General features: G+C 40.6%; 2 protein-coding genes across 5 annotated transcripts; one reads left to right on the top strand and one right to left on the bottom strand.

The window, feature by feature from the left end:
• Positions 1-33581: 33581 nt before the first annotated feature.
• Positions 33582-75571, top strand: PRKAA2 (protein kinase AMP-activated catalytic subunit alpha 2). Of its 2 annotated transcripts, XM_046661067.1 has the most exons (8): positions 33582-33718; positions 53656-53749; positions 54357-54501; positions 55547-55634; positions 57227-57451; positions 64591-65095; positions 66575-66701; positions 67964-75571. In XM_046661067.1, exons 2-8 carry the CDS (start codon positions 53690-53692, stop codon positions 68200-68202), a joined length of 1389 nt encoding a protein of 462 aa, XP_046517023.1. In that variant the 5' UTR covers positions 33582-33718; positions 53656-53689; the 3' UTR covers positions 68203-75571. The 2 variants fall into 2 exon arrangements, with proteins under 2 accessions (XP_046517023.1, XP_046517022.1); XM_046661066.1 differs by lacking the exon at positions 53656-53749 and having other exon boundaries at positions 33589-33718.
• Positions 70541-193812, bottom strand: FYB2 (FYN binding protein 2). Of its 3 annotated transcripts, none has more exons than XM_046661062.1 (20): positions 193752-193812; positions 160046-160787; positions 156715-156894; positions 154906-154939; positions 133585-133685; positions 118687-118721; positions 116358-116389; positions 112832-112934; positions 109992-110151; positions 102015-102129; positions 101883-101923; positions 100488-100551; positions 99322-99420; positions 95373-95401; positions 93867-93927; positions 85798-85884; positions 83392-83485; positions 80214-80370; positions 80071-80104; positions 70541-79736 (listed from the first exon to the last, which is right to left on the bottom strand). In XM_046661062.1, exons 1-20 carry the CDS (start codon positions 193758-193760, stop codon positions 79715-79717), a joined length of 2199 nt encoding a protein of 732 aa, XP_046517018.1. In that variant the 5' UTR covers positions 193761-193812; the 3' UTR covers positions 70541-79714. The 3 variants fall into 3 exon arrangements, with proteins under 3 accessions (XP_046517018.1, XP_046517019.1, XP_046517021.1); XM_046661063.1 differs by lacking the exon at positions 193752-193812 and adding an exon at positions 190490-190802; XM_046661065.1 differs by lacking the exons at positions 116358-116389; positions 118687-118721; positions 133585-133685.
• Positions 193813-204699: the final 10887 nt, after the last annotated feature.

Here is a 204699-nt window from a genome sequence, read left to right as displayed (position 1 = left end):
GGGGATGCGCGGGGCTGGGGCGGGGGTCAGGGGGCGCGGACCGGGGCGGGGGTCGGGACCCGGGCGCGGGCCCGGGGCAGGGGTCGGGGGTCGGGGCGGGGACCTGGCGCCGCGCGCCCTCCGCAGAGCCGGGGGTCGAGCCCGCGGGGTGGGGCTGAGTTCCCGGTCCTGCCGGGCGCCCCGGCAGGTGCCTTCCCTGTGACCTCGGGTAACTGTCACAGCAGCTGGGGCAGGGCTGGCCTCACATTGACGGTGGGAAGACGCGGACCCCAGAGGCGGAGGAACGTGCTCAAGGTCACACCGAAATTGGCAGAACCAGGCTGAAGTGTAAAATGTCCTCCCCTTCTGGCCAGGCTGGGAGGTCCCTGCCCCCGCTTCTCCCGCGCCCCCCGAGCGCGGGCTGGCGGCCGACGGTCGAGGGGGGCCCCAGGGCCGAGAGGAGGGCCGGTTTGGGGGCTGGGGATGCGCGGGGCTGGCGCGCAGCTGCGGTTGTCGGGGTCGCTCAGAACTGGGAGGCTGGGAGGCTGAAGGCTGGTTGGCGGGTGTAGGATGGCTCTGGGGAGGCTTCGGGAGTGGGCAGAGGAGGAGGGTTCCTTGGTGTTGCAGCTTGGAGGGCGTGGGGCTCAGGAGGCAGACCTGCTGAGGCGTATTCTCCGGAGGTCGGTTTTCCCGGTGAGAGGGTCCCATTTTGGATGTAGAAAAACAGGCTGCTTTTGAAATGTTTTTACTTCTTACTGGTTAAGTATTGAACTTTCCTTTTTTGTTGTTAATAAGTCACGTGGGATTTATTTTGTCCTCTTTCCAGAGCTAGAGCCAGCTTATTAAATATACTTTCCCTTTGGTGGTTGCGATTTCAGAATTATAAGTAAAATGTTGGCTTTTTTTTTTTTTTTTGCTGTAGAGATGTTCGGTAGGCAGTTTGGAGATTTTATTCTGAGGCCTCTATTTTCTTTAAAAATTCCTATTTTAATCTTGTTAAATAGGTTCAGAAAACACTTACTGAGCACCTGTGATGTACTGGCCACTGTTCTGGGCAGCGGGGATACAGCAAGAAACAAAATGAGATTAAAAGCCCTCCTTTTGTGGAGTTTATATTCTAGTAGGGAAAGACAAACAATAATCACAATATTTATGTATAATATATGGTATGTTTAGTGCTATTGAGGAAAATGAATGAGAGAAGGGAGCATAGGGAGTTTTGTGAGGTTGACAGCTTTCAATAAAGTTGTAAAGCAAGGCCTCACAGATAAGGTGGAGTTTATGTAAAGACCTAAGAAGTTTATAAAATTCTTTAAAGTCCTTTGAGGGCTATGGAGTCCTGGATTATTTTTGAAAGACCTCATAAATAAAGTGGATAGTTAGGGGGATATGTTTGGAACGAATATAGGAAGATGCAGGGATTGGATTAACGCTTGTAACATTAGTGGTCGTTACATATGAGTTGTGAGGACTCTTGTGCTTTGACATTATGCAGTTACTCAAGCAAACAGTGCCTTTGCCATCTGGACGTGTACACTCTCAAAGTTATATAACTTACCCTATGTCCTTTCAAATCGTGTTAACGTGTTTATCTTTTTAAATTCTTCAGCTGTAATCTGAATGTTGACTAAAACTCCCGTCAGCTCAGTTGGCCCATTGTCAGAGGACAATTTAAACCTCTTTTGTGTGTACTCTTGAGCTGCTTCCAGGTGCTGGCTTCTTCAGATATAGACCAACAGAAGCTTCTTTGATTTCTGAGAAATCCTTTTCCTGGAGGACCCCTGTCCAGTGAGCAACCAGTTGGAGGGGTGTCCTTAACACCGGGTGAAAGCCTCTGTGAAGCTAGGCTGTGGCTTCCCAGGCAAAGTTAGAGGTGTTTAATGAAAGTTAGGGAAGTGGCTCCAATCTAAAGTTACTCATTTAATTCTTCAAGGGACCAGAAACAAAAGTACATGCATTTTTAAAAACAGGTTTATTGAGGTGTATTTTACATTTCCTAAAATTCACTCATTCCAAGTGTACAATTCAATGATTTTTAGAACTTTACCAAATGGTGCAGCCGTCATCATAGATCAATTTTAGAACATTTTCATCACCACAGTGAATCCCTCATGCCCGTTACAGTTAATCCTTGTTCCCGCCCTCAGCCCGAGGAAACCACTGTTCTATTTTCTGTCTGTATAAACTTGCTTTCTCTGAACAGTACTTGTAAATGGGGTCATTCAACATGGAGTGTCTCATGTCTGACTAATTTAACAATGTTTTTGAGGTTTATGCATGACATAGAATGTGCCACTAGTTTGTTGCTTTTTGTTGCTGAATAATAATCTATTGTGCGGGTATGCCCCCTTCTGTCTGTACCAGTTGATGGACATTGTTTTCAGTTTGTGGCTATTACAAGCAATGCCACCACAAACATTCGCGTGCAAGTGTTTGTGTGGACATAGGTTTTTATGTATCGTGGGTAGATACCTAGCAGTAGAATTGCTAGGTCATATCATAGTTTTATGTTTAGTTTTTTGAGAAACTGCAAACTGTTTTCCAAAGTGGTTGTACCATTTTACAGTCCTACCAACAACATATGAGGGTTCTTGATTCTCCACATTCTCATCAACCTTTGTTACTGTCTGTCTTATAATAGCCATTCTGATGGGTGTGAAATGGCATCTCGTTGTGGCTTTAATGTGCGTTTCCCTAATGACCAATGATGTTGAACATCTTTTCATGTGCTTATTAGCCATTCATATGTCTTCTTGGGTGAGATGTCTATTCATATCTTTTGCTTATTTTTTGATTGGGTTGTTTGCCATCTCATAAGTTGAGTTATAAGAATTCTTTATAACTTCTGGAGACAAGTCTCTTGTTGGATGTTTTGCAAATATTTTCTCCCAGTCTGCTTTTTGACTTTTCATTTTCTTAATGGTATCTTTTGAAGTATAAAAGTTTTGCATTTTTGTGAGGTCCAGTTTATTGATTGTTTTCTTTTTATGAGCCGTGCTTTTTGTGTTATGTCGAAGAGATCTTTGCTTTAAGTCTCAAGGATTTTTCTCTTATGTTGTCTTCTAAACGTTTTATTGTTTTAGCTCTTGTATTCAAGTCTCTGACTTATTTTGAGTTAAATTTGAGCGTGGTATAAGATGAGGTTCTAAGGTCAGTTTTTTGAATATGAACATCCAGTTGTCCCCAAACCGTTAGTTGAAAACATATGCGTTTTTAGTTGTTATAGATGTAGACTTTGTAAAATTAATATCTAGTAAAAAACTTAATAGTAGATAATTTCGTTTTATATGGCTGTAAAAACATGGAAATGCAAGAGTGAGTTTGCCTTCTCTCTTAATAGTTATGCTGATTATATATTTTGAAAATTTAACTTAATTATTGAGTCAATTTATGGATCAGAGTTAGGTATGATAAGAAAAAATTGAAAATGGCATAGTTTTCATTCAATAGCATTCGTTTCAAGTTATTTTTAAAAAGTAAATGGAAATCCTTCTCTATTTGTTGAGAAATAATTAAAGCCTATTAAAATGTTCTAAACTGAATTTTCTCCTTCATTATTCTATTTTCTTGGATTACTAGGAGAGTGCTTATGGAAACAGATTATGTGGGCTGGCAGAGTTTAAAAGTAATACTTTTTATTTACTTAAATTTTTTCTTTATATTGATTGTTTCAGTTCTTACTCTTTCCAGGGTAGAGTGGAACCGCTGTTCAAGAGCTCTTGTAATTAGACTTGTTCAGCTCTTATTGAAATAGCAAAGGCGATAGAAATTCTAGAAGAATAGATCTGTTTGTGTTTTACAAAGACTGGTTGAAGAAATAAGTATTTATTTATAATATAATGCTGATTATTAGTTACAGAGAAGCCTCCATTTTCCAAGTGAGGACTGGCAGATTGGGTTTATGAAGTAGTTCTTCTTTATCGGAATTGTGCATCAAGAGAGACTTTGCCATCACGCTCTCCCTGAGCAGCAAATTCTCATCAAGGACTTACCTTCTCTGTTTTTCAATAGTTACGTGAATGGCCCACAGAATTGACTGTCAAGAAATTAAGTAAATATTTTACTAATTCTCCGCTTCTTTTGAGATAATAGGAAAGATAAGCAAATAGAACTTTCATTAAAAATTTTTAACAAATAATGTTCCCTTTTTTGAAATGTAAATTCCCTGTCCTGAATGATAAATTGAATTTCAGACAACTGCCCGGTCAGTTGGTGGTCCTGGGAGTTGTGCCTCTGATATTTTGGGCCCTTGCTGGGATTGTCTGTGATGCCTGTGTGTAGTGTCAAGGCCCTCAACAAGACATTTAACCTTTTTGGGCCTCATTTTCTTCTTCTCCTAAAGGGTGACTTTAGACCACCTGATCTCTCGGGTCTTCTCCAACTTTATCATTAAACTGATTTTTTTAAAGATTTAATTCCAAAATATGGATGTGTTTAATGGAAATCTGAATTACTGAAGACCCGAGCTGAAATGCAGATGTCACGCAGAACAAAAGAAAAGAAGCATGTGTGTAACACTTGAGTGATGAAAGCTACAATTTGATTCAGTTTTTACTGTATTCTGAGTACTTTTTATGCGCTTGATTTTATTTATTTTCCAGAGTAATCCTCTGAGTTTGGTATTATCTCCATTTTACAAGTGAAGAAATTGAGAATCAGATACTTTTTGAGTAACTTGCCCAAGGTCACAGTGCCAGTACGTGGCAGAATTGGCAGTCAAATTCTGGATTCTCTGACTCCAGAGTCCGTGCAATATGGCATGTAAAGTCAAAATGCACAGTATGTTATCTTTTGAGTTTCAAATCTACAAGGATGTAATTTTACATATCTGTAGATATTATCAAGAATTGAGAAAATAAGATTTAAATGTCTTTATTTTAGTCCATATTTACAGAGAATAAAAATTTTTTTGAAGCTCCATATGTATGGTAAAAATTTATATTTTCATATTCCCAACTTTTACTCATATGCCTCAGTCCGTTCCTTTTCTTATATGATGAATGTGTTGAATACTGACATTTTAACCCAAGTTTCTTAGAAATACCATGTATTTCGGGTTTTTTTTCTTACTATGAAAATAACCTTGACTAAAGATTACCAGCAACCTTTAGTAGTCAGACTACAGAGAACTTGTAGAAAGGATTTTATGTCCTAGAAAGAGCATTGGTTTTGGAAGGCATTGTCCGTTCCGCTACCAGTTTTATGGCTTTGGGAAAACCATTAAACTCCTGTGAGCCTTTGTTGCCTCCCTTGTAAAATGGCAGTAACAAAACTTGGCCTACCTACTTTCTAGAACTTTTAGGAGGATTAAATGAGTCAAGATACCTAAAATGGCTTTAAAGCAGACAAATTGCGGTACACATGGGTGCTGCTGTTGTGGAGGTGACTTGACGCATGGCGGTTGTGAGTAAATTCTGCCCCGTGTGAGGTGTGAATAAGTGTTTGCTGGGTTTAGGAGTGCCTTCAGCTCTGATAGCAGTATTGAGACAGAGCTGTGAGAAGCTGTCCCTAGTTTTTGGCTGCTAGCATTGAAGAAAGTTCTTAATGACTAATTTTTTTGTGCTCTGTTATACCTAATTATTAGCATTTATATTAAAATGCATATCCTTTTTGGTTGTCATGTAATTTGTTTTTTCACAAATATGGAAAATGAATGAGAGTCAAATGGAAATAATAGTGAATGTTTATATAAGTCACTAGCTGAACTGATTTTACTTTTGAAATTATGCAAATTCTAAACATGTATTAAACAATAGTTCCAAATAATGAATCTATATTTCTCCTCAAAAACTAGAAGATTAGTGTTTGAATTAAAATCAGTTCAGTCATATCTCTCAAACACTTAGGGAAATGATGTACTATTTAGATTTTTTTTTTGCTGACTTATGTATCATTTATATGATTGTGACATTGGTAATTTTGTTCTGAATTTCTCAATGATTTTGTTCATTTTGTGTAATCAGTTGGTTGACTCTCAAAAGATTTTTTCCCATAGGAAACAATGTTCTAAATGGTGGATAGGTTTAGGGTAAACCTTCGAAGGCAACATGGTATATAATACAGAGAACACTGGATTTGGAGACCTGCTGTGTAACTTGAGCTGTGTCATAAGCCACCTGTGTGACCTTAAACCAAAGTCCCTTGATATATAAAGAAGAGACTAATACTGTATGTTTTCTTACACCACTGTGAGAAGTACGTGAGAAAACTGAGGTGAAGAGATACTTAGAAGTACTTCACTCCGAGGTACTTTTATGTGCTTAGGTCCTGTTATGCACTTAAACCCATAATTAGCTGAACTCTGAGAACAGTCAGTGATCTGCTTCTGACACCAGAAATTTATTTGATGAGGTGTAGGAGGAGTTTACTATCTCCTGTTTTGTTTTTCCCATGTCTTCTTTCATGTTTCACTCAAATATGTTCAGAAAACTAATTGTCTACCTGCTGCTCACTTACCACCCTCTCCTGTACACCACTGCCAAAGCGTACATGCAGACACTGTGACGTACGTATGTTCCATTCCCGTGGTGGCCATCATAGAGCTCTTGGAGGAAGGAGGAGTGTGTGAGCATCAGCTGGTAGTTTTTATGTATGTTATTTTTAAAGCCATGTCTACTTAAAGTAGAACCAAAATAATAAATCAAGTTCCTTTTTCTTAAACTACAGAAAATGCAGACTCAGAGCTAAAAATGCCTTTCTACAAACTTTTTCCTTATATATCTGTGTAAATTAGAAAGGATTCTTGTAGTTGGGTCATATACTGAGGTAACCACCTCAGTTCTGTAGAGACTCTTCCGTTCCCATGCTGACACGGCACTGCTTTATCTAGTTCTTTTGTAAAAACATGCCAAAATACTCACTTGTCTTGTGGTCCGTGTTAGCTTTCCTCAAAGCATTTGGTACTGGTTTGTAATGATACTTCTGCATTTATTCTTCTGAGATTCCTGTGGTTTCCTTAATGATGGGGAAAATATTCTGTAGAGAAAATAGTTAATTTTTTGAAGCCAAACAGATAATTCAGTTTGATCTAGCAGAAGATCTAGTCTCAGATCCTTTAAGAGAGAATGAATAAGTAAGTGGGTGGCACAAGACCCCTAAAATTTTGAATGTGTTATAAAAATGAGAGCAGATCCTCCTGGTATATTTATTAGATGCAAATGTAAGAGAAAACACCTTGATTCAGGTTGAATAGACTTTCATGTGTTATTTAAATGATTGAAATGCATATGCAGAGCAATGTGTTTATTTTGAAATGTGGTGAACCATTTTATTTTTAGTATGGTCTTATTAAGGAAAGAATTTCAGGCAGCTCTTATCTCTGCTAATAATAGAAACCTTCTTCACCCCTTCAAGGGAACAGGATTCTAGTTTAAGTGGTTTCTTATGTTTAACACTGTTTGCTTCGAATAAATTTTACTGTCTCTTTTGGTGGTGACTTTGACTTTAAAGTGATAATTTTTTTCCATTTGCTCTTAGATTTTTAAAATATCCTTTTATATGATTAAAGATAATTATCAAATTCTGCTATAATTTGTCTCATTCTGAATGCTAATATATCAATTTATTAAAATAAGGTTTCTTAGAATCTTTTTTCTTTATATTTTCTTATGTACTATTAAAACACAATGAGCAATATGTTCTCATTTAACATCTCTCAATTTCTAAATTGCAACGTAGTTATAAGGTAATTATCTAGCTATCAGAATTGAAAATAATGGAATTAAAACCTTTAAATATACCGTAATTTTTTTCTGAATTCTTACTTGATAAATACCGTAAGTATTAATTTAATTTTTTAATGTGTTTGAGTATAACTTGGTACTGTATTGGTCAATTCCATAATTGACTTCAGTTCTCCCAGAATAAGTTAATAGAATAATAGAACCAGTGTATATTAAGCATTTACTGTGTTTAGTTATTTTTGAGTTAAGCAAAATATTTTATCAGTCTTAAAAATGGGGCAGTGATACTACAACAGATGATTTACTAATTTAAAACAAAGTGGGAATCGAAATGATTCTTGTCTCATATTTGAATTCTATGTCAACTATGATATGGTGAATCCGCCTTTTACTGAGATTATACCAGGGCCCCATGGTGCTTTACGAATTCACAGTTTGATAGTATAACAGTTATACTGTATGCTATAAACTTGATTTCAGCGAGAAATTTGACTTTTGTCTTACAGTAGCTTTGTGGATAAGATGAAGAAGTGTGCACTGAATGGCTTATTGAACAACTATTCCCAAAGGAGTTAGGTGTCCTCCTAAAGGGAAATCTTGGTCACTGACTCTGTTTAGTAAGTGTAATAAGAGTTCCTATTTGCGATGGCACAAAGCTAGATGAGATAATTAGTAGACGAATCATGGCATCATAATTTAAATTTATATTGAATGTTTGCATTGCTAGGTGAAAACCAAGAAGGTGAAGTTTAATAGGGACAAGTGTCAAATCTAGCACTTAGGTTAAAAACAAAAAAACCCAGGTGCTTGAAAGAGTAGAACAGTCGATAGTAGTTCCTAAGATGTTGGAGTTTTAGCTGACCACAAGTTTAGAAGTATATATTATGAATGCATAAATGTAAAAATTGTTACTGGATGGGAAATAGTTGTACAGAGGCCATAACATTGGTAGCTGTAGAGGTGGTATAGTTCTGCTGTACTTTGGATTCAGCTAAATTTTCTTATTGCATATTCAGTCCTTGGCACCACAATTTGGAAAAAATTTAACCAATTATATCTCAGAGAATGATCATCACAGTTAGGGGAGCCCCAAAAGTACACCATATGAGGTATAGTAAAGGAAATGTGATATTTTTCTGACTATGAGAAAACGTATTTTAAGTGTGATAGCTGTTTTTAAATAGCTAAAGTACCGTCATCTGGAAAAAGGAGTCACCATATTCAGTGATGCTGTGGTAGACAGAACTGTGACTATTGGGTGAATGTTTCAAGGAGGCAAATTATAATCCAGAATAATGAGGATCTTTCTATCAAGGAGATTGTTTAGGAGTGGTACAGTTTGTACCACAAATCAGTTAGATTTCTGTCATTGATATATTTACTTAGATACTGGATGCTTGTTTATCCAGATTGTCATCACAGAATTCCTAGTTTGAATGGAAGGCTGACATAGATAATTTTTAAAGTCCTTTTTAACTTTAATGTTCTATTATTGCATATACATTTTTTCTAGTGTGATTGACTTCTACACCTGGATATGACCTCTAACTTGTATCAGATCAATTTCTAGGCAAGAACAATTAGAAAATCTGGAGAAAATTGAAAAATCGATTTGAAGGCAGCCAAGACTTGAGTGATCAGTAACCCAGTGAGAAGAAAAATGCATTGGAGGAATCTGGCATTTTGTTTGGCTTTTCTCTTTAAGTCATTTGCTCATTTGTAATAATGGCAGATTTTGAGAGCAGTGGCTAAAAGTCAGAAAAGCTAAGCACAGTTTGAGTCATGGAGAGACAACAGTTAGAGTTCACAGCTTCTCAAGAAGGTCCCTGGTAAACTGTTAGATTTTTGTTTGCAACCCCCTGAAGATTTAAATCCTTCCTAGAATCAGCTTAATTCAAGACTTATTAAGATGATCTGCCTCCTATCTTTATTCTCTGGTGGAGAAGAAAATCAGCTGGAGCCTCTACAGCTTATCACACACAGAGTTCAACATTGTGGAGGACAAGGCCAAGACAAAAGAAAGAAACTTACAGGTGATTCAGATATTAAAGTTATCAGGCAAGGACTTTAAAATAACGGTGATTAATATGTTCAAGATGGAGAATTTTAACATAGTATAGGAATCTATAAAAAATAATCAAAGGAAATTCTGTAACTGAAAAATACGATAATTGAGTTAGGACTGTGCGGATAGTTTAACAGCAGATGAGATTCTGTTGAAGAGAGGATTGGTGAACTGGAAGGTAAGTCAGAAGAAAGTATCCAGACTGAAGCATCAAGAGACAAAATGGGGAAAGAAACTATAAGAGACATATGGGAACACAGTGAAAAGTCTAACATAAATATTGTTGGAACCTGTAGAGAACAGGTTAATTGCAGGCATAAGTTTTTTTCTGTGGAAAGATGACCTCAGGTTTACTTTCTTTCAATACAATTTCTCTGGACATATATCAAGATAAATGTGGTTTTTCAGTTCTGTTACCAAACACTGGTATTTATGGTGAACATTACCTGTGATTGGTGAATTACATCTGGACTGGGAAGATTATGAATGGACATGTAATACTCCAGTGGACTACATTACTACTACATTGTTTTACTAGTATAAAACTTATAGGGAAACAGACCTCCAGCTTCCCTTTATGGAGTCTTTTCTAACTCAGTGCACCCATTGTGGGAAGCTTAGGAGTTGCATGAATGGGCTGGTATATGATGTGGTTACTTTTTGGGATTTAGGAATGCTGGAGTAGATTTTATGCCCTTGTGGGTGTCATCCCCCACAACCTAGTCTGCCCTGTACGATGAGGGGTCTGGGAAGCAACGCATATTTTAAGGACTTCTGTTGATGTATTTGATTCTGCCATATTGATACACTGTGTTTCTGGTCCTAAATCTTTCCAAAAAGTTAAGTAAAACTCATGTTAGATTACTACTCATTGTGTCCTGTGAGTATGAGTGTCATTTGGAACCCAAGACCGCTGATGATCATACAGAGTGGGCACTACGCAATTCCAGAAAGAGGGGAGAGAGAGAATGGGTTAGAAGAAATATTTAAAGAGATAATGGTGGAAAGTTTACCGAGACTGATAAACATGTCAAGCCACAAATTCAGAAGCTCTGTAAGCCCCAACGGAATAAATACAAGAAGACTATTCCTAGGCACATCATTGAAAAAATGCTAAAACCTGTTCCCTTTGCTTAAGACTTTCCTATACTGAAGTCGACTCCATCTCTCTATGCAGAGATGGGAGAAAATGTTAGGAAAAAAACCATAAAAGTAGCCAGAGGGTAAAAGAGATACATTGTCTTCGCAAGAACAACAATAAGCTACTTTCTCCGCAAAACCAGTGAAAGAGAGGAAACAGTGCAGTGATATCTTCAGAGAGGTGAAAGAAACAAGCTGTCAAACTTAACTTTGTACTCAACAAAAATATCCTTCAAAAATAAAGGCAAAATACATTTTCCAGTAAGGATAAATTGAGAGCATTTGTCACCAGCAGACCCACGGTAAAGGGAATCCCAAAGAAACTTCCTCAGGCAGAAAGAAAATGATGCTCCCAGATAGAAGCAAGAGTGCAAGAAGAAATGAAGACCGTTAGAATGGGTAAATATGTGGGTGACTAAAGAGATATTACTCTATAAGATTATAACGTCTTGTGAGATTTAAAATAATGTAGGAATAAAATACAAAAACAGGAAAAGTGGGAGAGGAAAAATAGAATTAAAGTGTTCTAAAGTCCTTGCATTATCCAGGAAATGGTAAAAATACTAATTTATATTCGATTCTAGTAAGTCAAGGATGCATGTTGTGATCTCTAGGGTATCCACTAAAATGAAAACCTAATGGCACTAGAGATTAAAAAACAGTTTGTTTTTCATTTTGTTTTAGAGAGAGCTCTAAATCATTCTACAGCTCTACTTTAAAGAGAAATTTTATGAAACATAAAATTATATTCAGTAAATATATTCAACTGCAAAAAATTATTCAATTAGGGGCAGGTGATGGGCATAGAAGGGGAAGTGTCTGAAGACAGGAAAAGAAAGAGTGAACAAGGAAGAGACAAAGCATGTCAAATAAGAGAAACATAGAAAGAAAATAGACACGTAAGGACCAGAGTTGCAAAGACAGAGAGGGGATGATTTAAGAAGCTTTGGGATTGTTTCTGGAAGACTCTACCATTCATCTGGAGTGAGGACAGCTGTAAACATCTTTTTCAAATCTTTTATCTCTGACCTGAATGCTGATGCTTTCTCTAGCAGTTTTAAATAATCTCTTTTATACGGGGAAACTGTTTTTTTGATTCTGTGTAAATGGTTCATCATAAATGATTATGTAAAAAGTAAGTTGATTCTCCTGTGGAGTTCTTGATTGACTTAAGTTTTAAAGTATATTAAAGTTACTTTAAAGAATTTTAAAGTCTAAAGCCAGTATAAACACAAGGTTTAAAAATAAAGTAGAATACAGCATATCACGTAATCAGTTCTCAAAGAAGTTAGCTGTAGGACAAGTCTTTACTAAAAGATCACATCCTCAGCCCTTTCCCGATCTATTTAAAGTAGCCCATTTTTCTCCCTCCCCTCTCTCACTCGTGCTCTGCTTTATTTTCATTTTTCGCCACTATATCACCATTATATTGTATGCTTATATATTGTTGATATTCTCCACCCAAATGCACCTTCCGTTTTTACCTGTATTTTCAGCATTTGGAGCAGTGCCTAGTACACATTAGATACTCAAAAAATATTTTTTAAATGTTGAGTGAGCAGATGAACACTCAGACCAACAGAGAGTAAAAACACCTGGGAGGAGAAGGTCTTCCAGGGTATGTGAGTTTGTGCTCTCAGTAAAAATCCAGTGCATGTTACCTATTGTATTATGGGACCGTTTTCAGTCCGTATTTTATTTTCTTGACATTTGGCAGCTCTTAGTGAACAACTTTAGTATATCTGATTCATAGCAAAGGCAACAGCCCTACCTCAGCCTGCATGTTGACTGAACACAGTAATTTTTCTATGGTCATGTGTTGCTTGACGACAGGGAATCGTACTGAAAAATGTGTCATTAGGCAATTTCGTCATTGTGCGAACAAGATAGAGTGTACTTACACAAACCTCGATGGTGTAGCCTACTACACACTTGGGCTGTATAGTGCTAATCTTGTGGGACCACTGTTGTATGTGGTCGGTTGTTGACTGAAACGTCGCTATGCGGTGCGTGACTGCTTGATTACTCTTATCCATTGTCCCTCTTCCCCTAATCTGTCACTCCTAGACTCCATCCCTTCACTATGCCCTAATTTCCTAAATGCTGGAGATGAAAGGATAAACCTGCGAGTGAGCCTTGTTGATATGTTCTAATCAGGAGAGCCTGGTGGTTAGAGGTAAAGTGGTGTGTTTTGAACTTGGGTGTTGGAGGCACATATACCATCTTGCCACGCACTGATTGTTCTCTAATTCCTGGTTTCTTCATCTGGGAACTGGGTGTAATAATATTTACTTTCTAGAGTTCTGGGGATTAAATAAGGTTTGTATATCAAGTGCTTAATAGTACTTGTTTAATCAGTGGTAGATTGAAAGGAATACCGTCCTTTTCTCCTGTTCAGAACTATCCTGTAGAGAACTGTAAAGGACTTTCAGGGGAAGGAAATTTGGAAAAAAGCGAAGAGACTGTTTTGTTTCAGCATATGTGAAGAAGAAAGGAGCCTTATGTTATTTTGGCAGCGTCTGGTGATGACGGGCCAGAACATATGTGCGTCAGATGACTCGCCTGACTCCCAGAGTGAAGGCTCTTGATAAAAATGAGGAAGGGTGGCTGATGCCCCGAGGGCCCTGCTTGTTGACGCATAGGGTGTCCCTTCGCTTGTCATAGCCTAAGTGTGGGTATAGTGTCATCTACACATTCTTTCTTAACTTTGTTATTGTATTGTGCCACATATACAAAGAGGTACATGCATTCTAAGTGATTTTTTTTACATAAATCCTCATTGAATTTTCACAGACTGAACATACCCATATAAACTACTAACGACACAAAAGAGGACCAGTATTCTACAAGCTCCCTGTGGTGTCCCATTTTAGTTACTGTTTCTGTCCTCCACCCCCACTAGGGGTAACCACCGTCGACGGATTAGTTTCACCTATTTTTGAACTTTATGGAAACAGAATCGGATTTGTGAGCTGACTTTCACTGGAGACTGTGTGGTGAGATTTATCCACGTTGTTGCGTGCAGTTGTAATTTATTCATTCTCATTGCTGTATGGTATTACATTAAGACTCTGCTCTTTATCCATTCTGTTATTGTTGGGTATTTGAGTAGTTTTTACTTTTTGGTTATTATAAATAATGCTGCTTTAAACGTTTTTGCATGTGTCTTTTTTTCTATTTATGATATATTGCTATTTTAGATAAACATTTAAAATCATATCATTAAATATTTTAGAAGTACTGTTTTTTTTCTACGTCACATTTCAGATTTTTGTCTTTACTAGGGTTACTTTTTGAATCGTCGACCATGGTTTTCTAGAGTACCATATTCATTTTCATTTAAGTTATTTTGAATCTGTGTGCAGTACTATAACAGGTACCCACTAATATAACATTAGAGCTTTGGGTTTTTCATTTGTCTTGTAGGGTTATACTTAATGAGCTTCACAATGTTGCAATCACACAGTATACTGCTTCTTAAATGTGAATCTTTAAAAGGCTTATTTAGGATGATACTCTACATTTTTAAGTATGGAATTATTTATCAGGAATAATTATATTACCATATCCTTGATAAATATCTTTTTTTTAACTGATTTCATCAAATGTTTTCTCTCCGCTAATGATTGATACATGTTTAGGCAAATGTGTCTTTTATGCATAGTCATTTGTTGTCCAAAATAACTTAGAAAGTGCTTTCTTAATATAGAAGGTTTATGAGAACTTGGCTTTGAGAACAATCTCTTTTTTCTGAAGTATAACTTTTGGTTAAAAAACTCAGGTTATATTTGGACTATATTGTGTACTTTTGAGAAAAGGATTTTGTCGTATTGTTCTTTTAGTCCAAGTGCTGTTTCCAGTCTATTTTTGCATCGTTTAACAAGTGGCAACAGGACTCTTCAGATCTCTTAGGAAATGAATAGAGAGCAAGTTTTTTCCCCCTGAGAATTGCTTTGGCGATAGCAAGATATAGCTTTGAATCACAGCTCTAGTACTAATTTCTGATAGGAATTTTGGGTAAGTTTCTTAAACTCTGTGAGGCTCAATTTTCTCTGTAAAAACCCTTGTAGGGTTTAAATAAGAAAAGTATATATATTAAGTGCTTAATACGCATGTACACACACACACACACCCACCCACAAAAGTGCCTGGTAGGTAGTAGGCACTCATTACCATTACCATTGTCATCATCTGCGGTTCAGCAAGAGCTGTCTTTCTGTTGCTGTCGTAGCCACCTTTCCCCAAATTGCTCTACTTCCTGGGCCCCAGAATCGTCTGGTCCTTTGATCCTGCCTTTGTGGACCCACTCTGGCTAGTTTCCTTTCTACAGTACCTTGTGCTTTTCTTTCTATTTCTTGAGTCTTTGCTACTTAAGGTGTGAGTCTATGGACCAGCAGAATTGAGAACTTTTTATAAAGATCTCAAAGCACCCGAGAACTTTTTATGTGTACATTTCTGTTGGTTGTGTACTTAGGAGTGGAATCAGTGAGTCAGAGCATACATATTCAGTTTTAGTAGTTATGTGTTTTGCACCAATTTACGCTTTTCCCTATTGTTTGCACTAATACGCCCCCACCAGCAATATAAAAGTTCCACTTAGTCTACGTGCTTGCCAATACTTGGTATCGTCTGTGTTTTGTTGTTGCTGTTCTGGTGGGCATGTTGTGGTACTGTATTGCATTGTGGTTTTAATTTACATTTCCCTGATGATTATTAATATTGAGTACCTTTTCATATGTTTATTGACCATCGAAATTTCCTCTTTTTCAAATGTGTTTTCCTGGAGGACATGTAATTTTTTCCATAATGCCCAGACTTTATGTAAGTTGTAATTGTGGTTCTGTGGTGCTGATGATTATTCCTTCTTCTGTCAATACTTTTTTCTTTTTGGCTTGAACAACATTTATTTCTCAGAGTTCTGGAAGCTGGGAAGTCCAAGATCAAAGTGCGGGCTGATCCAGTTCCTGATAAGGGCTACCTTCTCACTGAGTCCTCACATGGCGGAGGGAGCGCAAGCTCTGGTGTCTTGCTCTTCTTGTGGGGACACCAGCCGTGCTGGATTAGGGCCCCACCTTTATCACCTCAGTTATCCTTTGTCCCCTCCTCACAGCCCTGTCTCCAAATACAGTCACACTGGGTTAGGGCTTCAACACGTGAATTGGGGATGGGGACGGGACAGTTCAGTCCATAGCAAAAAGTAATACAGATTTTTCATAAAGAACCCAAACATCACAGAAATAAATATGTAGAAAGGGAAAGTCCCTCGTAATTCCATCCTCCACATAAAACCACTGCAGATAGTTGGTGTATCTTCTTCCAGATGTTATTTTTATGTATGTACTAATATTTTTGGAAACGTGCACTTAAATGCTGTGCATCAATGTGGTTTTCCACAACCGTGCTTTTTACTGTGACTTCCCGGGGAGAGAGTTTCGTAGTCTGCTTTCCTTGCAAGAAAGACTCGTGCCACAGCCGGGGTCACAGGAGATTCCTCCAGAAGAAAGCCCTGAATGAATCCAAGTTCAGGGGAGAGAGAATCTGAGGCATGGAGGCTAATGCACACATTGGCTGTGATTCTGCTTTTTTGAAATTTCTAGGTTTGCTTTCAGAAATCATCATTGATCTGATGATACCTCCTCTAACGCTGGCCTTTCACATGCTCAGTAAAGACATATGATGTACTTACACAATGCCCCATTGAGGGACCTGGTTCAGCCCAATAGTATGAGCCTTTGTCTCCTCTTTTATAAGCAAGTGGATTTGACTTGTCGCAGCTAAGATCCTTTTCGCCTCTGAAGTTTGGTGATTCTGAGTTCTCTCCGGTAGGAATCAAATGGATAAATATGAATTACTTGTTCACTACTGCTTTGTGTTAAAGAGATAATCACCTTTCTGTCCATGTCAACCCCATGGTACTGTGTTTTCTCTTGTCAAGATCTTAGGCCTAAAAATAAAGTACAGAAAAAGCTTTTCATGCTTTGACTTGTAAAGAAATATCCCAGATTGCAGTTGTATCAAGAGCAAGGTGACAAACGATACTTCATCGTATAGAAAGAATATGCAATTCTAGAGCCAAGGGTGCCTTTTCCAAGAGAAGGAGCAATTTGAAGGTGTTTTTAGTATGACTTTGGGTTAAATATATCAATAGAGGTGAGTAGTATGGCTAATGCTTCATAGTGAAATCTATGCAATTTTGTTCAGCAGGTGACATGGCAAGAATAACCTGGCAATGTTTTCAGTGGGAAAATATCCAAGAATAGAACTACAATGCCATGCTTATTGTGAAGTGATTTTTTAGAGGAATTAATGAACACCAAGCATGTGGATATTCAGCCAATAATTTTTTTTTAATTTAAAGTAAAAAAAACTTCAAAAGCAGTTCACCCATTTCTCCCACCCTCCACCCCCTGTCTCTGGCAACTACTAATCTATTCTCTGTATCTAGGAGCTTTTTTTTTTAATACATATATATTTTTAGATTCCACGTATAAGAGAGATCATATGGTATTTTTCTTTCTCTGTCTGAGTTGCTGGCATAATGCCCTTAAGGTACATCCATGATGTTGCAAATGGCAACATTTTATTCTTTTTTATGGCTGAATAATATTCCATTATATATATATATGTGTGTGTGTGTGTGTGTATATATATATATATATATATGCGCCACAATTTCCTTATCCCTTTACCTATCAATGGATGCCTAGATTGTTTTCATATCTTGGCTATTGTAAATAATGCTGCAGTGAACATGGGATGCGTATATCTGTTTGAATTAGTGCTTTTGTTTTCTTCAGATAAATACCTGAGGTGGAATTGCCAGATCATTTGGTATTTCTGTTTTTAATTTTTTGAGGAACTGCCATACTGTTTTCATGTGGCTACAGTAATTTATATTTCCACCAACCAGGCACAGGGGTTCCCTTGTTGCCACATCCTCGCCAGCACTTATTACTTCTTGTCTTTTCGATAGTAGGCATTCTAACAGGTGTGAGGTGATATCTCATTGTGATTTTGGTTTGCATTTCCCCAGTGATTAATGATGTAGACCATCTTTTCCTCTACCTGTTGGCCATCTGTATGCCTTTGGAAAAATGTCTCTTCAGATCTACTGCCCATTTTTTAATCATTTTTTTTTTGCTGTTGAGTTGCATGAGTTCTTTATATATTTTGGATATTAACACCGTATCAGATACATGATTTGCAAATATAGTTTTTTCTTCCATTCAGTAGATTTCCTTTTCATTTTGTTAGTGGTTTTCTTTGCTGTGCAGAAGCTTTTTAGTTTGATATAGTCCCACTTGTTTATTTTTGCTCTTATTTGCCTTTGCTTTTGGTGTCAAATTCAGAAAATCATTGCCAAGGTGGATGTCAAGGAGTTTACCACCTATGTTTTCTTCTAGGAGTTTTATGGTTTCATGTCTTATGTTCAAGTCTTTAATCCATTTTGAGTTAATTTTTATGTATGGTGTAAGACAGTGGTCCACTTCGATTCTTCTCCATGTGTCTGTCCAATGTTCCCATCACTGTTTATTGAAGAGACTGTCCTTTCCCCATTATATATTCTTGGTTCCTTTGTCATAAATTAATTGACATATATGTGTGGGCTTATTTCTGGGCTCTCTATTCTGTTCCATTAATTTATACCTGTATTTTTATGCCAGTACCATACTGATTTAATTACTATAGCTTTGTGATATAGTTTGAAGTCAGGGAGCATGATGCCTCCAGCTTTCTTCTTTTTTCTCCAGATTGCTTTGACTATTCGAGATCTTTTGTGGTTCCCTACAATGTTTAGGATTGTTTGTTCTGTTTCTGTGGAAAATGCCATTCGAATTTTGATAAATATTGCATTGAATCCGTATATTGCTTTGGGTAGTGTCGACATTCTTAACAGTATTAATTCTTCCAATCCATAAACATGGAATATCTTACCATTTGTTTGTGTCTTCTTCAGTTTCTTTCATTAATGTCTTGTCGTTTTCAACATACAGGTCTTTCACCTATTTGGTTTAATTTATTCTTTGGTATTTTATTCTTTTTGATGTAATTGTAAATGGGATTACTTTCTTAATTTCTCTTTCTGATAATTCATTATTAGTGTATAGAAATGCAGCAGATTTTTATATCCTGCAACCTTACTGAGTTCATTTATTAGCTCTAACAGTTTTTGTGGAGTCTTTAGTGTTTTCTATATATGATATCATGTCATCTGCAAATAGTGACAGTCTTACTTCTTCCTTTCCAATTTGGATGCTTTTATTTCTTTTTCTTGTCTAGTTGCTCTTGCTAGGACTTGTAATACTTGAATTGTTGAATTATTGAATAAAGGTGGCAAGAGTGGACATCTTTGTCTTGTTGCTGATCTTAGAGGAAAGCTTTCAGCATTTCCTATTAAGCATGATGTTAGCTATTGGCTTGTCATATATGGCCTTTATTATGTTGAGGTATGTTTCTTGTATACTCGCTTTGTTGAGAGTTTTTATCATAAATGGATGTTGAATTTTGTCAAATGCTTTTTCTGCATCTATTGAGATTATCATATGACTTTTTACCCTTAATTGTTAATGTCATGTATCACATTGACTGATTTGTGGATGTTGAACCATCCTTGCATCCTTGGAATAAATCCCACTTGATCATTAATGTATTGTTGACTTCGGTTTGCTACTATTTTGTTAAGGATTTTTCCATTTATCTTCATCAGTGATATTGGCCTGTAATTTTCTTTTCTTGTGGCATCCTTGTCTGATTTTGGTATCAGGTTAATGCTGGCCTTATAAAAGGAGTTTGGAAGCGTTCTCTCCCATTCTATTTTTTGGAAGACTTTGAGAAGCATTGGTGTAAATTCTTCTTTGAATATTTGGTAGAATTCACTAGTGAAGCTGTCTTGTCCTGGAGTTTTGTTTGTTGGGAGGTTTTGATTACTGATTCAGTCTCCTTACTGGTCTGTTCAGATTTTCTGCTTCATCATGATTCAGTCTCTATAGGTTGTATGTTTCTAGGAATTTATCCATTTCTTCTAGATTGTCCAAAATGTTAGCATATGATCTGTTATTTCCTTTCTTTTACTAACTTTGGAATCTCTTTGTTCTACCTTTTTTTTTTTTAGTTCTTTGAGGTGTAAAGTTAGATTATTTGAGACTTCTCTTGTTTCTTGAGTTAGGCATTTATGTCTATGAACTTCCATTTTAGAACTGTTTTTGCTACATCCCATAAATTTTGGTATGTTACATTTCCATTTTCATTTGTCGCTAGGTATTTTTTGATTTATCTTTTGATCCATTGGTTGTTCAGTAGAATAATGTTTAATCTTCACATATTTGTGAATTTTCCAGTTTTTCTTGTGTAATTGATTTCTAGTTTCATATCATTGTGGTCAGAAAAGATGCTGATTATGATTTCAATCTTCTTAAATTTATTAAGACTTGTTTTGTGGCCCAACGTATGATCTATCTTGGAAAATGTTCCATATGCACTTGAGAAGAATGTGTATTCTGTTGCTTTTGGATGGAATGTTCTGTAAATATCTGTTAAGTCCATCTGGTCTAACATGTCATTTAAGGCCAATTTTTTTTTTATTGACTTTCTGTCTGGATGACCTGTCTATTGATGTAAATGGGGTATTAAAGTGTCCTACTATTATTGTATTGCTCTTTCTCCCTTTAGGTCTGTTAATATTTGTTTTGTATATTTAACTGCTCCTATGTTTGGTGCATAAATATTTACAGATGTTATATCTTCTTGTTGGATTGATTCCTTTATCATTATTTCACACTCTTCTTTGTCTCATGTTACAGTCGTTGTTTTAAAGTCTATGTTGTCTGGGTATAGACTCTAGCTTTCTTTTGGTTTCCATTTGTGTGGATTATTTTTTCCCATTTCTTCACTTTCAGTCTGTGGCCTTACATCTAAAGTGAGTCTCTTGTAGGCACCATATAGATGGGTCTTGGTTTTTTTAAGTGCATTTAGTTACTCTGTCTTTTGATTGGAGTATTGAGTCCATTTACATTTCAAATAATTATTGATAGGTATATACTTATTGCCGTTTTGTTAATTGTTTTCTGGCTGTTTTGTATTTCCTCTCTGTTCCTTCTTTTGCTCTTTTCTTTTGTGGTTTGATGACTTTCTTTAGTGGTACACTTACTTGTCTTTCTCTTTATCATTTGTGTATTTACTATAGGCTTTTTATTTTGTAGTTACCATGATTCTTACATATTACAACTTATTTCTATAAGTCTATTTTAAGTTCATAATAACTTAAGTTTAATCCCATCGTAAAGCTCAACATTATTGCTCACCGCTCATGTTTTATGTTTTTCGCTTTTGTTTTTTTTTGCTGAGCAAGATCCCCCCCTAGGCTAACATCTGTTGCCAGTCTTCCTCTTTTTTATGCGAGCTACCACTACAGCGTGGCCACTGATGAGTGGTGTGGGTCTGTGCCTGGGAACCGAACCCAGGCTGCTGAAGCAGAGCAACTAGGAGGCCGCTGGGGTTGGTCCTTGTTTTATTTTTTTGATGCCACATTTTATATCTTTTTATCTAGTGTATCCCTTAACTAATTATTGTGATCATATATTTATATGTTATTTTTACTACTTTTGTCTTTTAACCTTCATACTAGCCTTACAAGTGATGAATCTACTACCTTTACTGTATCTTTACCTTACTAGTGAGTTTTATTCTTTCATATGTGTTCTTGTAACTAATTAGTACCCTTTCTTTTCAGCTTAAAGAAGTCCCTTTAACATTTCTTATAAGGCCAGTTTAATGGTGATGAACCGTTTTGCTTGTCTGGAAAACTCTTTCTCTCTCCTTCACTTCTGAATGATAACTTTGTTATGTGGAATATTCTTGGTTGGAAGTATTTTTCTTTCAGCCCTTGGAATATGTTATGCCACTCCCTTCTGGCCAGCAGAAAAGTCTGCTGATAGTCTTATGGGAGTTCCCGTGTATGTAAGAAGCTATTTTTGTCTTATTGCTTGTAATATTCTCTCCTTGTGTTTAACTTTTAACATTTTAATTATAATGTGTCTTGGTGTAGGTCCCTTTGGATTCCTCTTATTTGGAACTCTCTGGACTTCTTCGATATGGATTCCTATTTCCTTTCCCAGGTTAGGGAAGTTTTCAGCCATTATTTTTTCATATGTGTTTCCTTCCCCTTCCTCTCTTCTCCTTTGGGACTCCGATAATGTGGATGTTGGTCTGCTTGATGCTGTTGCATAAGTCCCTTAAGCTATCTTCACTTTTTTCATTCTTTTTTCTTTTTGCTGCCCTGATTGGGTGAGTTTCACTGCCCTGGCTTCAAGTTGACTGATCCTTTCTTCTGCTTCATCTAGTCTGCTGTTGAACCCCTCTAGTGTATTTTTTAGTTCAGTTATGGTATTCTTCAGTATGTGGCTCCTGTTTGCTACATTTTTGTGTTTTGTATCTCTTTGTTGAAGTTCTCATTGTGTTCCTCAGTTTTTCTCCCCAGTTCTTTATGACCACTACTTTTAACTCTTTATCAGGTAAAGTATCTCTGTTTCATTAAGGTTTTTTCCTGATGTTTTGTGTTATTCTTTAATTGGGAACATATTACTTTGTTTTTTCATTTTGCTTGACCCTCTGTGTTGGTTTCTATACAGTAGATGAAACAGCCACCTCTCCCAGTTTTGAAGGAGGGTCCTTGTGTAGGAGATGAACCTTGTTATTCAAGCCTGCCTCAGCTCTTGGTTGTCTCTCAAACTTTTGTGCTCGTCCCGGCAGCCTATTATATTTTTAATCACTCTCAGTAGTTCAGGATGTGCCAGGACCTGTCAGTGTTCCAAAGGGGAAGATCTCAGCACCTAGATTTAGGCTGACTGAAGCCAGACCCTCAGGCAGCAGTTTTTAAAGATGTGCAAAGATTTACAGGCCTGTGGGACCACAAGCTTAAACCTCACTGGCCACCAGAGCCAGGTGATCTGGAGGTGTCCCTGGATGGCAGTTGCAGAAATTGGGGCTCCAGATGAGTATATAAGTTCATTCCTGAGTGATACTGGCGAGCTTGAACAAGGCAGAGGCAGAGCCCCAGGATGGCATCTGCAGCGTATGTTCCTTCAGAGCAGCTCCCTAGGCCAGTAAATGTGTGTCAGACCTGAAGCCTGCCCCTCAGGCTGAAGCTTCCAGACAAGCGTAGAGGCCTCCTTCACAGAAAGACTGGAGAGTGTGCCTCAGTTTGCTCTCTGTGCAGTGCTCTGGGGGTAGTGCCCCACCAAGAACCAGCTCTCTGATTGCTGCAGTCCTGTGGGACCTAGGAATGCAAGCCCCCCGCCCCTCCCCCCCACCCCCCAGCCACCAGAGCCAGGCAATTAAGGGATGTTCTGTGAGTGGAAGCTGCAAAAACCAGGGTATCAGGCATACAAATTAGGGCACCAGATGTGTGTAGAGCTCCCTACAAGGAGACACTTATGTTCTGGAGTGCGGCACAGGGTGAGTGTGAGGATAGCACCTGTCCTCCAAGGCCTCTGGGAAGGATTACAGTCAGCCCCAAGAAGCGTGCTTAATTAGAAGCGTGTCCCTGAAGCCTCAGTCACGAAGGTTAGCCTAACAGGCCTGCTTCACAGAAAGATCGAGCTCCTAGGTTTGATGACTCTTGCTGTGCCCTGGGGGTGGTAGCTGTTTAAGGACTCTTTCTCCACTGGTTACAGACCTGTGGGGCCATGAGTGTAAGACCCACTGGCTATGAAAGCCAGGCAATGTAGAGGTGTTTCCTGGAAGCAGTCACAAAAGTTGGGGTGCCAGACAGGGGTATGAGCTCCTTTCTGGGTGACACCAGTTATTACAGTCCTATGGCACCAGGAGTGCAGGTTCCGCTGGCTTTCAGAGCCAGGTGATCAAGAGGTGTCCCCAGGCTGCAGCCACAAAATTCGGAGTACCAGACACATGTAACAGCTCCCTTCCAGGGAATACTGGTGGTACGGAGCACAGCAAAGGGAAAGCGCGAAGACGGCACCTGCCATCTCCTTCCGGGAGAGTGTTCCAGCAGGCTCCTAGAAGTGTGTGTTAAATCAGATGGCTGGCCATCAGGCTGATGCTTTATTATAAGCAGGTGAGCCTACTGCACTTTAAATCTGGGAGCTAAGTCTGCATCTGGGCTGGGCCCTGAGGTGAGTGAGTCCGAGGGCACGAGCCTGTTAAGGGCGGTTTCTCAGATAGCTAGAGTCCTGTGGGTCTCTTGATGTGAGCTCCATTGGTTTTCAAAATTCGATGTTTTCAGGGCTCGTGTCTCAAGTGTATGTCCTAAAAGTTGGGATGCCCGAAGTGGTGATTAGGGAATGCTTACTGGAGAAATGGTACTTGAGCTGAATTTTGAAGGACAGATGAGACTTATACATGTGGAATATTGGAAATTGGCGATTGGGGAACACAAATGGTTCACATGTTTAACAACATTCATTTATTCCACTGCATAAAATTCCACTGAAATTTACTGAATGCTTAACATGACCTAGGCATATGTTAACTCTGGAAATGAGAGAAAGCACATACCTTATGGGGGAATTCCAAGTAGTTCCAAATGACCGAAGTGTAACATTTGAGGTAAGGGAATGGTGAAAGGTGATACTGGAAAGGTGAGCAGATGCCTAAATATGTCTTACATAAATGCTGTATGTATATGTATAAGACTGTATCAAGCCTCCAATATTACATAAATCATTCTAATTATCCCCTCATCCCAATTTTCCAACCAAGTACAGAACATACTGCCAGTATAGGATTGGTTCCAGCTTCCCAGTATCTGAGCCTCCATTCTGTGTGGTGTCATAATATGACCTTGCTCCCAGCACGTCTGTCCAACACCATCATAAGAAGTTCTTGAATCTTCCGTTTGCTTTCCATTTCATTCAGCTTGCCTTACTTGCAACTGGAGGGTGTACAGAAGACTAATCTTTCCTGCTACTGAAGTATTTCATATTGTATGACACTGGGCAAAAACAATTACCAGTGGGAAGAGAAGGGTTTCTAATCCTGGAGTCTACAGAAAAGGAGATTCTGGAGCAGTCTGAGGATTGATAAATGTGCCTTCCCTCAGGTCCCAGAACTTAGCCATGCCCATTCCCCACTTCTCTCATTCCTGCCCCCAGCTTTTCCCCCTACTCCTTAAACCTAGGGCCAATTTCAAGATCTCATCCTAAGATGTTTAGAACCATGAGAGGAACCTTGAACTGGGGCAGTAAAAAATTCCATTGTCCTTAGAAGAGCTCTGTCCCTAGCATCTCACCTTAGAATTCTGAGTCCTACTCTCCCAACCCCAAATCATTATTATGTATGGTGTTTAGATTCTATAGTACTTTTAATATAGTAGTGGTGTTTCCGGCGTTATGAGTTAAGTCTTTTGTCAGGTAAACGTGGGGTTCAGTGTAATGTAATCAGTAAGAACCCAGGCAGACTTGGATTTAAATACTGATTCTGTCCCTTACTAGTCTTCTTAATTTCTCTAAGCCTCAATTTCCTCATCTATAAAATTTCCTCATCAGGTTGTTATGAGATTAAAATGAAATAATGTATGTAAAATATTTAGCATGTGTGCATGCTTGTAGACATACCACTGCTACTTGTCTCTCCCAGGGTTGTGGGAAAGAATCATTAACTGTCCTTAAATAACCCCCACTACACCTCACACTGGAGCTTACTACCTGTGTGCATGTTTCTGAGAAAAATCTGGGTGACAAATTGAATCCTGTAGGCACTCCGAAGGATGATGCCCATCTCTTTGCACTGAGAGCTGTGCCTTCGCTTGGAGGCCCTCCTGAGGGATTTAGTGTACTTTTTTGTAACCTAAATTTAAGTCAGACCATCCCCAATATACCTTGAAATTTTTAAAAAACTTCCTCTATCTATTTTTGGTAATATGGTGATAGACTTGATTTTACTTAGAAGCTAATAATTTCCTGGGAGCATAGCACTATGAATGTCATGATTACGATGAGATAAAAACTTTTCAAGTTCCAAAAAAGTGATTTGCAAGCAAATTTTGTGTATAGGTCAGGGACTTTGTGTAGGCATGGGAAGTGCTATGCTCACCTACTGGTCCTGTGGAGCGTGTGAAATTAAATAGTCAGTTCTTTTTGTGGACTGCAGCTTGCTCTTCTCTGACATAGTTCAAATTATGCAATAGTTCCGTAACCTTTGCAGCAGAAGGACCTTTTGCCAACTCTTTGCTTTGTTTGAGCCTGGAAGATAAATAGATTATAATTCTGGCCTAAAATAATCAGTACTTTATTTTTTAATTGTTCATTTTCTTTGCTTCATTAGATATGATCTAGATTATATGATATTAACATTGAATGTAAGAAGTATTTTGTATGAATTAATATTGAATAATGTATAAGAGAAGTGTTCCAAATTATACTCATAAAATTATAGGGTCTGTGCTTGTGGTAAAAAATGCTGGAGTCCATTGGGAATCATATTGGAAATTTGAAAAATTATAGTCTTTGTGCAAAACAGCTCTGTATTTACAAGGACTTCATGTGGCTAAATGAAATCCTGCATCTTGTGCATCAAGAAAAATGTGTCAGAACTGGAAAGCATCCAGAAAATGGCAACTAAAATCACCAGGAGGCTAGAGTGGCTTAAAAGACCTACCCTTCGGTGTGGAATGATCACTGGAGATATAATTTGAAAAGTCTTACAGTTGGAAGGGGAATTAGGTTTGATCTAGTCCAACCTGTTGCTTAATGCAGGAGTTTATCTTATATTAATTCTGACAAAGGCCTGAACTTCCTCTGTTTGAATATTGGATGGTGCACACTGCTAGGTTTAAATCCAGTCCTGCCACTTCATAGCTGAATGATTGTAGGCAAATTCTTAACCTCCCTGTGCCCTATTCTCCTGGTTTACTGTTTATTGTCAGGAGCTGTGTCCCTGGCAATAGACAAACACTACAAAGTACCTGACCTCCAATGCTTTTCCATCTAGTATTGAGAGATGAACTGAGAATGAAGTAAATGTTCATGTTACACATCCTGTGAAAGAAGTATACTCAGGGTACAGCCGTTACACTAAAAAGGAAATTTTCAAGGCCTGCCTAGTGGTGTAGTGGTTAAGTTCACAAGCTCTGCTTCAGCTTCCTAGGGTTTGCGGGTTTGGACCCTGGGCTCAGACCTTTATACCACTTATCAAGCCATGCTGTGGTGGCATCCCACATACAAAATAGAGGAAGATGGGCACAGATGTTAGCTCAGCGACTATCTTCCTCAAGCAAAAAGAGGAAGATTGGCAAGAGGTGTTAGCTCAAGGCCAATCTTCCTCACCAAAAAATAAATAAATTTAAAAAATAAAAAGGAAATTTTCAATCTAGGCTGGAGTGATGAAAAAGATGGTCATGAGAGGTTTCCTAGAGCAGATGACTGTGTTAGTTGAAATCGTTTATTCCCACTTCTGCTTCTGGAGCAATATAAGTCAGTTTCATTCTTTCTTCTTTATGACAGCTCTTTACCTTATCAAATGTAAAATTCTAAAAAGGCATAGATTGGGTAAGTATGGATTTTTCCCCCCATAAAATTCCATAGCTTTAGAGAGTGTTTTGTGTAATTTGGTTGTAAGTTAGGAAAAACAAAATGTACCAGTAATAGGTATTAAGTTTGTAGAACACTTTTAATCCAAGAAATTGTGTGGGCTGTAAATTATAATTTATCTCCATTAGTTCATGGATGACAGTTCAGCAAAATTGGAAATTTGAAGTGGTTTTAAAACTTGTGAGTTTTAAAGTATTTTGAATAGTGTATTATGTAGTTTCAACCCTGAATGACAGAAATCAGCAACGTAAGAGCGGCTTAAATAAGGTAGTATTTTGTTCTCTTAGAACTCTCTGAGCAGATGACTCAGACTGCTGTCGTGCCTGATGGGGTCAAAAGCATGGGCTTCTCTCTCTTGTTGCTCCCATCTGTCTAACCCTGTCCTCATGGTATAAAATGGTGCCTTTGGAATTCCAGGCTTCAGGATGAAGGAAAAGATGAAGAAGAAGCTGCTAGGGACATTTCTGCTTGCATGCCATTGGCCAGAACATAGTCACGTGGTCACACATCTAGTTACAAGAGATGCTAGGATGCAGTCTTACTCTTGAGAGTCGTGTGCTCAGGTGTTATTTGGGAGTCTTCTGTCTGGGAAGGAAGGGTGGAATAGATACTAGGGGACAGCTAGCAGTGTAACAGAGCTAGTTCGTTCATCACTTACATCCCAGGTGTCTAGTATAGCTCTTACCATAGTAGGCGTTCATTAAATGGTTGTTCCTTGGATGAATGTCCCTGTTGCTCCTGTCAAAATTGGTATTGATCTGGATATTTACTTATATACATGACAAATTATGGCAAATTTGTCCTTTTTTGGTGTTCATTTTTAATGTTCTTTCTCATCTATCTTCTTCCTTTACAAATAAGTTATCCCTGAAAGTCTTCAGACAGATTTAATATGATACAGAATTTATTTAACTCCTTCATAGCTCATATTTTTTCCCCTACTAAAACGTCTCTTTTCATGTATCTTTGACCAACACAGTCCTGGCATCTAAAAGATACTCAGTATTTTATTGTTTGATTGAACAAGTGAATGAGAATAAACTTTGATGAGTCCAAGCCTTTCAGTTACTTCCCTAGAAAAATTTATGGCTGTGATACACATAGAAGAAATTCTTGGTCTTAAATCTGTTTTTATTACCAGATTTTTAGGAACATTCATTCGGCTTTCAGGAGGAATGTGATTATGAGACAACTATTTGGATTTAATTAGTTATAACTAAGTGTTAATTCACTTCACAAGTTATTAAGCAATAGAGGCTAGCATAGTTCAGCAGAAAGAGGGGGCATTCTTAGTGCATTTGATTCTTTTGACCACACAGAGATGTGTATATATTTAGTATTCTTGTGAGAACATTTAAGTTCTCTCTTGGCAAATTTCAACTATTCAATACAGTATTATCAACTATAGCCACCATGTTTGACATTAGATCCTCAGATTTTATTCATCTTGTAGCTGAAATTTGCAACTTTTAACCAACCTCTCACTATTTCCTCCACCCCCTACTCCCTGGTAACTGCTTTTCTACTCTCATTTTCTAGGAGTTTGCCTTTTTTGTGCTTTTTAGATTCTACATATAAGTGATACCATGCAGTATTTGTCGTCTTTATCTGGCTTATTTCACTTAGCATAATGCCTTCAAGGTCCATCCATGTTGTTGCAAACAGGATTTCTTTCTTTCTCATGACTGAATATTCCATTGTAAATATAATATATATATACACACACACACATATATACATATATATACCCCCCCATCTTCTTTATTCATTCATTTGTTGATAGATACTTAGGTAGTTTACATATCTTGGCTATTATGAATAATGCTGCAGTGAACATAGGAATGCATATTTCTTCCATATCCTGTTTTTATTTCCTTTAGATGTCTACCCAGAAGTGGGATTGCTGGATCACACGGTAATTCTATTTTTAATTTTCTTTTCTCCCCAAAGCCCCAGTACATAGTTGTATATCCTAGCTGTAAGTCCTTCTAGTTCTTCTACGTGGGATGCTGCCACAGCATGGCTTGATGAGCAGTGCACAGGTCCACGTGGAGGATCTGAGCTAGAGAGCCCTGAGCCAGCGAAGCAGAGCGCGTGAACTTAACCACTTGGCCACTGGCTGGCCCTTGTTTTTAATTTTTTGAGGAACCTCCGTGGTATTTTCCATAGTAGCTGCACCAGTTTACATTCTCACCAACAGTACACAAGGGTTCGCTTTTCTCTACATCTTCAACAACACTTAACTCTTGTCTTTTTGATGATAGCCATTCTAACAAGTGTAAAGTGATAACTCATGGTGGTTTTGATTTGCATTTCCTTGATGATTAGCTATGTTAAACACCTTTTCATCTACTTGCTGGTCATTTGTATGTCTTCTTTAGAAAAAAGTGTGTTCAGTTCCTCTGTTCATTTTTAAATCAGATTGTTTGTTTTTGCTATTGAGTTACGTGAGTTCTTTATGTATTTTGGATGTTAAACCCTTTATCAGATATGTGATTTTCAAATATTTTCACCCATTGTATACATTGCCTTTTCATTTTGTTGATGGTTTCCTTTTACTGTGCAGAAGCTTTTTAGTTTGATGTAGTCCCACTTTTTTTGTTTTTTGCTTTTTTTGTCAAATCCAAAAAAATCATTGCCAAGACCAAAGTCAAGAAACTTACCCCCTATATTTTCTTTTAGAAATTTTACCATTTAAGGTCTTAAATTTAAGTCTTTAATCCATTTTGGGTTGATTTTTGTGTAACATGTAAGATGGAGTCTAGTTTCATTCTTTTGTTTTCATTTTGGCTGTCCAGTTTTCCCAGCACCTTTATTGAAGAGACTTCCCCATTGTGTATTCTTGGCTCCTTTGTCATAAATTAGTTGACCATATATGTGTGGTTTATTTCTGGGCTCTCTATTCCGTTGATCTGTGACTGTTTTTATTCTAATACCATGCAGTTTTGATTGCTATAGCTTTGTAATAATAGTTTGAAATCAGAAAATGTGATGCCTCCAGCTTTGTCCTTTCTTAAGATTGCTTTGACTATTTGGGGTCTTTTGTGGTTCCATACAAATTTTAGGACGCTTTGTTTTATTTCTGTGAAAAATGCCATTGGAGTTTTGATAGGGATTGCATTTAGGTTGCTTTGGGTATTATGGACATTTTATTAATATTAATTCTTCCAATCCCTAAGCTGAGCATGGAGTGTCTTTCCATTTATTTATGTCTTCAGTTTCTTTCATCAATGTCTTTTAGTTTTCAGTGTCTAGATCTCTCATCTCCTTGGTTAAATGTATTCCTAAATATTTTATTCTTTTTGATGCACTTGTAAATGGGATTGTTTTCTTAATTTCTCTTTCTGATAGTTTGTTGTTAGTGTATAGAAACTCAACTGATTTTTGTATATTGATGTTGTATCCTGCAGCGTTATTGAATTTGTTGATGGAGTAATGCTTTCTCATATTATTTTCCAAATGAATTCACTCACTTTTTGGTGTCTTGTTTTTTTTCAGTTTAAGCATATGTCATTAAAAAACAAAGCTGCCATCTGTTTGGCTGTTAGAGTCCTTGGTCTTAACTTCTTTGATCTGGAAAGACCCACATGTGTTCTCAGTAGACACTAGTTTTACTTATCCAATGGGAAGGCGGACATGAACTCTTCTCCCTCTTGTGTTGACAAGGCCATTGCAGAGAAGCCCTATCAGGGACTTGAGGAGAGAGATATACTTGCTCTGTCACCCAGGCAAATCTTTGGCTATTATAAAATTTCCCCAGGTGAATAATGAACTACCCAGGCATCAAGAAACCATTTAAGTTATTTTAATTGAGTAGAAAGTCCCTGAAATTGATAATGTGTCTCTGGAGTCCTAGAAACATATTTTGGAATGTTAGTAAGTTAAGTTACTTGAACTTGATTTCTCCCAATTTGTTTGTTTGATATTCAGGGAAAGTAGCTTTCAAGGTTCATTAAAGTTTTTGAGATGATAATTTATTGCTTGAGAAAGTTATAAAGGTAAAAGTCATCTCCAGTGACAAGAATTTCAGTTCTTCCTAGGTCAGCCCATTCCATGTTTGGATTGCTCTGACTGGGGCCCCTATTCTGTTGGGATTAAACGTGTTGTTTCTGAACTGAAGTCAGACAGTGTGAGATCACATGTTGTACCACCACTTAACATGTTGCCTGGACAGGTTGCTTAACTTCTCTGAGCCTCAGGTCACTCCTCTGTACACTGGAGGACAATAATACTTCATAGAGGTGTGAGGTTAGTGAGCAGGTCAGTTAGCACTTAGAATAATGCTTAGTACATAATAAACACTTACTGTCATTGTCACTTCTATCGTTGTTATTAACATATTTGTCGTAATGATTTGCAACTTGACTCCAAGAAATATTTAGGAGACGATGTCACCTGACTCCGTGATTTCTAGCTTGTAGGCTGTGTGCCACACCAAGTGAAATAGAGGACATAGGTCTGGTGGAGGAAAATGCTGGGTTTAGTTTTGAATATGTTGCATTTGAGGCATTTGTGGGATACTAACCTTGAAATACATGAATTTGAAGAAGGAGGCAGTCATTGGCATATGGGTTGTATTTAAAACTGTGAGAAAGGAATGGGATAACTTCAGGATCTACCTTGGGTCTAGATTAGAAACCTGGGGATGCTAACCATTAAAGAAAAGGTGGAGGTCATAAAGGAGACCATCTGAGAGTTAGTAGGGGAACCAGGATAGAGAAGTGCCACCAAAGAGAGAGTGATCAATGTTGTCCCGTGCAGCAGAGATTATAGTGGTCTAGTGGTCTGAGAAATGAAAAGGATACATAGCTTGGTAATTAATGGGTCTTTTGTGACCTTTTGGTTTCGGTAGAGGAGTGGAGGCAGAAGCCAGAGAGCAGTGAATTTAGAGATAGTGAAAAAGGAAGAAGAGAAGAGAACGTGGACTACTGTTTTTGAGAAATTTTGGTAAGACAAATGTTGGAAACCAGAGGAGGATACAAGGTAAATGAAACATTTGGGAAGGATGGGATAATGATAGGCTGAGGAGAAGGAGCTATTAGAAAAGAAAAAGGTCGAATATAAGGAGAGTGTAGAAAAGATGCATTCAAGGGCACAAGATGATGAGGCTAGCTTTGAACAGGAGGAGTGCCAAATCATCTCTGAGACATGTGGAAGGACGGATGTGGAATAAATACATCTTTTTAAAGGAAATCACTCTTAATGACTTCATTTTTCCCAAAGAAATGAAAGGGGGAATTTGTCTGCTGAAAGGGGCCAAGGATTGAATAGGATGTTGTGAGAAGAATGGTGAAAGTTAAGAATAGTAATTGAGGGAAATAGGAGGAGGGGCTGACGAATTTCTTCCCCGACTGAGAGATTTTTCATGTGAACGGTATTTAAAGATATCACTAGTTGTGTAGATAACTGTGAATGTGTTATATGAAAGAGGAATGACTATTGTTTCATTTAATGCAACATATATTTAGTATCTAATATGTACAAAACACTGTGCTAAGTTCTTCCTGGGAGATTCAGATGAATACTATCATGTTATATGAAATGTCAAAAACACAAATGTTTATAGTAGCCTAAAAATGATAAGTGACACACGAGCTTTATAAATATACCGTGAGGATGTGAAAGAAGTAGAGATTCCATGAAATAAGGGGAGAGCAGGAAGGCTTCATGGGAAAAGCCAAAAAAGGGATGGGGGCGCTGCATATGGATTTTCTGATGAAATAGTAATGAAACTAGTTATGAGTTTTTAATTTATTATAGTAATCATTTATTCTTCTATAGTACAATGACTGGCATTAACCAGAAGAGGGGAAATAAAGCGATACCAAAACATAGTGAATTCTATTCTATCCCAAAGGTGTTCCTATTTTGATTATATTTTTATGCAGGAGTATAGAATTCAGTAATCCTTTCCACAAATATTTAATGAACATGTCTATGCTAGGTGCTGAGGATATAGAGAAGACTAAGATACAGTTTCTGTCCTCAAGGAGTGCATGCTCTAGTAGAAGAGACAAAAGTGAAAAGAAATATCTTCAATTTTATGCAATAAGTCCTATAAAAGTGGAATATATGCATAGAGAAATTTGGGGTTACAGTGAACGGAAGCATGAGTAAATGATTGCATTGTTATTACAGCAGATTTTTTCCTTTTTCTTTTCTTTAGTTGGAGAACATCAATTGACAGGCCATAAAGTGGCAGTTAAAATCTTAAATAGACAGAAGATTCGCAGTTTGGATGTCGTTGGAAAAATAAAACGAGAAATTCAAAATCTAAAACTCTTTCGTCACCCTCATATTATCAAACTGTAAGTATTTTTGTACCTGATAATAAAAAAGAGAAACTGTCTTATACATTTACAAATAATTGTTTATCTTTTATAAAACCTTTTACAAAAATATGTAATTTTTAATATTTATTTTCAGCAAGTGTTAATTCATTTAACCTCCATCAATCCTTTTTTGCATGCTTTTGGTTTAGGATTAAAAGTCATTGTTTTAAAATTGGTACTATTTTCAAGTGATGAATGAAGCCTTGGAAGTTGACTCTTAACTGCTAGTATTCACTTTGAAGGTCATTTAGGACTTTGATATTCCTAGATTCATTTTGTAGTTTTTTTCTCATCACTTTTTATTAACATATCAAGGTATTTTCTTTTTGGAAAAGGTAGACAGTAACTGTTGAAGATTATACACCACAGTTTATTACTTACAAAACTTCAATTATTACTGTAATTACTGATATTAAAGCCCTTAGTAAGGCAAGTGAGTTTTTGAGGGGATAAGACAAGTTACAAACTTACAAGATACATAAATGTTGAGATTAATAAATAAGCTAGTTAATTAAATTGAAAGATAAATAGTTTAAAATCAATGGACTCAGAAAATTTAGATAAGTATACAACAGTATTTAAATCATTTGAAGTTGCAGTTTAATATTTATTGAGAAAATATAATATACTGAACACTGAAGATTCTTTTTATTTTATTGTCTTAAAGCTTATATAGAGTTCTATAAAATAAATATTAATCTTACTTATTGAGTACCTGATAATGGCTTGGAACTGTATTGAGCATTTTACATATATAATTTCACTTCATCCTCATGATAAGCCTATCAGCTGAGTAGTATTATCCTCATTTTATAGATAAGGAAATTGCATATCTAAAGAGTATCAGCAACTTGTCCAAGGTCAAATAGCTAATACGTTGCAGAGCTGGTAGTTCAGTTCGGATCTCACTCCAAATGCCATCCTGTTTACCTCTACTCCAGTACTCTAGTTTTTCTCAAAACTGATAGTTATATAAATTGCTTTCAAAGGAAAAATAAATTTGTTGATCCCTGGTTTTGACTTGTTTTTAATATACCGTTACTTAAGTTTATAGAAACAAAGAACTAGATGTAAACTCCATGTTTATAGCTTTGATACAATTATGAAACCAAAATAAATTCACAATTTAAATACAAATAAGACAGTGAAGCCAAGGAAATTCAAAATAGTATCTATAATATAATGTGACAAATAATGTTGCTTTACAAAAACCAAATTATTGTTAGTTAAAGAGTAGAACTAGTAAAACGAGGTCCAATACTATATTTATATTTTGATTCAAATAATATTGTTGCAGAGAAAGCTGTTCGTATAACTATACTGTAAAAACAAAACAGTGTTAGTATCTTTGAGGCTTTGTTTGTTAGTTCATTATAATCAGACATTATATTTAGTTAAACTTTATAAGTGAGCAATCTTTGGCTGTCTTTGTTAATGGGGAACAACTTGATAACCCAGTAGAGGTACGTTGTTTACCTCATGGCAAGGCCAGCATAGCAGAATGATAGACTCCTAGGATGTCCTCATGTCCGGAACCTGTGAGTATGTTACATTACATGGGAAAGGAGAGTTAAGGTTATAGATATATTTGAAGTTGCTGATCTGCTGATCTTAATTCTCCTGAATTGTCTGGGTGGGCCCACTATAATCACAGTGGTCCTCAAAAGTGGAAGATGGAGTTAGAAGAGTCAGAGAAAGAGATTTGAGGATGGAAACAAGGTCAGAGTGATAAGATGTGAGAGGGACTCAACTGGCTGTTGCTGGCTTTGAAGATGGAGGAAGGGAACCATGAGCCCAGGAAGGCAGGTGGTCTCTAAAAGCTAGAAAATACAAAGAAATGGGTTTTCTCCCAGAGTCTCCAGAAGACAAAGCCTAATGAGACATGTGTCAGACTTCTAACCTATGAAACTAAAAATAATACATTTGTGTTATTTTAGGACACTAGGATTGAAGTATGGCAGCAATAGGAAACATACAGTAGGATCTTGAAATCCTTCCATGAGTGGCTGATCCAATTATTTCTGGGATTTGGAGCATGCATTTAGTCTTTACTATCACTAGCTACATTTATTTCTAGTGAGCTATTGCAAATTTTTATATTCAATGATGGGGCCCATTCTGTGCATCTTAGCCACAGCATAAATATACCACTGACTGACTGTTCAGAAAAGGCTTTTTTTGGGTTTGACATCCCGTTGGGTGACCTGTGATGACTCAGTTCTCACACCAGTACCATGAAAACTTTATGTTACAGTAAGCTTCATTGTCATTTGATCTTCACTTAAAGTTCGCTAGATCATAAACATAAACAAGAAATGAGGTCTCTGAAATTGCATGGCAGTACTTGATGATAAGGCTGTTATCTAGGACCTATATTCTAGATGATCCAGACTATGTATATACAAGTTTTTTAGGATCATCATAAGAATTAAAATACCACCCATGAGCTTGGTGATTCACCTCCCCTGTTCTTTGTCTCCTTAACCTTAATATGGGGCTGCCTCATGGTGTTATTTGAGGATTAAATGTGTTTGCACTGGTATAATGCCTAGTATTTGATGAACATTGGCCCAAAGCAGCAATTGGCAACCTACAAGCTGATTCCACTCCTCTTTTATGATTCCAGATGGTTTTCAGTTAATTGAAACAGTTCATACCTATCTTCGACTCCATGATAGTAGTGACTTTATTCTGAGTGATTTCTAAGCAAAATCTCTTTGCTCTTTCTTACTGAATGGCCATTTCCTATAGGAGGGGAAAGCTGGGAAGCCAAACCAAAAGTATCACATGCTAAGGAGAGAGTGGAGAAGGGAGAGATCTCTCTGTATTTGCCTTGTTCCTCAGAATGGCAACCCTGAAAGACCCCAAGGAAATTTTGCTCATTTGGGGTGTGAGTCCTAGTTCCTGTTCTGTTCCTGCAAAGATGAATCAGATTTTGTCAGCAAGCAATTGCAATTGTCGTGAGGATTTAAAAATTAATTTTTGATGTCTTATATACCAGTGTTTTCTTGCCTCCATTTATATAATTATTTATAATTGTTTAATTTTAGTTTGACTTATTATCTCATTCTGGTTTAGAATTATTTCATTATTTGCTATTCTGTTTTTGAAAGAGTTATAGAATATTCTCAGAATTGGTCAGAAAGTAGTGGGCAGAGGTGAATTTAATGTTTAAGGCTTCTGTCTTCCAGCCTTAAGCTTAATCCATTCAGCCACACTGCCTCTTTAATTGTGGATCTTAATTTTTTAAAAAAAGCACTCATGTGTTCTTGCTGTGGAACAAGCTTGTTGACTTAGCCTCTGATAGTGTTAGTGATTTAAAGAGGGAGAGAGACCTGATCCTTTTAGTGGTTTTGTTTGTTTTATGCAGTCTTGGATTAGCTGCCAAGAATACTTTCCTTGTTACAGAAGGGGCCTCTAGAATTAGTAAGTAAGTTTGAAAACTAAATACCAAGAATGAAGGCTGTTTATTGCCTGATTTCTCTATTGACTCAACTTGAAAAAAACCCACTGGGAGAAAATTAAAAGAAGTAAACTTTAGGATTGAAAGGAAACTCCAAACTTTCCCAGGAACTAGAAGTTGTTGAATTGATTTCTGTCCTTGTTTTTCTTTCCCCCATTGTTCTTAGCTAAGGAAGCTTCATTTTAACTGGTTAAAAGATCAGTACTTTCTGATTCGGTAGAGATGGTTTTGCCTGTCTACGTTTTTTAGACTTTATCTTACTCAACCTATGGACAGCTTTTTAATTGCTCACCACCACCACCCTGAAATGTTGTAGTCTCTAGTTGTCTCTGACTCCAGTCTTCTGGTTTTCTTTTTCCATTCTTGCTGCTTCTTAAGATTTTCTTTTATGGGCCCCTCTATCTGCCTGGCCATTAAAAATTGATGCGTTTCAGCGTTCTGAGCTCGTGTAATCTTCTTAGCAGACCCTCTTTAGGTGACCTCATTTATTACCATGGTGTCATTTGTCATCTCTGTGCTAAAAATTTCCAAATCTATATTTCTGGGCCAGATATTTCTCCTGAATTCTGAACACATTTACTGAACTATTTATTGGATGTTTCCATTCTGAAGTCACAGAGTCATCTGCAACTTGGTTGAACTTTTCTTTCTCTCCTAAATTTACTCCTCTCTCTGTTCTTTTTTTTTTCCTTTGGTGAGTGAAAATACCATTCATACAATTTCCTAAGCCTAAAACTTGGGCATCATCTTTAACTTTTCCCTCGTCCCTTACATATAATTAATCATTAAGTGCTGCAACTCTTTTTCCTCAGTGTCACATGAATCTGTCCGTTTCTCTCTGCTCTTATTGTCAGGTCACCGTCTTCTCCTGCTTGCTCTACTTCAACTGTTGCCTGTACTTGGAAAACTTTATCTGCATCTCCCTTCCCTTAGGCTTCCAATTCCAACTTGTCATTTAGATCTCAGCTTTTAAATACAGTTATCTCTAGAAAACCTACTTTATCCCTTAACACTGGATTAGGTTTCATCGTCTGTGTTGCCACAGCACCCAGCATTTAGCTTTTCCAGAGCCCTTGACATTATGTTATAATTGCTCATTTTCTTATTAGTATGTCCCACAAGGCTGAATTCTTTAGGCGCAGGAACTTTTTTTTTCTTTTATTTATTCAACAAATTTTTATTGAGTACCCACTATCTGATGGGTACTGTTCTAGGCATTGGGGATACAATGATGAAATAGCACAGACAAGATCTCTGCTATTTGTGGAGTTTGTGTTCTAGCAGTATCCAGCAGCTCTAGATAGTCAGTAGAAAAATAAATTAGCAAGATTATTTTAGTCTGTGATAAGTGCTATGAGGTGAATGGAACGTGGTGCTGTCAAAGTGTGTGTCTAGGAAGGAGGAAGTGCTAACTTAGATTAGTTTGTGGGAAAGCCTACTAAGGAGGTAAGGTTTGAGCTAAGAACTAAAGGATGATGAAGATCTAGCCATTTGAAGATCTGGGGACAGAGTGTTCTCAAAACAAGGGGAACCACAGCCTTGAAGGAGTGAAACAAAATTCCAGTGTTGTAGGAAAGAGAGAGCTATAATGTCGAGAATAGTGTGCGGGGGAGAGGAAGAGAGGCAGCAGGTGGTTCATGAGGTCAGAGAGTAGATATGGGTCTTGACATAGTAGGGTCTTGAGGGCCTTGGTAAGAGGTTGGATTTTGTTCTAAATGGGAAGCCTTTGGAGAGTTAGAGGAGTGCTGTGATATGACCGTAGTGTAGAGTGAGCATGGAGGCAGAGGGACCAATTAGGGACTATCGCTGTAGTCCAGCGGAGAGATTATGGTGACTTTACCCAAAGTGCTAGTCTAGATTTGTGCTGTCCAATACAGTAGCCACTAGCCACATGTGGCATAAATTTAAATTAATTAAAATTAAAACTAGTTTTCTGGTCACACTAGCCACATTTCAAGTGCTTATAGCCACATGTGGCTAGTGGTTATCATATTGGACAGAGAAGATGAAAAACATTTCTGTCATTGCAGAAAGTTCTATTCAACAGCACTAGTCTAGATGGAGAGAAATTGATGGATTCAATATATGTTTTGGAAGTAGATCTAATGTATTACTGAGGAAAAGAAAGGGAGTGAGGAATCATTTTGTTTTTTGCTTGAGCAACTGGGATTTTGGGTTTTGGGTTGGGTGATGATGATGATACTATTTTCTGGGATAGGAAGAATGGAGGAGAGCCATATTGGGGTATGGGTGAACGTTAAGGATGCTATTTTGGCCATGTTAGGTTGAGAATCCCATTAAGCATCTAAATAGAGATGTTAAATGTTACCTTTATTTCTCTAGCACCTAGCACAATAGTGGGTGTTCAACAGTTACTTGTAGCATGTATAAAGAGGTAGGTCCTGATGGTTCTAGGAGGACAAGCAAGAGCAAGAGAATGAAAGTCTAAAGAACATGGTGTGTTGGGAGTACAGAGTCTGATTTGGCTGATGCACAGGGTGTGTGTAGGGAAATAAGACCAGCAATTAGCTTGTTGACATTCATTCAATGAATGACACCATTTAGGCCCTGTGGATATATATCAGCAAACAAAAAGATTACAGCAACAAAATCTCTGCTAATATGGAGCTTATATTTGTGTGGTGTGTGTATGTGTGTGTGTCTAGAGGGGGACATTGAGGAGATAGACAATAAACCCTATATTAGTAAAGTATATTTTATGTTAGAAAGTAAAGAGGTGAGGAACATGCCATGCAGATAGCTGGAGGAGGAAAATAGCAGTTGGAGGAGACAGCAAATACAAAGGCTCTGAGGTAGAAATTCCTACAGGCTAGAGATCAAGGGAGCAAAGTGATCTTGGAGTAAGAGATGAGGTCAGAGACATAAAGGGGATCCAGATTGTGTAGGGTGGTAGAGGCCATTGTAAGGACTTTGGCTTTTGCTCTGAGTAAGATAGGAAGCTGTTGGAAAGTTTTGATCAGAGGTATGATTTTATGACCTGACATATGACCTGAAGCAGAGAAACCAGTTCAGAGTCAATGGCAGTAATCTGAGTGAAAGAGATGGTGGCTTGGAATAGAGCATAATGTGGAGAGTATTGAGAAGTAAGCAAGTTCTGCATATACTTGCAAGGTAAAGACACCAGCATTTGCTGACAGGTTTAGATGTAGATTGTGAGAGGATAACTCAGGGATAACTCTGAGGTATCTGGCTTGGGCAAATAAATAAAAGGATGGAGTTGCCATTAACTGAAGTAGACAGAATTGTAGGAGAGGTTTGAGGTGGGGAGTGGTATCAACAATTTGGTTTTGGTTTTATGAAGCTAAAATGCTTATTAGACATCCAAGGAGAGGTGTAAATAGGCTATTGAATATGTGAGTCTGGAAATAGGGGGAGAGGTGTAAACTAGAGATAAATTTGGAAGTCATCAGCCTATAGATGGTATTTAAGATATTTAAAGCCCTAAGACTGGATAAGATCACCAAGGATGTGAGTACAGGTAAACACGAAGTCTAAGGATTGATCTTGAGGGCCCTATGATGTTAAGGTGTCTGGAGATGAGGGGAAACAGCAAAGGAGAATGAAAATGAACAGTTAATGAGGTTGGAGGAAACCCAGGAGAATTGGCTATCTTCAAGCCAAGTGAAGAGCATATTTGAAGAAAGAGAAATTATTAACTGTTCCTTACACTGCTGAATATTGAGTAAGATAAGACTGAGAATTGACTACTAGATTTGGTGAGGTGGAGGTTTCTGGTATCTTTGAAAAGAACCAATTTGTTGGAATGCTGAGGGCAAAAACCTGTTGTGAGGGGTTATATGGAATGAAGGGAGGGGAATGTGGGATGAAGAAGGGGAGGTAGTAGTAATAGATAGTTCAGGAATTTTATTAAAAGGAGAGGAAAGAAATAGGAGTGATAACTAGAGGGGAATGTGGGGTCTAAATAGGATTTTTTTTTTTTTTATGATGAAGATACAGAATATTTACATGCCAAAGAGAATGGTTCAAGAGGGAGAGATTGATACGAGAGAAAGAAGAGTGAATTGTAGAAACTAAGTCCTTTGTGTGTGGGGGAGAGGAATCCAGCGCGTAATGTTAGGAATTGGTCTTAGATAGTGTGTGACCATGGGGTGAGTGGCTGTGTGTGGTTGAGGAACAGATAATTAGAAATGAGCAGATCAAGGAACTTAGAGGCCACGTGTTAGACAAGGATATTATTTACATCCAAAATGATGACCACAGTAGGAGTGGGAAAAAAGACATTAAGTCAGAATGAGAGGGAGTTGGCAAGGAAATTGGTTAATGTCTATAACAAGAAAAAGTATTGGGTAGTATAATCTGATGGCCTCCACTTCAGAGACAGTGGGGTTTTTGAGGAAGGAAGTTTGAGTCAAGATTTCCTTTAGACCATAGTTCATTACTACACTATGCAAATTGGCCAGCATTTCAAATTTCGTTGTGAATTAATAAATCTAGGCTCTGATCAAGAGTGGCTGCTAATATCCAAAAAGGAGAGACAAATATGGTAAGCCTTCGGCTGGAGGTACACAGCACCATCTGTTCTTTCAAAAGAAAACAACAATCACACTGAAATCTGATCAAGTCTAGATCTAAGAGGGGGCTAGAGACTGTGCACTATGCCTCTGTAAAGAATGGACCAGCAAAATGAGACTGTGCACTATGCCTCTGTAAAGAATGGACCAGCAAAATGAGACTGCGCACTATGCCTCTGTAAAGAATGGACCAGCAAAATGAGACTGTGCATTATGCCTCTGTAAAGAATGGACCAGCAAAATGAGACTATGGAATCCTCACTATAGGGCAAACCAAGTGGTTTCTTCACCAAGAGAATGCAAGGAAAAAAACAAATGGAGGAACAACCTATAAATTTAAAGAAACACAAGAGACATATCAACCAATTGTATTTAGATCCTGATTCAATAAAAATATAAAAACAAAAACCAAAAAAGTATTATAAACGAATCAGGAAACCTTCTGATTGGATATTTGATGAGATTCATGATTTCTTAAATTTGTGCGTGATAACAATATTGCATGAGTATATACAGATACGTTCTTTAAAGTTATTATCCTTTCAAGATACATACAGATCTAGTTACAGAGAAAGTGAAAGCCAAATTCAGTGTGAGTTGGTGACTGAAAATACATACTTTTATAAAGTTAATTGCCAAGACATATTAATTATCTTATGTGCTAACATGTTATGGAAAATATTGATTTATTCTGTATGTCTGCACATAAATTTAAAAAACATGATTAACTTAATAAAAATGGGCAAAAGACACAAGTAAGCATTTCATAAGACATGTGTACAGTGTGTTCGAAGTGTTGGAGAATATATAAATTCATAAGCTTTCTAAAGATTTTAGCATTGCCAAAATCGCTTTGGAAAATAGTTAGCATTTTCTCCTAAGTTAGACGTTCACATAAACTATGACTCAGCAGTTTCACTCATAGGTATATATCAAAGAGAAAATCTTACCATGCACAAGAATGTTCATAGCAGTACTGTTTATATTAGCAAAATTTGAAAGTAGAAAGGGTAGAAAAAATGCCATTTAGTGGTAGATTGAATGAATAAATAGTCTCTCTATTAACAGGAGAGTAGATGAATAAAAACAATGGAATATTATACAGTGATCAAGTCAAATAACTGTAGCAAACACAACAATGTGGATGAATCTCAATAAAGCAAGTCCCAAAATGTTCCATATAGCATTATACCCTTTCTTCTAAAGCTGAGAACAATTAAAATAAGAATACGCATATGAGTATGAATTTTTCCTATCTATATGGAGAGGGGCTGCACATACGTATGTGTACAGTCGTCCCCTGGTCCGCAGTCTCACTCTCTGCAGTTTCAGTTACCAGCAGTCCACCACGGTCCAAAAATAATGCTGTGCCACAATGCCTGCGCCATTCGCCTCACTTCCTCTCATCATCTAGGCATTGTATCATCTCACATCATCACAAGATGAAGAAGAGTCAGTACGGTACGATAAGATATTTTGAGAGAGACCACGTTCACATAACCTTTATTACAATATATGTTTTTCTATTTTATTATTAGTTGTATAACTATTGCATAATCTCTTACTGTGCCTAATTTGTAAATTAAACTTTATCATAGGATGTATATATAGGAAAAACATAGTGCATATAGAATTCAGTGCTATCGGTGGTTTGGGGCATCTGCTGGGAGTCTTGGAACATAGCCCCCGTGGATAAAGGGAGACTGCTGTATGTATATAAATAAAGCTGTATAGAGAGCGAGCGAGAGAAGAGTGAACAGGGGATTCAGGGTGATGGCTCCCTTGGGTGAGGAGAGGCAATGGGATGGGGCGGGCTGCTGCACTCTATGCTTGGATGGAGGTATTGTCAAAGTCCTGGGCTTTTTTAGGTGATGGGTTTGTAGGTTCTTATTATATTATTAAAAGTAGTAATTAACTAAACAAGAGCAGGCCATTCATAGACCAATAAAGACAAATGCCGTGAACCAAGGATGATGATTACTACTTTTCTTTATATTACAACTGAATTTTAATTAAAGAAAAATACTATTCTGTATATATAGCTATATAATATTTTAAGACTCTATAGATATAACCATCAGAAAGGTATGCTCATGACGGTTGATTTTTGCCAAACTTTAGAAAGATTTTTTCCCATGAGTTTTATATGCTATTTAAAGGAATAGTGCCTAAAAATGCATGTAACTTGACCAACTGAATAATGCTTTGGGTTTTTCTGGATACTTGAAATTTTTTTTTGCTTAATTAGAAATACTGTTTCTGAAAAGTTTCTAAAGTATGTTAGTTTACTTTTCTATTGTATTAAGAAAATAGTGACATGTATGAGTGATTCCTGATTGAATTTCATAGAATGCTTCAATGTGATTATCATTTTAGAGGGCTCAAAAGATTTGGCTTACTTTGGCCAGGCTTAGAAGATAATCCTGGAATTTGCCTTTTTCACGTGAAACTGTTTTCTTAGGACTTATTTCTTCTAAAAATGATGTTTCTCTTTGTCCCCACCTCATTCTGGTTAATTGAAATTTTATTGGTTGAAGTAATTTTCAGTCTCAGATTATTTGAGTTTTGGCTCCAAGCTGCTCACATTATTTAAAAGTGCTAATTCCTATTTACTTAAATACCTACTTCGTTATAGATACTTTGCTAGGTGTGTAGTTATTAATCAAATGATCATAAGAATAAGTATATAGTTACCAACTGAGGTATGTGCTCTGAAGCTCAGGGAAATGCTTCCGTGAGAGCAAAAAGAACCTAACCTGGGTTAGGAAGTGAGCTTTAAGCTGAGATCTACAGGATGAGTGCTAACCAGTTGAAGGGTGGAGTACAGGTCGTGGTATAGGATTCAGGTTAGCAGAAACAGCTTGTACAAAGGAGCTGTGCCAGGAGGAAGTGCAGCATGACTAATAAAGAAAAGAAACCCTGTATTGTAGTGGTGGAATCGAAGATGAGACAAACAACAGAGATAGGCAGGGGCCTGATTTCTTTAGGACCTAAGAGCAATGGGAAATCCCTGAAGATTTTTAATTATGACGCTGCTGGAGAACAGATTTGTGTTCTGAAAAGAATACTTGTTTAACATCTGGATTCCTGGGTAGACTGTAGGCTCCACGAGTAGAAGGAGGAGCTATTGATTTCACCAAATGCAATACAAGTAGCTACTCAATGTTGTGTCACCGTTTCCTAGCTCAGTGCCTGGCGCACAGTAAGTGCTCAGTAATGTTAGCTGTGGTTTTCATTGCTCTGGATTGGCCTTTGGTGTGGACAGTGGATGCTGTGGAGTTAGGGGTCTCATGAAATAGTTCAGTCCAACAGTGTCTATTGAAGACCTGTGATATACTTGGAGGAATCAGCAGCTAAGTTTATTAGAATTTTATCACTTCTTTTCTCTTATGCCCCACAGATGTACAGTTAGAAGAAAAGTGATTGAGAATTGTTAATCAATCAGATCAACCTTCAGGGAGGGACACAGTGGGCGCTCTTGCTCTCTACTAGTCATGTTATTAAATTGGAGTTCGGGGCCATTAGGATTGCTTTTATAGAACCATTTCTTCTAGAGTTCTCAGGTAAAATTCCCTTTCCACAGTTCATTTGAACTTATTCCTCAGTTATATTAGTTTATTTTATATAAACTGGAGTACCTAGTCATTTTTCATCCCAAAGACTAAAGATTGCTGCTAGAAATATTTCTTCTGAAAATTTCTAATAGTTTTCAATACTATAGCTTTAATATTTTACTTTTTTCAAGTGTATAATTTATACATGATGTGTCCTTAAAATGTATAATACGTTGTTATATCACCAACTTCCTGGCCATTTTTTTCACTCCTCCTTAGTGGGGGATAGTAAGCAGAATTACCATCCAGCTTATACTTGCTTTTGTGCACATTAACAAAAATGCCCCATCTGGGTGGACTAATCACCAAAAGGTTCCTCTGCTTCTGACACATCCTGTATCCAGGTATACTGCCCAAAGGGTGGCATCTGGGCTCCTTTCAGCTCCTGCTTGTGCCTTCTACTGGGTGCCGTTAAGCCATGCAAAAACGACACCGCTCTACTAGCAGCCATAAATAGTAAGTCAGTATAAATTAGATATTGCTCATGATCAATCAGATTACAGATAATCCTTTATAAACAAAGCAAGCCTATTTTAAAACATAGAACAACTGTTCATTTATGTAAGTGTTAAATGCAACCTTAGTTAAAACATTAATATTGTATTTAACTTGTTTTCAAGATGTCGGTAAAATTGTGTGTATAGAGGGGAAGTTGTACTTTTTTTAGGAAAAATTTTATTTTGCCAAATAAAGCTAAGGTTCTTTCCTTCTATATTTTTTTCAGTTATTTTATTGAGGTCATAATGGTTTGTAACAGTGTAATTTCAGATGTACATTGTTGTTTATCAGTTTCTGTTTAGACTGCATCATCTTCACCACCAGTAGTCTAATTTTTATCCATGACCATATGTATGTGCCCCTTTACCCCATTTGCCCACCCTGCAACCCCCTTTCTCTTTGGTAACTACTAATCTGTTCTTTTTATCCACGTGTTTATCTTCCACATAGGAATGAAATCATGCAGTGTTTGTCTCTCTGTGTCTGACTTATTTTGCTTAACATTGTACCCTCAAGGTCCATCCATGTTGTTGCAAATGGGACGATTTTGTCTTTTTTTATGGTGGCGTAGTATTCTATTGTATATATTTACACCACATCTTCTTTATCCATTCATCCCTTGATCGCCACTTGGGTTGCTTCCACGTCTTGGCTACTGTGAATAATGCTGCAGTGACCATAGGGGTGCATAACTCTCTTTGAATTGTTGATTTCAAGTTCTTTGGATAAATACCCAGTACTAGGATGGCTGGATCCTATGGTATTTCTATTTTTAATTTTTTGAGAAATCTCCATACAGTTTTCCATAGTAGCTGCAACAGTTTGCATTCCCACCAGCAGTGTATGAGGGTTCCCTTTTTTCCACATTGTCTCCAACATTTATTATTTTTTGTCTTGGTACTTATAACCATTCTCACTGATGCAAGGTGATGTCTCATTGTAGTTTTGATTTGCATATCCCTAATAATTAGTGATGTTGAACATCTTTTCATGTGTCTGTTGGCCATTTGTAAATCTTCTTTGGAAAAATGTATATTCATATCCTCTGCCGATATTTTGATCAGGTTGTTTGCTTTTTTGTTGTTGAGTTGTATGAGTTCTTTATGTATTATGGAGATTAACCCCTTGTCAGATATATGATTTGCAAATAGTTTCTCCGAGTTGGTGCGTTGTCTTTTCATTTTGTTCATGGTTTCCTTTGCCTTGCAGAAGCTTTTTAGTCTGATATAGTCCCATTTCTTAATTTTTTCTTTTGTTTCCCTTGCCTGTGTAGACATGGTATTTGAAAAAATGCTGCTAAGACTGATGTCAAAGAGTATACTCCCTATATTTTCTTCTAGGAGTTTTTTTTTTCCCCAGATATTGGTACCTGAGCTAACATCTGTTGCCAATCTTCCTTTTTGTTTTTTTTCTTCTCCTCCCCAAAGCCACCAGTACATAGTTGTATATTCTAGTTATAGATCTTTCTGGCACTGCTGTGTGGGATGCCATTGCAGCATGGCCTGATGAGTGGTGCTACGTCTGCACCCAGGATCTGAACCAGTGACACCCCAGGCCGCTGAAGCAGAGTGCCTGAACTTAACCACTTAGCCACGGGGCTGACCCCTCTTCTAGGAGTTTTATGGTTTCAAGTCTTACATTCAATTCTGTAATCCATGTTGAGTTCATTTTTGTGTATGGTGCAAGATAATGGTCTACTTTCATTCTTTTGCATGTGGCTCTCTGGTTTTCCCAACACCATTTATTGAAGAGACTTTCCTTTCTCCACTGTACGTTCTTAGCTCCTTTGTTGAAGATTAGCTGTCCGTAGATTTGTGGTTTTATTTCTGGGCTCTCAATTCTGTTCCATTGATCTGTGTGTCTATTTTTATGCCAGTACCATGCTGTTTTGATTACTATAGCTTTGTAATATATTTTGAAGTCAGGGATTGTGATGCCTACAGCTTTTGTTCTTTTTTCTCAGGATTGCTTTGCTTATTCGAGGTCTTTTGTTCCATATAAATTTTAGGATTCTATGTTCTGTTTCTGGGAAGAATGTCATTGGGATTCTGATTGGGATTGCATGGAATCTATAGATTGCTTTCAGTAATATTGATATTTTAATTATGTTTATTCTTCCAATCCAGGGGCATGAAATATCTTTCCATTTCCTCATGTCTTCTATTTCTTTCAGTAATGTCTTACAGTTTTCAATGTATAGGTCTTTCACAACTCCTTGGTTAAATTTATTCCTAGATATTTTATTCTTTTTGTTGTGGTTGTAAATGGGTTGTATTCTTGATTTCTCTTTCTGCTAGTTCATTATTAGTGTATAGAAATGCAACTGATTTTTATAAGTTGACTTTGTACCCTGCCACTTTGCTGTAGTTGCTGCTTGTTTCTAATAGTTTTCTGATGGATTCTTTAGGGTTTTATATATATGGAATCGTGTCATATGCAAAGAGCAAGAATTTCATTTCTTTCTTTCCAGTTTGGATTCCTTTTGTTTATTTTTCTTACCTATTTGCTCTGGCCAAAACCTCCAGTACTATATTGAATAGGAGTGGCAGGAGTGGGCACCCTTGTTTGTTCCTCTTCTCAAAGTGAAGGCTTTCAGTTTTTCCCTGTTGAGTATGATGTCAGCTGTTGGTTTGTCATATGTGGCCTTTATTATGTTGAGGTACTTTCCTTCTATACCTATTTTATTAAGAGTTTTTATCATAAATGAATGTTGGATCTTGCCAAATGCTTCCTCTGCATCTATTGGGATGATCATGTGATTCTTTTTATTCCTCATTTTGTTAATGTGGTGTATCTCATTGATTGATTTGCGGATGTTGAACCACCCCTGAATCCCTGGTGTAAATCTCATTTGATCATGGTGTATGATCCTTTTAACGTATTGCCGTATTCAGTATGCCAGTATTTTGTTGAGGATTTTTGCATCTATGTTCATCAGCATTACTGGCCTGTAATTCTCCTTCTTTATGCTGTCCTTTCCTGGTTTTGGTATCAGGGTAGTGTTGGCCTCATAGCATGAGTTAGGAAGCGTTCTGTCTTCTTTAATTTTTTGGAGAAGTTTGAGAAGGATAGCTATTAAATCTTTGAATGTTTGGTGTAATTCTCAGGAGAAGCTATCTCGTCCTAGACTTTTGTTTTGGGGGAGGTTTTTGATTACTGTTTCGATCTCTTTACTTGTGATTGGTCTATTCAGATTCTCTATTTCTTCTTGATTCAGTTTTCAAAGATTGTGTGAATCTAAGAATTTATCTGTTTCCTCTAGGTTATCCATTTTGTGGGCATATAGTTTTTCATATTATCTACAATTGTATTTCTGTTGTATCCATTGTAATATCTCCTCTTTCATTTCTAATTTTATTCATTTGAGCCGTCTCTCTTTTTTTCTTAGTATGGCTGAGGGTTTGTCAATTATGTTTATGTTCTCAAAGAACCAGCTCATAGTTTCATTGATCCTGTCTACTGTTTTTTTAGTCACTATTTCGTTTATTTCTGCTGTAACTTATTATTTCCCTCCTTCTGCTGACTTTGGGCTTTGTTTGTTCTTCTTTTTCCTGTTCTGTTAGGTGTAGTTTAAAATTACTTATTTGAGATTTTTCTTGTTTGTTGAGGTGGTCCTGTATTGCTATGAATTTCCCTCTTAGAACTGCTTTTGCTGCATCCCATAAGAGTTGGTGTGTTATATTTTCATTTCATTTGTCTCCAGATATTTTTTGATTTCTCCTTTGGTTTCTTCATTGATCCACTTGTTGTTCAGTAGCATGTTATTTTAATATTTGTGACTTTCCCAGCTTTTTTCTTGTAGTTAATTTCTAGTTTCATAGCATTGTGGTCAGAAAAGATGCTTGATATGATTTCAATCCTGTTAAATTTATTGGGGCTTGCCTTGTTTCCCAACATATGGTCTATCTTTGAGACTGTTCCATGTGCACTTGAGAAGAATGGCATTCTGCTGTTTTTGTATAGAATGCTCTTTCTATATCTCTTAAGTCCCATCTACTCAAGTGTTTCATTTAAATCCATGATTTCCTGGTTGACTTTCTGTCTGGTTGGTCTATCCATTGATGTTTGTGGGGTGTTGAGGTTCCCTACTATTATTGTGTTGCTGTTAATTTCTCCCTTTAGGTCTGTTAATAGTTGCTTTATATACTTTGGTGCTCCTGTGTTAGGTGAATATATATTCATAACTGTTATGTCCTCTTGGTGAGAAGTCCCTTTTATCATTATATACGTCCCCTCTTTGTCTCTCACTGTCTTTTTTCTTTTTCCTTTGATGTGGAAGGTTGGCCCTGAGGTAACATCTCTTGCCAATCTTCCTCTATTTTTTGCATATGGGATGCTGCTATAGCATGACTTGAGTGGTGTGTAGGTCATTGCCGGTATCGGAACTCGCGAACCCTGGGCCAGTGAAGCAGAGCACATAAACTTAACCACTACCCCACTGGACTGGCCCCTCATTGTCTTTTTTTTTCTTGCAGTCTGCTTTGTCTGATGTAAGTATGGCAACACCTTCTTTCTTTTGTTTGTCTTTGCTTGGAGTATTGTCTTCCATCCCTTCACTCTCAGCCTGTGTTTGTCTTTAGAGCTGAGATGCATTTCCTGGAGGCAGCATATTGTTGGATCTTGTTTTTTAATCCATCCAGCTACTCTGTGTCTTTTGATTGGAAAATTTAGTCTATTTTCATTTAGAGTGATTATTGATATATGAGGGCTTAGTACTGCCATTTTATGTCTTGTTTTCTGGTGGTTCTATATTTCCAATTTTTTCTTCCCTTGTATTTCTGACTGTCATTTCAGTTTGGTAGTTTTCTGTGATGGTTTTCTCAGTGTTCTGTTTATTTATGAATTATGACTCTGCTCTAACTTTTTGTTTAATGGTTATCATGAGGTTTGTATAAAAGATCTTGCAGGTAAGACAGTCCATTTTCTGATAGCTTCTTATTTCCATTAGCCTAAGTAGGTTCCAGCCCTTTCCTCTTCCCTTTCTGAGTTATTGTTGTCAAAAATTGTTCTTTTCTGTGTTGTGAGTTTGTGATTAAATTGAACTGTTTAAAGTTGTTTCTGATGTTTTCCTTCCCTTTATCTTTTATGTTATAATCGTATTTGCTAAGTGGTCTGATAGCTGCAATTTTCTGATTTTTCTATTTATCTTCTTGCTCAAAGCTTTGTAAACCTTTCCCTTTTTGTTTCAGGTATGAGGGCTTCCTTCAACATTTCTTATAAGGGAGGTCTAGTGGTGATGAACTCCCTCAGCTTTTGTTTATCTGGGAAGGCTTTTATTTTTCCATCGTGTCTGAAGGATAGTTTTGCTACATAGAGTATTCTTGGCTGAAAGGTTTTGTCTTTCAGTATTTTGAATATATCATTCCATTCTCTCTTAGTCTATAATGTTTCTGCTGAGAAGTCTGCTGGAAGCCTGATAGTGGTTCCTTTGTAAGTTATTTTCATCTGCCTTGCTGCCCTTAATATTTTTCTTTGTTGTTGACTTTTGCTGGTTTTACTGTTAAATGCCTTGGAGAAGGTCTTTTTGCATTAATGTAAGTAGAAGTTCTATTGGTTTCATGTAGTTGTAAGTCCAGTTTCTTTCTTAGGTTTGGGAAGTTCTCAACTATTATTTCTTTGAACAAGCTCTCTGCTCCTTTCTCTCTTTTCCCTCTTGAATACCTATAATCCTTATGTTGCATTTCCTAATTGAGCTGGGTATTTCTCCAATCATTTCTTCATTTGTTTTAAATCTTAGTTCTGTCTCCTCCTCCACCTGAAGCATTTGTGTATTTCTATCCTCCAAATCACTAATTCTGTCTTCTATAATGTCAGCTCTGTTATTTAAGGATTCTGGATTATTTTTTATCTCATTAATTGTGTTCTCCTTCTCCAGAATTTCTGTTTGGTTCTTTTTTAGTGTTTCAGTCTTTTATGTGAAGTATTCCTTCTGATCATTAATTTTATTCCTGAGCTCATTGAACTGTCTTTCTGAGTTTTCTTTTAACTCATTGAGTTTCTTTATGACAGCTAATTTGAATACTCTGTCGTTTTTACTGTAAATTTCTGTGACTTCTGGTTTGTATTGGTTTCTGGAGACTTGTAATTTTCCTTCTGCTTTGAAGTGTTGGTATAATTCTTCATGGTGTTTGCTCAACTGATCCTTTGCCAGGGCCTTTGTAGTACTATTAGGTTCAGGTTCCACCTGCCATCTCTGATGGGAGGGGCAGGATCTGTGTTTTCTGAACCTGCCACATCTGCTTGAAGTTGTGCTATTAGGGCTTATCTTCATTTGCCTGCTGGCAGCCATTTGGCAGGTCACACATGCACACACAGGTGCTCTGGCGCTGGACTGCTGCCTTGGCAGAGGACCTGCTGAGCTGGTGTGCTAGGCGGCAGGGGTGGGGTGCTTTCTTTTGTGCTTGCACACTGGCACTCTGCTCACAGGCAGTTCACCTGAGCTGCTGCACTTGCTGGGGGTTCCTTTGCAGGGGCTGAGCCACTCCACTTGGTGGAGAGTGTTCCCATGGGTGAGGCTGCTGCAGCTTGGTGGACACTCCCACAGTCAAGCTTTAACTCTGAAAGTGAAAGTGTTCATGCAGATGCCTGGCTGCCCCCCACCTACTCTTACAGTCATGTGCTGGCTGCTGTGTGAGGACCCTCGATCTAGGTTGCTGCCTCTTGGGAGGGGGAGGGATCCACTCACCTCTTCCTACTGCTTCCCAGGGATCTATTCCCTACCTTCAGATGTATGGCTGTGTGGATCTCTCTGATGTCCTGTTGTGCTTTGTAGAGAATCCTCTGTTGGTTACTGAATGTCCATTTAGTTGTGACTTTGTGGAGAGAGACTAAGGGAATAACTCACTCCCGATGATGCTGACATCACTGCCTCTTTATTTTTTTGATGTGCTCAGTTTTGAATGCCTATATATATATTTTTTATATATATATATACACACATACATACATACGTATGTTTATTTAGTTTTTGTGGAAATTTTTTTAATATTCACAAAAGTAAAGTGGTGAAACCTCATGTATCTGTCATTCAGCTTCACCAGTTGTCAGGTAATGTTATATCTGCTTTCTCCTACTTCTTCCATCCCAAATTATTTTGAAGCAAATCCAAAATACTATGTTTTAATCTGTAAACTCCTTATTATCTACTCTGGAAGATAAAGACTTTTTAAAATTTTAATAACACAAGCACAGTTCATTGTTATACCTAAAAAATTAAAATAATCAACAACAACATCAACCATCCAGTCAGTATTCAGACTTTCTTGATTGCTTCATAAATGGTTTTTAAAGTTGGTTTGTTTGAATCAGGATCAAAACAAGTCTATACGGTATAATTGGTCAGTATATCTCTTGAGTTAATCTGTAGCTTCTCCTTACCCTCTTTTCTTGTCTTTTATTTGTTGAAGAAAAAGCTGTTAGTCCACCTCTTGGATTTTGTTGATTGTATCCCTTTGGTATCATTTAACATTTCCAAGAATATTTTTTACTTATGTTTAAATATACCTCATCTCCATACACTGTAAACAAAGTTTTGTTTAAATGAAAAAATTAATGCTCAGTTGTTTAATGAACACATGAAAGGAAGGATCTGAAGGAAAGTTTGTAAGCCTCAGAAAGTAGTTGCATTTGTATAGCTCTGTGATAATTTTGATAACATTGTATGATTTGTTACCATCTTAAAATATTGTAAAACACTAGAATGTAAAATTGTAGCAAGAATAGATATGCTAGATTGATTTTGGTTAAAGTGAAATTTTTTATTAACTTTTTTCATTTGCAAAAAAGATACCAGGTGATCAGCACTCCAACAGATTTTTTTATGGTAATGGAGTATGTGTCTGGTGGTGAATTATTTGACTACATCTGTAAACATGGACGGGTGAGTAACGTGTTGTGTAGTACAGTAAGTCCCTAAGCTAAAAAGGAAGAAAGTAGTGGGAAATACCAAACAGTAAAGAGGTCTTCCAAGTCGGGGTTGCTTCTGTAATAATGCCCAGCTAAACATGTGGAGTATTAGACATCTTTTCTTTCTTAGAAAGTACAGCTTTCAAAATACTGATTTTAGGAAGTATGTTCCACTTAATTGCCAGCATGATGCTATACCTTTCAAAATGAAAAACCTGTTCCATAACATCATGTTGAAGATTCACTTATTTCCTTTTCTTAGCACTTTCATGTAAGTTCTGCTTTAGATTGTTTTACTTGTTAATTCCTAAAAACATTGTACACATATAGTAATGTTAGTTGAAAATTAAATATTACTGCTTTTACTGCTATTACTGCTATTACTGCCTAGCACAAAGAAAAACCTGTTGATTGACATGTTGAGCATTAATGCAAGTTTTTGGTTTGTTTGTCTGATTTGTTGAGAATTGTAACAGTTCTAATTAGCGTACTCAGTTATATGTAGGCTGATTATGAAACTGAATCTTTTGCTATGTAAATGTCCCAAATATTCTTAGTAGAACTTCTTTTATATTTGATAGGTTGAAGAGATGGAAGCCAGGCGGCTCTTTCAGCAGATTCTGTCCGCTGTGGATTACTGTCACAGGCATATGGTTGTTCATCGAGACCTGAAACCAGAGAACGTGCTGTTGGATGCACAAATGAATGCCAAGATAGCTGATTTTGGTATGTAACTCCAGGGTTGTTCAGAAATGTGCTTGCTACCTTTTAAAGTGTGTCAGTAACAACTCTTACGTAAGAACTTTCAGTTTCAACATTGTAAATTCTAAACCATGAAAAGGGATTAGTTGCAGTCTCCACGTGGAGGTACATGAAAATTTGCATGCAGTTCTGGAGCTTATAGTCTTTCTGAATTGATACAGGGGAGTGTCCATGGATCTCAGGGTAATATTTAAGAACTTAGTAAAAGAATAGGAGCTTTTATCAGGGATAAAAGAAAAGGTAAATCGTAATTTTTATGCACCAAACACTTTCTGGGGTAAACACACCTGGACAGGATGCCATAGTAGGTTTTTTAGCAAAAGATTAGGAAGTGAGAGGTTACGGCAAGAGAGCTGGAAAGGTGCCAGAGTCCAGTGTTGCGTTATTTACAAATTTTAGTCTGTACCTCGTCTTTAATCTAAAAACCAGAAAACCGGTTTCCATGTTTCTCTCCCATCACTAAATCAGAAAACTCATTAAGTACTATAGTTCAGCTAGATTTTTGGTTTGATAGATTATTTTTTCTATGTTGAATTAAAGCTTTCCAAATTAAAAATTTAAGGAACATAATCTTTATAAATTGGAGCCTATCTGATTTCTACTTAGGTAGAAATTTTTTTAAAAGGGCTTTTGAAAGCATAGTATGAAAAAGTAATAGTTTCTGTTTTATTCTTTTAACTATATAAGTGAATAAATAATATTTTGATGCTTTTATGTTTGGAAAAGTTTATGTAATTTAGAATAACCTCAAATTTGTGAAGTGAATCAACATTTTTATTTAGAAAAGGAGTTTATTCATTTGTATATGTGATATACTTTAGCTTTTTTCTCTTGGGGTAACCACTCTCAAATGGTCTCTTTCTAGTCTAAAAATGCATTCCACTGCTTTTTTTCCAATAATTAAGAAATGATGTGTGCAGCATTAAAGACTTGACATTTTCCTCATGCATTTGTCTATATCTGCTTTTAAAAATATCTAGCACTAGGTAAACATTACACCTTTTTTCAGGATTATCTAATATGATGTCAGATGGTGAATTTCTGCGAACTAGTTGTGGATCTCCAAATTATGCAGCACCTGAAGTCATCTCAGGCAGGTAATAATATACTAGTGAAGAATAAGCTTTTGTTCATGCTGATAATATTTAATTATTCTCTTTGGAAGATAAGATTTTTGTTTTGAGGAAGATTGGCCCTGAGCTAACATTTGCAGCCAATCCTCTTTTTGCTGAGGAAGACTGGCTCTGAGCTAAGATCTGTGCCCATCTCCCTCTATTTTATATGTGGGACACCTGCCACAGCATGGCTTGATCAGCAATGTGTAGGTCGGCACCTGGCTCTGAACCTGTGAGCCCTGGGCTGCTGAAGTGGGGCATGCGAACTTAACCACTACACCACGGGGCTGGCCCCTAGAAGATAGGATTTTTAACAGAGTAGAAACAAATTTTTCCTTTAATTTTTCCATTATTGAAGAGAGAATAGTTAAACAATTTTTAAACGTTTAATTTAGATTTTGTTATGAATGTATTTAAGGAGTTTTTCCACTAAAAAAATGACTAAAACAAATCTTGATTGTTTCATTTTAGAAAAGTACAGGTAAGAGAGTAAGCATTTGCTAAATTCAAGCCAGTGTCAATATTTACTTATCAGGCACAGTCCTGTAATAATACTTTACATATTCTTTTATAAAGTATACTGACTATTGTTGTATATTTTGTCTTTAGAAGAATGAGGTTTTTGGGGGACAATATTGTTTTGTGAAATTAAACTACACAAGTGGAGATTGTGTAATTACTTATGTAACTTACTCATTGGTTCATTTTAAAAATGTTTATACAGATGGCAGTGGTAAACTCAAGTGTTCTACAGTGATCAATGTGTGATTTTCAAAGTTAGCAGAATTCTGTGAGAGAAAATATAGAAAAGGTGTTATTGCAAGTAGCAGATATAGGAGTTTGGACAATACAGCAAATGATGTAAATGATAGTAACTTTTATTGAAATGGATTATATTCAGACACAGGTTTGAGTTTGATAATGTGTAATCAGGTTAATTTTAATACTGTAGCAAGGTGAGGGAGAAAAGGAATAACATTCTAGGTGTTCTGGAGCAAAGCTAATCTTAATCCCACGAGCTGGCAAGTGATTAGGATGAAAGTAGTAGGTACTCAGGATAATGTGCTACAGGATACATACTGTCAAAGAGATTGCCACGGGACTAGTTAGATACTTTAGTGTTTAAATAGTCCTTAAAATAGGTGGGTAAGGATAAAACTTGTATTATATTTGCATTTTCTTTTTTCTAATAGTTTTATGATAAAAATATTTAGCCTATATATTATATAGTATTGTTTTTTTCAAGTTTATGGTCATCTGCTTTGTTATTTCCATCAAAAATCAGTCATAGAAGTTTTGTATTTTTTAGTCAATTGGTAAGTTCAGTTATATGAGTTTGTGCCAAATAAGTAAAAATAGCTTTTTCTTTTGGAAAACTTGAATAGTAATTGGTTAGACCAGTTATTCTCTTTGGGGAACAAACATTGAGCGTTGGGGAGGGACCACAGACTTGAATAAAGACCTTGGAAAGCGACATATACTGATCTATACTGTATGTGCATGTAGAAGCAGGGTACGTAGAGATGGGAAAAAATGACACTTGCATTTCCTATTTGTGTTGTCATCTTTCTTAGATTGTATGCAGGTCCAGAAGTTGATATCTGGAGCTGTGGTGTGATTTTGTATGCTCTTCTTTGTGGCACCCTCCCATTTGATGATGAGCATGTACCTACGTTGTTTAAGAAGATCCGAGGGGGTGTTTTTTATATCCCAGAATATCTCAATCGTTCTGTTGCCACTCTCCTGATGCATATGCTGCAGGTTGACCCCCTGAAACGAGCAACTATCAAAGACATAAGGTGAATATTCTTTTTGTTACTGTTATCTACATATTCTGGTATTAATAATAGTACCACTAATTGAGTACCTGCTTTATGCTAGGCTCTGTAACACTTTACTTCATATGAATTTTACATTCCTTATTACACAAATCTGATCATGTCACTCATCTTGTAAATATTTCAGATTGTTTCCAAAGATTTTTAGCTTAGGTAGCAAGCATGCGAGGCCCCTCAGAGGAAGGCCATCGTCCTCCTGCAGTTTATGGCCTGCAATTGCCACCGCACCCCTTGTACCAATGCAACAGCCACGTTGGGGTTTCCTTGTTCCTCAAACATGACATGTATTTTATGCCTTCATGTCTTTGTTTATATTATTCCCTTTGCCTCTGATGCCTTTTCTGACTTTTTTGACCTGTTAGATTTCCATTCATCCTTTAAAATTCTGCTCACATATCACCTCCCTTGTGAACTCACTTCTGGCTCCCCTAGGCAATGTTGCTTCCACTTCTCTGATTTCCACATTTTCTCCATGCTTTTATTCTTTCATTCTCATTTTGTGTCCAGCTGTTTCTCGGTGTGTCTTTCTCCTCTCTTAAATTGTGACTACAAAGGCGGAGGGAAACTGTCTTACTCATTTTTGTATATATAGTGTTAGAAGACCTAGGAATATAGTATATGCTCAAAAAGTATTTGAACAAATTTCAGATGGAAAACAGGGTGAGATTTGTGTAGTTTACATATGGTTGGTGAAATAAAGCATAAAAATTGTTGCTAAGATTTTGAATCCAAAAATAGCTGCTAGTGGGTTTGCTGTGAGGGCTTTCTTGTTATGTGAGAAACCTTGAAAGTGCAGTTGCTGTGTTACTGTGAATATGATCTTTATGTAGCGCACACAAGCCAGGGTGATTCATTGCCTTCCACTTTTTACTTATCATGTCATGTTTCTTAGAGGGCTTTTTGTTCTTACCTAACACTTTATCAGGTATTTATTTACAAACACATTCTTTTGACATCGTTCCAGAATCCTTCCCCTCTCTTCATAAGCCAGAATGACTGTGCAGAGATCTGTAACTCTTGGAATATTTAGTGCTGACTGAGGCAGTTGTTTATGTGACTGCTGCCAGTCTTGCAGGCGAGAGCTGATCCCTCTTGCATTCTCTTTTCTTCCCCCAGCCTTTCTTCCGTGTTCAGGCCTCAGACATAAAAATGTAAAATTGTAAATTAACACCAGATTTAGTTATGGAAAGGAACTTAGCAGGAAAAAAACCTCTTGTGTTCTCGGTTCTTTAGAATAAATAGTTCACTTTATTTGCTTTTCCTTAGAAAGAAAATTAGATATGCTGATATATGTACTTGCACCTATTTCTGTCAACGTATGTGTATTCTAAATGTATGATTTAGAATAGTAAAAGTACTGAGTCTGTTATTTTCAAACAGTTGTTTGTAAATTTACGGGCTTTAGGAGAAAAATGTAAATAAAATTCAACCAGGATGAGTTAATTTACGCATGTGTAGGTGGTATAGAATAGTGGCATTCGTCTCTGTACTTAAAATAATATAAAACTTGAATTTGAATTCATTTTTTAATTTACCCATATTCAGTTTTCTAATGTTTGGGAATTCTTGATTCAATAAAATATAGCTCAACAGGGAAAGAATTACAAATTATTGAACAATTATTATATACCAGGCATTTTGGTAGATACTTGATTTATTTTATTACACTGAGAATAGGTAGCTATTATTTTCATTTTCCAAACCATGAAACTGAAACTTAGAAAGATTCTGTTATGATTCATTTATGTATTTGCTTACCTTATTAAATTTTAAGTTCCTTTAAATTAGGGACCAAATATTAATATATGCTAGGCCTTGTGTACTTTATATGAATTGTGTTGAATAAATCTGTTTGTTGAAAATTATGCAACTAATAAGAGGCAGAAGTGAAGCTTAACTCAGAAATTGCCTGAATTCAAAACCTATACTATTTCCACTAATCTAAATTGCTACACCAGTTCTCTGACATGCATCCTTCCTCCAAATACCATAATATTTTATATTTCTGTTATGCCACCACATTCTGTCTTATAGTGACTTCTGTACAGATCTTATGTTTGCTATAATCTGGTAAGCCAATGGAGGTTAGAAAATATATCTCAATATTAATTTGTTCAATTAATCGTTTCTGCTTTTATTTATTGAACAGATATTTATTTAGCATCTGCTCTGTGCAAGGCCCTGTACTAGGTGCTGAGAATAGAGTGGCAGATAAGACAGACGTTGTCTTCGTGAGAATCACATCTTTGTGTTCTCCCGAGTGCCTTAATTTAGTATTACTGTTAATGTTGTTGTGGCTAAAAGTGAAGGGTCTGAAGTTCAGTTGTGAATTGATATAATTCACATACCATAAATTCCCCCTAAATATGAATCCTGAGTTCTTCTGTTTACTGTCAACATATTGCTTCCTCTCTTTGTGCTTTAGTTACATCATATATAGTAGATTTGTTGAGAGGATAGTCTTAGGTTGAACCATTTGAATTTACTATTTCTGTAGGTCTAAAAAACAGTTGAATACCAGAAAGTGCAGATATTCATCCTAATATAATTAAAGCTCTTAGCACAATGTCCAGCACACAATGTTAGCTATTAATGTTTAAGTGAAAATATAAGAACCTTGTAGCTGCACTTAAAGAAGTTTAGGAACATTGTGAAGTTTCTAAAATGCGATTCGTAGTCTTCATAACTCATTTAATCTTAAGTCATATATCAAAATCAGGTGTCAGGTAGTGGTGATAGAAAGACATAATTTTTAGTGGCTGTGTTGTAACCCATGGGAATGAATTGATTTTGTCTCAGGCAGATCGTCATAAACATCCTGGTTACTGCTTGCCTTTGTAGAGTTAATTCAGAAACTGACTCCTGAAAATCAAAAGCTGGAAGTATGGCTTTTTAATTGGCAGTTTTGTTATTGTAAATAATTATGGTCCTTTATCTAATGAATTAGAAATGAAAATTTAGGTTATTTCCCTATTTATTATTTTTTAAATGTTTATTTTATCGATATAATTCACATAACATAAGCTTCCCCTTTAAATTATGTAACTCAGTGGTTTTTAGTATATTCACAGAGTTGTACAATCATCACCACTATCTAATTCCAGAACGTTTTCATCATCCCCAAAAGAAACTCTATACGCATTATTAATCATTATCCTTTTCCTCTTCCTTTTAGCCCTGGCAACCACTAATCTGCTTTCTCTCTTTATGGATTTGCCTATTCTGGACATTTCATAAAAGTGGAATCATACAGTATGTGGCCTTTTGAGTCTGGCTTCTTTCACTTAGCATAATATTTTTGAGGTTCTTTCATAGTGTAGCATCTATCAGTACTTCATTCTTTTTGTGCTTGAAAAATATTCCGTTGTATGGATATACTACGTTTTGTTTATCCATTCATCAGTTAATGGATATCTGAGTTGTTTACACTTTTTGGCCCTTATGAATAGTGTTGCTATCAATGTTGATGTACAAGTTTTTATATGGTTGTATGTTTTCATTTCTCCTGGGTATATGCCTAGAGTTTGTAATTGTCGTATATTGTTGTTGCTCTTGTTTGTTTGCTTAGTGATTTTACTGATTCAGTTCCATAAAGTCTATTCTTTGTTGTGGGTGGCCACTGAAGTCTTTGCTTGGTTAGGTAATGGTCAGCTAATTACTAGACAGAGCTTTCCTTAAGTGCATTGATCTAATAAGTCTGCCGGCCCTTGCTGAGGAGCTGTGTATGCATGTTGGGAGTATGTCTTCAGTGCTCCAGTGAGAGGTTCATAACTCTGCCTTAGTCTTCACTTCTTGCTAGTGCAGAGCCTCAAAGTCAGCCAGTGATCAGAAATTAAGGCCTTTCTTGGGCATGCACACAGCTCTGCATATGTGTGTGGCCTTCTTGAGTCCCGGGAATATATCAGAGTATTTCAAAGACCCCCATGGAACTCTTATTCCCTGACTTTTCCTGGTAAGTCTTTTGGTCAGCTGCTTATTTGCTCCAACTCTTTTTGCTGCTTTAGGCAGCTGGGATGTTAGACACTTGCCATTGGTTGTTTTGACAAATGTCCTGGAGGGAAGGCTGTTGGCAGTAAGGGAAGTGTGAGTCGAGTCAGATAAGGACAAGACTTGTGAGCAGAGGTTTCCAAGAAACAGCCAGACGTGTCAAATAATGGCACTTCTCTGGGGATAGGACTTCTGGAGAACTCTGAACCTGTGTCCCCATCTCCCCCCGGGTGGTTGCTAGGCTGCTGGTTTTCTGGGCTACCATGATCGTGAAGCTGTTGGTTTTCAAGGCTACCACAGAAATGAGGAAAGGGAGATAGATATGGGGCAATTTAAAATATTACAAATCTTGCTGTTCTTACCGAGACTCAGGCATTTTTCTTGAATAAGTACTCCTTAGATTGTTGCAAGCCTTTGGTTAGTTTCCAGAGTTCTTAACAAGTTGATTTTGACAATTTTTGCTAGTACTCATTGCTTTTATAGAAGAGTGAAGTTTTGAAGTTCATTCAAAAGTGCTCGTCTCCCCTATTTGTCATTGATATTTTTAAACTATCAGATGTAACAAAATTTATCTTCTAATATTTCTTTTGAAAAAGTTAATATCCATCAGCCGTTACCTAAACATCTCTTAGGTGCTTATTATCATGATATAGCAAATAAACATATTAATGAATTCATTTTTGTCTTCGTACTTCACATGTCTATTTATCATTTATTTTTTCTGCGTTTATTGAGCGTTTTCTCTGTACTGGGTACTGGAGTACCCCTAAATAAAGCATGGTCACTGTTTCAAGGAGCTCCCAGTTTAGTGGGAAAGATTAAGAAAAAATCAGTAACCATGAGAAAGTATGAATGTTATAATAGAAAGATCTACTAGAAGCTGTAGAAGTTTCTTCTTTGTGTATCTCCTCAGGGCCTGGCACACCATCATTTCTCACTTGACTATTGCACTAGTGTCATTGTTATTATTATTATTATTTTTATTTTTTCAATTCAATTTCTGTATCACAAGCAGAATAATCTTTATAGACTGCGATTTAGATCATGTCACCCCTGTCTCTTTAAAGTCTCAGTGATTTTCATCAACCGTACATTCAAATTCTAAAACCTTTCTTATAGCCTACAGCTGTCAGAAATATCTGATAGGTGTTGCCACTGCAGCCTGTAACTCAGGCTTTCATGCTATTGGCCTCAGTTCAGTTCCTTGAACATGGCAAAACTTTTTCTGTTCTTAGAGCCTTTGCATATATTGTTTCTTTTGCTGGAAATACCTGTTTCCAACTCTTTGCTTATCTGACTTACAGTCATTCTGGTACCTGCTTACACATTACTCAGAGTGGCTTCCCTAATCATCCACCTCCCATTCTGAATTATATTCTCTCATTTTACCCCAGGCTCTTCACTCACAATCTTTATCACAGGATTTTCTGTTTTTGTATATTTGTAACTATATATTTATTTTTGCAAGTATTTGTTTAATCTATATCCAGCTGGAATATAGGAGCAGAAGGAGTGTGTCTTTTTGCCATATTGTGTCCTTAGTAAATATTCATAAACTAATTAATTAGTCAGTAGAAAGCATTCAGGCAAAATATATATTGATGTGAATGCAGTTAGGGGCTGCCCAGTTCTGCCACGTAGCAGTGCTTCCTGGTCTTGAAGGAATAGTACGTGTTAGTCAGTTGAAAACGGGTGGGATGTTCCAGGATGGTAATAGTAACATCATGTGCAAAGGCCTATAGCTGTGAGAAAATAAGATTTAGGAGACTAGCTCTCAAACTTTTTGGTTTTAGTACCACTTTACAGTCTTAAAATTGAGGACTCCAAAGAGCTGTGTCTTGTTTGTTTTGTTTTTAACGCAGGTGATGTCTATTAGTATTTACCATACTAGAAATTAAAGCTGAGAAATTTAAAAATATTTAATTCACTTGAAAATAGCAATAAACCTAAGTGTTAATCTAAATAACCTATCTTTTATGAAAAAATCTTTATTTTCCAAAAAAACAAAAGTGGTGATAAGAGTGGCATTATTTTACATTTTTCAAATCCTCTTAGTATTTGGCTTAATCAAAGACAGCAGCTAAATTCTCATATCTACTTCTTTCACTCTGTTGCAATATGTTGTATTAATTGAAGTCCATAAAGAAAATCTGGCCTCACTCAGATGAGTGGTTGAAAAAGGAGGAACATTTTAATAGCCGTTCAGATAGTTATGGATATTCTTCTTTGGTATATATTTTTGTTTTTTTGAGGAAGATTAGCCCTGAGCTAACTGCTGCCAATCCTCCTCTTTTTTACTGAGGAGGACTGGCCCTGAGCTAACATTCATGCCCATCTTCCTCTACTTTATATGTGGGACGCCTACCACAGCATGCCTTTTGCCAAGTGGCGCCATCTCCACACCCGGGATCCGAACCGGCGAACACCGGGCCGCCGAGAAGCGGAATGTGCGAACTTAACCACTGTGCCACCGGGCCAGCCCCTCTTCTTTGATATTAAACCAACACTTAACGTGTTAGTTGCAGTATCAAATCAGGAAACATATCTGAACTTTTGTGCTTTATTACAACAAAATCCGCTGGTCTGTTTTGCGTTTTCAGTGGAACTTTTACCCATGTATCATTCTGTAACATCATGTATAGGTCGTTTGGAAAATATTGGGTTATTGAGTTAGACAGATTTTGCAAATGACACATTTCATTATCCATTATCAAAAATTATATTCATTATTATCATCACTATAAAGTTATCAGAAAAGTCTTCAAGTATTAAGAAGCTGTCAAATTCATGGAGGCAGATACAAATTATACAAAATTCTAAAATTTTGCTTGAAAGCTTGAATTTTATCATTGGCAACAAATACTTCCAGGTTTTCCTTGAAGTGATAGGCTCATTTTTTTTATTTTTGAGAAAATGTCCGCCAAACACCCAAGTCTGAATAACTATAGTTATTCAAGGGTATGGGTTAGTTAAGTTACCCAGGGTCACAAAGCTAGTAAGTGGCTAGAGACTAGGGCTTTCCGATTCTATTGTATTCTATTGCCTCATGTCTAAATTATTTGGGACTTGCCAAAGCATGTTCTTACCATAGTGTATTGTGGTATTTTTCCTAGAGAGCATGAATGGTTTAAACAAGATTTGCCCACTTACTTATTTCCTGAGGACCCCTCCTATGATGCTAACGTCATTGATGATGAGGCTGTGAAAGAAGTGTGTGAAAAATTTGAGTGTACAGAATCAGAAGTAATGAACAGTTTATATAGTGGTGACCCTCAAGACCAGCTTGCAGTGGCTTATCATCTTATCATTGACAATCGGAGAATAATGAACCAAGCCAGTGAGTTCTACCTCGCCTCGAGTCCCCCAACTGGTTCTTTTATGGATGATAGTACCATGCATATTCCCCCAGGCCTGAAACCTCATCCAGAAAGGATGCCACCTCTTATAGCAGACAGCCCTAAAGCAAGATGTCCTTTGGATGCACTGAATACAACTAAACCCAAATCTTTAGCTGTGAAAAAAGCCAAGTGGCATCTTGGAATCCGAAGTCAGAGCAAACCGTATGACATTATGGCTGAAGTTTACCGAGCTATGAAACAGCTGGATTTTGAATGGAAGGTAGGAAATTATAGTATTTAAGATCATTTGTAGACACCATTTTTCTATATAGTAAGCTGCTCTGAGCCTCTGAGTTGAGTACTGAGGTCAATAAAAAAGTTGTTTTTGGTTTAGATGTGAAAACTGGTGTTGATGCTTCTGGATGATAAAGCCCATTCTTTTCAATAAAATATCATGTGCATTCAGATCAGAACAAATAAATGTCTGTAAGTATGAGGAGCTGTTCATGTTGGGAGCCTACATATTTTTGAATTACAGAATAGCATTTTTGGCTGAGAAACAAAAAGTAGTCAACTTGGAGTCACCTGTCTCAGCATGTATTATAGCAATAAAAAAGTCATGCGTCTTCAAAGGTAGTATGTTTTTACTTTTCTCTCTCTTTTTTTGGAGAGGGCTTTTTTTTTCTTTTTGCTAGTAGCTGTAGCAGCTAGTAATTATACCATCAGGACATATTTCTTCAGTCAACAAATACTTTTCTCTAAGTTGAGATAATCTGTCTTATTTGGCTGGTGCTTTTAATCTCCTTAGATATGTTTTTCTTAGCTCACATTTTGCTTTTTTTTAATTAGTGCTCAAATTCATTTTTATTCTATTTGTGTATGTGTGGGGGGAAAGTATTTTTTCATTTCAAATATCACTTTCACTCGTTTCTTTCTTGAGGACCGAATGTATTTTTAAAGGAAGAAGAAAAATGTTCATGTATACCATGTAAATATTCATTTGACATGTTTGAGTGAATCAGTCATTTTCATTTATTTGTACATGAAATGAATAAACAAAATAATATTTCCTTAAAATCGTTAAAAAAACAGACCTCCTTTTTCTGAAGCAGTTTTATTTAGTTAGTTAAAAAAGAGATGTTAATGTCTTTAACATTCCTTACTGAAAAATTTTTGGAACTAATTCGATACATGTTTTGAAAACCCAGAATCATTTTTATCTGAGCTGCAGTTTCCTTCTCTTCAAAAGGCAGATAATCTCTTCCTCACAGGCTTATTGTGATGCTTAAATTTTGTGACAGTACCTGTGACAGTGCCTGCTGCAAACCATTAACATGTTAGTTCCAGTTTATTCCTTCTACTCCATATTCACAGGTTAAGTATTCAAGCTGAGGCTGAGCAACCAGAATTCTTATTGTTTTAAGGTGGATGCATGTGTAGAATGATGGCTAGACTCTACATAATCTCTGAGTTCTCTTTAAATTTTAATTGCTGTACACAAACAGTACTGTTAGTGAAGATTAAATAAATAGTAAACTACAATGTAGTATAAAAACAAAAAGATCATTCGGAATTATTTCTCTACCCCACCTCTGTCAGTTATTTGTTTTGGTATTCTTTGTAATAAGAATAAAAAGAGAGATATTTCGTAGTTTGTTATTTATTCATTTATTTATTTTATTGAGGTCATAATAGTTTATAGCATTGTGATGTAGTTTGTTTTTTTAACATTTTCCTTAAAGAAGATTTCCTGTTTTAGGTAGTGAATGCATACCATCTTCGTGTAAGAAGAAAAAATCCAGTGACTGGCAATTATGTGAAAATGAGCTTACAACTTTACCTGGTTGACAATAGAAGCTATCTTTTGGACTTTAAAAGCATTGATGGTAAGGAAGCTGTGCAGGCATGAGCTCTGAGAAGAGAAAACTTGGCACTAGTTGGCAAGATGTTAAAATCATCTCAAAGCTGTGGTGGGTAGGTTTTCTATACTGGTTTTTAAGCAATCTGGACTTAACTAAAAATGTGAGTGAAATGAAAATGATTGAAGAGACGTGGAATATTTCTAATCCAGCACCTCTCCAAAAGAAGTGCTTCCTTTTGGCCTGAAAAGGTCATTGGAAATGTTGGCTGTGGAGCAAAAGTAAGGAACAGTAGGAGGTAGCTTTTGCCTAAAATTAGCTGACGTGTCAGGTTCTTTCTCAGATTTCTTCACTGTTGGCCTTCTGACACCTAGACTTCCCTTTCACCAGCTAACCTCATCCTGGTGGCCAAGGTGACCACATAGACCTCTCCTGGGATTTAAGTTGGATTTCTGTGCCCAGGGCCATCCAGGAGCCAAAGGAGTCAGGGGAGCTGGTTGTGTCCAAGTACACCATGTGTGCCAAGAGTCAAACCCGAGTGAAGCAGATGTGCTTGTTCCATTTAGAGGCCCACGTGGGATCAAAACAGCATAAACCAAGGCTCAGGAGAAGAGTAGAACAAGAATGGAACTGAATTCAGAGTCAGGGAAGTTGTTGAAACAGAGCATTGAAATTTTATTCTTTATCTACCATTAACTGTGGTAGTGTTTATATGGTCCCCAGACCACCTTCACCAGAATTACCCAGAGTTCTTATTAAAATGCAGATTCTTGGGAGCTACCCCAGATCTACCAAATCAGAATCTCTGGAGATGCGTCCTGGGAAACGGGAAATCTGCGTTTTTAACATTTTCCTTGCCTCTTCTACCAGACAATTGCAGTGTGTACCGAAGGTTCAGAAACTACTGTGTGATGGTAGCTTGTTTTTATCTTAATAATTTTTTGTCAATAGGCTGCAAGAAAATAAGCCTCTAAGGATGTACTTTCTTCAAATGCAGGAGTATCAGTTTGGTTTCAAGATTAACGCCGAAGACTACGTTGAGAAGGATTTCAGGGTCACATTTTGGCTATTTGGAAGTCTTGTGATTGATTAGTGATGTCTGTTATAATTGTGGGAGTGAGGAGGTGTTGCCACCCCTGCTTCTAAAACACTGAAACAGGATGTTCATTATTAAGCTGTCCTTGCTCAGATGCATTTACTTACTTAGTTTTCTGAATATAGCATCTTCATAGGAAGGGCTCGAGCAAGTACATGTTTCTTATAAACGGCTCTTCTTTTGTCCATTTCAGATGAGGTGGTGGAGCAGAGGTCTGGTTCCTCAACACCTCAGCGTTCCTGTTCTGCTGCTGGCTTACACAGACCAAGATCAAGTTTAGATTCTGGAACTGCGGAGAGCCATTCGTTGTCTGGCTCTCTCACTGGCTCCTGGACGGGAAGCACCTTGTCCTCAGCTCCACCTCGCCTAGGCAGTCACACCATGGATTTCTTTGAAATGTGTGCCAGTCTGATCACTACTTTAGCCCGTTGATGATCTTTCTCTATCTTTCTGTTATTGCACTGTGAAAATCAGATATATTCTTTAAATTATTATTTTACTTATGGATATCACATGCTCTGCAATACTGGGTGAGAGACGTGAATGTCTCCAGGGGACACTCAATGCCATTGAAATTACTGAAAACAAAAGTCTGACATTTTATTTACCTGTAGAAATCTGTAATTCTATTTTTCCTGTGATAAATTCACATAAGCATATCTTTAATAGGTGAACATCAGTGAAGATGACTGTTAATTTAAAAATTGTGAGTGCACTACAGATGATTAATATGCCCTCACTGGTGAACCATCTCAGTCAAAGGGTATTGGCAGGACCGTCTTGCTTGACTGTTTAGTTGAGGTAATCCAGTTTACTTCCTAAAGTTCAGCAGGCTTTAAGCTGTGTTTATGCACCCATTTCTCTTGTACAAGAAGATTAAAAAATGAAAGAACCATTAGTAAGGTAGTATTTGAATGTTGAAATCTTAAAAGGCTGCCCCCCAAATTCCAGAAGCCAAGTTCTTCTAGCAGTTTTTGCAGATACTGCCCAGCGTTCCACAGAAGGGTAGGCTCCTGGAACAGGTAACCGTAATTCCAGGTTCCTTAGAAACAGCTGTAACCAACTAGAGGATTTATCTTGAGAGTTCCCTGAATAATATATTTATATTAAGAGCCCTCAAGGTTCTTCTCAGTATTGGAACATCTGGAATTGCAACAACTTTTGTCTTTTTCATAAACTTTTATCGTTTTGAAACATGCCTTCAAAACCTACCTTTCTCAAATTCTTTTTGGCTCTATTTATTTTTGTACTTTATCAGGTGTGATAAAATAGACAGTTAAATGAAACAAAGCAAAATATCATAGTCCCTTAAAAGAGATCTCTTATTTGGGGGGGGGGGGGGGGTTGGGGAGGGAGTGTGTGTGTGTGTGTTTGAGAGTTTGCCTCCCACAATGCTAATTCTTCATCTAAAGTTTGTTGTAGTCAGCCACTCCCTCACCTTCCCCAGTCACCATTGTCTTTGTTTATTGTTTGATCCTTGGTGGCTGTTGACTTAACTTTTAAATCTTTTCTGGTTCCATTTCTTTGTTCTCTATCTTGGTTGCCAGCCATCTGTTTTGAAAACACTCTTCTGGCTCTAGGGGCTTGTGTATACTTCCAAAGCTTGATAGGCTGTGACCTTCACTGTTGAACCTGTTAGGCAGAGAAGCCTTAGACATTTAAAAAATTCTCTCTTGAATAAATATATGTGTGTTTACATATATACATATATTCACACACCAGTGCTTTTAAAGGAAAACCAAACAGTTTTTTTGTTTTTCTTTACTATTAACAGAAACAACCTATATACAGCAGAGTAAATAATAGCTCATTGATTATATTTTTAGTAAAAGTAATTTTTAAATTAATTGTAGTTTATCTAATTATTATTTGTTTTAATATGTTATAATTAACAATCCGATTCACCTGACTTACCCTAGGAAAAAAAAAGATTAAGCTCTTGAAAACGGAAAGTGGCTATGCCTTGATAGGTTTCTCATTGCCAAAAATGATGTTTTCTACCAAGAAGCAACTGAGAATATTAGGCCACGTTTCTTCTGTGTTTATGGAAGACAGGCATGTCTGTCTTTAAATTTTGAGTTAGGAGTTTGCAGTGTGTCACATCATATTGTTTTGTAGAACCTTTAAAAAATAGTGTTAAATAACTTTTTATGTCTGACTTCTTAATATCAAAATAAAAGGAATCCTTGTTTGCCAATTTGGGAAGGAGGGTGGGGTGGCAGTTAAGATGTTTTAAGTTTAAACCTTTGAAAGATTGCCATCTAGTGGCACCAAAAGGTACTTTTACTGATTATTTTTATAGGGATAAGCAGTCCTGCTGTGTTAGTGTGATGTGCAGTGTAGACCTGGCACCATTTTGGCCTCTCCAAATGCATAAATACCTCTTTTGGGCAAAACAAGACCACATCATAATATTTGCGTGGCCATGAATGCGATGACTTTAGAAATAAGGAGCTTATCTGATTCCTTATACCTTAACAGAATCCCTCATAATTTTGAAGGCGGAGAAACAGCAGGAAGGAATCCAGTGGTGTTTTAGCTTCATTAGTCTAGTAAATCAGATGTTAGAAACTTATTCATATCAAAATTACTCTATATGGATGATTATCGTGTTTTTTGAGAGTTAAAAAGATTATTGACTATTTTCTCATTCTTGCTAGTATTTATGAATATCTACAGTTTGATCGTCATCTGTTGAATTTTAGGAGGACAAGGGGTCACGGTTGTGGTTGTCGTGTGCTGAACGGTTCCGAGCACAGCGGTTGTGTGGGTGTGGGTGGTACAGTGACTGGTTGTGGAGAGAGGATTCAAGAGGCTCGCTGGCGCGCTGGGGCAGCACGTGGTCATAGGATGCTTTTTGAGGGAAAGAATCAGTTGCTAAATTCCCACATTTCAGTCTTGAAAACTGGTTAATTGTGGAGGTCAGATGGGGCAGGAACAGTTCCTTCTGGTTAAGATTCTGCAGGAGAGCTGCTGTTATAAGGCGTAGCTCTCTCATGGAATGGACTCCATGTGATTCTCCAGCAGCCTTTCCCAGCCTGGGTCCTGTCAGATGCTCTGCAGACAGGTGATTCCATTGAACAAATTGGAAAACGTTACAGGCTACTCCTGCTTGAGGATGACAATGGAAATGAACACTAAAGACTTTGACAAGTCCTTCTGTGAAAACAAAAGAAAACTATTGAACCTGCTTTGCCCGAGTTGACCATCTTTTTACACTTATTATCCCCTGGGGAAAAGCAATTTTGGCAAATTTGGCAAATACTATTTTAGAAAAATTTTTGGTCCAGGTCGTCATAGTCAGGGTACTTAAGAATACAATTAAGCTTTCCTTTTCCTTTCTCATTTGTTGGAGAGAATCTAGTTCAAAATCAGAATAATTTCGTTTTAACCTGTGGGCATTTTTATCTTGAGCAAATGCTGGACTAAGTAGAATTTTATATATGTGTAACTTATTTCATACACCTGGATCTTTGTAATCAGGTTGTGGTGTAGTTTGGGAGCAAAACTGATTCTTTTTTGTATTGACTGGATAACTGAGCAACCTTAAACAAGATTACTTGTGAAAAAGGACTAAGACTGGTGACTCATGCTTATGGCTCTGTGAGTAATGAGTCAATATCATTGGTTCTTACTTTCAAAATGTATAGGTGGTGAACATTTTCTAAATACTTTCCTATAGACGCCGTATTTAGATTTAATCCCTGTTATCCTTTAACATAGGAACAAACAACATCTCAAAATGAATATGGAGGGAGAGAACTGTTAAAAGTTGGCTTTTTATTTTGATCAACAAACTTTTAAGGGACACTTTTGTAATCTCTAGTACTTGCATTCCTTGATACTAGCCATCTATAAAGAGAATCCAGGAGCCTAAATTAATCAGAAATAATAGTATTTCTATGTCAGAGAATTGGCTCTATGTCATACAGAAATTCTCCATTTTCTGCAAATAGGTTTTCCATAATAGTTACATAATTCTGGGTTCACTTTCTCTTATTCCCTGGCCAGTTTGTACTCAGGGAATACAAGTTGATTTTAAGTATTAGATGAGACATAACTGAGAAAATAATTATAGACAATTGTTACAGATTATTTGCCTATTTGGATTTATCTGTAGCCTCTCTTAATGTACAGTATACTGAGTTAATATGAGCACTGTACCTTTTATTTAAGAAGCTTGGAACGTGCCACCCACAGACACTGCATCTTTCTCTCTTCACTGGTTAATCATGTAAATCCTATTAATAGTTGTGAAATCTCAGTATCTAAATGCTAGACAGGTTCTCAGTTTTGTCTGTTTTTAAAGACTCCCCCACCTTTTCAATCTAGCATTTCTTTACTTGGTTGTCTTGTCACTCTGTGACTTTTAAAATAGGAAATGTAATTTATTTGAATAATAGTTCTCAGAGATTCTACTTTATTAAAAATTCTGGATGAGGGATATGTGCAATCTGTTGGTAAGTCACATGCTATGCTGGGCCTCACTTTTGTGACCTCTAAAATGGGAGGGACAGATGAAAAGACCTCTGAAGTACCTTTGAGCTTTAAAGTTCTGTCTTCTCATATGATTTGTATTAGTGTTCACTTTTTATATATTTAGAGTTTTTCTATAGTGTGAATGTTCTATATTTGTTTGGTGATGCATTTTGAAGATATATACTTGAATATTTTTCTAAATATAGCTGCCCTCTGAAATACAAATGGCAAAAATCATCCAGAAAACCAAACATGTTAACACATCGTGTACACTTGGTGTAAAGCAAAATATTACTAATGTGGAGTGGTGGAAGTGTTCGACACGTTTTATAGTAATGTTTAGATCCAGAAATCTTCCATGTCTACTCACTTATTTGATCCTTTGCAGTAACCTTGTGAGGTAACCATTTTCCAGATGAGGAAGCAGGACCAGAAAGCTCTTCGTAAAGCTGTAATGCCATACAAGCACTCACCGATGGCCCCTGCTCTTTGCATGCCAGCTTCCTCCGGGGAGGATGGTCTGAATCACTGAAACATCTGGGTAGTTGAGTCATAAAAATAAACACAGACGTATTGCTTTTAAGTCTTAGAGTGACAAAAGTAGTCTTAACTGAATATTTCTTAGTTTAATTATTTGAACCAGTTGATTGTACTAAGTGTAATTATCTGAAGTATTTATGATTAGCATATTGATTTTTATAAGTACTTCTAAGTTATTGAGGGTGCTTAAAAAATACTGAAGAAACTTTTTAGGACACGATTCTTCCTGTAATTTTATTTACATGATTCTTATAGCACAATCTTTTTTAAAAAGTAAAATTAGCCCCAGCCCCTATCTTAAATTATCATAGTGTTTGACTATTATATGAATTAGGCTTATCTAAATTTCATATACAGATTGATAATTTTTTGTTTTGTGTGCCTATTAGAAGATAAAACACTATTTTCATAGAGTATATTTCTATTCACGAACTACCTATTATCAGCTTGATAGTCTCCCTTATGAAACTTTGAAATGTAATTTATGTTTGATGAGCTTTAAAAATTATATAAATCTTATTTAAACAAGTTGCTGGCATCCTTACTAGCCTTTCCCACATACGGTTATGATGCATTTGATGCCACTGAACAGTAACAGCATAGAGAACAGGACCCACAGTCCAGACTGGGTTGAGTTTTAATTAAACTTTTTCAGCCATAACCTGATAGGAATCAGGCTGGGTCTAGAAGTTACCAGACTGTGGGCCTGTATGTATTTTGTGAGCCAATGTTAATGTTTACTGCCAGCCTTGCATAGCAATGCCTGTTTGCAGCTGTGACTGTGGATGTGACTTTTGGTAACTCTTGTTTATATGTAAAGCAGTTTAGATTTTATGGAAGTAGCTCATGATTATTTGGACAAGCAGGGTAGATAAATTTGAGTTACATTTAAAGTGCAATTAATAGGAAATCCTAGAGTAGAGCACCCTTTCCAGGAAAAAAAGTATTTGTAGAATATCCTAGCATGAAAACTGTTTTGAACATAAATAGAATTTTGACAAGGTTCATACAATGTTTTGGGTTTTTTTTATTCGGGGTTTGCTACTTTGTGTCGATTTAAAATTTCAAGGAGAAGTAGGAACATTCTAGCCAAGGAAAACCGCATAGTTAATTTTTTGCTGCTAATTTAAGCATGCATTTTTCACAGCTAAAAGTCCATTTTAAATAAGTTTTGTTATAAAGGCAGGCCATTTTTCTAGACAGATAACATTTTCCTAAAATGGAAAAGAGAGACAGATCCACTGGTCTAAAAAAATAACACCTTAATTGTGCCTTCTTTTAATTTACAGGAACAGTAATAATTAGTAAAAAACTTATTTGAACTGTATTTTCCTTCTCCCTGATTCCTCGCATTTTTCCTTAAGTCTGTTGGCTCCGCCTGTTGTTGGAGGCCCCTGTGGCCGGCCCTCCCCTGTCGCGTCCGCGTCACCCGCTAGACGATGCTTCTGTTTCTGCTCTGTTGCTTCCTTGTTAAGCTGACTTGGTCAAATTTTGGCTGCCTTCCTGTACAGGTTGTTAAAATGAATGCAATTAATAACAATCTTTATATTGCAACCCTTTAAAAAGTTTATAAAGGAAAGAAACAATGCAGAGCAAAGATGAAAACCTCATTTGGAATTGATTCTCAGCTCGGCTGCGGTGGGCAGCAAGTCACGTAACCTCATTCAGTTCTCTCATCTGCAAAACGTGGGTAATGACCTACCTCACAGACATGTGTGAGAAGCTCTTTGAAGGCCCTTGTTTAAATACAGGGTTTATCATCCTCATATTTAATGTAAATCCCTTCCTTTCTTTTTAAAATAGCTATCTTTGATACTGATAAGACGTGTATCTTGATTTTAGGTAAGTTTTATGTGGTAAGAATATAGTGGTAAAAATGTGTAAGACGACACTTTCACAAATTATGCTATTCTTATTTTAAGTGACTTAAAGTTTCTTGAAAACACTGAATATTCAGATATTAAAGTTGTCTTTTATTGCAACAAATATTCAGAACTTCCTAAAATGTGGGCTGAAGCTGCCTTAATGTACCAAAATACAGCTTTTTCTCAAGACTATTCACAAATATTGATGGTTGTACAATGTTTTGAGTATTTAATGTAAATTGTGGTAAAACTGTGAACTCTAAGTGTAGTAACCTTAATGTTGTAGGAAGAATGCTTGTGTTCTTTATCATGTATGCCTAAATATCATACATTGAATCTTGAGTGCAACAAATAAAACTGAAAGTTGACAATCACTAGGCCATGTCCATGACAATCATAAGAAAATGTAAGGTCAGATATTAATTATTCAAATTTTTTTCATGAACATCCTGCATTTATTCTTTCTAGCCCATGTTTGAAAAAGAAAAAAAAATCCCGTAGGCTGATACATTAACCCATTGAGCACTTGATTAAATTAAAATTTTAAAATCTATTAAATTTTTTTTAAACTGTTGAAATTGTGATTGCTTTTTATATTTTGTCTCGGGAAGAAAGAAAAAAAAGACCAGACTCCCAGTGCTTTTTCGCAGTTTTAATAACCATAGATTCAAATTTCAGTTTTGTTTGTTACGTGTTTTTCGTGAGTGTGAAATGGTCAGTGGGCAGGATTTGCCTTCCAGTAACACCGGTGAAGCTGTCTTCTTGGATTACACAGCGTTTCGTAGTCACAGTTTCTCCCCAGTTCATATTTGCACTGTGCAAACTCATAGGTGACAAACAGAAGAGAAAAGCAGCCTATCTGATTGCTTATAAGCTTTTTTCACAAAATCACATTAAAGTCTCTGGTTCATTTGAAAGCTGTTTTTGTTTCTGTTCAGTCATTAACCTAATATTCTGCATGTCAGTGAATAGTTACAAAGAAAGCTGTTGTAGGAAAAGATTGCCGTGGTTCCTTGGAGATTTTATACCCTCTTTGTCCACTTTGGTCATCTTTGTTGTAAATTGTAGTTTCCAACTTCAGCCATTGTATTAGTTTTCTATTGCTGCTATAACAAATTACTACAAATTTAGTGACAACATAAATTTATCGTCTTACACTTTCGTAAGTCAGAAGTTTGGTAGGCTTAGCTGCTGTTTCTGTTTCAAGTCACTCAAGGCTGAAACCCCAAGCTTTGGTGGGGCTGGGCTCTGGGAGAGAATCTGTTTCAAGGCTCATTCAGGTGGTTTGCACAATTCAGTTCCATGGTGCTGCTGTGGGACTAAGGTCCCATTTCCTTTCTGGCTCTTGGCTAGGGGTCATTTGAAGCTTCTAGAGGCCACCATCATTCCCTGGCCTACGGCTCCCTTCGTCTTCAAAGCCAGCAACAGGGGGCTCATGCTACAGATGTGTCCTGCCTCTTCTTCCACTCCCTCTCTCTGACTGGCTGACTGCCTCTTCTGCCTTCCTCTTCTGATTTTAAGGGCCCATGCGATTAAATAGGCTTCATATGGTTAGCAACCTTAATTTCATCTGTGAAGTCCCTTTTGCCAAGTCACATATTTACAGGTGTAATACCAGGGCATGAAGATCACAGAGGTCAAATTCTCCTTACCACAGCCGTAGAATAAGGAGGGAAAGGCCTAGAAGATCTCAGGCTAACAACAGAATTTTACACTAAAGCCTGCTGAGGTTAGAGAAGCAACGTAGGTGTGATCTTACGTACCGATAATGGTCACCTTCCATATTTACATATGTAAAAGCAACTTTTTGAAAAGCATTGTACTCTAGCCTTCCTTAAAAACACATCAGGGGCCGGCCCCGTGGCGCAGCGGTTAAGTGCGCACGGTCAGCTTTGGTGCCCCGGGGTTCGCTGCTTTGCATCCTGGGTGCGAACATGGCACCTCCTGTCAAGCCATGCTGTGGTAGGCGTCCCACATATAAAGTAGAGGAAGATGGGCACGGATGTTAGCTCAGGGCCAGTCTTCCTCAGCAAAAAGAGGAGGATTGGCGGGAGATGTTAGATCAGGGCTAATCTTCCTCAAAAAACAAAACAAAAGAAAACAGAACAACACACATCAAAGTCAAGATACAGAAGTAAAGATTTTAATTTGCTTTATGCAAACTTTAAAGAGAAGAATGGATTTGTTTATTAGTTAAAACATTTTTCCTTTATTTCCTAAATTGCATAGGTAATGCATGCTTACTGAAGGAAATTTAAAAAGTACAGGAAGTTTGAAGAAGCTGAAAAAAAGTCGTCCTAACCCTGTTACCCAGAAGTAATCACTTCTTTGGCGTTTCTTATTATATCCTCATTTTGTTTTCTTTTCCTATTCTTACCCCTAGAATCTAGCATTTTAAAAGTTCTAAAGATGTGCAGGAGAGGGGCTGGTCAAGAGAATGCCATGTTATCTTGGAACGCCAAGCGGCACTCAGAAAAAGGACGGGAACATTTTATTGGTGCCTGTTAGCAGGTTGCTGCGGTGGCCCAGCCTGCAGATGGATTTGATGGGCCAGCGTCGGCCTCTGTTAGGGTCAACTACCTCTGCATGCTGTCTTTCATCTGACAGAATGTTGTTATCTTCACTGATACCTTTTTATGTAAAATTAAAAGTGAGATAGAACCTCAGTCTTTCCATTGAAACTTTATGCTAGATTAGGATTTCTAGGAGATAGATGACATCTGCTTGGGACATCACTGAAGTCTTAGTTATAGTGTTTACTTTAAAGAAGCTTGCAGATCAATAGTGTGAGAAATTTGGTTTCAATGCTATGATTTAAACAATGGAAGAAATGTGGCTGACAGTGAAATGGAAACAACCACCTTGAGTATGGATAGAAGCAGTTATTTTTCCTAAAAATATACTCCGTGTCAATAATAGCAATTAGGTACTAGTTTATATTAGGCCAGATGGTTTATACTTTAAAAACATAGAAGAATGTTCAGTTTTAAAAACCTATTAAATATATGAATGTAAAATTAATTATTACATCCTAGCCATTCTTTCAAGTCGTAAGATTTGAATTTCAAAAAACATTTTTGTTTTCAGCATTTTCCAACTTCAGAAAAGGCCAGGTACTAAAATAACAGCACTTTGACAGTATTGTGTATTAAGGGTTTAGACACTTATTTATATTAATACATTACAGCCTGAGAACAAGCCTGTGAAGTAGACCAGGTGAGTATGTTACTAGCCCTGTTTTACTGATGAGGAAATTGAGGCTCAGAGCTGAGTCATGGAAGCAGAACGAGAAGGCGTTCCTCATCCGCCCTTGCGATGAGATGGAGAGTGCGTGGGCAGACCTGTCCCAGTTCAAGTTTAGTCCCTCTGCCACTCTAGGATTGAAAATACTTCATGTTTTTGTGAGGTGGCGAGAGTGATATATGGTTTACGATTTTCTTTTGGACAGGATTATTGCATGAAACGTCTCTGCTCGGCATAGCCCTGTTCTTTCTCTCTCACTCACCTCCTTGCCCACAGGCCGTACTTACTCTCGTCCTCTCCAATGCCCAGCGTAACAAGTCCTGCCCTGGAGTGTGGGACAGGGCTGCAGCTGCCTGATGGCCCTTCCTCTCACTGAGTAAATTCAGAGGGGTCCCAGCAGATATATATTCCCAAGCTTTGTTACCTGCCTTAATCTCATCTCCCAAAAAAGCAATTTCAGAGTCATTCCCTAATTCTCTCTCACCTCTAATCAGTCACCAAGACATTCTGTTTCCTTACCTCTGTAATACCTCTAACGGGGCTCCTGTACTATATATTTCTATTGCTGCTGTCTTATATTAAGGTCTAATGCTCTTTTGCCTAGAATATTGCAAAAACAACTCCTTTCTCTAGTCTATCACCCATATTGCTGTGATTGTTTTTTTCTCTTTTCTCTCTAAACATCTGGCATTCCTTCCTGCTTAAGACCTTAGAATGCTCCCCACTCTCTGGAGGAAAAGATCCAAGTGAAATCTGTCCCATTGTGACCCCAGCTCACCCCCCAGCGCCTGCCGTTCCCGCCAGACAGCACGGCTTGTGCATCTCTGTGCCGTGTCCAGCAGGGGTCCTTGTGTTTAAAGACCAAGCTTCAGGGTCGCCTTAACTGCAGAGCCTTTCTTGATCTAGGCGTGTCATTCCTTTCTTAGTGCCCTTTCTCAACTCTGGGAGTACTTTTGATTCCTGTCTTCCAGAGGGAGCTTGGCCTTTCCTGGCCACTGCCATTTGGAACATGAAAAGAAGATAAAAGAGCCTAGAAGCTTAAAAGGCAGTGTACATCCCTTAAAAAATAAAATATTATTATAGCTCGGCTTTTCTTTTTCTTTCATGTAAGTAAAAATACGTATGAATTCTATTTGAATAGCTGTTCAGGCATAGACAAAAACTATTTTTCTTGTTGTGCACAAGAGGATATATTAAACTGATACAGCATATATATTATTTAAACTTTGTTAAATATATTTAGATACTTCTTAAAATGATATTGGGTGAATTTAGGAATACATTTTCAGAATACTATTTACAAAAGAAACCAATTTTGAGCAGTATTTGTCTGATTTTGGTTTTATGACAAAGTACAAAGACACATCATTATTTTAAGGTTAGACTTTGGTTATACTATTTACTTTTCAGAATTAAATTACACCGAATTTAAACATACAACATCTTCTAGAAATTATAAACACTTGTGTACTAATATTAGAAGCAAACTAGCCATCTGCACAGCTGACTAGGTGCCAAAGGCATGGTTTCTCACTGTGCATGTGTGCAAGTGTTCAAATGCTAACACGCTGCTCACATCCTCTTGAGCCAGCAGTGAAACAGATACTGAAACAGACATTGGAGTAACCATTTAGGAGTAAAAGCAACATCTCAATGTGGAGGAAGTGTTTTTCTTTTTCTCTTCTAAATTCCTAAGGGAAGTTTCCACAGATTCTGCCACCTCAATTTGATGTGTAAACTGAAACTGATGGGAGGCAGGGCTAAGATCTCAGAACTAGTTCTCACTTGGGCAGCCCAAACCATCGATCTCCATCTTCCTAAGGTGACCAACCTTGATGCCTGAGAAAAAAGAAAAATGTAAATACATTGTAAACTATAGTCCAGTGGAGTAGTGAGTAAGAGATTCCTGGGGGATTTCTTATCCAGTTTAATATTTTTATGCTCCTTTAAAATGTTTATAAATATGCTCTGTAGAGATGTTTGATAACATTCTCAGGAGACACAATAAGAAAGTCTCTTCCAAAGTAATCCTTATAGAATAGGGTGTTGCATATCTAATTTTCAAAACTTTTCCCGAATTTAAATTCAGTAGTCTTTCCTTGAGACTAATGTACACAACAATGTATTAAGTATTTAGAATTCTTGATTTGAATTATAAAATCAAGCCACTTACTTGAAATCTAGATGTTCAATTAGCACGTATCCATCTATAGAAACAAAAATCATTATTACTAATCTGAAAGTTATAGAGATGATTCTTTGAGATTTTTTTTTAAAACTGCTTGAAATTTTGTGGATGATAAGCCAATAACTTACATTTGCCTTTCGAATTGCGACATATCACTAGATTTTCTTCAGTGATATCAATGACTTCCAGCTCTTCTCCAGGGGTTATTGGCAAATCAAATATTCCATTTCTTGAATTATTGCTACATGCCACTGCTGTGTTGATGACAGTGATCTCTTTGTCATACTGAAACAAGAAGTTACTAATCAGACTGTGCTTGCATAGTTTTTATTCTTTTTCGTTATGACAAAATTAATGGAGGATGTAATATAGTAACCTCAAAGTAAACTGAACATGCTAGATATTGATCAGTTAGATAACATCTAAGGGAATAGAAGATAATGGCAAAATATTCAGTGAAAGGAGAGTTATTTAAGGAAATAATAGTAAAATACCACAATCATAAATTTGTTTGGTACAATCATATTTTAACGTGTTTTCGTACCCGTTATCTAATTGTACTAGAATGAGTTCTGGATGAGAAGGGTTTAACGGGTACAAATTAAGTAACGTGGATGGTATGTTAACTGTTCCCGTAATAAAGTTACCACCAAACCCAGGAAAGGAGAAGTTAAAAGAAGAATAAAGAAGGAAAGAGAAAAACCTGTTTGTGTAGTGCGTGCATTTATGATGCTCTCGCATGCCTGGCCTTGCTGGACAGCACTCTTCCCCGCCTTCCTCTCAGGGTGGGCGTATATATTCTTATACCTAGCTGTAGCACACACATTTTAAAGTAGTAGGAATGGAGTGTGGGGACCAAGTCCCACTCTCCTTTTGTCGTCAGAGATAGGCATTTGTGAAAAAACTGATGATGAAATCAATTTCTGACCTCAGGGGAGTTTTTCCTGTGTGATAAACTAAGCGGCCTCTAGATCTGAAGACACGTTACCTTCTAAAGTACTGAAATCTATTGACTGGAAGAAAATAGTTCCAGAATATGTAACTTATATTTACAGATGTCTGTCTCACCAAATTAGGGTGGCCAAACTTCTCCCTTTGCTCAGGACAGTCTCTATAGCTAATGTTGCTGTTTACAAGCACTTATTACGATCAGGTGTGCCTCCTTCCACTCTCGAAGTGTTGAATTTGGTGATAAATTACAAGATCACTCTATAGCAGATGGGATCTGAGCCATAAAATAGATTTTTCTTTTGCCTAAAAAGTAATAGCTTCCTGGCTGATCTTACCTTACCAGACCCTTGTTCACTGTGAAGACACAGTGATTTCCCAAAATACAAGTCTGATTAGGTCACCTTCCTTTTTATATAGAAGATCCACATTTCTTAGCTTGACATTCAAGGTGCTTTGCATACGGTCATTCCCCATGCCCTTATCTCTGTCCCCTTTATTGAAGCCACATCAAGCTCTATGATAACCCTGAGTATACCATGTACCTTTCATATTTCCCTGCCCTTGCTCATGCTGTTTTCTCTGCCTGAAATACTCTTTTTTCTCTTAACCACTTTGCATGAAGACTTTCATGACTGCTATGTATAATTTACTATTTTAATTGCACTTTGTATGTACTCTTATTGTAACATTTAATAAACACACCTTGTAAAATGAAAGTGAAACTTTTATTCATGCTTGTATGCTCAACATGTGGCACGTATGAGGTACCCAATTTTTATGATTTGAGCTGAATAAAAATTATTGAAATGGCCTAGTTTTTCTAATGATATATCAAGGAAACCCACCACAGGTAATTAGGAAGAATGGACTCATACGTGTGTGAGAATGGGAGTTTCTGTCCCGTATGAGACAGTCACAGACGAGATGGGGAGAAAAGCACTAAACAGAATGTAGAGTCTTTTCAACAAGTAATTGTTACACACTTGCTCTTCAACTAGTCAAATAACATCACAGTTTGCAGTAAATAATTTCATATCACAATTTCTAGATATAGTGACCTTAATTGGCTTTGGTCCGAGCAGGAGTTCTTAGTGATTATGAGGAATCTGTGTGCATTCTTGTTTTAGTTCCAGCCCAAAAACATTTCTGGATGTTTACAAAGTGTTAGGTAGTCTTATTCTGCTCTGCACATGAATGTGAAGATAGACAATACAACCCTTGTCCCCTGGGAGCTCCTAGTTTAATTGATGAACATATAATTACAATAATGTTCATGTTCTGTGCTTAGCCAGAGGTTTGCTCAGGTATATAGAGGAAGAGTAATTTCTTTAATTGGCAGGTGTGGGTAAGTCTTCCTGGAGGAGAGGAGATGCACCCACTGGGTCTTGATAAATGAACAAGAGCCAGTCAGATGGAGAAAAGTAGCAAGAGTTCTGTATACGAGACAGTTGAAACAGACCAAGTAAATGCCTAGAGGAAGGAGTTAGCAGGACAAGGACAGCAGTGGATGTTCATTCAAGGGATGGAAACGAGCAGTTTGCTGCTGAAGCACAAAGTGCAAGGTGAAGAATGGCAGGAAATAAAACCAGAAAGACAAGCAAAGGTCATGACATGAAGAGCTTTATGTGCCGTGTTAAGAAACTTAATCCTTATCCATTTGGCAATGGGGAATTTGGGAAAGATTTTAGGCAGAGTAGTGACTTGGACACATTTTATGAGCAGGATGCACAACTTTCTCTCTCTCAATCCCGTGTCTGGTACGTGGGAAGTATTCAATATATGTTTCTTAAATTAAGAAATTCTCAGTGTGACAGTTTATGAAATCAGAAGGGAGGACCATTTAACCTGGGAATTACGGAAAAATGCTCCATGGACTCAATGACAGAAGTGGTAGTCAAGGAGGTTCAGATGCTTCATTCATTCGTTCATTCACTGAACGCTGTGTGTCCAGTTTGATTTGGGGAGCTTGAATGAGACAAAATCTCTCCTTCAAAAGGGACTCAAGAGTTCAGTTCAGAATACACACACACATACATGCTGTAATGACGGATATGAGTATAATAGATACATAAAATCCGCTGAGGGAATAACTGCCTGGAGGGGTTAGGGAAGAGCGGGCGACATTTGAACAGAGCTTTAAAGAACATAGGAGCTTTTCCAGGCCGAGGGAAGGGCATGTACAAAGGCCTGAGAATACAGAATGTAGAAATACATCAGGAAAAAATCAAACATCAGCTAAGTCAGAGATTCTGTCTATCCCAGAGAGGCAGAGGTGCAACACCCTTACAGAATCTTTAAAAATAGAAATGCCCAGCCTTTAATCTTGCTAATTTTTACCTTTAGAGAAGAGCTTACCTCAAATCTTTCTCTAAAAAGTTTTTCTTCTCTTTCCATTCTGTTCTTTTCTAAGTTTTGCTTCTTAGGTCTGAAGAAATTTCTAGGAGATAAACTGGCAAGAAATATGCAGTAGGGTTAAATGTACCATCATAACACTCTTTAAGTTTCCAAATCTATCAACCCACTCTATTTCAGGATAAATTCAAGTATAATTTTGCGTGTATAATTTTATATAAAATGTGTGTATGTATATACATACACATCTCTGGAGCAGATTGTCAAACAACTGGACAGGGTAAGTAATACCAATCTCTCTTCCCTACAATTAAAGTCTTTTTTTGATAGCAAGATAATTTGGAATAAAGTCAAGTTGGTTAAACTAGAAACTTCTCTGAAGCAAACTTAGAAGCATAATTGTCTAAAAAAAAAACCTAGGAAATTTCTAGATCTTCCTACTCACTCTCAGATTACTTAATGGAAAACAGTAAGAATAAATGGCTTGTCTTTTGTGGTTTGCCAAGTTTTCAAACCTATTTGGGGAATCACAAATCTGTGTGCCTCAATCAAAGCACTGTCCTTTGCTGAATCACTTGGAGAAGGAGAGAATTAAGATAATAAAGCAAGATCCACAAAACGCACAAAATCTTTAGCACGTAGAAGTGGACAGCCCTGCAGCAGAGGCCGGTCCTCCTCTCCCTCCTCCCTGCTCCTCCCCTGCTCTAACGTGGGCTTGTGCTGTTGTCTAGCAATTTAAAAAACTGACAGATGGAAGAAAGTCAAGCAAGTCCTGTCTGTTTTATTCAGCAGTGTCTCCTACATCTGCTTCATTCTGTCCAGGATTCCAGCCACTGCCATATTTCACTCTTGCCCGTACTGCCATCCTCCTCTGGCCTCTCCTTTCTCAAATCATCTTCATACTTGCCTCCAGAGTCATCTTTCTAAAAATTAATTGATCATGTCTCTTAAAACCTTTCAATCTGTCTTGACAGCCTATAAGATAAAGTCACATTCCTTAGCCTGGTACGCAGGGCATTTTAGAATCTGGCCCCGGTCTTCCTCTCCAGCTGCCTTTTCCACATGGAACACCTTAGAAGGTGGGTTCTCATTTCCATGTCTTTCATACCTGGGATAGTCTTCCCCAACTTCTCTGAAAACTTGTCATCATCTTTGATTAATAAAGGGATAATGAAAGGACTGAACTAATGTAGAAAGCATTTCTTATTGACAGAATAAGTGATGGTAGAAACCACTGAAAAAGGAACAAAGAGCACAGAGAAATTGGTGCATCAATCTACAGGAACAATGATAGCCTCAATGTTGCATTTTCAATTCACTCAGTTGAGAATAGAAGTAAACTATCATATCAGTTTGTTGTAAGAAGTTAAAAAAGCACTAGGAAATTGTTTCCTAAAAAGACTTACACGTAGTCATTAAAATACTAAAAAGCTTTTGGCGGGGGGCAGACAGAAACTTCACTGATGTTTCCTCTCTTGGAATTCTGTTTTGCTATGCTATGCAAAGGTATGTAAAAGCATGACCTTTAAGGTGGAAAGATGCTCTTCTAGTCTCTGAATATACCTTTCCAACGTGGGAAAAATAAATTACATCAAGTCTAAACCTAAAGAAAATAAATTTAAGGGAAGGGCCATCCTATGCTATCCTCTGAGTTTAAATTTGGTATAGACGTCTGACTTGTTGGGGGTGCTCCTGTAGGTCTTTTCTAGACAGGTTTCCCAGAGCAGACAGACCCCACAGTGTTCCTAGCTCGGTGACTGTTTACACAAGGATTTCCCCAACACGTTTGTTAAGGTGCCTCAGATCCCGCCCCACGCCCTGGCTGCTGAGGAGAGGACAGCAGCAGCATAGAGCTCTAAGTAACCGTCTGAGACAGCAAAAAGCATCACCTCCCCAACAGCCAGCGGGGAGCCCGAATCGCATGAATGAAGGTTAGAGCTTGATAAAACATTTTTTAAGAGTTTTAACACTAATGTAGTCATAACCAGAATTATACTGTAATTTAGGGAAATCAGTCTTACTGTATATCTAGTTTCTCTTCTCAAAGTTCCGTTTAAGTTCAAATTGGTGTATTATTTAAGTTGTATCTTACAGAGAAAATGTTCTTACAGTCTAAAAGACTAGAAGTTTTTCATCGTTTGCTAAGGGCTGGCTTGAAATCTTTCCTCACTCCCCATCCACCAAAAGCAGACGGTAATGATGAAGATAAATGTTTGTGACACTTTACATTTTCATATTCTTTATCTCTTTTAATCCTCTCAACTGTGCTATAATGTAGACGTTATTATTCTCATTTTTTAGATGGGGAACCTGAAAATCAAATTGGATGACTTGCCCCAGGCCGCCCAGCTAGGAAGAGGTACAAAGTGCAGGAGATAAGCTGTAACGTGAGTGCACCTGTGTGCCTACCCTTCTGATTCTTCAGCACCTTTCTTCTCTTTTTTTTCCTTTGGTATCAAAAACTTGGGCTTCCAAGCTTTTAGTTTATCTTCATCTCTGAGGAGAAAAATATTTTGAGCAAGTAAATTAAGATGGAACTAAAACATCGTGGAACCATCAGTACTTTTTCAATTATGTTTTACAAAAAATTTAAACGTCATCTAGGAGTATATTTTGACAGTCTATGACAAGGCCAGATAGTACATATTTTAGGTTTTGCAAGCCATACACCTCCACGGTAGCTACTTAACTCTGCTGTTGCGACTGCATTTACAAAAACAAGTGGCTGGCAGCACTTGGCCAACAGGCCATAGTTTGCTGACCTCTGGTCTGTAGGGATCCAAGTTTGACACCAGAAGCAAGAGATCAGCCTGCTTATAATCACACTTCCTTTCCTTTCAGAGCCTCAGTTTCTTTGCCTCTAAGACATGAACAATATCTATCCCTTCACTGTGAGACAAGACTGATCCAGCTAGTGTTTGGCATTAGGAGAAGAGCATGGCAGGGAGGGGAGAGGGTATCATAGCATGAACACTTTTTGAGCACCTCTGTGTCAAGTCTTAGGCTGGGTACTTTACATATGATAACTAATTTGGTTTTCACAGTAAGCATTGTAGCCATCCTTTAAAATAGTCATCCAGGTAATTTTACAAAGTAGGAAATGCATGGGGTCCGGCCCAGTGGCGTAGTGGTTGAGTTCATGTGCTCTGCTTCGGTGGCCCAGGGTTCACAGGTTCGGATCCCCCGTGCGGACCTATGCACTGCTCATCAAGCTATGTGGGCAGCATCCCACATACAAAATAGAGGAAGATTGGCACAGATGTTAGCTCAGGAACAAGCTTCCTCTAGCAAAAAGAGGAAGATTGGCAACAGATGTTAGCTCAGGGCCAATCTTCCTCACAAAACAAAACAAAAAAGAAATGCACGATCGGAGAACTGGGTATTTTGTCATGGTCACGGAAACAGTGACTATGAACCCAGGTACATTTGACTCCAAAGTCTTTGGTCTTTCATCATGCCTGCTTCTTCAACACATTTCTTCCCTGGCATGACAAGGTGACCAATATGTCCGTAATTGATATGAGCAAAACAGGACCCTACGCCGTAACTCAGCTGTATGTCTGTGGTGTCTGCACACCCGAACACTTCAATAACGCTTCAGTGGGTAAATCATAACCACAGGGATGTTACGTCAGAGGAATTTTTGAGATTTTCAGAGACATTGTGTCACGATTCCCTTCAGGTTATAGTCATAAGTGTCCAACAGAGTGTCAAGGACTCAGCATTTGAGCAGCATCAAAGATGAGCTTAGGGTAGGATTTCAGAAGCCTTTCGGGCCTCGCCCAGGGATCTGCCATCCCTGTCTCTTCTCAATGTCTGTCGCCTTCAGAGTCTGTAGCAAGGAGCTCAGCAATCACTCCTTTTCAACTGTCCGATGGTCACTTGTTTCCTCTCTCCACTTTAGCTTCCCAGAAGTTGGGATTCAGACGGATAGTCCAGTGTGTGGCCCACGAGGTGAGCACAATGCAGGCATCTAGCGAGTGTTCACGGAGAACCTCAGGCACGCGCTTGTGTGCAAGGAGCTATGACTACGGGGCAGGCAGAGCAAATGCGTGCTTTCTGAAAAGTTTGTTTTCTTTGCTGATTGTAAAGCAGTCTATCCTGAGTATTTAAACAATTGGAAGCAGAAGTGGAAAGGAGATAAAAGAAGCATAATCTGACCTCTCAATGACATCCAAGTTTCCTTCTAAACATGTTTCCAAGCACTTTTTAAAACTGAGTTGAGATGATACTGTACATATAGTTTTGCACTTTGCTATTTTTCAATTGCATCATAAGTATAAGCATTTCTCCACATCACTGGAAACTACTAAGTACATATTTAGTATGTATTTAAATGGTCATGTTGAGTGCTACACCATAATATACTTAGCAAAGTACTACATATTTGATAGTTGGGTGGTTTTAAGCATCTCCTTTTTATAAATAACCCTGAGATAGACATTTCTGAACATAGAATTTTTTCTTTATTTTTCCTTTATTTTTTCATTAGAGATAATTGCTTGAAGTGGAATTATTGGGTTAAGTGAAATTCATGGGATTCTGGATACATATTGCCAAATTATTCTTTCAAGGAGAGCATACCATTGTATACTCGTGCTAACCACATGAACATTATGGTCAACTTTGTCTCCTTGTCGACTTATTTTAGCTTTTCTAGGGATCTAGTTTGAGAACGTAATGAATTTGGCAGGATGGGGATTGTTATTGCTGTATTAAAGGTTAAGAAACTGAGGTTCAGAAAGGTAAGATGACATGCCGCGGGGCCCACTGGTGCCACGTTGTAGAACCAGTTCCCGTGTCCTTTCCCAGATGCCTCCTTCTTCCTGCCCTCATTGACTCTAGCCGATGTTCTAATGAACAAAAGGAAGTGAAATGTAAAGAGAAGTCTGGATCACCTAGCAGCAATTTAGTCCAGAGCTGTATAGGCTACCCCTTAATCTAACCCCTACCAAGACATGACATGCAGACTAGGCAAGCTTAGAAGAACTCGGGTATCATCTTCCTTCTCTCTTCTCATTCCAAATTCTGCTACTTTCCATCTATGTTCTGCCTGCTACAAATGCCTTTAATAATTGGTTTCTCTGAGGCCAAACTACTAAAGATTTACTCTATCACATGAAAAAGAAATTGGTCAGTGTATAACAGAGCTAAATATCATTTAGTCATAAGATATTCCTTGCGTACCTCCCATGTCTTAAGTGCTATATTTGGAGCTGGATAACAGGGATGAAGAGGATCTGGTTTCTACCAAAGGAGTTTACAATTTAATAAAATCCTCTTAAGTTCTCCCCTGAAATATCTTCCCCTCTCTTTCATTTCTTTCACTGCCCTAGAATGCATTTTGATCATCTTTCGCCTGAGCAATAGTAACTATATTCTAACATATGTTCTGTTTTTGACTTTCTCTCAAAACATTCTGTAGAAGGGTCGGGTTACTCTTCCTGAAATGTGACTCTGGTTATATTCTCCTCTTGCTCAGGGTTCTGGACATTTGGCAGTAGTGCAGAAGAAAATTCTGAAAGAGCCCTCCCAATACAAAATGACTAGATCCTGGATAAAAGTTTTTTGTTTTGTTTTGTTTTACAAATTGCTATCCTTTACACTTAGAGTAAGTACTACCCATTGTACCCCCACCAAATAAGCTGAAACCAGAACAGAGAGCAGCAGTAAGCAGCATGCAAGCACAAAAGGCACATTTGTCCTGAGGAAAATGCTAGTATCAGCACCACAAATATTTCAGAAGATTGAACCTTAGATCAAGGGCAAGGTAGGAGTTAAGGCAGATTGTCATATTGGACTTTTAAAAAGCCAAATTCAGTTCTATGGAATTTATGGGAGACACAGAGAATGAGAATATGGAAAATAGAAAAGTAAAGGATCAAAAATGTATCCTGGGCAAATACTAACTAAAAGAAAGGCCAAGTAGGTATATTAATATTGGGCAAATTAGACTTTAAGACAAAGAGCATCTCTAGGAGATATAGCATGGTGTAGTAGTGAAGAGAATAGATTGGGAGTCCAGTTGCTTGGGTTGGAATCCTGGTTCTATCACTTACTAGCTGTGTGAGCTTGGGTGAGTAACTTAACCTCTGTGCCTCAGTTTCTCTTCTATAAAATTTGTATAATAATAGCATCTACCTCAGAGGATTGTTGTGAAGAGTGAAAGAGTTAACATATATTAAATGTATGAAACAGTGACTGACCCACAGTAAGAACTATATAAGTGTTATTTTTGTTATTAATAGTATTAGGGATAGAGATGTCTAAAACACAGTGAAGAAACGGCTCACTAGAAGATAGTTTTAATTTTGTGTGCAACTAATAAAAGAGCCTTAGAATATATAAAGCAAAAAATGATGATAGAACTTTTGGAAGAAACTGACAAATCTACCATCTTTGTGTGAGATTTCAACCCATTTCTCTCAAATATTGATGGATCAAGCATCTAAAAATTCATGAATCTACAGAAGATTTTAACAAGAGGATTAACTCATGTTTAATTTAAAGGATTGAAAGGATAGAAATTGAGCCCTGTATCAAACAATGAGAAAAGTGACTTTTTTCTAAAGTGCACATGGAACATTTACAAAAATTGACCATATACTGTGCATGAATCATGACTCAGCGTGTCAAAGTACTGGTATCAACTACCTTCACAGCATACTAATATCATATTAAGTACTTTTGCAGACCACAATGCAATTAACATAGAAATGACACTGGAATAGAATAGAGAGCATGGAAACAGACCTTCAGATAGATGGAAATTTGCTATGACAAAGATGGCATTCCAGATCAATGGGGAAAATAGGAACTATTCAATTATTCATGCTAGGACATTTATCCATATGGGAAAAAATTTAATTGGATCTCTACTCCACTATAAATACAAAAATCAGTTCCAGATAGATCTAAGGTTTAAGTGTAAAAGGCAAAACTTTAAGTTTTAGAAAACATGGGACTCTATCATGACCTAGGGATAAAGATTTCTTTCAAAGATACGGAAAGCAACAATCATAAAGGAAAAATTGAGAAATTCAAATATGTTAAAGTTAAGAATTTCTATTCATCAGAAGACTTGAAAGGAAGTTGAAAAGGCACACTGCAAAGTGCGAGAAGATATCTGCAACACAAGTGACAAGGGAGCAGCATCTCGAGTGCAGAGACTCCTGTCTACAAAGGAAGAGAAACAGGCCGGGAACCCGAGAGAAAACAGGCAAAGCCATGAACAGGTCTTCTTTAGAAGGAAAGATATGAATGGTGAATAAACATATGAAAAGGCGTTCAACATTGTTAGTAATGAAGGTAATGCAAATTAATATCACAATGAAGTAGCGTTTTATATTTACTAAATTGGCAAAAATGTAAGAATTCTTTCTGTGCTAAGTGTTGGTGAGAATGTGAATCAATTCTCCCTGTGTATACTGCTGGGTAAAATGTAAATTGGTGCAGCCACTTTGGTAAACAATATAATTTGCATTTCTTCCCCGTTCTAAGTGTATATATATCTCCTATAAAAATTCTTACACATGTTTACAGGGCACATGAATAAAAATACTTGTAGCATTATTGTTCCTAAATGCAAAAAATCTGGAGCTGCCCCCATACCCACCTACAAGAGAATGGATAAACTCTGGTATATACGTACAATGGAATATCACAGAACAGTAAAAATAAGTGAACTACAAGTGTTAAAAAAGGGACAGATTTTATGAGTGAAAAACAGAAGTTGCCCAATTCTATATATAGCATGATACCATATTTATAATGTTCAAACTCCAAATGAAGAATGTATTTTTGTCATCTGTGTTTGATAACACCATTTTTGTTTTGAACAGGAAATGAAAGTCATAAAGTTTAGGAGAGTGGTTATTTTGGGGGAAAGGCAATGAGAGAGGCTAGGGGATGCGTGCAAAGTAGAGAAGCCAAGGCATCGGCTATGTCCTGGTTCTGAAGTTGACTGATGGGTCCTGGGGAATTTATTTTATCATGCCTTACAACTTACATATGTTTCTTGCTTTCTTTTGATTTTTATAAAAATCATACAATTTATTTTTAAGAAAAAGAATACATTCTTAACTCTAATTTGATATTCCAGGGCCCTTCTCCATCTCATGCCAAATTATATTTCCTGCTTTGTAACACTCTCTTTCCTGAGCATGTGCCTCACGGTCCAATGAAAATACCCAAACACACGTGTTTCTATTTACAAAGTTGTGCCCCCCCCCCCCACACCTGCCTACCCTCCCCTCTGTCTCTCTTCTTGATCCCTAGTCCCCATCTGTCAAAATGTTACCCATCCTTCCTGCTTCAACTTGGCACAGACACTTTTCTGATCCCTTAAATCCTATGCAATAGGAAATGGCTGCCTACTCTGAGCTTCCAGATTATTTTGCACATATTTCTCAGCAGGTTCTTCTTTGTCAGCTGATTTAAGAAACTGCTTTGGTATGAGGCCACATGATACAGTGGGGAAGCCATCGTCCCTACCTGAGGGACTTCCCATCTAGAGGGGGAGACCGGCAAGAAATAAGACACTACAACTATGAGAAAAATGTTCTGATAAAAAAGGGTACCTAACCCAAACGGATAAGGACAGCAGTAAAAGTCTGAATTCACTTTTAAATAATGAGGGATAAAACAGTTAACCAGGCAAAATGCATGGCAAATGGTGTTACAGGTAGAACCATTCTTTTGTTCTTAAATTCTCATCTCCTTGGAGAGGCCTTCCCAGCTATCTACTCTAAAATGACTATTAATCTCCTCCCAACACACACACCCTATGTCCACTCTCTTTCAAAATATTCAAAGCAACCAAATTCCAACGTGTAATTATATATTTATTTTTTTGTTTATTTCTCCGTCTCTCCAATCAGGCAGGAACAGGAATTATATCTGTTTTGTTCACTGCTTTATACTCAATGCCTGGCAGACAGTACATGCTCAGTAAATATTGGCTGAGTGAACTGATGAGTCTGGAACAAATGTGAAGGTTTAAAGCGGCTGGACAGCTTGTTGAGTTTGAGGAACTCCAGTTCGTATAGCGTGGATGGAACACAACAATCGTAGGTGAGCGGGAAGTGCAGGTGAGGCCAAGAGTTTGCCAGGGGCTGGATCATGAATGAACTTCATGTCCTCCTAAGCAGTTTGGATTTCATTCTGGGAGCGATGGACAACCACTGAACATTTGTAAGCTGGTGGATGGCAGGTTTTGTGACATGATCACATTTGCCCTTTGGAAAGTTTGGAGAATAAACTGAAGTAGCGGTGAGGCGGCCGTTTAGGAAGTTGTTGCAGTAGCGCATCTGAGAAGCAATGAGGACCTGCCTTGTGGCTGTGCAGGAGGGATGGAGAAGTGGGGCTGCTTTGAAGGTTATTGGAACAGAAGAGGCGCAGGGCAGGAGGGAAGGAGCTGTCAAGGACAATGCCTAGGGTTTCGGTTTGGGCAACTGCGTGTTTACTGCAACAATCACGAACACAGAGACTAGAAGAAAGGGGCCATCTTTGGACGGGAGGGTTGAGATTATGAGTTATTATGGAATTCTGAGTCTCACACAGTTATCCAGCAGGCTTATTAGAGTGGAGGAGAGAAATCTGACCTCAAAATGTAAATTTCGATATTATTACCATAATGATTACACTTAAAGCCCTAGGTATGGACGAGATCATTCAAGAACATATAAAGGAAGAACTGAACTGAAATAGGAAATCTGAGGAACACATAATTTTTAAGGAGATGAATGGTAGAATTAGAACTCACACACACACACACAAAACCAAACAAACAACAGCCAAAGATGAGGAATAGGAAATAATGATAACATGGAAACCTGGGGAAAAGTTAATATTTTTTTCCTTTGAAGGATGGCTTAGTCCACAGTTTGAGACACTGGAGAGAAGCCAAGTGAGATAAGGACTTAAAGGCATCCACTGGATTTAACAAGTTATTTGTGACGTTACCAAAAATAAGTTCACTGGTATGATAGGAACAGAAGAGCAATTGCAACGAGTGTGGAAAGACGAGCAGACGAGAGCTTTATTTGCAGCCGTTTCGTTGAGAGGGAAAAGACAGATAACAAGTAGCCAGAGGCGGAGCATGAGCTGCAGGTGCTGTCTTTTTTGATAGATTATAGTTATTTAGTCTTTGAGAACAGAGGTTCTGTCAGAGAGCGCCTGCTGGCCTCCAAGTTGCCCTGTACATAGGAGGTTATTAAATAAGCGTTTGTTATGCTGAAATGAGTCTCTAAATTCAAAGAAATAGATTCCAAAGCTCCAGTGATTTTTGAATCACCTACCGCTGTTAGATCGTCTACGTTCTTCATTGTTTTCCCTTCTTGGTGGGGGAAATATCACAAGTTGACTTTTCATCCAGTCTCCAAGGATCTGAAGAGATGGCCCTCTGATCATATTTAAGAAAGCTTAACAAAGGAAATGGCTTAAATAGCAGGGATGCCCAGTGAGGTAAATTGACTTACTTGGACTCTTTTTCGTTTATGTCCACATCATCATAGATAATAACTTCTTGAGACCTAAGTTCTGGGGTCAAGATGGGAGCAAAATAGTCCATTATTAATTATGGTTTATACAGTCGCTGGATTTCTAAATTATGCACAATTACCTAATTATCCAGGCACATCCCAAGCCTGTTTTATCAAAATCTGATCATAGAATGCAGACAGGCTGGAAGGATCAAAGAACAAAAAGATTCTCCATTTGGGAAGAAATTCAACTGAGAGATTAAAAAAATTGATGTCCTAGTACCTCAAACACACACGCACATATATATATTTATACCAATTTTATTTCATGCAGATCTCCAGAAATATGAAGTGCTGAAAGGATAATTTTTAGACTAGGTTCCCATCGTCTTAGAACTGAACAAAAATATTATACTGCTGGAATAGTGAGAGAGTTTTCCTTAATTCCTAGGGGGAAGAAACCAGTTTAATAGAATATTAATGTTGATTTTTCTCCCATGATTTTTCTTTCAAACCATTGGCAACTACTCCTTTATAATAATCTTGCATAAAGTTGAATCTGACATGGTGCGTCATCATAATTAGACATTTTCAGTGTGGGGTATTCGCATTCCCTGCTTGGTGCCCCACACAGAATTCCATAATGCTCAAGCGATTCACCACCTCAACTAGTTTCAGACCTTCTGGCATATTTATTCATAATTCGTATTCAATTATTCATAAATTTGGATGGGAGTACAATGCATGCCTATTCTAAGTTGGCCATTGTTTTTCTTTTGACACAGACCAAGGGTATTCTGGGAGATCTGTGATTTTACAGGTTTATGGAATCTTCATTTGTTATTTAGTTCAGCAAACCCATATTTGTGGAATATAATATACATTTGAATTGCCAAGTCAAAGTGAAATCAAAGCACCATGGCTAGAGCCCCAAACCAAAAGCAGAAACAACAAAAGTCATGGCCCTCTTTTACTGACAGATTCAACTTACTGAACATGTATCAAGAGCATACTGTGTGTCAGGCACTGTGCTCATATGTGCACTGTTATTTTTATAGCAAAGCAAACAATATGCCAGTGACCATCTTTGATTCAATAGTATGCGGACTGCAACATAATCCTGTTCAACGTGTTACGTCGTAATCGCAGCGACCTGGCTGTCCAGTCCTTCAGGAGGCTGTGTGGTACGTATCATGTAACAGGCAGAGACTTCAGCTCACATCCCGGAGCACTGAGTAGGGATGTGGGTCCTAGAGCCTCTCTAAAGAGGGGTGATGTCTATTTTTCTGGTATTTTAAGAGGCCTGATATATGGTAGGCACTTGAGAAATGTTACTCATCTTCCCTAAAATAAATTATAGTTGTGTAAAATGTTTTCTTTGATTTTGATGTATCAATTTTTCATTAGATGTGGAATGCAGGAAGGATTACTTCTTCTCTTTCCCTGCCCCTGAATCTGCTAATGCTGAGTAGTTTTGTGTCAGCAAAAGCAAATGTCACTTACCTAAATCAGGCAGCGAAATGGAAAACGCACTGTTGATTGAGAGAAGACACCAAAGGGTTAAGGGCAAAAGCTGTGTTCAGAAAAGTTAGCTGATACATCTCAAATAACATTGAAGACTGGGTTTCTTGATACAGATGTTTCTAGGCGAAGATGTGGAGCAAACCTTCCCTGCAGCTTTGTTCTGACCACCCCCCCCCCCATCTTTTGAAAATGAGCTTAGTAGTCCCCAGTGATCACCTGTGCCCGCTTCCTGACTAGACAACCTCAGGCTGTCCCACAGCCCTGCTCTTCTCCATCCACAGGATTCTGTCTCTGCCTTCTAACCTTCCGAGATGCCATTAGATCCATCCGATGTGGGATAAGTGTGGAGAGAGAGAACAATTCCCTGGAGACTCTGGACCCTAACTGTGTGTATGTTTAAGCCAAAGGGATGACTTGAGGGGAGAATTCCAGGCGAGGCGGAAATGGAAGATGATGCATCGCTAAATGGGAAAGGATGTTTGGCTCAGGTAGATTGTTTGGTTCTCCTCAATCTCACAGTTAAGGAGATCACATGTGAGGAAGCATGATGTGGTAGAAAAAAAATCCACGTATTTTAAGCAACTAATTTCAGTTCAGTCCTACAGGTATACTGGGGACACTCACAACGGGCCAGGCCCAGGTGCTGGGTAAACAAAATGATCAGACACAGTTTCTGTCCTGAAGTAGCTTGGGCGTAGTGACGGAGACCAAAAGTAAATTAACACAACCCTCTGATAAGAACATCATAAAGGAGTGTCCTAAGGCACAGCGCCTCCAGGAAGCTCAGCTAACCGTCCTGTGAGCCTCAGCCCCTCATTTCTAAAGAATCCCAGCACCTAGCCTATAGAGTTACCTTTGTGTTGGGTGAGCGTACCTCGGTGCATGTGCCTGGGACACTGTGATGCTCAGGGAGCCCTGCTGTATGTCTGTAAGACCAGACTGGATGCTGTCAGGATGTGGCATGCAGGATAGGGGGCAAGAAGAACATGGTCACTGGAGTCAGAGACAGCTGGAATGGACTCTCTGTTCTGCCACTTATCTACTTCCTTGGGCAAGACTCAACTTTTCAAAGCCTTCCATCTATGAAATGGAGAAACAAGTTTCCATCTCACGGGTCATTGTGAGGATTAGAGAGAGCACGTGGGAAGCACTTAGTGCACTTGCTGCCCCCCACACCTATTAGCACATATCCTGGGCATCTCCACTCAAGGGTCCCTTGCTCGAGGAAGCCTTTCCTAACATCAGTTCCCTTCCTCTTGTTTAACTGGATCAGAGTGCTGGTAGCTCCTATTTAAACATAGAAACCGAGGTCACAAAAAATCTATTGTGATATTTCCTTCCTTTAGGTCATTTATTCATTCAGCAGGTATTTATCGAGTGTCTGTCATGTCCCAGGCACTGTTCTTCATTGGAGATACAGCAGTGGAAAAAACAGTCACAATCCCTGCCCTCATGGATTCTAGTAGAGTGAGGCAGACAGAAAACAGGAAATTTGTGTTCTATCAGTAGGGAAATGTATGGAGATAGGTGCAACTGAGAAAAATAGAGCAGGGTGTGGGGACAGACGGGCTGGAGGTGAGGGTTGGTTTGCCATTTTTCAGAAGATTGTCAGGGAAGACTGCACTGATAAGGGGCCTTTTGAGCAGAGACTTGTAGGGAGGCAGGGAGGGAGGGAGCCACACAGATATCTGGGGAAGCGCATTCCCCGGAGAGAGAACAGCAGATACGGAGACCTCAAGCCAAGGTGGGCTTGGCCGTTTAAAGAAGAGCAAGGAAGACAGTGCATATGGAACAGAGGGAGTGAGAAGAGGTTTACCATTTAATTCCCGTGTAAAACTCACAGCATAGCTAAGGCTGGTGGCATTTCATTGTTGGTTTATTTATGCCTCCATCAGGCAATTTACTAATGACGATCCTAAAAGGCAGTGGGGGCAGGGCGAGAAAAGATTGGGAGTCTGTACTCTTTTTAAATGCCACATTTGCATGGGTGCAACCTCCTTCTGAAGATGAGGCAGTAACCTAAGAGCTGGTCTTCAGCGGAGGAGCCTCAGCCAAAAGGCTCGGCAAAGGGAAGCAAACAAGTAAATAAATAAAATTCTGTATCACCTTGGCATATCTACATGCTATTAATTGAAAAATTAAAGTAGAGAGGCAGATTTTGGCAATGTGAAAGGGAAAAAATCTTAATAGACCTTTGTAAAGATGGAAGATCCCTCTCTGCGGGTTGTGCACTACTCCTTCACAGAGGTGTGCAAGCACGGCGGCTCGGCTGGCGGGCCGCGCGCAGGGCAGCTTGTGCAGCGGGTCGGACTTGGGAATGTGGACGTCTCCTCTTACCCTGAGGGTCTCTGCTCTAAGAAAAAGGGTTTCTCAGTAGTATTAATAGATGTTACAAGATGTGCACAGGATGTTAGGGGAACACAGAAGAAAGACAAGTAATCCAGGTTTGGGAATCAGGGAATCAGGGAAGGTGGGCCAGAAGGGGTATGTTTGACCTAATTTTAAGAGAAGAACAGAACTTCCATAATCAAAGGAGGTTGGAGGAGGGCAGTGCGTTCCAGACCAAGGGAATGTCACGGTTAAAAGCAGGGAGGCACGAAACAGCACGGCAGAGTCAGATCCATAGGATGTGTGTATGGGGTGGTGGTGAGAGTAAATTTCAGTGAGGTATGGAGCTGGACAAGTAGGAAGGGGGACGCCATAAAAGTATTTACTTGCCATGGAAGGGGGTTGGATATTTTCTCTAAAAGTCATAAGGAGTCACTGAATAGTTCTAGGAAAAAGGAGATCAGGAAAGGAAATGCATTTGAAAACATCGGCATCTTACCTAGATGCAATTTAAGGGACTGCCGGGATCACGCTAATAATTTTTGTCAGAAGCATCTGACCTGCTAAGGCTGGGTCAGCCCTCGGGTCTCAGTGACCACTGGAGCTAAACTCACTCCTCTTCCGTGGTCGGGACTACAATCGATAAACCCCATATTCTGTTCGGTCTCTTGGTGGATCTAAATCCAACAGACAACTAGACTTACCATCACATAACTTTGAGGTTTTATCATTGAAAAGAACTTCAAGGCAGAATAACAGAATTCCTTGTCAATATATGTAATGACTTTGGGCAAATTATTTTACCATCTCCTACCCTCATCAAACACAGCTCTCTGTCTCTATCTCTATATCTCCGTAGATTAGAGAGAAAAGGGCCTCCAGACACCCCCCGCCAGTCTCCCCCGCACTGCGTGCAAAAGGAAACCTGAGCCCTGCAGGTGCGAAAGGAAGTGATCTGTCCACGGCTGCACGCGAGCAAACGGAAGAACTGAAACCAGAAGTCAGAATGTAGGTCTCCCGCCTCTTTCTACTCCCAGTGAATTTGTAACCTTCCCAAACATCGCTAATTAGCCGGGGTGATCTTGGAGGGTCCTTTCCAGGTCTAAGACTTTGAGATACACAGACCATTCAGCTGAAATGTTCATCTCCCCTCTCCACACATTGCCTCCTCAAGAGGGGCAAATTAGAATATGGAAGTGTAGACAGATAAAACCACTGGAACTTGTAGGGCTAAGAAAGCATAAAGGGACATAATTAATATCATAATGCTGAGTCATGTCAACAGGAATATATGCCAAGGGTAATGAGGAAAGTTTCCTTTTTCGACTTTGCTTGATTAAGACTCTCCCTCTACCCTTGTTTACAACCTTTTCTCTTCAATTTTTTCAAAAGGGACATTGTCACTTTCTCATTGTATCTGTGGGTTTGGTTCACTCAAAAACTGGCAAGAAGGAATAGGTGATAACCAGAGCCTTGGGTTCCGGTTTCTGATATCCCTTCACTGTTTCTGGGAACAGGATGGAGAGCATCAAGCTGTGTAAGTACCAGGCCGAAGCTGCTAATTCTCTCCTGGAAACAGAGATAAAAAAGGACTTTTTACCTTAAATTTTCTTTCGACTTGGTTTTCCTCATTTTAAATTTATCCTTTTCTTTCTTGAAAAATCTTTGCAGTCTCTTAAGAGCTTCTTTTCCATCTAAACTAAGAGAAATCAGAGGATATAAATAACATGGCGTTTGAGAGAGTGCTAGAGATGGAGGATTATTGTAGTCAAAAGGACCAGAGGCTTCAGTCTCATTTCCAAAACACAGCCCACTCAAGCAAGAGCAAGAAAACGCCTTCTCAACTCCTGTGCGCGTCTTCTTTGTTTAGAAGCCAACATGAAGTAGCACACAGCAGTCAGCTATGAAGGGAATTATTATATTTCAATACAAACTTTCATCTACTCCAAATGGTCTCTACTTTAGGGCGCAAAGTCTTCTTTTTAGAGAAGATGCTTCAGGGAAGCATAGTGTACAAAATATACTAGAAATGCATTATAAGAATTCCTGGCTTCTGAAATTCACGTCAGTGATTTTTTAACTTACAGAATGATAATACAATAATGGTGGTACATTGACTGTCCAGTTGATTAAAATTCTTCCAAATATGCTCTTGGGTTTTTTAGTGGGGTAAGGAGAGAGAATGATACACCCACACCATCCCAACCAGCATTGATCCCCTCTTTTGCCTTCAGCCCTCGAACTTTTTGCTTTTGACCATAGCTGTTTCCTTTCCATAATGTGCCCTCATAACTAAACTTGATGAACAATACCCGTTTGAACAAATATTATTCTTGATAACACTGAATTGTTAGATATTAAATTAAGCCCAAATCCCAGTGACAGTCTTATTAACTTGCAAAGACACAGGTAAGTCATAACCACTGACTTCTTCCCAAAAAAGCACGTACAGAATTGAAGCATGTTATTGATATTTACCTCTCCTTTCTCACTTATTCCCAAAGACAATATCAAAGTCCTCTGCTCTGGGAGATGGACATTTCTCAAAAGAGAAAGCAACGTGATTAAAAATTATAGCGTAAGATTGTACACAATTACAGGTATCCTGTTGGTCACAGGCAGTATTACAATGGCTTATCACCCCTATCTCTGTGCAAATCCTCCCTATACATGGTGGGGCGGGAAGGGGAGCCTTCGTAATCTCTGGTTTTCCTAGACTAACAGGAAGTAACATTGACTATGAAGCCAAGAAAGAGAGAAACTCACTCTATCTTTGAGTAGTTGCTCTTTGCTTTGTAGATATCTTCATACGTTTCTTCACTATTTTCTTCTGAAAATTAAAAAAAAAAGTATTTTCTTCTGAAATTTAAAAAAAGTATTTCATTCATTATAAGGGCAATAATTCGGATTTATATTTAACAAAAAAATTATTGGATACCTACCAGGTACTAGGTACTTTGATCTTTTTCTGTTAAGTAGTTTTTATTGAAACACACGCACAGGTTTTTACGAGCATATGGTAAAAATAACTAACCTCCATAAAAGTATGTACAAATGAAAATTAATATTTGTTTCCACCCCTGATTCCAAGACTGATCAGATTTAATCAAAGAAAGTTCGTTTATCAACAAATCCCTTCCTTCTACCCTCCCCCTTTGCATATTTAATACGGAACCATCGAAGTCTACTGAACGTCAGACATGGTGCTGAATGCTGGGGAAGGAATGGAGACCTAGACACATCTTCAGTAATCTTTCCCTTCATAGCATGGCTTTAGCCGAGTCCGACACACACACACACACACACACACACATATATAGCCCAACACAGACATACTTTGAGTCTACTCTGGCAATGAAAGATTTTCAAGTTCAGAACTTGAATCACACACAGTGAGCTCAGGAGAGTCACTTCTCTGTGCCTCAATTTCCTTATTGAAATGAGCATACTGTGTTTAATGATCTCTAAGATTGTTTTACCATCAAAAATTCTGACATGCTAAGAAGGACAAAAATAACCAGAGTAGCATTTGATTATCCCTCCTCCATTGCCTTTTTATTCATTCACTCAACAAATATTTTTTGGAATATCTAACATGTGCCTGGCATTATGCGAGGGGCTGGGGAAAATGGTAAACATAAAGAAGGTAACCATCTAGGAGGGATGACAGTTATTAATCAAAGAACCACATAAGGAGAAGATTACACTGTGACAAGCAAGTCAGAGAAGCTAAAAGAAGGTCAGCTCAACTGGATCTCAAAGATGCAGATTGAGTAGAGAGTGAGAAGAGCTTGCAGAGGCAGCTAGGGGCAAACCTCTCAAGCCTCTAGACCATGTAAGGGCCATCTTAAAAGCACTGGGAAGCCATGAAAGTGTTTTAAGGAAAAAGCATTCCTCTAATCAGACTTGCATTGTGAAGAGATCAGGAAGGAAGTAATTGCACAGTGAAGTTGTTTTTATGCCACAGGAGTGCCCCCACTTAGCAGCATCTTCACCGTCATGATTCTAAATGCATTTATCAGCACATACCTGGACCTCTTCTGTTAGCTCAGTCACCCTACCCACTCTGTATTATTAAAATATGTATATACAAAAGATACCTTATCACTAATCAGCCACAAAAACTCCTACTGACAGTTTCAGATGTCTTCCTATACTTACCATTATATGAGGCAAACGAGTTAGCGAAGTCTGACTTCGGTCTGTGGGGAGGAAAGATACCAAGACCGTCACCCTGTTGCACCTTTAAAATCTCATCACATTCGTCTTGCTGAAGGGCTGGAATGCGCTTACCCCTCTCTCCCAGGGTACTCAACATCATCGTAAATCTCCTCTGAGATGGAATTTGGCTGAAAGGCTCCTTGGCCTGGGATTTCTTTAGTCACCTCCAAGGCCTCCACATACCCACCTGTAAGGAAAACAGAGAAGCCCCTGAAGAATATCTCACCAACAGCTACTATAAATGCATTCACATGCATCATTGGCAATGGAGGTAGTGAAAAGGCAGATTAAACGTGCTAAAACTGGATTATAATCTTGGTACGTGTGGCCGTCTGGCAAAGCACTTCACCCTGCAGAGCCCGTTATGATTCTCTGAAGCTGGGATAATGATAGTGACACCTGCTCTCATGTGACTGTGGTGAGCATGAACACATTTTCAGGAAGGGTGCTAGTTACCCAGTAAACCAGTAGCTCTCCCCTCTTCTTTGATGGTTCTTCTTCCTCTGATCCCTGACCTCAACTGTGAAGGCCTCCAGTGCACAGCCTGGGGCTTCTCGCCCTACATCCAGATGACATTATCCGGTTTTGTGGTATTCTCTCTTAAAGTACAACTCTTAGACAAGTTCATTGAGCACATGTCAACCTTTATGATTCACCAGTGATGGAATTAGCCAGAAGATAGTGTGCCAGGTTGAAAAATGTATAGGGATTGTTTGTACAAGTAGCTAGCCTGTTAAATGCACGTGCTGGTTTATTTGCAGAGCTGTAAACTTGTCATAACCATAAAACTGCCACTTTTTTATCAGTTGGCATAGGTTAACATTTGGAGTATGGGTGATTCAGACCTCTTTTCAGACACGAACTATTAATCAGAAATAAGTAATATATCTGAGAAATAAACAATAAGCAAATTGACTTGTCTGTTAATTAAATGAACCAAGCAACAATGTTTTATCCCCTGACAAGAAGTCAACTAGCATATGGGCCCCAAACTGTCTCAATGAATGTCAGCTCCTAGAGGCGTCGAGGTCCTGCTGTTTCTTACAGGCTTATTAGTAAATTTCTCCAGCACAAAACAAAGACGCTGAACACAGTTGCTTAATTTTTATTTTGGGACAACTTTTTTCTTTCTTTATCCTTCCTTTTGGCTGAAGCCAATGTAAAAGTTTATGGCTTCAATTTAAAAACACAGACAACTCCCAAATTTACATCTCTAGCTTACACCTCTCTCATGAATTCTAGATACTCCATCAGCCTTCGCACCATTTCCACGTGGTTGTCTAAACATATTATGTTCCAAAACAAACTCATCGTTTCTCTCTGTGTATTTGCTCTTCCTGAAGTCTGCCCCACCTCAAGAAAAAGTGCCAACCCATCCTTTCAGTTACTCAGGTCCAAAACCTTGACACCCCTCTCTCTCCTATCCCACTTCCAATCCACAGCCATGGGTCAGCTCTACTTTCAAATTATATCATGAGTCCAAACACATCTCAACAACTCTACCGCCGTGCCCTCCTCCAAGACACCATCACCTCTCACCTAAATTATTGTAACACACTCCTACCAGGGCCCTGATTTATTCTTCTACATGCTTCTGTCAAGACAGCAGCCAGGATGATTCTTTAAAATGCAAGTCAGATCATTCTGTTCTTGTGCTTAAAAACTTTCATTGGTTTAAAAAATCTCATTTAGCATAAATGCCAAAGATCTTGCAATGGTCTACAAAAGCCCCTCCACTCCCTGGTCCCTGTTCTCTCTCTGACCTCCTCTCCTACAACACTCTCCTTCAGTCACTCTGCGCCAGCTACACTGGCCTCCCTACTCTTCCACCAACACATCTAGCAGGCTCTTGCCTCAGAGTATATTTGCCTTCCTTTTCCTCTTCTCTAGAACATTCTTACCCTAGATACACACTTGGCTCTCTTGCTCATCTACTTTGGCTCTTTGAGGTCATCTATGAGCACTTTAACACTGCAACTTCCACTACCGCCACCTGTTTCCCTAATTCTCTTTCTTTGCTTTGTTTTCTTTCCATAACATTTGCTACATCCCACATAGTGGATCTTTATTGCTTATGTATTTATTATCTGTCTCCTCTGATCAGAATGTACCCTCCCTGAGGACAGGAATTTTTGTCTCTTGTTTACTGCTGTATTCTCAGCGCCTAGAACAGTGCTGGGCATGTAAAAGGCACTCAAATATTTTTTAATATTGAATGATTTGAATGCATATGTCTTCTAACTAGAGAGTTTCACATATTAAATTTATAGTGTTTACTGTTATTTTAAAATTTATATCTATTGTCTTATTGCATACTTTTTATTTGTTCTATTTCTTCCCCATATTCTTCTTTCTTGATTGACTGAGGTTTCTTCTCTTTTCTTCATTCTGTTTTTTCATTTCTATTTCTTTAGAAGCTATATGTGCTATATCTGTATTGTAACAGTTACCATACTATGTTTTAAGTTTTAATTAAAGTATAATATAGTCGTGTTGCATAATGATGTTTTGGTCAACGACGGACCACATATGCAATGGTGGTCCCATAAGATTAGTACCATGCAGCCTAGGTGTGTGGTAGGCTGTCCCATCTAGGTTTGTGTAAGTACTCTCTATGTTGTTCACACAACGACGCAATTACCTAACAATGCATTTCTCAGAACGCATGCCCGTTGTTAAGCAACGCATGACTGGATACAGGAAAGGGCACAAATCATTAGAGTACACCTCAATGAATTTCCCATATTGAACATATTCATGTACACAGCACATAGATCAAAAAATGTAACATTGCCAGTGTCCCAGAGCTCCCATCTTGTGCTCTCTTCTGGTCACTATTCCCTCCCACAAGGGTCACCACTATCAACTTCTAATACCAAAGGTAAATTCTGCTTGTTTTTGAACTTTATGTTAATGGAATCATTCAGAATGTGCTCTTTGGTGTCGCCTACTTTCACTCAATATTATTTTTGTGAGATTCATCTATATTGTTGTGTATAGTTATAATTCGGTCATTCCCATGACTATGTATTCCATGGTGTGAATATAAAACAATTTATTTATCCATGCCACTTTTGATGGCTAGTTGGACAGTTTCCAGTTGAGGCTATTATAAAAAGTTATGCTCTGAACACCTTGTATAAGTCTTAGTAAACTAAAGTCTGCGTTTCTGTTGGGTATAAGAACAGGCATGGAATTGCTAGGCCAGAGGCTATGCATATCTTGGGCTTTAACAGGTATTGCCAGTTTTCCAAAGTGATTATCCTAATTTTCAGTCCCAACAGTGTAGGAAAGTTCTAGTTGTTCCATAACTTCACTAACACTTGATATTTTTAGTCTTTTTATTTTAGCCATTTTGGTGGGCATGTAGTGATATCGCATTGCAGGTTTCATTTGCATTTCCCTGAAACTTAATGAAGTTGCACAGTTTTTCATAACATATTTGCCTTTTGACTATCCTCTTTGGTGATGTGCCTGTTCAAATATTTTCCCAATTTCTCTAAATTTATTTTTTTAATGATTTATTTCTATTTTATATTTTCTGGATACAAGGATGTTTATAGAAGATTTATGTATTTCATATATGAGTCCTTTGTCAAATAGATATATATATGTGCATATATGTAAGATATATATATATACCCTGTGACTTGCCTTTTCACTCTTTTAATGGTATCTTTTGTTGCATATACCCTAGCTACTCTGTCTTTTAAGGCTAAAATGAATTAATCTTGTTACTTTCCATTAAAAACTTTGGAATACTTGAACTTTGATCACCTTCCCAATGTATTTGCTATTACTGTTCAATATTTTAGTTCCCCTCCGCTCAACCTGACATTATTATTGTTTTATTCAGTTGCTACTTTGCTCAGATATCTTTCTTGCATCCAAAATTCTCTATTTCTTCTTCTTTCTTTTTGGGCCATTGGTCTTTTCCCTTTATCGGCTTTTAAGATACTTTAAGGTATTCTCTTGTTCTTTGATGTTCTTCAGTTTCTTTAAGATATGGCTTAGTGTGGATTTCTTTTATTTTTTCCTGCTAGAGAACTTTAGTGTTCATGGATCTGCAAATGGATATCTTTTTAACAATCCTGGAAAATTATCAGGCATTATCTCTTTTACCTACTTTTTCTTCTTTCCCATTCTTTCTAGTGTCCTTTTATAGAACCCTGATTTGATGTTATTTTAAGGCTTCTCATTCTCTTCTCCATGACTCTTATCCTCTCATTCTTTTCTATCATTTCCTTTGTGGAATGAATTTTGGATAATTTCTCTAGATTTTATCTTCTAGTTCACTAATTTCCTCTTCAGCTGTGTCTAATCTGATGTGTAATTCATTCACTGGATTTCTCTATCAACTGATCAATGATTATTTTTTGCATTTTTCAAATCTGTTTATTCTTTTATTTTTAAAGCATATTAAATATGCTTATCTTGTTTTGTGTCTGATAATTCCATTTCTGTAATATCTTGCAAATTGGTTTCTTTTTTCTGTTGTCCTGCTTGTTTCACTTACTGTGACTTGTTTTCTTGCATGTTTAGTTATTGTCTATGAACTGTTAATTTTTTAAAGAATTTTTTTGGGGAATTATTTGAAACCTGGGAATAAAAGAAGGCTCCATTAAAGAGGATTTATGTTTGTTTCTAGCAGTTGTCTAGAAGGGCTACCAAGCTGATACCACTTTAGATTCATTTGGGTTTCTTTTGGACCATACAGATAACGTGAATTTGAACTGAAGATGTGCATGAAGATGAGCTTGTGGTAAGAGATTCTTTTTCCTTCGCCCAGCACCATGGTCAAAATGGGCAAATTTCCTTTGCTCAGTGGGGTTTATGTCTTACTAATTCTCTTTTTGTTTCAATCAAAAGAAGTAATACTTTTGACTTTGTTCATTTTTTCAAAAGAGGCCTACCTGAATAAAAGGAGTATAGAAAAACATTCAATTGTATTTTTTTCCTCAAAATTTTCCTCTGTTTTCAAGCCCACTCCCCTTGACTAAGCATTTTGTGCTACTCATCATAAGTATTCCAAAGACTTCTTAATGAGTTCAGCAACTCCCTTGTGCTTTAGCAATATGTACAGATTACTCAGAATAATCTTCTTCCAACTCTTTTCCTCATGGTATAATTTCCAAATCTGTAGTGACTCCTCATAGACAGTACATAATTGCATGACAATGGCTCTCAGCCCCATATTCAGGGATGTCCTTTAACTCTTTTGTTCACTTCAACTTGTTTTCCTCCTTTCCATTCTTTTTCTTTTCGAGTGGTGTCAAACTGATTCTGATTCCTAGTGACCATGTGTGCAGTAAGGCAGAATGCTGCCTGGTCTTTTGCGCCATCATCTCACCTTCTGATGCTATATCAGACAATACTCTGCTGCTCTTCTTAGGGTTTTCATGGCCAAGTTTTTGGAATTCAGTGGTCAGGTCTTTTTTCCTAGACTGTCTTGGTCCGGAAGCTCTGGTGAAACCCATCCGCCACTGCTGGTATTGAAATACTGGTGGCATAGCTTTCAGCATCACAACAAAATGCAGCTGCCACAGTATGATAACCGACAGCAGGGTGGTGTGGTTCCCTGACCAGGAAACGAACCTGGGCTGTGGCAGTGAGAGCGCTGAATCTTAACCACTACACCACCAGGGCTGGCTATTTTTTTCTTTACTCCAAATAATTCTATCCACTTCTCATCTTAAAGCATGGTTTTTAAATTAACGTTACCTCTGTGCTTTCTCATGTGTCATTTACTTCATCAGAAATGTCTTTCTTTTCCTATTTTTTTTAATTAAAGAATATTTCTTTTATTGTGGTGGGAACACATGAGATCTACCCTCTTAACAAATTTATAAGTACATGATACAGTATTGTTAACTACAGGCACAGTCTTGTTTGTTCTTGAAGTGTAGCCCTTTGGAGCCTCAATTTTATACAGGAGTCTCCCATTATAAACTCACTTTGGGCAGCCCCGGGATAGAGCTCCTGTCCTCTGCATGCCACGCAGTCAAAACAGGAGCCGGAGGATTCATTCAAAACCCTCACGACAAAAGTAGCTTTGGTTCTCACCTCCCAGGGTTCCTGGTTACTGTAGGCGTGTGCATGCTTTCTTTTTATATCAGTTATGTGATACTTTTATATCTTAAAAAAACCTTTATTCTTCACTTTACTTCTTTCTGTGAATCATTCAGATTGTCTAATCCACTACACTCTCAGAAACTGAAGTTCGATTTATTCTTTCATTCCTTCACTCACTAAAGTTTTCTTGGGTGTCTCCAGTGTGCCAGACACTGTGCCAGGTTACAGAGACACAGAGAGAACACCAATGGTCTCTGATCTCAAGGTGCTTACAGTATACCATGGGAGACAAACATGTACATCATGAATTATAATGTAAGGCATGCTGTAATCTTTCAGAAAAAAATTAACTGAAGAGAGCTAACAATTTAGCATACAAACCAGACACTTTATACTCAGTGACAACCATCCCTGGGAAATAAGTAGTAGCGTCCTCATTTGCACATGAAAGTAAGCAAGTTTTCCAAGATTACGGGATTAGTGTACAATGGTCTTGGGTCCCAGAAATGCTTGGCTCCAAAGCCCAGGATGGAAACGTGCTCATTCAGTTGCTGTGTAAGTGTCAAGGAGACAGGGAGAAGTAAGGAATTATGGTCCTTGGAGAGCAGGAAAGAAGAGGACAGATTAAGGAGAGGGAGGCCTTAGAGGAAGCGACTTTCAAGATAGATCTTGAAGGATGAAAAGGGCATCAGCAGGTAGAGAATGAGCATGACGGCACTGCAGACAGAAGAAAGAGACTGAGCAAACTTCTAGGGCCGTTTAAGCACATGACACAGCAAGGTGAGAACAGAGCGGAGAGTACGCAGGAAAGGAGGCATGTGCCAGGGATGAGGCCAGCTAGCCTGGAGGCAGATTTTAAGGGGCCTTGAGTCCATCTTATGATTGCTGCAAATTTATTCTTCCCATAACTCTGATTCCAACACTTTAGGAAACATCAGTGGCTTACCATGGATTATTGGGTTGGAGGGGACATCTGTTTTATCTACCTAGTGTCTTTTTTTTTTTTTTTGATAACAGCCCTCTTATTTTCCTTGGGAAACCCTTGAATCTGATGTTATGTAGTTGTGGTAGAACTGACTCTGCCCTCAGTACCAGGGGTGAGTTTATGGCACAGGATGAGTCAATCAAAGCAGCCGAGCCCCAGTTCACGGCTGGTTCAGGGGTGGCATGTGATGCAACCAGGGTCAATAGGACTCAGAGCAGGGCTTTTTCTTCTAACTTGGGAGATGATAACAATGTCTAGTTTTCCTCTGGGGTTCCTAAGAGGATAGGGTGTGAGCCTGTCACTGCTAGATGCCATCCTACCTCCACAAGTGGAGAATTTGTCTGACAATGGAGCCAACCCAGAGGGGAGCAAAGGCAGGAGTGGGAAAAGTGATACTGAGCCCTTGTGACATTGTTTGTGTCCCTGAATCCAGCCAAGCTGAGATGTTCTGCTAGGCGAGTCTTCTTTTCTCTTTTGGCTTAACCCAGTATGACTTGATAACTGTTTACAATCAAGAGTCTTGACTAACATGAAGGTAAAATGCAACCTGAATAAAGTCAACTAACGATATCATGTCATGTCATCAGTGTGTCAATTACTTGGGCCTACAAAAGACAACAGGAGCTGGTAGATAGAAAGAGAAAGGAATAAACATTTGCCGAGTGCCTGTTACGTGACATACTGTCAGATTTGGTCCTCATAAAACCCCTGTGAGGTCCACGTTATGGTCCCTTTTTAGAAATGAAGAAATTGAGCTGAAGGCATATGAAGTTATTCACCACACAGCTGATAAGTATTAGAGCCTAGATTCGAGCTCAGGCCTTCTGCTTGTTAATCGAGTGCTCTTTCGACTACTGCACAGCTGGCTCACTGGTGCAAGTTACTCTGTACATAATAGGTATTCAATAAATATTTATCAAAGAAAGTCTTGGACATGCACAGCTTTAAAATAATTTGGTGATGGTGAAGGAACCAGAAAGAAATGAACTTACCGTGGTCTTGCGAGAGCCTGGCCAGCTTCGGGTCCTCGGGACAGGCCTGTGTCTGGATGACGTCGATTACAGCGTCCTGCTTCCCAGCCTGCACGTTCCTTTTACCGCTGTGGACTTTCATCACCTGGACTTTTCCAGGTGTGCCGTCATGGGCACCCACCTAAACACATGCAACAGGGAGAGAGTTGAGGGGCTCCGATGACATCCTTTCAGTTCTCTGCTTACTTAGGCTGTTCTTCATTCATTCATTCCTCATGGATAACACTTACTTATTATTTTATTTGATGCTGTGCACCACATCTTTTGTTCACCTGTGAATGGCCAGTGAATGCCCGGCACAGAGGCTGGCTCACAGTCGGCAGTCAGGATATTAATGGAGCACTGACTACCGGGCGGGCTCTTTGTACATTCTATCTCACTTAATCTTCGTGATTCTCCGTTATGAAAATATCATTAGTCGTCTTGATAAAGGGTTTAGAAAGGTTAAATTACTTGGCCTCTGGTCCCACAGCTAGTATTCTACTGAGGCAGGACTTGACCCCAGAACCCTGTGCTCTTGACCACTAAGGGATGCTGTGTTCCTTTTGCCTGACATTTCATCTCTCTACCTGCCATTCTTCTGTTTCTTCTCACGCCTTTCCACACTCCCTCTCCCCAGCATTTGTCAAACGCTTACTAAGGGTGAGGCAACATGCTAAGCTCTGGACATAGAGAGACGCAATGGACGTGGTGGCTTACCCGCTGGTCATGGAGACAATACACACAATTAACGAAGGTATAATGTGCCCAGTGTTACTTATGGAAGTACTGCTTACTGAGATGGAAACAGAGAGGAGGGGAGGTCAGTTCTCTTAGCTAGGAGACAGAGTGGGGGAAGACTTCAAAAGCAACTTTTATTAAACTGTACCTTAAAATGTAAGCAAGAGATTGATAGAGAGGATAAAGGACTACCCGGCAGATAAATCAGCATGGGCAAAGGCCTGGCTATTAGTGTCCTTGAAAGGGCAGCATGGAGGCTGTGGAGGAGGGAAGCACTGAAGAGAACGGGGGAAGAGATAGGGGGAGGAAGACTGGGGATGGGCTGAAAAGGGGAGATGGAAGGGGGCTGAGTTACGGAGGGTCTTGCATGCAAGGCAAAGGGTGTGGGCTTTATCTCATAATCACGGGGAGTCAGGCAGCAGAGAAACCTGATCAGATTTGCATTAGATCAGATCTGGGTAGACTGACATGAGGAGACGCTGGACAGAGAGAAGAAGTAGAACATTTCTGGCAGCCTAAGTGTTTTCTAATTCTCAGATGAGAGTGAGAGAGAGGGTTACTGTCCTTTCCTCTGCCACAGAGTGGGCGTGAGGGTTGACTGTGATGATACATTGGGAAGTACTTGGAAAAAGCTAAAGGAATTGACAGTTATAAGGCATGGACTATCCCGATTCTGGGTGGGAGCTACACAAACTCAGAGGAGAACAAAAGGAGGGGCCTACTTCTAAGTTACACAGCCAAGAATGAGTTTTCTAAATTGGGAAACATGACAAGAAAGTAATGAAGTCAATGTTTCACACAAGCATGGTGACTGCCTTCCTTCAGTGCAGCCCCGATGGAAGCAGTACCCGGCTTCTCTGAGGGCTGTCCTTGGGAATGGTCTCTGGAGACAGTTTGAGTCACAGTGGATTATGTATCTACTTACTTATAATTTATATTTGACCTCAAAGAGTACTACCCAGCTAGACCACCCACCACATTCACCTAACATAGTCTACATAACTTTCAACAATTTCCAAAACTCCAACCCACTCCATGAAAGTAGGAACACGTCCCTTGGGTGGTAGCCTGATCCCATACCTGGCTCTTGTCATATAGCCAGCACTGAAAACCGCTTTTGCTCTTTCATGGTCGATATCCTTAATGGTGCTCCTCTCCTGTCTTTCTCATATGTTCCTGATTAACCCCTTCCTGATCTCTGGCCTCATCACCCATTTATGGCCTTGCCCCTGCTTCTGACCTTGACACCCAGTGCTGCTTCCCTGGCTCTGGTCCCTGTCTTTCTTAATTAGTGACTTACTTCATCTTCGAATTATACTGCTTTGTGATACTCTGTAAAAACCCAACCTGGCCCAGCCTGGCCTCTGAGCCTACACACCAGTTCCGGTTCACGCCACCAACACGCTGTGTGACTCACCCCAGCCCTGCAGACAGCACTGCAACAACTTGATACTATAACATAAGGCTTATCTCAAACAGGTTTCTAGAATGTTTTGAGCACTGGCGGTATCCCCGGTGGTCTCCACTGTCAAGCATCTGACCACTTTAACTGTGTTGAAGGGGACAGTGTCCATTGGAGATGGATACAACACATATACAGTGTTTACTATTAAGAAAATCAACACCACATTTCATTTTTATAGTAGCTTATGGCTTACAAAGCACTTTAATGTACATTATTTCATGGTGGAGGATAGGTGTGGGGATGGTAGTTGGGTGGGGATCATTACTCTCTCCTCACAGATGAGATGACTGGGCTCAGAGACTAAGTCACTCTTCTAAGCAGGGCCTCGGAGCACAGCAGTTAAGGAGCTGAGTGAGTATCTCTTGATATTTTGCCCCAGGGTGCCTTGCTGAACTCACACTAGTCCCAGCCCTGATTCACGACTGATAAGTAGAAAATCTGAGCCTAGGGCTCAGTGCTATTGTCACGTTCATTGCTTTGGCAAATGCCCAACACCCCGGCATCTCCTGACTGTGTGCACAGCTGCACAGCTCAGCCTTTGAAAAGTCACCCATGAACTGATCCTGTCACATGTCTGAACTGCACTGTTTGGTCCAGAATCCTGGAACACAGATACCTTGACAAGATGGTTTGAAGGTGGGTCCTTTTCTGATTTACGAGATTCCAATTCACATGGCTCCTTTTCCTTCGTGTTTTTATCTTCATCTTCATATTTAGGGCTGAAATGTGAAGAGATACCAGCGAAAGAGTTAAGCTTAGAATGTTTAGATGACACTGCACCATTCAATCCTAAATGAAGTGAATAGGGAAAATAAAGTTAAGTAGTCATGAATCCTTTAAAAAAGAAAAAAGATAAGGGGACCCGGCTCAGGTGAACCACATGGATAGTTTCCCTGAGTTTCCAGCTGCTCCAGTCAATGTCAGAGCATTAGTTCCTGCTTAAGGCTCCTAATAACTCCCCCTTGCCTATAGGACGAACTGTCAGTCCTATCATGGGCTGGCCCTGCCTTTCTTTCCAACCCCGTCTCCCTCTGCTCCTTCCCTCCACTTTTGCTATAGTCTAGACACTCGTAATTCCCCAAACCTACCATCCTATTTTGAGCATCTCTCCCTTTTTATTTGCTATTTCCTTTGTCCGACATGCCTTCCACATGTTATATTGCAGGAAAACACAACAGTCTTCTCGATTTGTCTAAATCATCTTACCTCTGAGAGTCCTTCCCTGCTTCTCCCAAGCAGTCAAACCTTCTTATCGGCTCCCTAACAGGTTCTTCTTCTACTCGTGTTATAACGCATCGTCTGTGGATCTGTCTCCAGTTCCTCCACTTTGCCTTGTCAGTTAACTAAGAATCAAGTTATAGTGGCAGAACTCTCTTATTCATATGGCAATCCTCAGCACTGATGATGTGTAATCCATGGTAGCAATGGCACAGTGCGTGGCACAGAGGGGTACTCATCCTGTGTTCCCTAACAAATGAATGACTGGCACGCTCCAGTATAGAGACAACAGCTGCAGTGGAGGAGTGGAAGGAGACAAGGGGGAGAGTGTAATGAAAACCTAAGGATCAAGGACAGAATGCTGGGGAGCATCAACATTCACACAAGAACTTCTGTTTCTGGCATAACAGTGAACTAGATAGTTCTATGACCACATTTATATGGAAGGCAGAGGAAGAAGAGCCCTCAAAGGAAATCAGAAGGAGTGGTCATGAAGGAAGGAGAAACACCAGGAGAGAGTACTGTTCTGAAAGACAATGGAAGGAGTTTTAAGGAATTTCATTCATTCATCCAGTTACTCAGCACTCTTGTCTACCATTAAGGTCACACACTCGTTCTGTGATGAACAGGGGCTGCGAAGTGAGGGCTGGGTTCTAAGCCCCACTCTACCTCTTTCTAAAAGTCTAAGATTAGCCTTTATAAAACTTAAATTTTCTCATATTTAAATGAAAGATCACAGTGCCAATCTCCATGGTTGCCCCAAGAAGGAAATGTGGTTAAAATGTTGAAAGCCTAGCATTGCTCGTAGCACGTAATGGACTTTTAATAATCGTTGGTGCCCTTTTCTTCATTGAAGCATTTGCTGTGTTAGAATTACCCAATTCTTATGTGCCCATTACACATTGCTGATATTTCTCCTAAGTCACTTTACCTGCCTTGTTGATGTACGTGTCCTATTTTCCTATCCCCCAAGCTTTGTCCAATAGTTTCTACACAGCTGGATCTCCACACATAACTCTCAAATTAAATTTAATATTGTGACTTTTAGGAATACCATGAGGGAGAAGGGTACATTATCTCTGCTTTAAAACTCTTCTGGGCTAAATTTGTCTAAATTCGTCTAAATTTGTGCCATCCAATTTCGTCACCACTGGCCACGTGGTTATCGAACACTTGAAATGTGTTTGGTCCAAATTGAGCTCTAAGTGTAAAAGATATCTCGATTTTGAGGACTTGGTATTAAAAAAGGAAAAGAACATACCTCGGTAATATTTTTATATTGATTATATGTTGAAATGATAATATTTTATATATAGGGATAAATAAAATACATTAAAATTTCACCTCTTTATCTTTACTTTTTAAAATATAAAATACAGCTAGTAGAAAATTTTAAATGACTTATGTGGTTTGCACGTATTTCTGTCGGACAGGGCTGGTCTTAGCAATGAATTAGGGCGCTCAGGCCCCCCGGCTTCAGCTCTGCAGACTTGCCCAGCTCTGTTCCTGCTGCTCGCACACTGCATTTGATGCTCAAGCATTATCAAACTGTTTGTGCGTTCCTGCACTGGCTTTGCTGTCTAACCCTCTGTGTCCTTGCTGTACATCTTTCCTTGTGCCTACGACATACTTTCCACCGTTGTCACCTGCCCAGTTCCTCCCGGTCTTTCAAGATTCAGCTTAGTTGTCCCTTCAAGGAAGCTCTGCCAGAGTCTCCCCTCTGGGTTTGACAACTTCCTTAGCGGTGATTCTGTCACACTGCGATTTCCTATTGATGTGGTCATCTTCCCCTCCAACTAACCCCGACCCCAACCGCTTCAGCCTCCACTCCCATCTTGAACGGAGGGTAGGAAATATATTCTATTCATTTCTGTTCCTCAGAATCTAGCGGTGTCTAAACAGAGAAAAAGCTCAGTAAATATTAAACTAAATAGTCAATCATTTGACGTGTCTACTGTGTGCCCAGCACTGTGCTCGGTGCTGGAGGATCATTATGGGGTCATGAATTTAGGGTCAGGCAGGAACTCCAGGGAGACAAAGAGACAAAGAGAGGGAGACGAAGAAGGGTTTTCCCCCTGATCCAGCTCTTCTGTTTTTAGCCTCAGCCAGGAAATATTGATACTTGCTGTCCAGCGCTCACCAGCCATGTTTATTCTAATGCCTTAAAAAATAACAGCGTGGGAGAGTGACACAGTCTCTGAAGAGGCAGGAGAGAGCACTGCTCTGGACCTGCGAAGTATGAAAGATGCTGGGACACCAAGAACAAGAAATCCCTTGCCCCCAGGGAGCTCACAGACAAGGTGGGAAGGAGAGTGAGGGTGATCTGGCATGTGAGCAAACAAACGACATGAAGTGACATTGGTGCAAACATATGTGCACCTTACAGTGGTACCAAAGGGACGGGACTGGTTAATTTTCTCTAAAAGAGGGGAATCAGGAAGGCTTCTTATAAGAGGGGACATTTGACGGTCAGTAGAAGTTTGCCTCATTAAGTTGGGGTGAGTTAGTGAATTAAATGAGCAAAGGCAAAGAGACTTGAAACAGCACAGTGCATTTTGGAAATTGTAAGTTTCTGGGGAATCATGGCATTGTCATATGCCTGTTTGATTGTGTGACTGTCCCACTATCCAGAATTCCCCAGGGGCTAGCCCTCTGTCCCTGCCACAGCTCCAGTCATTAGCAAATGGCTGGCACACGCTGGGGACTCAGGATCTGCCGAGTGAGTGCAGGGTGGGCTAGAAGGAGGCGAGATGGAAAGGCTGGCAGGACCCCTGGGCACCTTCTCTGGTCCCGGCACCTGGCGAGGTATTGGGCCAGGTCAGGCACTGGAAGCACAGCTGGGCCATTGAGGAAAACTAGTTCAGTCGTCAGAGGGTCACTGGTTGGATCATTTGGGTTAACTGGATTCTGAAGATAAAGCTCACCTAAGCTCTTGATGGAGAGAACTCTTCCAAGGCTGAAAGTAAAGAGGAAATGGTCATTTTCATAAATCCTTTCAAATCAGACATCTGTCTGGGTACAGATCGTTAGAAACTAGACCAAAGGTGAGGCAGGTGAGGTCTCAGTACAGACAAGGGGAGACACTGACAACAGAAAGTTCCATGAGCTGTTGCCAGTAGAACCGCAGATCAATCCAAAAAGAAAACGAGCGTTTGTGAAGTCACGGTGCATGCTAGAGGGCGTGTGTAATTTGACTTAGAAGAATAAATTGTTCTTTGCACGCCTTTCCAGGAATGCGTCTGTAGAACAGAGAAATGTTAAATCATATGAAGAAATGTGAATTTGTGGTATTTGAGCAATGTTTCAGTGGGCAAAATCGGTCTATGCAAATGTGCAAATCACGCTGGGAATTCTCCCTCACTGAGCATGCGCACTCTGATAAAAAATCAGCTCCCACATGATCTGGATTTGACTGCATTAAAGTTTTATTCCAGAGACCACAACATAGCCCCTCATTTATTCAGTTGTGACATGTCTGATGCCATGCTTTATTTGGAATCTAGCCAAGAACTCTGAAGAAAACAGAAAATACCTAAGCATCCAAACGCTGCCACAAAGCCCAGGCCTAATAGCTCACATATGTTCCCTTGAGGAGAGCCCGCAGGCCTTCATTCTGGGACTATTGGCTTTTACTTTCCATATAATTCTAGCAAATTGGACGACAGTGCTGGCGGAATGAAAGGTCAGGGAGCTTGGTTTATATCTCTGCTGCATTATTTACAGGTTATTTAACCTCTCTGAGCCTTGAGTTGAGTTCTCCTCTGTAAAATGGAAGCCGTGACACCAGCTCACAGGGTGACCAGGAGGATTAAGTGCTACGATGTATGCACAAGCGCCCGGCACACAACAGGGACTTGGGACATGCCTGGCCGCATGCAGACTCACTGTTACACACAAAGATACAGTAGAGAGAAATGATAATTTTCAGAAAAGAGACAACAATTACAGCAAACAGACTTGTGGTGGTTTGGTGTGAAGGCAGCCAGCTCTGGACACCTGCAAGGCCCAGGAGCGTCTCCTGAGAAGGGCACTGAGCCCCTCAGCCCCCGGGGCTCCAGAGCATTCGCGTCCTCAGGAAGAGGTGGGATCAGATTCCACCCACTGAGCGCGACAGTGCTGACCAAACGGGATGCATGTCTGAAGGGTAAAAGGTTTAAAAATTGAAGATACTTTCATGCTTTTTTATTTTAATAGGATAAAATTTGGTCATTTGGAGAGTTCACTTGTGCAGAAAGTTTATTTGCTGATGTTGCCGGGTAAGTGAAGCATTCTAGTAGAATGTTTCTCCTTTCATTAATAGGAATAATAATCATTTATAGTGTTCTGTCTATAAAGTGTATCCACAAATGATCAATCCTTTCCAGTAAGCATAAGAAAGCTGAAGGATCTAGACTAAATGTACCCCATGAGAGAAGAGTAGAACCTGAAGGACCCCGTGACAACATGAGGGAAGCGCCTACTGTGTGCCAGGCACTATCCTAGGTGCTCAGCCACTTTGACTTTGTGCTCTCAGCAATTCAGTGAAACACGTATTGGTCCCCACATTTACTGAGCATCTGCCACTGCAGATGTGGCAACCACGGGCACATGCTTCCTGCCCTCGTGGAGACGACAGCATTTTACAGAAGACACTGCTGAAGCTCGGAGAGGTAAAACGCTGGAACAGACGCCAGCACTATTAAACCGCGTACCTGAATTTAACTATTTTCATTCTCACCATGACCCCAGATGTGGGTGCTCTATTCTTGCTAGTTTACAGGTAAGGAAATGGAGCTGGAAGATCACACAACCAGGAGCTGAGACTGAGGCCAGGGATTCTGCTTGGACCCTAATTAACTTGCTACATTGCCCTCAAGGTGGCACCTGGCACTGTGCCCACCAGGAGCCCAGAAAATATGCCTTCGAGGGTCTGGTCATTCTCGTGAAAGCACAGGATATACAAATTTAGCTTGTGCCAAACAACTCTTCTCTCTGAAGGGACAGTTATTAAAGGCCAGTTGCTGCTGCCCACTGTAGAGAAGGGGCTGGGGATGGATTGGAACCATCTTCTTCCACCCCGTGACACATTTTCTGTTCCCGAAATGGCAGGGCTCAGGCTTCAGAATCGTGGCAGCTGGAGTCTGGATAAGCCTCAGAAATCTGGGGAAAATCAAAACACAAAGACCTTCCTTCCCTCACGAAAGAAACTACTTTAGCATCAACTCTGTACACTTGTTTTAGTTATAAAGCTGGTAAGAAGAGAGGAAACAATACCTTTTGGAGTTCTTCGATTCCAACTTCATAAGTTGCTAAAATGAACATGAAAAAAATTATTTCAGGCAGTTTCTCACAGCAGCCAGGACCGTCGCCATTATGAGCGAGCGCAGAGTCCGCTCCCTCAGCTTTCAGAGCAACCAGCCACGCGAGGCTCTGTCTACGTGGTTTGGGAAATTCTCGGGTCCCTGACCGTGGTTTTAACATCTGTGGGGATTTCCAGGATGGAATGTGCAGTCAACGAAAACATTTGAAACAATTTTCAGTTTCCTTTTTGGTAAACAGAGTCGTACTCCCTGATTAAGAGAAAACACTGAGATTTCGTGGTGGCAGTGAGAAGGCAAGCTTGAAAGGACAGGGAAAGGAAAGGCCACAGAGCTCAGATCCCGCCCCGACACCAGGGCGCCACGGTGTTCCAGATTTTTCTGATATTTCTGTGGATTTTAGTTAAAGACACGATGCCAGCCTTATTAATGAACACAAGTAGTGGCAAGACTTTGGGTCCAGTCCTGCCATTTCCTATCTGTGGGCCTGCAGACAAATTCCTCTATTTCTTTGAGCTTCAGTCTGCTCATCTGTGAAATGGGGTCGCTGGTACCTGCCTTACAGAGTGAATGCGGAGATTACAGGAGACAATGTAAGAAATGTAACATACCTAGCAGAGCACCAGACAGTGTGTAGAAAGTACTGTGTTTTTTGATAAAATTCCTGATTTGATTTCTTTGCTTAAAAGTTTCCCCTTACAGTTACTGACTATGCATGCATAATGAATAGGATTCCCTGTTTCTTTTCTCTTTTTTGCTGCTAGAATCCTGAAACTTTAGTTTAGAAAACTGACCAGACAACACGTTGCATTTCTAAGCCATTATTATTCTAAACATACAATCCATCAATAAAGTAAGGGAAATCCTAGCTTTTCTTTAGGGACTGCCCACACATGAGTGTTGACACACAGACCTAAAATTCTGTGTGGATGATTAATAATAGGTATTATTTTCACCGATTTTTGAATCAAAACATATTATTCTTCTATTACTGCTTTAAAAACTTTGTTTACTATTGATACATTAAAAATATCTGCTTATGATGCAGTTTGCCCAATATCCATTCCAAGTATGGATTTCTTTTTCAATTTTAAAAATGATAATTTCGTCCCTCCCTCAAATTATTTACCATTCTATGTTTTTCAAAGAATTAACAAATCATGATCTCTGCTTCTCCTTGCCACCTGGAGGAGAGGGGAAATATTATTTTCTCTAAGAAATGGGGAAACCAACGCTCAGAGAGGGCTGAGGGGCTTACTTGCCAAGGCGAGTAAACAAACATAATACACACACAATTAATAATGCGTTCATAATTTGATACTGCTTTTTCACAAAGTGGAGATTCTCCAAAGGTAAGTTTGGTCATCAAAACTTGCTCCCAAGGTAGGAATATAAAGGACAAAGGACTCTACCCCAGGGAGTCAGGAAGGGACCAGCAATTACAACAGGAGGATGCAAAGCACAGCATTGGAGCCCTCGCTCACTCTCCATATGGAGTTATATAACTCTCTCTCCACTGAAGAGCTTTATCTCAGCTGGGAGAAAAAGGACAAATATCAGAGGATGGTCCTCAGCAGCCTTCAAGTACCTGCATCGTAACGTTATCATGTCTGTCCGGGCCTCAGCTCTTTCTCCATGTACTACCTTCCCGAGTGACCTTGGACAAGTCCCTTTATCTCTTTTAGGCCAGGAGGTATGACGATTGGTACTAATATTATAAAAACAATAATAATAAGCAGCTAACATTCTTTACACTTATAGGTAGCAGGCATTATGCTAAGGGTTTAAATGCATGATTTCACTCAATTGTCACAATGATCACTACTAACATTTCAATTTTACTGATGAGGAAACACACCCAGAGAAATGAAGTAACTTGCCCAAGGTCACTCGGTTAGGAAATGGCTTTCAAACTTTCTTTCAGCCACAGAATCATTTGTTTAAAAGGAATATTAACCAGGAGCATAAACAGAATTTGTCCAGTTTAAGTGATCCCCAAGGGTCTCCAGGACCCCTCAGGACAGCCCTGGGACCTAGGAAGCACAGTCTGATGATTAGTGATGTTGAACATCTTTTCATGTGTTTATTGGCCATCTGTATATTTTCTTTGGAAAAATGTCTGTTCCTATCCTCTGCCCACTTTTTCATCAGGCTGTTTGTTTTTTTGTTGTTCAGTTGTGTGAGTTCCTTATATATTATGGAGATTAACCCCTTATTGGATACATGATTTGCAAATATTTTCTCCCAGTTGGTGTGTTGTCTTTTTGTTTTGATCCTCATTTCTTTTGCCTTGCAGCTCTTTAGTCTGATGAACTCCCACTTGTTTATTTTTTCTTCTGTTTCCCTTGTCTGAGAAGACATGGTGTTCAAAAAGATCCTTTTAAGTTCCATGTCAAAGAGTGTACTACCTATATTATTTTCCAGGAGTTTTATGGTTTCAGGACTTATCTTCAAGTCTTTGATATATTTTGAGTTTATTTTTGTGTACGGTATGAGATAATGGTCTACTTTCATTCTTTTGCATGTGGCTGTCCAGTTTCCCAACACTATTCATTTAAGAGACTGTCTTTTCTCCATTGTATGTTCTTGGCACCTTTGTCAAAGATTAGCTGTCTGTACATGTGCAGTTTTATTTCTGGGCTTTCAGTTCTGTTCCATTGATCTGTGTGTCTGTTTTTGTACTAGTACCATGTTGTTTTCATCACTATGGCTTTGTAGTACATTTTGAAGTCAGGGATTGTGATCCTTCCAGCTTTGTTCTTTTTTCTCAGTATTGTTCTAACAATTCAGGGTCTTTGGTTGCCCCATATGAATTTTAGAATTCTTTGTTCTATTTCCGTGAAGAATGTGGTTGGGATTCTGATTGGGATTGCATCGAATCTGTAGATTGCTTTGAGTAGTATGGAAATTTTAAGTATGTTTACTCTTCCAATCCATGTGCATGGAATCTCTTTCCATCTCTTTACGTGATTATCTATTTCTTTCAATAATGTCCTATAGTTTTCATTGTATAAGTCCTCCACCTCCTTAGTTAAATTTATTCCTAGGTACTTTATTCTTCTTGTTGCAATTGTAAATGGAATTGTATTCTTGAGTTCTCTTTCTGTCAGTTCATTATTAGAGTACAGGAATGCAACTGATTTTTGTAAGTTGATTTTGTACACTACAACTTTACTGTAGTTATTAACTATTTCTAATAGCTTTCCAATGGATTCTTTAGGGTTTTCTATATATAAGATCATGTCATCTGCAAACAGTGAGAGTTTCACTTCTTCGCTCTCTATTTGGATTCCTTTTATTCCTTTCTCTTGCCTAATTGTTCTGGCCAAAACCTCCAGTACTATGTTGAATAAGAGTAGTGACACTGGGCATCCTTGTCTTGTTCCTGTTCTCAGAGAGATGGCATTCAGTTTTTCCCCATTGAATATGATGTTGGCTGTGGGTTTGTCATATATGGCCTTTATTATGTTGATTATTATATTATTATATTATTCTTCTATCCTCATTTTTTTAAGAGTTTTTATCATAAGTGGATGTTGGATCTTGTCAAATGCTTTCTCTGCATCTGTTGAGATGATCATGTGGTTTTTATTCCTCATTTTGTTAATGTGGTTTATCACATTGATTGATTTGCAGAGGTTGAACCATCCCTGTGTCCCTGGTATAAATCCCACTTGGTCATGATGTATGATCCTTTTGATGTATTGCTGTATTTGGGTTGCCAATATTTTGTTCAGGATTTTTGCATCTATGTTCATCAATGATATTGGCCTGTAGTTTTCCTTTTTTGTGTTGTCCTTGTCAGGCTTTGGTATCACAGTGATGTTGGCCTCGTAGAATGTGTAAGGAAGTGTTCTATCTTCCCTAATTTTTTGGAATAGCTTGAGAAGGATACGTATTAAATCGTCTCTGAAAGTTTCATAGAATTCCCCAGGGAAGCCATCTAGTCCTGGGCTTTTATTCTTTCAGATTCTTTCGATTACTGTTTCAGTCTCTTTACTTTGATTGGTCTACTCAGATGCTCTATTTTTTCTTGATTCACCTTTGGGAGGTTATAAGAGTCTAAGAATTTATGCATTTCCTCTAGATTTTCCATTTTGTTGGCATATAGTTTTTTGGAGTGTTCTCTTATATTCCATTGTATTTCTGTGGTATCCATTGTTATTTCTCCTCTTTCATTTCTAATTTTATTTATCTGAGCTTTCTCTCTTTTTTTCTTTGTAAGTCTGGCTAGGGGTTTGTCAATTTTATTTATCTTCTCAAAGAACTAGCTCTTTGTTTCACTGATCCTTTCTACTGCCTTTTTTGTTTCAATAGCATTTATTTCTACTCTGATTTTTATTATTTCTCTCCTTCTGCTGACTTTGGGCTTTGGTTGTTTTTCTTTTTCTAATTCAGTTAGGTGTAGTTCGAGATTGCTTATTTGGGATTTTTCTTGTTTGTTAAGGTGAGCCTGTTTTGCAATGAATTTCCCTCTTAATATGGCTTTGGCTGCATCCCATATGAGTTGGTATGGTATGTTTTCATTTTCATCTCTCTCCAGATATTTTTTTATTTCTTCCTTAATTTCTTCAATGATCCATTGCTTGTTCAATAGCATGTTGTTTAGTCTCCACATCATTGTCCCTTTTTCTTGTAATTACTTTCTAGCTTTACAGCACTGTGATCAGAGAAGATGCTTGTTATTATATCAATTTTCTTAAATTTATTGAGGCTTCCCTTTTTTCCCAACATATGGTCTATCCTTGAGAATGTTCCATGCGCACTTGAGGAGAATGTGTATTCTGCTGTTTTTGGATGGAGTGTTCTATATATGTCTATTAAGTCCAACTGGTCTAGCTTTTCATGTAATTCCACTGTACTTTGGTCTACCAGTTGAGTTATATAGTTTTTTATGCTATGTTTCTTTGTTATCTCCTTATTTATTAATTGTGTCTCCGTTCTGCTTTTTTGTTTAGTGGTTACCATGAGGTTTGTATTCAAAATCTCGTGGATAACATAGTCCCATTTCTGATGGCCTCTTATTTCCTTAGACTAAACCAATTCAGTCCCTTTACTCTTCCCCTTCTAAGTTGTTTTTCTGACATCTTATTCCATCTTGTATTATGACTTTGTGGTTAAAATGACAAGACTATCTTTGTTTTTGGTGTTTTCCTTCCCTTTTTCTTTAATGCTATACTTGAGTATTTGCTATCCTGTTCTGATTCTCCTTACTCCATGTTTTGTAACCTCTTTCTCCCTTTTTTTTCAGGTATGAGGGCCTTCTTGAGGATTTCTTCTGGGGGCAGGGGTCTCATGGCTATGAACTCCCTTAGTTTATGTTTGTCTGGGAAAGTTTTTATTTCTCCATCATACATGAAGGATATTTTCACTGGATAGAGTATTCCTGGCTAAAAGTTTTTATTCTCCAAAGATTTGAATATGTCATTCCATTCTCTCCTAGCCCGTAAGTTTTCTGCAGAGAAATCCACTGAAAGCCCGATAGGGGTTCTTTTGTAGGTTATTTTCTTCTGCCTTGCTGCCCTTAGAATTCTTTCTTTGCCATTCACTTTTGCCAGTTTCACTACTATATGCCTTGCAGTAGGTCTTTTTACATTGACATATTTAGGAGATCTGATATACTCTTCCACATGGATTTCCATCTCCTTCCCTAGGTTTGGGAAGTTCTCTGCTATTATTTCTTTGAACAAGGTTTCTGCTCCATTCTACTTCTCTTCTCCTTCTTGAATACCTATAATTCTTACATTGCATTTCCTAATTGAGTTGGCTATTTCTCAGAGACTCTCTTCTTTTCTTTTTAGTCTTAGTTCTCTCTCCTCATCTATCTGGAGCATTTCAACATGTCTCTCCTCGATTATGCTGTTTTGCTTGTCTATGATGTCTGCTCAAGCATTCAGGGAATCCATATTTTGTTTTATTTCTTCCATTGTGTCTTTCATCTCTAATATTTGTGACCAATTCTTCTTTATAGTTTCAATTTCTTTTGTGAAGTAGCTCCTAAACTCATTGAATTCTTTCTCTATATCCTCTTTTAATTCGTTGAGTTTTTTGATGATAGCTACTTTGAATTCTTTGTCATTTAGATTACATACTTCTGTGTCCTCAGGACTGATGTCTGGGTACTTGTCATTTTCTCGCTGGTCTGGAGATCTAACATAGTGTTTGATATTGCTAGAGGGAGTGGGTCTTTTTTTCCCCAGCATACTGGTGTTATTTGGTCACAGTTACTGCCTATCACCACTGGGTGGGGGTTGAGAGCTGCGTAGTCTGAGCCCTCTGCCTTCCATGAGATGCCAGGCAGTGGAACCCGGCTGGGCAGCTGGTAGGAGGGGCACTTTCTTCTGCATGCTCTCAGGGTTTTCTCACTCTGCTCTCGCTATCTGCTTTCCTGGGGTGTTGGCTTGATGAGGTCACCCCCCAGCAAAAGCTTTCACCCCAGTAGAGGGCTTCCCTCTAGGCTGCAAGGGCCCTCAGGGATCCTTGATGTTCCCATGGACAAACCTTCCTTCCCCCATTCCTTTCCTCCTGGAGGCCTCCCACAGCCTCGGATCACAGTCTTTATGGGAGGGAGCAAAATTTCCACCTACCACGTTCCACTGCCTCCAAGGGGGGCTGCAGCCTCTCTGCCCTCTGTCGTATCACTGCCTGGGTCTCTCTGACTTTTTTTGTGTTCTGTTTGGATGTCTTCTGTTGGAGTATGAATGTCCTTTTCATTGTATGTTGGAGGGGAGAGATTACCAGGAGAATTTACTCCACCATAATGCTGACATCACTCCATTTTGAGTTAATTTTTGTATAAGGTGTGAGACTTAGGTGAAGATTTATTCGTTTTCTTACCTATGGATATCCAATTGCTCCCACACCACCAGTAAAAGTTATCTTCCCTCCATTGTATTGCTTTTTACAACTTTGCAAAAGAAAAAAATCAATTGGGCATATTTGTGTAGTTCTCAATTCTGGGTTCTCAATTCTGTTTCATTGTTCTAGGTGTTTCTCTTTGCCAATGCCACACAGTTTTGATTTCTGTGAAATTAAGAATTCTGCTACCTCTCCATTTTTCTTCTTCAAAAAAATTTTTTTAAGCTATTCTAGTTCCTTTGCCTTTCTGTATACATCATGCACTGCATGACAACATTTTGGTCAACAATGGATCTCATATACAACAGTGGTCCCATAAGATTAGTATCATACAGCCTAGGTGTGGCGTAGGCTATATCATCAAGGTTTGTGTAAGTATGCTCTATGATGTTCACACAACAATGAAATCGCCTAACAACACACTTCTCAGAATGTATCCTTGCTATCAAGTGATGTATGACTGTCCATTTTAGAACAATCTTGTCAATATCTACAAAAGATCTTGCTTCATTTTTATAGGAATTGCATTAACCCTGTATGTCAATTTAAGAATCAACATTTTTACTATACTGAGCTTTCCAATCCATAAATATGGTATGTTTCTCCATTTATTTAGATTTTTTTTGAATTATTTCACCAGCAATTTGTAGTTTTCAAAATTTGTCTTATACATATTTTGTTAAAGTCTAAATAATTCTTTCTTCAGCAATTGTAAATGGTATTGTGTTTTTCAACTTTACTGTGCATGTGTTCATTGCTAGTATATGGAAACATAATTGATTCTTTAATGTTTGTTTTGTATCCTATGACACTGTTGAACTCATTTATTAGTTCTAAGAGAGGCAATTGTTTTTAGGCAATTTACATATTTATGTAAGAGAGGGTATTTTTGTTTTTTGGTAAATTTCTTGGGATTTTCTAGACAATTATATCATCATAAATAAGGACAATTTGTTCCTCTCTTTTTGATCTGTATGCCTTTTCTTGCCATATTGTGCTGGCTAGAACTTTCAGCACTACGTTAAATAGGATTGGTAAGAGCGAACATCCTTGCCTTGTTCCCAGTCTTGTCTGGAAAGAATTCAGTGTTCCACCATTAACTTTCTTGTTAGCTATAGGCTTTTTGTAAATGCTGTTTATTAAGTTGAGGAAGTTCCCCTCTACTCCTATTTTTCTAAGAGTTTTTATCATGAATAGGTAATTGAATTTGTCAAATGCTTTTTCTGTATAGATTGATATGATTGTGTGATTCTTTAGGTTGCCAATGTGGTAGATTTCATTGATTGATTTTTGAATATTGAACTAGCCTTTGCATCCCTGGAATTAACAACACTTGGTCATGGTATATAAGTCTTTTTATATTTTGCTGAATTCTATTTGCTAATATTTTGTCAAGGATTTGGATGACTATACTCATGGAGGATATTACTGCCGTTTTCTTCGTTTTTACTGTCTTTGTCTGCTTTTGGTACTAGGGTAATGACAGCTTCACAAAATGAGTTAGGAAGTATTTCCTCCTCTTCTATTTTTCTGGAAAAGATTGTACAGAATTGGTGATAATTCTGTATTAGACATTTGGTAGAATTCTCCAGTGAAATTTCCTGCACTTTGATGTAACCTTTTTGAGAGTTTTAAAATTATGCATTCAATTTCCTTAATAGTTACAGGGCTATTCAAATAATTTATATTGAGTGAGTTTTAATAGTTTGCATTTTTTGAGGAACTGTTCCATTTTAATCTAAGTTGTCAAAATTTATATGTGTAGAGTTGTTTATAATACCCCCTTATTATCTTTTTTTGCTTGAGGAGGATTGTTGCTGAGCTAACATCCATGCCAAGCTTTCTCTATTTTATGGCTTGATGAATGGTATGTAGGCCTGCACCCAGCATCCGAACCCACAAACCCTGGGCCGATGATGCAGAATGCACGAACTTAAACCATTATACCACTGGGCCAGCCCCTATTCCCTATTATCCTTTTGATGTCTGCAAGATTTGTAATGATATCTCTGTTTTATTCCTGATATTTTTAATTTGTGTTTTATTTCTTTGTTTCCTTGTCAGTCTTGCTAGGTGTTGTCAATTTTATTGCTCTTTTTAAAGAACAAGCTTTTGGTTTTGTTGATTTTTTTCTACTGTTTTTCTGTTTTCAATTTCATTTATTTCTGTTCTTATCTTTATTATTTCTTCCCTCTACTTGCTTTGGATTTATTTTCCTCTTCTTCTTCCATGTTCTTGAGATAAGATCTTAGATTTGAGGCTTTTCCTCTCTTTTAATGTAAGCATTTAGTGCAACAAATTTCCCTTTCAGCATTGCTTAAGTGTGCCCAACAAATTTTGATCTGTTGTATTTTCATTTTCATTCAGTTTATATGTATGTTTTGATTTTCCTCAAGACTTACTCTTTGACCCAATGATTATTTAGAAATGTCTTGTTTTGTTTCTAAGTGTCTGGAGACACTTCCTGTTATCTTTTGGTTATTGATTTCTAGTTTGATTACATTGTACTCAGAAAACATACTCTGCATGATTTTAATTCTTTTAAATTTGTTGACGTTTGTTTTATGGCTCAGAATATGATCTATCTTGGAATATGTTTGTGGGCGCTTGATAGGTATGTGTATTTTGTTCTTGTGTGTTCTATGGATGTCAATTAGATCCTGTTGGATGATGGTGTTGAATTCTCCTGTATCCTTGCTGATTTCATGTCTAGGTTTCCTGTCAATTGTTGGGAGAGGAGTTTAAAGTCTCAAACTGTAATAGCTTTTTGGTCTATTTCTCCTTTCATCTTTTGCTTCACATATTTTGCAGCTCTGGAGTTTGGTGCATACATGTTTAGGATTGCTAAGTCTTCTTGGTGGATTGATCCTTTTATCATTACATAATGTAATGTCTCTGGTAATTTTCTTTGCTCTGAAGTGTACTTTACCTGTTAATATAGTCACAACTACCTTCTTTAGATTAATGTGATATATTTGATATATTGTTTTCCATCTTTTTACATGCTCTACCTATACTGTTATATTTGAAGTGAGTTTCTTTTAGGCAGCATATAGTTGCTTCATGTTTTTTGATCCACTCTGCCAATCTCTGTCTTTTAATTGATGTTTTTAGGCAATTTACTTTTAATGTAATTAGTGTAATTAGAGATATGTTAGGGCTTAAATCTGCCCTTTATTTTTTGTTTTCTGTTTGCTCTGTTTTTTGCTTTCCTGTTTCATCTTTCTTGTATTCCCATAGGTTACTTGACCATTTTAGAATACTTTATGATTTATCTCTTGTGGGTTTTTTTTTGTGTGTGTGTGTGTATTTTGAATTATACCTCACTGTATAGCATTTCTAGTAGTTGCTTTAGGGATTACATTATATTTACAAGACTTTTCATACTCTACTGGTGTGGACATTTTATCAGTTCACATGAACAGTAGAAACCCTATTTGCTTTTATGTCCCTAACCCTCCCTCTTATAATTGTCTTAAATATTTCCTTTACCTACATTTAGAACTATATCAGATGATGTTATAAGTATTTGGTTCAACCATCAAACATAATTTAGGAAACTCAAAAGAAGGAAGATGCATCATATTTTCTCATATTTGTATTCTTTCCATTGTTCTTTTTCTGAACGGTTCTTCCAAGGTTCTTTTAGTGTTTCCTTTCTATTTAGAAAACTTCCTTTAGCTATTCTTTTAAGATGAGGCAAACAAATTTTCTTAGTTTTCCTTCATCTGAGAATGCCTTGATTTACCCTTCATTCTTGAAGGATATTTTCACTGGTAATAGGATTCTGGGTTGATAGTTCTTTTCTTTGTTCACTTGGAAACATTGTGCCGCTTCCTTCTGGCTTTCATGGTTTCTGATGAGAAATCCACTGTCATTCAAATTGTTTTTCACCTATAGGTAATGTGTCATTTCTCTCTCACTGCTTTCAAGATTTTTACTCTGTGTTTATTTTTCAGAAGTTTGATTTTGTTTCTTTGTGTGTGCTGGGTTTTATCCCACTTGGAGTTTGCTTGGCTTCTCGAATCTGTTGTTTTATATGTTTTACCAAGTTTGGGAAGTTTTCAGCACCATTTCTTTAAGTACTTTTTCAGGATGTCCTCTTTCTCCTCTCTTTCCAGAACTCCAACTTAAGACTTCTGTTATAGTCCAACAGGTGCTTGAAGCTCTGTTCATCTTTTTTCCAAGTCTATTTTCTCCTTGTTGTTCACATGGGTAATTTCTATTGTTTCTTTCAAGTTCACTGATTCTTCTGTTCCCTCCATTCTGCTGTTGTGCCTTTTATTTTTCTTACTGCATTTTTCAATTCTAAAGTTTCCATTTGTTTGTTCTTCCATTTTTTTTGCAGAGACATTCTATTTCTTCAATAAGACTCTATTTTTTCCTCCATTTGTTTCAATCCTGTTCATAATTGCTCATGGAAGAATTTTTATAATAGCTGCTTTAAAGTCTCTGTCAGAAGATTCTAACACTTCAGTCACCTAATGTTGGCATCTGTTGATTCTCTGTTTTCATTCAAGTTGAGACTTTCCTGATTTTTGGTATGATGAGTGATTGTCTATTGAGACCAGGACATTTGGAGTATTGTGTTATAAGTCTCTGGATATTATTTAACTCCCCTTTTTTAGGTGGCTTTTCATGGAAGCAGAAGGGAGGAGACTGCCTTCTTTTTGCCAAGCTGGGGTAGAAGGCTCAGTCCCCACTTCTGTCCTCCTGATCCCCAGGTGAGGGAAGGGCTCCTTATCACCACTGGGCAGGGTGGGGGCTCCAGCTCCCTGCCAGGCTCCTGCTGATAATGCCCTGGCTGGGAGGGGTAGGAGTGCTTGTTATTGTTCCCCGGGTGGCCTCTGCTGATACTACAGGGAGAGGGTGGCTGCCTTACTGCTGGGTGGTTGTGAAAGTATTGACTCTCCAATAAGTCTCCTCTGATACCACCCAACAGGGAGAGGAAGGGGCACCTTGTTACTGCTGAGTGAGGGGTTGGAGTCCAAGCTTCCCATGTGGTCTTCACTGACCATCACTGTAGGTGAAGTTTTGTTAATCCTGGCAGGGACAAAAGTTTCAGCTCCCCACTTGGCATTCTCTGAAACCACCGCAGCGGAGGGGTTGGGGTGCATCACTGCAGCCTGATGAGGGTGGACATCCAGGCTCCCCACTCAGCATTGGCTAGTGGGGGTGGAGCCACATTTTTTTCTGTGATGTTTAGCTGGAGTAGAATGGTTGTTGTCTAGAGGCTTTCTGTCTGTCTAGGCTTTTTCTTTCCTGGTCCTTTGGCTAGAAAGAGCAGCCTTTTGTTGGAGCTGTTCCTGTCTGTGCCTATTGGTGTTTCTGGGTTACTGCCTTCTTCAGCTCCAAGTCTGGGATATATGGGGCAAGAATAAAACCAGGGAACTCACTACCTCTCCTTCCTTGGGTCCTGAGGTCCCTAGCTGGTCTACCTTCTTCTTTCTATCTTTTCAGAGTCTTCTAGTTTTCTTATGTTAGTTTTATATGTAACACCCAGATATTTTAGTTGTCCTTAGCAGGAGGACTAGGGAAAAGTACATCTGCTCCATCTTCCCAGAAGCAGAATTCCACTTGACTCGAAATGTATTATTTTATCAAACACTCAGAACAACTCCACAAAGGAGATATTATACCCATTTTGTAGATAAAGAAAGTGAGGTTCAGATGTCATTCAACCAGTAAGTGCTTAAAGAGAATGGAAGACACTGGGAAGAGTCAATGAACAGGGACAAGTCAGGGTAAAATAGCCTACTTCCTTCCTTTCTTTTTCTTGTAGGGTAACTGTATCTTGGCTCTTTAGAGAGGGGCAGGGAGAGGAGTGCGGACATATAACAGAATCCTTTGGATCCCAGGCTATGGTTCCCCAGCTTCTTCAGCCCTGGCAGGCCTATTCCTATCTCCCACAAGGATGCCCTCTCTAGCAGGGGAAGCCCTTGCCATACCTGCCCTTCTCCCAGCCTACTCCCTTTCCATTGCCCTATCCTCTGTTACCTCTCAATTGCATCAGTGGCTTATTTTCTGAACTCTTTTCAATCATAAACACTTGCCTTCTTAGCAGCACTGTCCATGAAGTACACAAAGAATTCCTCAGTGAAAGACTGAAGAGGAGCCTGGGTTAGTGGTCCTTCTTTGGGTACCTCAAATGATGCCCCCTGGCAGGCCCACCTTGAACATTTGTGGCCTGGAGAGTACAAATGCAGGCCACTGGTCCAGCTTCCCATTTTCAATCCTCAGCTTCACCCAATAGCACAAGGGGCCTTACATATGTCTAACCCCATCCATGCCACCCCCATGAATAGCTCTCCCTGTAGTCCAGTCTGTCCTGAGGAAGAAGCACCTAGGGAAGAGAGCCAAACATGATCTTAGGGAGCCACTTACAGGAAGGGCTTTCTGGGGGCCTCATGTAGTCCAGAGAAAGAAGGTGCAGGCTCTGTTTGCAGCATCTCCTTGAGCCTGTGAGCCCTCATCTTTGTAGAAAGGCTTGTAGTTGGAATGTAGCCCAGGTGGGGCCCACAGCCTTTCTATTCAAAGTGTGGTCTGCAGACCAGCGGCATCAGCATCACCAGGGAATTTGTCAGAAACGCAGAATCTCAGGCCTGACCCAGAGCTACTGAATCAGAATCTACATTTTAACAAGATCCCCAGGTGATTCATGTGAACGTTAGGAGTTGAGAAGCCGTGCTACAGTGCGAGGGCCCAGACACCCCGAGAACGGAGCGACACTGCCTTCTGGGGGCGATGGGGCAGGAGACGGCACTCTTCTTATGGCCAGTATTTTACAAGCCATATGGGAGAATATAGAGTTTCCCAGTCTAAGAGAGTTTTTCCAGCAGTCCTTCACCACCTTATTTCCTGGGGGAGGGGAGGGGTATGTCAATGGGTCCTAACTCTTACCCCACAAACTTCCTAAGTATGTGTTCCCACGCAAATGACCTCCTCTCCCAGAGCCTTGGGCTTCTTGTCTGTATAATAAAGAGGTTAGACCAGATGATTTCTCTGTAACTCTCTTTCCGGGAGTTAGACATCCTTCAATGTCTAACATCCAAAGGAATATCAAACATCCTTGAATGAGAAGCAGCATAAAATTGAGGAAACAGCATGGATCTTAGAGGCAATCTGAGCCCTTTTCACATTATAGCTCTGCCACATATTACTTGCATGACCTTGTGCAACTCAGTCTCTCTGATCTTCAGTTTCTGTCTCCAAAAGTGGGTTAGTACCGCTGCTATTTCAGCAGGGATGTACACAGAGGACCTAACCCAGAACTGGTACATGACACGGAAGCCATAGTACAGGCTCAGTAAATGCTAGTGTTTATTTGAGCACTAATATGCATGCCTTTTGTAGAGAAATGGGCTGATCCTATATGCAAAAGAAAGATATAGAAGCTTATAGAACAGCTATGAGTCCCTCCTTCTTCATTTTCTTGCCTGAGAGGGTCTCTGTTGTCACAGAATGGTCTGAGCTTTGTTGGCAATACCAGAGGCACCAAGACTTAACTCTGAACCTGTGGTCAGATCCAGTAAATGAGTCTCTGCTCCTGTCCTCTGCTAAACACAGGGACCTACTTCTCACAGTCTGTTATCTCCCTCCTCACACACAGACCCACCGGGGGACTTCAAGAGAACGCCACAAGAAGAGAGATGAAGTTTCCATAGGAGGAGAAGGAAGAAAAATGAATCGCCATATCTTGATTTTTCCCTCCCTCTCACATATCTACAAAAGGCACAGCATCTAAGCAGATTGGGGAACAAGAGAAGAGACGAGGGCCAGAGAAGGCAGCACTAGGAGTTGTGAGAGAGCCTTGATGCCCACTTGATTGAAGTATGTTTTTAAGAGACAAGATCAGGAAAAAAAAAAGAAAGAAATGAGACGGTAAACAGCATGGCTGTAAATTTTTAAGCTTACAGTTAGCGAGGAGAAAAATACCGTTTTTGACACATTTTCATTCCACACAGCGTTATAATATTAATTGGCTCAGCAGACTTACAATCAGCCATTTCTTTTGCGGTGCACGGGTTAATGGAGTTGCTAGAGTGTCTCAGATACGAAATTGTTGCCTCGTAATTATGCGGTTCTTCAAATTCAGCACTGAGAAGCATGGAGAAAAAAGGTTACTTAAAATAATTGCTTTAAACATATTTTAAGACATTTTGTATTTTTTTCTCATTAGAGAAGTTATATAAGTGTGTCTGGCCAATAAGGTGACCTCAGCAGATATGGAAGGTACACCACCCCTACTCTAAATACAATTCTCGATGAAATATAACTGCAAAGAATTATACAAAGACCACATAACTCACCTAGAAATCAATAAGGTAAAAATCCCCAGGTACCAGACACACAGAGGAAACCCACAATTAAAGATGTTAGTGAGAATTGCAGCCAAGGGACTCAAAGGGAAACTGGGACCAGATATAGAAAGATCTTAGTGACCGGGCAGCTGGGGCTATAACGACTGAGTCAGAAGTGAAGTTTGAGCCACAGGCCTCATCTGAATGGGAAGCTGGAACTGAGCTATCAGCATAAAGTCCAGAGTCACAAAATGACATCCCATGTGCAAAACAAATTCTAAAAAACCTCTGTGCACTCCCCCAGGCAACAAGCAGGGAGACTCGCCATCTGACTATGGCCCCTGGAGCTGAGAGAGTCACTGCTGAGAAATCAGGAACTCGAAAACCAGCACCAAAGTACAGGTTGGGTTCTAAACGCATACGATCTATGTATTTCAGAGAAGCAAAGCCAAAAGCGATGCTTGAAATCCAACCCCCCTTGTAAAGTGGATCTGAAATCACTCTGCATAGATGCTTCCACAGCTCACCACACGGATGGTTTCCAAAGGAAAGAATTCCCACTCAAAACAAGCTTCTAATGAAGGGCTGCAAATCACACAACGAGATGAACTGCCGTAGAAGAAGGTACAACTGATGGGAGAATTAAATAATACAGTGAGATGAAAGTGACATTAAAATAAGTATGTTTTAAGTGTTTGAAGAAATAAACTGAGGAATAAAAGCCACTAGGAAAAACAAGAGTGTGAAAAAAGAACATACCAATTTGGGGACAGGAGAAAGAAGTTATAAAAATCATAAATATATTTCTTGAAATAAAAAACTTACTGTAGAGGTTGAAAAGTACACTAGACACAGCAGAAGACAGAACTGGTGAATTAGTTAGATCTGAGGAAGTCCCCTGGCATGTAACACAGAGAGGTTAAGAGATGGAAACTATTCAAAGAGTAGTTAACAGTAGGCAGGATAGAATGAGAGAATCCAACGTATATATACCAGGGATTCTAGAAGGAAAAAAGAAAAAGGATGATGAGAAGGAGTCAACATTGAAATAATAGCTAAGACTTTTCTAAAGTTGAAAAGGGACATGAGTCCTTCTATTGAAGCAGCTTCGATAATAAGAAATAGCAATAAATCCACAGTTATACAGTATGTATATGTATATGTAATAAATCAGCACAAAAAAGTAAAAATGTAAAAGTTGAGTGAAAGAAAAGACTACTAAGGGACAGCAGTCAGAGTGGCAATGGACTTCTCATTAGCAACACTAGATGGTGGGGATTGTGGATAATATCTTAAAGCACTGAGCAAAGGCATCTGTCAATATAAAATTATCTTCCAGCTAAATTATTATTCAAAGACAAGGACAAAGATGTTCTCAGAATACAAGTGCGTGCTCTCACCACTCTCAGATGCTTGCTGAAACATTCAGTCAAGAGAAACTGAACTAGTGACGAAGCAGGGCATCAGAAACAATGGTGGTCAAAGAAATTAATAAAGCTATTGGTAAACCTAAATAAATACTGACTGTAAAAAATGACCAATTTGTAGAAGTTGAGGAATAAAGTGGAATGAAAATATTAAATAATAATATGGGAGATAGTGAGAGGGGGCTATGGGAATTATTGTTAGGTCTTTGCGTCATTTAGAAGGATAGAGATTTTAATTAACATTGTTAATTGTGGAGGTCAGAATTTAACTGTAACCACTAAAAAGGATAGAAATAGTAGAATATTTAACTTCTCAACTGGTAGAAGGAGACCATGCAATGAGAAAGCATACTATTAAAAAAAGAGAGCATAAAAGGAGGAAAAAATGCACATAAAGAAATTTCATAGTAAACTTAGAATATATAATGGGAGAAAGTCCAAATAGATCGAGAAGCACAATATATGTACATAGACTAACCTACTCCAACAAAATAGAGAGTGTCTGACCTGATGTTTTTAAAATCTAGCTAATGCTGCTAAAAAGTGCCAGACAAACCAAAACTCCCGTATGAATGAAGGGAAAAAGCGATGCAAACCGATACTAACCAAAAGAAAGCTCAGGTAGGTATGTTAATATTAGACCCTACTTTAGCATGACAGGCGTACACACTCAAATTACAGATAAAACAGGGGACAAAACTAGAGAGAGTTTTGGGTTTTCAGAAATCTAAGAAAATGTTATGATCAGCTCTCTGCCAATACATTTGAAATTTTAGGGCAAATTGGCAACTTTATAGAGAAATATAAACTTACCACACAGCCTAAAGAAGAACTAGAAAGACTGGTGGGCCAATAAACCATTAGAGGACTTGAATCAATATTACACACACCCACTCTCCCCCACCCACTTCCACACTCAACCCACCTCTCTCCTTTGCTTTCACCAAATAGTTTTATAGGCAAGTTTTAATGAATGGTTTCAGAGAATTGAAAAAAGAAGAAAAGCTATCCCACTCCGTTAAGAGTATAGTATAATTTTGATATGAAAACCACAAAATGACCAAACGATAAAAGAAAAATATAGCCAAATCTCACTTAAATAATTTTAGCCCAAATACTTAAGATACTGGAAAATGAATTAATCAGTAATAACTCAAGAACAACTAAAATTTATTCCAACACTTCAAGAATGGCTCAATATCGGAAAATCTGTCATTACAATGAATCACATTGAAACAATAAAAGAGAAAAAAAGATTTTTTTAATAGCTGCAAAAAAGCATTCCACATAGATAAACTCTCTTGACTAGATTAACCTCCAATGAGTATCATAACAGCAAAGCGTAAGAAAGAGTTAATATCCAAACCACTGGGAACTCCTGTAATAGGAAAAAAACAAATAAACCCATAGGAAATTGGACAAAAGGATATGATAGACATCATAGAAGAGAAAAATCGAATAGTTTATAGGTAAACAGGGAATCAGAAATCAAGACAATGAGAATTTAGTTCACACCCATCAGTTTAGCAAGAATCCTAAAGTGTGAAAACAATATCTTGTTTGGCAAGAATATGGAGAAACAGGAGTTCTTCTTCTGGTTTGAGAGTATGAATCGGCACACACATTTTGGAGGGTAATTTTTTTACTATCTAGTAAAACCGAAGTGGTTTATTTACTATTGTTTAGCAATTCTACTTTTAAGTAAAAAACCCTAGAGAAACTTGTTTATATTCACCTGGAAATATATGAGGATGATTACAGCAGCATCATTTGAAAGGTGAAAACGTAAAACAACCTAAATGTCACTCAGTGGAGGAACACATGAACAGACGGTGAAATGTTCAGCAGTGAAACGCACACAACACTGCAATTACAGTGAATAAGCTGGAGTTACGGGCATCAACTTAAATATGAAAACACAGCTTTGAAAAAAATCAAGTTGCAGAAGGATAAAGTAACATGCCATTTTTTTTTAAATGTAAAATATTCTATCTTTAACAGATGTATGTATTTGTAGTTAAAGTATGAGAAATACACTAAATGGATACATGTCGATATTCATGGTAGGAGTTCCCTCTGGGAAAAGGGTATGAAATAGAAGGGGGAGTGAAACGAAGGAGACATCAGCTGTACCCACAACACATGGAAAAAATCACTCCTTCACACCAAACGTGGATGGTAGAGGAGAAAAAACACCCGTAACCCTCCCACCTTGCCACGAGTGAGGGCTTAGCATTCCAGTGTTCTTCCTGACTTTTTCCATTTATGGATATATTTGGAAGCTGAAAATGATGAACACACAATGAAAAGTTGGAATTCTCTTTTCATTTTTTCCCCACTTATTATTATATCATAAGCACATTCTACTCTATTGTTTTCCTTCCTTTGATCATTTTGGATATTTTCAGGGTTTTTAAAATCATATTCTCTACAATATTTTAAAATCTCTAAAATATTTTTAAAAATAAATTTAAATAAATATGATCTCATATCATTTTCTCTATAATATTAGTTTAAAATATAATATTTTAGACTCAAAATTTTAAATTATAATATTAATAAGAAACAAGTGTGGAAAAGTTGAAAGAAGATTCATCAATTTCTTGAACTACTTTTGTCAGAAATGAATAAATATCTGACTTTAGATATGAATAGTTCATTTTGCTGAAAAGGAAAAATTATGAACTCTAAGGCATCAGTAATTTCTCCCCTCACTATTTTGTTCCCCTCTTCCCTGCAGGAAGTAATCGAGAGAAACTTTCTTAAATTATAGACTATGCCATGTTCCTCATGCTCCAGTGGCCTAACGATCTCATCGAGTCCATGGTAAATTAACTTTATTAACGAGAAATAAGTGTGGAAAAGTTGAAAGAAGATGTCTAATCAATTTCTTGGACTACTTTTGTCAGAAATGAACAAATATCTGACTTTAGGTGATCAGAAAGGATTTCAACCAAATGTTAAAAAAAAAAAGAAAGGGCGTCTTTCAGATCGTTAATGCTAGAAGAGAAAAAGATATTATAGATGTATTTGAACCTTCCTTTTTGCTCCTGAATGTCTTTTATCTTTTCCCTGGTCCACTAAAACCAGATCTGAGATCTACTTGATTTAATACAGCATGGGTCAACATAAAGAGCTTGGATTGAAGGGAAGAAATAACTCTATGATTTAAATATATTTATGCTTCAATTTCCTTTTTTCTTCTATTTTTTTTTTCTGAGGAAGATTCGCCCTGCGCTAACATCTGTGCCAATCTTCCTCTATTTTGTATGTGGGTCGCCACCACAACTAGTCTGCCAACGAGTGGTGTAGGACTGCGCCTGGGAACTAGGTTTGGGCTGCCGAAGTTGCAACGAACTTAAGCACGAGGCCATGGGGCCAGGCCCGATGCTTCAATTTCTTTGTTTCCACATGTATTTCCAGAACTGCAGACGTTACTGGGAGGCAGCAGAGAATACAAACAGACCAGGAGCTTGGGGTCAGACAGATCTGAATTTGACTCCTATCTCCTCTACTTTCTAATTATGAGGTATTGGATAAATACTTATAATCTACTTAATCCTCAGTTTCCTACTGTATAAAATAGCAATGATAAAATCTACTTTAAAGGCATGTTGTGGATATTGCATGAAGGGTTTGCCCCATGCACATAGGCAGTCCACAAAAGTGTGCCAGTAATATTATTATATTGGAGGACAGATATACTATTTTAAAAAATAAGTTTTGAGGTTTGCATTTTTGGAAAGTTCCTTTTATCTTTAAAAGTCTCTATCTTTTCTGACTTTCTCATAGAAAACCTCCAGTAACCTAAACACCGCATAATAAAACACTAATGTTTCTCGATAATATCTTCAACATTATCTCTGTTCAAGAAGAAGTAACAGCTCTGAAATGTAAGACAAATGTCAAAGATGATTTACAAAAGCAGGTATTTTCTAATTGTGTTTGGACTCTTGGAAACCTATCTTCAAAATAAACTTTCAAACAAGGGAGGGCCCATGACCTCCCGTCATGACTGTTCCCACTTGCCATGTCTATCCCCGGGCCTCAGCCCTCCTCTGGAGAATGATCCGCCAGCCTCTGTATTATTAGGCCGTACACTCTGGAGAAGTGACTCACACGTTCATTTAAATGTCTGTTCACTCGGCCCAGCAGTGGACCACCCGTCACAGTATCAGCTACTGTTTGCTGAGGGTTTCCCGTGCGCTCGGCACTGTACTCTGCTTCATGTCCATCTCTCCCTGACTGTGGGGACTTGAGCCATTGTCTGGGTTCTCAGAGCCTTAATTTCTTCATCAGGTCACTGTGGAGGGTTACTGTGGGAATAACCGAGTTAACACGTGGGAAATGCTTGACGGGTCCACTTCCTTTCTCATCTTCTCCTGTGCTGCCCTACATGAGGGTGAGTCAAAAATGTCACTGCAGGACAGTTCTGGAAATTCTAAAGAAGGACTTGCGTTAAGTAGAAAGATTAAGACTTGAACAGCAAAACTCTTAGCTGTATTTTTGTATTTATTTTATTAAGGGGGTGGACCTAGTTGAAAACCCAGCTTCTTATTCAATGGGCTGCACGTTTGGGAAACAGGGAAAACAGGAGTAGCTTAGCAGCAGGTGCTCTCGGTGACATTCTGCAGGCTCCTGGTGACCAGGGAGGATGAGACCATCTGACTTCGCAATTACCCAACGTTGCAAACGGGAAAATTCCCATTTCCAATAAACACTTCTTGTAAGACTACCTTCCCCGCAGGACTTCGCCCTAAGAAATCCTTCTCTTGAATGAAACGGTTAGTGATTAGACTTTTAAAAATGACATCCATGCTATCTAAAATGGATCTCCAAATGCACTTGTGCCAGTTTCATAAAAATACCTGATAAATCTTAAAGGACAGCTTTCTCTAATAAACTAGTAAAATTTCCATCTTCTACACATTAGATGGTTGTTGAAAATGAACAGTCAGTGACGCGGTGGAGTGGAGTGGTCAGAAGGAGACACCGGCGTTAGAGAGACGGACGTGGGGCTGAATCTCAGCTTTCCCTGGCTGTGACCTTGGAGGGGAATTGGACCCAAGCCTGTTCTTCCTTTAATCCTCTGCTTTATGAGGACAAGATGATACAGTTATGCCGTGTTTAGTGCAGTGCTTGGCGCACTACTACTACCCACTTCAACTACTACTTGTACTACCATTTCCACTTCCACTACTTCTCCCACCTCTACCACTAGCTCTCCTACTCCCACCATTTTTACACAACACACACTCACATACTTTTGTGGATACGTATCTTTGAATATGATACATATATTTTCTGTATCACATATACGTGTATATATACACATGTATGAATAATAAATACATGTGTGTGTGAGCCCAATCCTACTACCACATGTTTCATAAATTTACTAATTCTACCATGACTTCTACAACAACCACAACAACAAATGACAAATACAGTGCCTCCAACGTCACTCAGCCCTGGGCACTAGGTAGTTATTTGTTTCTAATTCTTGAATTTATAACCCAGTTCTTTCTGTAAAGAGCCACAAAACTATGATGACTGTGATGGTTAATTTTATGTGTAAACTGGACTGTCCACAGGACATCCAGATTAAAGATCACTTCCGGGTGTGTCTGTGAGGGTGTTTCTGGATGAAGTTAGCATTTGAACCAGTGGACTGAGAAGGCAGATGGCCCTCCCCACTGTGAGAGGGCATCATCCATTGAGGGTCTGAATAGCACAAAACGTGGAGGAAGAAGGAATTCACTCCTTTTTCCTGCCTCGCTGATTGAGCTGAGACGTTTCATCTTATCTTCTCTTGCCCTTGAGCTGGGATTTATGCCATCAGCTCCCCTGGAATTACTTCACTGGCTTTCCTGGGTCTCCAGCTTGCAGAGGGCAGATCATGGGACTTCTCAGCCTCCATAAAAGTGTAAGCCCATTCCTCATAATTAACAAATTATGAGGAATTAAAAGCACCAGATACATTATATATATATATGTGTGTAATCTAATATATAAAATGCAAATATATAAATATCCTACTGGTTCTGTTTCTCTGGCAAACCCTAATACAACGACTAAGTAAACATTATTAACGTGCAGCATAACCTCACACAGCATGCCATCTCCCCCAGCCTCACTTGAAATATTATTAGCTCTGAAGCCCTGTTGTCAAATCATTGTTCTCATTCCTAAGGAAGGCACAGAAACAAGAACAATAGCTAATAATTATTGAGCACTTCCTAGGTGCCAGCCACTGTCCCAATTCCATGTATCAATTCATTTGATTCTCATTTGCCTCTGTGAAGTAGATATTATCATTCTTTCCACATTCAGATGAGAACACTGGGGATAAGCCAAGGTCATAGAGTAAGTGGCAGAGCAGAGATTGGAAGCCAGGTGTTGGACTCCAGAATCTGGGGTCTTAATCATGATGCTATATACTGTCTCACAAAAGGGAAGTGCCAGTTGAAGTCAAACACAGCAGAGCAGCTCCCACTACAATGGAAGTCACCAAAGAAGGAGGTCATTGGAATAAATAGCAAGGAAGGCCCCAGGTGACTGAACAAACTATTAAGCAAAGCCCCAACGAGAGACAACCACATGTGCTGAAGATGTGAAAGTAGAGAAGCTCTGAGGTTTCTCATTCATTAACTCACATGCTCTCACCCACTCTTTGAACAAGCTATATTCATGTTAATGTTATATAATAACATTTAACAATCTCAGTTGCACCTTGAGGCATTTTACAGGTGAGGAAACTGAGGCTTGGAGATATTCAGTAACTTGCCCAATATGGCGCCATTGTTAAGTAGCAGGGGTGGGTCCGGAAATCAGGCCTTCTGATTCCTGCTGATTCCCATTGCTCTTTTCCTCTGAACTACAGGTCGCTTTAGAACCAAGGAGAAACTGAAAATGCAAAAATGAAGCACAGGACGATGGTGACGGTCCCTGAGCTTACGAGCGGGTTTTGGATGATATTTTTCAAGATTTTGTTAGCCTGATCCAATGGTTTCACAGATCAGTTCTTCTCTATATTAGTTATTTATATGGGGAAAATGTGACAGGGAAGGTACTATACTTCTCTGTGCTTGACATTATCACCTATGAAATAAGAATAGTATCCTTAACCTGTATCTTGAGGTTAGCCAGCCCTGGTGGTCTGGTCGTTAAGAATTGGCTCTCATCACCGCAGGCAGGTTTGTTTCCCAGTCAGGGAACCATGCCACCCATCTGTCAGTTGTCATCCTCCAGCGACTGTGCGTTGCTGTGATGCTGAAAGCTCTGCCACCGCTATTTCAAATACCAGCAGGGTCACCCATGGTGGACAGGTTCCAGTGGAGCTTCCTGAATAGACAGACTAGAAAGAAAGACATGGCCACCCACTTCCAAAAAAATTGTCCATAAAAACTCTATGAATAGCAGCAAAGTATTGTCTGAGACAGTGCCAGAAGGGGAGAGGATGGTGCAAAAAGACTGGGCAGGGTTCTGCCCTGCTGCACGCAGGGGTGCCAGGAGTTGGAATCAACTAAACAGCACTAACAGGAGCAAATTTTGAGGTCAAGGCAGAATCAGTGAAACCACTGGTGAACTTAGGAATGGCTCTGTGAAAGCAGTGACTTCTACTAATGCAACCGCTAACGCAGGTTCTTAATAATCCAGTGGCAACTCTCATAGCATGAAACAAAATGACCTCAAGCCTTCCTTTTCATCATTAAGGTCAACTTTTCAAGTGTCTGCATTTCAAATTTCAGGGTGTCTGCTTTGAGGTGGGTCCTAAGATCCACCCCCGTCTGTTTTACAAAGAGGGAGGTGAGGTCACCCTCTGAGCTAGTGGCAGGCTTTCCTGGGAGTCCTGATGCCCAGGCCACTGCCCATAGTGCTGGACAGACCCTGCTCCTACAAGCAAACTACAGCCCACTGCCGTTTATCAAGCATTTTGGCATTGCTGGGCACTTTGGAATTGTAGACATTTATCTCAATCCTTACGGCAACCCCAGGAGGTAGAATTTATTGATTTCACCATTTGGTATATGAGGAAATGGGAGGCCCAGAGATATTGAATAATTTTTCTAAGATCACACAGCTAGCCTGTGTAGCTCAAAATGTGACTCCAAGGCTATCTGACCCAAAAGTCTATGCTCTTAACCCCTTATAACACACTCTCTGCATCTTCTGATTGTAGATATCGCTACGCCACTCAGCTTAAACAAGCTTCAGTGACACAGCTGGTAACAAAAGACGTTTTAGATCCTCTCTCTGCTTTCGAAGAATTTATAATTTAGACAGGGAGGTGAGGTCCACCCAGGAAACTGGAAAATAACAAGCACAGACTGTATATAAGGGAGTCTCAAGCTAAAGTACCGTCTGAGTCCATTCTGTTATTCAGCCCACATCTGTTGAACTATTATGATGTGTTTCACTGCCCTGCGCACACTCTTGCCCCCCCACATGCCAATCACATCAGATTACCCACCATGTTTCCTGCCTCTGGGCTTTTGTATATGTGGTTCCTCTGCTTGAAATATCCTCACCACCAAAGTCCTCATCACAAACTCCTACTTATTCTGTAACACACTGATTAAGTGACATTCTCCCTTGTCCTTCTACCATCTATTCTCCACACAGCAGCAAGGGCTATCTTTCAGAAAGATAATTTAGATCTCGTCACAGTCTGGCTTCAGACTCTCCAGGGGCTTACTAGGATTCTTAATTAAAAACAACTTCCTGGGCTGACCCTGATGGTTTAGTGATTGAGTTCCACATGCTCCACTTTGGCGGCCCGGATTCAGTTCCCAGGTACAGACCTATACCGCTCTGTTAATGACTGTGCTGTGCTAGCGGCCCATGTATTAAAAATGGAGGAAGATTGGCATGGATTTAGTTCAGGACAAATCTTCCACAGCAAAAAAACCAAAAAACCCAAAAAAACCTTCCTTTCTCTAACTACGCTAGCCTCCTTTCTGTTTTGCAAGGATGCCATACTCTCTTTCTCCTTGAGGACTTTGCAAATGCTGTTCCTGCTGCCTGGAATGAATGCTGTGTGGCCAGCTCCTTCTCAACAATGAGGTCTCACCTTAGACGACCCTTCAAGAACATCTTTCTGTTGCTACCTTTTCCAAGTAGCCCTCCTCTCCACCTATTTCTAACTACCATAATCCTCTGCTTTATACCATTCTTTGTAGTTGCCATAATCTTTAAATGATTTCATTATTACTTTCTTTAGTTCAATTTTGTGTCTTGCTCTGGAATCTTGTCTCTCACTCACTGCTATGTCTCCAATGACTAATACAGGGCCTGGCACATTACGGGTTCCCAGACACTTGGATCCTTCTCTTTTGCTTGCAGAAATACTGGAAAGCCCTAGAAGGACAGGTAGATGATGTCACATCATTAATTTTTTTCATTGAGCTCCTCCTCTGTGCCAGGCACTGTTCTAGAATAGAAAAGCAAATAATAGACAAGATCCTTGAACCCAAGACTCTTATGGTCTAGAATAATAATCGAAAATAAACAAGTAGAATAAATATTATCATTTGAAGCATTAATAAACACTAACAGGAGAAGAAAGTAGGCTTATATATGGAGTAGACGGTATCTTGGAAGAGGAAGCATGAGCTAAAGTCAGGGAGGCCAACATTGAAGCATTTACCATTACCTTACCTGACATCATTATTTGCTTGTTTGTCTTTCTTCCCAATTAAAATGTATACTCCATGAGGGCAGAGACTTTGTTTTGTTATCTGTGGCACTACCAGCATCTAGAACAATGTCTGTACATACTTGGGGCTCAATAAATATTCACTGAATGAATGAATGAATGAATGAACGAACGAATGAATGGATCCTGCATGAGAAGGAGCCATCAGGTGAAGTTCTAGGAGAAGACCATTCTACACACAGAGAAAAGCAAGTATTTCCGCTTGGTAAGAACATGCTGGCTGTGTTTGAAGAGAAGCCAAAAGGCCAGTCAGCGGACTAACAACAGCGAACGAGGGAAAGAAGGGGCTGGGAGAGGAGGAGAGAGCGGCCAGGAGATACGGGACTTTCTTGGTTCTGGCAAAGAGTCTGGGAGTTTTGAATTTTATTCTAAATGTAAAATGAAGGCAACGTGCTCCATGATTATTTTGATTAAATAAATATTTAATTCAAAGTGTAAAGGGTCCACAGAAGAAGGGGAAGAGAGGAGAGCGCCTTCCGTGGAGGCTAAAATAAGAAGGACAAGCTTCTTGGCAGAGCATCACTTGCTGGACGCTGGACTAAGAAGCAGAGGAAAGAGGAGTCCATGTGGGTCCGTAACTTCACATGGCAGGAGCCTTTATGTAATACGCAAGGGCAACTGATCAGCTCAGATTGTTCTAACTATTTAGCTTTGCTTATTGTTAGAAGGATATGATATCGTATATGCAAATCAACGCAAAATAGACAGATAACAGAGTCTTGGAATGTTTTCCTTAATTACGTAAAAGTTCCCGGGAGGTAATATTCTATGTGTCCATCCTTCTCCCCATTCATCTGTTTATCCGTCTCTCCATTGGTCCATTAGTTACTTAGTCACTAAATAATGACTTGCATATCTACTTCCTGGGGAAACAAAGGTGAAAAAGACAGATGATCCCTCCTCCCATGGGGTTTACGGTCTAATAGAGATCTCCCCAAATCCTTTCTGTTGGAAGAATTCTGAGACAGGATAGCGTAGCTGAAAGTCTTCATACACATACAGCCCTGAGCTCCTATCCTGGATAAGCTCTGTGTTACCTGGTACTTCAGGGCAAGTCACGAAACGTCTCTGAGCCCTGAGTTTTCATCTACAAAAGAGGAAATTCTGCCCTCCTGAATGGGTGTGGGGCTAAAATGAGCCTAGCTGATGCAAAGGGCTAAGCAATGCCCAGCACGTGGCCACACTCAAAGATTAGTTTCCATTCAACCTTTCTGAATATACCTATGTACCAAAATAGGCTTCAAGTCTGCAACTTGTCTGATTTCTTCCTAAATCATGACTTTTCCCAGCATATCATTAGAACGCCACTAAAGAGAGGCAGCAAGGCTTGGCTCCAAATGCTTTCATACTTTAGCTCCACCCCGGCCAGCTTCCCTTATGTAGATCTTTCTGCAGACAGAAAATGAAACCCTGAGGTAGGCGTTCAAGAACACCTGCCTGGAGAACGTCCAGGCTCAATTTGTAGAGCAGGCCATGAGTCTTTTAAACCTTGCCCTCTTTTATCATAGGCAACGATCCCATGTGAATCCACAGTAAGGCAGCCTGGGCGTGGTGGCTGAGAGGCTGTGCTCTGGAGCCAGGCTGACAAGGTCAAACGCTGGTGCTGCCGATCCAGTGGCTTCACCCTGGATTACTCAACTTCACTCTGGTCGGAGTCCGCGAACCACTTGCTTCATGGGGTGGTTGTAGTTGGGAGTTTTAAAATGAGAGAGTGGACATAAGTATCGGGCAGAAGGCTTTGTCTATGGAAAGTGTTCAGTAAATAGAATCTCTAGATGATTTTTTTTAAAGGAGGAATACTTGAAAATATGAAAAAAGACAGAACCCCTAAGTAAATCCACTGCTCCTACCACGATTGCCCTTGTGAAAGACAGGCCAAACAGTGGCCTTGTTGTGTCTCTGAAGCCCAATTAAAAAGGATAATAGGAAGTTAATGAAGTGGCTTGAGCTGAAGCCACCTGAACGTTCTACATCTAAAACCTCACAAGGCACAGGCTTAAAAAATTTCCTTCTCTTCTTTCTTGCTCTCTAGCAACTTGATTTAGCACTCTGGGATCTTGGGGCGCACTCTCATCTTCCAGATATCATTACGAGGACCCTGGTTTCCTGTTGGTCAATCAGAGCAGGTCTATACTATCTTAATTAGTTAAAATGCATCCATTCAGGAAAGAGCGCCATAGTTGCAAACAATTTAAAAACTAGCCTTTAAAGGCTCTGGTCTCACATGTGCAAAGGCAAAATCACATGCTTGTTTTGTTTCTTATGTGAAAATCAACCCCAAATAGCTTTCAGGAAGGGTCAGTCTTGTCCTGAGCACTGATAATGTGCCAAGCACTCCACATATGTTAACATCAACACTGATGGAAACAGCAAGGCACCTAGGAGTTGTCCTCGATTCCTCTCTTGCCCTCACTCACATCTCACTCTGCGCAGCTGATCCAGTGATTGCTGGCTTTCCTCCAAAACATAACTTGAATCCATTCATTCTTTTATCTCCATTTCTACTACCTTGTCCATGTCAAGTTATGCAACCTCTCTGAGACTCAGTTGCCTCATCTATAACATGAGATATCTTCATCTACTTCCTAAGATTGTCATAAACGGAATCATATATGTACTTAGAACAGACACTACATAAGTGTCGATTGCTATTTTCAATGTATTGTCATTGTTTTGTTGTTATTGCAATGGCTTCCTAGGCTATCTTCCTGTTTCCACCTGTTTCCCCACTAAATTTATTATTTATACAGCATCTAGAGTGATCTTTACAAAATAAATGTCGGCTCTTGTAACTGCCTGGCTTAACACTCTCCTACGGATTCCCAATGCATTCAGAGCAAAATCCAGATTCATCCATGGCTCACAGGAATCAGCACCACCATTCCCCTAGCACACTGTGGTTTAGCTGCGCTCCCCTCCTTTCTGGGTCTTTAAACACGTGGAAGGTGGTTCTCCCTTGAGAGTTTGCACCAGCTGTTCCCTCTCCTGGAATGTTCTTCTCCTAGACTTTCCATGGCTGAGTCCTCACTATTCAGGTCTCAACCCAAATGTTACCACCAATCCCTAGTTACTGTCTTAATACTTTTTGAAAAATTTTTATAGCGCTTACCACAATCCAAATAAGGACTATAAATGCATTTCATTTGGCCACAGTGTCATCTTTCTGTTATTATCATTATTTTACTTGAAAGCCTCAGGTCAGGCATTTATTCTCCAATTTCACAGGATCCACTCTTCCCAGTTGCCTAATACAGGCCCTAGACACGGTCACATATTCTGCCCAGGCCCAGGGGTATTTGTGTGCCCTGCTCTGCGTAGGGTAAAAAACACCAAAATCACAAATTCAAAGGCATGTTCCAAAGTATTAGATTGAAAGAGGTCATCCAGATTCAAAACAGGCTTATATTATCTTTTAAAGACTATCACCAAAATGAAAACACAAAATTAAAAAGTTCAGGAGAGGGATCGGCCAAGTGGCACAGTGGTTGAGTTTGGCACCCTCCACTTTGGCGGCTCAGGTTTGCAGGTCAGATCCCAGGCGTGGACCTACACCACTCGTCAAGACATGCTGTGGTGGCATCCCACATACAAAATGGAGGAAGATGGGCACAGATGTTAGCTCAGGGCAGATCTTCCTCAAACAAGAAAAGGAAGACTGACAACAGGAATTAGCTCAGGGCCAATCTTCCTCACCAAAAACAAAAGTTCAGGAGAGAAAATGATGGACTCCTGGATCCACCCAAAGACCCTCATCTGAGAAACATTACACTGCCTGAATCTTTTCTACTCCTGAAATAAACAGCCTCTTCCTTCCTTAGAGTCTGAGTCAGAGATTCCCTGAGTCAGAACTAACTTCTGACACTTCTTAATGGGAGAAAAGCCATATTTATAGCTAATGAATAAAATATTAGCTAACTATGCTAAGGACTGACAAAGATCCAACGCTGACTCCTGCCCTGGGACTAACCTGCTTTGCTCACACAAATAAGGGCTGTTTATTCAAGAAGGATGCCAGCCAGCTTGGTTTGCACGAGAGAGTGATGACAAAGAATAATCTCCAAAGAGTCCTTTCACTGTTCGAAACTGAGGAGATACTAATACTCCAGAGATGACAAGGGATAGAGAGGCCAAGGGTTGAGGAAAGTAAGACTCACTGAGCATATTCTCTGTACTCTGTGCTTTATATAATTTATCGCATTTAGACTTCATGACAACACAATGGAGTAAATATTATTGGGTCCACTTTACAGATGTGTATGTCAAAGCTCCGAGCTGTTAAATGACTTATCTAATGTATAGAGGAGGGGTTAAAACTATGCTAATCTGAGTGCAGACATGTGCTTGTTCCATTACCCAATGCTGCTTCTCATATTTAACGCACAATATGAAGAAGCTCAGAAATGAAAATGGCTATTGTAAATGCACTGAGTTCCTTTAAGATGATTAAAATATATATCTATAGAAACACAGCTAAACTACAAAGACTACTGTTTTGTGAATGGTGAGTTTCAGTTTAGAGAAGAACGTAGTCCTTAGATGTCTTAAGAACTATCATGTAAAGAAGAAGTAAAGAGAATGTCTATTGTACCAGCAAGTAGACCTTGGACAGCTGGTTGGGAATCTAGGGTAGGGAGCTCACTTTTTTTTCTAGCTTAACTTGAAGGACTTTTGGGAAAACAAACAGACAAGTATGTAAGCATACAGGTAAATATGTTTGTCTACTTTGTACACTTCTTAACGTATATAAGAGCACTTGGCATATGGTAGATGATCAACAAATATGTATTGAATGAATAAAATCTGCCCCCACAAAGAAAAACAGTGGACTCTGGGTAATGAGCTCCCCATCAACGGATTTTTGAAGAGACTAATGTTTCAATCAAGGATTCCTGCCCTTGGTGGGAGGTTATATAATAGCTAAGCAGTCCTTGCTGAACACTCTCTAGATGCTAGGCACTGTGCTAAACACTTTACAATCATTGTTTCATTTAACCCTCACCACAACTCTATCAATATCCCACTTTACAAAAGTAGAGACAGGTTTGTAGAGGGTAAGTCACGTCTCTGAGGTTAGACAGGTGTTAAGTGGTAGAGCTTGGATTAAAAAACCTAGGCTTTTGTTGACACTATGCTATATGGCCTGACTGCATCAGATAATCACCAGGTCCCATCCAGTAATGAGATCTTACCTTCTATTTCCAATCTAGTATCTGTATTGAAGATAATACCATGAACATGGAAGATGTTCTTCCCAAACAAGTGCCAGTTCTCATGGAAGTTGTATCTAAGGCTGCTCAGCATCAGGGCATTTACTTGTTCAAACTAACTTATTGTTGACAAGATAAAGTCCCAACTCCTTAGCATGGCACTTAATGCACTTTAGGATCCAATCCTGTCTCTTATTTTGTACATCAGAATACTTTTTTGTCTGCTTATTTCCTACTCCTTATTACCACTGCCTTGCTTTCAATCATACTTTATCTTTATAGTGAATATCCAATGGTCCATCCATCCATCCATCTTTCCATGCATCCATTCATCCACTAACCAACTATGGTCACGTGTCGCTAAGCGATGGGGATATGTTTGAGAAATGCGTCATTAGGTGATTTCATCGTTGTGCAAACATCACAGAGTGTGCTCACACAAACCTAGATGGTGTAGCCTACTACACGCCTAGGCTATGTGGTGTGAACCTTATGGGACAACTGTTGTATATGTGGTCCGTCATTGACCGAATGTTGTTGTGTGGCACATGACTGTACAAGTTAGGAATGTGGTTATTTCTGGGAACCATACCCTGCTCTCACCCACATTACAGTCTCACAAGAGGGAACAAGTAAGTAAGCCTATTCAATTATGACCCATCATGCAGAATGCATCTCAAGTTCTTTCGTCTTCTATGAGGCTTCCCCTGATTATCTTGCTCCCTCTTCATCTCTTTTCCTTTGCATTCTTGCAACACTATGGCCCATATCATAATTGAGGGACAATGAACCTCATTTCAATGACAGTTAGGTTCTAAAATCAGTGTGAGAGGGCAGAATCATCAAATTTCCTTTGTAAATCCCTTAGGGAGAAGTTGTCACACTAGAGGCTACTGTTTCCCAATACTTGCCCATCACAGCAACTTTGTCCCCCACGTTGAAAAGAGTTCCTGTGTCTTTGATTAGAATACCAGAGAAGAAGTTGGCTTAGTTTAGAGCTAAGCTGTAGGACAAATGTATATCCAGCTAAACACTACAATCATAGCACACTCACACTCACTCTGAGATGCTCACAGGATGTGAGGCATGAGGGGACCAAGACCAACTCAGAGCACAGCAGTTGCACTGTCCCCGCAAACCATCACACTGGAGCCCATGTTCAATGAATAAATAGTGCAAATCATCACCTGAGCTGTCTAAATTGTCTTGTTCACATAAATGCACGTAGAATGCAGCTCCACTGACCTACCTTGCACTGGCATTTAACTCTTTCAAATAGACAAGAGAGATAGGAGTTCCTGGAGCTCGCAAGCCATGTCTGGCACCACACAGTCAGCTCCTTGTTGAACAGGATTTTCTTATCTCTTCCTTGGTGGACAAGATCCTCCGTGAATCGGTTTCTGTCTACGTCTGCAATCCCATTTCTTTCCATTCCTTACTATACTTTCTACGCTGTAATTCTCCTCAATTATTTCTGGTTTCCACAGATAAGACATGTCACTTCACATCTCCTGCCTGTGCCTGCAGTGCCGCTTCCCATGTTATCCGGCAAATGTTTCCCTCCACTCTCATTTCAAATGTTTCCTCTTCAGTGATAGGTTGAACGGATTAATGTCCCTATTCTTCACCTCTTCCTGATCCCGACCCTTTGCCACATAAATTTTTGGTGCCCTCCCCCTCTGACTCTGGGCTTGGCCACGTGACTTGCTTTGACCAACAGATGTTAGCAAACACAATACAGCAGAGACTTGAAATGTGCTTATGCAATTTGGCTTTTTTTTTTTTGAGGTCACATTGGTTTATAACATTACACAAATTTCAGGTGTACATCATTGTATTTCAACTTCTGTATAGACTGCATTGTGCTCACCACAAAAGTCGAGTTTCCACCTATCACTGTACACATGTCCCCATCTCCCCCTTTTGCCCTCCTGCCACCCTCTTCTCCTCTGGTAATCACCAATCTGTTCTCCGTTTCTATGTGTTTGTTTGTTAGTCTTCCACACATGAGTGAAGTCATACCGTAATTGTCTTTCTCCATCTGACTTATTTCACTTAGCATAATACCCTCAAGTTCTATCCATATTGTTGCAAATGGCAAGATTTCATCTTTTTTTTTTTTTACAACTGAGTGGTATTCCATTGTATTTATATACCACATCTTCTTTATCCATTCATCCATTGATGGACACTTAGATTGCTTCCAAGGCTTGGCTATTGTGAATAATGCTGCAAGGAACATAGGGGTGCATATATCTTTTCAAATTAGTGTTTTCATGTTCTTTGCATAGATAACCAGAAATGGAATAGCTGGGTCATGTGGCATTTCTATTTTTAATTTTTTGTGGAATCTCCATGCTGTTTTCCATAGTGGATGCAACAATTTACATTCCCACCAGCAGTGTACAAGGGTTCCTTTTTCTCCGCATCCACTCCAACACTTGTTATTTCTTACCTTTTTAATAATAGACATTCTGACAGGCATGAGGTGATATCTCATTGTGGTTTTGATTTGCATTTCCCTAATAATTAGTGACATTGAACATCTTTTCATGTGCCTGTTGGCCATCTGAATATCTTCTGTGGAAAAATGTTCATATCTTTTGTCCATCTTTTGATCAGGTTGTCTGTTTTTTTATTGAGTTGTATGAATTCTTTATATATTTTGGATATCCACCTCTTATTGGATACGTGGTTTGCAAATATCTTCTGCAATTGGGCTTATCTTGCTTGTCTGCTGTGACTGCTAGGAGAACGTTCCTGGGCTAGCTTGCTGGTACATGATGGACTGTGCTAAGTCAGGTTGCCTCAGTCATCCCACTCAAGGCAATCCCATATCAGTCAACAGCAAGCTGACCCCCAAACATGCAAAGAACCCCAGCCAATATCAGCAAAGCTGTCTACATAGTCCGCAGTTGACTGCACACATATGAGCAAGCCCAGCTGAGAGCTGCCCTGATCATCTGAACCCCACATTCATGGTATTTGCCACTGAAGCTTTATTGTCTTTTATTATGTAGTATTACTGTAGCAATAGATAAGTGATACATCTTGTATAAAGACTTTCCTGATTCTCCCAAGAGAAAGCGACCACTCCCTCATTTGTGCAACCTCTGAATCTTGTACCTCCCTCTATTACAAAACTTAACACTCTCTACCATTATAAACATTTGATGAATGAATAAGTAATATGATTATGTATTTTTATGTTTGGTTCTCCTTCTAAGACTGACCTTCTTGAGAACAGGAAATCTTTGTGAGGGAGGTGAGGTGGTATAGTCAAAGTAGTTTGGGCATCCCTGTTGGTACAGCCATAATGGAAAACAGTATGGTGCTTCCTCAAAAAATTAAAAATTGAACTACCATATGATCCAGCAATCCTGCTCCTGGGTGTATATTCAAAGGAATTGAAATCAGTATCTCAAAGAACTATCTGCATTCTCATGTTTATTGCAGTATTATTCACAATAGCCAAGATATGGAAACAACCTAAGTGTTTGTCAACAGATGAATGGATAAAGAAGATGTGGTATAATACACAATGGAATATTACTCAGCCATGAGAAAGAAGGAAATCCTGCTGTTTGCAACAACATGGATGGACCTTGACGGCATTATGCTCAGTGAGATAAGGCAGATAGAGAAAGACAAACATTGAATGATATCACTTATATGTGGAATCTTAAAAAACTGAACTTGTAAAAACAAAGAGTAGAATGGTGGTTACCAGGGGCTAGGAGGTAGGGAAATTGTAGATGTTGCTTAAGGGTACAAACTTGCAACAGTAGATAAGTTCTGGAAGTTTAATGCACAACATAGTGATTATAGCAAAAAAAAGTAAAATACTGTATTATAAAATTCAAAGTTGCTAAGACACTAGATCTTAACTGTTCTCAACACAAAAAAGAAATCAGAATTATGTGAGCTGATCAAGATATTGGCTAATGCAGCAATCAAACTGCAGTATGTAAATGTGTCAAACCAACATGCTGTGTCCCTCAGACTTATCCAGTGTTATATGTCAATTACGTCTCATTAAAAGAATATATAGTTTGGGCACCTCTGGGTTGGAGTCATGTCTCTGCACGTGGCAAACTGTCTGAGCCCAAGTGTCTTTGGCTGTACAATGAGGACAGCGGCAGCCACTCTGCAGCCTTCTTGAGAAGAGGCAACGAGAAAATCTGTACAAAGTAGCTGGCTCAACGCCTGACATCAAAGGGAGCAACAGACAGTATTTGGTTGAGTGACTTAATGAACTGACACTTTCAAGGCAAAATTCTTAGAATGTATGCACCAAAAATAGAAGGTTCTTTGTCCTATTATCAATTGCTAACATCACACCAGCTGCCCACAGCATTCTGTGGCCTCTAATTCGACTTGTTACCATGGAAGCCAATGTTTCAATTTACTGAACTCAACTGCATGATAAATAAAAGGACCTTAGAGGCCGGTCTTTGCAAGTGAACCTCAGCTCGGTTGGTAAATGCAGTTTATTTAATCCCTCATTTAAAATAAAGTTGCAGTTTGTTGCGTATAAATCAGCTCTTCCTGCAACCCTTCGGAGACATCCAGACACCTGGCTTGTGCTAGCTGTCTGCTCTTGGGCGGGCTCGGCAGCCCGGCTGGTGGGCTCCCCTCCTGCACAGTTAAGAACGAGGTACTCACCTCCCTGGAGGCAGGTCACCTTCTTCCACGGTGGCTGCAAGGGCAAGAGGCAGAGTGAGAAAGAGGTGTTATCGGAGCCTGAGGAAAGCAAATATGTTAGTGCAACGACCTGACCCTGAGACAAAGTGAGGAGTGGCAACTGCCCTCTGCCCCAAGCCTCTCCCCCGACCCCTGCCCGGGCACCCAGGCCACTGCCCCTCCTGCACCGCAGCACTCACCCACCCCGTATGGTGCTTATTTATGGTGTACGCTCTTGTGTTAGACTCTGACCTCCTTGAGCCCCAGAACTTCTGTGGGCTTTCTCTCTTGATCACTTGTGTCTATCACAGGGCCCGGCAAAGAGAGTATAGCTGCTCAATGCCTGCCTGACATCACTTTTTTGAGGGCTTACTGGTATGCCAAGTCACTTTCCGTGACTCATGTCGTTTATCCTCACAATCATCCTATGAGATGAGTGTTACTGTCATCCCCATTTTACAGATGAGGACAACGAGGCTCAGAAAGTAACATGCTCATGCTCAGACTTACACAGCTGCTGAGTGGGGAGCTGGGATTTACAGAGCCCATTTTATTACAAAAGACTTAGCACTTTGTTCTCTGTTCTCTGACAACCTTCTTCCCTCTCAGAGAGATGGTCTGAGGCCTGAATTATTTAATGTTTATAAAAATCACACTTAGCTTTCTCTGATATGGAGGCGGCTGTATTATTCAAGAATACTTCTAAGAGCTCTACTTGTCTATACAGAGTTTTCTTTCAGGACAAGACTTAAGATGACTTGTAGCAATGGTTCTCAAAGTGTGGTCCCCGGGCCAGCAGCATCAACACCCCCTGGGAACTTGTTCAAAATCAAATTCTCAGGCCCCCAACCCAGACCAGCTGAATCAGACACTCTGAGCTTGGGGCCCAGTCACGTGTGTTTGAACAAGTCCTCTAGGTGATTGTGCTGCATGCTGAAGTTTGAGAAACACTGAGTTAAAGAAATTTAACCATGAGGTTGCCCAAAGCAATCAAAGCAGCAATCAATGAAGTAAGAATCACTGAACTAAGAATTAGCTCTCTCAGGGACCATCCAGCGGCGCTCACCGTCACAGTAAACAAATGTGAACACTGCACTACATACCGCCCCAAGGGGTCGCTCACTCATGTGTCATCACAGCAAACATAGCAAGGCTGTATAAAATGTCAACAGGATCAGACTGCGGGGGAGGGGGAGTGGAGAGGGCATAAGGCGGTGTTCCTTTCCAGAGGAAGACCCCAAATGGCTTCCAAGGATGCTTTGGTTCCTGGAGAGGACCGGGTGGTGGGGTGGGGGTGGCACAGGAGTGGGGGGGGGTCCCTCATTTATTTACTGGAGGCAGATCATGGAGGCCTGCGGGACCTGTAACGATCGCAGGTTAAGTCCACACTGACCTTCCTCCTTTTTCCCTCCCTCCCCCTCTTCCACGGCACTGGTTGTGTTGACAACACAGACTTTGTAGGGAGCACAAAGGCTCCCTGCCTTCCCGCCTGGCTACTTTTCCTTTTCTTCCTCTTGGATAGATTCCCAGTGATCAAATGCCCTGCTCTCAGGGAAAGCCGGCTGGCCCAGCAGCGATAAGGGGCCAATTCCCGCAGATTTGTCATTACGTGGGCGAGCTGCCATGGCCTCTACGTGAGAACAAGCAGTGATAGATGTCCAGCCCTGTGGAAAAGCAGTTCGGCACCGTCACCTGGGAGATGACGTGGAGAGGGAGGTGACTGGGGGTGCAGACATTGGAGCCCTGACTCCCCCTGGCTGGCTGCACGTGGGGCCTTGTGCATTGGCTTACCTTCCCTGTGGGTTCTGGGTGCAGCCGCTGTCTGCCTCCGCCTCCGCCTCTGCCTCTGGAAGTCCTGGAGGTTCACCAGCGGGGGCTTGGGCGGCTTTCGGGGAGGTGGACCCAGGGACTCCACGGAAGGCAGTGGCTTCGTTTTGGGAAGTTGGTGATGCCTGACATCTGGCTGTTTTTCTGAGCACAAATAGTCCAAAATATGGGTTATTATATTTCCGTTTTGTGGCTTGTTGGGTGAAACTGACGAGTTTCTTTGCTTCAGTCTCACTCTCTGCAATCTATTCTCCACCTAGTAGCCAGTGTCCTGACCAAAATGCAGATCTGATCTTGTCACCATCCTGTTGCCCAGAGGACGAATTCCGATCTCCTCAGCATGACATCCGCTCACTCCTCCTCAGCACGGAAACACCAGGCAGCCCCAGTCTCCATTTCCAGGTCCTTTTCTTACCACCCTTTACCATCCTACTTCCCCACCTTGAGCCCAAACATCTTTCACTCACAGCACTTGCTTCTCAGTTTTCCAGATTTGATTTTAAAAGTCTTAAAAAGCTCCCATATATCCAAAATTTCGTTCATGCCGTTCTGGTTCTGGAATGCTGTTCCCTCACTTCTCTCTTGGCGAAATTTGACTTATTCCTTAAGGCCCTGCTCCGATGACACCTCCTCTAGGAAGCTTTTCTTGCTTTCTACCAGAAATCAAGGCCAGAATCAACCATTATCTGTTTTGTATCCCCATAGCCCGTCATTAACATGGTGCTGTCGCATATTGGAGGGCTGGTCCGTCTTCCTACTGAATGTAGGCTCCTTCTGGGCAGGGACTAGGCCATATTGATCTCATGGCACCAAGCACAGGCCCTGCTTCAGAGGAAATGGACAAGGACTCTTCTCTGAAAGGACTTTCAAGCACTTATGTTGGGCTAACAACATGGGGGCCATGAAGAGGAGAAAGACTGGATCTCTGATTTCCAGGGCTCATAGCCTAGGACAGGCTCCAGGCTGACTCAGTGGTACCTGGGCACCTGTGGATTTTGTGTCCCGGAATTTCATATATTTTATCCTTCTGCACTAAAAGCCAAACTCCAACAGCAATTTCAGTATTATATATGAAAACCAAGTCTGCATCTTACACTGATGATAGCATGAAACCTTGTATTATTCAAGTGCCTAGATTTTTGACTCACATCACACAGTGGTTGACTACATGGTAAAACTAAAGAAGTTGGCTAGTGTCTTACAAATACCTCAGTGCAGCTTCCTCCAAGCCCTGCTGACCTCTGCCAGTGGGGAGGGGGCTTCCCTCTTGCCTTGCCAGCAGGGGTTACATCACTCAGGGCCAAAGCTCCTCTCTTCCTAAGCTTTAATTATAAGTCACAATGTCAGAAATTTCAGTCTTTATCAAATTAAGGAGAAGACATAGTGAAAATGAATGATCACTTGCTAAGTGAGCTCCTGCTTTTCACCAGGCACTGTGCTAAGCGATTTGCATGGGTTATCTCATTTAATCCTCTCAACAGCTCCGGCAGGCAGGTAGGTAATCCATCCGTTTTTCTTTCCTCACATCTATCCTTCATCCCATTCATCCTCTCTTCCTTCCCATCCCTTCATCAATAATTATTTATCTACTATATTCCAGGCATTGTTCCAGGGGCTGGGGATAGAGTTAAGAAAAAGAACAGATATAGTCCTCGCCTCAGGAATTTTCAGTCTAATAGGAAGAGACTGATGATAAACATGTAAACAAATACACAAGATAATTACAGAGATCTGTCGGTTCTATAAAGGAAATAAACCAGGATGATGTGAAAGAGTGTGAACACATGGAGGTGAGGTAGTGGTCTTTTTAGACAGAGAGGCCAGGGAAGGTGTATCTGGGAAAGTGTCATTTGAACTGAGACTTAAAGGCACCCGTAAAAAGGTCAAAGCAAAGAATTTTCTAGGAAGAGGGAACAGCAAGTGTAAAGGTCCTGAGTTATAACAAAATCTATTTAAGGAACAGCAAGAAATCCAGTGTTGACTACGGGCTGGTGAGCCAGCGGAAGAGAGGCCGGAGGTAAGTCAGAGACAGAAGCAGGGACCAAAAGAAGCAGAGTCATGAAATCAGTCAAACGTCGTTTAGATGCTATTCCAAGTGCAAAGAGAAACCACAGAGGATTGTAAGCAGGAGATCCATCCATCCACCCATCCATTGCAATCATTCATTCAATCATTCAATAAATAGTTTTTGAGGACCCACAGAACCCAGCCTTGCTCTTATATGTGCTTCATATGTTCTTATACGCGGTGGTAGAGAAGACAGTTTTTATTCTCATGTAACATATATTTTACTAAGGTAAACAAACAAATACCTAACAATACATCAGGCAGGGATAAGTGATAATGAAGAAAACCAAAGTAATGTAAGAAGGTAGAGAGGGATGGGGGTGGGGTGGCTATGTTAGACGGAATCCACTCACAGCAGGTGACACTGAGCAAAGACCTGAGGAAGTCGGGGAGCGAGACATCGAAGACCTGGGGGAAGAGTGTTCCAGGCAGAGGGATCAGCAAGAGCAAAGGCCCTGGGGTGGAACCAGTGTGGTATATCTAAGGAATAGCAAGAAGGCCAATGAGGTGAGAGAGGAGAGGGTTGGAGAGGTAGCTAGGGACTAAATCACATGAGCCACCGTAAAGTGGCTGGAGTTGAATTTGAGGAGAGGAGAGATGTGATCTGAGCTGTGATTTAGAGGATCGCTGTGCCTGCCGGGAGGAGAGCAGAATAGAAGAGGGCAAGAACGTGGAAGCAGGGAGCCCAGTTAACCCATTGCAGTGGTCAAGGCAAGAGATGACGGCAGCATGGACATGGACAGAGGACAGAAATGGACAGAAGTAGATGGATTCAGAACGTATTTTGGTGGTAGAACCAAGAGCTTGGATGCAAAGAAAGAGGGGGAGAGAGGAATAGAGCATGACTCCTAAGTTTTGGCCTGAGCAGACAGGAGGCTGGTTGTCTGTTTACCAAGACGAGGAAGATTGGCAATGGATCTGATTTATAGGAGAGCAGACCAGGCTCTACGAAGTTAAGCAGATTGCCCAAGTTCATGCATCTTGTAAGAAGCAGAGCTAGGACTCAAATCCAAGTTTGCCCAAACTGTCTCTCAATATAATTCCAGGAGATTAATCCCTTTACCCAAACCTGAAATTACAATTTAGCAGATGGGCCTAGAGTATCTGTGCTGGAGTTTGGAGCAGACATTGCCCAGGTCACATATGTGAGCATCCCAAGTCAGCCAGTTCTAAATTAGGCAAACACAGTGACCTCTCCCCCTAGGCCCATGGGGATTAGATTTCTTACCTGGGGCCTGGCTGATGAGCTCACTATCATAGACAGGCTGGCAGGAGCTCTCTGCTGGGCTTCTCTCAGGACTGGGGTTTTCTAGGCTCTTCTTGTCATGTTGAGAAAGTAGAAAAGTAGGATCTTCAGAGGCAGCACGTGATTTTCTTTGGGCCATCAAGTGCCTCTGGGAAGGAAGGGTCTGGGCACCTTTGGTTTCCAGCTTTTTCCTGGGCTCCTCTGGAGCAACCCCCATGCTTTCCTGCTTTTCCAGATGGATGGCCCTACTTCCACAATTGGCAAGAAGAAAGGCTGATGACACGTCATTTTTCTGAGATGAAACCTTCTCCCAGTTCCAGAGCTTGTCTCTGAAGCTACTGGTCACCATTACTTTCTCATTGGTTATCTCAGCATTTGACTGATTCACATCTAACAGCAGAGATGCCTTCTGTGAATTTACTGCAGAACTAGCAGAGCTTCCTGGAGGTCCTGGGGAATCAGAACATTTCTGAATCTCACTCCTCTGGGCCAACTTCATTTTCTGGGGTTTAAAAGGCTGGGGTTCACCACTGGGACAATATGGTGGGGACTGATTGTGGTTGGATGAGAGGGGTTTCCCATTGGCCAAAATCCTTGTGGGCTGTGTGCTTCCAATGTCACCCTTTTGAGAAACACCTGCTGGGAATTTAATAACTCCTGGAAGAGCCGACGCATCAAGCTTCTGAAATTTGGCTTGAAGTTCCTTGAAGTTTCTTAACCTTTCCTAAAGCATAAAAGAAAAAAGAAATGTCTCATTATTCTAGGGAAAAAGCAGCGTGATTAGCTGACTTCGCTGTGGATGCTAAGGTGCTCTAAGTGCCGATGTCAGGTCATCCCCTAGCTAATGACCATGAGCAAGTAATGCTATTGTCCATGCGAGATGGAGTGAAAACAATTGTTCTCTTTGAAACCCTTCAGATGTATTTAATTTTTTCATAACATATAAAGAACACTCATAAAGGAGATAGTATTAACAATTGCTGATAAATCCCTTGATGCAAACTTTTGATAGCTCCCTGCTGCCTACACAAATAAATTCTAAAGCCCTTAGTGTGGCATTCAAGCTTCTTTGTGATGTGGTGGGATTATGACCTCCAGCCAATGCTCAGCTCAGCTACCCTTAAACCAAACACGATCATTTGCAGTTTTCATAGAAAATTTGTACTTTTCACCACCCTGACTTTGCTGATGTGTTCTCGCTTCTCAAGATGTGTCTCTCATCTACTTGTCAACTTCTTTCTTGCAACTTCACCACCCACCTTCTCCATCGATCTTTCCTGGGGTTCACAGGTAGCGCTAACTTCTGCCCTGTCTCCTTGGGGCTTCCATAGTACTTTATAAGTTGGCCATGGTGTGGAAAAAAGCAAACTTTGGAACCAGACAGGTCTGTTTTCAAATTCTGACTCTGCTCTTTCTCATCTAGGCAAACACTTTGGGAAACTTGGCATTACCAGTGCAGTCTCCTCAGAAAAATAAGTTCCCAAGTGGTAGAGGATTAGGGCTACTCCATGCGAAGCATCCGTCACAGCGCGTGACACATAGTAAGCCCATGATAGATAAAAGCTATTTCTAAGAGGCCAGATGACCCTCTTGTATTTTTCACTGCCCTTGGGAGATTGTGTTCTTCCTTCTAAATTCAGCTCAAATTCAGTATATGAAAAGAGTGGGAGTAATAGCAGCCTAACCCTTGGGGCAGAGGAAGGAACGTGCCCAGGATCATACAGTGAGTTGGTGGCTTACGTAGGCACTGTTAGGCTTGACTCCTGCTCACTGCTCTTCCCACTGCTCACCCGCTTCTCTCACGAGATCTGATTTGTTTTGATATAGTGCATTTGGTCATCTTTTGTCTTCACAACAGGTAGGAGGGTGTGGAGGTTGAGGGTGGGAGGACATCTAATGGAGCCATTTCCAAAAGTAAGAGCCACCATCTTCTCCTGATTATCTTAAAGGTCTCAATTTCATGCATACAACCTCCGTGCCAGTGCCTTCTGCTTTGCCAGCTGAGGAAATGTTGGGTGACCTTTCCTCACTGTGTTTACAGTTGACTCACACCTGCCCTCTGAGATTTAGGAAGGGAGGGAAACTAACAAGAAGCATGAAGCAGGTGTCTGGGAGCTCTCTCTCTGTCTCTCTCTCTCTCTCTCTCTCTCACACACACACACACACACACACACACACACACACACATACCAGACACATACCAGACACACATTTATAGCTTTCTTCACAAATTGCCAAGGGTTGGTTTCCTATATTTCAACCAGCAGTCAAGTTAATTCCACTACACTTTCTCTCCCCTGATGTGGAAGAAGCCAGCACTGGGCATGGAACCAGATCTGAGTATGAGGCTCAGCCTCGCCACTTTCTAGTTATGTGCCTTGGACAATCCACTTCCTTTCTCTGAGTCTTATTTTCCTCACTATAAAATGGGACTGTTTGATTAACAGTTCAGCCTTATTGTAAGGATCAAATGACATAGCAGATGTGCATACCTCAGTGGTTAATATTTTTTAAATTGCGGTAAAATACACACAACTTAAAATTTACCACCTTAACCGTCTTTAAATGTACAGTAGTGTTAAGTGCATTCACATTGTTGTGAATATCCAGAACTCTTTTCACCTTGCAAAACTGGCCTCTATAGTCATTAAACAACAACTCCCCATTCCCCTTCCCCCAGCCTCTGGGAACCACCGTTCTACTTTCTGTCTCTAGGAACTTGACTACTCCAGGTGCCTCATATGAGTGAAATCATATGTACTTGTCTTTTTATGACTGGCTTGTTTCACTTAGCATATCGTTCTTAAAGTTCATCCATGTCATAGCATATTACAACATTTCCTTCCTTTTTTACAGCTGAATAATATTCACTGTATGTATAGACCACATTTTGTTTATCCATTCACTCATTGAAGGGCACTTGGGTTGCTTCTACCTTTTAGCTATTGTGAATAATGCTGTTATGAACATGAGTGCGCAAATTTTTTTTGAGACCCTGCTTTCCATTCTTTTGGGTATATACCCAGAAGTGCAATTGCTGGATCGTATGGTAATTCTATTTTTAATTTTTTGAGGAACCGCCATACTGTTTTCCAAGTAGCTACACCATTTTACCTTCCTCATTGGCACATGGGTTCCAATTTTTCCACATCCATGCAATACTTATTATTTTGTTTTTTCAATTGTAGCCATCCTAATAGGTGTGAGGTGATCAGTGGTTAACATTTTTAAAGAACTATAATGATGATTACTTTTAGCTCTTCACTATCTGAAGCTGCCTAAACTAGAATGTTATTGCTTGGTAGATTTTAGTCTCTGGAGGAATGATTAGGAAAAACCCTAACAGAAATAGAATTATGGATTGATAACTTCCAAACCAAGGTTCTGTGTTAAGCTCACTGGTTCAGGAGGAAGCAAACCTGATTAAATCTGACTCACTCCTCTTTGGACAAATGTTTGTTAAATATTTACCACATGGGAAAAAACACTGTTTTAGACAGTAAAGGGCTCTGCACTTAAATATTACATTCTAATGTCAGGAAGAGACAGCAAATAAGCAAATACATGCGAAAATATAAAGACAAGTGCTATGTGGGAAATTAAATAGGTGATTTGATAAAGAGTGACCAGGTGCCTACCACTGATTTTCAGAGGTACTGTATGAAAGCCATTCCTCTTTTCTGGGTTCAATAATTTATTAAATTAGGGGTTGGTCTGGCCAAGGTCCCCTCCAGCACTAAAATCTGGATTTTATTTTCCTTGCTATGGGAAATAGATGTGATGTATTCTGCTGTTTACTATTTATCACCCCTTTGATGGGGGGGGGGGTGTTCAGGGTTGAGGACATGAGGCAAGTTGAGTGAGGATGGGTTGTGTGGTGGCCAAAGGGGTATTCCAGTTAAAACCATGCTCCATTTTCTGGGCACAAAGCTAGTCAGTCACCACATCCTGCTGATCTTGTCTTAAGAAGCCCATGAGCCCGTCCCCTCTTCATGCTATTGCCACAGCCTTCGAGTCCTCCTCAATTATTGTTTAAAATGACTTCTTCACGGTCTCGCAGCTTTTACTCTGGGCCCCTCTAATTCACCATTTACCCAGCTGTTAGACAAATCTGACAAATCTGATTGAAAATACAAATCTGATCATGTGCGTCCCAGTTTAAAATCTTCCACTTTGGCTTCTCAAAGCTCTCAAATACAGCTTACACTCTTTTGCTTAGCACATAAAGCCCTTCCTAATCTCAACTCTGTTAATTTTCTGACATCATATTGGGCCCCTCCATGACATGCTTTCTTCCTTTTGGCCTCACGGAATGACTTACATTTTCCAAAACTTATTTTGCTCTTTCATGTCTCTGTACATTTGAATGCGTTTTTCCCTCTGTCTGGAATGCCCATCTTTCTTCCAATTCCTTAACTAGTAAATTCCTTCTTCAAAATTCAACATGTGTCACCTGAAAATTTTCAGTGGTTTCTGACAAAGTGTAGGCGTTAGGGTTACAAAGATGAATAAGACATTCCCTGAACCCTGATACTAAAACCAGACAAGGATGCTACAAGCAAAGAAAATTACAGGCCAATATCCCTGAGGAACATACACGCAAAAATTCTCGACAAAACATTAGCAAACTAAATTCAACAATACATTAAAAGATTCATACACCATGGTCAATGGGATTTATTCCAGGGATGCAAGGATGGCTCAACAACCACAAATCAGTCAATGTGATACACCACATTAACCAAATGAAGAATAAAAATTGTATGAGTATCTCAATAGATGCAGAAAAGGCATCCCACAAAATCAAACATCCATTTATGATAAAAACTCTCAACAAAGTGGGTATATAGGGACTATACCTCAATATAACAAAGGCTATATATGGCAAGCCCACAGCTAACATCGCACTCAGTGGTGAAATGCTAAAAGCTTTTCCTCTAAGATCAGGAACAAGACAAGGATGCCCACTCTCGCCACTTTTATTAACATAGTACTGGAAGTTCTAACCAGAGAAATTAAGCAAAAAAAAAAAAAAAAGAAAGAAAGATAGAAAGAAAGAAATGGCATCCAAATTGGAAAGGAAGAAGTAAAATTGTTGCTATTTGCCGATGACATGATATCATGTACAGAAAACACTAAAGACTCCACCAAAAACTGTTAGAAATAATAGATGAATTCAGTAAAGTTGCAGGATACAAGATCAATATACAAAAATCTGTCACATTTTTATACACTGATAACAAATTATCATAAAGGGAAATTAAGAAAATCTCATTTACAATTGCATTAAAAAGAATAAAATACCCAGGAGTAAATTTAACCAAGGAGGTGAAAGACCTATACACTGAAAAACATAAAACGTTAAGGAAAGAAATTAAAAAAGACACAAATAAATGGAAAGATATTTTGCGCTCATGGATCAGAAGAATTAATGTTAAAATGTCCATACTACCCAAAGCAATCTACAGGTTCAATGCAATTCCTATCAAAATTCCAATGGCATTTTTCACAGAAATAGAACAAACAATCCTAAAAATTGTGTGGAACCACAAAAGATCTTGAATAGCCACAGCAATCTTGAGAAAGAACAAAGCTGGAGTCATCGTGTTCCTGATTTTACACTACATTACAAAGCTATAGTAATCAAAATAGTATGGTTTTGGCATATGGTATTGGCATAAACGGTATGGGAATTAAACATAGATCAATGGAACAGAATAGAGAGTCCAGAAATAAACCAATGTATATATGGTCAATTAATTTATGACAAAGGAACCAAGAGTATACAACAGGGGAAAGGACAGTCTCTTCAAGACATGGTGCTGGGAAAACTGGGCAGCCACCTGCAAAAGAATGAGACTGGACCACTATCTTACACCATACACAAAAATAAATTCCAAATGGATTAAAGACTTGAGTATAAGACCTGAAACCATAAAACTCTCAGAAGAAAACGTAAGTGGTGAGCTCTTTGACACTGATCTTGGCAATGATTTTTTGGATCCGACTCCAAAAGCACAGGCAACAAGAGCGAAAACAAACAAGTGGGCCCACATCAAACTAAAAAGCTTTGCACAGCAAAGGAAACCATCAACAACATAAAAAGGAAATCCACTGAATGGGTGAAAATATTTACAAATCATATATTGGACTAGAGGTTAATATCCAAAATATATAAAGAACTCATACAACTCAATAGCAAAAAAACAGAGTCTGATTAAAAAATGGGCAGAAGATCTGAACAGCCATTTTTCTAAAGAAGATATACAGATGGTCAACAATAGGAAAAGGTGCTCAACATCACTAATCAACAGGGAAATGCAAATCAAACCACAAAGAGATATCACTCACATCCTGTTAGAATGGCTATTATCAAAAAGACAAGAAACAACAAATATTGGCAAGGGTGTGGAGAAAAGGAAACCCTTGTGGACTGTTGGAGGAATGTAAACTGGTACAACCACTATGGAAAACAGTATAGAAGTTCCAAAAAATTAAAAATAGAACTTCATATGATCCAGCAATTCTACTTCTGGGTATTTATCCAAAGAAAATGAAAACTCAAAAAGATGTATGTATCCTCATGTTCATTGCAGCATTATTTACAATAGCCAAGACATGGAAACAACCTAAATGTCCATCAGAAGATGAATGGATAAGGAAAGTGTGGTATATATTCAATGGAATATTGTTCAGCCATAAGAAAGAATGAAATCTTGCCATTTATGAGAACATGGATGGACCTTGAGGACATTATGCTAAGTGAAATAAGTCAAAGAAAGACAAATACTGTTATGATTTTATTTACATGTTATACCTAAAAAACAAAACAAAAATACCCCACCAAGCTCATAGCTATAGAGAATAGACTGGTGGTTGCCAGAGGCAGGGGATAGGGAGTGGGAAAATGGATGAAGGGGTCAAAGGGTACAAACTTCCAGTTATAAAATAAATGAGTCATGGGGATGTAATGTACAGCATGGTGACTTGAGTTAATAATACTGTATTGTATATTTAAAAGTCGCTAAAAGTAAATCTTAAAAGTTCTCATCACAAGAAAAAAATTTTGCAATTATGTGTGGTGATGGCTGTTATTAGACTTACTTTAGTGATCATTTCACAATGTAAACAATTATCATTCATTATACCATACACCTGAAACGAATGTAATGTTATATGCTGATTATACGTCAATTAAAATAAAATAGTCCCTGACCTTTTAGAGTTTGTGGAATGAGGGAAGAAGACACAAATTGATCATTTCAACGTAATACAGAAAGTGATTTGATACCAGGGACAAAGTCTTTTATGAGAATATAGTGAAGAGGTCATGGTGCCAATGGGGGCACAAAGAAGGCTTCCCAGAGACGGCTCCTTGGCTAAAACAGGCAGCCAAGCAAGGAACAGTGGGAAAGGCAATTCACACAGAGAGAACATGGAAGAAGAAGGCCTGGCATGGGAAACAGCATGACACACACAGGAAGAGTAAGCAATTCCATACTACCCGAGCCCTGATGTTCAGTACATGAGGCTGGAGAAGAAAGCAGAGGTCCGGTCTCCTTAACATAGTTGGGCTTAATCCTCAGGTGGATGGGGAACTACTGACTTCTTTCAAACAGGGCTACGACATGGTTAGAATTATATTTTATACATATTTTAATAATTGTCTCTATATTTATAAATATTTTATAATACATTTTTGGAGGCTATTGCAATGGTCAAGTAAAAACGATGAGAGGCTGGACTTGGACAATGTTGGTAGGAATGGAAAGAAGGGGACAGATAAGAGAAGTACACAGAGAGTGGTACGGACTGGACCTGGAGATTGACTGGATCTGAAGGAAAGGGGAGAGAGGGCCCCGGGAGGAGACCTGGGCTTCTAAGGTGGGTCAGAGCATGGCTGTTGGCACCTGAATCTTAGACTAAGGACTAGAGATAAAGGATTGGGGAAAGATGACGAGCCCAGTTTGGGATGTGAGGGGCTGCCTTGTTAGGGAAGCCATCTAACAGGTAGTTACGTATGTGAGTCTTTTGGGGTTAGAAATTTAGATTTGGAGTTATTAGTTTATTGGGTAACACAGAGCTTAAGAGTATTGACCCTGAAGTCAAACTAAATTCAAATTCCAGCTCTGTCATTTATTAACTTTTTGATCCTGAGCAAATTACTTAACCTCTCTCTATTTATTGCCTTATCTGGGATAATAATTGCATTCGCTTCATAGGGTTTTTGTGGCAGGTAGAACAGTGGCCCCTCAAAGATGTCCACATCCCAATCCCTGAAACCTGTGAGTATGGTACCTTGCATGGCAAAAGGACTTTGCAGATGTGAGTAAGTTAAGGACCTTCAGCTAGGAAGATTATCCTGGATTATCTGAATTGGTCCATGTAATCACAAGAGTGCTTGTAAGAGGGAAGCAGGAGAGTCAGAGAAGGAGATGTGACAACGGAAGTAGAGGTGAGGGAGGTGGGGGTCAAAGATGCTATAAGCTGGCCTTAAAGATGGAGGGAGGGTTCACAAACCGAGGAAGGCAGGCAGCTTCCAGAAGCTGAAAAAGGCAAGGAAGTGGATTCTTTCCTAGGGCGTCCAGAAGGAGCACCGTTAGCAAACACCTTGAGTTTAGACATCTGACCCGCAGAGCTATAAGATAATAACTTTGCGCTGTTTTAAGCTACTAAATTTGTGGTAATTTGCTAAAGCGGCACTAGGAAACTAATATAGCTGTTATGGGGATTAAATTAATAAGTACACATCCAGCACTTATAAGACATAATAAGTGAGCCAGTCCTGATGGCCTAGTGGTTAAAGTTCAGCACTCTCACCACTTTGGTGGCCCAGGTTTGTTTCCTGGTCGCAGAACCACACCACCCATCTGTCAGTTGCCATGCTGTGGCAGCTCACGTAGAAGCACTTACAACTGGGATATACAACCATCCACTGAGGCTTTGGGGAGGGAAAAAGTAAAAGAGGAAGACTGGCAACAGATGTTAGCTCAGGGAAAATCTTTCCCTGCAAAAAAAAGACATAATAAGTACTCATTAAATTTTAGCTCTTATTATTACAGGTGGTTATGGAGGTCATGGGACTGCGTGGGATCACTTAGGAGAATGTGTGGTGAGACCGGAGCCACAGGACAATAGCAGAGGCCAAGAAGAGTCTGAGAGGAAAGAGAGGTATGAGGATAGGAGAGAAAGAGAAGGGGTGGGCAGGATTAATGAGGAAGGAGCGCCCAGCAGTGGGAAATGCAGCAGGAGGTTCTGTAAGATGAAGACAGAAAAGCATCTGGTGAAATCCGTCAAGATGGAAACCATTTCATGGACATTGCAAAAGAACATCTTGGCAGACGCAAAATTGCAGTGGGCTCCAGAGTAACGGAGGTGAGGGAGTGAAAACATGACTGTGGCTTTTCTCTTAAAAAGCTGGCATGACAAAGGCAAGGGAGGGGAGAGATTAGAAGGAGATTCAGGGTCAACCAAAGGTTTAATTACTTTTTCTTTCCAGTGAACCCCCCCCAACACAGATCCTAAAAACCTCAGAACTGTATTTCCAGGCACTCTTTCAACTAGAATTCTGCCAAGCTGAGGTATGCATGGGAGGTGGGACATGAGCACATGAGGGTATAGCCACTCGGCGGGGAGGGGAGCCTCTGGGGAGCAGAGCGGGGTGCTCCCATGCCATCAAGTAGGCAGTAGCATCAATGGGTTTCCAGTGCAACAATCCTGTGTGGATGTTGGACATTTCCCTTAAGGATGAGCACACAAGCTCATCCTCAGCCCTTCTGGAAATTCCCAACATAACCTATTTTAAATCCCTTTGTGCTCAAACTGGCAACAGATTTGGTCTACGACAAAAAACTCTCACCAATACATCCTGGTTTGCATTTCTTCGTGGCACCTATCAGTGCCCAACAGACTGTCTCTCTCCCTCCACCAGAGTGTGCATTCCTTGAGCACAGGCGCTGTGTCAGTAGTTGTTCACTGCTGTAATGCCAGGGCCCAGAAGCACATTTGGCCCATGGTAGATGCTCAGTAAAAATCTAGTGAATGAATGAGTCCTTGACTTGCAAGTCTTTCAGCATCTTTCAAGACAAGGAAAGCATCTCATTTATGTTGGTACTAGTCCTGGGGTGCACAAAATGTTTGGTGAATGAATAAACCAGTGAATGAACATTTAGGAAAATTAGCAGGTTCACATAATTCATGAGCTGTAACTACAGAAGTTTAATTTTTTTCCTAAGGACAGCATATAATGCACACAGAAACAAATTGTCTAATTTCTATAACATCAGAAGACGACTCTGAAAATAGCCATGGAAGATAGCCTTGCACTTCCTGTCTGGACGGAGCAGGCCTCGAACACTTCATCTGAGAAGCAAGGGCCAAAATGATTCCAGAGGTATTGTGGGAACAACCTACCATAAAAGACAGCGGTGTCCTCTAAACAGAAGAGGTTTAGCGCTTTGATGTGGAAATTAAGCAAGGGGGAAGCGACCAGCCCCGAGAAACAAAGACATTGCCAGTTCAGAGAGAACAGGAGAGCAGCGGGAGACAGTCACAAGTCGGACTCCCATTCTCTAAATGCGGTATTATCATATTTACATGAATATATTTAGCCAAACTAGGGGGGAAAAGACTCCATCAAATAGACGTCTGTCATTCAATATTTATTTTACAGGAATCTAAGGAATAATAATGATAACAAAATAGGTATTATATGCCTGTTTGACATATATATGCCTTATATGACATGACCGTGTGCAGGCACTAGTTAAGGACGTAACTACATTACATTATGACCATGTACTTTGGATTTTCAAGGAAGTTCTGATTCCATGTAATTTAAAAGGTGATAAGAAAGTGCAGAACCAGATAAAATGCAATTTAGCGTCATACCCTTTCAAAATAGATCTACAAAGGAGAATAAATTCTGTGTCACATCACATGTCCTGACTTCTGGTTTATAACAGATGGTAGAGAGGGCTGCTCCACCCTCCGCAGCTTAGTGCCGTGCAGGCTGCTCGGTAACCCGCCCCTGCGTCACCGCTCCCTGGGCTTGCATCTACGGTGGCATATACCACACCACGCTGCAAACTGCAGTGAACACAGACTACAGTGGCCCAATAAATTAGTAGTGACTCAGGGAGTGAAAGTCATCACAAAAATATACAGAAGTCCCGAAAGGAGAAGACACCGTTTTGAAGCATATTTCTTGATTTAAAAAGAAAAATTAACTCATCTCTGAATTTCTGCAAGTTGCTGAATATCGCCTTCCACCAGGGAGAAACAACGCAACGCCAGTGGCAGCGGTTCGCTACACACTGAACATTCTTCTCCTGGTAAGCAAATGCAAGGGCCTTAAGGAAAACGACAACTCAAAATCTAAAGCACAGAGAAGGCAGCAGAGGCCAAGAAATGGAGCCCGGAAGAGAGGCAGTAATAGCTGTCAAAGCCTGCCTAAGATGGAAAGAAACAGAAGTCAATTAAAAATAGCAGCTGAGTCATCCTTCATGAATAAAATGGCTTTGATTCAACCTCCACTACCACAAGAGCTAGAATAATGGCAAACAGTCTGTGCTTCTGGTACCGGTGATTAATTCCAAAACCCCCAAAGAAGGGGTAGGCACAGCAGAGCAGAGCAGTGCTGTTTGAAATCCTCCCACCTGCCCTCCGAACAGACACAGGACAGCAAGGTTAAAAGCTTCCATCTTAAAGGTGTAAGAACCAAGAATTGCACACCCTCTCCCCATTACCCATCAAGTGGAATCAGTGCTTTTCATCCTTCAGGTCAGGTATGGGCAAGAATCCCAGCTCTGCTAGATGTGTGACCTTCAGCAAGCTGCTAAACCTCCCTGCATCTGTAAAATGGGGTTAATAAGGCCCGCCACACGGGCTATCGTAAGCTCTCAGTTAAGTGTGTACAAAGCCTGCTAAGTATCGGGCCCCTGCCAGTGCTCTTGGTAAGACTACCCCTCCTCTAGTCGCAACTCCACATGCTGCATGCTAAAAAGGAGGTATCCAGAGCTCCCCAGGCTACTGGCAAAGCACCTCCTCCACCAGCATGACACTGCCCACTGCTGATTTTAAAAGCAGCCCAGAGTCCTGCTTGATCCTAATAAGACTGCCATGCCTCCCTCACCACGACATCCTCTGGGTCACCATGAAAGCTGCCAGGGCCCCAAATTCTTAATAGTGGGCAAAATTAGCCAATGACTCATCTTCCCCTAAAACAACAGGCTGTCATGCCTTATATCCCTGTTTACCTCAGCCATCATCAGAAAGCCAAGCTAGCCAGTAAATACAGGGCCTTACCTCCCACAGACCTCTATAGCATCCCCAGTTGAATCCCATTTCTCACCCTTCCAGTGAGCAATCTGGAAATCATGAGCGGTCAGCAAAATCCCTCATGTCCTCCTCTCTTCTAAGAACACGCCCTCCGCCTCTTTGCTCTAACTCAGACTGGTGTCTCCCCTGAAGGCAGCTTCCTCGACGCTCTCCCAAGTGTGGCTTCTTTCTTCCACTCTCCTCTACTCCTGGCCAGGAAGTGAGTAAAGTGTCCTTTTAGCTCCTCACTGCTGCTTCCAAATCATTTCTTCTTCCTCAGAAATACCAACTCCTAGTAATAGTACACCAAACTAAACCCACTGCTCCCGGTGGAAGGCACCTGCCATATTCCTGGTCACTCCCTTTCATTATTGAAGATTTTAGCAGCTTCTTACTCCTCTCCCTCCACTACTGCTCCTATGACAATAAGCAAAGTCAGGATCCATGTGGATAATCCTTCCAACACCCTGGGCTCCTTTCTGATGATCTCGCCTTCTGCCCTACTGCGGCCACTAATTTCCATGGTTACACCTTAGACTTTGCCATTACCACATATCAATTCCAAGTATCCTACTCTTGAATCACCACCTCCTATCTCACCCACATGCCTGTCTGGTACCCCAACTCCAGAAATTCTTTGGCCCTGTTAAATTAATCCCTGGGCCTCAATATCTCTTCCCCATCCACTATCACCTGTTGTCTTCATTTCTCCACGTCCCCAGATTAGATCCCATAGACAATCACTCTAATCCCTCTGGAACATATCAACTCTCTTGCTACCCTCCCACTTCATAGTTACTTGTGCCCAGATAAAAGCATAAAATGCGCCTAGAATTCTGACCCTCGTTACAGTGTCCTCTGATTCTTTATCAGTACCCAGAGCGAGCAGGGTGCTCCCACCTTGCAGGGTGTAAGAGCTGGAATTTTCTATCAGAGTGTGAGCATGCAGAAACTTGGAATCCAAGTTAGGGAATTAGGATTTTATTCAGTAGGCATTGGAAGCCTCTACGGGCTGTGAGCAGGACAGTGACACACTAGACATGTATGCCACTTAAGTTTCATTTAGATCTCCCTGCTCACGTAAGTCTCTTTCAGGGGACTATTTCCAGAATGTCCTGGCCTCCCCCAGTTCTGGGCCAAGTGCCTCCTCCGCTCAGTTCTGTCTCAGTGCTGATCACACCTCACTCACCACAACTGTTTACTGCTCGGGCTCTCCCACTAAACGCAACCTTTTTCCAGTGCACAAACCATGTCTTTCCATCACTGTCTCTTCAGCTGATGCTAGGCTAGCTAAGCAGAGCAATTCAAAACATCTGATCCCTCTTCAGTGAAGGCAGTTATGTAAATCATTACCCAACCATGCTTTATGCATAATATCGATGAAAACACAGTGAAGTGAAGAATTAGTTTGGCTTGGCCTATTCAGGGAATCCGTCCAAAGGGAGGTAAGATTGCAGGATAAGAGGGTTCTCTCTGGAGAGAGCAGGGACTATGCAGACGTTTTAGGCTAAAGGAACAGCAGAGGCAGAGGCACGGAGACAGGCCCACTGTATTTCAGGTGAGCAGATCAAAGCATAGAGCAAGTGAGCTGGAGGAAGAAAGCCATTATTCTCCCCAGAAGCCATTTTCATTTAGGTCCTTCAAAGTTTTCACTCAAAGAAGTAATAAGAAATTTCAGTTGCTTTTGAAGGATAACATGCGAGAGAAGATACTTTGGTGCAGAAAGCCTTTCGGTGAATTGAGTATCATATCACTTTGCCGCTTTCTCATCTCCACCTGCTTCTTGAGGGCCTTTCTGCCCATCCATCACTAGTCACAGAGCCCCTAGAACTTTCATCCAAGAATTCAAATAGTACTTTGACACCAACACAAGTAATCATCTCTCCAGCATCTGACATGAAAACTTGTGTGTTAGTCCTACTACCGCAAAATCTCTTCCATCTACACCTCCCCTCCACAATAGCTTGGGCTCCACTTCTTCCTCCTTCCTTTGGAAAATTGCTTGGGTTCTCTAAGATTTAATTTCAGCCTCTGCAAAGCAACAATAATTTAGGTCTCGACTTCCTTTACAAAACCCTTAGGCCAGATGTACGTTGGAATTTAGAAATTTTCCAATTTTAGAAAGATAATATGTTACAAATTCCATATATATAAACCCTAGTGTGGTTTGAGGCAGCATGCTGGGTCAGATGTGGTGCAATTTCTGTAGTAAAACATCAGCGTTCATCTAATGTAGGATCAATAAAGACCCCAAAATGTCTCATGTCAGTTCAGGTAGGCTTTTGATACCAAAAAAGATATGAAAAATGAGTGATTTTCAGAGCTTACTGGATTTTGGAACTGTGGGTAAGGCATCATAGACTTGTTCCTATCCATTTCCTAGGGTTCTTTCAAGGCTTAAAGAAGAAGAAAAAAGCAAAACAATTATCCTAACTCCAGGCAGAATAAATGGTGGCTGTTACTATGGTTATTCCTCATCCAGTTTGTCATCTTCTACTCAGAATTTTGCAATCATTTTCTAACTGGTGACCGGGCCTTGCTCAAACATTTCTTCAGTGATCTGATGGCTCTAAAAGACAGTTCTGGTCATGTCATTCCATTTTTGAAAAAATTAACAAAGTTTCATAATTATCTGTCAATTATGATATCAACTCCTTCACCTCCTTGACCTCCTTGATCCAAGCCACGCTTACACCTCTTTATGCTACAGTTGTGAAGAACTCCCAGGGTTCCCCAACTGTGTGCCTTCTTTCCGTGCATCTCACCATGTCCTCAGCTGCACCTGCCACCTGGAATGTCCTGCCAGACATTTACTGTCTAAGTTCTACTCGTCCTTCTCGGCATAGCTCAAATGCTCCAACTCGAGGAAGCCACTTCATCACTGGCCCCTTCAAAACAACCTCTTCCTCCCCAGACCTCTTCTGGCAATGGTCTTAAATCTAGAGGTGCATTGGAAATGTCCTGAGGACTCCTGAACCTGCCCCACTGAAACAGAATCTCTGGGCAGTCTGTATCTTATGAATCACCTTGAGTGCTTATTGTGTAGCCAGCCCAGCATCTGGTCCAAGGAATAGATTGGGAAACATGTCACAGCGTTTCATCTGCAAATCTCTTTTAGTCCTATGCCTCTTCCCACTTTTCACGTCCTACCACAGTTACTCAAGTAGATACCTCATCTTCCCTAAGAGTCTGCAAACTTCCTGACAGCAGGTAGAAAAACATACTTGCCTTTGTAGAGCCCACAGGCTCAAGCATGATGCTTTACTCCTAGTAAGTACTCAATATTTGCCAAACTAATACTGAAAGAAATGCATGAATGGATTTCTGCAGTAATGACTAGAGGGCATGTTCTTTAAAAGGGTTTTCTTGGAGACCTACAAATCAAGTTCATGCAATGATGCCTCCACACTGCAGTTCCGGTCATGTCACTCCCCTGTCAAACCCTTCAATGGTTCCCTGTGACCCCGATGATAAATTATACATTCCTTAGCCATATACCTAATGCCCTCTGATCTTTTCCTGCCTCCCTCTCCAGCTTCATTTCCCACCACTTCCTGCCTCTAACTCACCCCTCCAGTAAAACTGAACTTGCCTCTGTACAATTGTTCATGCCATTCCCTTTGCCTGGAACACTTTTTCCATACTTATTCACCTGGCTAAACTTATTCACCTTTTGAGCCTTAGCTGAGCTGTCCATCCCTCCCAGAGCCTCTTCCAGCACTTAGGTTGGCTAGGAGACCTGCTCCATGATTTAAGCACCTTTGCTTACCTCCAGCTTTCCATCTATTTAATTTTATTAAAATCATCGCCTATGTATCTGCTTTACCTGCACCCCACTCACACTGTGAGGTCTCCAGGGGCATGGACCAGAATGGATTCTTTTTCACCTGTGCTTCTGTCACTGTACCTAGGCACATAGAGCAGAGATGGACAATATGTGTTCTTTTGAATTGAACAGAGCTAATTAGAAAGCATTTGGATGTATTTATGCGTGGAGGAAACTGAGGAAAATGGGGAGTAATTCTACATAAAAGAATATGCAAGGTACATTGAATTCTTATTATGTTACATATTATGTTATTATGTTTCCAGATACTGTGAAGCCCAACAAGTGTACCTCGTCTCAATTACTATAATCCTTACAATGGGCTTCTGAGCTGTGTCCCTGAAGATGAGGATGAAACCAAGGATGGGAGTTTTCTGAAGCTTGCTCAGGTCACGTAGCTAATGAGCATCTGAGCTGAGGTCAGAACCCAGCCCTGACACCAATGTCTGAGACGTTTTCAAATGGACTCTATGCTCCAGTATGCCTTTTCTCTAAGGACAGGTTTCCAGTTGTCTTTTCCAAAATTCATCCAACAATTATTTGTTGCATGCCTACTATGGGGTAACATAAATGAATAAGCCAGACACAGGCCATGTCCTCATGGGGTACACAGTCTATGGAAAAGAGGGACAAGTAAACAGACATTGACAGCACCCATGGCACCTGCTGTGATGAGGCATCACCAGGGCAGGCAGAGGGCAAGCCTGACAGGGTGTGGGGTGAACCAAGACCTTCCTGGAGAAAGACATGAAGAAGACATAGGAGTGTCACTGTCAGAAGGGTGGGGGCCTTACAGGTAGAGTTGACATCTATAAGACCTGAGGCCTGAGAGGGCCTGGCATGTGTGGGTTTCCAAAGTGGTGAGGGGACTGGAATGTGAGATGGGGAGGATGAGAAATGGGGCTGAGGCAGCACCCTGAAAGGCCCTGTGAGCCATTGAAAACAAACTTATCAACACATGTTTTCATTTTTATGGTTCAAAATGCCTTCATGGGCCAGCTCCAGAGGCCTAGTGGTTAAGTTCAGTGCACTCTGCTTCAGCGGCCTGGGTCTGGTTTCCGGGTGTGGACCTACACCGCTCTGCTAGCAGCCATGCTGTGCTGGGGGCCCACATACTAAAACAATAGAGGAAGATTGGCACAGATGTTAGCTCAGGGTGAATCTTCCTCAGCAAAACAAACAAACAAACAAAAAAACCCAAACCAAACAGCAACAACAAAACCCTTCACAGATTATACAGGGAGATGGTGAATTAGAAATTGATATTTTGCAACCTCCAAATCCCCTCACTCAAGCACAGTGAAAAACAGGAGGATAGCTATTCATTTCACACAAATGAGGTTTATGATGCCTTTTAGGAAATCAGAAAACCAAAATCCAAAAACCCCACAACGGGTTCAGGATTGACGTTGCTGGGTAACTGCATTTTGTGGTAGGAGTGAGGGTCTCAGAGGAAAACTTGGGCCATACATTCTCACATGTCAAGTGCAAGATGCAGCTCCCAGAAAAGGGGCTCAAGTGTGACTTAGCCATCTGGAGATAAGGGTCTGAAGCCAGAATTTATGATCTCTGCAAACAGGCCAGTCCTCAAACTACCCCATGACCGGCCTTCCTGAACGCGTTCCCTGTGCTCGTTTGGCACTGAAACTTGGATCAAGAACAGGGAAGGTTCGCAAGAAACTGGATGCTGGCAAGTTGGAAAAATCGCCCACGGAGCATCCTCACTTGAAGGGCTTCCCGCTCCGCGTGCTGCCCTCTCACGCCCCAGAGAGAACAGCCGCGCAACGTCCTTTGGGTTTAGACCAGTTTCATTTAAAGGGCAATTTACTGAAGACTGAAAAGAGAAGGGTTGAATAACTTCTTTGAGCTACTTTATTGCTTTCACCCTACAGCACCTGATGTCAACTCCTTAGCCGGTGTGGCCATCTTAATTTCTTAGATTTGTTTTTTATATTAGAGTCCCAGCTCCATGAAGAAACAGTAAAAGAAATCAAAGACACCATTCTAAATTCAATCAAGACAGATTTTACAGGTGTTAGATTTTTTTCCTTTTTTTTTTAAAGAAGAGAAAGCAGCTCCTGTCTGTTTTCCTATCTCTTTAGTACCTTCTTTTTCCAATAGCAATGGGAGCTGTCTCTAAGATCTGGAGAGATAGTCATCATCACGGCCATCGTCATCATCTCCCCCACCACAGCCACCACGGGCTCACCCCACACCATTGCTGAGCTTGTACCACTGCGATCGGTGCTTTCCAGGTAGACCTTTAGATTCTCTGAACAATCCGGCTGGTAGGGTCGGTGATACTGTCCCCCTTCACAGATTAAAAAACTGAGACTTGGGGAGGCAGAGCAGTTGAGCTCAGAGATTATAAACCACGTGCCCTGGGAAGTCAGATGATTTGTGTTTGGATCCTGGCCTTTCCTCTGCCGGCTCGGTGACTTTGAACTTTACCTCTATCACCTCGGTTCTCCTCAATAAAATGGCAACAATGTTAGTATTTACTCTATTGTTATTCCATTAATTTAGACAATCTAGGTCAAGTGTTCAGCACAGCACCTCGTGTATACTGTCTCTATGTTCTAGCTACCTATTATCATTATTGTTACTATTAATATTGGTGTTGTCAAAGATTGCAGCACTGTCAGAGGTAAGTTTGGATTTAAAAATCAAGTCAGGGGGCCGGCCCCGTGGCCGAGTGGTTAAGTCCACGTGCTCTGCTTTGGTGGCCCAGGGTTTCACCAGTTCGGATCCTGGGCGCAGACCTAGCACTGCTCCTCAGGCCACGCTGAGGCAGCGTCCCACACAGCACAACCAGAAGGACCCACAGCTAGAATATTCAACTACGTACTGGGGGGCTTTGGGGAAAAGAAGAAAAAAAAAGATTGGCAACAGATGTTAGCTCAGGGCTAGTCTTTAAAAAAAACAAAAAATCCAGTCTGATCTCCACAGTCAAGCTCTTCACTCTGCCACACTGGGGAGATCCTTTTCTTACATTTCTCGTTTGCCTTCCAGCCCCGCTGCAGTGGAGAAGTGATCACTCCATTTTACAGATGAGGAAACTAAAGCTGGAGGGGCCAGGTCACTCGCCTAAGATTGAAGAGCTAATAAATGGCTGACTAGACCCTCTGACCTCAATCCCCGAGCTCTTTCTGCCAACTATCATCACCTCCATTTTCGCCTGTGAACAGCCAAGAAATACAGCTGAACAGCGTTTGTGAGGCCCTTCATCTGGGACAACATTGCTTCAGACAAAATTGATGCTTGACGGTCTTTGTCTTTCTCAATATGTATTCTGCTAATCCATTCACCAAACCTCAGGATCTTCTTTCCTCAAAGAACTTGTGCAGCCAGAGCCTCTCGTGAGAGAGGTTTACAGCAGCAGCTGGTCACACAGCAGTCCCCAACAAAGGCGCCCGGCCCCAGCTCCCGATTTCCTTCACCTTGGGAGGGGGCCAGATGTGTGGGGCCAACAGCACATTCTGCAGGCCAGCTGTTTCCTAGGAAAGAAGCACCCTTAGCCCCTTGGAGGAAACCAGGAACTGATGGGTTTACAGAGAAACCGTGTGCTGTGGTAGAAGAGCACTGACCAGGAGAGGCCTGGGTCCACTTTTGGCTCACTCACTAGATGTGTGACTCGAGGCAGGCACTTTCTATCTCTTCCTTACCTGTGGGACAGGTGCACCGCTTTACAGCAGAGCGTTAACTAAAGCTTCCTGCATGAATATGAGGCTGAATAACAGTAATCTCTGTCGAGCCTCCCTTCCTGCCTTCTTCATTCACTAGCTTTTTCAGTCAACGAATGTGAGCCCTCTATATCAGATGTGAGCCCAAGCTATCAAGCTGCACATCTGCGGGGGCACCAGTCATGTGTGATCACACAGACTGTTACATAGACTACCAGGTGGACCACAGGTGAACAGTACTCCCTGGAGTTGTACAACCCCGTGGCCCCGCTGTGGGTTGAAGGAATGATAGTGATGAGCAAATACTCTCAGTCCTCATGGAACTTATCGGCAAACAGGTTGTCTTAAAGGTCAACAGAGATCATTCATTCAACAACTAGTTGAGTGCCTATTACATACTAGGTAGTGTTCTACGCATGTGAAAATGCATTGGAAACATAATACGGGTATATAACCAACAGCTTATTTTCCTCTCACCTCCCCCTCTAAATACCTAGTGTTCTGGAAGCTTCCAGTCTCATCTCCTCTAGTTTATCCCTGCACTGGATGCACTCTTCTCTCTCTTATTCACCCTTGAGTTTTCCAACATAGAGCCCGAAGCAAAGAAGACAGTAAATATTTGCTGAAAAAATGAATGCCTCCACGCTTTTGCACATATTTCATCCTCTGCCTGGAATGCTCTGCTCCCTTTTTATCATCTGAAATGTGTTTGTCTTGCTTGACTCAGCTCAGTTGGAGCTCCCTGAGGGAGCCTCCCACCAGGTGTGCAGTGAGGGGTGGTGGTTCCCATGCACTCCCAGAAACCCCATCCTTCCCTCAGCTGCAGCCTTCATGACACTGCTCTGGTCTTTTACGTCTTCCTTTCCTCCCTAGGAGGAGAGCGACTCTAAGTGCTGCAACAGGGTTAAGAATGTGGGCATTGGGGTTGAGAAGTCTTAGGCTAGAATCCTATCTCTATCAATTCTGGCTCTATCACCTTGATAAAGCCATTTCAGTTCTCTGTTCCCTACTTCCTGATGAGTAACATGGGGATACAACTATTCACATCATAGGACTTCCCGGGACATCAACGCTGGCCTGGTGCCTGCCGCAAAGGAGGCCCACAGTAATGCCATTTCGATGAGGATGGTTGTGATATGGATAAAGAGGCTGATCACGAGGAGAGGGGGGACCATGACGATCACCATGATTATCATGGTGATTTTGACAGTGATGAAATGATTATCTCTGGCAAAAGTACATGCTTAGGAAATATGTCAGAATTAATCGGCCTGATGGTTTCAGATGGGAAAACTGTATCCGTGCTGATGGTGTCATTTTAGTTTCCAATAATAGAAATGCTTCCATTTGGACTCCCTTGTCTGCATTCACTGACATGAAGTATCCATGGGTTTTCTTGGAACTTTCATTCCAGTCCACCCCTTAGTTCTACTCATTTTGTGAAATCACCCTCTTCCCCCCAATCTCTGCTCCATTTCCCACCTTATACCCCAGCCTAGCCAACAATGCTAGTTCAGAACAATGGACAGCAACACAGGGCCCAGCCTTCAAACATTCAGTTCTGCTTCCCTTAGGATGGCACGCCGGATCTGCACTCCCTCCTGGAGGTTTCTCTTAGCTTACTGTCAGCTAAATCTGGAAAATACCAACGGGGATCCTAGCAAGGAAAAAGCAAAGACAAAGGCAACTAGATGCAGCTGGCCTTGAACTGATCTTATGTGTGCTGGGTCAGATTTTGTGACTTGGCTCAGAGATACTAAGGAATCTCTGAGATACTGAGGTAAACAGCCAGAATAACTGAAGGGCAGGATGAGGCAGGCCCCACTGACTAGAATGCATGGCTTCGTGGAATATTAACTGAGATTTTTCTTTGTGTTAACTGACAAGAGGAAATAATAAGGCTTTAATAACAGATGATGCTGGCAAACGAAATAAACAACACTGCAAATTGCTTAGCTTTGAGAGAAGAAATATGAGAGCCAGGAGAGAGGTGATCTAGCTTTCTGACTTTTAAGGTATATAACCTTGGGTCCTCAAGAAGAATGTGCAAGCTTTTGACTCATTGAGGCCAAATTAAAAACAGAAATAAAATTGGAATCAGCCCAGGATGTGAATATCTGCTGCGTCACTCTGTGGTCTTTGAGAAGTCACTTAGCTTCTCAGAGCTTCAACTTGCTCATCTGGAGGATGGGATACCTTCTGGTTTAGAAAATTTGTGGTGAGGATTAGAAATCCCTGGGTCTAACTTGGTACTGCTCACAGAGTAAACAGCTAATAAATTCATGTTGACCCGATGAAGATAATCGTATACAACCATGTAGAAATTAGGTGTTGCCCACAGAACTTATCATGGCCTGAGGAAGTGCTAAAAATCTCTAGACCATTTAAAGACAGAAAATCCCATTCTTTGTTTGTAATACTTAAAATGCAAATAATCCTATTTGTCTTGTCTGCCTCACAAGATTCCTATAAATATCAAATAAAGTGAAATATTAGGATGCTTTGAACAGAATAAAAAATAAACAGAATGCAATACAGATTCAAGACACTATAGGAACACATGTATAAATGCTACAGATCTGACACAAAAGGGTTTTCCAGGTAGAAAGAGCAAGTAATCTTTGGAATTGGCTTACCAAAGACAAAGGGCAATTAGCTCAGGATTTCAGTGTCTAACACAACACATATCACACGGCATGCACTCAAAACTTACATGCTAAATTGATGAATAAATCTCAGGGAGGGCTGGGGGAAAAAAGAGGGGAATGGCTTAAAGCAGGACTCATTCCAATGATTCTATGAAGCTCTATCTCAAACTTTGAAATGAAGTAACTGTCTAACCACATAGCCACTGGCTCGTAAGCAGCTTGAGAGGAGGACTTAGTTAATTCGGTGTCTGCTGCATCCTTCCCATCAGCCCGCACAGGCTCTTCACCCTAGTACTTGTCCAGTGCTGTGTGAAGCACGCTAGTCTCCATGTTTCTCTTCTGCCACTGTCCCTGCCTCCCCAAACACACTGTGCCCCTTCTGCCTTAGTTGCCTCTCATATGCTGTTCCCTATGTCTGGGATACCTTTCCTCTCCCACCTCCCATTCCTGGTGAACGCTTTTCATCTTTTAAAACCCAAATCAGAAACTGCCTCCCTTGGGAAAGCCTTCTCTGCCTCACCCAGGTTGGGTTAAAACCTCTTTCCTCTGCTCCCTCAGTTACTTGAACATAATGTCATTGTTCACATTACTTTATAATTGTCACACTGTATTCTAAATATGTTACTTTTGGACATCTTTCCTATTAAACTCTGAGAAATTTAAGGAAGGTCTAAATCGCATTTTAATTTGTGGGCCCTCAGCACCTTGCCTGTTAAATGAAAGATCTCTGGGGTCAGACAGGGTCAACTCCTGGATCCATCACTTAGTAGCTGTGTGGTCTTGGGGGCTAGTTACTTAAACTCACTGAGGTTCAGTCTCTCTACTTGAAAACAGGAACAGTAACGTTACTTATCCTTGCCAGACTGCTGTGCAGATTAAACTATATCATTCATAGGAAGGGCTAAGCACAGTGCCTAGCCCAAAGAAATGCCATCTCGTTGTTGCTGTCATCATTGCTGTTATTTAACCATTTATGCCGCCGGGAGACGGAACAGTGAATGAGAAATGGGCGCTGCCTCTTCCTAATGGAATTTACAACCTAGACGGAGAGAAATTAAATAGATATTTACACAAGTAACTTTCCTTTTTACAACTGTGACACATGCTCTGGAAAAAAAACCTTTGGGGTGAGTAACAGTCAGGATAAATTAGGACTGTGATAGGCTGAATGACACTTCCTCCCAAAAATGTCCATGCCCGAATCCTCAGGCCTGTGAGTATGTTACGTTACACTGTAAAAGGAGATTTGCAAATGTGATTGAGTTAAAGATCTTGAGATGGGGAGATTACCCTGGATCATCCAGGAGGGTGGAATGTAATTCTAAGGGTTGCTGTAAGAGGAAGGAAGGAAAGCCAGAGTCTTAGAAGATATAAGGATGGAAGCAGAGGCCAGAGAGGAGAGAAGATGCTCTGCTGCTGGTTTTGAAGTTGGAGGAAGGGGCCATGGACCATTGAATGCAGGCGGCTTCTAAGCTGGAAAAGCCAAGGAAACGGACTCTTCCTTGGAGCCTCCAGAAGGAACGCAGCCCTGCAGACCCATTTTCAACTCCTGACCTCCAGAACGTAAGAGAATGAGTTTGTGGTACTTCAGGCCACCAAGTTTGTAGTAATTTGTTACAGCAGCAATAGGAAACTAATACAAATGCTCTGCGAAGAACGCTTTGGGGTATATACCGGTCAGGATAGGCTAGGTTTTGTTATAACCATGCAACTCCTAAATCTCAATGGCTTAACCTAAAGGCCTCTCTTTCTCACATACACACATGCTACAAGTCTGACATGAGTCAGAGGGGCCTCTGCCCCTCACACTCACTCAAGGACCGTCATCTAGTGATGTCACCATCTCAACACATGGTTGAAAGTCATGGAGCCAGAATTTGAACCCAATGTTTGCCTTGAAGCTATTAGACGCTCAGTATTGACTATCATACTGCATGTTTGTTCATCAGCCAGAGAAGCAGCAAGAAGCATGGAGACATTAAGCTGTGAGCTGTTTCCAATTCTACCTGGAGTAAAACAATAGGTTTGCCAATAAATGAAATAACCACCACTAATCTTCTCCACCTCCCCATAACCCAGAAATCCTCCTGTGACATCAGCTGTCAAATCCGTGAATGTCAGCACTCACAGTGGTGATTGAAGACTCTCTGATTCAACCTATCGTTTCACAGATTAAGATTCTGAAGATCTGCGCAAAGCCACATGGACTCACTGCCAGGGCCAAGACTGGTTCTCAAAGCAGGACTTTTCCTCCCTGTCTAGGGGGGAGAACTGAAGCCGAGAAAGACATTTTATGTAAATCTTTGAACCATTTTAACAAGATCTCCCCAGATGTTATTGTTCCAGTCTTTCAGATAGGAAAACTGAAGTCCAGCGAGCTCATGTCCTGAGGGGCGGGGCTTAAACCTGACCCTCTGGAACCCTTGCCCAAGCTCCTAACCTGCACTACACGCTTCCTTTGGGTGTATATGGCCCTCCCTCACCCGTGCTGGGGGCACAGAAAGGCGACAGTTGGGATTCCTTCTCATCCCTCAGAGCCCCCAGCGCCACACTGCACTCCTGAGGAGGAGCAGAACACAGGGTTTTATGGCAAACGTTCCCAACAGCGAGTCTAGAAGCTAAGTATTGTCTTCTAAGTCAGTCTTGTGAAGCTAAAAGTCAACATGAATCTCTCTTCAGTGTTGGGGAAGATAGGGACATTTATACCCCATGAGGGAAGGATGAATGCCGTCACCCGCTGATATTTTAAGGAGTTAATTGGAAAGTACTCGAACAGTTGCAGCTATACTTTGAAACAACTTTTTAGATGGAGGGTGTCGCCAGGCTCTGTTTTTCTGCTGGGAGATTTATTACTGATTTTCCTTGTGAATGCATGCTATGAAGAGATGTATTTTCTGGAAGAGAGACTTGAGGAACAGGAGGGATGTTTGAACCATGCCATTTCCCCTGAGGGCCGCATATGGGCAAAACTGCTTTTGATTTTCAAGCAGAGACCCAGAGGCAAGTTGTGTCCTTGGGTTTCACGGCATTGGTGTGTTGGGATGTCTCTCCTTTTTCAGCTAGCTCTGTGCTTTTGATAGGCTGGTACCACTATTCCAGAGTTTCTGGGAGAAAGGAACTCTTATAGCATGTGTCCTGTAAGCTTTCAGCTTCTGGGTTGAAATGCCAGTGCCACCACCTACTGGCTGTGTGTCTTTAAGCAAGTTAATCAACCTCTCTGGATCTCTCAATGGGCTGCCTGATGACAGTGTTTACTCTAGAGCTGCTCTGAGTTTACACGTACAAAGCACTTAGAATCATGCCTGACATACATAAACGCTCAGTAAGTGTTAGTTGCTCCTGCTGCTAATAATAATGATGACACAATCAGGTAACCCCAAAGAACTTGCATTTCCTCATCCATGAAATGGAGGGAAGGTCTCCCTCAGATGATTTGTGAGGTTTGAATGAAATAATTCATGTAGGCACAGGGACTGACAGAGAGTGTGTCTTCCACCAAGATCGTCTCTCTTCCTCCCTGGGACATTAGTTCAACAAATTGTCACTCAGCAAGGCACAGTGGTGGGCGCTGAGGGGCGTTAAGAGCACAGCTGGTTAGCACATCTATTGGCAATTCATTTGCTTCTGAGAATTACAGAGCCAGGCAGTAGGGTCCCTTGCCCACGACATGTGGATCAGAATGAGGCAGAAAAATACACACCAGATTCTTCCTAAACTGTCCACCCCCAGCTCAGAAGCTACTAGCATGCTGGACGAAGACTGCATGGACGTCTGCTACGTGCTCCTATAGACATGTCGTCTGGTTCACTCAATCCTTGCCAGTAAGTGAGGATACTGAGGCCCAGACTCCCAGCCCAGCGCTCTTCCCTGCACCCCACGATGTGGGGAAAAAGCCTCTGCGCGTCCTCGGGACCAGCTCTGCGTGGAAGCCGAGCACAGGAGCCTTTGGGACGAGTTTTAAGGGTGTGGAAGGTGGCACTTTCCTGTTGTTCCTTTAGAAGGTTAAAGAATAATGCTGCTTTCTTTTTCTATATTGACTTCAAAATGTTAAGAAACCTTTTTCAAGTATGGTTTTCTGTTTCTTACCTAAATCACACACTGACCTTTGAGATGCGCTAGTGGCTGGTGCACAACAGGCGGGCAGCAGGACTCAGAGAGCGTTTTGGATTCTACATCTTCTGTGCTCAAATTTTGGATTGGGGGGGTTCTGATGACAACCGGGAATATTTGTGTAGGATTTTATTATTTACAATAGTACTTCCCAATACATTATCCTATGCAATCCTCGTAGACAGAATTTCAAATGAGTATTTAATATTAGACACGCAAGTCAAATTGTAGTTTTTTCCAGTATTATCCAAAATTGCTTAATTATCTCTGAAACGTATTTTTTTTTTCTTTTTGAGGAAGATCAGCCCTGAACTAACATCCGCCACTAATCCTCCTCTTTTTGCTGAGGAAGACTGGCCCTGAGCCATCTTCCCATCTTCCTTCATGCCCATCTTCCTCTCTTTTATATGTGGGACACCTGCCACAGCATGGCTTGGCAAGCGGTGTGTAGGTCCACACCCAGGATCCAAACTGGCCAACCCCTGGCCGCTGAAGCAGAGCACGCAAACTTAACCCCTGCACCACTGGGCTGGCCCCTGAAGTGTACTTTTTATAACTTCTCAGTATTTCATATGTCCTGACAAAATGTTCAGTTCTTTTGATTAATCTTTAAAGGTCACGCAGGAGTTTGCTATGTTAGATTTATATAGGTGAGAAAAACCAAATCTGAGGAGTCAGCAATGAGGGAGGAGTGTGGACCACGGTCCTAAGATCGCCTGCAGCCCCTTCCCGTTTCCCGGCCACGTGGGAAGAAACACTTCTCAGATTTCTTCTGTGAAGAGCTAAGCGCAGCCACCCTTTCGGGAGAGGTCACAATAACCTCACGGCAGAAACACCTCCCCGGATGACGGGGGAAAGGCACTGCAGCCAGTGTTCACATTAATCCTCTTCACTCGTTTGCTGATAAGGGCCATGGATGAGTTTCCAGGCCTGCCGGAACAAGGTGCCCCAGACTGTGCAGCTGAAACAGATGTACCGCCTTGCGGGTCTGGAGGCTGAAGTGCGAGATCAAGCGGCCGGCAGGTTGGTGCCTCCTGGGGCTGGGGGGGAAGGGTCTGTCCCGGGCCTTTTCTCTTGGCTTGTGCACGGCTGTCTTCTCGTTCACAGGGTGTTCCCCCTGCCCCTTCACATTGTCTCCCACTGTGTGGCTCCACGTCCGTGTTCCTCCTTTTACAAGGACACCTGTCATATTGGGCTCGGCCTGTCCTCGTGATTTCACTTTAAGTTGATTACCCCTGTACAGACCCTATCTATCTCCAAACAGGTCACCTTCTGAGGTCCTGGGGATTAGGAGGGCAGCAGGGACACAGTTCAACCCAGAATAGTCCATTTATTATACGGTAACATATCGTCATTTTAGTTTGTAGATTTATTTGCCCTTGGAGCCCATGGAGCTGTTCGAAGCTCTTTATCTGAAACTCCGTTGACTGCTAAGAGGTAGACATTATTATCCCCCTTTACAAATGAGGCAACTGGGCACAGAGGGATTAAGTAGGTTGCTTCAAGCCAAACAGCTAGTAAGTGGTAGAGCCAGAAACTGAAACCAGTCAGGCCGCCTCAGAGTCCGTGCCTTTAAGCGCCATGCTGTGCTCCGCCTGGGAGCAAAGCCTAGTTCTTGCACTCTGGGATCTCACAGGCCAGACCTGGCTCTGTTCATAGGGATGAGGTCTTGCAAGGAGAGAAAAGACCAAGTGTGACCAAGAGGCTAGGAAAGGCTTCTCAGGGAGGTGATATCTGAGCTGAGTCTGATGAAGTGCAGTAGCACTCTGGAGAGAAGAATGTGCATGCAGAAACAGGCTGGAGCACGAGGGAGCGGGGCAGGAGGCGGCAGACGGAGCGCCTGGGCCTTGTCAGCAGGCTGAAGGGCTTGGGCTCTAGCCCACCGACAATGGGGAGCAACCCCAGGGGTTCAGCAGGGAGTGACATGATCAGATCTGCCCGTGAGAACCACCTCTCCGGCGGAGAAGCGTGGTGCATGGTTTGGAGAAGGGAAGACCGGACTCAGTGGGAAGGTACCACTGAGTGAGTGCTGGGGTCCGAGCTGCCGGGGAGGACCGCTGGCACAGACATCTGCCCTGTAGCTGTGCAGGTCACTTAATGTCTCACCGTCAAGGACTAAACAACACAGGTCAAGAGGACTCTCAGCACAGTTTCTCTGCAAAGGTGGAAGTGATATGGCCAGTCCTTTAGAATTGTGAATAATTGGATGATCCTCCCTTTTCCCCTTCTCAGAAAATTTCTGGAGGCTACAAGAAGCTTTGACCCAACAATCTGATCTTAATCCCCAGTGCACTCCACTCTCCCAAGAACAAGCTTGTTAACAACAGACTATCTTTACAGTGTGATCCTTATCGGGTGGCTGGTCCACTTTCTTTTTACATTACCCTGTCTTGTGACTTACTCATTAACAATCAGATCAGTCAGGAAAAAACCCTCTGAAATGGCTCTTGAGGGCTTGCCAAGTGGTTTCACAGGCACTCAGAATCTGGGTTCTAGACTCAGCTCTGTCTAAAACAAGCCATGTATGACCTTGGGAAAGTGCTGCAGTCCCAGAATGTCAGAGCATGACAAGACCTTGGGGACATTTAATTCACGCTCCCTGTTTTGGAGGTGAAGTCTCTCAGAGGCTCGGTCGGCCTATAGGATGAAGTACTTACGGCATTCTGGGTCTTTCGACATCTGGCCCCTGTTTACTTCTTGGGATTTGCTTCTGGCCATACGCACTCTCTTATCCTCTTTCCCTCTTTTAATTTTCTGCTGTATCAACAACTAACTACAAGAGTGTCTTCTGAGCTCTCATCCACACTGCTGCCCTTTGCTCCTTTCACCCACACTGCTGCCCTTCGCTCCTTTGTCCACGCTGTCCCTCTGCTCCCCTCCTTCCTTGATGAAATGCCACCTGCTCCTCCACTCACCTTCAGCTCAGACGCCAGTCCCTCCAATGAGGCCAGGAGGAACCCCGCCCCGGGTTAGGCACCTACTCTCAGTGCTCCCACAGAAACGTGCACCTCTCTTCATCATTCCACTTTTCATTTAATACTACAATCGTCTGCTTTCGTGACACCCTCCCCTGCAAAACTGAGCATCTATGATAGGCCCCCTCAGAAATGCTAGGATGGGGCCTGGCTCCTAGAAGATGTTGGGGAAATATCGATTGCATAACAAAAGGGTAGGGCCTGGTGATCTGCTGCCTCAGTTTACTCTCAAAATCAGTAAGAACTTTTACGGAGCATCTGCCACATGTGAGGCACAGCGAATAAGCAGCTACAAAGTCTGTTGTCAAACCACCCTCCCCCAACCCCGTGGGCCTCCAGTTTCCCCATCGCTAAAATGGGACTTGTTAGACTGGCTGGTCTTTGAGAAATCTCCCAACTCCTGCATTTTATTAGTCAATGATTTGCTCAAATCACTTGACTAATAAAAGGCGGAAGTAAACGTAAACACAGGTCTTTCAAGTACAACTCTAAAGCTCGTTCATCAAAATTCAAGTACCATTTTGTCAACGTCCCAACTGAAAAGCATTCCCAGCTCAAAAATGCTATAATACTCTTGCCAAGACTGTGTGACTAAGTGAAAACTTACCTGGCTGAGGGAACGCAATAGGGGATCTCTCAGATTTACAAAGAGAAAAACTCACCAACCTCTCTGTTTGGGTGTCTAAACTACAAATAAAGCATCTTTTTATAGAAGTGCCTTGAGCCTTATGTGCATGGGGAAGAGTGACAATTTTTTGTAACTAAAAAGAATGAGGGATATGTAATTGTTCAGACATCTATTGATGCAAAACAAACCACTCCAAAACAGAGTGGCCTAAAACAGTAACCATCTTTCCATATCTCACCATTGTGTAGGATAGGAATTTGGGCAAAGCTCAGCTGGGTGATTCTTCTGTTCTCCAGGGTGCTGATGAAATTCGCTCATGGTATCTCACTGGTGGATGGGCTGGTCTAGAGGGTCCTGCTTCCAGCCTCGTGGGAATGTGAGAAGGTGAGGCCTAGCTGGAAATGTCAACCGGAGCAGCTCCATGAGGCGTCTCCAGCCTCTTACATGGGGCTCAGGGATGCACACCTCAGTGTTCTCACAGACGAGGTGGAAGCCTCTGAAGTCACCCAATGTCATACGTGTCACACTCTCTTGGCCAAAGCAGTCACGTTCTGTCCAGATTCAAGAGAAGAGAACAAAAACTCCACCTCTTGATGGGAGGAATGTCAGAAAATGGGGAGCCAAGTTTTAAAACCACACAGTTAACAGTAAAACTGTCAGACAGTAAGCCACCACAGCAATACATACTAAACCCTCTACGCGCCCAACGTGAGGCTAGACCATGAAGACACAGTGTCTCAAGCATACCTCCTAACAGGCTTCTCCCTTAAACTCTAAACCTACTCGGCCCCCAACTTACAGCTTACTCCATCCAAAACCCACTCCCAATGCCCCACAAGGCGCCCGCCTGAGGTCACCTCACTGGGAGCTGACTCCATTCTCACAGGCGCTCAGGGTTCATTCCTTGGCGTCTTTGATGATCCCTCCCTTTGATGATTTCCTTTCACATTTTTCGTCCAATCCATCAGTAAGCCCTGGTGACTGTACCTTTAATATATATCCAGAAGCTGACCACTTCTAGCCACCTTTACTGCTGAGACCCGGGTCTGAGCACTGGGCCCTCTTGCCTGGATTATAGCAATAGTCTCCTGCTGCTGCACTAGTTTCTGCTCTTGCTCGCCCTCTCATCTGTTTTCAACACAGTAGCCAGATGACCCTTTTAACACGTAAGTTGGATCATTCCGTTATACCACTCACAACACTCAGGTGGATTTTCATCTCAATCACAGGAACATCTGAAGTTCCTACAATGACCTCTAGGGCCCTACGTGATCTGACCACTACCTCTGACCACTCTCTCCTTTGCTTCCTCTGCACCAGCCATTCTGGCCATTTTACTGCTCCTTGAACACACCAGGCATCTTCTGTCTCAGGGCCTTTGCACTGGCTGTTCTCTCTCTGTAGAATGTTCTTCCCTAAGATACCACGTGGTTAATTCCCTCATCTCCTTCAGGTTTCCCCTCAAATGTCACCTTATATTGATGCCTATCTTGAAACCATCCCATTTAAAACAGCGGCCTGTCCTGCTGCCTCGCCGTCCTTAAACCCTTCCCTGCTTTGTGTTTCTACATTGCACTTGCTGCCCTTTGACCTAATATATGCGCATTAATTTGTCTTCTCCATGAGAACAGAAGTTTTCTAGAGGCAGGCATTTTTGACTGGTTCACTTCTGTACCTGCAGCACCTGAGACAGACCCTACAACACAGTGCAGGGCTCAGGATATATGTATGGAATGAATATTTTGTTGACTTTTTAAAAATAAAACAAACTCCTCCTTTTAAGGAGTGGGCCTGGTGGCATAGAGGTTAAGTCCATGTGCTCTGCATCAGTGGCCCAGGGTTCACAGGTTCAGATCCCAGGTGAGGACACATACACTGCTCATCAAGCCATGCCGTGGCAGCGTCCCACATACAAAGTAGAGGAAGATTGGCACAGATGTTAGCTCAGGGCCAATCTTCCTCACTAAAAAAAAAAAAAAGAAAAGAAGAAGCAGAACCCTCCCTCTAAGATGAGAAATAACCCATATTTTTCTTTTGATCTTTTTTCCCTTTCCCTGAGCAGAAAAAGTTGCATAACCACATTAGCTTATCCCATAAAAATGTCATTAGCTGACACGCCCTTTCTTACTTTTTTCGAAATTGCCTAACATTCTACCTGTTTTCCCACTGTCATCCTTGCTAGTAGCCTGGCTTATAGTTGGCACTCAGTATTTGTTATTGACAAACCTAAGTTGATGCTCCAGCTCTGGGACTGGCCAGCCCTGTGATACTGAGCAAGTGACAACCTTCTGACCGTCGGTTTCCTCCCCTACAAAAAGCGGCAAACGGCCTTGCCCTCACTGAGTTGTGCTGCAGATAAACTGAAATGAAGGAGGCCGTGGATGTCCACCACATCACAGAGGGCAAAGTGTAAGTCAGCTTCTTTTTCTTACAACCGCACTAATTCTGTTCAGCCTGGCGTTTCTCCATCAAGGAGGAGCTCCTCAGAAGCCGCTGAACTGCAAGCTGGGGGGAGAGAACTCAGAGGAGAGGAGCTGGAGGCGACACCAGTGTGCCCTTGCTCACTCTCTTCCAAAACTCAGCTAGTCCGGCTGGAGTGATCTGCCACGGGGAGACAGGTGTCCCGTGCCTGGGGACAAAGGGGAGCTTTTCCTGACGGGCAGCAGCTGAAATGGGTCCTCTGCCCAGATTTAAAACCAAACCCCTGGGAGGGAAGCCACATGATTCACAGGAGAAAATGACTTGACTCCAAATTCATAATAAAGACCACATGGAAGCAACCCCATGCCCCCTCCGTGAAAAAAACCCTGATTTGAGAACAGAGGGAGTGGCGAACCGGAGAAGGAAAAAGGAAGCTGTGGTCAGTCAGGTGGAGAAATTCTCCAACTGTGCCAACAGCACGCCGCCATCCAAGGACAAGGGAATTCCACCTCCTTGTGCTGGGCACTCGCCCAGACGTCTCTCTGTTTGCAAGCACCTCCAGTCATCCCACAAACTAGTCATTCTAGTATGTTATGTTACCAGAGGGGAACCCAGGGGGCTCAGCAGGATGAACTCACTTGCCCCAGGCCGCACAGCTAATAAGGAGCAGAGCCCACAGTAAAGCCACCAGCCCCCAAAGAGCCCGGCGCGGCGCTGCCCCCCGGACGGGAGGGAAGGCGGCCCCCGGCCAGACGCGCAGAGCCCTCGAGGGCCGCAGGCAGGGGCCCAGCGGGCGCTGGGGACCAGGCTGCGGGTCAGGGCAGAGCCCAGCCCCGGGATGCGAGCGGATCCCCGACGCCCCCGCTCCCGAGAGCCTCTGTCCCCTCAGCCTCCGAGGTGGCACAGGACGCGGTACACACCCCCTGCCGTTCCCCCGCCAGGGAGCAAGGCCCGTGTGGGCTGGGGGCCTGACAGCGGATGTGCTGACTGCTCTTGGGGAGGCAGAGGCGGCAGCCCGCGGGGGGAACAGACCCGGCAATAAGGGACACAGCGGACGACAAGAGACTGACGCGCCTTACCCCGTCCATGGCTTTCCCGGAGGCAGAACCTGGGAGTCAAGGCCAGCTGCCCGGAGCCGGGGCCTGGCCGGGAGCCCGCCCTCTCCGCCCGCCCCTCAGGGGCCACGCCTGAGCCCGCCCCCCGCCCCCGCCACGCCCCCCGGCCACCCATACCCGCACCCCGCAACCCCGCAGCCCTCGAGGCGGCTCCCCGTCTGCGGCCGCCTGGGTCCCACCAGCGTCGCGGGCCGGGCCGGCGGGGAGAGGTGCCTTCCCCGCCAGCCAGCGCTCTGCCCGGTTCTCTCCCCGGCTGGCCCCGCGGTCACTCTCCGGGGGTGCACTTTGTGCCCAGGCGCCGGGAGTTGCCGAGGACTGGGGTGGCTCCGCCCTGCGAGTACAGGACGCTCAGGCTGACAACGTTATCTCCAGTAGGGACAGCCCGGACCCAAGCGGCCCCTGCCCAAGGCCGCTTAACGTCCCAACCCGCTGGCTCACCGACAGGGACACCAAGGCCCTGGGGGGACAGAGCTGCCTAGCCTGGCAGGGGGACTTCGCGGAGGCCGGAAAGGGGGCTGCTAGAATGGAGCACCTGTTTGGGGCCAAGCGGTATTTAGCGTTTGGATACGTTATTATGTGTGAGTCCCCCAGGGCCCTGAAAGCGCTGATATTCCCGTTTAGCAGGAGGAAGCAGGCTCAGAGCATCCTCTGACCGGCCCACCGGGGCCCGGAGGTAGCCAGCAGGAGCATCAGGGTTTGAACCAGGTCTGGCTGACTCTAAAGTGATTTTGTTTTTCTGTTTTGTTCTTTTGTTGCTGTTTTCGCTTCTGTTTGCTTTTCGGAGAGAGCTGGTGCTGGAAACCCAATCCCCAGTTCCGGTTCTTGAGAGCTCGCGGCTGTCCTGGGGGTCCGGCCGCGGCAGGCCAGGCCGCCGCGCTCTCCTCCAGGCGCGGTCTGTGTGACTTCTCTTGCTTGGCTAGGGCCGCGCTGGTGAAAGGACAAGACTCTCCTGCCGTGTCCAGGGGAGAGGAGGGGGAAAGTGAGGACAGCCTGCGTGCGCGCTCACTTCCAGTAACAGGCAGCTCCCAAACCTGGCTGACATCAGAGCGGCAGGGAGTCTATGAAAATGCAAGCTTCAAGACCCCGAGGGAGGCACGAGTGAATGCTTCAGCTCTAGGGTCTGGGAATCTGGACTTTAAATAAGCTCTTTAGGTCTGCATGTTTTAATAATCGATGACGCTGTAAGATAGAGCTACATTATGACTCAGCACGCAGATACGCACACATATACATACTGAAATAAAAATGTCTCAGAACAGTCACCCTTACAGTGTGTGTTATCGCAGTGATATTTTCTGTTCTCTTCTGAGCCATGATGTGCCATTTACTTTAAGAAGTCAATGGCCACCACGCCCCGCTACAGTGATCTTGGCTCACAGTTTGATCTTTGCTGCCCTGTGGGCTCTGCGCACAATCAGACTGGAGGCCACTCCTCCACACTTAACGGTGGGCAGGCCAAAGGTTCTCCGTGACTTTCCCTCACACCCAACCCTCACTCAGGTCAAAGGCAACCGTGTCTGGGGTCCACTTGTAAATAATATGATGGAGCAATCATCTACGGAAGCTCTCAGGACGCTGGCCGCCTCCTCCCAACCCCAGCTGATAACTGGGCCGTCAGATGCCCTTTGCTCTTAACGCAAGGGCTCCCTCTGGTGGCCTCAGACCAGTCTACAAGGCGGAGGGGGTGGAGCAGGTCAGAGGGGCGCTCACCTGCAGGACCTGGCCGCCCTGGGCGCTCTGTGCTTTTCGGTTTGGGTCAGAGCAAGCTACAGTGGGAGGCCATAGGATGGAGTAGGCACTGATTATTGGTAGCTGTTACGAGTGTTTGCAAGTAGGCTTAAGAACCGTGACTCTTGGAACTCCATAGGATCCCCCTTTATACCTTAAGATCCTCAAGATACCAACCTCAGTTTCCCCACGAGCTGTTGGCTGTGAGAATGTCAGCGATCCCCTCTGTGATGTATGTTCCTCATCTGTAAAACTAGGTAAGAGGACTGGCGGTGCCGGCTTATGGATTAATGAGCCATGTGAAAATCTCTACAGTGCTTATCACTAAATAGGCACCAAAAATGTCAGTTCCTCTTCCTTTCCTCTCTTCTCCTCGGTTAATGGTGGCTGTGTCAGTGTCGAGATGTGTATGCTACACTTGGACGTTCAAATGGAGTGGCATTGCTTTATTTCCCTGTAATGATCCCATTTTGCTCATGAGCCCCCATCCCCGAGGAGCAGGTCCCAGCGTCCAGCTTGACATTAGGAGAGCCCATACATGCTTCCGTGGGAGTGTGGAGGCACAAGAGGCAGGAACAACGGGCAGACATGGTGGGGAGGGCTTTGGATGTGAAATTTGGGGTTTGACCTAAGTTTAGCCAGATCTTGTTACACCTTAGAAATAAATAATTCAGTTGAATAAAGAAGTATGAGATCTTACTATAGCCACAAGGTGCTCTGATGGCCTGCTGCTGGCTGTAGGCCAGGAGGACTCTGCCTGGGATCTCCACTTAAGCACTGGGCCAGGAAATGACTGAGCATCCACTGCCTTCTGGGGACAGTGTCCCAGACCTTACAAACATCACCTTATTTAGTCCTTATTATGATCCTCATTTTCCAGTTGAGGAAACTGAGGCAGATATGAGTTAAGTCACTGACTCAGGGGGATGCAGTTAGCAAGTGGAAGAGCAGACATTCCAGCACAGGCAGTCTGGCTCCAGAACCCACTCACAACCACTCTGGTTGCCTCCATTTAAATCTTAGAGAAATACGGACAAATGAACTCACAGAATCTGCGAGCTTCAAGCGTTCTTTGAAGCAATTTTTTCCAAATTCAATTGTGAAAGAAGTCTGTGAGAAAGTTTAGCAGATGCCTGGGCTGAAGTTAGGCTAAGAATCTTCTAGATGTTTCTGTCTTTCAAGACCCTGGCTTCAGTTTTTCTCTGCTGGTAATGGGGATGATGTCCATGCTCTCCTGTAAGGTCTCATCCATTCTTGGGCATGCTGAGCAGTGGAAATAAGTATTTCCAGCATGTTCTTGATGCTTCTCAACCTCACTTTCAGTCTCAGATACTGCTGGTAGCTTTTCAGTGTTTCCATTCATGTCTTAGTCTTTCATTTCTTGGCAAACATTGTTTACCCTTTGCACCCGAAGTAATGGTTTGTAGCAGAACACTTTGATGTAAAAAAGAATTTAAAAAATATCCGAAAATGGGAAATCCTGTGCATTCACCTCTTTCCAGGGTAAACTTTGAGCACCGTATGTTATCTGATGACAAAGCCAGAGCAAGTAGATTGATTGGCAGAATTAGGACGGTGCTGCTAGAGTAACCTATTATTAATATTAACATTATTATTGGTTATATTAATCATTTCTGAGGATTTCTAGTGTAATGTGTAATTTATTTATGTATAATTTATATCCTGACTGCTTTCAAAAGGGAGAGAAGGAAAGAGAAAAGGAACTTAAATTTATTGAGTCTATTGTGTCACAAGCTACACGGTTTGCATATATTTTCTTCTATTCCTCTTGACAATGTGATGAGATAAGAGCTGTTATCCCTACTTGACAAGTAAAGAAAAATGAGGCTCAGGAAGGTCAAGGCAAATGCCCTGGCCATTCAGAGTGCAAGTCTGGTTCTCTATCTGGACTCTGCGCTGCTCTAATCCATTGCTCCTTTCTCCACTGCATATGCCCCAGAAGGACTTGGGGAGTGGACCATACAAAGCCAGCAAAAGAGGATAGTTAAAAGTGAAGATAATCACCATACAGAGGACAGGACGGGTGGGAAGGTAGGAAAGATGGTTAAACAGTACCGGAATATGGGGTGGGGTGATTATTACAAGGTATACAATTATTTAAAGATAAATTATTTAAGGATAAAATGCCTAAAATTATCTCAGGAGGTGTGTGGTTTCAAGAAAGGGTCTGCTTCCTTTTGACCAGTTTGCGAAAACTGTCATTCAGCTGGTTTCTCTTTTACTTGAAGGAAGCTCACATCTCAGTTTTGTGCTTATCTAGATAACCATCTTAATAGTAGATCATAATTTAGTAGCGCTTTCTTGAAGGATGCTCAGCAAACACAACCAAGGCAAGTTGCTTTCCTTTGAACGGCCTTTTACGAAGAATCTGAGCACCTCCGTTGTGCCAGGGGCTGTCTTGTAGCTGGGGAATGCAGCAGTCCTCTAGCTTCTTGTAAGGAGACCGTCTTCCTCTGCTTAATGCTGGTTACATTATGAATGCATCACTCAGATGAATTATTAAGATGCTTTCTGATATGCTTATCTTGTAGAGATTGAAGGAAGACCACTCCCCTGTCTGTGGGAAGGACATGGGGCTTGCATGGAAGTAGGGAATTGTTCCAAATATCAACCACTCCAATGTCCCATCATCCAGAAAAGTGGGTCCCCAGATGGAAAATTCAGGCAGGAAACCCTCTTATCTGTCTTTGGGTCTTGTTTTCTTGGGTCTGGACTTCAAGGCATAGTGATACCACCTGACTGCCATGCTTAGAGGCTCTGAGTGCCAGGATGTAGGAGTGTAGGTCTCTCCACAACATCCACAGGTCAGTTGGTATGTGACCTAAGACTCATAATTGGGTAGCTAATTTCGTATGTATTTGAAAGCTCCATCTAAGTATAAGAGTTAGAATTGCTTTCCTCGCAGGAAGTTAGGGAGGCAAAGCTTCTCTCCTCCACCCGTGTACACATCCCCTTCTCTCTCTGACTGCTTCCCCTGAAATGCCATGCCTCTGTTTTGTGGACTTAAGATGTGCGTGGGCATTCCTGGGTAGGAGGGGTCAGATGGATTCTGATCTGTGGCTGCAGGACAGGAGTGTGGCAGGCGGGTGGTCCTATGCAAGACTGAAGCTGAAGATGCATAAACTCCATTTTCAGAAAAAGCAAATGAGCAGCTGTAGTTTACTCTCTGCTTGTTCCTCATGGGTCATCCCCCAATCTTTGGTAAAATCTAGTAGAGTGAGATATTTAACCTCAGCTCTAGCATAGTGAAAAGGGAAGCATCTTTGTCCACATTTGGGGTGGAATGTTAAATAAGGGGAGAGGGAGAGCAGTGTCCTCCGAGGTCAGCACGCTGCAGGACTGGTTACCGAGAGACTCCACAGGGCTGACAAGCCTGGAGGAAAGAGGATGGAAGACTCAGGTTTCTGACATATAGCTACCTCTTCTCACATGTTGGGGGCTTTGGAGGTTGTTTTATTAAGGGAGGTAAGATGGGCAGAGAAAATGCTTTGTGTTCCTCAAATCCCAGTTCATTTTCCTTTTCTTGGGTATGTGAGAAGACTGTATTTCCCAACCTCCCTTGCAATTAGATTTGGGTGTGTGGCTAGGTTCTGGTCAATGGGATGTGGGAAGAACTAATGCATGTTACTTCTTGGCCTGCTCCATTTCCCACTTTCTCTCTGCTCCTTTTGCAGCAATCTTATAAGCCATGTGCTTAAGATAGCAGAGTCACAAAATGGAAGGAGGCTGGATCCCAGAGTCCCTACTTCTGAGAGAACTAGGAAGGAGGTCTGTCCAATAATTACCAGATTGTGATATAAATAAGTCTTTGCTGTGTCGAGGTATTAAAATCTGGGGGTTATTTGTTACTGCAGCATAACCTATTTTATTCTTACTAATACAACTTTCTTATAAACAATCGGTGAGCTATAGTAAAACTTGGGCAGTGGGCTGGTAGGAAAAGTAGAGGAAATAGGAAGGGTTGGGTCAGCAGATAAGGAAACTAATCCTGATGTGGGTTTAGCCAACTTCCTGAGGATTGAATTGAAGACCAGATTGCTATGCCTGCATGTCGAGATCTGGGCTGCTGGGAATAACAAGAGGCATCCTTTATTTATGAAGTGCTTATTTTGTATCAGGCACAATGGTCATTACTTTACAAATACCAAATATATATACCACTCAATCTTCTCAATAATCTTAGGAGGAAGGTATCGTTACCTCCATTTTATAGATGAAGAAATTGAGGTGCAAAGAGATTAAGAGTTTCTTCCCTAGGCATCACAACCCATGAGAGGAACAACTGGGTTCAAACTCAGATCTGTTTGATTGATCTGTTAACCATGATACTACAGGTGGTAGCCAAGCTGGAGCTCACAGGGGTGGCATCATTGTGATTTCAGGGGAAGGAAGGTGCCAGCTAGTTAGAGAATGATGGTTGGCAGCATCTGGGGTGAATTTCAACACCCAGGGAAAGAACTTACCATGCCTGGAAGAGGTATCAGGGCATCAGACACAGATTAGGGTGTAAGGCCTTACAGAAAGGAAAGTGAAAATCAAGAATAGAGGCAGATGGTTAGTCAGAGGAGCAAGGCATGCACGGCGAGGGCTGGGCCACAGGTGAGGCACAATGGCACACGTGACAGTCACTTCATCCCAGAGAAGTGTGGACATGACAACAGAGTAGCAAGATTAACACCAGCCCTCCCCTGCTGGTGTAGATGTCCCTACCATCCTTCCTACTTGGTTAGGAGGTGCCCAGGGCCCGAGCAGACCTGGGCCCTGTGGTCCTAGGCCTCCAGACCTGCTCAGTGGGCAGCTGGAACAGACAAGGAGATGGATTAGAGGGGATCCTGGCTCTGGAGGAGCTCACTTTTGAACAGAAAAATTACAAACCACACAACTAGTGCTCTGTTAGAAATATGGAGAAAGCAAATACCCTGAGTATTTGATTTTTGACCAGTCGGTGCTCACCCACTTAGTAGCTGTTCCTTTGACCAAGTGACTTGGGTCTTTGACCCTCAGTTTCCTGATCTGGAAAATGAGGCTAACAAACTCAGCCCCCCAGATGGCTCTGAGTACGAACTGACAGAGGTACGTAAAGAATTACATGTAGTGGCTGATCCCGAATCGGCACTCTGGAAGGGCTGCGTCTCTTCCCTCTTCCTCTCCAGAGAGGAGGAGGTGTCTGTCTCCACCCAGAGGGTGAAGAGAGAGGCTTCACAGAGGGAACAAGGCTTGATCTTAGTCCTAAAGTGGTCAAGGATGGGGCAGTCCAGAGGGCGAGAACAGCTCATGCAAAGCCCTGCCTTCAGCAATCAAGTCTCCAAGTGGGCCCCTTGGGAGGATAAAAGTTTTCAAAAGCTTGGTCTCCGCTTTCAGGAGTTGCTGTTTCTGACCCTTTGTCATCTGGAAAGCAGCCCTACAGATTACACATCCTCTTCTGCGTTAGTGTCTATTTTTTCTGCTCACCAGCTACATTATCGGAGCGCCCAGCCGCTCAGGCTCTGCTGCCAAGAGCTGGTGCAACAGCTTGCCGGGAGGTGGGATGTGGCCAGGCCCCAGCACCACAGCCCATGTGACAGATCTCAGTCAACTCTGAGAGGGTGTTGGAGAGGACGGGCCATTTGGCTTTGTTCAGGTTGCAAGATGAGAGTCTTTTGTCACTGAAATGAAGGGCTTCCTGGGAAGAGAGGTGGCATGTGTCAAAGAGATCTCCTTTCCCACTGTCTCCCAGAGCAGAGGATGCTGCTTCAAGCCAGGTGGAACTGAGCGTGCAGCTCACTGCATTTATTCAAAGGCATTTATCACTGCAGCATTTAATCACCTATACAAACATTTGTGGAGTGGAATTACCTCACCTGATGCTCACAGCCACCTAGTAAAGGAGGCAGGGTTCATAATAATCCCCTTTTGCAGATGAGAGAACAGAAGCTCTTGAAAGGACTTGATCAGGGCTCGATTTGGGCAGTGTGGCATTTGGGGGAGGGGAAGGGAATTGGGAAGTTTGGAGAAAAGTATTACAAACCAGCAACTTTGAAGCTGAAAGCTCCATGCTTGACCTGATCTCTCAGCTCACCAAGACCCATACTTTCTCTTTGCTCCCACCTACGTCCTGCCCACGCCCACATGCATATCCCCATCCCTTCATCCATTCAACATATGTTCACCTAATCTCTACAGTGGGCTGGGTTAGGCCAAGACGCACAGTGAAGAACAAAACGCACGCTGTCCTCATCACTGTGGAAGCCGTAGTCTGGTTAGGGAGTGAGGCATTAAAGTGAATCCTTATATGATTACTCACGCCCGTCAGTGCTATGAAGGAAAACAGCAGGGAATAAAATAACAAGGGGTCCTGCTTTGTACAAGGTGGTCAAGGAGTCTAGGTCATTCCTGAATTCCAGGCCCATTCACTCATTCATTCACTCGACACATATTTATGGAGACCTACTCAACGTGTTGAGCGAGGCCGTGATCTGTATGTTGAGGACTCACGGTGGCATACCCACCTACCTGCTGGACCGCTCACTCGGGTGTTCCATGGACACTTCAAACTCAACAAAGCCACAACTGAACCAGTGTCCTGATCCCCGAAACACACTCAGGTGACATCAAGCTCATTCACTTTCCCAAGCGGAAAGCTTGGACACTCCTGACATGCGCTGATGCTCACCTCTCAAACGCACTTGATTGTGCCTCCTTTGACAACATCGAGCAAGTGTTTACTCTCTGCTCATTCCTGTGTTAGGCGCTTGATATTTTCGTCACAAAGAGGTGCATTCCTTGCCATCAAGGGACTTAGAGTCTAATTTCACCTCAGGAAGTGACTAGACTACTCAGAAGCATCTCTTCAGCCAGTCTGTTTCTCTCCGTCCCTCCGGCGGACTGCAGGTGTGGGCTCACGGTGCCTCTGCCTCTAGTCTCCCACCACACACGAAATGAGCCCTTGTGTTACCCAAAAGATCTTCCCCAAGTCAAACCTTCCCTCACGCTCCACCACTCAAAACCTGCTCTAACTCTCTAATGCCCCAGGAAGAAGTCCAGACCCTTCCCCAGGACACACATGCTCCTCTGAATCGGCCCCTGGAGCTCCTCCAGCCTCAGCCCCGTCACTCAGCTGCCTACACACCTGCCACACTGAGTTCCCTCCGTCCTGGGAGCACAGTGCTATTTCTTGCCTCTGGATGTTTGTCTAGCCCATTTCTCTACCTGGAGGGCTGTCCCTGGCGCGCCTGCCACGTGCCGGTGCATTCCGCCTGCACCTGCAGAGCTGGGGCAGGTGACGCTGGCAGTGCGCCTTTTCTGATGGCCACAGGCAGGGCGACTTGCTCAACCCTCCATCCCCCCAGTTCCCTCCTTATCTATCTCGTAACCCACTGTGACTACGAAACTGGTCCTGTTGACATCCATGTGATAACGTCTCTGAGACCTCCATGAACTCCTCACCTCCTGGGATTTCTGAGGAGCTTCCTAAAAGGCTTCCCGGGGGCCCTCCAGGCATGCTGTGAGCTGGAGTCAGCACGTGGCATAACAGTGGTCTTCCTTTCCAGCCTGGTTCCTCCTTGCAATGTCCGGGGCTCACAAAACAGTCAAGGAGCCTCACTCTTGTCCTGGTTGCGGGTGCCCATCACAACGACACCAGTGTCCCTGGGTTTACATCACATCAGACGAGATATGAGGAACTTTTCCTGCACAAACTCACTTTATACCCACAACAACTGCAAGGTAGGCACTCAGTCCTCCTTTTACAGATGAGAAAGCGGAGTCACGCAGATCAGGTTCACCAGGCTGGGCAGTGTGTGAGCTGGGATTAGCCCCTGGCTGCCTCACCCAGAGCAGTGTTCTTAAGTGCTGTGCATGGGCCGCACATGGCGCACCTGGGCTCCAGCTCTGCCTGCCAAGCTGCCTTTGTCCCTCTGTCCCTGTGTCTGTCTCCCCCAAGTAGACCGTGGGGCCTTGGAAAGCAGGAATTGGTTCTTACTCATTCTTATTCTCTGCATCCAACTCAGCGCTAGGCCCACAATAAATGTTTCCTCAATAAATATGTGGCCTTTCAGGTGAGATTTCACTAAGCTGTATTATTTTCCTTTTCTCACTTTAGTGTTGAGCTGTTTCTTAATAGCTGCTCAGCATCATTGACAGCCAGGCCCATGAGGGGTCAAAGTGATTAGAGAGATGCCCGGGCCAGGCAGTGGCAGAAAGGGGGGGCTGCACCATCCTCTTCACTGTAGCAGAAGCTTTAACCTCATGCCATTCCCAGATCCCTCCCCAATGCCTGGTTCATATTCATTTGGCCTCCAGAACATGGAAATAAAATAACGTTCTGGGCAGCACTGAGGAGACCATCCGGCCGTATGCTGGCCTCACGCACAGGGGAGCATTTTAGCAGCCAGTCTAATACTCAAATCTCCTACTTTGGCCGCAAATGTGCATCTTCCTTTTATCTGCAAATTGCACAGGGCTCCAGGAATAACTGTAAATTGGCCTGGCTCTGGCTTAAGTCACACATGGACTCAAAGAACGGGAAGATAATGAATCCTCCGCCATTGTCCTGTGGATCTCGGCCAACAGCCTCCATATTTTGGATTACGCAACTGTTCTCATCTTGATGATCTCACTCCATACTCAGTGTCTTCACCATCTGTCAGTGATGCAGATGCCATGCAGGACCTGGATGTGGGTGAACTCGAACAAGGGCTTTGTGGTTGGGAAATCCAGCTAGGAAAAGTGGATAGAACTTGAAAAAAGATATTTTTGGCCATAGAAGGAAAAAGAGACTGATAGGAAAAGCCATGAAGGTGTCTTAGAAAGTGGAAAAATAAAATTATTTATGACATGTAGACATGGTTTTCTATTCATCCATCCACTGATGTCATTCATTAATTCTCAACTGCTGGATGGGGAGATGAGCTGATGTGCCAGTCATGGTCCGATTAGGAAAATGGAATTCACTTTAAATGTTTGAAACGGGGAACTCAATACAGAAAACTTGTTACACCAGGGATGGAAGAGCTGAGGGACCAAAGTGGGGACTGTGAAGAAACCCAGAGACTAGCCACAGCTAGAAGCCACTAGGCCGGAGGGACAAAGAGGAGGTGGTGTTATCAGGGCCCAGGAGCTGGAATCACTCAGAAGAGCCTAGAACCACTGAGGGAGAGAAATGGCCACTGGCGTGCATACCTCC

The sequence above is a fragment of the Equus quagga genome, chromosome 5 (assembly GCF_021613505.1).
Source record: "Equus quagga isolate Etosha38 chromosome 5, UCLA_HA_Equagga_1.0, whole genome shotgun sequence".
NCBI lineage: Eukaryota > Metazoa > Chordata > Mammalia > Perissodactyla > Equidae > Equus > Equus quagga.
The sequence above is the reverse complement of the archived record's forward strand: the minus strand, read 5'-3'. Positions and strand labels throughout refer to the sequence as shown.

Bases quoted from the DNA above. Each gene is read 5' to 3' on its own strand.
- PRKAA2 (XM_046661067.1), top strand. From the start codon at position 53,690: ATGGTAATGGAGTATGTGTCTGGTGGTGAATTATTTGACTACATCTGT. The intron at 57,452-64,590 runs GTGAATATTCTT...TATTTTTCCTAG, and splicing joins GCAACTATCAAAGACATAAG to AGAGCATGAATGGTTTAAAC. The intron at 65,096-66,574 runs GTAGGAAATTAT...TTCCTGTTTTAG, and splicing joins AGCTGGATTTTGAATGGAAG to GTAGTGAATGCATACCATCT.
- FYB2 (XM_046661062.1), bottom strand. The intron at 102,130-109,991 runs GTAAGTTCATTT...TTTTCCTTACAG, and splicing joins CAGGCTCTCGCAAGACCACG to GTGGGTATGTGGAGGCCTTG. The intron at 79,737-80,070 runs GTAAGTGGCTTG...CTTTTTTCTCAG, and splicing joins ATTGAACATCTAGATTTCAA to GCATCAAGGTTGGTCACCTT.